General features: G+C 40.1%; 1 protein-coding gene and 1 pseudogene across 5 annotated transcripts; one reads left to right on the top strand and one right to left on the bottom strand.

The window, feature by feature from the left end:
* Window positions 1-26,546: 26,546 nt before the first annotated feature.
* PCNX1 (pecanex 1) lies at window positions 26,547-197,869 on the bottom strand. Of its 4 annotated transcripts, none has more exons than XM_080665039.1 (36): window positions 197,311-197,869; window positions 161,886-162,094; window positions 152,431-152,536; window positions 150,183-150,228; window positions 149,045-149,134; window positions 137,519-139,222; window positions 124,397-124,529; window positions 116,627-116,811; window positions 104,082-104,172; window positions 102,663-102,720; window positions 100,380-100,582; window positions 97,277-97,430; window positions 92,245-92,277; window positions 86,996-87,167; window positions 86,188-86,298; window positions 84,141-84,232; window positions 79,552-79,661; window positions 79,220-79,325; window positions 77,582-77,674; window positions 74,956-75,106; window positions 72,982-73,123; window positions 71,520-71,697; window positions 68,637-68,745; window positions 67,550-67,679; window positions 62,488-62,546; window positions 60,602-60,817; window positions 54,123-54,376; window positions 51,753-51,983; window positions 46,078-46,178; window positions 45,213-45,363; window positions 38,939-39,169; window positions 37,865-38,139; window positions 36,000-36,205; window positions 33,010-33,452; window positions 32,114-32,254; window positions 26,547-31,919 (listed from the first exon to the last, which is right to left on the bottom strand). In XM_080665039.1, exons 1-36 carry the CDS (start codon window positions 197,461-197,463, stop codon window positions 31,779-31,781), a joined length of 7,008 nt encoding a protein of 2,335 aa, XP_080521165.1. In that variant the 5' UTR covers window positions 197,464-197,869; the 3' UTR covers window positions 26,547-31,778. The 4 variants fall into 4 exon arrangements, with proteins under 4 accessions (XP_080521165.1, XP_080521164.1, XP_080521167.1 ...); XM_080665038.1 differs by having other exon boundaries at window positions 100,380-100,597; XM_080665041.1 differs by lacking the exons at window positions 116,627-116,811; window positions 124,397-124,529.
* A 27,899-nt stretch (window positions 197,870-225,768) lies between these two features.
* LOC308257320 (large ribosomal subunit protein mL51-like) lies at window positions 225,769-226,154 on the top strand (annotated as a pseudogene). The gene has a single exon. The product of its transcript is annotated as a large ribosomal subunit protein mL51-like (transcript).
* Window positions 226,155-233,255: the final 7,101 nt, after the last annotated feature.

Here is a 233,255-nt window from a genome sequence, read left to right on the forward strand (position 1 = left end):
TCTGAGTCTGCTTCCGGCTTTGCTAGCTTATCATCCTGTGATCACCATGTGGAATCCAAGACAAGCTATGTTTAGTGCCCTGGGGTGTCTGGGGTATCGTTTTCTTGTGTTCTTATCGATAGGCTCAGAACGCGAAGAACACGTAATTTGGAACCTTAGCATTCACAAGATCACTTGACTTCTCTGAGCTTCAGTTTCCTCAAGTGCAAATGGCCTCAGTAACACCCAACCTGGGGAGTTGATGTGAGGACTCAAGGTAACAGATGTAAGGCACATGGTAGGCACTCGAGGAACCCTTACTCCTAAAATACAAAGGAATAAAAGATGGAACTTGGTCTGTGATCAAAGGAGAAAAACCAGTTCTTTGAGAGCTGACAGTATAAGAAACATCCAAAGCAAACATCTTGAAATTTGTTAGTTCTGAGTCTCAGGACCAGTCAATGTTTTTCTGTTGCGCACTTCCCACATTCCAGCTGACTGGTCACTAACAGGTTTACAGAACAGCACACCTATCCATCGGGGAGAGGAATATTGCTTGCTTGTCCTGTTTCAAACATTGCATGAGATTCTCCCACTCTGTACGCCCAGGTCCCTGTAACTGTCAAACGAGACCCGAGGAACTGTTTCTGTGTTCACAGATTTGTGGGATTCATTTTATACAAAATCCGCCAGCCTCACATTGTCCTATAGACTCTAGCCACTCATGGTCACTTAAATTTAAATGAATTAACATTACGTGAACTTAAACATTCAGTTTCTCTGGCTCAGTGGTTGAGCATCGATCTAGGAACCAAGAGGTCACTGGTTCAATTCCAGGTCAGGGCACATGCCCGGACTGCAGGCTCAGTCCCCAGTAGGGAGCGTGCAGGAGAGAGCCGATGGATGATGTTTCTCTCTCATCGATGTTTCTATCTCTCTATCCCTCTCCCTTTCCCCCCTCTCTCTCTGAAACAATAAAAACATATTTAAAAAATTCAGTTTCTCAGTCGCACTGGTCACATTTCGGGTGCTTGATAGCCACGTGTGACACCCCCATTGGGTCCAAGAGGCCAGGGCAGCAGCAGCCAACAGCCCTCCCCACTCTCTTTCAAGCCGCCTCATGCCATGAGCCATGTGAGAGGACAGCAGAGAGGGCACGCTGGGACCCAGGAAGAGACCTGTTTCTGGATCCAGGAAGTTCCAATCCGTGGGCTCCTCGGGCACGGAGGTTCCACCGCTTCCAAGGCTTACAGCATCCTGCCAAGGCCACCAGGATGGCGAGCCCTGCAGCTGGGCTGACGTCAGACTAAATTTTCAATGTCCAGGCAGCCTGGGAGGCAGGAGCAGAGCATTTGCATATGCACCGTTTTCCTATGCCAGTATTTGATTCCAATAACTTTTCACTGATTGATTCATTCTTTCTTTTATTCACTCAATACAATTTTATTGAATTCCCCCTCCAGGGCGGATCTAGCACTTATCTGGGAACCCTCCCACTGGAAACATCGGAAGTCAAAGCACTGGATGGATGGGACTGATTCCTGGGGGAGCACCATGCCTGGCCTGAATTGGGGGGGGGGGGTGTGATCCTGTGATGAGGGGCCCCAGTGAGGAGTGGATTGTCCAAGCTGCCCCGACTGGGCAGCCCCCCTTGGGTGGCCATCAGAGACAGACAGCACAGGACACAGAGACCCAGGTCCCACCTGGGGGTCTACAATTCTCCCACTTCCTCTGGCGGCTCAGCTTCTCATTTCTCACTTCATTTTGGGCCTCAGAATTCTGGCAATTTCCAGATGTCAGCCCCACCTCCCACCCTCAGCAGGTGGTTGCTGATGGCGGCCCAGGTGGAAGAGGGGGGCCAGGTGGCAGGTGGCAATGCTGAACCACGCTTGCTCCAGGGCTGCTGGGGACCTGGCAGAGGCTCTCTGGGAACCTCCTGAGTCAGCTCCTGTGTGTGCTGTGGGCCTAGTCCAGGAGGAACACAGAGAGGCTGGGAGAATTCCCACTGGAGTCGGCTGCTCCCTGCACATGGCATGCTCCTGGGAACGCCTTGCAGGCACACACGCGCAGACCTTCTTCGGCAGGAGCGTATGAAGCGGTGCTAACAATAACCACGCTCGTACGGGTGCGATGCCTGCCACTTTACACGGAGCAGGGATGCTGCAGGCACAGTCACTGGGACACACTGTGCTTAGTTTGAGGTTGATCATGGGACGGAGGGAGCCAGACAGAGGAGGCTTCCTGATGAAATGAGCACAGAGTGAGAAGGAAAACAGCCACGTGACTTTGGACAGATTATTCGCCCTCTTTGGGCTGCAGTGTCCTTCTCTGTAAGGTAGGGAGAAAATGTTGTCTGCCTGAGCACACCTGGCTCCCAGATCTTGGTTTCTAGAACTGTCGGCTGACATAGCAGGAACCAGGGCTCCTGGGAGGAATGGCTGATCTCGGGCCTGGCACAGGGCAAACACATGATGAGGCTAGAGCACCTGGTAGTGCCAGAAAGTGAGAAAGTACTGAAAACTACCAACAAAAGCACCCAACCCACAGCGATGGCGGTGGGAATGGGGGGCAGTCTGTCCAAAGGACTCGGGGGGAACAGAAAGAACTCCCAACAGCAAAAACTGGAACAATTTGAGCAACAATACTGATCAAGCAGTGTTAGATTATAACCCAAAGTACAAAATAAATATCCTGAGTCCATAGTGATACAAAGACATGATTAGAAAAATGAATAAATGGGCGAGAAGAGATGTCTTCCATGCAGAAGAATTCCAAATAATTTATATATAATAATTTGCCTTCAAGGAGGTGTGGGCTGTACAGAGTGACTTCCTTCCAAGGAGAACTACATGGGGGGGGGGGTGGTAACTGACAAACACCCCCTCAGCCAGGTGAACAAGGTCATCAACAGGGATACATATCTTGGTCATATGTACCTTGATAGGCTGTGACGAAACGGCACGTGACCTGAGTGGTCTTCCTCCCCCACACACCTCAAGACCAGTCTAATCACAAGCAAAACATCAAATTACAATTGAGGGATATTCTACAAAATTCCTGATCAGCCCTCCTCGAGACTGTCAAGGTCATCACAAACAAGGACCGTCTGAGAAGCGACCACGGCCAAGAGGAACCTAAAGGCAATGGGATATCCTAGGTGGGATCCCAGAACAGGAAGGGACATTATGTAAAAACTGAGGGGATCTGCATGAAGTCGCGACTTTTGTTAATAATGACGCGTCAGCATTGAATCAGTAGTTGTGGCGAGAGCACCATGCGAATGGAAGATGCTAATAATAGGGGAAACTGGGTGTGGTGCATGCAGGAACTCTCTGAATTACCTTCACAATTTTCCCGTAAATCTAAAACTGTCCTAAGAGTGAAAAAAGTTTGTGTAAAGAGTATTATCTGCCTCACAGGGTTGAGAAGATTAAGTACGGTAATGCTTGAAAAGTGCTTAGCACGGTGCCTGCCAGCTGGTTAGTGTTCAACACATGGCAACTCGGTTATTCTCAGGAGCCAGAGAGGACAGGACCCAGGGACGGAACGCATGGGGCGCTGCTGACCTCGCGCAGAGGGCCATCGTGGCTTAGCTCAGCGTGTGAGAGCTACCCAGTGTGCACTGCTGTCAAAACCTACAGTTCAACAGGTGGGTGGAGGCAGCAGTGCCTGCTGATGCCCTAGTCCCAGTCAGGATCAACATACTAGGGCTTGCTGATCTGCACACAGCCCATCAGAGTGAACATCAGCCGCCCAGGGAGAGGGACCCCCTACAGGGCTTTCACAACGGGATGGCACTGGCTCCCCCTTCAGGGCTGCCCGCTGTCTCTCTGATTTGAGATGGAGACTGGCCAGAGGCTCTGGGCCATGTGCTCTAATTGAACCCTTGTACCAGCTTTTAAAGAGAAGACCGCGGGACCAAAATGGTGTCACCTGTGCTGAAGGCCATGCTACCAAACCCAGATTTAATACCTGACCCCCTTCTCCCAGAAGCTATCTTAATCAATCAGGCTGGAGTTTTCTGGTGAATATCGGTGAGGTAATCTGTCTCGTGGGCCCTCTCCATTGTCTAAAAATAATCCTGAGTTAAATTTTCCAATTTTGGAAGTAAATAATCAATATAAAATTTAAAGGATTAGAATAGTTTGTCTAGTAATACAGTCTCTCTCCCACTTGCTTTGCGTCTCATTTTTAGGTGATGTATTCTAACTTTATGAAAATAAATAAATAAATTAATTAATTAATCCTTTTTTTGTTTGATTTTGTTGTTGTTAATAGCTCCCTTGCCCCACCTTTCTTCCTATAAAACCCCTCCATTGTGAAGAGCCCCTCAGAGCGCCATTACATAGGATGGGGCAAAAGTAGGTTACAGTTGTTCCTGTGGAAAATAATACCATAATCCTACATAATGAAAGGCTAATATGCAAATTGACTAAACGTCGGAACGACCGGTCACTATGACGCGCACTGACCACCAGGGGGCAGATAATCAATGCAGGAGCTGCCCCCTGGTGGTCAGTGCACTCCCACAGGGGGAGCACCACTGAGCCAGAAGCCAGGCTCACGGCTGGCAAGTGCAACAGCAGTGGTGGGAGCCTCTCCCTCCTCCGCAGCAGCACTAAGGACCCCTCGGGGGATGTCCACCGCCTGCCAGACATCCCCCAAGGGGTCCCAGACTGTGAGAGGGTGCAGGCCGGTTTGAGGGACACCCCCTCCCCAGTGCACAAATGTCATGCCCTGGGCCTCTAGACCTATATAATAAAATCCTAATATGCAAATTGACTAACGGTGGAACAACCGGTGGAATGACCAGTCGCTATGACCACCAGGGGGCAGATGCTCAATGCAGGAGCTGCCCCCAGCCCACAGGCCCCAGGCCAGCCAAGGCGGGTGCCAGCGGGGGTCCCCCAACCGCTCCGCTGGTCACCCCACAGATCGGCCCTGATTGCCAGCCAGGCCTAGGGAACCCACCCATGTACGAATTTTGTGCACCGGGCCTCTAGTTAATAAATAATAATACAAGAATAAACTGTGTTTCTCATACTCACAACTGCAAATCTAGTTTTGCACGCGCGTCCTCCCCCCCCCCGCCCCCGGTAGTTGCTACTGCCCAATTCATGAATGACTTAATAAAGCCAATTAGATCTCCAAATTTACTCTGCATTTACTCAGGTGAATTTTGTCTTTAACACAGCCAACGATGAGATCCTTCATGCCAGCCACCATCCTGTGCCAGCCACCTGCCATGAGGAGAAACCGTCTATCCGACCAGGTAGCCTGTGCCACTCCTGAGCTAAGGCCCCCTGCGGCTCTGACTCATCCTCATCCTGAAGGGCTCTGTAACCAGGCTCAGACCCTGAGGATCAGCGAGAGTTCCAGGGGCTGTGGACTGGCTTCGAAGAAACCCAGGTCACGGAGAAACAAACCCAGAGGCAAGAAATCCAGTGCTCAGTGTGTTATTTTGCAGACTTGGGGGTGCAAGTGAGACCCAACTCAGCTAGGGTGAGGGGGTGAGGGCAGGAGGTGACATTTGTTAGGAAGACACAGAGGTGAGCTCACTCAATCACGCCTTGAGACTCAGAGCTGCACCACAGGTCACCCGATGGGACCAGGATGCCAGGGCGAAGGAGAGGTACTTTCGGTGGGTTCCTGGTACCTGCTCCCACCCCTCCACCACTGCCGACTGCTGCTGTGTCCCCTCAGGCAGCTTTCTCCTGGCGCACACAGCCCCCACCTTCACTATCTCCCCACTTCACCAACAGAGAGCAGAGAGAAACCACGGCCTCTCTCCTGCAGCCAAGCTCCCGCCTAAAACACCACAGGGAAGGCCTCCGATCAGCTCACCTGGCCCGACCGTGCTCCCCTCTGATGGGTCAGGAACCAGGGTTTGCTGATCAAGGTGATTGCTCCATTCAGACCACACACTACCTCCAGTATTGGAACAGAGAGAACATCACGAGAAGGACTTGCAATTGTGTGTAAGGCTGTCACTGAGGAACCAGGAAGATAAAAAGAATTCCCACGGACCAGGGAGCGAGCACATAAGGACAGGACATTCGCTGAGGCACTTGGCGGGGCAGGACGGTGTCTGCTGCCCATAACGGTCTGAGGAGCTTCTGTGGCTTCTGCCTCACCTTCCTCTCACCTCGGGCTCCCGAATCCCAATTATCATGTGTCTAAAGTCCCACACAGCCCTGCCCCTCCGTCTCTCCCCGGGCCTGAGGGCTGTGGCCTGGGGGTCAGCCTGGCATTGAGCTCTGTTCCCAGCTTTACACCATGTGCAGCCTGAGACCCATTCAGGTCTGCGATGAGGGACTGTGGCTGTGGGCTCCTACCCAGCTCTCATCCCAGTTCTGCAGATGGGTGCCTGGGTGACGGCTCAGCTATTAATAAAGTGGGGTACTGATTCCTAGTCTGCATTTGTCATTCTTGTGTGCATAAGAAATAAGACATTTGACAGTACCACCCCAGCCCCAGCGCAATGCCTCAGCACTCTGGTTGAACTATCAGGATGCTGCCCGCAGGGGCCGCAGGGTCAGATGCTGGGCGGCACCAGTGGGGCTGGTCGCTCACTGACGAACCTGGGGATTGACAAGAGCTGCTTTTCACATTTAATGTGAGTGTTTGACTCGGGGGACCCTCCCTAAACGCAGGCTCTGATTCCGGAGCTCGGGCAGCGCCCTCGATTCCGCATCTCTCATCCCCTTTGGCGGTGCCCCGCTGCTGGCCCCTGGACCACTTGTCTCGGAGCTTCTCTGCCTGGGCCGCTGCCTCCACCTCAAGGGCGGGCAGGAGTGCTGCAGTCCCTGGAGCGGAGCGTGCAGAGAGACACCTGCCTCTGCCTCAGGCCCAGGCTTCACGTCCTGCGTCCTGCGGTGGCTGCAGGCTGGGCCGACCGCAAAGGCCGCCCCTCCCTCAACCTCCCCTCCCCCAACAGAGAAAGCGATCAGCTGCTGATGAAGCATGGCTGAGACCAGCCATTCACCACTCAGTGCAGCAGCCTGAGCCCTGTGTCCCCGGCTCAGCACCCTGGAGGCCCGGCTCCTGCAAAGGCTACTGCGGGTGATGGACGGGCCCAGGAGCACAGCCAACAACCGATAACAAAGAACTTGCTGCCAAGGCAGAAACAACCTCCCCTGCGCTCACGTGGCTGCTCTCAGAGTCAGAGAACATTTGTTAAGCATCACAAGGCGCAAAGCACTGCCGGAGGCCGTGTTCTCTGGAGCCCCCCACCTCGGGACATGTGACATGAGAGAAGGAGGCCCAAATACAGAGAGAACCTGCTTGGGAAAGGAGACCCGTGTGAGTAGGGAGGAGAAACTCGCTGGGAGGACATGGCAGCAGAGCTGTCTGGAAACTGGGTAGGGTGGTGGTAGGTGGGGATGCACAGAGAAGAGGACCACAGCCGGGGAGGGGAAGCTCGGTCCATTTGCAGAACGAATCTGTGCATCTGATGAGGCCCAGAGATGTGGGGTTCATCTTGCCCAGGATGCTCCTTCTCTGTGCTGGCCACTTTGTAGGTGGTGTAGGGGCTGCCGGAAGTGACAAGAAAAGCGAATCCTCTCCAAACGATGGCACATCTACGAGGTGTATGACTGCTAACACACAGCAGTCACTGGCAACAACGCCATGAGGAGAAGGCAGAGCAGCGTAGGGTTCGAAAAGGCACATATCTCTAACCCCTTATGCATATTCCACACTTGACACACACACACACTCTCCCGAATCCTTACTCCGTCACCAGAAATGTCCGCGTTTATTATTGAGCCCACTGTAAACACATGCCCAAGTCTTCATTCAGCAAGAGCTGGTTGGCTCACCCAGGCCTGGAGGCGGGAAGGGCAGAGTGGGCAGGGGCAGAAAAGTAGCCTGGAGGAGAGTGGGTGGGGCCAGAGATGATGGGCAGGCTGGTCCAGGAGGGACCTTAGGGAGCCTCAGCAGTGCCTGAAGGGCACCCCTTGCCAAGCCTGGATGCGGTGTGAATTACCTGCATGGAAATCTCAGAGGGATGCTGGCTCCTAGGGGTTGGGAACAGAGAAACGATGCAAACCTGAACTGCATTTATGCATCGTGTCCCAAAGATGTGTTAGTCATTGTGAACTCTACGTATATTGCAGGGCGGTTTTATTCTTGGTTAAAATTTAAAACAAATACATGAATCTATGCTTGTTAAAAAGTGAACAACTCACACAAATGAATGTGTACAGAGCAAAGTGAACCGTGAGTGTCCTGACCCATCTGCCTCTTCGTCCCGGACTCTCCCGTCCCTCATGTAGGTGGTCCTTCCCCTACGGTGGGCAGGTGGTGTCTGCGAGTCCAGACCCGGCCACAGACGGCGACACTTGTGAGATAACAGCAGTGGGCAGAGGAGGTGCTTCCTTGGCAGGAGCCAGGTGCTCTGCTGGGTTTACACACAGGCACACGCTGTGCTCAGGACAGGGACATGGGATCTGCTCCACCGATTTTTCTAACTGGCTTTTTACTTACTACGGTTTTGAAGTCTATGTCAGTGCTTGTAGATCTGCTGCCTTGGAAATTTTATCTTCCAAAAGGAGCGTGTGCCGATGGTAAGAACTGGAGTTGGAAGGCTGAGAAACAGAACATGCAAGTGTCCTGACCGCCCCTTTCACTTGGCTCTGAAGCATATACTTCCCTGGATTGTCTAGGCACCTCATTCACACATGTCTTTAAAAACTTTTTAAAGTACTTTTGCAACTCCCTTCTCTCACTTCATATATCTTGGACAGCTTTCCCAATTAGCAGATACACATCTATCACATTCATTTTTAGCTGCTGTGTAGTATTCCACTGAACAAATACATCATCCTCTATTTTATCAGTCTGCTACTGATAGATATCATTCAGATTGTTACTAGGGTTTTTCCAATTACAAAAATGCTGCAATGAACTCTTATGCCTACATCTATGCCATTGTGTATGCGTATTAGATCAGAGATCACCCAATGGTCTCTGTTAACCAATCTCCTCTACTTTCTTTAGTCACACAGCCCCTGAATTTTAGCAGGCACCTGGCTGCCCGGAATAAAGACTACATTTCCCAGCATCCCTACATTGAACTATGAACATGTGACTAAATTCTAGTCAACAGGATATAGCGGAAGTGAGGCATGCAACTTTTGTGGCCTTAAAGGGAAGGAGTTTGCCTCCATCCCACCCCATCCCTTTCCCCATTGGCCCGGCTGGAATGTGAATGTGGTGGGAGCTGTCTATCATCATGTGGACGAGGGCAGCATGCTGGGACAGCAGAGCAACAAAATACGGAACCCAGCCCCCAGTGTCATGGGCCATGGAATCGTCTCCACTCCCCTCCCCCCTGATAGCACCCCAGCCCTAGATTGATTAAGCTGGGCTGTTTTGTTCCCCAAAGAAATATACTTCTATTTTTGTATTTTTCTCCTAGGACAATGACTAGTTAAGAAAATGTGGATCATTTGGTTTAACCCAGCAGCTTTATTTATAAAAAGATATTTAAGATTTTTTTAAAGGGCAGAAATAGATATTCTATGAATTCAGTGACACCTCCAGGCATGGAAAAAGGTGAATCCAGTTTCGCCAATGCCCTGACCAGGAAGGGAATCAAATTGTGGCCTCTTTGTCGACGCTCAACCACTGAGCCACACTGGCCAGGCAAGTCTCCTCATCTTTAAATGGAGAATAATTATAGCCTCTTATCTTTGGTGTGTGTGTGTGTGTAAGAGAGGAGAGGAGAGGAGAAGAGGGACGGGGAAGGGAGAGGACGAGAGATAATAAAAGGAAGGTGCTTTGCATGTAGGAGAAACTCCATAAACTGGGCCTTTATTTTTATTATTCGGGCTCCACTCCATTCCATATACACATGCAGCACCCAAGCTGTGCGTTTACACATTTACATGGGTCCTCTTTTTTCAGCCTCATTTACTCATTCATTCAGAAAATATTTGTTGCTCAGTCTTGACATCTTTGGGCACAACATGAGGGTAACTGTCACAATATTAGTAACACACGCATAACGCTTACATGGGCCAGGCCCTTTCCTTGTGCCAACCCACTTAATCATCAAACCACAACCCTAAGCTGTAGGCTTCAGATCCCCACTGTGGTCCCTCTGGACTCCTGCATTGTTCCCCGCGTGTACACACACACACACACACACACACACACACACACTCCCGCATTGTCCCCCTGAGCATGCATGCACACACACACACTCCAGCATTGTCCCCCTGAGCATGCACACACACACACACACTCCAGCATTGTCCCCCTGAGCATGCACACACACACACACACTCCAGCATTGTCCCCCTGAGCATGCACACACACACACACACTCCAGCATTGTCCCCGAGTGTGCACGCACACAGACACACACACACACACACACACTCCTGCACTGACCCCCTTAGCGTGCACACACACACACACTCCCGCATTGTCCCCCTGAGCATGCACACACACACACACATATTCCCACATTGTCTCCATGAGCATACATGTGCGCTCACACACACACTCCTGCATTGTCCCCCCTAAGCGTGCACACACATACACATACACACTCCTGCATTGTCCCGCTGAGTGTACATGTGTGTGTGCGCACACACACACACTCCCGCATTGTCCCCCTGAGCGTGCACACACACACACTCTCCTGCATTGTCCCCCCTGAGTGTGCACACACATACACACACACTCTGGCATTGTCCCCCTGCGTATGCACGCACACACACACACACACTCCTGCACTGCCCCCCTTAGCATGCATACACAAACACACTCCTGCATTGTCCCCCTGAGCATGCACACACACACACACACATTCCCACATTGTCTCCCTGAGCGTACATGTGCGCTCACACACACTCCTGCATTGTCCCCCTGAGCATGCACACACACACACTCCCACATTGTCCCCCTGAGAGTGCACACATACACTCTCCCGCATTGTCCCCCTGAGAGTGCACACACACACACACACTCCTACATTGTCCCCCTGAGAGTGCACACACACACTCTCCCGCATTGTCCCCCTGAGAGTGCACACACACACACACTCCTACATTGTCCCCCTGAGAGTGCACACACACACACACTCCTACATTGTCCCCCTGAGAGTGCACACACACACTCTCCCGCATTGTCCCCCTGAGAGTGCACACACACACACTCCTACATTGTCCCCCTGAGAGTGCACACACATACACACACACTCCCCCATTGTCCCCCTGACCGTGCACACACATACACACACACACTCCCGCATTGTCCCCCTGAGTGCGCGTGCACACACACACACTCCCTGCAAGGGCACCACTCTGGGCTGGGCCCTCAGGGGGCTCCAGCAGGGAAGTTTCTCTCAGCCCATGAGATTCCTTAGCACATGAACTCCAGTCTCTTCCAGGTTGTCAGCAGCATCTGTCCCCCACCTGGACCCCGTCAGGTCCCCGCAGGCCTCACTCACTCTGTCACATGACAGATTCAGGGTCAGATCATGCAGACAGACGTGAAGTCAGGCCTTGATAGAGTAACAGGGCAGTGCCGTGAAGGAGCGTAATTTCCATTCAGCGGGCAGGACGCGTGGAGCAGCTGTCCCATTGCCACACGGAACTGAGGCTTCTCTGTCTGACCGGCAGGTCACAGCTGAGGACACCCAGAGCTAAGCTCTGCCCAGAGTCACAAGGGGAGTTCAGGACAGAGCCAGAACCAAGCCCAGGTCTCCTCCCCGCATGGCTCCACTACACTTTTAAAAAGCCTAGCTCTCGCCCTAGCCAGTTTTCTCAGTGGTTAGAGCATCAGCCTGTGGACTGAAGGGTCTCAGGTTCAATTCCAGTCAAGGGCACGTATCTGGGTCGCAGGCTCAGCCACAGCCCCAGCCCCAGTCGTGGTGCATGTGGGAGGCAACCAGTCCATATGTCTCTCCCACATCAGTGTTTCTTTGTCTATCCCCCTTTCTTCCACTCTCTGTAAAAACATCTGGAAAAATACCCTCAGGTGATGATTAACAAAAATAAAATGAAATTAAAAGTCTAGCTTTTTTCACAGGGAATTATCACACTTTGGGGACCCAGAGTGTAGGTGGGTGCTGTTGGCATCTAGCAGAGATCAGAGATGCTGCTAAACATGGCACAATGGGAGAAATAAAAATGGTGGCGGAATAGACAGACGGGTCCCGAGCCTTGTTCCGGAGCAGAAAGAAAGAACCGCTGAGGGTCGCACAGGGAGTATTTGTTGGCGAGTTAAGGGACAGCTATACTCCAGGAGAAGGTGGGGGACTGCTGGATGGGGTTCCCCTGACCGGGCAGCCCCCACTGCTGCTGGGTTCCCTCCCAGAGCGACCGGCTCAGACACGGAGACCACGCCAACTTGAAGGGGAAAGTGGATGTTATAGGAAGCTTGAAAATCTACAACTGAGGCAACCACCGAACAGCTGCGAGCCCCAGAACACCAGTCCCCAATTGGCGCAAACACGTGGATTCAGAGGGGCTCTACACTCCCTCACGGAAAGGTCAGATTTCGCCTGTGATAAGGAGAGAGAGAACTACATAACCAGACATCCGGAGAAGAGAGACCATGGGGAGACAAAGAAACAGCCTGCATATGAAAGGAATCACCAGAAAAGGAAGTAACTGAAATAGAGGCAAGCAACCTGCCAGAGAAAGAATTCAGAGAAATGGTCATAAGGTGGCTGAAAAGAATGAAAGACAAATTTGACAATATGAGTAAGAACCAAGAGAAAATGAAGAAGAACCAAGAAAAAATGAAAAATGACTTCACTGCTATAAAGAACTCAATAGAAAGCATCAAGAGTAGACTAGAAGAAGCAGAGGACCACATCAGTGAGCTAGAAGACAAGGTGGGAAAAAATACCCAAGTAGAGCAGCTTCTAGAAAAAAAACATTAAAAAGCAGGAGGAGAGCCTAAGGGTACTTTGGGACAACATGAAACAAAACAACATCCGCATAATAGGGGTTCCAGAAGGAGAGGAAACTGAGGAAGGAATAGAAAACCTGTTTGAAGAAATAATGACAGAAAACTTCCCTGATATAGGGAAGAAAAAACCCACACAAATCCAAGAAGCTCACAGAGTCCCAAGCAAAATGAACCCCAAAAGACGCCAAGGCACATTATAATTAAATTGGCAAACACCAACGACAAAGTAAGAGTCTTAAAAGCAGCCAAAGAGAGACAGAAAGTTACATACAAAGGAACCCCCATCAGACTAGCAACTGATTTCTCAACAGAAACTCATCAGGCCAGAAGGGAATGGAATGAAGTATACAAAGTCATGCAAAGGAAGGGTCTGAATCCAAGAATACTGTACCCAGCAAGGCTATCAATAAAAATTGAAGGTGAAATCAGGAGCTTCACAGACAAAAAAGGACTAAGAGAATTTATTACCACCAAACCAGCAATCTAAGAAATGCTAAAGGGTCTGCTGTAAAAAAAAAAATATATAGGAAGTGAAGAAGGAACACAGGGGTAAAGAATAAAAATGGCGACAAGTACCTATCAATAATAACTTTAAATGTAAATGGTTTAAATGCCCCAATCAAAAGACATAGGGTAACGGATTGGATAAGAAAACACGACCCATATATCTGCTGTCTACAAGAAACCCACCTCAGAAAAAAAGACACACACAGATTGAGGGTGAAGTGATGGAAAAAGGTTTTCCAGGCGAATGGAAATGAAAAAAAAGCTGGGGTAGCAATACTTATATCTGACAAATTAGATCTCAAAGTGAAGGACATAACAAGAGATAAGGAAGGTCACTTCATAATACTATAGGGAGCAATCCAACAAGAAGAAATAACTCTGGTAAACATATATGCACCCAATACAGGAGCACCCAAATACATAAAAAAACTCCTGGAGGATATCAAGGGAGAGATTGACAGCAATACAATCATAGTAGGAGACTTTAATACCCCACTATCACGATTGGACAAATCCTCTAAACAAAAAATCAGCAAAGAAACATCAATCCTAAATGACTCACTAGACCAGATGGAATTAATTGACATCTTCAGAACATTTCACCCCAAAGCAACAGAATATACATTCTTCTCAAGTGCACATGGGTCATTTTCAAAGATAGACCATATGCTGAAACATAGGCAAAGTCTCTTCAAATTCAAGAAGATAGAAATCATATCAAGCATCTTCTCAGATCACAGTGGCATAAAACTGGAAATCAACTACAATAAAAACAATCCAAAAAAATCAAACAAATGGAGACTAAACAGCATGCTATTAAACAATGACTGGGTTACCAAAGAGATCAAGGAAGAAATAAAAAAACATCATGGCAACAAATGACAATGAAAACACAACAATCCAAAATCTATGGGACACAGCAAAAGCAGTCTTGAGAGGGAAGTTCATAGCTCTACAAGCCTACTGCAAAAAATAAGAAACAATGGTAATAAATTACCTAACCCTACAACTCAAAGAGTTAGAAAGAGAACAACAAGAAAAGCCCAGTGTAAACAGAAGGAAAGAAATAATAAAGATCAGAGCGGAGATAAATGACATAGAGACCAAAGAAACAATACAAAAGATCAACAAAACCAAAGAGCTGGTTCTTTGAAAGGATAAACAAGATTGATGAACCTCTAGCCAGGCTCACCAAGAAGCAAAGAGAGAGGACCAAAATAAACAAAATCAGAAATGAAAAAGGTAAAATAACAACAGACCCCACCGAAATACAAAGGATTGTTAAAAAATACTATGAACAACTTTATTCCAACAAACTGGACAACCTGGAGGAAATGGACATATTCCTAGAAAAATATAACCTTCCAAAACTCAATCAGGAAGAATCTAAACATCTCAATAGGCCAATAACTATGGAAGAAATTGAAGCAGTCATCAAAAAGCTTCCGGCAAACAAAAGCCCGGGGCCAGACGGCTTCACAGGGGAGTTTTACCAAACATTCAAGGGAGAACTAAAACCTATCCTCCTCAGACTATTCCAAAAAATTCAAGAGGAAGGAACACTTCCAAGCTCCTTCTATGAAGCCAGCATCACCCTAATACCAAAACCAGGTAAAGACAACACAATGAAAGAGAATTACAGGCCAATATCCCTCATGAAAATAGATGCCAAAATTCTCAACAAAATTCTAGCAAATCGGATCCAGCAGTACATCAGAAAGATCATACACCATGACCAAGTAGGATTTATCCCAGGGATGCAAGGATGGTACAATATCCGCAAATCAATAAACATGATACTTCACATAAACAAATTGAGAGATAAAAATCACATAGTCATATCAATTGATGCAGAAAAAGCATTTGACAAAATCCAACACCCTTTCTTGATAAAAAAACTCTCAGCAAGGTGGGAATAGAAGGATCATACCTCAAGATAATAAAAGCCATATATGATAAACCCACAGCTAACATCATACTGAATGGGCAAAAAGTAAAACCATTTTCCCTAAGGACAGGAACAAGACAGGGATGCCCACTCTCACCACTCCTTTTTGACATAGTACTGGAAGTATTAGCCATTGCAATTAGACAAGAAGAAGAAATAAGAGGCATCCAAATTGGAAAAGAAGAAGTAAAGCTGTCCTTATTTGCAGATGACATGATATTGTACATAAAAAACCCGAAAGACTCCATCAAAAAACTATTAGACTTAATAAATGAATTCGGCAATGTAGCAGGATACAAAATTAACGCCAAGAAATATGGCATTTCTATACACCAATAGTGAACTTACAGAAAGAGAGACTAAAAAAGCAATCCCATTTACCATCGCACCAAAAAAATTATGATACCTAGGAATAAACTTGACTAAGGAAGTAAAAGACCTATATGTGGAAAACTACAGGACACTGAAAAAAGAGATAGAGGAAGACGTAAACAGATGGAAGAACATACCATGTTCATGGATTGGTAGAATCAACATCATTAAAATGTCCATACTACCCAAAGCAATCTATAGATTCAATGCACTCCCCATTAAAATGCCAATGGCATATTTCACAGACCTAGAAAGAACTCTCCAAAAATTCATCTGGAATAAAAAAAGACCCCGAATAGCCACAGCAATCCTGAGAAAGAAGAATAAAGTAGGAGGGATCTCAATACCAGATTTCAAGCTGTATTATAAAGCCACTGTTCTCAAAATAGCCTGGTACTGGCACAAGAACAGACATATAGACCAATGGAATAGAATAGAGAATCCAGATATTGACCCAAACCACTATGCGCAATTAATATTTGACAAAGGAGGCATGAACATACAATGGAGTCAAGATAGTCTCTTCAATAAATGGTGTTGGGAAAATTGGACAGATACATGCAAAAAAATGAAACTAGATCACCAACTTACACCATACACAAAAATAAACTCAAAATGGATACAGGGCTTAAAATAAGACGGGAAACCATAAAAATACTAGAGGAATCCACAGGCAGCAAAATCTCAGACATATGCCAAAAGAACTTCTTCACTGATACTGCTCCTAGGGCAATGGAAGCTAATGAGAAAATAAACAAATGGGACTACATCAAAATAAAAAGCTTTTTCACAGCAAAAGAAACCATCAACAAAACAACAAGAAAGCCCACTGTATGGGAGAACATATTTGCAAATGTTATCACTGATAAAGATTTAATCTCCAACATCTACAGGCAATTTATACAACTTAATAAAAGGAAGATAAATGATCCAATAAAAAAATGGGCAATGGACCTAAATAGAATCTTTTTGAAAGAAGACAGAAGAAAGGCCAAGAGACACATGAAAACATGCTCAAAGTCACTAATTATCCGAGAGATGCAAATCAAAACGACAATGCGGTACCATCTCACACCTGTCAGAATGGCTATCATCAACAAATCAACAAATGACAAGTGTTGGCAAGGATGTGGAGAAAAAGGAACCCTTGTGCACTGCTGGTGGGAATGCAGACTGGTGCAGCCACTGTGGAGAACAGTATGGAGTTTCCTCAAAAAACTAAAAATGGAACTCCCATTTGACCCAGTAATCCCACTCCTAGGAATATATCCTAAGAAACTAGAAACACCAATCAGAAAGAATATATGCACCCCTATGTTCATAGCAGCACAATTTACAATAGCTAAGATTTGGAAACAGCCTAGGTGCCCATCAGCAGATGACTGGATCAGAAAACTATGGTACATCTACACAATGGAATACTATGCTGCCATAAAAAAGAAGGAATTACTACCATTTGTAGGCACCTGGATGGAATTAGAGAACATTATGCTAAGTGAAATAAGCCAGTCAATGAAAGAAAAATACCACATGATCTCACTCATTTGTGGATAATAAAGAACATTATAAACTGATGAACAAAAAGATAGATACAGAGGCGGTAAAGCATCAAACAGACTGTCAAATTACAGCGGGAAGGTTAGGGAGAGGTGGGGGAGATAAGAGATCAACCGAAGGACTTATAAGCCTGCATATAAGCATAACCAATGGATGCAAAACATTGGGGGGTGAGGGCATGTATGGGAGTGGGGTGGGGGGGGCAATGGTAAGATATGTACACATATAATACCTTAATAAAAAAAATGGGGAAAAAATAAAAATAAAAAAGTAAAAAATAAATAAACATGGCACAATGCCTAGGAGCCCCCACAACTAAGAACTGTCACCCCAAAATGTCAACTTGGTTGGCTGTTAGTGGGTGTGGGTAGCAATCTAGCTTCCAGGAATTACCCCAAGCTCCCACGAAAAGTGGAATTAAAAAAGGGAAAGATTTTAGTAGAAACAAATTGTAGTTGAACAACTCCACTGTTTGGTAAGAAAACAGGTAACGTCTTTATTCTGACACCAAATCTGTGGAGTTTTTTCCACACCAACAGCCAATAACCCAACATGGAGTCAAATACCGGAGTTAGCACAACCCCACAGGTGAGGGCTCTGTCCCCCAGATGCCTCCACTTCAGGCGCCAGTTACCCGTCCCAGGCCACCTGTCCTGACCAAATGGCTGCAAGTTTGGGGATTCCAGTTACCCCCACCTCAGGGTTAATAATCCACTAGAACAATTCACAGAACTGAGGAAAACACTTTACTTACATTTACATTTATTATAAAGGATATAACAAAGGAACAGCCAAATGCAATGGGAGAGCAGGCAGGGCAAGGTCAGGCAAGGTCGGGTGTGGGGTGCCAAGAGATGCCACACCCTCTCTGGGCGCACCACCCTCCCAGGACATCATGCATTCACCAACCCGGAAGTGCTCCCAAACCCGGCTTTTAGGGTTGTTAATGAAGATTTCCTTTGAGATCATTGGCCACTTGCGATTGAACTCAATCCCCAGCCCATTTCTTCTCCTGGGGCTGGGAGTGAGGAGCGGGCAGAACATTCTAACCCTCTGATCAGTGATTTTTTATGGTGACTAGACCCTATTCTAAAGCCACCCCCCCAGGCCCCCCCACACACACACACAGGAATTAGCACACAAGACAGTAAATTCCACGGGTTTTGCGGAACTCTGTCAGGAACCGGGGACAAAGACCATGTCTTTATTTTGTATTTTACCACAACAGGTTCATGCCAAGCCCTGACGGCGAAGGAGAGTCTTCTAGGCAAAGACAAGAGCAGGACAGTGCAAGGTGTCCCGCGTGGTTAGAGGAGTCTCAGACTTCACAGGATGTCGGTGGGGTGGGGCCCCATGACCTCAGTATCCTGGAAGCAGGCTAGCAGATCTCCCAGGCGCCAGGCTTTCTGTAAAAGTTGGAGAGCGGGCATGGCAAGCTTCAGTTGTTACCTTTCTCCCGCAGCTGGACAATGGCCGATGGAAAGAACACCTGAGTTTGCCTTCTCTCTGCCAACCGCCATGCTGACCCTGAGTGCAGGGGGAGGGAGGGGGGAGCCTCCTTCTCTCACTGTGTCCATGGCAACCCTTCCAGAGCCCAGCAAAGAGGCAGGAGGTGCGCCTAGCCGGTGTCTCCTGGCTGTGGGGAAAGACAGCGACTGTGAACACAGGTTGCTGGTTCCCGTTGTCAGTGGTGGCGAGATTTCAGAGGGGCCTTTTCCTGTCTGGACTCAAACTGAAACGCATTGACACCAAGGGAAGCGGTGAAACCGTGGGCCAGTCTACGTTTTAGAAATCTGATATTTGGAAACCTGCAGCCTTGAAGGGTCAGGGGCTTCTCATGAAGATCTGATATTCAAGTGCTACCCAGACAGGCAGCTGACTCATCGAGAACTGTGGTGGATGTCTACGGAAAGACTCAGATCACACGTTTTCCCTCTAAAATGTGTAAACTTTGTTAGACATTGTTTTGGTAAGTGCTGTGTGAAACATGAATGACTGGCTTCTTTCTCCCCTCCCCACAGTGACTACATGCATCTTTTACAATATGCCCATGCCATGTGGTCAGCTTCCAAGGAAGAATTCATTAATGAGTCTGTTTAAGGATTCTGAAATGGGGGGTCTCAGAGCATTGCAGAGTAGCTGTTCTTTTTCATGTGAGCTCCAGACCTCATCCCCAATCCGGCATTGGGGTGGGAATGATGTGCTTACTAATGAGAGGGCGGGGAAACTAGAGATGGTGGAGGGACCATCAATGAAGAAATCTCTCCACCTCCTAATTTGACCCAAGTTTTCCAGGGGTGAAATAAAGTGGTCAAAACAAAACCAATCATGCTCCAATTCCCAACCCTCCTGCCTCATTTCTCCAAAATTTCCACCAGCTCCCAGCTGAGCAGTAAAATAAAAATATTTTTTTAAAAAAAGCAATGGTGCCCTAACTGGTTTGGCTCAGTGGATAGAGCATCGGCTTGCGGACTGAAGGGTCCCAGGTTCGATTCTGGTCAAGGGCATGTACCTTGGTTGCAGGCACATCTCCAGTAGGGGGTGTGCAGGAGGCAGCTGATCGATGTTTGTCTCTCTCATTGATGTTTCTAACTCTCTGTCCCTCTCCTTTCCTCTCTGTAAAAAATCAATAAAATATATTTTAAAAAATAAAAGAAAGCAATGGTATGTGGACCCCTGGTTTGAATAGGTTCCACCTCAGATACCGGGGATCACTTTGTAAATTATGCTTGTCTTACCACTACACTGTACACCTGAAAGTCATGTAAAATGAGATCGCACGTCAACTGTAATGGAAAAGTAGAAGTTAAATAGGCCCTTCGGAGTTATCTTGTCTTCAATTCAGACGAGCACCAGGTCTGACATTCTCTCAGGAACCAGTGATGCCTACATGATTTTAAAATTACTTTGATTACTAACATGTTATTTGCTAGACATCCCTGTGAATTGATGTTAAGAAATGAAATGAAATGAAATAAAGGGGGGAAGTAGGTCCCAGGGCCTTGTCATTCAGCTATTTTTTGTTCCTCACATCTCTTCTGGAAGGTGTGTGGCAGGGGCACCACCTGCCCCCAACACACACACATACACACACACACACACACACACACACACACACACACACACACACACTCACACACACACACACACACACACACACACTGCCCCCATGCAATCCCTCCCCAGTGAGGCTGAGCTCATGCTGCCCTCTGGTGGCCGTTTGTGTGAGGGACACTAGAATGCAGGGCCTCTGTTCCCAGGCCTGCACTCATCTGCCAGGATGTGGGAGTTTTCCTGCCTCTGCTCCCGTCATCTCCTTCATGAGCACAAGGAAAGGCCACTGCTCAACACACTACTGCCCCCTGCGAGCGAGGGTCTCACTGGACCCGCCTGGAGAATCTCTAACAGCGAGCCCTCCCCTCCTGGTGAGCAGTGCAGGTCCGGAGCAGGGACAGTGCGGGGAGGGGGTCACCGTTCACCACCAGCAGGGTGGGCACGGACACGCGCTCTGAACTTCAGAGCCCACCAGGAAGAAGCTGTTACCTTTTGAGTCGGGCAGTTGGGTGTCTCTTGTGGAAGGAAAAATACGAGTTCCAGAGCTGATTAAAGACTCCGTTACACCACAGGATGACTTGTCCTGTAGGCGCACCCCCACTGATGCTGGTGCTGAGATCCGGGCACTGTCCTGACTGTCCCGTTAGCACACGGGTTCCCACGGTGAGCTCCTGGAGGCCCAGGACCTCCCCCCGCCCCAGCCTGTGTCTAGCACAGGGCTGAGCACAGAGACCGTATTAAGTGTCCTTGAGTGAAAGAATTCTCTGCGATTGGGTCCTCATATCCTATAAATTCTTCTTCCAAGAAGGCATTCTCTTATCTAGAGTCCTCCTTTCTATGCCCAGGGTCAGTGTAATGGATGCTCCTTTCTATGCCCAGCGTCAGTGTAATGGGTGCTCCTTTCTATGCCCAGCGTCAGTGTAATGGGTGCTGCATGCCACCCAGACTTCCCTTCACAACACACTCACTCCCCTCGGTGTTCAAAGCTAAGTCCCTCCCCAGGAACTGCCCTCCTTCCAAAGGTTGGGTCTCCTCCGGGGGCGGCCCACACCCAGTAACTGATCCACGCGGGCTGGCGGGTGGCTCCGGGGGGCGGGCTGAGACCCTGGGGACCGCACCGCAGTCCACCTTTTCCCTCGGCCCACATGCTCCTTCCCCCTCCCAGGCTGAGGGCTTTCAATGCGCTGAACAAAGATGGCAAGAGGCTGAGGACAATTGCTGGCCTATTCAAGACCAAGTGTGGAAGTCAGAGGGGCCTTCTTGGAAGCATATAAAGGGGTTCTTCTCTCCTTAAGCCAGAGGGCGGCAGCAGCGGGAGGTCCGGCCAGAACACAACAGGAAGGGGACAGCTCCAGAGAAGACTGATGCCCAAGTCAGGCACGCCACGCCGAGGGCTCTTGCCGGGCTGACACCGTGGTTGTAACTGGATGCTCTTGAGAAACTTGAAGCCCCAGATCCCCCGAACACTGGCCTGCAGAGTTGACCCACTTCCTCCTGCTTGAAGACGACTTAAAGGCTGTTCCTGCCCTTCACAGTCTGCTCCCACCTCCCCTTCTGGCTCCCTGGCCAATAACTGGCCAAGCCACACCACCTGCTGGCCAGGGCAGTGCTGGGTCTGCTAAGGGAGGAAAGGGACTACCTGTTGGAGGACCGTGAGACCCTGCCCATGTGCACTGGCAGAAGCAAGAATACACATAGGACTGGGTCTGCAGGGGGATGGATCGAGAGGAACATAATATAAAGTTGGGTAAGAGCGAGTTTATCTCTGCAGCCAGTCCAGGATGTGGTGCGAGCAGCCACACAATCTCGTACCCTTAAGGCAGTGGTCGGCAAACTGTGGCTCGCGAGCCACATGCGGCTCTTTGTCCCCTTGAGTGTGGCTCTTCCACAAAATACCACGTGCAGGCACGCACGTACAGTGCGATTGAAACGTCATGGCCCATGCGCAGAAGTTGGTTTTCGGCTCTCAAAAGAAATCTTAGTCGTTGTACTGTTGATATTTGGCTCTGTTGACTAATGAGTTTGCCGACTACTGCCTTAAGGTATTCAAAGCATCTATGATGGGGCAAGGTGCTAAGGAGTTTATGGAAACCTAACTGGAGAATCTCAATGTAGAACCGTAGGGTGTCTTTTGGTCCTTCTTTGTCCACTTGAAATAGCAAATGGTCGGTTCAGTACAGCAGCCACTGCTTGAGAAGGGCAGGGTGACCAGGGACTCAGAGCTTTCAAGGATGAAGGAGTCGGTCATCCCAGCAAGGAAACCTAGAGGAAGAGCAGGTAAGCGCCTGAACTAGCAGAGGTGCTAGTCCAGGAGGAATCTCGAAAGGGTAGGAGAGGAGGGGGATGGTGGGTGTAGCGGTGCTCGGCCCAGATTCCACCTCAGGAAGGAGGCGAGCGTTCCCCCAGCTGCCGGGAGGGGTGCCCTCCCCAGTGAGTGTTCTCAGGACACCCATGGTTTTCATTCAGGACATCTTAGAAGGCCCACCCAGCTCCAGATCTACCTATAGATTTTGACTAAAGTCTGTGGTCACTGCATCACAGTTCAATTCCTCCCTCTGCTCAGTCCAGCCTCGTGTGCTGCCTCACACACATTGCCCCTGAAAGCACTCCCCAGGACACTTCCTGTGCAGAGGACCAGGCTCAGTCCGCTAACACAGGCCTAACCCACTAGTTACACCCCCAGCCACACTGCCTCAAGGCTGAACCGCAGCAGCAGCTCCACTGACTTCCTCGGGGCTCCCTTTGCAATTTCAACACCCTGTGCACCACCACTGAGAGGAATCCCCCCCAGTCTTGCCTCCATCATGCCATGTATTATGTGTATTGTCTCAGGCAAATTACTGAACCCCAGGTTAAAGAAAAATTGTGCCAGGTTAAAAAAAACCTCATAAGTCAATGGAAAACTATACATATCTGTAACGCATCTTTTTGTGTTATCAGATCCTGACTCAGTGGGAGCTATTTCATAACATTGTGAGTTGTAGGTAAGACATGCAAATTTGGTCCCCTCTAGGAGAGGTTCAATTGACTCCTCCTCCTCTCAAAAAATTTGTCTCTATTTACATTTCAACATTCCTCTACTCCATAAAAATATGTGCTTTCAAAAACTTTAAATTTGAACCTGTTATAACACGTGGTTAATTCTTCAGATGAATGCATCAAATAAAACCTTGAACATGTGCACATTTTTGTATCTGAGCCATGATTTTACCTTCTCCTGAAAAAAAATTTTTTTGCCCTCAATTTCCACATACATAAGATGATGAAAACATCTGGCAGGCTTGTTCTGGTCACAGTGGGGACTCCCTTGCTGCATCAACCTTTTTCAAAGAAACTCATGACTTTATATAGAGTCCTTTCGCTGGAACTTGCATTGTAAGAGTTACCATATGCCAGTCCTTAACTACAGACATGTCAGCAACCTGTTTGTTCCTTTTCACCGTTAGATCAATTGTGTCTAATCAGTCTATCACTGTAATTTATTATCTTAGTCCTTGAATATGGAATATTTCAAGATCAGATAACTTTACAACAATCCTTTTTAGATTAAGCAGAACCCAAGTTTTAAACTTTCTTTTTAAAAATAGTTTTACTAATCTTTTTAAACATTTGCTTGCCCCATTTCTAGATCTACACTAACAAAAGAGTAAGATGCAAATTGACCGTACCTTTCCGACGCCTACCAGCCAATCAGGAGTATGCAAATTAACACAAAGATGGCAGGTTAATTTGCATACGCAGGCACTGAGCAGCTGGGGGCGGGGTGGGATGCAGGCATTCCGCACCACCCCAGCTGCTCTGGGCCTCTGGGCAGCGTGGGAAGGCGGAAAGGTGGCTCCGGGCCAGAGCGAAGGTGGTGCCGGCAGCCAGGGGAAGGCCCATTCTTGCACGAATCTTTGTGCATCGGGCCTCTAGTAAGTTAATAAACTGTCACTCTGATCAACATATTGATCTTCTACTACTTTTATTATTACTGAATTTATTGGGGTGACATTGGTTAAATTGCTTCAGGTGCACAATTCTATAAACATCATCTGTATATTGTATTGTGTTCACCACCAAAAGTCAAGTCTCCTTCCATCACCATTAATCTCTTTATCTTCTTCTACCTCCTGCATCCCTCCGCTCCTCTGGCAATCACCATACTGCTAAGAGTTTTGTGGAGCTTTTTTGCTTAATATCTACCTTTTTCACTCAGCCCTCTGTCCTCTAACAGCTGTCAGTCTGTTCTCTGTATCATGTCTATTTTATTAAATTCCACATAAGTGAAATCATATGGTATTTGTCTTTGAAAGGTTTATTACACTTAGCATAATACTCTCCAGGTTCATCCATGCTGTTACAAAAGGTAAGATGTCCATCTTTTTTACAGCCGAGTAGTATTCCATTGTGTAAATTTTTTCATCCACTCATCTACTGATGGGCATTTGGGCTGCAGTGAACGTAGGGACATATATATTATTTTGAAACAGTGTGTGGGCATCTTTAGATATAGTCCCAGAAGTGGAATTGCTAGGTCATAAGGCAGTTCCATTTTTAATTTTTTGAAGAAGCTCCATACTGTTTTCCACAGTGGCTGCACCAGTCTGCATGCCCAATAGTGCTCAAGGGTTCCCTTTTCTCCATATCCTCGCCAGCACTGGTTAATTTACTGATTAGAGCCATTCTGACAGGTGTGAGGTGCTATCTCATTGTGGTTTTATCTCTGATGACTCGAGATCTTGAACATCTTTTCATATGTCTGTTGACCGTATGTTTTCTTGAGAAGAGTGTCTTTTTAGGTCCTTTGCCCATTTTTTAATTGGATTTTCTTGGTGTTGAGTTTTATAAGTTCTTTATAAATGTTGGATATTAAGTCTTATTATTAGTTGGTTCTGAATTCAGGTTCTGAAAAAATAACAGGTTTCTAAAAAAAAACTTTGGTTCTGACAAAATCAAGTTTAAGTAGTAACTTACAAACCCAGAAGCCAATCATAGTTGGATAAGCGATCTGCCTCCCTCTGGAACCTCTCCCCCCGCACATGAATTCTACCTCTTATGCCGCCTTACTCCATCTAAAACACACTTTGTGCAACTGTAGTTACAAAATAACGCTGATGAAGATTTCATTATGAAAAAAGCACATCTTAAACTTGACTTGATCTTCCAGGCTGTCTAGAAGAGCAGGGCTGAGTGAGGCTCTGGCATTCCTTAGGCCCAGCGTTCCCTTTCCATCAGGCTTGCAGCATGGCCATGAGCACGAGCCGGCTGCCTTGGTGGTTATGCCGTACCCTCCACGGGCGACACAGAAGCTGTCCTGTTTCAGGACTTGCCATTTCTTTGGCCTTCTCACCCGTGACCCCGATTGCCCATAGGTTTCCTTTCCGACTTGCTCTCCACAGGGTGACATACAGGTTGACAAACAGAGGTATCAACTAGAGACATGCTGGAACTTGTGGAACTGGGTAGTCTTCTGGTTTCCAGAGGAAAAGACATTACCACAATGAAGCTACTCTTTGACACCTGTCCTCCGGCCCCATGTTTTCAAAGAAAAGGTCCACGGTCACACAAAATGAATCATAAGCATGTGGACTGATTGGTTTCCAGTAATTAAACCACTTTATTTCTCTAAATACCCCTCCCAGCTCAAAAAAAGAAAAAACAGGTAACAGTTCACTTAGCTTTTACCTGGAACACATTTCAGTGCCTAGGCTATCAGTGGAGATTTTGTTCCACTTAGAACGAACTAAAAGGTTAAACCTGGTACTGCAAAAGGACCCTGCACTGGCTGGCTGTCTGCTGTTACCACCGCTACACCACTCAGTGAGCCACATCTGATACAGGAGTCGAGTAACTGCCTGGAAAGAAAACATGGACAAACCCATGGTGTGTGACTGAAGAGGAAATACTGATTTTTAAATAATAAATAATGTGACTGCATTTTAATCAGATCCTGCGGGCATGCAGAATATTGCTGAGATCCATGTATCTTCCATTGGTTCACGTGTTTTAGCTGAGGAGTCTGGCCTACCTGTATGATACATTTTGAATTATGTACATTTCTATTGTAAGATGAATCACCTGTTTATAGGCCAAATGTTTCAAATGATTATTTCAAATGATTATTTCAGAACCAAGCACATGTTTTTAAAATATATTATGCAGAATTTAATATGGCACATGCTAATTTTTCTTAATTTGACAAAAATGGACAAAAGGCAAAATGGAAAAAAAATTTATTTCCTCAGTGTTGAATCCACTGTCAATACTGTATTTTTGATGCAATATATGTGCAAAGAAAAAAAATACAATCTCAGCTTTTATTTTCCATTTTAAACAACTGCAATATTTACAGTTTAGAATAACAAACACTCAGACACACACACACACACTCACACACACACACACACACGAGTACATATTCTCATCTCGGGTTTACACTGGATGCTGGTAGAGGCAATGAACCCTCTCGGAGCCCGCGACCAGACAGAGAAGGCCATTGCCTTCCTCACATCTGCCTTCCCCGAGTCATTCCCAGGATCCTCCTTCCACTTCCTCAGGCAGAGCGCACTGCCAGACTCGTATCGGGATAAGGGAATCAGTTTTTACAATTTATTTTTATTTAAACTACAAGCTTTTAAAAAGCATAAGCAGACATGATTTTGCCCCCATTGCTATAATCTTGGTTGTAGAATCAAGCTTCATAATTTAGAAAATCTTGCTGAACCACAATGACACTAAACCCTAGTCATTCTCCACTGATCCGCTGTCTTGAGTTCCCGGTTATCACCCCATCTGTGCTAGTAACACCCTATTCACCCCGACCACAACCTTAGATGACCTTTGTTACTTAGCCTGGCTCCACAGAATCACAAACTGTCAGGTGCAGAGCTGAGGCCTAAGAAGGGAAGTAAAATCTTATATAATAGGTTAAGTCTCAGGACAGAGCTGCCACCGACCCTGCGATGACTGTCAGCTCTGGTTCCCCAAAGAGTGATACTCGGTTTCCGTAAAACGGCAGATAATGAAGTTCAGCTCACCTACTTACCTACTCTAATCCAGAAAGAGTATGTGGCTGATAAACAACTGAAAGAAATTCTTATCACATAAGTCTTTACAGATTTTGATGAGGTGTCTCAAATCAGAAATCATACTTCCGTTTTTAAGCAAAATTAATGCTCCATTCACACACCTGCCAGAACTATTTGTATAATAAATTCCTTTTCAACCACAGCTCTTACCTAAATACCTAACAAGTTAAAAAATGAGGCCTAGATGTATATCAGCTATATTTTTTAAAAAAGAGAAACAAAGAGAAGCTGGTTTTCTAATACTTAAAAAAACAACCCACTATGCATATCCAATGTAATATTAAAATGTAGGGTGCACGAATACATAGTGATAGCTCATTTTCCTTTTTCCAGATCAACAGAACTCACTTTCTCCCTACGCCTGAAACAGGAAGCCGTAAGTCCAATAGCAGGCTCCAAGTATCATCTCTGCCCTCACCGACATTCATTATTCTCCCCACACTTCTTGGAATTGAAGGAAAAGCCTCTAAATAAAAATTGATGTTTTATATCTCATTTGTGTCCAGGCAAAGTAATTTTATATTATCACATCACACTATAAACAACAACGAAACTAAGAATGAAGACTGAGGACTTAAAAATAACAGGAGGGGGCCTTTGTCCCTCCTCATGAAAAAGCAATGAAAATAAACACAAAAGCAATGAACACCCTGGGCTGCAGTGTATCGTTTAACAGCTAGTAAATATAAACTCAAAGAATTCTCACTCCATATTACTGTCATCTTTTCCTCAAGCCACATATTGAGGAGGAAGGATTTTTGAAAGTTAACTGAAAGGAAAAGGTAATGTTAGACTCTGGGCAAATATGAAGACCCAGTTCTGGAGGAACAACTCAATGCAGCCACCCACCAAACGAAGCTTTTCTCGGAGAGGCAGAGGATGCCGCTCAGACCAAGGCAGAATTTATTAAAGATAAGCAAGCTACCCTTGCCTAGATCTGAGGCTGTTCTTTGTATTTTGATACAAAATGTAAAAATAAACCAACCCAGAAAGAGAGTTAACATCTTCTTAACGAGATGTAGTTTCCTACATAAAGACTTGTATTTTCATTGCCTGACACTTAGTACAGAGGAATTTTCCTTATCTCGTAACAGAAACACTGTCTACTTCTGTTTCAAAGATTACTAGAAGTATCTCAGATAGACTTGAAATACCTTTAAAAATACTTCAAACCTAATGGAAGTTAACCTTCCAGTAATGGAAACTCAAAGAAGGCAGAACACGGATGAAGGTTGTTCACTAATTTCCTGAAAGGTAGCTAATCTCCTTTTACCATAAAAATATACAGTCTTACCACCTACTCTCCCAAGCCCCTTAAATATCAGTATATTAATCTAGGCTCTTTAAAAAAAAATTGGTTCTTTAGAAAAAAGTGACCATTTAAAGTCTTATCAAGTATTGAAAAAATGGTGTAAAAAGAGGGCTCACACCAACTTATAAGCTGAAAGATTAACTAAAAGCTTAATTTTGAGTTACAAAATTATTTTTACCACTGAATGAGAGGAAACAAGAAGACAAGCTAATAATTATATATAGTCCAGGACTCCCTTTCAAAGGGGGAAAAAATAAAATCAAACAACAACAAAAGGTATTAATGAAACTCTATTTAAAGGAAATAAAATACTAGTGTTTTAATTTCATATTTTTACATTCAACTTATGGAACTTTGGAAGTTTTGCAACGGTGAAGACACTATGTCTGCTGGTCTCACACATTAATAAAAATGTGAAGCAGGTAATCGAAATGGCTCACTATTCTGAAGGATGGGGGTAGAGTAAGACATGTATGGTCAATTTAACTTAAGTATGTATACTTTTTAATAATTTAGGTCAAGTTATTGTTAAGAAAGAAATATTTCTTCATTTATCACTATTTCCCCTAATGCAGTTTTTAGAAAAGTACTATAATTTGTAAAAGACTACCCATTTTAGGCTTAAAAAAGAACAGGGTTCCTGATTCATAAAACTTCACTAAAGGGCTATCTGATAACAAAATCCAACTTGTTTTGAGGAAAATGTCCACTAGTTGCTACCCCATATCAAGATGCAATATATGTGTTCCATATAAAATTTAGTCTGGCATTTGAAATCTGACTTTTAGGAGTGTATTTATCATTGGGGGTAGGAATAAAAGTAATTCTAGCCATTCAGACTGAATCATCTGAAATTCAGATTTTTTGTGTGTATATGCAGGAAAGTGAATTATTTTCCACTTAATACTAAATATTAGTATTTAGTAGCATTTAATATTTATCTTCTCACCGAGGTAACGACCATAAAAAGGTCACATTATTTCAGAAAGGGGACAGGCAATAGGGAGCAAAATTCCTGTGAGATTTTAAATAAATATACATAGATAAGCATGTATATTTTCAGAAAGAAAGAAAAAAGAGCCTGAACTTTAATGGCATACTACAGAACTGCAAAAAAAAGGCAAAAACAGAACAGAGTGACAGTATCAGGGAAACACATTTTGATTGGTCAATTTAGAAAGGGTACCTTTGTGCAAAGGTTTAGAAAATCATTTGACAAATGTTTTTAAACAGTAAATTTTACAAAGTGTGAAGTCTGGAAATGTTAACACAAGGCACATTGGGTCCTGAATAACCATAAGAATGTTAAATTAGAAAAAGGAAAAATAGATTTTGAGTGGAAATGCAGTAAGAAGCATTTATTTATTTCCTTCCTTAGTTTTCATTCCTTCTACTGAAGTGTTATGCTACACTGTAATATCTATATTACAATTAGTAGGAAAAACAGCTTCTCTCTCTCCTGTCACCTCAAAAAAAAGATACTTTAAACCCACGATGTCCAACACAGTAGCCACTAGGCACAGTGGCTAGTGAGTACTTGCAATGGGCTAGGGCTCGCGCCTCAGGCTGAAACAGGAATACTTTGGATATATCAGATTACACAGAATGCTTGATGAAGACTAATTTCACCTCCTTCTGACTATCCATTTAGGCGGTAGAAAGACGGCTGCTCTTAAACGCTCAGAAGAAACATAGAGTCTTCTTTTTCACTTAACCAGGGAAAATATTCAGAAGGATTTTAAAAATACCAAGTTGACAAATCTAAATTGCAGTTCCCACCCAGCCCAATTGTAAATCATATAAATTTCCCTGAATACATGCATTTAAAAAAATAAAATTTACGTTATGAGACAACATATGAATTAAGTCAATTTACAGTTATAAATATTTCAATTACAGCTAAACACTATAAATTACAGGAAATAAAATTCAAGTAATAGAAAAAGGAGAGAAAAATTAAAGAAGTTATTAAAGAGGGATATAACAATAAGAACTGCACCATCTGGATAATTTTGTTTGAAAAAATTTTACTTGATTAACTGAACTGCATGTAAATAACTTCAAGAGCTAAGAACTCTTAAAATAAAAAGCAATCAATCCTCTCTTCGAATTCCTGGACACTCATCTTCCTTGAAAAGCACAAGTGTTTTCTTCCCATGATTGGCCCCGAGAGTGTGCCGATGGAGCAGCAAGGACCTGGGACCCACCGCAGGAGCTCACCTGCGATGCGGACTCAGGAGCTGGCGGAGTGTGCGCAGGACCCACTCACTGACCACTGGCTCCGGGAAATGTCAATCATGACGCTATTCTCTCGCGATTTAGTATTCATTTTAAAGACAGACTCCAATGTACTGGGCAGCATAGTTCCTGATACATAGGTTTATAAGGGAGGGGACGGGGTTAATCCCAGTCAATTTAAATAACGGTATTTTATTTTTATATATAAATAAATGTTCTGAGAAATCTCAGATTTTAGTGCATTGTAAAAAATTAGTGCAGTTTTTCTTCATTAAAGTTTTTAGCGCTCAAGGAATAAGATAAATATGTCTGTTCATAGTCTCTCACTGTACATTAAGCCTTTATACTGCTCTATGTCCAACTGAAGGTTTCTACACGGATCTGTTCTTAAAAATCAAAGTAAATGGATTTCATGTTCTATAACAAAACATGGCAATTATTTTTGGCAAAGAAACTAGAAAATATAAGATTGGCGTAGTTTTAGAAATCAAGAGTTTGTTGATTTAAAGCATAGGCAATGAATATGAAAAAACTTTTAAAGGATGTATTTTAACAGAACTTGATCCTTCATGCAAAATGTTTTCTCAGCAGCTAACTTAAAAAAATATTTTAGCTTTATTTGGGGATGAAGACAGTGACAGGTGTCAGGGCGAAGGGCGAAGGGCGAAGGAGCGGTCTGAGCCAAGCCCACTGTGTTGAGGTCTCTCCTTTTGGGATGGAACGATCCCCGCAGGCATCCTCTGCTCTCGCCTCTCTTTCTCCAACGTCTCGGAATTGACAGGGGCAAGAAACGTAGTTATGAAACACTGGCTCACACTTCAGCCCCAAGTTCTAGTACCCCGGTTTCGACCACAGTCACGTATTTATCATCAATCTGGACCAGAAGTACTGTCTTGTCGATGTGGGACCTAGTACCTGGGTCTCTGCTGCAAGGCACCCATCGGTGAATCACCTAGTGGTTCAGAATGAAACAAGACGTTAGTGGCAGAGACCTTGAACATGCTCACGAGCTCTTGCCTTCACTTAAGACTAGAGGCAGCAATTCTATGAGATAATTAAACAAGGACATAAGTCAACTAAAAACATGCATTCAAGTCAGCCAGGCTACAAAAAAGTCCAGGCAGCCAGCTTCATAAGAAAACTTACATGGCCTTCCATACCCTCCTGAGGAGTCCAGTCTTTCCAGCTGTTTCTCCCAGCTTTCAACCGAATACCCTCATCAGGCCACTGCAGCTCTTTCCTTTTTGACAGGTTGATCCCATCCAGAATTTGACTGGGATCCACAATCTATATTGTAAATAAATATAGATCATTTCCAATTAATTTTTCTCTTGAAGATGAAAAATTATATAATCCCAAACAAAATTTCACAGGACTCTTTGGGTCTCAAGTTCTCTACTGCCTAGCCAATATAATAAAAGCCTAATATGCTAAGGGTCTGACCATTCTGTCGGCCGTTCAACTAATCAAAGTGTGATATGCCAAGGCCGCTCAACTGCTCGCTATGACATGCACTGATCACCAGGGGGCAGACGCTCCAACTGGTAGGTTAGCTTGTTGCTGGGGTTCGGCCAATCGGGACTGAACGAGACAGGCCAGACACGCCCTGGAGCCCAACTGCGGTCCTTCCCCAGCCCCAATCGTGCACCGGTGGAGGCCCTTGGCCTGGCCTGCGCTCTCTCGCATCTGAGACCCCTCAAGGGATGTCGGAGAGCCAGTTTTGGCCTGATCCTGCAGGCCAGGCCGAGGGACCCCACTGGTGCATGAATTTGGGCACTGGGCCTCTAGTAATGGAATAAAAAACAATCTAAAGAGCCACCTCCCAAATTCCTTTCAGCCTACTGGTAAACCTTCTGCAATGGCCACACAACCGCAGCTGGGCGGGAAGAACTGCTTGCTTTCAGTTACACACTGGCAGAAATGTTCTAGTCTTCAGACTGAGTAATATGAGATTGTTTTCACCAAAGTCCTTCACTCAACAAGCAGGAAATAAAAACAAATGCGTAAGAGAAACAGTGCACGAAGAACGTGGGCTTACTCACTTGGACTCTGTAAATCACCTCCCCCTTTTTGGCATGTGCATTATTGGTAGGACTTAAGGTGTTGCCTGGCGGTGCATCAGCAGCACTGCTCTGGCCCCCATCTGTCCCAAGAAAGCCCACGAGAGTGTGATGCTTGCAGGCCGGGATGCTTTGGCTGGAGCTGCTGGAAGAAGGCAGGCCATGGTGCACACAGGCCATGCCGCTCTGACCGGAGGGTTCCATCTGGTTCACCATGGAGAGGCGGGACTGGATGGAGGACGGTAAGTTTCGAAGCGATATCTGACTGGTAGAGGAGCGCCGACAAGGCACAAATCCTGTGGTGGACATCCGGAGGGACGAGTGCCGGCTGCTGTAGCAGTAGGAAGACTGGCTGGCTACGGAGGCCCGCGCTGGGGACTGTCTGACCAGGCCTGACTGCACAGAGTGGGTGCTGTGGCTAGTGCCTAGGGGACAAACAACAGCACTCATTCTGAGAGAATGAGTCAAACCGTCTTCTTCTGTTTTTGTTTCTGTAGCTTCTAACACTTTCTTCCCTAAGCAATTACTTGAATTTAACACTTATTCCTAAAAATTCAAATTGTTAAAAAGAAATAAATATCTGAGATCTGTTTTCTTGTACCGTTTTTATAACATTAATTTAATTTGCTAAAGCATTTTAAAATTCAAATTTTGAGGCAAAAGAAAGATGACCAAATAATTTACAGTAAATATCAGGATTTAAGGTTGGGATAAATCCTGTAAGTTTCAGAGATATATTTTAGAACAATGGTCACCAACTGGTGGTCCAAGGACCACTGGTGGTCCATGTGGTCCGAAAGGCTGGTGACCGCTGTTTCAGAATAACAAGCATTCTTCTTTAATCAGAAATAAGACATCTCATGGAAATATTAGTAAGGATCTATCACGTGGCAAGCTCTACAACTATTTCTCAAAGTATAGTATTAATACCCTCACAATCTATTCCAATGACAAGCTGCAGTGCCTATCAATGACACTATAATCTTCATAGATATTAAGGAATTACTTATAACTATGAATTACCAGTGATACTGAATAGGTTTTTCTGTGTTCTTTTTCAAATGATTTAATATGATTCTTCAGATTTGTCCTTTTCCTGGCTCATAGTGATGTGAAGATTATTAGAAAATAATTATAGCTCAGCAGTGTGGCTCAATGGTTCAGCATCAATCTATGAACCAAAAGGTCACGGTTCGAACCCCACTCAGGGCACATGCCTGGGTTGCGGGCTTGATCCCCAGTGTGGGGCATGCCAGAGGCAGCTGATCGATGATTCTCTCTCATCACTGATGTATGTTTCTCCCTCTCTCTCCCTCTCTCCCTTCCTCTCTCTGAAATCAATAAAAGCATATTAAAAAATAATAATTATCAATGATATTAAAAAATAGCAATAGGCACTTTTTATCTGAAAATAAAAAGAGTAACCAATGTAAGAGAAAGGTACACTTTAAGAAGCACATTGATGGTTTTCAGTTTTTGCCCAGAAGGTAAAAAGCAACCTATGAAATGTTGATTATACACCAATTCAGAATCCTAACAATTCCAGTGCCACTGGACTTTTTTAAATTGAGGTAAATGTCTTGACTTCATCTGCTCCACTTGCAGCTGCAGGGAAAGGACGGTGCTGGGTCCACCGACCAGCCATATGGAAACGTGAAATCTGATTCCTGCTGCAGATGAGGTGGGCTATAGATCGCATGTAAAAGGTAAGTTAGCCCTCGCCGGTTTGGCTCAGTGGATAGAGCGTCCGCCTGCGAACTGAAAGGTCTCAGGTTTGATTCCGGTCAAGAGCACATGTTTGGGTTGTGGGCTCAATCCCCAGTGGGGGACTTGCAGGAGGCAGCCGATCCATGATTCTCTCTCATCATGGATGTTTCTATCTCTCTCTCTCTCCCTCTCCCTTCCTCTCTGAAATCAATAAAAATATATTTTAAAAAAGATAAATTAGTAAAAAAAATACCTCATGGAATGAAAAAATGAAATATTTAGAACTATTTCTCCAAGTATAGTAGTAATACCCTCACAATCTATTCCAATGTCAAGCTATACTGCCTGTAGAAAATTTATAATTTTTCTTAAATAGGATACAAAAAGCACTAAGTATAAAAGAAAAGATCAGTAAATTACTCTACACTAAAATTGAGAACATCTCATCAAAAGGCAGCAAGCCACTCTTCACAGGAAGGGAATGGAAAGCCAAGAGACAATGGGAAAAACATTTGTAGTATGGAAAACTGACGAGAGAATTCAAATCAGAATATACAAATATAAATGAGAAAAAGATAAGCGAATAGAAAAATGGGCAAGGCACTTAAAGGGCACTTTAGAAAGAGGAACAGCTGATAATCTCATTTAAAAGCTTCCAATCTCAGAAATCAGAGCAATGCAAATTAAAGAAATTAAAGACCACCCTCTCTCCTGTCCCTCTGAGCATGCAGGGAGCAAGGTGGGACCTGGTAACACCCAAAGCTGGTGGAAAGTTTACCAGATGGGCATTCCTATGCATGACTGGTAAGAATACACAATTGGTAAAAAAAAAACTTTCTGGAAAGATTTTCAGCATGATATATCATGAGTCTTAAATATTCTCATAAACTTTGACTTAGTGATTCCATTTTTAAAGTTTCCAGCCTACAAAAATAGTATGTGATTATAAAGATATAAAGATAATTACAACATTCAGAAGAAACCAAATCATTGTCCAATAGGAGAGAAGTTGAATAAATTATGTTAATTAAATATTATTAGCCTTTAAAAAGGATACTTTCAAAGAAATATTTCAAATAATATATATTTACATACATAAACCAATTATTATAAACAAATAGGATAATGTCCAACTGTGAATCAAATAAAATGTTCTATTTATATATTTCCAAGTAGATAATATGTCATCCTCTTTATCTATGTATACTAACTGAGCTCCACAACTAAGAGGTTAACATTGTTCACATAATCTTGTTGCACATTACCGAGTGTTGGAGGATAAGCCGTGACGGGCGGATGGAGTCCTGCTCCAGATCCCCGGCCTGTGTTTCCGATGCTTCCTTGGGACACGGTGCTGTGGGGGTCATTGGCAATTGTTGCGTTGTTGCTAATGCAAGAAGTTCCCCCTCCAGTATCAGAATCTTCAATATTGCCACCACTGTTACATCCAGCTCCACAACCTTTCCTCAACCTAGGAACAAACACCAGAATAGGAAGCATTACCCCAAGGTCACTTCAAGGTAGGTACTTTATTCTTTTTTAGCTATTCTGAATGCGTAAGGCTACTAATGGTCACCTTTGAAAGTCTTTAAGGTGTAATCAATATTAGGAACAAAAAGTCTGTTCTGTTTTCATATTCTCTTATATTCACTACCTCGATACTTCCCAATTGGTTCACTGTTCTACACTCTATCATCTTTCTACACTACAGGAAGAACTGCACGTAACAGTTGTGACACTAAGATCACAGCTGGAAACAGAATTCTTGCCAGTGTCTACGCAGTGCCTCTGAAGTCTGCAAGACCTGAAACCTAACGTATTCGAGTGAAACCTAACTTACGCTGCAGTACACCTGAAGGGAGCTGCTGTGACGATTCCTCCTTCTTCCATTTGTTTATTTTTTATGTGTAACGTGGACCAACTGTCCTGGTTTGCCCACAACTGTCTTGGTTTAAAGCACTGAAAATCCTGCATCCTGGGAAACCCCACAGTCCTGGACAAACAAGGCAATTCCAGCAAAACATGTATTTTTTGGAAAAAAATATATATATATTTCTTCGACACTACCCTGGTTTGTGTTCTTCCTTCTGCGTGGACAGGGACTGTATTAAAATGGTGAAACCTTACTCTTTAATGTTGGATATTTCTAGAAGAATTTAAAAACACCTATTTGACAGTTTGTTACTCTAATCCCAGATCCCATTTTTCTTAAGCTCTGATTTAAGGATATGAACTCTTAAGAAATTGAAAATAATATTCTGTGATTTATTTTTCTTCACGTGTCATCAAATTATATGTTCCTACACCACACACCACAATTTCCTAGACAAAATGCAGAGAAAAACATTGTGTGCATTCCCGAAGACAGACTACAGATCTGAGCTTGGAGTGATGACTGGATTGGGAAAATAGCAATAGTATCTCTGCACTGTACAACCAGGAATGGAATACAACAGATAGAAGAAAGCAATCCATCTGCACAAGTTCCTCATGCTTTTCTGTAATTTGTCCTGTTTGCTGACCCACACGTTCTAATAGCAGCAATATGCTGCAAACAGGTAAAAAACATTAAACAAAGGGAACTATTCAAAACTGTACTAAATGCTACAGCAGTGGTTTTTCACCAGAGCTGCACATTAGATTTACCTAATAAGAGCCTCAAGATATACACTGAGTGGCCAGATTATTATGATCTCTGAACGCATAATAATCTGGCCACTCAGTATATATCCTATGTAATAAAAGGCTAATATGCAAACTGTCCCCTCGACTAGGAGTTCGACCAGCAGGCAGGCCGGCCAACCGCCCAGGTCCCCTCCCCCTGGCCAGGCTGGCCAGACCACACCCATGCACGAATTCATGCACCGGGCCTCTAATACACACACACACACACACACCCACGCACGCACTCACGCACGCACGCACACTGAGTGGCCAGGTTATTATGCGTTCAGAGATCATAATAATCTGGCCACTCAGTGTATATGCTCAGTCTCTGCTTCCTGAAGTTCAGATATAATAGATTTATATTGTGCTGTGGCACCTGTATTTTCCCTACAAACTTTCCAGGTGACACTAATGCACACTGTCTAGCTCAAAGGTCAGGATACACCACCACCCAGTGGCTCACCTGTGCCAGGTTGACACTATGAAGTTTCTGATGTTTCCCAAACTGATAGGTCCCCCAAGAATTTCTTTAAGCTGTTCGTGGCTGTCAGAGTAAGAAGTTGTCAGGGGTGAGACAAAGATCGGGTAGCCAATAGGCTGATCACAAGATGAGTTTATCATGTTTCTCAGAGCCTGCTTTGCATTTTGGATGCTACCTCTCTCAGGGTTACGGTTCCGTAGAAATACAAGCTCCTGCTGTTGCCCCGCCCAAAGACCTCGGACACATTCCTTATTCACCTGAAAACCAGATCACATGGGAATTAGGTCATGGGGCCAAGAATGAAATTCATACAAACAGAAGCGCAGAAATGGGAGGGATACAAAAGACATCATGACCAACTGTGAAAGGCAGGAAACAAATAGGTCACGTCTACACAGGAGTTAACCATTTTCCATTGTCATGCACAGGCTGTTAAACAGTAAGCACAGAGGACTTCTGCTCTGTCTTATAAAAATACCAAGTAAAATGTAGTCCATTTCATTTTCCAAATCAGTGAAGCACTGAATTTTGTAAATGAGATATTTTTTATAGAATCAGAGGTAACAATATTTTTAGTTTAAAGGATGTTTGTGACTTTGGGCTTGATTAAATGAAGTAGTGAAAAAAATAACCTTTATAAATTATCAAAATAAAATTTCAGAGATTAAGCCTCTTAAAGTCCTACGATGTTTAACAACAAGAACAAAAAAAAACAAAGCCTAAGGAAATGTTAAAGTGAACCACTGGGCAGTATAAGCTACAGAACTATTTTGCAACCTAGGAATCCCATCATCATATTAGCAATATGGAGCTGATGTTTAAGAGATTCTGCCCAAATAGCAAATGAAATAGGCTTTATAGCACATGAGAAAATGTCAGAGGACAGACTAAATTACTGACAAAATAAATAAAATTAAGTGCTTATAAACAATAAATGCTAATGAAATATGGTCATCATTTTTTATCTCCAAGAGTGTCAACTACTTTTTAAAAGTTTGGATAAGGTTATCTAAGTTGCAATTTTTTCAGATGCAAATCAATGCCTCAAAAACTTACTTTAATGACCCTGAAGCTCAGGTAGCGTCTGTTGAGCATGATGACTTTATACTCGTTGGTGCCATCATCCATGACATGCCGCAGGGCAAGCAAGGAGGGAGAGTTGGCTAGGACTGCACTCCGCCACGCAGGGTCGCCTTCGTGGGCTATTACAAGGTTTTTTTCATGAGATACAATGGCTTCATAGAGCACCGTGGGGTCATCATACTCATCTGAAGAAGTGAAATGATCCTATACACAGAAGAAAATATTTATCTTTTTTTTAGGAAAAGAAGAGAATGACTTCCAGGATGATAAAAACTTCTATAGTTACTAAATCAATTACTAAATGAAAATTTCATATCAGCACACGTTAATATTATTAGACATAAAATATATAAAAAATACTCTTTAAAAATGTGTTTTAAGTCCTGGTATTACCGGCTAAACCTAGGAAGCAGCTAAACCTCTTTGAGCCTCAGTTTTGATATTTGTGAGTGCCAGCATTATCTGCAAACCAACTTGGCAAGGTTTTCGTAAGAGTGAGATGGAATAGTGTATTGGAGAACTTTTTACATTATGAAGCATTATTCACATACACGGTGAATGCTTTTATTATTCCATGCAGGCTCGCCCTCAGACTTGGATGTGCATCCTTGGGGATCCTGCATTCCTGCTCTCCCTCACCTCCCCTTCAGACAGCACACACTTGAGTGAAAATTTATCAACCTCTAAGTTACAAATGTGAAGTCAGCCAATCTTATATTTGTGTTTCCTTATTAATACACCATTTCAGAAATTCAGATTTGTGTTTGGTTAGTTGGGTACCTGTCCTATATCTTCTGTTAATTTATAGGTTTCTGAATGGGAGATACATTTCATATACTCCTTTGTTTCATCCTTACTACCCGCAATGGAATCTTGCACATGGTAATATTAAATGCCTACTTAGCAAATGAATGAATAGTTATTAAGATGAAGAGGTTGTTCAGGGAAGACTCCACTAGTTTCTCCAGGACTAGGAGCCTTCATCTGTCTTAAAGCTCACAACTATGAGCCATATCTCAACTAGTGAGAGGCAGGATAACATGGGTTTTAGAATCATTCTATTTTCTTTCTTTTTTTTTTTTTTTAATATATTTTATTGATATTTTTACAGAGAGGAAGGGAGAGGGACAGAGAGCTAGAAACATCGATGAGAGAGAAACATCGATCAGCTGCCTCCTGCACACCTCCCACTGGGGATGTGCCCGCAACCAAGGTACATGCCCTCGACCGGAATCGAACCCTGGACCCTTCAGTCCGCAGGCCGACGCTCTATCCACTGAGCCAAACCGGCTTCGGCTAGAATCATTCTAGAGACATGGCTTTATGTGAAAAGTGCCTGGTTAGTAAGAAACACAATTTTAGAGATTTTTTTATGTAGTTTTAGTTTTTGTTAGTTAACAGATGATCCTTTAACAGAAATACACACACACACACACACACACACACACATATATCACATAATAATAAAGAGGTAATATGCAAATTGACCATCGCTCCAACACACAAGATGGCCGCCCCCATATGGACACAAGATGCTCGCCACAAGATGGCCGGCAGGGGAGGGCAGTTGGGAGCGACCAGGCCTGCAAGGGAGGGCAGTTGGGGGTGATCAGGCCTGCAGGGAAGGGCAGTTAGGGGTGACCGGGCCCGCAGGGGAGGGCAGTTGGGGGGAACCAGGCCTGCAGGGGAGGGCAGTTGGGGGGAACCAGGCCTGCAGGGGAGGGCAGTTGGGGGTGACCAGGCCTGCAGGGGAGGGCAGTTGGGGGCAATCAGGCTGGCAGGGGAGCAGTTAGGCGTCAATCAGGCTGGCAGGGGAGTGGTTAGGGGGTGATCAGGCTGGCAGGATGAAGCAGTTAGGGGCAATCAGGCAGTTAGGCAGGCAGGTGAGCGGTTGGGAGCCAGCAGTCCTGGATTGTGAGAGGGCAGTCGGATATCCCTTGAAGGGTCCCAGATTGGAGAGGGTGCAGGCTGGGCTGAGGGACACCCACCCCCGTGCACAAATTTCGTGCAATGGGCCTCTAGTGTACATATATAAAGATATGAAAAAATCAACTTGAGTAAGGAAAAAAAAAGAAATTATATAAAAATTGGAAATATTTGTTTAGCTAAAATTTAGAGGATAGGGTTGCATTGAGGAATTTACAAAAGTAGTAGTATTGCAGTAATGAGCTATATTTTAAGCTCTCTGGGAACAGAATAGTTTTTTAAATCGAGTTTGAGGTATGATTTACATACAATAAATGCCCCCACTCTAAAGGTAGTTAGCTGCCCTTTAACAAATATGCACACCCATGTAACCACTGCTAAGTCTAGATGTAGAACATTTCCATCACCCCAGAAGGTTCCTTTCTGCCTTTTGGCATTCAATCTCTATATCCCAAGCAACCACTGATTTGCTTTCTGAATCTATATTCATTTCGCCTGCTTTAAATTTTATATAAATAAAATCATACAATATGGACTCTTCATATGTCTGACTTCTCTTGCTCTGCATAATGTTTGAGATTCATTCAGGTTGTGGTGTCTCACAATAGTTCATTTCTTTATAGTGTTAAGTAAACTTATTCTATCATGTGGCTATAAGTAAGCCACATAATTTATATGTTCATCCACTGACTGACATTTGAGTTGTTTTCAGTTCTGGGCTATTATGACTGAAGATGCTATGCACATTTGGTTTGTGGACATCTACTTTTATTTTCTTGGGTAAATATCTAGGAGTACAATTGCTGGGTCGTATGGCAAGTATGTACTAATCCTTTCTTTTAATATATAAACCTATTGTCCACTTTTGTGGATTTTCGTGAGTATATAACATATGAACTTTGGAGATGACCAGTATTGATTTACACATGTATCTTTTCCTGCCCAAGAGTCCCTCATGGACAATCCAACGTGTGACTAAAAGTGTTGGTCAATAAATGGGTATTATTTGTTACTTCATAGGTCGATCTCTATCTTCCTCGAAGGTGTACAGGAATTATAAAACTCATCCAGGTTGCACCTGCGTTCTCTATTGCCTCCCCAGCCCTCATGGCTCCTGGATGATTCTCCCGCCTCACCCTCCGTTTGTCACTGCTTGTTGTCAGTCACGCTAATGGCGAGAGGGTGCTGTTCCCAAGTGTGGGCCTGATCATAAGGCAGAGAAGCACTGTTACAGGCAATAGTGCTTCAGCCAGAGGGGCATGAAGGGAACAGACCCCAAAGCAACAGGCAAGGGCACGTCTAGCGTGAGACTAGAGGCAGTGACCAAGGCATCAGAGGCTTTGGACCCTGTGCCTCGGTGTCTTCTCTGCCAGAGAGATGACACATCCGTCATGATGTTTAGGATGAACTGAAGATGCCTGTCAGGAACTGTGAAATAATTATGCTATGTAAAAGAGGTGATTTCTTACATAGAGATATTTAATTGGTACCTTTTGAGAAACCTGATTTGAAAAACATTTTAGGGAGCATTTGAAATCTTGCTTCCCAGCATTGTAGTCAGTTTGGCTCAAATAAAATTTTATATGGTAAAAATTTCTTTATAAAAAATATATATTTTATTGATTTTTTACAGAGAGGAAGGGAGAGGGATAGAGAGTCAGAAACACTGATGAGAGAGAAACATCGATCAGCTGCCTCCTGCACAACTCCTACTGGGGATGTGCCCGCATCCAAGGTACATGCCCTTGACCAGAATCGAACCTGGGACCCTTTTCAGTCCACAGGCCGATGCTCTATCCACTACACCAAACCAGTTAGGGCTACAGTAAAAATTTCATACAGGCCTTAGGCAATTCATAGGACATCACAAGACAAAAGGAGAAATACCAGACAGACAAAAACAAAATAAAAAAAAATTTTATGTTATAGTTATTACCTTTTTCTTTTACATACATTTAATTTTTGTTTCAAACTCTAAAGCTAGTCTGAAGATGGATAACTCTATTTGATCCCAAATATATATTTTCCCATCATCCTCAAAACAGCATTCCATTTTTCAGAGATTTTCAAATAATATTTCCCTTATTAGAAATTCTCCTAAATAACATGGGACATGAACTTCATTCCAGTACTTTAGATCACAGTAAAATCACTTGAAGAGTTATTCACCTTTTATTTTTGGGGAAAAATATTCAATTAGATATGAGCACAGCAGATGCATTTTAATGAGTCTTATCATGTGGTCTCTATCATCAGATCTGATGACTACTGTCAAGTGGAATGAACAGAACAGCAAGTGCCAGTACAGAAAGTCCTTGAATGGCAGTGTTTCATTATAATGTTGACTAGGGGCCCGGTGCACGAAATTCATGCATGGGCGCTGGGTCCCTCAGCCCAACCTGCACCCTTTCCAATCTGGGAGCCCGCAGGGGAGCCCTCTCCAATCTGGGAGCCCTGATGGCTGAGGCCCACTCCCCGTGGTTCTCTGCTCTCTGCAGGGCCTGGCCGCTGCCCAGAGGCTCTCCGCGGCTGGGGCGGGACACTTGCCTCGTCGCCACACGACGAAGCAAGCATTCCGCCAAGCCACTCACGCTGCCCGCTCTCAGCAGCTGCCCCCCCAGGACTGGGGGACTCCGGTGGGGCTGAGGGGACTGGGCACCGCCATCTTGTGGCTATGGGGCACTGCCAGCTTTTGTGATGGAGTGACAGTTAATTTGCATATTACCCTTTTATTAGATAGGATGATCCTGGCCAAGGCTGCTGCCTATAGAGTGTGCACATCCTCCCCATGTCTGTGTGGTTTTCTCCAGATACTCCAGTTTCCTCCCACTTCCTAAAGCTGTGCATGTGAGGTGAACTGGCGTGTCTCCATTGTCCCCATCTGAGTGGGTGTGGGTGTGGGTGTGGGTGTGGTGTGGCTGTGCGTGGGTGCTGTAATTTAATGTCCAGGGTGGGTGCCTGCCTTGCCCCCTAAGCTGCTGGGAGAGGTTCCAGCCACCTGCGACCCTGAACTGGAATAATCAGGCTGGAAAAGAACTACCTTACTTGTTTTTATTCATCTTTCTTAAATACTAGAGGCCTGATGCACGAAATTCATGCAAGAGTAGGCCTTCCTTGCTCCGGCTGCCGGCACCGGCTTCCTTCTGACACCCAGGTCCTGGGCTTCCCTCCGGCCACCAGCAGGCACCCGGGTCTTGGGCTTCCCTCCAGCCACCGGCAGGCACCAGGGACCCGGGCTTCCCTTGCAGCCCCAGCTTTGTCTGGAAGGTCGTCTGGAAGGATATCCGGAAGGACGTCTGGTCTAATTAGCATATTATGCTTTTATTATTATAGATATGTAATAGTTCACATTTACTTCAATGTTTAATACTAGAAGTGTTTTGAATCTTTACTGAGATGTTTGGTGATGTTTCAGTGACCAGAAATATGCCACAGGAATAGTTGTTTATAACAATCAGCCTCTGGGAAAACTGGTTTCATCATGTCATTTCACTTAATGTTGCAGTTTCCAAGAATCTATTGACAACATTAAGTGAGGCCTTACTGTACTTAATTTCAAAAAATATATTCTTTTTTTAAATATATTTTATTGATTTTTACAGAGAGGAAGGGAGAGGGATAGAGAGTTAGAAACATCAATGAGAGAGAAACATGGATCAGCTACCTCCTGCACACCCCCTACTGGGGATGAACCCGCAACCAAGGTACATGCCCTTGATCAGAATTGAACCTGGGACCCTTCATTCTGCAGGCCCACGCTCAATCCACTGAGTCAAACCGATTAGGGCTCAAAATATATTCTTAAAGTGATCCAGGACAATATGCATTGTGAGGCCTCATTTTAATTTTTTACCCTCCTAGGATTAAACTAGTGCTAAATCTTTCCTAACCATCTATTATTGTATATAACATGCTAAGTGAAACTCTCAGTTCAGTAACAGCAGCACTGAGGAGACTCCTGAGATGCTGCTGCACTGCACTGAGAGTCACCTAACATTCACACAGAAGAAGTGTGCGTTACAACCACATGATGTCAAAGCAAGTATCACAGGGCCAAAGGCTTGTTTCCAGTTTGTTACTCACTGCTTACACTTGTCCTCAAGCTCATGCCCAGATCAGTCAGCCTCTAACATTAATATTCAAATTTACTAGTAGAAACATAGGTTTGGGATTCCAAGATATAGCATCTTGCCCTGAATCATGTTTTTCTTTGTTTCAAATCAGAATATTTCTCAAAAGGTTCCTAAGAAACATAACTTGGAAGTCAAGTGAAGAAGCACCATTAACTAGTAGCAATGGATTAGAAATTTTCTCTTCTTACCTGATGAAGTTTAATGGACATACGGATTCCAGGGACTACTACTTTTCTTAGTAATTCCATGTCAGCAAAGATCCACTCGTCTCGAATTGAAGAAATACGGAAATCTCCCTTAAACAGGGCATGCAATCCATAGAGGAATGACTCTAAATTACTGTTAAGATTGGAGATAAAACATTTACATATTTTGACAACGGTCTTATGTTACATTGATTCTTACATCTGGCTGTGCATCACAATCATGTGAGAGAGTGTTTTAAAAATAGAGATTTCAAGAACTAATGTCAGCACCCCTAAATCAGAATTACAAGGAATAGGGCTTTTTGAACTGGGATCACTGTTTATGCACCACTATAATAGAGTCCATGAAAATAAACAACAGGCAAAGAGTATGTAAGTTAAAAGATATTAAGGAGGGGCTAGTGGAAAAGATGAAAATTTAAAATATATGGCACTTAATTCTAATTCATTTGGATGCATATGTCAAGAAATCCAGTTTATATTTAGAGTTCCAAAATCTAATGTACAACTATATTCAAAGTATAAATGCTCTGGCAGAAACTGCAATGAAGAACGAAAAAATAAAAAAAAGGTATATTGTTAGAAAAAGAGATGTTATGGGGTGATTATTTTTTAAATGTCTCAATCTATTAAATTCTCACTATCAATAGTTGCCTACATATAGGTCAATTTTAAAAGCCAGTTCTGTTAACCACTTAGAACTCAGCTATGCTCAGCAAAAAGACCTATACAACATCTGAAGAGACTTTTGCAATAAATTAGCATAGCACGCTTCGATGAAAGACGATTCCAGGCTTAAATCAGACAGCTTCCCACAATCCCTTCCTAAAAACAGAAATGCCATTACCTGGACATATGGTGGGATGCAGTCCCCAGAGCTCTTCGTCCCAGAACACAGAGTCCATAACAAAGAGTCACCAGGGAGGAATCTTTGTCCACATCCAGTGGCTTAAGAAAACAAACAAACAACAACAAAAAAGAAACCAAAGAAAAGGTGAAGGTGGTCAAAAGGTACAAATTTTTAGTTACAAAATAAATAAGTCATGGGGATTTAATGTAGTGACTATACGTAGTAATTCCATATTGCATATTTTAAGTTGTTGAGATCTTAAAAGTTTTCATCAGAAGGAAAAAAAATTATAACTATGTGTGGTCATTGAAGTTAACTAGATTTATTGTGGTAACCATTTTGCAATATATCAAATACCAAATCATTACGATGTACACCTGTCAATTATACCTCAAAAAAAAAGAAAGACAAAGAATGTTAATAATCAAAAGGGTATATATGTATTTATCAAATCAGAATGTATCTATTTAATGAATCAGAGAGATTAAGAAACTCAACTAGTCTCTACCTCCTCAGATAAAAGTTTTAATGAAAAGAAACAACAACAAACCACTATATAAGGAGGGTCTTTGGAATCTGTAAATAAAATCTAATACTTTATACCAGGATGTAAAAAAAAAACACACAAAAAAACCAGGTGTAAAGTACTTAGATGTTTAGCTAAGATCCTAGTACTCTATAGAAGAACTTGGTTGCCATACAGAGTTACAAAACTTTTTTTCCTCGTGATAAGAACTCTAAGATCTACTCTCCTAACAATTCAGGAGGGTACTGTCTTGGTAATGGGAGAAAAATCAGCTCCAGACTAATAGCTGGTCCCTCCTAAGAAAGCTTAAAAGCAAGCTCAGAAAAGATCCAACTGTCCAAAAGAATTTAATTGTCACAGAGTTAAGGTCAAGCATATTTATAGGACTACAAAAATATCCAGCACCCATCAAGGTAAAATGCATAAAGTCCAATAAAAAGTTGTCAGGCATGTAAAGTAGCAGGAAAATATGACCCATAAAAGAATAACCAATTAATCATTCACTCAGTCAAAACTGTCCCAAAATCGACACAGATGTTAGAATTAGTTAATAAGGATACTGAAAAAGTTATTACAATTGTTCAAAAAGATAGAGGAATGACATCATGCTGAGACATGAAAGATTTATAAAAAAGACAAGTTAAACCTAAAGAGATACCAAAAGTGCAATCTTTGAGATTTTTTTTTAAAAAAAATGCTGCACGGGATTAATGGCATATTAAACAATGAAGAAGAAAAAATAAGTGATTTTAGGAGAGTAACCTAGATGGTGGCATAGGTAAACACCTGAACTGCTGCCTCGCACAACAATTTCAAAACTACAACTAAAAGACAAAATGGACATCATCCAGAACCACAGGAAGGCTGGCTGAGTGGAAATTCTACAACTAGAAGGAAAGAGAAAAGCACACTGAGACTCGTAGGAGCTGCGGAAGGCAGAGGTACGGAGGCGTGCGTGGAGAGGGCTGGCAACTGAGGACACGGCTGGCTTTCTCAATCGGGAGGGAGACAAAAGCTCCCAACTGCTCTGAACTCCAGTTCCGGGCGAGACTCTGGGGACCCAGACTCATACGGGGAGAAACTGGACTGTCTGGCAGTGGGTAGAACTCGAGGGTGGCTTTCTCTCAGAGGTGCTTACAGCGATTACCAAGCGACACTGAAACCCAGGGGCCTCTTAGGGCAGGGTTGACTGGAAGCCATTGCTGTTTGCTCTGCCCTGAGACTCTGCCCCATCCAAGCTGTTCGCAGAGGCTTTTGCATATGAATGGCCTGGTCCTTTGAATTCTAAACTTACCTAACAAAATTATGGCTGAGTCAGTGAGACCCAGAACATCCAAAAGAAGGCCCAAGGCCCCACAGCAGCTTGCACTGATTCACAGCTGGGCCTCATCTGGGCACCTCCAAAACCCAAACAAAGAAGACAAATCTGCAGATCTCTCCATAACTCCTGCAGGGTGGCCTCAGGCAGAGGCTAAATTAGCACCTCCTTGGAGATCCAAGAGCCAGTGTACCCAGGGGTTAGAGTGGGACCATCCAAATTACAACTCCTCAGATCCATAAGGGACACACTCAGAGGGCAGACTCAGTGAGCACCAAAGCCCCACTGAAGCAAGTCTTGTCTCATAAGGGTATCTCCAGAACAGAAGTTCTCCCATCGTAGACACAGCTGATCCTCACAGCCAAGTGGCCTGGAGGTCAATTCCTCCCAGTGATACCAACAACAATCAAGGCTAACTACAACAAGACTGTGCACACAGCCCACAAAGGGGTGCACCAAGAGTGTCCACCTCAGGTAACTGGGGAGGCTGAGCCACTAGGCCCTATAGGACACCTACCACACAAATCCACTCTATCAACTCAGGAAAGCAGCCAAAATGAGGAGACAAACAAACAGGTCACAGATGAAAGAAATGGAGGAAAGCAAACGACTGGATATAGAGTTCAAAACCAAGGTTATAAGGTTTTTCAAGAATTTTCTAGAAACCGCCGATCAATTTAGTGAGACCCTCGAGGATATGAAAAAGAAATTAAGCATACACTGACTGAAATTAAGCATACACTGACTGAAATAAAAAATAGTATATAGAGATCCAACAGCAGACTAGAGGATCGCAAGGATGAAGTCAAAGATTTGAAATACAAAGAAGCAAAAAACACCCAACCGGAAAAGCAAAAACATAAAAGAATCCAAAAATATGAAGATAGTGTTAAGGAGCCTCAGGGACAACTTCAAGTGTACCAACATCCGAATTATGGGGGTGCCAGAAAAAGAGAAAGAGCAAGATATTGAAAACCTATTTGAAGAAATAATGACTGAAAACTTCCCCCACCTGGTGAAAGAAATAGACTTACAAGTCCAGGAAGCACACAGAACCCCAAACAAAAGGAATCCAAAGAGGACCACCAAGACACATCATAATTAAAATGCCAAGAGCAAAAGACAGAGAGAGACTATTAAAAGCAGCAAGAGAAAAACAGTTACCTACAAGGGAGCACTCATACAATTGTCAGCTGATTTCTCGGTAGAAACTATGCAGGCCAGATGGGAGTGGCAAGAAATATTCAAAGTGATGAATAGCAAAAACCTACAACCAAGATTACTCTACCCAGCAAAGCTATCATTCAGAATTGAAAGGCAGATAAAGAGCTTCATAGATAAGAAAAAGCTAAAGGAGTTCATCACTGCCAAACCAGTATTATATGAAATGCTGACAGGTATTCTTTAAGAAGAGGAAGAAGAAGAAAAAGGTAAAGATAAAAATTATGAACAACAAATACATATCTATCAACAAGTGAATCTAAAAATCAAGTGAATAAAAAATCTGTTGAACAGAATAAACTGGTGAATATAATAGAATCAGGGACATAGAAAAGGAGTGGACTGACAATTCTCAGGGGGAACGGGGTGTGGGGGGTGCGGGAAGAGACTGGATAAAAATCGTACACCTATGGATGAGGACAGTGGGGGGGATAAGGGCAGAGGGTGGGGTGGGAACCAAGTGGGGGGGAGGAATGGGGGGGAAAAAGAGGAACAATTATAATAATCTGAACAATAAAGATTTATTTAAAAAAATAAGTGATTTTAAAATATAGCAATAGAAACTTTGCAAAATCAAACAAAGATAAAGAGACTGAAAAGGCATCAGTGAGCTTTAGGACATCAGGCAGCCTAATATGAATATTACTGGAGTTTCCAAAAAAGGGAAGAGGAGGACAGAAAAAATGTTTAAAAAAGTAATGGCTGAAATATTTCCAAATCTGATGAAAACTACATACTTAAGACTAAAGCAGGTACTACATCTAAAGACAGTCAGTGTGTACACCCAGACCATGATAAAGATGCTAGTTGTCCAGGCGGCTCACTGTGCTCTGAGATACAGAGTAATCATGTACCTCGGTGGTTCAACTACCCCAGACTTTGCTTGGAAAACAAAAGTGGTGGTAGGAATGAGCTTTTGGAACCACAGGCCTTGCTTGGTATTGTCACTGTGTTACATGGAGTCTAACTAGGGGAGCATCATAGCCACGAGGGCCATGAGACCTAGAAGGAAAGTAGCAGCTGATGAAGTCTATCACTCACCTATTTTTAGGGTAAGACAAGTTATCCAGAAGTGTGATTAAGAACCAGCTGAATTACAATCAACCAAGGTGAAACAAATTTTGGATCCTCAGCCTAGAGACCTATAGAATTAGAATCTCTCAGGTGAGGACACTATCTGCAATTTCATACATGTTAACATCAGAAAGTCAACAGTCTAGGTCAAGCATGTCAAACTCAAAGGCTAACATGGGCCAAATAAACAAGGTTTAAGTTTATGTGGGCCACAAAAAAACAAAAGCTTCAGTTTTCATAGAAATGTAGGTTTATTTCGATAGAGACATGCTGAATACAAAGGGTTGAAATAAATGAGTAATTGTTAACATAAATAATAGAACATTTTAATAAAAATTAATATTTTTCTTGAACATTAACTTATCAGACACTGAATAACTGCACAAATTAATAAGCATAATGCAAATAAACCTATTTTTCTTGTTCTCCTAAAGCGAAATATTTCCTGTTGCGCACACCAAACAAGTCAGTACAAGACTAATGACGTGGCAATCAGCTGCTAAAATATTCGCTGCTAGTATCAGTGGAGAGAAATGGTGCGCCTGCGCATAAGGCACATAAGGGAAATGAATGCAACACGATTATCGTAATCAGTCATTAGCAAACATTTTAGTTCATTATTAATAATTATGTATAATAGGATATTGTAAAAATTAAGTTATGAAATTTTTATTAAAATGTTTCTTACATACCGTTATATGTATGGTATGGACATATAATGGTATGTAAAATGGGCCGCAAAAATATGCGTTGTGTGTTGCAGGCAGCCCGCGGGCCGAGAGTTTGACATGTTTGGTCTAGGTTGGTGGTTGGCAAACTGCGGTGAGCCGTGGTTTGCCGCTCTGTTGACTAATGAGTTTGCCGACCACTGGAGTAGACTTTTGTGGTATACTGTGTGCAAAGAGGTAAAGGGTAGTATATGACAGTGGTTGGCAAACTCATTAGTCAACAAAGCGGCAAACCGTGGCTTGTGAGCCGCATGTGGCTCGCCAGCTGCGGTTTGCCGACCACTGGTCTAGGTGAACAGTCATACTGCCCACATTTCAAGTGTTTAACAATAGCTAGATGTGATGGTTTAGTAACTACCACACTGGATCAGCATACAACATTTCCATCATCACAGATAATGCTATTAGACTGCACTGGTTTAGACTTTGAATTTGGTTTGCATTTGGGACAAAGATATTAAATTATTCTGGTGTGTGAGAGTGGGGGGGGGGGGTGCTCCACAATGTAGAATTTAAGAAGGAACTGCATATGACCAGTAACCTAATTTTGTGTATATGTATGCGCATGCACAGGACGGAGGCCAAGCTACTTAGAGGGTGAGAGTATAACCCTGCAGGTGAAAGAACGAGGCAGGCCACTTTCTTTAACTTGTTTTGGCAGAGTTGGTTGGTTTGGCCCCACCATGCTGAACCAGACAGGTCAGAAATAGGAAGGTCTGGAAAACTGACCTCCTAATAAAAAGCAGAGATAGTCTTCCCATCTTTAGAAAAACAGATTCGGAGTTATAAATGAAATAAACTCTACCTTTGCTCTTCGGGAAGAGCAATATTCGATCCAGTTGAGGTAAATCACACAGAAACTCTCCCTGGATATGCCCGCCAGTCGATGGTCATAGTCTTCATCAATGTTGGGATTAAATGTCGGGTCCACATCCACATAATTTCTATCGGCGTACAGACGTAGTCCCTCCTGCATTGTCTCATTAGCTAGCCACTCCTCTAGCTTAGAAGAGGTTGTAACATAATAAATGATTCCCTAATGAGGAAAAGATAAAAGCAAAAATTTGAGCTAAATCACAATTTGAATTAATTTCAATTTTCAGTAAATAAATTCCAACTGTTTATACTGATAGTAGAAATCAAAAATATATTATTCTGGCTCAATATTATAAATATACATCTTAAGAATGCTATAATAATATGTACCTCAGGCCTTCCTGGATGAAAAAAACATTTAATTTAATACTGTTAAAATTACAATCCACAAATTCAGCAAGGCAACTTCAAAAACAATTCTAGTCTACTGATTTTAGGGCTTTTGAATTTAGAATCATTTAAGAGGTGAAAAGCCTTTATTGTGGTGCATTTCTTTTGAAAAATTTCTCATAGAAAACTATTAAATATCCTGTGATCCTAGTTGAAGTTATAGAAATATATCTAACTAGAGGCCCAATGCAATAAATTCATGCAAGGGGCTTGGCCCTCGCTGTCCGAAGGTCATTCGGCTGTCGGGTCTAATTAGCATATTACGCTTTTATTATTACAGATGATAAAGCAATAGAAATATACATATTTAGACAGAAAATGCCAAACACACATATGTAAAATCAATCTATTTATCTTCCTGAGGTTGTGTTCAATAAAACATTAAATAGAAGACCCAAGGTTCACCCCAGTCAGCACAAATAAGGTGATATATATAGGTAACACCACAAAATATGAAAAATTCAGATAAGGGTCATTAAAATTTAGCACATATTTTCCTCCTGAAAATATTGGCTTTGCCTACCAGCTCCTAAATCATAACCATGCTATACTTCTGCAAAATCTTTAGCAAAAACAAAAACAAACAAACAAAATAGAACCCTGTGTAGTATAGAACTAACCCTGCCCAAAGAGTTTTGGGCTTTGCACTTGGGTCTTGGGAGGTAAGCTCTAAGAGTCTTTGTTCACCTGGAGGCTTAGAGCTTTGACCTCTAGAGGGGCTGCAGACTAAGGTTGACCATGTGGGTGCCCAATCACATTTACGTGACTTCACTCCAAAAAAAACCTCTCCACCCTGAGATCCAGATGGGCTTCCCTGATTGACAACACTGTGAGTATTATCACACATTGTTGGCAGGAGAAACAGGCTTTGTTGGTGCAATTCCACTGGGAGAGGACAACTGGCAACTCATGCCTTGGTATCTCTGGACTCTGCCCTATGTGCCTACTTGGCTGATCTTAATCTTAGTTGTCAGTATCCTTCCACCTTAATAAATCCTACCTGTGAGTATAATGGCTCTGCTGAGTTCTGTGAGTCCTTATAGCAAACTACTGAACCTGAAGGTGATCTTGGTGACCGCTCAAATCTTGCAATAGTTTTATTCAGCTTGTTGAAAGTAGTGCAAAGCAGTGGTTAATAGCAAGGGCTTAGGAGCCAGACAAGCCTGGATTTTAAATCCCTAACGTTACTTGCTAGTTAGAGGTCTTTGGGCAAGTAACTTCTAATTCTTAATTTGTTTATTTGTAAAACAGGGATGTAACATTACTTTAGAGAATTAGGTAAGATACATGTATGTGTGTATGTATACATGCATGTGTGTGTATATTCCTCAGCACAGTGCCTAGAACATATGAGCTACAAATGGTAGCTACTAACATTAATGAACAATGAATAAGTTTCACTAAAGAAAAAAACAAAGGAAACCTTCATAGGTATACTTTAGTGACTATACAGGATACTAGAGAATTGAAATCACGATATAGAAGCAAAGCACAAATTAAAAAAATTATATATATATTTATATCCTATATAATAAGAGAGGAATATGCTAATTATCTGTTATGCCCTGAGGAGTAACGACCAACCACATAATGACTGGATCACGGATCAGCAGGAGGGTGGGGCAATGAGCTTACAAGCAGGCGCGGAGAGCTACAGGAGGGGGCAGGGCAGCAAGCTATGGGTGGGGGTAGGAGAGTGGGGGGCGGAGGGAGCTACAGGAGGGCGGGGCAGTGGGCGGAGAGCTACAGGAGGGCGGCAGTGAGCTACTGGCACACAGATTCATGCACAGGGCTACTAGTGTGTGTGTGTGTGTGTGTGTGTGTGTGTGTGTGTATAAATATGGATATATGTATCTTTTTCAAGAAGAGTCTTCAGTTATGAGAAGAGCTAAGTAGGCGCATACCCTACCTTGACATAGTAAGTGGTGAGTACTTTTCGAAGATCAAAGACTTGAAGCATAGAAGCAGCACTGTTGTCAGTGATGCTGTAACCCTCCAGAATGTACTTGGTGACTATGACTTCCCAAGCCAGCCAGCGCTGGCTAAATGCAGCATTGAATGACAGCACATGAGGAACATGGCCGGGTTCACAACAGCAAAACCCTTCGTCTTCTTCCACACCTTCAGTTATAGCCTCTACTTCCCGCTGTTGACAGTACGTACCTTAAAAAAAGAGAGACAGAGACCACTTACAAACAAAGGGAGGACAAAATCATAAAGTGGGAAAACAAATGCATTAAAGACAAGAAATTTAGAGAGAAGACATTTTATAGCAAATGAAAGTATGTGATTGATTGCCTTAGAATGGTCATTAACAAACTACAACAAGCTCCTGAGACCAGGCACCTGTATATTCATCTCCTGCAGAATCACAACATGCATTAGCACATTCAAGGTTCTAGGCCAGGGGTGGGCAAACTTTTTGACTCGAGGGCCACAGTGGGTTCTTAAACTGGACCGGAGGGCCGGAACAAAAGCATGGATGGAGTGTTTGTGTGAACTAACATAAATTCAAAGTAAAGGAGCGGAGGGGAGAGCGAGAGAACCCTCCGCTCTTTCGGCTCCGCGGGCCGGATAGAACAGCCGAATGGGCCGGATCCGGGCCGTAGTTTGCCCACGGCTGTCTAAGGGTTTGTACTGTAGAGTAACTAACCTCCTTAATTTTTATTCCCAAGCTTTTCAAATTGGGTTTATAACTGCATTCCTATCAAATGAAGACCAAATAAGTAAAGGTGTGTCTCATGAGGGTTTGTGTTAATTCTGAAAAGGAAGAGTGGAATGAGAAACGAATCATCCCAGGGCACCTAATACAGATAGACATGCAAAACTCAAAAGAATGAGAGCTCCGTTTACCAGCATCACGTCCACGCTGCAAGTCAATATATTATACACATCTGGCTTATCTGGCTGTATAACTTGTAATAGTTCATTATAATTTAATGTTAAATACGTAATTAAAACTTTTCTGTTGCCAATTCCAATAATAATTTTTCTGTTGCCAATTCCAATAATATGGATAAGATTACATAACTGGCATTTGGGTTTTACCTGCTGATACAAGTTTCAATTACGTATGTATGAAGACTGATTATTCTGCACTAGCAAACAGTGCTTTGAAGTGCCGTTCTTTTATACAAGATACTCATCAAACAAGCATTCTCTGCATTAGTGTTACTGAAGTAAAAATACAAAATTAGATTAAATATTGAATTAGACTTACAGCAAACTAACACTAGCAAAATATCACCCATCACACTGAAGGTAATTTTTATTTTGTTATGTGGTCTTGCTTCTATTTAACTTGTAAATTCTTTATATTATATAAGGACTATAAAGTGATTATACTTAAATATATTAAATTTAATTATAATAAAAATAACAAGTGGCGCTATACATACTTTTTCCTTTAGAGAGAATGTATATACCATCCATGTTTAAAACACACTGCTTTGAAAGAAGAAGGTGCCAGAAAACCTAGTCCGACATAGTGGTGGTGGTGGTGGTGGTGGTGGTGTGATAAAAGATACTGAACAGGTAAGCTTAACCAAACTAATAAACTGTATGATTGGTACTCTAGAACCCTTAGCAATTTTATTATTTTCTACTTTAATTATATTGGTAAACACTTTGGAAATAATAACACATAGTGGTGACAAGAAAAACTCTGTCTTAAACTTGACAATAAGAGGAATGCCTGCTGTAGTTGATGATTGCCCATGATATGACTATAGATAAACATATACATTTTTTTCCAGAACAAGGACATATGTAATCTTATAAAGTATTCTTCAAAGAAGTAATGGAAATAAAATTTAATCAAATGTCCTTTGGCATCTTTTGAGAGAATCATATTACATTGTTTCCTGTGATCTATTAAAAAAAGATGAATTCTATTAATATGCTTTTTTAGTACTTAAATTAACTTAAAAGGACCAATTACTAAATTGGTGAGGGGTACTTAAAGAAAAGTATTGCTGGGTTTTGCTTATTCTGGGTTCTGAGGATTTCTGCATCTGTAGTCATCATATGTGAACTAAACTATAGTTACTTTTTTAGCCAGTTTGATCATCTTCTGGTATCAATATTACACTGATTTTGTAAAAAGTCTTGAGAAATGTTCCTTCTTTATCCATGTGCTAGAACAGATTAGAGAGGTCAGAAGAATTACTCAATTTCTAGAAGGAACTTCCTGAGCCTGGGTTTTTTAAACCATGGCATGAAGTTGGGTCTATTCCTTAGGTTTGGTATTTGTTTTATTACTTCCTTATATTGACTTCATCCTCTTTCTTGGAAGGCAGTCAAAGGTTTTTAAGTAAAGGAAATAACACGAAGGGCTATACTGTGCAGTTCACTTTGACAGTGGCTTTTAGAGAAGAGTTGTGGCAAGAGGGTTCTGACATTTACTCAGGAGACACAGGTACCTTGTTCAGAGTAGCAGAAAGTTAAATAAGGTATGAATTAACACAGGATATTTTTACTCTACCAAACAAACCCCAAGAATATTTTCTAGCCCTAGCCTGTTTGGCTCAGTGGATAGAGCAGTGGTCGGCAAACTCATTAGTCAACAGAGCCGCAGTTTGCCGACCACTGGGATAGAGTGTTGTCCTGTGGACCAAAGGGTCCCGGGTTCGATTCCGGTCAAGGGCACGTACCTCGGTTGCAGGCTCCTTCCCGGTCCAGGCCCTGGTTGGGGCACATGCAGGAGGCAACCAATTGATGTGTTTCTCTCACATCGATATTTCTCTCTGTCTTTCCCTCTCTCTTCCATTGTCTCTAAAAATCAATGGAAAAATATCCTCAGGTGGGGATTAAAAACAAAAACAAACAAAAAAACAACAACAAAAGAACCCAAAAGAATATTTTCTACTCCAACATAACCAAGTAATACATTTTGCTTCAAAAATTAAGTCAACAACAAAGAAAACAATAAGCACAGGAATTATTAGTAATTGAAAACAGAATTTTGAGACTTGGAAAGGGATTCTAGAATATCTTAGAGGATCTACTAGCAATACTAGATCTTTCAGTCACTTGATAGTTAAAATAACTGGTAAAAATAAATAAATAACAATTACGAAAACTAGGTATGTTAGAATTAATTTGAGTAAAAAATGAAAGAAATCCAATTAGCATAAATTTTTTTTTTACCTATAATGTTTGACTTAGAAAACTGTACTTGGTAGAAGCAATTTTTATAAATAAAAAGTTTACACGATAGAAGCTGTAATCAGACAATTCTGATAGAAAAAATGAATTGGTAACTCAAATCTTGACATAAATTTACACAGAAAAGAATCTTGAAAAATGAATATGAAGAGGAAAACGGATCGAGAAATATGTTTAGTTAAATGTCACTTAAAACTTGCATCCACTAGAAGAGATACTAAAATCAAAGGACTTAAATTGGCTTAATGGAATTTACCAGAAAACACATAAAAATGTTCAGCAGATCCATTATCTGCCTGGCAAAACATTGACACTCTTGATTAATATTTTGAGGGGTCAAAGGTAGCTACCACAGGAGCCAACGTTGTGAAGGAAAGAAGTTCTGGAATAAAGAGAAAGCTCTATATTTACATTATCTAATGACTCTACGAAATTAAATATGAATTATATGCTAACTGCAGTGACAGGTGCTGGGCACATAATGATGAATGAAGCAGGTCTGATTCCTGCTCTTGAGGAGCTTATAATATACAGCAAAGGCTTACAAAATTACAACCTTGAGGCTGTCTGGCGTGGTTCAGTGGTTGAGTGTGGACCTATGAACCAGGAGGTCACGGTTTGATTCCCAGTCAGGGCACATGCCTGGGTTACAGGCTCAATCCCCAGTGTGGGGCATGCAGAAGGCAACTGATCAATGATTCTCTCTCATCACTGATGTTTCATTTCTCTCTCCCCTGTCCCTTCCTCTCTGAAATCAATAAAATATATATTTAAAAAAAATAACAACCTTGAGCCAAACTCAAGCCAAGAGTGATTTTTATATTTTTAAAGGGTTGTTTAGAAGACAAATATGTAACAAAGAATGTACATAGGCCCAAAAGTTTATAAACACAAATAAACATAAAATTAAAACTATGCTAAGCACTAAGGTGCTAAAAACAGGGTAATAACAGAGATAATCATGTAGGACAGGTGGTTAGAGAAGGCTTCTCTGAAAAACTGACATTTAGGCTATTACTTAAAGATAATTATAGGATTAGCCAGATGGGAGCTTGGTGGGAGGAGGGGGGATGGGTGGTACTTTCTGGGCAAAGGGAAAGGCAATAGGAGTCCTTAGTAAGGAATTCAGCAAGAATGTGGGAAGAGTGAGTGAGGAGGTGATACAATACAGCCAGGCTGGAGAAGCTGGCAGAGGCCAGATCATGCAGTGTTGCAGGGCATGTTAAGAAGTTGAATTCTATTTTAAATGCAATGGGAAACCATTGAAAAACTTAAGCATGGAAGGGACATTGATTAAGTTTGCCTTTTAAAAAAGTCACTACAGCTGACTGAAGAATTACAGGTACCCCTCGCTATCCACATCCAGCAAGGATTCAGATAGTAAGAGGTACTATGTTACCAAATTGGTTTGATTTGAATTTTGTTTGGCAAACAGTAAGAATTTGGATGGCAAAGGATTTATTCAAAATTTTATTTGAAACTCCTTGGTACCAAACAGTGAAAGTTGGGAGACTGACAGAATTTGGATCAAATTTTCTTTGGAGAATTTCTTTCTTTCTTTTTATTAAAATCCTCACCCAAGGATATGTTTTTATTGATTTTAGAGAGAGGAAGGGAGGGAGAGAGAGAAAAACTCATCAATGTGAGAGAGAAACATCAATTAGTCACTTCTCATACATGCCCCAAAGGGGAACAGAACCTGCAACCTAGGTACATGCCCTGACTGGGCATTGAACCTGCAACCTTTTGGTATATGGGACAATGCTCCAACCACCTGAGCCACCCGGCCAGAGCATGATTTGGAGAATTTCTGATCAATATAGTAGATTGAGCAAATAATAAAAAGGACCTCCTTCCAATTCACACACATAGGAATGCTAGATAAAATAGCCTTCCACACACATTTGTTAAAAAAAAAAAAGTTAAAGTTTAAAAGCAAAGGTGAAATCTTCAGGTGCTGACAATTTAAAAAGAAGCTGAAGTCATAGCGGTGTTTGGTGTAGTGGTGAGTGGGTGCTGACTCTTAATAAGTCTAGTAGTTGGATTAGGTTTGAATAGCACTAGGTAAGACACTAGAAGAGATGGAATTAAGGTCCATTAAGACAAGAATAGAAGAGCGAGAGCGAGAGAGAGAGAGAGAGAGAGAAAGAGAGAAAGAGAGAATGAGAATGAGCTACAAATAGATTACAAAAATGAATAACAAACATCAACATTTACTGCCTTAATCTGAGTGTGTGTCTCACAAGTAAACTCTTACTTCCCATGAATGGAGTAACTTTAGAGAAGCACTTGTTCCATTAACAAAAGATATTATATGACATTTGTTATGTGATTCTACACCACAATAGGGTATAAGTCTGATTTGATCCTCTATCTAGTCAAATGCTTTCTTATTTCTTATTTCGGGTTAAAAACACACAAGGCATTTCTTAGAATATATCAAAACATAGCTTAGATGCTTTCTCTAAAAACTCTCTAGTCCAAATGTTCCCTAGATTGGAAAGATATACATTAACAGGACATTATTCAATTCCTAAAAAACACATTTCTATTCATACTTATAAGATATTCAACTTATAGCACTTGATAACATTAAGTTGATGTTTCTGAATGCATGATTTTTCTGTGTGTAAATACTTTCATTTGTCTTATACGAAATTACTGAGGGCTGGTGAAGGAACGGGGAGTAACTGCTTAATGGGTGTGGGATTTTACTTTGGGGAGATGAAAATTCTTTGGAACTAGACAGAGGTGGTGGTTACACAACATTGTAAATGTACTAAAGGCCACTGATTTGTTCCCTTTAAAATTGATAATTTGATGTTATGTGAATTTCACTCCAATAATAATAATTTTTTAAAAAGCTGTTGAGGACAAAGGCTTGACGTCCGTATGAAAGTAACTTGGTAACTACTCTCTGCCTCACACAAAACACCACACTGCCTTCTGTCAGCCATCTAACAGATCACAGAAATTCAGCAACACTGGAAAACAAGTCACTTATACATAGTGGCACTGCCTTTACCTATATAGCATATTGCAAAGTGATTCTTTTTGCAATATGAAATTTTTGGGGAAAATCTAGTAATTACTAACAACTTTCCTCATTCTATAAGTCCAAAGACTAAGGATCGAATTTTGTAATTTTTGATTTGCACTGTAAACACAGAAAACTCAGATACCACAGGAGTACATTATAGAAATAAAAGGTGTCCATCTTACCTCTAAATTCAAGTCCCCGCAGCTGGAAAGTGACCAGCCCGTTGCCGATCTCTATAAGGTGTACTAATGCATTGAGGTAGTCAGAGGCAAGAATGAAACAGTCCCCTGTACTGTAGTTTCCCCACCGTCCTAGGAGCAAATCACCACAGAGACTGTGTTGTAGGGATCTGGTTAAATGTTCATAAAAGATGGAATTCAGATTGTTGTCATCTGATCCTACAAAAAGGGATTTTTTAAAAATGTTAAATTTTACCCTAAAATCACTTTATTTGAATATATAAGAGTGTTAAACATATTAAAACTAATTTCCAGTTAGGGTTGTATCTTTATTTTTTGGCAATGACAATAATATTCAAACTCTTACAATTTTTATACAAAAACAAAATACAGAGTGATGGCAAAAGTTTCAGAATTCAGGGTTAGAAGTCATGTAACCTCTCTGAATCTCTGGTTCCCAACCATAAAATGCAAGAATTGGAGTAGATGAAATCTAAGGTCTTTCCGCCTTTTTAACAGTCCATGATCTTTTCTATCACTGTTCAATGAACTATGCCTTATAGTTAAAACCATGCAAGAGAAATAAAAAAAGATTTTTTTCTGAAAATCAGAACTAGAACAAAAAGACATACTAGTAAAGAAAATGGGTAATACAAGACTTGAACAAACAAGATAGTTCAAAACAAAGATAAATTATCAGTCAAAATAATTTGTATATTGAGATGGCTAAAACTAATTTTCAATAGAAATAAACTGTATATATAGAAACAGCAGCAAAGAACCTACAAAAGTTTAAGAAAAAAAAGAGTAAAACATTACCCAATAAATGAAATGACCATCTTCAGAAATAACTCAATGCAAGGCAATAACCTGTAAATGGGTGCCTTCAAACTCAACCTAACTAAATAATAAAATAATGAAAGGGGAACACCAGATTCTATCTTCAGTAAAATGGTCCGGTATAATGCTCTGACTACTACAAAGTATGCATACTAATTCATATTAACTCAGGACACGGCCTCTTTGATATACAGAATGGCATCATCAGCATCGTGAGAATTCCATGCCCCTTACAATGACATACTAGAGCTGAGATGGTTGTTTTATCTACCAGAACATGATGATGACAGCCATTAGTATCAATTAATTAGCTCTCCTTAATCCAATTTTATAATTATGAATTAATCTGACTGTTATAATTTAGTTTCTTAAGTAGATAGCATTGCAAGGAATCTTCAAGTCAAATGAATACAAGTATTTCAGTCTATTTGGGAGTAATATTTCTTTTAGTAAATTAATACATTGGATTTCTGAGGTTGGAGAAATGTGATTCACACTTTGTGTGTCAGATTACTAATGCGTGGGCCAACAAGTTTCCCAAACGACAAAACTAAGAACCAGACTTTAGAAATGGTAACACTACCAAGTGCTACTCAATAAGGCCCTGTGTTCAATGGCTATTTGGCCCTCCTACATGACCTCTCCATGTCAATTAACTAAATGAAGTTAAATATTTACCTAAACATTCAGGGAAGGGGGGAAACAAAACATAATCTAACACACACTGGTTAGATTACACAGTATTCAAGACAGCTAACCAATTTTACTTTGACCATCTTCTACTTTTTAACCTATATAAGTATAATCTTTGAATGGCAATTTTTATCCCTATCAGTGTTCTTAGAATACGTTTCATCAAATATGGATATCTAAGTTGTAGATACTCTAATTCATGTATATTTTGCTAAAGTAAACAAAATAAAGCAAAAGGTATTTGGTTTAAAAATGACCATTTGGAACCCACACAGGATTCCTAACAAGTTGGGAGTGAAATATATAAGTAACAAATTCATTAGACAGGCTTCTTGATTCACAAACAGAGCTGTTACCTGGGTTTCTATCAAGCTGGGAAGCCAATCTGGTATTTGAATGATCCACTCGTTTTGTGCTGAAGATGGCAAAATAAAACATTTTTAGTCATCTTTTTAATATTTAAAAATGCCTATTAAGAAAAAACTATACAATATTGATGAAATAAATATTACCACTCTATGACTATCTCTGAGAAAAATCTATGACTAGCATATTGATAAAACTCTGCAGTAGCACAATATTAGAGGATTTTTTCTACTTTCCCACATCCATCATACATAAACAGCAGTTATTTCCTAACTGGTGTGTCACCGAACAGTGTGTAGAGACATTGTTGCGTTTAATGTAAAAACATAATTGAGCAGGATGGGGAAAAAAAAAACCCACAAAAAACCCACACTGTATATAGATCTTAAAGATGCACAGTGCATGAAACATTCTTTGCAAGGGGAAGGTAACATCTATTAATGCTCCGTGTTCCTTTTAACAGTGGTTCCCAAAACGTGGTCCACAGAACCCCGAGTAGGGAACTCAAGACCCTTCCAGGAAATTTTCCAGATCAAAACTATTTCCAAAATAATATTGAGCAATTATTTGTTTCTTTTATTGTGTTGGCAATTGCACTGATAGTACAGATCAAAGTGGGTAAGACTGCTGGTGCTTTAACATGAATCAAGGCAGGGGCACCAGATTGTACTATTTGTGACTGCCACACACGCACAAGACAAAATACAATAAAAATTCAACTTCCAGCCCTAGCCGGTTTGGCTCAGTGGATAGACCATCAGCCTGCGGACTGAAGGGTCCCAGGTTCAATTCCGGTCAAGGGCACATGCCTGGATTGTGGGCTCGATCCCCAGTAGGGGGCGTGCAGGAGGCAGCCGATCCATGATGCTCTCTCATCATTGATGTTTCTATCATTTCTCTCTCCCTCTCGCTTCCTCTCTGAAATCAATAAAAATATATTTTTTTTAAAAATACAACTTCCACCTTAAAATGTTCTTAATGAACAAATAATAATTTTATTAAATTACAAGCCCTCTTTCTAACAGTGTGGGGCACGTATAGCACCTCTGCTGTGTGCTGAGTAGGGTGGGTGTCTCGAAGGAAAGCACTGTGCAACTGCTGGATTTATAAGCTGCAGGAGATATTTTTTTGACAGAAGACATTTTTACTTGAATGGCTGTTGGATAAACTATGATTATTCAGCCCTGGGTATTTGACAAACATTTCTCAAAAATGAAGACAGTGAGTCTGCCATTTCAAAAAAAACTACTGACAAGGGTATCTGTTGCCAATAATAAGAGTTTTTAAGCAAAAATTAGAATTTTGAAAAACTTATTTACCACCATGAGCTTGATAGTATCTTATTATTCAAATAGTTTTATTTTTGGATTGGAGGTGATATGAATGAATACATTTTAAAAATATATTATATAGTGAAATATGTCAAAATTCGGAAGCTCTACATTACTCAGTGAACCAATATTTTCTAAATGATCGATAAAAGATGTTATAAGGTTACATGTTGGTAAAAAGATCCATCCAAAGTGTTAGACTTATCAGTAGATTATGATGTAACACAGTTCCAGAAATTCATGGATATGGTTTTAGATTCCACATTTCAATTAATCTTTAGGAAACAAACCATTTGTCGACTTTTACTGAAAGATCAAAAGAATATCCACAGTTGACTAAAAAGGCAATCAAAACACTTCTTTCTTTTCCATCTATGTCTGTGAGGCCAGATTTTCTTCATATACTTCAACCAAAACAGTATATGGCAACAACAGACTGAATGCAGCAGCGGGTAAGAGAATCAAGCTGTCTTTTTTTTTTTTTTTTAAATCCTCACTGGAGGATATTTTTCCATTGAGTTTTAGAAAGAGTGGAAGAAAGAGAAACACGGATGTGAGACAGACACATTGATTGGTTGCCTCCCACATGCTCCTGGCCTGCAACCGAGGGACACGCCCCTGACTGAAATCAAACCCAGGATCCTTCAGTCCGCTGGCCCACACTCTATCCACTGAGCCAAACTGGCCAGGACTTGAGCTGTCTTTTATTAAGCCAGACATTAAAGAGATTTATGAAACAACTAGTGGTCTGGTGCACGAAATTCATGCACGGGGTGGGGGGGGGTGTCCCTCAGCCCGGCCTGCACCCTCTCCAATCTGGGACCCCTCGGGGGGATGTCTGACTGTGGGATCAGGCCTAAACTGGCAGTCAGACATCCCTCTCGCAATCCGGGACCGCTAGCTCCTAACCGCTCACCTTCCTGCCTGCCTGATCGCCCCTAACCACTCTGCATGCTGGTCTGATTGCCCCTAACTGCCTCCCCCCCCCCCGCTGGCCTGATCACCCCCAACTGGCCCCCATGCCAGCCTGCTCACCCCCAACTGCCCCCCTGTCGGCCTGCTCACCCCCCAAATGCCCCCCTCTGCCAGCCTGCTCACCCCTAATTGCCTCTGCTTCAGCCCCGCCACCATGGCTTTGTCCGGAAGGTCTGCCGGTCTAATTAGCATATTACCCTTTTATTAGTATAGATGACACTTCTCACTGACTTTTTTAATGGGATGGAAAATTTAGTTATTTTTATTTCAAAAATGTTATTTTTGTTTATTTGTAATGGGTTTATTGTTGCTATTTTTAAAATAATAAACACTTAAATTTAAGTTTTCTAATACAGTAAATATTGGTAGATAAAACCCATAGCAACAAAAACCCTTTGGGGACTTTCAATAACTTGTTGTTGTTAATCCTCATCTGAGGATATTTTTTCCATTGCTTTTCAGAGAGAGTGAAAGGGAGGGAAGGGGAAAGAGAAACATTGATGTAAGAGAGACTCATCAACTGGCTGCCTCCTGCACCTGCCCCAACTTAGGGCGGGGGGCGAACATGAAACCAGGTAAGTTCCCTTGACCGGGAATCAAACTGTGTGTGGCCCATGCTTTAACTGCTGAGCAACACTGTCCAGGATTCCAGTAACTTTTAAGAATGTAAAAAGGTTCTGAGACCAGACAGGTTAAGAACTGCAGCCACAGATATAATTTGGGGCTAAATTTAAGTTGTCCCAGAAGAACAGAATATTAATAACACTAAAATTTACCAAAAAGGAAAACACCGTGTGGTTTTTAGATAAAAAGACCAGAGCAAAAGTTTCAAATCCATAAGCTAGTTCATTGTTGAAATGGTGAAACTACTATTTTCACCTATAAGTGCCAATGTGTGTAAGAGTAGAAAAAAAAGCAGTCATGGAGATGGCCAGTAGAATGACAAAGCAGTACAAGCCTTTTCTGAATCAATGTTAATACATAAAAAGGTTTATGCTCCATGACTAAGTAAATTTCCTTATAGATAGTCTTTCTTAACTTAAGAGGAAAACAGAAATTTGGAAAGATTACATAAAGGGATAATTTTCAGGCATCAGGTTAAATAGCCTGTGGAACTAAGCCTAAATGGAGAAAACTTCATGTACAAAATGGTCACTGAAAACTTATCTTCATGAAAAAAACAATATATAAAAGCCTAAGCAACCGTTTGCCCGGTAGCTATGACGTGCAATGACCACCAGGGGGCAGACGCTCCAACCAGTAGAGGAGGGAGCCCAATTCCTCGTGGAATCTGCCATGGGTTAGGTTCCTGCTGGGGCACTGTCAGCCCTGAATCTGGTTCACCCACACCCCAGACCCAGAGAGGAGGGAGGAGGAAGCCTGATTCCTCATGGAATTGACCATGAGTTAGGTTGTTACTGGGGCACTGTCGGCCCCAAATCTGCTTTACCTGCACACCCTCTTGTAATCCAGGACCCCTCGGGAGAGGTCGGAGAGCCAGTTTCGGCCCAATCCCCATAGGCCAGGCCGAGGGACCCCACCAGTGCACAAATCCATGCACCGGGCCTCTAATTAACCTATAAAAAATTTAGCTCTAATAATAGCTATTTCTAAGAAAAACGTGCAATAACTAATTATCCTATATAATAAAACCCTAATATGCAAATCGACTGAACAGCGAAACAAACAGTGGAACAACTGGTCACTATTATGCACAGTGACCACCAGGGGGGAGATGCTCAATGCAGGAGCTGCCCCCGACAAGCCCCTGAGAGGGAGGCGACCAGCAGCGGTGGCAGCGGGGTTGGCGCCAGGCTGCCAGCCAAGGCGGGTGCCAGCGGGGGCCCCCGATCGCCCTGCCCACCAGTCGCCCCACAGATTGGCCCTGATCGACTGCCAGGCCTAGGGACCCTACCCTATATATTGGGAACAGTCTCTTAGATTTAAAAATTAAAACATGGCAAGGCTATTCTAACACTGAAAAAACAGGATGATGCAGCGATGACATGCATGGACTCTGGCTTGCACATTTTGTGGTCAGCCCTGATTCTGACACTTATAACTGTGTGACAAAGCCAATTACTTAACTTCTCTCTGCTTCAAATTTTCCAACCATAAGAAGGGGAAAATGGTACTACTGTCTCAGAAGGATCATGGTATGTACTACTTTTTATAATTAAGGCAAAAAAATGTAGTTGCCCATACAACAGCAAGACGCCTTTCTCCTGTATGAAAAGTATGATCACAGGTGCATGTAGTGTCCTGGATTGTGAGAGGGCACAGGCTAGGCTGAGGGACAACCCTCCCCCCACCACCATGCACAAATTTCATGCACTGGGCATCTAGTGACTGTTATAATGATGTAGCACTATATAGTATAACACTTCTAAGTATTATTAACATGGAACAATTCTAAGAAATAGTATTAAAAGGAAAAAGAAAAAAATCAGTATATCCAACTAAAAATATGTTTTAAAATCTTATAAATATATTAATTTATTATATAACCCCAATAAATGTAATTTAAAAATCTTATAAATAGAAAAAAAAGTTGAGAAATAAAGAGTAATTATTCTCTGACTCTTCTAATTTTATGTAATTTTGGAACTTTTAGAAGTATTTATAAAATTTTAACAAAGTAATTTAACACAAAAAATTAACAATCCTGGATTACATATAATTATGCTGTCAATAGTTCTCTAATAAAAAAGATAAAATTGGCTTTCAAATGCTTTATTTTACTCACTTATAGTCTCTCTCCCAGAATTTCACAGGTCGAACATATGAAGTGATGAATATTGCACTTCCCAGGAAGGGGTTCAGTGGTGTAGAAAAGAAGGCCGATACAACAGCCTGAACAAATAGCATGGCTGAATCTATGGGAAAACTGGTTAAGGACCTTAATATCCATCTGAGTGCACACACAAACCACACACACACACACACACACACACACACACACACACACACACATCTCACAAAGATGTTCCAATTATAGCAATTAGAAAAATAATGTTCATGAGAGGAATACAGGAAAAGGTGCCACTGGACAGCACATGGCTAGAAGCAGAAAGACACAGCTTGATGAAAGGCACGATGCTGGGAAGGGAGCTAAATAAATATCTGCTAACATGTATTTGATTAAAGCCCACATGTCACTTCTGGGTAGAGATACTTGGATTTAATTTTCCAGAGGATAAAACTAAACTTTACAGATACCAAAAAAAAAAAAAAAAAAAAAAAAAAAAAAAAAAATCTAATTTCCAAAATCTATGTGGGTCACTAACCATTACTTTTATTTATAAAGTACTTTTAAGAAATAATGAGAATAGAAGATTTTAGACATATGGTTATGAAAAATGCTTTGTATCTTCATTCATTTAAAAATACTTCTAAACACATTTTGTATTTATTGAAAATTCATGATAGATCAGGAAGATCTAAGAGAATAAATTATGTAATGTCTCATCACTGGGGCGTACACCTGAAACTAATATAATATAGTATGCCAGCTATAATTGAAAAATTAAAAAATGACTAAAAAATTCTTGGATTTTAATACTCATATATATAAACATAATTTTTAAATCAGCATTATTTAATTATAAAACTGTAATACTTTTCTCATGTCCAGATGATCTGTGGGGCACAGATGTTAATACAAGTTAAACAATCTAAATCAGTACAGGTGTGGACTCAAAGAATAGCGAGTTTTTGATAATTTATCACGTGGTAACCTATATTCCATGCCTGTGAAAGGTTATCCCTACAAACCAACATTTCCATCAAGGGTATGACTGCCCTTTCTTATAAAACCTTTCTGAGAAGGATACGGGGCACTGCAAAGGGCTGAGCAAAAGCATGGAAAGCGGAACCCCATGTAATCTGCCAAGGGGCAATGTAAGTGTATACAAACTGCAGTTTATAAAGGAGCTCCCAAAGCTGTGGAAGGAAAAAAGAAAAAGCAATCAGTAAAAAACATAGTGGATATTTGAAAAATAAAACACCTCTAAAATGTTTGTCTACCTAGTAGAAAAATGGTATTGACATTATTTGCCATTTGCACAAAAAAGATACATCAACTTCTAAGACATTATATATTTTTAAGTGAAGACAGCTAGCTGATTTATGAATTGTGTTCCATCTGTTTAAAAAATTCTATGCCCACTATTGGCTATTCAATACTAAACAAGCAAAACAACGAAAGGTAGAAAATCCAGATGTCTGTAAAGCTGAAGTAATGCATATATATTTTGATTCTAAGATGTTTCCCTCGAATTTTAGTGCTCTGCAAACTGGGAATGTTTTAAATGCAATGTCCAAAGAAATCTAAAAGTAGCCAGGCAGAGGATGAAGTTGTAATACAGCGTCACTGCCTGTTTGCCCAAGAATTCACATGTATATTAAGCATCTGCATGTAATCTCAATTGTTATTGTCAATGGAAACACAATACACTTTTAAATCTTATTTAAATTAGGATCTGTTTTGTTGTTGAACATGTCTTCAACACCAAAACAACATTAGTATACATGCCCAAGATTGCCTCTGCATGCTAGGCAGTGCAAGGCCCAATTCTCCAAACAGGTCACAGAATCTTAAAAGCAAGAGGTTCTGACTCACTCGGTGCCATGATTCTTACACCTCATATTTAAATCGTTTAGCTAATTTACAATGAATCTGTTTACTTTCCAATTTAAAAAAGAAATAACAACTTCAACCAATTAGAAAATGCAGATGAACCCTTGCATTCTTTGTCATGGCCCCAAACTATGCTGGTGATTTTTGGTACTAATGTGTTCAGGATGACAGGAAGTAAAAGCGGGATGTATACTATCAAGATGCCATTATAACTACCTAAAAGCAGTGATTCAGAAAACTGTCCAGAGTCTAGATGTGAAAGGGACTGTACTCTAATTTTGACTGTAATATTGAAGAAAAAATAATATACAATTACACGGGTAAGTAATTAGTGGGTAAAAATATTTTTGTATACATTCAGAATAATTTTTTCTTAAAAGGCTATTAAATCAATAGTGCATTTTACAATGGTATCTTAAAAAAATCTACCTAGCCCTAACCGGTTTGGCTCAGTGGACAGAGCGTCGGCCTGCGGACTGAAGGGTCCCAGGTTCAATTCCAGTCAAGGGCATGTACCTTGGCTGCAGGCACATCCCCAGTAGGGGGTGTGCAGGAGGCAGCTGACTGTTTCTCTCTTATCAATGTTTCTAACTCTCTATCCCTCCCCCTTCCTCTCTGTAAAAATCAATAAAATATATATTTTTAAAAAAATCTACCTAAAGAGAACCCTTGACTATTACTTGCTTATTATAGCTAGTAAGTTCTATCAAGTAGCCATATAAAATGTAAACTTCTAAGGACAAATCTTTCTCTGAACATGGCACGCTCTCAAAAACAATTTGCTTAACAAATGAAAGCATTAAGAAAATCCAAACTAATACAAGTAAGTGCAGTGACTCTATGTCAAGGATTGTTCAGTTTATATTTTACTGCAATTTTCACTTTTTTCCCAACCAATATAAAAAGATGCAATACAATTTCCAATCTAAATATTTAAATTTGTGAGACACCACATGCTTCTTTATACAAACAATTCTCTGATTAACTTTCTGGCTTCCTCCTTTGGTTAACCATGCTCACTAGAAGAGGAAATAAATAATAAAAATGCATACAAATTAGTGATTGAGCAAATATAATATTGCAATATTTTAGAAGTTATTTAGCTTAATATTTAGCATAATATTTTGAAAATGATCATCACTAAAACCTTGTTCAGATTAATGGTTTCTAATGTGTACTGTTCCCATCCTAGGTCAGATCTCTATCACATCTAAATTACTGTCACAGTCTCTTAAGCTGTTCTCCATACCTTCAGGTTCTCTCTTCCCCAATTCATCCCAAATGTGGCTGACCAGGCTAACTTTCCTAAAATTGGGCTTTCATTGTGTTTTGTAGCTGCTCATATGCTTCAGCTCTGTTACCTATCAAATGGGATAATATATGTCAAAGTCCTTTGTATGTGGTCAGCGTTAACATGAAATCTAAGCTCTATTTAACTTACAAATAACCTGACTGCACAACAAACTTCATTTAGAAAGGTAGTGTGGTTCAGCAAAAAGGTCCCTGGAATGGTATGGCAGAAGGGCCAGATTTTACCATCTCATTCATAAAAGGACTAAAAGCACCTCTCTTATGGTGGATACCAAATTTTAGAACCATTTTGTAAACTTCAGAGCATTCTACAATTGTCCTTATCAAACTAATTTCTAATTGCTCCCACATGGCCTGACTGCTCTGGGTATCTACCATCTTCAATCAGCTTTCAGGTTATTTTCTCTCTCCATCTATCTAGCAGCCCACAGCCCAGTTCAATTGTTACCATGTCTATTTCTGAAATTATCCCCAAACTATACCCCCCTTTTGGAAGACCCTACATATTTAAATATATATACTTATGGTGTTTTTCTAATTGTTCCATATAACTTAATCTTATTTTCTTAGCTATTACAAGAAGTATGTCTTATGGGTCACAATGACTAGCATTATTTAGGAATTCTAATATGCTCCTAAATAACTGGTTAAATGTTACTTAAAAGATAATGTCGTAAATGAAATGCAAGGATAATCCTCACTAAGTAGTGTAGTACTTGGGGAGGTGCTTTTTACAGAGAGGGCTATTCCTCTAGTGATGAATTACCTTGTTGAAGAGTATGGACATGAAGAAGAGATCCAATAGCATGGTCTCTGAAAATGCTTCATAGTCAATTTTGAAAAAGAGCACAGTGAAGACCACTGTGACGTACTGATATGTAGGGCTGCTAAAGGAGGATCGGAGCAACTTCAGACCAGCAATGGTGATCATTAAAGCACCTAGTCTAGAATAAAAAGACAGCACAACTCATCAACCAATGACTAAAAACGGGAAAATCTACTAACTTCAGAAAAACCACCATTTTATTTACTAAGCTTACAATGTATATAACAAATTTAAACTTCTAAAAACGATTTATATAGCTAAGCAAATTACATCCAAACTACCATAATATTCCCTTTTAATAATATGTATTATGACTTTTATCCTTTTATAAATCAGTTTAAGAAACAAGTTAACAGTATTATAATTCTGACATTTGATTTTCCAGTCTCTCAACATTTCTATTGCTTTAACATTAATAGCTTTTAGCACGTAAAAAAACATTTAACACTTACCCAACAACATATACCTAGTCTAGTGGGTAGGCCAACTACACAGGGTGGGGCAAACATAGGTTCACAATTGTTCATATGGAAAAAATATAATAATCCTATATAATAAAAGGCTAATATGCAAATCGTCCCCACGGGAGTTCAACCAGCAGACAGGGAGTTCGATCGCTCGCTATGTGCACTGACCACCAGGGGGCAGCGAGGACCAGGGCAGGCGACCAGCGGCAGCAGTGGCAGGGCACTGAGGGAATGAGGGAAGAAGGCGGGAAGGTGGGGAACCTGATCGGCCTGATCACTGGCCAGGCCTAGGCACCCTACCCATGCACAAATTTCATGCACCAGGCCTCTAGTTACTAAATAGTAATACAAGAATAAACTGTGTTTCACGTATAACTATAAATCCACTTTTGCCCCACCCTGTATATGGTCTGATTTACACAGTTTACAAAAATAACCATTTTCCAAACTTACCATCTAATATTAAAGAATAACCTTATTTAGTAAGTGTCCTCTCATCAAGTATCAATCGACAATAAGATGTCTGGCATAGTGAAATGCCAAGAGCAAAAACAGAAGTTTAGAAAAGGAAAGTCATAGACAAAATTTCACCTGGATTTTATTTTTAATGTATTTTTATTGACATCAGAGAGGAAGGGAGAGGGATAGAGAGATAGAAACATCAATAATGAGAGAGAATCAATGATCGGCTGCACACCCCCTACTGGGGATCAAGCCCACAACCCAGGCACGTGCCCTTGGCTGGAATGGAACCTGGGATCCTTCAGTCCGCAGGTCGATGCTCTATCCACTGAACCAGTTAGGGCTCACCTGGATTTTATCTCACAGTGTCTTGCTCCAAAAAGACACTCGATTACTTGTAACTTGATGAATAACTTTAAGACAGTGCTTCTGACTGCCCCCAGTGGTCCAACTTAGAGGAATATTATACTTACTCTGTATCCAGTTTTTTTGGACTAGCAATTGTCTCTGCACTGCTACTCAGTTCATTAAGAACAATCAATGGGTAGATGATATTTTTCTCCATAAAAAGGAGCCACACATGAAGTTTCTCAAACCACATTACAGTGGCTGCATCTAATAAGGAAATATAAGTCAAGATCACGTCATCTGGTGTATAAAAGCAATGGGATGAGAAAGGAAAATCTTACAACTCAAATTCAGCCCTACTCTAGATAAATTCAGAAACCCAGTACTTCAGTCGTCAACTTCTATGACTACTGAAACACATCCAACTTTGCAACTTATATGTGACTTAAATATAGATGAGATTTATTTTAAACTTTAATTCTTAAAACTCTTTCTCACTTATGCCAGTAACTTTTGGAGAAAAAGTTACTGAAGATTATTAGACTGCCCCTTTGTTTTTAAAATCCTAGACATACCTTATAAGACATACATCTCAGAAGAGATATGAAAGTATATGTTTTTATTCACATATTTCATACGAGTCACTTTTATTGTCAAAATATTTTTTCAATACTTTAATATTATTTCATTGGACAAAGTATCTAGGATAAACTGAAAGATTTAAAATAAGGTTCTCTGGCTATATGAAAACAATGTCACCAGGCTTTGGGAAGTTCTCTAATGAATATTTTTCCTTCAGCTGCTAAAATCAGTAGAAGGGGGGGAAAGTCAACGTTGCTAATACTTAGTACTTTCAATAAGTCAAAAATGTTATGTTGATTCAAAATTTGTAAAAATTTAGACTAAATGTTTTGTTAAGATCAAAAATGAAGCAACAATATGATCAATGATTTACTCTAATGAAAATTGCTGTTTAAAACAAACCAGATATACTTATTATTTACATATGAAAGAAATACTGATAGTTCATCGAAAAAAAATACATCATTCTGAGTTATTTTCTTGATGGTAAGAATGGATCAGTACAGATTCTTATACAATTTTATGTCATTTTCCCTTATCTAAAAAGTACATATTTTGTAAAAGGTCTGTAGTGTTATGACTGCAACCTATACACTAGCGTTTATTTCATTCTCTCTCCAGGATCAAACTGGTGATCAAGATGACATGATGCTTTAAGCAATTTTGCTAAAGGCCTAGGAAATTTGCTTTGAGAATATAAAGTCAAGATTGGTATAGAAAGCTTTCAGTTCTCTAAGAAAGATAACACCTTCAAACAACTGAGGAATTTCCTCTCTATAGTAATTTACAAACTGAAAAAGAGTTTGAGGAAAAGCATTGGCCTATTTAATTACTAGTGTGTACTAAACGACAGAAGTATGAAGGTTTATTATTTCTCTGAAATGACGACTATTACAGGTCATGCATGGGGCCAACAGGACTGAATATTTAAGTCATGAAAGAAAAGTCAGGGTGTCAAGTGGCAAGCACGAATCTTGCCTAGTGGACTGGCCTTCCACCTCTTTTTGAGTCATTTTATACTTTATCCCAAGCCAGAATGAATAATGCAACTACAAATGTTTTAACTTCTTTCCTCCTAATCAACTCTTTTATATCCCTCTGTGGTAGGACATAGTGCCTCTGGTGGAAGCAGAAACAAAGACCTTTCTATTCCCCCTAAGCTTTGAGTTAAAATATTTCAAATAGAAGCCTTAAAGAAGATTGTGCTGCCTGCACATGGCAAGGGAAATTAAAGAGTAGGGACTGGAAAGAGAAGTCACAGACATACACAGAGGGTGCATCAATGAAGTCTGTGAAGAACAATTTAGAGAAGGAAGAAGGAAATTTTATTTTGTGGAAAGTTGGCTTTGTAGCACTGATATTTATACTTAACTAAAATAAAAGCATCCTGCTAAAAGTTTGACTCATTACAGCTTCAAAGCCAAAGTGTTACTTGATGATACTATTTAGTTTTCATCTGTTAACAGAAAAGAGGAAACCAAGAGAAGTGAAAAGAAGGGTGTTAGTGAAATACTCACTTTGAACTTCATATTGGTTGTACTCCAGTGTCTTCAGCAGAGGGTGAGAGAAGCAGTGCCACGGCAGCTGTTTTCTAACTTGAGGCAGCACGTAATGGGTCACAAACCCCACGCAGCCAACCAGTGCATACAGCACGTACTTGAGAGCAGGCTAAAGAACATGGTGGAGAAAATCAAAAGTGATTTTGAGACCCACAGGACAACTTCTCATTTGTCAGTTCAACTTTCCATTTGATAATGGAAAACAGCAAAGCCAATTTTAGAATCTAAGGTTTAAACATTTGTCTAAGTTACTATTTTTTATCAGGTAGTTTTTCCGATTAAGTCAGCTATGAAAGTCAGTGGCTATTTATGTATTACAAATATTTTAAATGTGTTCATTACTTCCTTTGGCGTCACACTATCATATACAGTGAAGAGAGGAAGGCCTGGAGTGTACTGCTCGCTATTCTAAGAATGGTCTATGTGACTTGCAGAGCATGGATTGATTACATTGTTTTAACTGGCAGAGATGAAGGACACAAGCCAAATAAAACTGTAAGTCTGAGTGAGGAGCTAGACTAGGATGAAAAAAAAGAACCTTTTTTGTGCCTTCACGTGGTACATCATTAGAAGACAGTTCTTACGTATGACTAAATTCACAAAAGAGGAAATCAAGTACATCACCTAAATATTTAAACGGAAGTCACATATTTAGAAACTCTAGAACCTCTTGGACATGAAGAGCCCTCCATCTGAGCCCTGAAAACCCACTAGACCCGACTCGACTTGTGGTGTTCAAGAATTAGTAGTTCAAATTGGAAGAAAATAAAAACAGACCAAAATGTTAAATAAAATCATATAACCTTTGCTTCTGGCCAAATGGAATAATAGAGTCTTACTCTCCCACATGACACAACCAAAAAACAATAAAATATATGAATCAAATGGTCTGCAATATGCTAGACCTAAGGAAATAAACAGTGAACCCGCAGAGAAAGGAGAGAGATGAGTCAGTGTCAGGGTTGCCCCAGTTTACTGCTTTGAGCGAGTTTCCTGGTTGCAGTGCAGGAAAAAAGCCTGAGAATATAAAGTCAAGATTGGTATAGAAAGCCTGGTACCCCGAATTGATAGAATGAAATTGGGAGCCTAGAGAGACTAAGACAGCTAGAGGTCACCACAACAAACTGCGCACAAAAGAGAAAAATGTGAAGATCTGCAGAGTATTCAGGGGAATGAGCACAAGTGTGTGAGGAAACTCCATGAGAGCAGGGAAAGAATCAGAGGAAAGGCCGAGAGAACAGCACCCAGCACTCACACAGGGCCAGGAATTGCCTGTTCCCACAGCCAGACTGGAAAAGCTCTGGGTTCACAGGGCACTGGGCAGAGAGTCAAAGGGGTGCTGCCTCAGGGAGAGGAATATTAGCCCTACACTAAAACCAACCCTGGTTTCACTTAACAAATCTTAACACATTGCGGACGGATCACGAGAATTCTTGCTTCATATCACACAGTGTTTTACAAAGTATCACACTTTAAAAAGATATTAGCTTGTAAGAACATGTAATAAATAACTTCAAAATGCAATGGGTATTTAATTTTAAAGCATGCCTTTAACATTTATGTAAAACATTTTTGTACTCGTTCAATAGAAACTTCCCTGGCCACTGGGTAAAGCTAGCAATAAAACTACTGGTCCGCACTGTGTTAGAAGCAAGGGCTGAAAGGATTAAACTGTTAACAAGTAACTGCCGAAAAACAAAATTCAAGGAAAGTTCTAGAATATAAAAATATACAATACCAGCAAGGTAAATTTTATAAAGCTTGGCATCCAATAAAAAATTACCAAACATGCAAAGAATCAGAAAACTATGGCCCGTAAAGGGGAAAAAATTAATCAAAACCAACCCACAAGTGACAGAAGTTAGATTAGGATAAAAGGATATTAAGAGAGTAAGAATTGAATTCCCTAGGTTCAAAGGATTAAGTAGAGGCATGGGAAGAAAAAAAGAAAAAGACTTAAATGTAAGATGAAAATTATAAATTCTGAGATGAAAAATACACCAGATAGGATTAATCTGTATTCAAAATAAATACACATACAAAAAAAGACTAAAATGAACAGAGCATCAGTGACTCATATGGGACAACTTCACGAGGCCTAAGATAAAGTCAGGAGATAGGGGTGGATGGCGGAAGGTGGGGGGGGGGGGTGGGGTGTGCGGAGACAGTCAACAGAGCAGAGAGAGGGGAGGACAGAAAAAACATTGGAAGTAACAGAGGCCAAAATTTTTCAAATTTAATGACAACTGACCAGAGTCAGGGTAACCCAAGTGAAGAAAACTGTGTGAAACTGCACCACAACCTAACTGATACCACGAGGAACCAGGGACCTGCACAAAGGAATGAAGAGCACTGAGAACAGTAATGTGTGGCTGACAGATGAGCAGGAACAAAACCTGAGGAGCCGCACCAACACCTAGACCAGAGCTAGATGACGAGGTTCTAGACTTCCAGCTGTACTGGATCAACAAGACTTTGGGGAATTCACATATTTCTGCATTTATGAACAAACATTACAATCAAATCAGAAATGAACTCAAACAAAGTTATTTTCTCCCAACCAAAAGAGCTAATGATTCCTTACCTGCAATACTGTAAACACTGTGCTTACATGAATAGCAAAATACAGCACGCCAATTACAATGCACACTACTAGGTCAGACTGTAAACGTTCACTCTGTGAAACAAAACAGAATTGTCAAAAACAAAGTAAAGTATTTCCTTCATTCCCAACTGGCAAACTGTCTAGGAAACAATTTTTCACTGATCCTATTTTTTTTTTTTAGCACTTCTATTTCTTAGCCACAAATCTTCATTTCTTACTTAATTTCTTCCTATTTTGGTTTGACATTGCAATACCAATGAAATTAAACTTACTCACCACATTATATACCATATCATAATGTCTTTTATAACGAAGCTGTGTATTACTTTCCCCCAAAGGCCTGTAAGTTTTATGGGAAAAGGAAATGAGATTCTTAAATTACTGTATCATTTACTAGTATAGGGCATATCCTTTTGGATAACAAAGTTATATTTTCATGTCCTATTTTACTTACTGGATTTTGGTTCTTTTAGTGGTTATAGCAAAAACCAGAAACCTCTTGATAGCTCTGGTCATTGACTGACGCATAGGTTTACACTTTGAAGCAGATTCAGAAGTATTCTACATTACATTTAATGTTAAGTATCCTTTCCTAACATGGAAACTAAAGTCAGAAAAAAATTGCTTAAATTTTATCTTGAGGCAGTTTTTTATTTCTGAAGTTCCCTAAAGAATATGTGAATAGCTCAAGTTCACTGAAGGCAAACATTGTGTTTAATTCAAGACCTATATAAAGTGAGTCACAGCCCTAGCTGGTTTTGCTCAGTGGATAGAGCGTCAGCCTGTGAACTGAAGGGTCCCAGGTTCAATTCCGGTCAAGGGCACATGCCCGGGTTGCGGGCTCGATCCCCAGTGTGGGGCATGCAGGAGGCAGCCAATCAATGATTCTCTCTCATCACTGATGTTTCTATCTCTCTCTTCCTCTCCCTTCCTCTCTGAAATCAATAAAAATATATATTTAAAATAAATAAAGTCACAAATGGAAAAAATCTAAAATAATAACTTAGAAAAAGAATTTTATGTTTTGTTCCAGAAGGCAGATATGAATCTATAGATTTCACTTTTTAAATAAACACTAAAAGAATGCAGGCAACATTAAAATTCATTAAATTAGAAAAAATTTTAATTACTATATTTACTTATGTATATAAAGTCCAGGTTATTGTTCTCTCCTTTAACCAGGAAAATAAACACACAGACAAACTTTTTAGACTGCCCTGGAGAAATAAAACACTAACAGGCTAGCAGATGACTTACAAGGACACAGTTTTTATCAATACAATTGACAACAAACTCTAATTTATGTTAACATTCATCTTTCAAATGCCAGTTTAAACTGAACAGGATTAAGAATTCTATAAACAATGAAATGACTTAATTTCACCTGATCTAAAAATAAATGTTTGGCATACTGTTCTATGTAGAAACCAAGTTGGAGGAATGAGCATTTCTTACATGTTAAAATTGTAATAAGGGCAATAAAAAATGTATAACTAATACAAATAGCTATACATTTTATCCCAATTATTAAAGGCCTTCAAAAAGTGTTCATTAAATAATATGATGACCTATCTGAAATTCAAGTATTTTAAGTGCTTTTAAAAAGTTTAAACTTACAATGGAGTTTCTAAGTTTTTCAGGCAGTGGATCTTTTACTTCAGACAGAGGGTCTTCTGGATTTTTCTCTTCTGTTTTTGGGAAAATCTTAGATTGCATCAAAGAGCTTTATATTTAAAAAAGAGAGAGAGAAAATAATTAATATAAAAATACATATATAACCTGAAAACCAGTACCTTCCAGCGGCAAATAAAGTTCAAGATAAAAAAACAAGTGATCCAAGTATACTTAATCATTAGCAAATGATATATTCTAAAAAAATTTAACGTGCCATAACTAATCAGAAATGTCCATTTATTTAAATTTCTTCAATAACAACCGATTTCACTTACAAAAGTACAGATGGATCACTGCTTTGTCGGCTGAGATGATAGGATATTGCCACTAACAAACCACAGAAAACGGAGAAAAGTACTGGAATATGCTGGCCATCCCAAGAATCCTGTTGGGGGGTAAAATGTGATAGAATAATATACTTCTAATTTACAATATATCATATAATCCTGTATGTCAGTATTTTAGAGAAAGGAAACTAAACTCAACAAAAACGTTTAAACTATATTATTAATTTCATTTTATTCCCAATAAATGTAGATTTATTACTTTCAGATTTATTAATTTCATTTTATTCCCAACAAATGTAGATTTATTACTTTTAGCTAGAATCTAGTTGCTAGATTATCTTCAGATTTCTTCTGGTACTAAAGGTCTATTTATACATCAGGAATGATACATTTGCTTCTGACGCATGCTGCTGTCAATCTCTTTCAGATTTAAAGTAAAATTAAGCTTACAGTAAACTATGTTCTCCATTTTGAAGAATAAATAACTTGCTGTAGTAAAGTTTTGATTATAATAACAACAGAGTAGGAAAAGGCAACACATGATATCACATTAGGCAAAAGAAAACATTAACATTTGATGTGCTGCTTTCTTGATGTCTTGGTTCATATATATTCCAAAGTACTGAGCAGGCATTCAGTGTTGCCTGAACAAATAAAGTGCATATGCTCAGAAATAAATAACACAAAGGCTAGCTTTTAAAGGCCAACCAAACATGTGGAAGTGATACATCTGTACTGTTCACTGTAATCTCTGGATTCCACTAGCATGGTACCTGGCATAGAGTAGAAAATCATTTTTTTCAAAAAAGCACAAAGGAAACATCCTTTTTTGGCATATTGCCTATCTTTAAAAAAAAACAACACAGAAAAAAGAAAGAAAATGAAACACACACACACAATGGAATATTATTCCACCTTAAAATGCCTTTTTAACTGCAACTTCCAAATAATGACTGACTTAACAAAGCATGACTCAAAACAGATTTAAAACCGCTGTACTAGGAGACTTTAGAGGTGCTCTTGGGAGAAGCGTGGATTTGGATCAACTGTCATTTGCAACAACATGGATGAAACTGGAGGGCATTAAGCCAGAGAAAGAAAGACAAATAGTACTGCATGGTGTCTCTTATATGTGGAATATTTTTTAAAAAGTTGAACTTATAGAAACAGAATAGAAAAGTGGTTTCCAGGGACTGGGAGATGGGGGAAATAGGGAGAGGTTAGTAAAAGGGTACAAACTTTCAGTTAATTGAATAAGGTTGGAGGATCTAATATGTAATATGGTGACTATAATTGATAACACTGTATTACATAACAGAAATTTGCTAAGCGAGTAGAACTTAAATGTTCTCACACACACAAAAAGGTAAATATGTGAGGTGATGGCTGGGTTAAATGGATGAGGGAAATCTTTTCACAATATATACATATATAAAATCATCATGTTGTACACTTGAAATACCTTACAATTTTACTTATCAATTATACTTCAATAAAGTTTGAAAACAAACAAATTGTATTTCTTGGAAATCATTCCATGTTAGCATACAAAAATCTGTTTTATTCTTTTGTGTGATTGGATAGAATTCCATTGTATGGCTATACTATAATTAACCATTCACAAATAACAAATATTAGTTATTTCCAACTTTTTGCTGTTACAAACACTGCTCTAATAAAATTCTTGCACATAATCTTTACTCATGTATATAACTAAATCTGCAGATTAGTTTTATTATAATGGGTGACGTATAAAACTAAAATGGTCTAATGCAAAAGCCATGTATAAGAAAGAAAGCAAAAACTTATCATCCTACCTATCTGAGGACACAGTGTTCTTAGCTGGCAATTTTACAATTGCTGCTCTTCTGCTAAATAATTAAACAGGCCTTTGTAAACTAGGCATAAAAGAAAACTTAACACTTTTTAACTGCAACTTCCAAATAATGACTTAACAAAACATGACTCAAAACAGATCTAAAACCTCTACTAGGAAGCTTTACAGGTGCAGATGGGAGAAGCGTGGATTCAGATCAACTGTCACCACCAGTTCCTTCCTGAGTTTAGCTCTATCAAATATCTCCCTCTCTACTTGACTATTCCCCCTTCCCTTTTAAATGCAATTAAGTTTCAGATCTTTTTAAAAATCAAAAACCAGAAAACAACCCGTAAGCATATGCACAAGTTTCCCAACTATATTCTAGAAAGAGTAGAATACATTTGCTTAATATCCATTCAAACCTAAGTTTATATTAATCTAGCTTCTTCAGCCAAATGACCAATATTATATTTACTGGCAAGTTCAATAAAACTCCAATGCTCAAAATTGGCATTTCCCAGGGTTCTATCCTCACCCATTTTCTCTTGTCAGTCCATGTTAGTAGTCTTTTTCTTACCCTTAATTGTGCTGATGAATTCCAAATCTATTAATCACTACCTCAAACCTCTCTACATATAACTTTTTACTATGTATCTCTAGATACCCCCTAAATGTCAACAAATAAACGTGTCAAATTTAAAGCACCACCTCCTCACTAAATGCCAAGATTTCAAATTTTGTGCATTAGTATCACTACCTAACTGGCTGTGTAAGCCAGACCCTACACAAAAGTCATTGGGAGCCTATTCTGGCTCTTCTCTCTTTATCCAGAGACCCCAATCACTGTCAGTTAAGGCCCTCATAATTTCAAGATTGCAACACAAGGGTCCCCCTATTTCTGATCCTTCCTGCTTCTATTTCCATCTCCTTCACCCTGTGGACTAAGTAATCTTCCTAAAGTAACAATGTTGATCATTTCTTTGCCATACCTCAAAAATGCTGACGGTCTTCCATCTCCACCCCAACACGTTTAGGGTAAGAGATATTTCACAAGCTAACCATTCCCTTACCTTTCCAGCCTGACTGAAGGCCATCTTTCCTCATGTACCCAAACCTCCAGCAAGTCCAAATTACTGTTTCCTATACACAACACACTTTCTTTACAACTCCATGGCTCTTCATCCTTTGTTTCAATTAACTAATTCCTATTTGTCCTTCAAATTGTGGTTAAAAAGCACCCTTGGCGCCCTAACTGGTTTGGCTCAATGGATAGAGCGTCAGCCTGCGGACTGAAAGGTCCCAGGTTCGATTCCGGTCAAGGGCACATCCCCAGTAGGGGGTGTGCAGGAGGCAGCTGATCGATGTTTCTCTCTCATCCATGTTTCTGACTCTCTATCCCTCTCCCTTCCACTCTGTAAAAAATCAATAATATATATATATATATATAAAAAAAAGCACCCTTGGAAAAGTATCTTTAATCCCTTTAGGCTGGATAAGGCAATAATCACTATGCCCATAAGACTCTGTTTTCATAGCCTTCATCACCTTCTAATGAAAGAGTTTGTTGACTTGTTAATCACGGCAACGTATAAGCCACTCATAAGCAGGAAATGGTGTTTGGCATAGCACTGGGCACACATTAAGCATTCCATAAATCAGGGGTGGGGAACCTTTTTTCTGCCAAGGGCCACCATATGGATATTTATAACATCGTTTGCGGGCCATACAAAATTATCAACTTAAAAACAAACCTGCTATATTTGGCCAAACATTTAATTAACTCACCCCTAATGCCTGGGCAGGGCCAGACCTAATGATTTTACAGGCCCTTATACAGCCCGTGGGCCAGATGTTCTCCACCCCTGCCATAAAGGCTACTGAAGAAAAGAAGCAAGGAAAAATGCTGTGAGTCACTTTTCAGTTCTTTCAACCCCCCAATAATCTTCTATTATTCTCTGAGTGTCTTGCACTAATCATAAAAAAAATAATAATACCATGGCTTAAGGGTTATTTATTAGAAATTTAAATTTTTTAATTTACAATTTGGTGACAATCTTTTTTTCTTTTTTTTTAAATATATTTTATTGATATTTTACAGAGAGGAAGGGAGAGGGATAGAGAGCTAGAAACATCGATGAGAGAGAAACATCGATCAGCTGCCTCCTGCACACCTCCTACTGGGGATGTGCCCGCAACCAATGTACGTGCCCTTGACCGGAATCGAACCCGGGACCCTTTAGTCCGCAGGCCGACGCTCTATCCACTGAGCCAAACCGGTTTCGGCTGGTGACAATCTTTTAAAAATAGAGCTAATAAGGCTCATCCAGATCCTTCTAAACCAATAATAACATTAAATTTCAGTGCATTAATTTGCTAGAATGTATCTTAAATTGCAGCTTTGAACTTGTTCTCATAAGTTTTACGAAGTCTTGATATGAATGGTAGTTGCATATATCCTAAACTAGAAATCTAAAATTAACTTCATATTCTGTTATTACCATGTCCACCTCTATCTCAGACTAGCCTAAGTTTGAATAATCTGTTTCTAATAATAACCTCTAATTATTGCATAGAAAAGAATTTTCTTTTAATAAGGATTAATTATGAAATTGCTTTCAAAGTAAATGAGAATAATGTTCAAAATGATCATGGAAATTCATGCTAAAGTGCACTGGGGAAAAATCATTAATCCATTGAAAACATTCTTATTATAGAAAAATAACCTTGAAGACAAAACACACTACAACCTATTACTTACCTTTAAAGCGCCATAACACAACCCATACAGGAGGGCCACCGCCACAATGCTACAGATGAAGCTGTAGAGTGCTGCGAGCAGGCTGGTAGTGGCTAGGTGGAAAAGGGGGTGGGGGAGCGGGGAGAAGGAGATTAATGTTTTCTAAACATTTATGGGGGGAAAAACAAATCTGAAAAGGACCCTGAAAAGTATTTAAAATGCTATATTGATTAAAATTAAATCTATTTATTTTTATTTTTAAAAATTCAGTTACTTCATCCTTTCAGAGGATTTTGAGATAACAAATATTTACTATCCACAATTTTTGATATAAAATACATTCACCTAGGAAGTAATGAACACTTACACATAGCAAAGACATGTGTGCCTATATTATGCTTCAAGAATGTATCTTAGCCCTAACCAGTTTGGCTCAGTGGAGAGAGCGTCGGCCTGCGGACTGCAGGGTCCCAGGTTCGATTCCGGTCAAGGGTATGTACCTTGGTTGCGGGCACATCCCCAGTAGGAGGTGTGCAGGAGGCAGCTGGTCAATGTTTCTCTCTCATGGTTGTTTCTAACTCTGTCCCTCTCCCTTCCTCTCTGTAAAAAATCAATAAAATATATATTTTTTAAAAAAGAATGTATCTTATTGTATTTACAAAAGCCTGTGGAAATGAAGCTTGCCGAGGCCTGAAAAGGAACTGGAGATATATTAAGTATTCCCTGAAAGATACTAGTCCATGTAAATAGAACCTGTGCTACCCAGAGAAGAAAACTGTATTCCCATGTGTTTGTTAATTCTCACAAAAAAAGAACAGATCTGACTACTAATAATAACAACAAAAAATAGATCCAATGGGATTATAAGTTTTAAGAAAAAGGTGATGGCTAAGACAGGTAGCCTTTATTTTTAACATATGGATAACAGATTTTCTTGAATAGTAATTTTATATGGTTACAGGAAAAAATTTCATTAGGAGATATTAAAAAATAGCACCTTGCACAAGTCTTTAAATCACATTATGACAAAGCCCACTGTTATAAATGATCTACACTAAACCCTCGCCACCGTATTTAGATTAATACAGCACCTATAACAGTCCCTAATACTAAAATTGTCTTCTACCCATTAAGCTATGCTGAAGACCAGCGCTGTCTTAATTCACATCTCTTTCAAAAATTTTTCAAAACATTAAAAATGCTCTAGATTCATAACAACATAAAAGGCTTAGTTTCTATTTAAAATTTAAGTCATAATGTCAGCAGTGATGATTTCAATGCATATATTTGGAAGATAAATGAGGACTGAAATGTGAAGTATGAAGAGAAATGGACTATAAAGTTACAGTAACTTATTTTCCTTCTGTATTATTTCTCTATTGCAAACATATTTGTGAAAAAAACTTTAAATGGTTCAAATCAAATAAGAGTATATTTTAAACACAATGGTTGCCCACAGGGTTATTTTCAAATTAGGCAAACCATCTCTACTCCAATGTATTACTGGTCTTACTTATTCTGAAAATGAAGTACACATATAATAGGAAAATACATTTCTAAGTATGACAGTTCATGTTCACACATTCTACTCTAAAAACAGAGGTACTTCTAAAAAGCTTATTTAGTAAAATTCTTTTACTAAAAGTATCCTGGTTTAGGTGTTCCCAATTTTAAAGATAAAACAACTCACTAAAACCAAATACATAGACACACCAAATGCATACACCAATTCAAAATCCAAATACAATGCCATGTATCAGAGCTTAATTTGGGATAGATGACCTTTTATAAATATTTCATAAGTATACACAGTTTCCATGTAAACGCATTATAACTTAATCACTTCTTACAAATCAATTCCATTATTCCTGTATCTTTCACTAAAGTATCAGACTTGATTACTCTTTCCTATTTATAAATTAATTCAGTCTTCAATTATTAAATAAATTTTTCTTTCTAATTTCAATTCTAAAATGAAAATTTTAAAAGCAATTTTATTTTCAGTTTATTACCTAATGATCTGTAAAAGGAATACTGTAAACTGTAATTTTTTTGAGTAAGTACTCACCATTACCACCAAAGATATGAATATCCAATTGTTCACAAAGGTACATTACAAATGTATTCACCTGAGGCAGGAGACCAACGAAAAATACTATTGGGAAACAGAGTGTAAACACTATAGAAGGAAAGAAAAGCATGTTAAAAATAGTATACCTCATCTATCGTTTTATTCATTTAAGATCAAAAAATGATAAAAAGAAATCCAAAATTAACATAAACTACAAGCAATTTTTAAAAGATATCACTTTACTTCTTTCTTTCTACATAACTGCTTGGGTATTCAAAATAATCTTTCCAATTATAACAGCTTTTAAAATTGTTTCAACCATTTTCACACAATAGGAACCTAAGGTACAGAAGCCAAAGGAAGCCTTTCATCATCTCCTCTAAGAACAGAAGAATTACTATATTTGTTCAACATTAACTTTTCTTCATCCATAATACTCCTACAGTTCCGTTCCTCACTGAGAGGATTACAATATACAACAAAACAAGCCTATTAAAACGACTTTTAGCCCTGCTTGAGTGGCTCAGTGGTTAAGTGACAACCTATGAACCAGGAGGTCACAGTTCAATTCCAGGTCAGGGCACATGTGTGGGCTCAATCCCCAGTGGAAGGGCGTGCAGGAAGCAGCCGATCAATGATTCTCTCTCATCATTGATGTTTCTATCTCTCTCCCCCTCTCTGAAATAAATAAAAATATATATTAAAAACAAACAACTACTTTCATCTATGCAATTGATTTATCAGTAAACTGTCTGTATACAAATAAATTAATGTTAAGATCTGAGATACTTGGAAAATGACTCACCTATAACTAAATCCCTGGCTGAAAGAAGCACCAGTGGATTGGTAAAAGTTATTCCATATAATTTGAACTTGGTTGTAGTAAGGTTTCTGCTTCCATAATCCAAGAGCCAAATAAGACCACAACATAAACAGAAATAAACTGGTCTACTGTAGGCAATGATACGATTATGACCCTGAAAATGGTATTAAAAAACAAGTTAGTTTAGATAACTTTAAGAGTCACAACTAGCTATTGAGATTCTTGATGGCTTCTATTCTAAAGGTAGAAATTTCCATATAGAAACTGTCCCAGAAGGGAATTACAAATATAGAAAGAAGGAAGAACTAAATAAACCCTGTGACACTGGATTCAATTACAGGTATCAGTATAAGCTCATCATTTTTGATATGTATATAAACAGATATAAGAATAGGTGTGTGTGTGTTTGTGTGTATAAAGTTGACCTGTGAATTGTTAGGGATACCGACACTGCCCCAAGAGTTGAAAATCTGCATATAACTTTTTACTCCTCAAAAACTTAACTACTAATAGCCTACCTACTACTGACTGGAAGCCTTATCAATAACATAAATAGTTTATTGACATATATTATATATATGTATTATATACTGTATTCTTATAAAATAAGTTAGAGAAAAGAAAATATTATTTAAAAATTCATTAGGAATAAAAAATACATTTATAGTATTTATTGAAAACAATCTATGTATAAGTGGACCCATGCAGTTCAAACTGGTGTTGTTCAAGGGACATAATACTCCTACAGTTCTGGTGTATATGTATGTATGTACATATGTACATACATACATACATACATATTATTTCCCAGTTTTAGCCAATGAGAGGGCCTAGAAGCAACGACATTCTAGTAATATAGATTACTACCATCCAGATCTCAGTTTATAAATACCATTACTCAGTAAAATGAACCAGTGCTCCATGGAGAAAAGGCTGGTATCAGACTAGGGTAGAGAAAGTATAAGGTGAACTTGGAACATATTATTATGCAAAAAAAGAAGAAAAAAAAAAGGAAGGAAGCACTTAAAGATTGATAAGGATATGTCAAAAGTACACAGAAGGGGGGAAACCAAGATGGCGGCATAGGTATACACCTGTACGTGCTGCCTCTCACAACCACACCAAAACTACCACTAAAAGACAAAACGTCTATCACCCAGAACCACGGGAAAGCTGGCTGAGTATAAGTTCTACAACTAGAAGGAAAAAGCGCATTGAGACCAGGTAGGATGTGCAGAGGCACAGAAGAGCAGAGGGACGGAGGCGCGCGAATCAGGCTGGCAACTGGGTGCGCTGTTTTTTTCAATTGGGAAGTAGGTACAAGCTCCCTACTGCTCTGAACTCCAGTTTCTGGCAAGACTCTGGGGACCCAGACTCCTACAGGGAGAAGCTGGACTGTGGCATCAGGTCGGAAAGTTAGGGTGGCTTTCTTGCAGAGGTGCTCGCAAAAATCAGTTTACTGCGCTGGGGCACGGGATGCGGAGACCAGAGATGGTTGACTGGCAGCCATCACTGTTTGCTACACCCTGGTGATTCCCTGAGGCCCCGCCCCACCCAATTTACAACCCCACCCAAACTGTGCACAGCGGTTTTGCATATGAATGGCCTGCCCTTTCACAGCTTAACCTAACAAACTGCAGCTGGGTAAGACAGCTCCAAAACTTCCAAACCCCAAATAAAGAGAAGAAATCTGCAGATCTCGCTATAGATTTCAACTCCTCACATCCATAAGTGACACACTCAAAAGGCAGACTCAGTGAGCACCAAAGCCCCACTGAAGCAAGTCCTGCCCTATAAGGGTGTCTCCAGCACAGCAGTTCTTCCATTATAGACACAGCGGATCTTCACAGCCAATTGGCCTGGAGGTCAATTCCTCCCAGTGTACCAACAGCAATCAAGGCTTAACTACAACAAGACTGTGCACCCAGCCCACAAAGGGGTGCACCAAGAGTGATTGGGGAGGCTGAGCCACTGGGCCCTATAGGTCACCTACCACACAAAGCCACTCCATCAACTCAGGGAAGCAGCCAAAAATGCAGAGACAAAGAAACAGGTCACAAATGAAAGAAATGGAGGAAAGCAAACTACTGGGTATAGAGTTCAAAACCACAGTTATAAGGTTACTCAAGAATCTTCTAGAAACCTCCGAGAAACTTAGTGAGACCTATAAGGATCTTAATGAAAATGCCTAAAAACTGGAAAAGGACCAGTCAGAAATTAAGCATACACTGTCTGAAATAAAGAATAATATACAGAAATTCAACAGTAGACTAGAGGACCCCAAGAATCAAACCAAAGATTTGAAATACGAGGAAGCAAAAAACATCCAACCAGAAAAACAAAAAGAAAAAAGAATCCAAAAATATTAAGATAGTATAAGGAGCCTCTGGGACAACTTCAAGCATACCAACATCCGAATTATGGGGGTGCCAGAAGAAAAGGGAGAGCAAGATATTGAAAACCTACTAGAAGAAATAATGATAGAAAACTTTCCCTACCTGGTGAAAGAAATAGACTTACAAGTCCAGGAAGCACAGAAAACCCCAAACAAGAGGAATCCAAAGAGGACCACACCAAGACACATCATAATTAAAATGCCAAGGGCAAAATACAAAGAGAGAATCTTGAAAGCAGCAAGAGAAAAGCCGTTAGTTACCTACAAGGTAGTACCCATACGACTGTCAGCTGATTTCTCAACAGAAACTATGCAGGCCAGAAGGGAGTGGCAAGAAATATTCAAAGTGATGAACAGCAAGAACCTACAACCAAGATTACTCTACCCAGCAAAGCTATCATTTAGAATTGAAGGTCAGATAAAGAGCTTCACAGACAAGAAAAAGCTAAAGGAGTTCATCACCACCAAACCAGTATTATATGAAATGCTGACAGGTATTCTTTAAGAAGAGGAAGAAGAAGAAAAGGGTAAAGATAAAAAACATGAACAACAAAGTGACAACAAATACATATCTATCAACAAGTGAATCTAAAAGTCAAGTGAATAAAAAATCTGATGAACAGAATAAACTGGTGAATATAATAGAATCAGGGGCATAGAAAGGGAGTGGACTGACAATTCTCGGCGGGGGGTGGAGGGGTGCGGAGGGGTGCGGGAAGAGATTGGACAAAAATCTTACACCTATGGATGAGGACAGTGGCAGGGGGGTAAAGGCACGGGGCGGGGGGGGGAAGGAATCGGGTGGAGGGGAGCTATGGGGGGAAAAAAGAGGAACACCTGTAATAATCTGAACAATAAAGATTTATTTAAAATAAAAGAAATACACAGAAGGCAGCTTGATGGACTCCCAAATAACCAAATCAGAAATAATTTGAACATCAAAATAAATAATGACAATGACATCATATAGTCGACTGAATAAGAATCTATGAATATGCACCAATACAAAAAATAAAGACAGAAGGGAAAGTTATTCCTTACTTACTGTGATGGTTCAGCCAAGAAACATCAAAAGATATTAAAAACAAGTCTGAGGGGTAACTGGACATATATAATCTCAAAGTATCTCCCTAAGGATATTTATTAACTACAACAGAAAAATAATAACATTAGAGTAGTGGTTCTCAAGGGAGTGGGAGGGGATTTGGACCCCCAGGGAATATTGGCAATGTTGGTTGTCACAATTAGGGTGAGGATACTATTGACATCTAGTGGGTAGAGATCAGAGATAAAGCTAAGTATCCTATAATACACAGGACAGCACCCTTATCTACAATAAAGATTATCCAGGCCAAAATGTTAGTATTGCAGAGGTTAAAAAACCCTGCAGGCACTAACTATCCTTAGCCAAAAGATGAAAATTAACACCACCAAGAAAAGGATAAATCGACATCATGTGCTTCCTGACGTGATACACTGAGAACATGACTGCTGAGTGTTCCTACCAAAAGCACAGCCTATATCAAGAAAACGTCAGACGAACTCAAACTGAGGGATGGTCTACAAAATAACGGGCCTGTACCCATCACCAATGTCAATATCAGGAAAGACAAAGGAATTGCTCCAGATTAGAGCAGGCTAAAAAAACCAAATGCATAATTGGTGATTTTTTATTGCCATTGAAAAATAGGAAGCACCTGAGTAAGAACTGTGGCTTAGAAAATAGTATTGTATCAATATTAATGTCCCAATTTTGATAAGTATATTTAATTAATGTAAAGAAATGCCTTTGTTTCTAGGAATTACAGACTGAGGTATTAAGAGGTATACGGGCATCGTGTCTACGATTCACTTTCAAACAGTTTAGAAATTGTGTGTGTGTGTGTGTGTGTGTGTGTGTGTGTGTGTGTGTGTGTGTATAAGGAGAGAGAAAGGAAAATAAGAAAGGAAATAACCAAATACGGTGAAATGTTTACACAGGGACCGGGGTGAATAGCATCAGGAATTCTTTGTACAATTGTTGCAAATTTTCCCTAAGTCTGAAATCATGTAAAAATAAAAACTTCAATACTTCTATACACTTCATTACACTTCAAAAGCATTCTTATGAAACAATAAGTAGTTGAAAGAATGTCACGTGCCTCTCTGTTTTGTTTTGCTAATCTAGTCTCAGTAAGTGTCTCGGTGTATGGGTAAAAGCAACTATATTCAAGAAAAAAGGCATCATCATCAACTGTTCTTGGAGTCTAATTCTGAACTACTTTAAAGAGAATGCCCTTCAGTCTTTCTATTAAATAAGTATTTCAGGGTGAAATCTAAAGCTGAATCATGTTTTAAAATAGTGCAAGGGAGCTAATACTTTTGTCTTAAGTCACAAAGTGAATAACAATATTTTTAATCTCCTTTGTGTCTATGGGTCTAAACACCAGATCAACGTATTTCTTCTTTATTCTTGCTGCTAATGATTACTGAAGCAAAATAATGTGAAGTTTTTCCTACTTCAAAATTCTATTTTTCAATATTTACTCATGATTTATTGTTCAAAAGTTATTAAATGCAGATTATCAAATAATCATGAATTTATATGAACCATGTTTACCTAGTTGACAGGCTGTAAAAAATGAATTATTATGCTATTTTTCAATCAAGATTTAGAGTCCACAATTACAATGGCATTTTATTTCATGCTAATAAATCACCTTCATTTCTAGGAGTGTGTCAACACTTAAATTAGAATATAGTAACATAAATCTTCATTCAATCTCACATATGACCCCAAATAAAGTTTGATGCATATTAAAGAACTATGAGTTATAGACATATGAGAGTGACTTACATGTCTGGGGGAAGAAGAATCTGGCTGAACACTCTAAAAATAAAATAGAAAGAGAGATTATCCTACTGAAGTCCTGGTAATTTTACAAGCAACTTTCAAATGCCTGAAATAATTTCAGTAAATATTCCACAGGTAAGAAATTACCTACATTAATTGTGTTGAAACATCAACAGAAGATAAAACATCATCTCCAGGCAGTGGTGTCACTATGGTATTAAAAAACATCTCTAACCTTTCCAGACTCTTAAACTTATTTATATTTAATTAGCCATTTGAATCTAGTTAAATGTTTTGGAAATGGCACATGGTTGATAGGTCCATCCTACTGCTTGCCTCATTACTACAAATAAGTATGTTATGGCAGAACTCTTTTTTTTTTTCTTAAATCTTAATATTTTTCCATTACAGTTTACTTTCAATATCATTTTGTACTACTTTCAGGTGTACAGCATAATGGTTAATCATATACTTAGGTAGAATGTTCTCTTATGTAGCATTACTTCTTTCAGGAAATTCACAGAACATGGGTTCTCTTATAAAAAGAATTCTAGTTCTGCCCATAAATTCCACATTTACTAAACAATTCAATGTTATTTGTATTAAATACATTATCTGCATTTTCATACAAAAATCATCAAATAAGTTAGGCAATATCTTTGCAAGAGATTTTATCAACGTTCCATAAAAATGTCCAATAGGTATTATTACTTCCCAAATCATGACTTTCCTTTCCAATAGCAAAACCAACAATTTCACTAAGATGTTCTTTCACCATCCTACATTTCCAGATTGGACCATGCCTACTGAGTTAGGTATGTGGCTCTTGGCAGAATATGAGATGAGGCATTCTTTCTTTTTTAAAAAAATATATATTTTTATTTATTTCAGAGAGGAAGGGAGAGGGAGAGACAGAAACATCAAAGATGACAGAGAATCATTGATCGGCTGCCTCCTGCATGCCCCACACTGGGGCTCGAGCCTGCAACCCGGGCATGTGCTCTTGACCGGAATCGAACCTGGGGACCTCCCAGTCCACAGAACAACGCTCTATCCACTGAGCTAAAACAGCCAGGGCTGAGGCATTCTTTCAATTCCAAAATCTATATCCTTTAATGCTTCTGTTCAGGCCTTTCTTATATCTGTTTATGACATTACTATTCTTCTAGTTACCTAATTTCAAAAATCTGTCATATTTTACCTTTCCCATGTCTAACCATATTAACCTAAAAGCAGCAATCAGGATGAATGGGACAGGAAACGTTGGAACCAGGGAATTAATTTAAATGGTTTAAGACAATAAAGGAATGAATTAAGGTTGTTGAAATGGAAAGCAAGAACAAAGGCCAGTTACCATAAGATCACCACATTTAATCAAAGTAACCTAGAAGGAGTAGCGGCTCTAAGATTTTGAGTTGGTATACTACTGTCAAAAGCAAAGCAACTGGGAAAGGAAAATATTTATCAGAAGATGATGATGTGCTATTTTTAAATGTGCCAAATGCCTGTTAAATATATAGGACTAAAGCTTATGAGAAAGTTGAAGACTTTGAGATATAAAAATGGGCATAATTCATATATAGGCACAACAAATAAAGTAATAAAAGAGTATGATTTCACTGCAAGGAATTGCAAAGTGGGAAGAGAGCCAAATAAAACCCTAGAGAATTCTCATAAATTAAGAAGTAGTCAAAAGAACAAAGAGGGGCTTCCAGTCAAGATGGCAGCATAGCCTGGCTGGTGTTGCTCAGTGGTTAAGCATCCACCTATGAACCAGGAGGTCATGGTTCAATTCCCAATCAGGGCACATGCCCAAGTTGTGGGCTTTCTCCTCGGTGGGCTCTATTCTCGTCACTGATGTTTCTAGTTCTCTCTCCCTCTCCATTCCTCTCTAAAATCAATACAAATATATTAAAATAAATAAAATAAAGTCACAGACAATAATGAAGGGAATGTAAAAATAGAAGAGAGTATTCATAGATGTTAAGTGAATACTTACAGAGAATGAAGCCTAAGAAAAGGACATAAATTTGGCAATTTGAGATTATTTACAACCACAAAGACTATAATTTTAGTACTGCAATAAGGAAAAAGTATGGATGGGTCCTGAAGAAATGAAGTAGTTGACATAGGTGGCTTATTCAGTCAGATGCCTATCAATAACATCTGGACAGCTGATGGTATAAACAAAACTAAGAAAATAGTTTTCAAGATGGGAGAGTGTTCTTCATGTTAGCATATATCAGGCAAATAACCAATACAAGCAAGAATATTTACTGGTTATGAAACAAAGGAAAGGAAACAGTCCATGTTAAAAATCCACAGATTTTGCATAGAATGTAAAAAATTTGGTATTTGATTCTCCCACTTTTGGAAAGCTTAAAATTGATCAATTTTGATATTATAGAGCCACTATTAAAACAACAGCAAGAGAAACCAAGATGGCGGCATAGGTAAACACCTAAACTGCTGCCTTGCACAACAATTTCAAAACTACAATTAAAAGACAAAACGGACACCATCCAGAACCACAGGGAAGCTGGCTGAGTGGAAATTCTACAACTAGAAGGAAAGAGGAAAGCACATTGAGACTCAGAGGAGCTGTAAAAGGCTGAGGTATGGAGACTTGCACGCGGAGAGGACGGGCGGCTGTGTGCACAGGCGGCTGAGTGCACGGCTGGCTTTCTAAAGCGGGAGGGAGATGGAATCTCCCGACTGCACTGAACTCCAGTCCCGGGCGAGACTCGGGAAACCAGATTTATTCGGGGGGAATCTGGACTGTCAGGAAAAGAGAAAGCACACTGAGACTCGGGAGCTGGGGAAGGCAGAGGTCCAGGGCGCGCGCGCGCAGAGAGGACTGACTGCTGAATGCATGGGAGGCTGAGTGCACGGCTGGCTTTCTAAAGTAGGAGGGAGACGGAAGCTCCCGACTGCTCTGAACTACAGTTCCGGGCGAGTTACTGGGAACCCAGACTCATTCGGGGAGAAACTGGACTGTCTGGCAGTGGGCGAAACTCGAGGGCGGCTTTCTCTCAGAGGTGCTTGCAGTGATTACCGAGGGACACTGAGACCTAGGGGTCTCATAGGGCAGGGCTGACGGGAAGCCAAGGCTGTCGGCTCCACCCTGAAATTCCGCCCCATCCAAGCTGAGCACAGAGGCTTTTGCAATTTTGCAAGTCTTGTCCCATAAGGGTGTCTCCAGCACAGAAGTTCTCCCAGTGTAGACACAGCTGATCCTCACAGCCAATTGGCCTGGAGGTCAATTCCTCCCAGTGATACCAACAACAATCAAGGCTTAACTACAACAAGGCTGAGCACACAGTCCACAAAGAGGTTCACCAAGAGTGTCCACCCCAGGAAACTGGGGAGGCTGAGCCACTGTGCCCTATAGGACACCTACCACACAAAGCTACTCCAACAACTCAGGGAAGCAACGAAAATGCGGAGACAAAGAAACAGGTCACAGATGAAAGAAATGGAGGAAAGCAAACGACTGGATATAGAGTTCAAAACCACGGTTATAAGGTTTTTCAAGAATTTCCTAGAAAAGGCCAATAAATTTATCGAGACCCTCGAGGATATGAAAAAGGACCAACTAGAAATGAAACATACACTGACTGAAATAAAAAATATTATACAGAGACCTAACAGCAGACTAGAGGAATGCAAGAATCAAGTCAAAGATTTGAAATACAAAGAAGCAAAACACACCCAACCAGAAAAGCAAAAAGAAAAAGAAATCCAAAAATTGGAAGATAGTGTAAGGAGCCTCTGGGACAACCTCAAGCATACCAACATCCGAATTATGGGGGTGCCAGAAGAAGAGAGAGAGCAAGATACTGAAAACCTATTTGAAGAAATAATGACTGAAAACTTCCCCCACCTGGTGAAAGAAATAGACTTACAAGTCCAGGAAACGCACAGAACCCCAAACAAAAGGAATACAAAGAGGACCACACCAAAACACATCATAATTAAAATGCCAAGAGCAAAAGACAAAGAGAGAATATTAAAAGCAGCAAGAGAAAAACAGTTAATTACCTACAAGGGAGCACCCATACGATTGTCAGCTGATTTCTCAACAGAAACTATGCAGGCCAGACGGGAGTGGCAAGAAATATTCAAAGTGATGAATAGCAAAACCTACAACCAAGATTACTCTACCCAACAAAGCTATCATTCAGAATTGAAGGGCAGATAAAGAGCCTCACAGATAAGAAAAAGCTAAAGGAATCCATCACCACCAAACCAGTATCATATGAAATGCTGAAAGGTATTCTTTAAGAAGAGAAAGAAGAAGAAAAAGGTAAAGATAAAAATTATGAACAACAAATACATATCTATCAACAAGTGAATCTAAAAATCAAGTGAATAAAAAATATGACGAACAGAATAAACTGGTGAATATAATAGAATCAGAGGCATAGAAAGGGAGTGAACTGACAATTCTCGGGGGAAAGGGGTGTGGGGGGTATGGGAAGAGACTGAACAAAAAGCGTACACCTATGGATGAGTGGGGGGGAGGTAAGGGTAGAGGGTGGGGTGGGAACCGGGTGGAGGGGAGCTATGGGGGGAAAAAAGAGGAACAATTGTAATAATCTGAACAATAAAGATTAAATTAAAAAAAAAAGGATGCCACTCTTCTCTTTTCAATGTCCCAAAGGAACATATATACTAGTTTTGACATTATTGCTATCTATCAATGATGAATTTTAATAAACTTCACATATAGGATAAAAGACAAAATACAGAGTTTATTTTGATAAATTTAAAAGAAATAAAATTTTTAGATGCAAATTCTTATTTGTAACCCATGCCCAAATACTTTCTCTGAATACCAAAAAATGGCTTTAAGGAAGCTTCATTTACATTTCATTAATTTTTAAAGTTCATAGGTCCGTTTTACTCCCTAACCAATCTAATACAAACATCCAACAAAAATAAATTTAAAAATTATATCCTTACTATATAATTCAGTGAATGATATGAAAGTTTCTGCCTTTTAACACAGTCAGAAAAGAAGAGATGCTGGTACCTTAAGTAGTGAGTATTGACAGCTGGCTATCACCAGGCAGAACTGGAAGACCCAGATATCTCTGAAGAAGCCTTGTATGAGAAGAATAGATCCCAAAAATGCCACAAGAATAGCAAGGATGACAGCTAACACATTTTCCAGAATCTCACGATTTCTGTAGATAGGAAAACTTATGAGTAAGTATATCATCAATATAAGAAATTAATCAGAGCGAAGTAAGGGAAGTCATCAATATTAAGTTCATAGTTTGTTTGCTGAGATTTTCTTTGGTACTGGGTTTGAGTAAGATTTTGGGTCACACTGAAAAAGAAATTAGTTTATGTGGAAAATGAAAACAAATTCTTATGTGTAAATAAAGCATGCTATAATGGACTGTAAAGTATTTATTTTAATGCATAATACAGTTTTCATTTCTATTTTAAAAACTTCACTCTTAACATCTTTTTCTGTCAAATTTGTTACAAAATAACTAACCAACTTGGATGACAAATGAAAGAGCTATACAACAAAACAGGTTTGAAGAACAAAATCTCAAAAGCAGTTTCTAGAAAATTAAATTTAAAAGTTGTTGGTTTGTGCCCGGCTGGCATGGCTCAGTGGCTGAGCATCGACCTATGAACCAGGAGGTCACGGTTCGATTTCCGGTCAGGGCATATGCCCGGGTTGCGGGTTCGATCCCGAGTAGGGGGCATGCAGGAGGCAGCCAATCCGTGATTCTCTCTCATTGATGTTTCTCTCTCTCTCTGTTGCTCTCTCTCTCTCTCTTCCTCTCTCCCATTCTCTCTGAAATCAATAAAAATATGTATTTTTAAAAAGTTGTTCATTTCTTACACAAAGAAAGCAGAACACAAAAACATGTCCATAGGAAGATATGTCCTATTATTTTAAAAAGTACAGATATGGGTTAAAAAAGACAACATCAAAATGACACGACTAATAATGGTTCTCTCTGAATGGGAGGATTATGAATGGTCTCTTTCTGTCTTAAAAATCTTTCTATGTATTGTTTTATAATGCATAAAGAATTATTCTCATAACCATAAAAATGTTTGTATTAATTTGTTGTCAGTGCCATATTTAGTCCTCAAATGTCCTAAAATTAATATTCACAAACATTCCTCTACTATTTCATGTTAGTCCCAGAAAATTAAAACAAGTTCTATAGAGTTTTCAAAATAAACAGTGGTATTTTCGTTGATCTCACATGGCAGCTGTGGAATTCCAGATTTGATTGATCCAGTGCTCCTCGTCAATCCTGCTACCCCACACACCGTCTATATTGCTAGACACTGTACTTGTGCTCCCCTTTGGCTTTCTTAGTTTTAAATTTGGTAAGTCCAATTTATCCATTTGTTCTTTTACTAGTCTTATTTTTGGTGTTACATATCAGAAATTTTGCCTAATCCAAGGTCATAAATATTTTCTCCTATATTTTGTTTTTTTCCAGAAATTTTTTTGTTTTGGATTTTACATTTGGGTCTCTAAATATATTTTGTTATTGATTTCAGAGAGGAAGGGAGAGGGAGAGAAAGATAGAAACATCAATGATTAGGCTACCTCCTGCATGCCCCCTACTGGGTATCAAGCCCCCAACCTGGGTACTAATATGTGCCCTGTCTGGGAATTGAACTGTGACCTTCTGGTTCATAGGCTGACATTCAACCAATGAGCCACACTAGCCAGCTGGGCCCTATGATCCACTTTGAATTAATTCTTATAATATGGTGAAAGGTAAGAATACAATTCTTTTTTTTTTTTTTGCACATGGAAATCCAATAGTAATGGCATCCATTGTACTTTTTACCTCAGACATTTTAGTTTTCATCTCTATAAGTTTGATGTGGGTCTTTTTTTATAATTTTATTTTTTACGTATTCCATGTCTCTACCTAACTTTTTCTAACGTATGGAATACAATTATAACAGTTTTAATGTCTTTGACTGCTGATTCTAATACCTGTGACAATTACAGGTTGGTTTCAACTGATATATTACTTCCCTCATTATAAATCATATTTTACCCCTTCCTTGCACAGTTGATAATCTTTGGATGCCAGACACAGTGAATCTTAACTTAGTGGGTGTGAGAACTGGATTTCTATAAATCTTCTTGAGCTTTGTTATGTTACTTGAAAACAGTTTGATTCTTTCAGGTCTCAACTTCATGCTTTAGTATGTGGGTATGGAGTAGTGTTCATTCGAGGACTGATTATTCCCCACTTCTAGGGCAAGGCTTTCTTCAGTATGCTACACAATGCACCATGAAATATGACTTGTAAGTTTCTTCCATCTGGCTGGTAGGAACAGGCATTATTCCTGGCCCTGTTCCTCTTCTTCTTTCACATGGTTCCTTCCCTGGCCTCAGGTAGTTTCTTCACATACATTCACTTATCAGTACTCTGCTGAATAGTCAAGGAGACCCCATGCAAATCTGAGGCCCTCTTTGTGAACAGTAACCCTTTCTCTGATATTCTGTCCCATGGACTCTTAGCTCCATCTCTAACTCAGGAAGTCTGCTAGACTCTATGGCTCACATAATTTGTTTCCCATGTCTCAGGAATCACTACCATTTGTTGTCTCATCTCCAATTTCTTGAAAACCATTGTTTCCTGCATTTTGTCTGTTTTACATTGTTTCAGGTCGGATGATAAAGCCAGTCCTTGTTATTACTTCATGTTGACTAGAAGTAGCATTTAGTCACCAAGTATATAACAGACTAATATTGATTACTATTAAGATTAGTGCTAAGAAAGAGGAAACAAAAGTTTCCCCTTAAGCCTTTCATATTTAGGATCATGTTATCTGTAACCTGATAAAAATTAACACTTCATTTTTTCTGAGTTTTATATATAGTGGAATGACTCTTATTGATGATTACATGAATATTTTATATACACATATTAAAACCACCACAAAAAGGTTTCCAATGAATTCAAGAGAATCAATGTTTGGGAACCCTATTAATTTAAATTTTATCTCAAAGGACCAAAGTAGAAAACAGTCTCCAACATGCTAACCAAGTAAAAACCTCAATGAGTCATTAGAGACATTTCAATTTAAAAATAAAATCTGCACACATCTTTAATATCACACTGTATTCTCACCTATCAAACAGGGACAAAAGTGTGAGTCTGTCAAAGTTAATGCCAATCCATAGCTGGGGCAGGATCCAAAAACGGTAATAGTGTTTAACCTTTTGGGCAGCATCTTCTGTTGGACCGTAAGTAGCTGCCAGGTCTGGGCTTAGATCAATGTCTTGTTGCTCCAACAAATCTGTATCGATGGTTAATAGTCTATTCAATCGAATCTGCGGGAGAGAGAGCTAAAAGAAAGTCAGCGTTAAGAGGCTTAAAATATCTTTAATCAAATCATCATTCAAGGGCTACTCAATTAGCTTAGAAGTTATCTAAACCTCCTGAATTTTCTATACTAGTCCACTCCTCATGGATATCTTGTGACCATTAGAAACTTAATCAATAGGCCTTTTGGAAAGGTTTTATTAGGAAAAGTGTTTGAAATCTTAACATTTTGATTGTTTAGCTAGTAAATCCATTAAAATCACTTACAGTGAATTACTGGTGGCTTCCCTTCTCCCTGCTACATTTATGGCCTTTCCTCATTAAGTTATGAACCTCACTGCCATGTGAAATCTAAGCTCCTCTGCACTGGATTCAGTCCTTTCAACTCTCATTTACTACAGTCTTATCACTGCTATTGTTTACAAATCCCTCCTACACCCTGCCCCCCTCCCTTCAGTTTTGGCAGGCTGCTCATCTGAGGCTTTATAGGAAATTACCACATTACATTTCTTTCAGCTTTAACTCATTCAGACCAGTTCACAAGTTTCCCTTCCTCTGAAAGAATCCAAAGTTTACTGAATCTAGCACAGCTCGAGCCAGCACTTTGCTATCTCAAAGCTCTCACACATTTATCAGCAAAGAACACTAACCATTCCCATTTTTCCTTTCCTATGGGGCTTCCAAAAGTACACTACAGCAAAAACAAAGGGAGTTTTTACTTTTCAAAACATATCCTATATAATAAAAGCCTAATATGCTAAGTGTCCAGTTGGCTGCTCAACCAATCAAAGGGTAATATGCTAATGGTATGCTAAGGCCATTCAACCGCTCGCTATGACGTGCACTGACCACCAGGGGGCAGATGCTCCAACCGGTAGGTTAGCTTGCTGCTGGGGTCCGGCTGATCGGGACTGAGCGAGACAGGCTGGACATGCCCTGGAGCACTCCTGCGGTCCCTGTCCCTACCCAGCTGGCCAACCTCCCATGTCCCTCCCCAGCCCAGATCATGCACTGGTGGGTCCCTCGACCTGGCCTAAGCCCTCTCGCAATCCGGGACCCCTCAGGGGATGTCGGAGAGCCAGTTTTGGCCCGATCCTGCAGACCAGGCCAAGGGACCCCACTGGTGCATGAATTCATGCACGGGGCCTCTAGTGTAGATATAATCAAGAAAACTTTCTGTAAATAACACAGCCACTATCTCTAAACATTCACAAAGACTTCCCTAAACACTTTCCATCTTATGCTCTATGCCATGGTTTCTCAACCCTGACACTACAGGAGTTGTGAGCCAGGTAATTCTATATTGTGGGAGTTGGGCTGTCCACTGTAGGATGTTTAACAGCATCCCTGGCTTCTATCCACTATAGACCAGTAGCATTCCCCCCTGCTGTAACAAGCAAAAGTGTTTCCAGACATTGCCAAACGTCCACTAGTTAAAAACCTTTGCTCTATGCCAACTTACATGTATGGTCTTAAAACCCTGTTCACAACTCTGCATCTTCAGGAAGCTGCCAATAATTAATCCCTTTGGCACTACATTTACCTACTTATATCTCTTATGTGTTATTTATAAGGATTACATCCATTCTGTCTTTTCCAACTTCAGTATACTAGTATATATTTTGATGGCAAAGGCAGTATTATCTTTTTACAATATCCCCACTGTATTTTATGTGGCACATTTTTTTTTATGTGGCATATTTTTTATACAGTGATGTCATCACTAAGCTTCCAAAACATATACACTGGTATATAAATAACTAATAGTTAACCAATAAATACCCCAAAATCATAATGTTCAAAGTAAAGTTTTAAAATGAAACCATAAAAAAATGGCACAACCAGATTATGGTATTGGTGAGTAAAGTAATCTTTACAAGATACTCTCAAAAGCCCAATAATTGATTCATATATAGTTAATTAAACTTCATGATGTCCATGTTTGTTTAACAAAGGACTACTAAAAAGAGATGTACTATGGGACAGCAAAAGTATTTTAACATATTTTTCAACAAAATTCCTTTTTCTGATTTGTGTAGCGACTTAATCTGAAAGCACAATGTTTTATAAAAATAAAGGAAAACTTACCACGTCATGTGGATAAAATCGAACTGAGGTAGAACTGGATACATGAGAATCGGTATCACTAAAATAAAATGAAAAAAGACTTTAGGGAATAAAGAGCTTTCCAGGTAACAGGAAAATAATAAATCCTTTAACAGTGTTTAATATTTACTGTGTCTTCACTTTTCTATGTCAACTTCAAAATGCAAAATCTCATTTTCCTAGAGTTGTGATTAAGAACAAAGTCACTGGGTCAGAGTATCTACATTCAAAATTCTTCATCAAGTGAATGAAATTTTGGACACATTACCCAACTTTTTTATACTTCAGTTTTCCCCATCATGAACAGGATGATAGTACCTTTATCAAAAGGTTCTTGTGAAGAGTGCTTAAGAAAGCAATTAACATATTGCCTGGACTCATGATAAATTTAGCTATAATGGCCCAGAAACAGAATTCCACAATTCTAAGTGTCCACAGGTCAAGCTTAGATTTAACCCTGAGACCTTACCACATTTATGGTGTAGGAATTGTTTTTTTTTTCTTGAATTAAACATAATTGTTTCCATTGCTCCATTCTCCTACTGTTTCAACTGCTACAAAATACCTAACACACCAACTTAATCATTTTTGACACGAATTCTGAAACTAGACTAAAGGAGCAGTAAGGGTATGGTTTTCTAAATGTTCTTTCTTTTCAGCAGATAAGTGACTTTTCATCTATGTGATTATAAGATCCTGTTGCTTTATATAACACCTCAAAACTTAAAAAAACTAGGTGAATTGTCCATAGATGTGTACATTTAAATAGGTATGTCCATTACTAAATGGAAATCCTAATAATCAAATGACCCTAGTAAAAACAGTGAATTAATTAATCAATAATGTATTTTAAAGCAGCAACTTCCTAAGGGAAGATGAAAAAAGAAACTAAATGTAACATGACCCATAATTTAAGAAATTCCGTCTTCTTATAGCTGGAAAACACATTTTAAAACAAATAAAAGCTGATCATTTAAGATACTTGACCAACCCCTTAAAGGAAGTGAAAAATTTTAATTATACACAAGAAAAAGAGAATGGATGGGTATGAACTTAGTTGTGTAAATATTTTTAATAAGCTTTTTTACATCATATATTTACAATGAAATTTATAGTTAAATTTGCAACTGTGCAAACCACTGTCTCACGATAAGATCAACAAGAAATTTTTACTTAATTTTTAAAAACACAGGATAGCTTTTGTTTTAAGAATAATGCTTTCCTTTTCCCATAGCAACAAATTCTACTTTAACTCCCTAGAGACAAATGCACTATGACAAATTATTTAAGCCAATATAAACAAATGTTTTTAAACAACACTTGCATCTAAAGGCTGAAAAACTTTAAACACAGCAAATATATGCAAGTACACACACCCTCCTAAAATGACTTCACACATACCAGATATTGGATGCTCTTCTTGCTGCTGGTTCAAAATTCACAAGTGACATATCACAGCCACCAGTCTCATAAAGCGTAGAAGAGAATTTACCTAGCAAATAAATGATTTTTTAAAAGAGAATAATCAGAATTTTTCCTTCAACAAACGCTAAATTTTAAATTTGTTACAATTCAAGAAAATTTACTATACCCTTTCCCAAAATATTTTAAAAGAAATGATTGGCAGGTAGTTCAGCATGTGAACTGAGAAGAAATGTTAAACAGTGGTTCATAAATGTCAACATAGGTATAAAAAGTAAGGGATTGTATCAGCTTTGCAATACCAGTCTCCTCTTTCTCCTCCCAGCACATTCTGAAGTAATCATATGAATGAATTTAATGTTGTTTAAAAGTCACCTGACTACTTACAAGCGGTGAGTGGCCATTGGGAAAGCTGCTTGTCTTAAGACAGCTCAAAGTGCAAGACAACAAATTTGTGTGATTACCTTCAGAGTTCTGTTTGTTTGGTGTATTTTTTTAGAAAAAGATGGAGATTGTCAAAATGGTTATAAGAATAAAATTTAATAATGTTGGTAATTAAATGACAGTATTTAATGAACATTACTAGTTGTATGATTCTATAAGAACTCTGAAAAAATTTAAGAACACTACTTGTATAGACAAGCAGCAGTACTAAACTGATAAAAGGTTTAGAAAATATGTTGGTTGTAAAGAAAACAGAGGTTTAAAAAAACTTTCTTAAAATGAACTCTATAAAATTATTTCTGATAATGGAATTTTTAAAATCTGGATACTGTCTGAAATTCATTCTCTTCCTTGACAATCTATGCTAGTCCATATCAATGGTGAGTTAGGGAGCATACATATATGATTATAAATTTCCAGTAAGGCAATGAGAAGAGGTACACACCTCTAAAATCATGTGGGTCTAGTCCAGGCTGCTTTTAGAGCATTTACAAGGTTTTTGTTTTACTAGCTGGAATTACTGAGGTAATGAATATGAATAATATTAAAGGGCAATTTCACCTTCATGGCAGGTAAAAAAAAAAAAAGAGATTTCTCTTCCATAACTACAATGAAAATAGTATACAATAAGGATTTTTATCTAAGTAGGATCCTTGAAAAATGACAATAAAAGGCCTCCATAATTTAAGAATCTTCAGAACATTTCAACAATTAATTCATTATTTAAAAGGACTAGAATCAGAAAAAATAACTTTATTTAATAGGATTATTTGAGCACTTTCTATGAATCAGACAAAACATCCAACTATTTTATTATAGTGTTTTCTGTAATGGCATTTTTTTGTCAGAATAATATACTCCTGCAATAAGAAAACAAAGCATTCTGGGAAATGCTCAGTTCATTTGCAGTTTTTTAAGAGGATTATTCAGCATGTAGATTATCTCAAACTGCTGTTAGTCATGAGTCATTCACTCTTAGCACCTCTAGCAGAAACCAGATTAATAAACTAATATGAAATGATATAAGCTGTCAACTTAGCTACTTCTTAAATTACTGACAATTTTTTTGAAGTGGTTTGGTGGGTCGCAAAAATTGTTACTGAAGAAAAAATATAAAATACCGGCTTAAATAAAATTTTAAAATTATTTTTAAACTGCAATTTTTTATGCTCTGCTCTTTTATGCTACTATAATTAACTTATATTAATAGAAAAATATCTTACCAAATCATAGATTACATAAATACAGAAGAATTTTAAACCTATGTTAAATAGCTAAATCAGAGTAACAAAGAGCTAGAGAGCTTGGCTACTGTATGTGAAATCCAGTAAGAATGGATGCATAAATATTTTTATATCCCATAATTTGTGTGTATTTTATAAATAAGTTAATCCTGTATCCAATAGCATTTAAATTATTAAAATATAATCTGGTATTTAAGTATTCCATGGGATTTTTAGTAATATAAGTCTTATTCTTGGGATATTGGATAAATATTTATATGCAACTGAAGTCAAATATAATACTCTTTGCTATTTTAAAATGGAAAAGTAAAAGAACATTATGTCACTATACAACTTGCTTTTACGTGTAGGTATCTAATATAAAACTTTTACAGATATAGTTGCATTTTAAATAAATACAAGCAAAAATAAAGCATGTCCCCCAAAAGCTTTATATACAGAAAGAAAGCTGGACAATTGTGCAGTTCTATTACTATATAAATCTACAACTCTGAATGCTTCTATCAAACTATACGAGTAATAAAACTTAGAAATTTAAACAAACATAAAACATGTCTAAGAAACAAGCAGCTATAAATTTTAACAAATGTGCACGACTTCAACAGTACTTTTTATTTTTCCCTAAGAAGCTTTTGTCTACCTACTAACTGTAAGAACATGTTAAGGTTCCTAAAAATATACATGACACATGTCAGAACAAACTAACATCCTATTAAGGCTTTCTAGTGTATTCCCAAGTTTACTCCACGAACAGAACAGATTCTATGTCCGTTATATCTTTGGGCTGGGAAAGTGACAGCACTTCAGAAGTAACAAATTCTATTCAAAAGATAAGCAACTCAGAAAAAAATTTTTAATGTATTAATATGATAACTTAAAGGCATCTTCAAAAATAACCAGAAATAAGTATATATTGCTTTGGTTTATAAAGATAAGAATATTTTAAATTTGTCCAAATCTCCTTAGAATGCATAACAATTTCACATATATCTCATTTGAGATTAAAATCATGATCATAGTTAACCTTTAGATGCAAAGTAAAATGTGTCCTTATCAATAACCCTATCTTAACATTATTCTTTAAATATAATTTCTAATGATCATGAATTGGGAAGAAAGTAGAACATCAATGAAGTATATCTTCTTCACATGAATTATGATTATCAACCAAGTCATATCATCATAATTCTACTCCCAGGTCATAATTAATTATATCTAATAGAATGGCTCTGTCACAATTTAAAAAAGAAATAAATCCATTTCTGACAAAACAAACAAGATGGAGGCTGGAATTTCTACCATAGGTCAAGTTATAAATGATGATCAACAGGAAGATGAGTGAAACTCGATAGTGACTTAGGACACTTGAAGCATGTGCCTGAAGGAACAAATGGTGGAACAGACAAATTCAAATAAACACTGGCAAAAAGCCTGATAAGACATGAGAAATGAATAGGATTCTCTAACTTGTCCTACAAATAAAAATCCTTACCACATGACACAAAGTTAAATGCATCCAGACTGTAAGACTAGTGCTCACCCAAGAAACCCAACTATTTGTTTCTTGGTGTCACTGATTTTACCTATGTATCCTGGAAGGAGGTGGGTGAACAGAAGGACAAATCATCTGTTCCGTCTGCATCCTCCAAACCGAACCCTGACACACTGTCTTAATTGAAAGCACTTTTCTAGGATCACTCTTAGGGCAGACAGGGCTATAGGAGCAAAGAGAGATACAAGAGAGGCAACTTTATAAAGTGTTTTTTAGAAGGCTGTTAAAGGACCACATACATCTATCTATATGACTAACTTATGTACTCTAAAAAAGAGCTTATTTCTGATGGTGATATGTATTTGATATATTATTATATTTTTGAGAGAAGGCCTTGTATAGTACCCCCCTTATTATCATGAGTGGTGACTATGAGTCTCTGAGGAAACATTTGTTTTCAACCAGACTGAAATGACTCATTTTATTGCTACTTATAGGTTAATGGACTAGTTTCTCCCTAGACAAGAAGCCAGGAAACTTGCTGTAAAAGGCCAGATAAATATCTAAGCTTTGTGGGCCAGATGGTCTCTTTTGGAACAACTGAAATCTGCCACTATATGAAAGCAGCCACAACAAAAACAATAAATAAATAAATACATACATACATACATACATATTTCCTTTCTTTACAAGCTGGATTTTGCCGTAAGGCTATAGTTTGCCAACCCCTGTCCTAGACCAAAAGCCTCAGGCTTCTAAAAGTGCTTTAACTCTAGTGCTACAATAGAAATTAAGTCACTATGCTCTTACTAATTAAAAGTTTCAATATTGAGAACCAGTCCTTCTCTTCCAGGAATGTTCAACACTGTGCTCAGTTTTTAAAACAGGAGAAGACGAAGGAAGGGCAGGTACAAGAACAAAGAGGCTGGTTTAGAAGAGAGCTTTTGAGGACTGGGAAGGAAAGACTGATAAGACTACTGCCTGGCAACAGTAAAAGAGATTTGCTTACTGATATATTTACTGACATGGCCATAGTTCTCTAGTTCTGACTTAACAGGACATGCCTTACTTCACCATTAAGTCTTCACTCCCACTGTCTAATCACCAGATCAGGGGACCCTTCTAAAAGTGAATGTACAAGTTCATATTCTGCTATGATTTCATCATCTGCTCACATTTTCTTTATCTTGTTTAAATAATCCACAACAATTATATTGATGACATCACAAGTGATCAAGTAAGCAAAAAGGCTAACCACAGAATGGGACAAAATATTTGTAATTTGTATTTATCTGACAAATTAGCTGTATGTACAATATGAAAAGAACTCTTACACCTCAGTAAAGACAAACAACTCAATTTTAAAAGTAAATAAATGATTTGAACACAATTCCCAAAAGAAGATTTATGTATAGCCAATAAGCACATCAAAAGATGCTCATCATCCTTAGTCATAAGAGAAATGTAAATTTAAACCACAATAAGGTACTATTATACATCCATTAGGACTAAAATTTTAAAAGCTGATAAATAGCAAATGTCAGCAAGAATGATAACAACTTGAATTCGCAAACATTGCAAAAACAGTTCATTAGTTTTATTTGCAACAGCCAAATACTAGAAACAATGCAAGCATCCATTAACAGATGAATGGATATACAATATATAATATGCTCACACAATGGAATGATACTCAGCAACACCAAGGAACTACAAACACATGCAACATCATGGTGAATCTCAAAAGTGTCATTTGAAGCTGAAACTAAATACAAAGGCCCACAAATTGTACAACTGCATTTATATGAACTTCTTGAAGAAGGAAAACCATAATGACATAAAGTACACAGTGGCTGCCTGAGGTCAGAGGTGGAGGAGGCATGATGGCAAAGGCCTCATTCAAGAATTTTTTGAAGATGATGGAAATGTTCTGTGGTATTTCACAGGTATGCACATCTGTTAAAGCTCATCAAACTGTGCATGTTAAATGATGCAATTTATCATACCTAAATAATATATCAATAAAATTGATTTAAGAACAAAGAAAAAAAGACTGGTCAGGAAAGAATCGAAGTAAATGGTGAGTGTTAATACAGCATGTAGTCAGTGAAACTCCCACAAAATAACAATCAGGATTTCTGGAGAGTGGGTGGTATTTGTTGTTTTGTTTTTGTGCTTCATTTAAAAAACACTATGCATTAGAATATTCAAAAGTAGTATATGAAATGAAGTTCCACACTCCCCAGAGACAGCCGCTGCAGAGGGCAACTTCTGTGCTCCTCAGAACAATTTTAATACACATTTTGTCCCAAGACAAATGGATCATTCTCTGCACACACACTTTCCAAAATTTACTTCTTTTGCTTACTAAATAGCTTAGCTATTCATGTCAATAATACAGATGCATCAAGTTCTGAATATTACATTATATTGATATACTATCATTTCTTTCAGGGTTCTCTAGTAAAAGACATTTAGGTTGTTTAAAGTTTTCAAAACTTTGGTTAATCTCACCCAAAGATATTTTTTCCCGTTGATTCCTAGAGAGAGTAAAAGGGAAGGGGGAAGAGAGAGAGAAACATCCATGTGAGAGACACACATCGATTGGTTGTCTCCCACACATGCCCTGACCGAGTCTGGGGATCAAACTTGCAACCCAGGCATTGCCCTGTGACTATTTGGCCCTCGGGCCAATGCTCTAACCATTGAGGAAACCAGCCGGGGTAAAAAACATTCAATCTTTTAGTTGTCTATGTTTCCAAACCCTTCACAACAATGAACATCACTACATATTCAATGGATGAAAAATACCCCAATTCCATTTTTAATTTGCAATTTTTAAAATTATGAGCAGAGCTGAACTGTTTGCCCATAATTGTAAGTCACTTGTATTTCTTTAAACTCTCAACTTTTCTAGGTCACTAATCTTTATCTTAATGAAGTGTTTATTGTCTTACAGAGACAGACTGATGACTGACCTCCAGTACTCATTCTCTGCCTATTCCTTTAATAACAGGACCTTCCCCACACTGAATTTCAGCTTGGCATATTCACCTAGTTAGAGATATTTCACCTCTCTTGCTTGAAGTTGCCATGTGACATGGGTCCAGGGGAGGTAGGAGAAAATGACAGTCACAATCTGTAAGTTTATAAAGGCTACCTGTCCTTAACATTTTTCTTAACTACCCCTCCCTCCCTGTTTTCTGGGGATATGTCAACAACTGAAGCAAGTCACTATAGAGGAGGTAGGGAAGCCACATGTGGAAGAAAACAGAACCAGCCCATCTGCTAGGGAAAGCTCCCATTAGACTGTAAAGAAAGAAATGTAAACTTTTCTTTTATCTCAGTCACTGATTTGGGGCGAGGGGGGAATGGATTCCTACATTAAAGCATCTAACCTAGCCTAGCTGGTTTGGCTCAGTGACAGAGCCTCCGCCTGCGGACTGAAGTGTCTCGGGTTCAATTCTGGTCAAGGGCACATGCTTGCATTGCAGGCTCAATCCCCAGTAGGGGCTGTGCAGGAGGCAACCAGTCATTGATGTTTCTTTCTCCCTCCCCCTTCCTATTTGAAATCAATAAAAAAATATTTTTTAAAAGGGTCTAACCTATATTCCAACTAATGCATACAGTAATCAACTTTAATTTAGAATGTTAATCTTAGAAAGCAGATAATTTAATTTAGTGCTTCAATTAATTCTTTACAACAGAGGAGCAAGAGGTGAATCAGACATCTTAACCAGCCCTTGTTGATATCTGTCAAATGCCTAGATCAGCAGTTCTGGCATGCAAGCTTTTAAAAATAATATGCCAGTAGTCTATGCACAGTATATATTAAAAAAACTTCTGAGCAATAACTGAGGATGGGGTTAGAATAGATGAAATAAAATTTATCTGGGTTTATTTTTAATTTACAATATTTGTGGGGATAAAACAGACACTCTCAAACCCTGCCAGAGAAAGTGTAAACGGTACAAGCTTTCCATAAAGCAATTAACAGCATATACATCAAAGCCCCAATGTTTATTCCCCTTGACTGATTATTCATTCCATTTCAATATATCTATTCTAAAGAAAATAATCACTGCTGTATAGAAAAGAGTACATAAGTATGTTCAACAGAGTGTTCATTACAACAGAACATGGCAGGAATTATATTGAATACTAACAATGGGGTTAGTTACTGGTCGAATAAATTATGATAAATATTAATGACATTAAGAGCATTCATGTAACTGACTTACTATTGCCAGGCACTGTGCAGAGTTCTAATTGCTTTGCATATTTTAAGATATAACCTTTACCATAAACCTATGAAGTAGATATCATTATTACCCCTTTTGATAAATCAGTAGCCCAAAAGTCACACAGCATGATCCCAATTCTGTTTTAAAAATATATACATGTAAGCATTGTTAAAGAAAAAATTATAAAATATTAATAATGGATATCTTCAAGTGATGAGATTACAGATAACTTCATTTCTTAAATATATTTTCCAGTATTTCTTAATTTGTATTTCCATTATAAGAATGGGAAAAGTAAAAAATAAAAAAAAAAAAGGAAGAATGGGAAGTGTTCTAATTTTATCAAAAGGAAGTATAAGAAGAATATATCCCCTGACCCTTTAATACTTCTTCCTTCTAGATATAGTATAGCATTTTTCTTGTATCAAAAGAAACATTTTACCTTCATTTATATATACTTTATGTTGCCCTCCCCACAAAAAATAGAATTTAGTAGTTTTTGTATTCAAAAAATAACAATAGTCTGGGCTGGTATTACTCAATTGATTGAGCATGGCCCCATGCACCTAAGGTTGCAGGTTTGATTCCCGGTCAGGATACATACCCAGGCTTTAGGTTTGATCCTGGGGCTGTGGTGCATGCAGGAGGCAACCAATTGATGTTTCTCTCTCACATCAATGCTTGTCTCTCTCTCTCTCTCTCCCTCTCCCCCTCTCCCTTCCTCTCTCTCTAGAATCAACAATAAATAAATAAATAAATAAATAAATAAATAAATAAATAAATAAATAAATGTAACAATAAAGGATAAGATCAAGGTTGCTGCAAAAAGAATGTAAATTTTTGTTTAGATAAATAAAAATTATCTACCATAACATAGGGGACTGAAATAGAGACTCTAAGGTCCCTTATAATAGCCTCTTAACTCTGTATTCATAGCAATAAGGAAAAGTACTTATGATGTACCCCAAAATGCTACAGAGTAGTACAAACACATACCTTTTTTAAACACCAGAATAACTCTATTAAACTCACTAAAAGTACAGATCATCTGAGTCTCTTCCTTTTAAAGTGAAAATTTTTATAGCCTCCGAATCATGTTTCTGCTTCATAATGCACAGCTGCTGTAAACTGCTTACTAAAAAGGGCAATAAGGTAGTGCCAGATTTCCTTTAAGTCTTTTTCTAGAGCTGACTACATTTTCAAGTTAATAAGATCTGCAGTAAAGCAGATTATCTCAAAGAATACTTTCTTTGTCAACCCTTGTACAATAATGAAACAAAAGAATACCTTAGAAAACCAATTCACTTACCACTTTTTCAACCTCTAATACACTAATGAAATTAGAAAAAGCTTAACTCGTTCTCACTATAACAGCATTTTTACAAGAAAATAAAGTAATTTTGTATATATTTTTTCAAAGCAATTATCCACCACCAATTTCATACACAGGAAAAAAACACACATAAATTTTACTGTTTTATCTGATCTTATCTGGAACATTTCCTCTGAGAGGCTGTGTTATGTATTAAGTTTAACTATCAACTACAACAGCATGTTTCATCACTGCATCAATTTATTCAACTTAATTCAAAATAGGAATTCACATAACAACTGAGAAGTGATTGCTAAATTTTATAGAAAAAGCTTAATACATATAAGGTTATCTGAATTCAGAATCTCTGGTGTGACTTATCTGGGCACTAAGCACAGCTTGTTTTATTTAGTAAAACTGCAATTTAATTCAGAATATAGTAGGAAATCAACTGCAAATAAACAAGTCCAATAAAAGTTTGATGAGAAGGAAATTAAACTTTAAGATGTGTTTTTTTAAATGAGCAATATTGAAGAGTTTGTGAAATTCTTTTATAGTAATTTCCTTTTCAAAAATGTTAATTTTAAAACCTATCCATAACTTCCATCATTTAAAACTTTTTAAAAATAAGTCTGCTTGGAAATGAAGTCTATCAATAAGAAAGAAAACCACCCAAATGTTTCCAACCAGGTTTTAAATTTTATACTTATAATTCAGTTTTACCTAATAACTTTGAAATTCTAGTCAAAATACAACAGAGAAATAAGGCTTCTCAGTATAGGAAATAAATGTGGTTAACTACTATGACACCACATAGTAAAGATATAGAAAACAGTTAAAGAAAACTACCTATGCTTTTAATTAAGTAATGCCTGATTATAAGTTTCTTTTAATCCAAAAGGACTATTCCTCAGTTTAAAAGTAAACACACAATTATTACATATACAAACATTTATATGTACTTAAATATACACTGAGTGGCCAGATTATTATGATCTCTGAACAAATAATAATCTGGCCACTCAGTGTATATCCTATATAATAAAAGGCTAATATGCAAATTGTCCCCTTGACCAGGAGTTCGACCAGCAGGCAGGCCGGCCAACTGCCCATGTCCCCTCCCCCTGGCCAGGCTGGCCGGACCCCACCCATGCACTAATTCATGCACCGGACCTCTAATATATATATATATACACACACACACACACACACACACACGTACACACACATATATGTACACACACACACATATATGTACATACACACACACTCTGAGTGGCCAGATTATTATGTGTTCAGAGATCATAATAATCTGGCCACTCAGTGTATATATGTATGAGTGTAAATATGTAATTTGGTGTATATGTGTATGAGTATTTTATGTAAATGTATTATGTGTAGTATACATTTTCAAACATAAATAGTGTACACTTAAAAATTTTTCAATTAAAGGAGCTAAATTTGGAAAGGAGCAATTTTGGTAAATAACTCTACTTTTAGGGAACATCACAGCTATCTTTAATATATTTGATTACTAGTATATAATACCAAATTCATTCACACAAAATTATCTTACTATTGTTAACTGAAATCATGTAGAAAATTAAACTAAGCAACAAAAATATTCTAGTATACTATATTATAAAAAAATCAATGTCTGCCAATCCTTTAAGCTCAGCTGCAGTTCATTTTCAGAATCTTTTTCAGCCAACTTTATGTGTGCTATGGAACATTAGACACTGTCCATTGATTGGTTGGTTTTTGTTCATTTTTACTATGTATTCAATTTGACAGCATTCAGCTACCACAGTCCAAGAACTAGCTATCAGAAAGCAGCTAATATAAAAGAAAAAAATCTAAATTTCAAGAGACTATCTTGAATATTCCCCAGTAGATGCTCAAGTCACCTCCAATCTGAAGAGCCTTTTTATCTTCAGAACTGTCAACATAATTCATCTATATATATAAAAGCCTAAGCAACCGTCCAACCGATAGCTATGACACGCACTGACCACCAGGGGGCAGATGCTCAACGTACAGGCATGGAAACATGGAACAGACTGATGAATCTCAGAGGGAAGGGGGGAGATGGTCGGGAAGAGATTAACCAAAGATCTTATATGCATACTAGAGGCCCAGTGCATGGGTTCGTGCACTGGTGGGGTCCCTTGGCCTGGCCTGCAGAAATCAGGTCAAATCCGTGTACTGGGCCTTCAACATTCCCCGAGGGGTCCCAGATTGCAAGAGGGCGCAAGCCAGGCCGAGGGGCCCCGCCGGTGCACGAATCCGTGCACCAGGCCTCTAGTATATACATATTTTCAATAATCTGCATGTGTAGTTAGAGTGAGACTTTTATTGAGGAAAATCATTTACTGTTTAATTTTATGCTTGATTTGACAAAAGTCTAAAAATCCAAATGGATCAAAACCAAGTTGTTCTACTTTAGCTAATCTACTACCATAAACCCAATAGGAATGGTGATGGTGACTTTAATTTTATAGGCACAAACTAACAAATCCTCTGTTCGTAGAAACTTTGGGTTAACCGGAGGGAAATACCAATAAAAAGATATTATTAACTGAATATATTGCAACTAAAAATATATCACTGTTTTTTAAGTCAAAGCAAATAACTAAACTGAAGTCTATCTTACTCTCTCACAAACACCCTCCTTATGGGCTCCCTTGTTTCTTTAAATTACAAACTCAAAAGCCAAAGCATTCTAAAATTAAAATGTTTTCTTGTCCTCTCATTTTATTAGAAATCACCACACATTCTAATGTAGTAAGTATCTTAGATGAGCATTTTCAAGTTTCTATAAGATTTGCTAAAGATTATTTTCATCAATATGCATATCTAATATTTATTAGTATCTCTTGTTACTAAAGATTACAAAATGGAAAAGAGAAAAAATAAATAGCATTTTAAATTTTATTATACCTAATTTGGGCACCTTACATATTCTTCTATTCAAAGCATCAACTGGATTATTATCTTTATAAATGAAAGATAGTTATAATATGGATAAACAAAATCACAGTGAACAAATGGAATCCTTTCAAATGTGTGCTTTTTAATAAGAATTTCATTATATTTATTTAAGTTGTTAATAATCTGCATTCTGAGCACAAGAAAGAGACATTGTACAGAAAAAGAAAAACCAAAGTATTACAAAACACTGTCATTAAGGCACAAAACTGGTATTCGAGTGGATATTCATTAAGGCTTTAGACTATATGACCCCTCTGAGAATTTACTATTTAATAACTTATATTTATAAATGTATTAACACAAAAAGAAAAACTTTATGAAGTATTTATTTGATACTAGTATAGAGCCATAAAGTCCTCAAAGTCAGGTGATGAACACGGAAGTGAAATATACAATAACTAAAAGAAAGATTCTATAGTAACAGACCATTATTAAGCAATTTTGCCTTTCGTGCAGCACATTCAGAGAATTCAAAGAAATTAAGGCTTAATCAAAACAATTTTTTAAATCAACATTTTCCCACGTGGTACAAATAATGCCAAGGAATAACAGAACTGCCCAAACCATTCGTGTGAGCATTCATTAATCCTTTTAACTACCTATTAATAATAGACATGCTCAAAAGAAAATACAGAATAACCGCTGAAACAGAAAAGGGAAAAGCAAATGTCAAATGTTCCTTACACAAAGGGCAAATCCTTTCAAAAGTGCTATCTCAAGAAAGAATTGCAATCACTGTTACCCATTATCTGCTGCATTAAAGTTTCTATCACCAAGATTACGTAAGGCCTGCATACCAAGTTCATCGTGCAAACTGCTGCCGCCTACAGCAGATGCATTGTCATGTGATGCTTCTAAGTGGACACTCCCATTTCTCACCAGCAAGGAGGCACTAGCACTGAGCACTGCAGCCTGGGAAGGGGGGCGGGACTGGCCTTTGACCTGGGCTGTGGACTGCTGGCCTTGCTGCCCATCTTGAAGGCTAGGAAAAAACATGGATTGGGGAGACATTACAGGGGAGAAAAGAGAAAACAATAGCTAGAATGAAGTCAATATAGAAAAAACTGATTAAAAAAATTTTTTTCTAATGTAACCTAAGAACCAATAAACTTCGTAAAATATACAGATTATACTGCTGGCTTAAGTTTTCTGGTCCTTAGAAATCTGATTCACAGTGATGAGCGCAGTAAACATTTCATGTATATGTAAATCAATCAATCTGTGACTTTTTTCTACGTCAAACCAAAAAAAGTTCTAGTATAAGGAAAGAGAATGCAGCAAAAAAGAATCACAAGTACATAAAATACATGTGGGTTATAGCTGTTCCCAATTAAATCCTATTTTTCAGTTAAATACACTTTTATTTATAACTTGTAATACTAATTCTAGAGTTATTCTTTCAAATATTCTGAAATCTCAAATTCACAATAAAACAAAATTTCCACCCACCTGAAAACCAAAGAATCTTTATGAAATTCAACCAAGATGACAATTTGAATTAAAAAGTCACAAACTAGTGCAAGAGAACCTGAATAACAAACACCAACTCAACCGAGTGAATTAATGACCACTGGGACACTGGAAGAAGTATAATATATAGTATGAAGAGTTTTTCTCTATGAAAAGCCCATATGCTTCTGAAATAAGGCCACAGGCCTTTTACACAAGATGTTAGTTAACAATAATTATGTTCCCTTAAATTTTGTTAGTATCTTTCTCCGATCCAAGTTATGGTGTCATTAACAAGAACCCATCATTTTAGAAAATCTTAAAAATAATTTGGAAACCAGTAATTTCTCAAGGGATATTATTAACTTTTCTAAATTTAATAATATTCTAAAAATACTTAGTATTTGTGCTTATAAATTATTTATTAAAATTATTTATATAAAAATTATCTAAATTAAGAAACTATATTCTTAACTCATTATATATTTTTATATATTTATTTTAAAACACTGTGAATTTTAATATCCTTAGTACAGTACACAAATTTAAACTGATGTAAACATTTTGAGTATAATTACTATATGTTATTCTCTACATTATGTTCAATGCAATAGTGCATTTCTATTACTAAAATCATTAGACCTTCAGGAAAAATAAAGAAGAATGCTACTTAGGATGGCCTCCTTCGGTTATTTTAGTATTTTCATGATTATCAACCTCTCTGAATTCAATGTAATGGTTTCTCTGATGCCTATAAAATAAACTCATCTGCTGCAGACTGAAGAGAGGTATAATTTGAAATAACCTTGAAATAAAAGATTTAAGTAGAAAACACTACATATATTGTTTACATCTACGGTTATGGCAACAGAATACATTCTGGAACTGCATTGTCTGATTTAGTAGGCACATAAGAATTTAAAGTAACTAAAATTTTATTTCATCAGTCCCACTAACCATATGTCAAGTGCTTACCAGTCAAAGTGCCTAGTGGCTACCACAGCTAAAAGCTACCAGAATAGGTAGAAGTTACTGTCTACCTTACAGGACAGTGTAGATTATAGACTATTCCACTACCACCTAGAAAGTTCTACTGGCCACCTCTACTGGAACATTCATCTCCCAGGTTTCTTCTAGCCAATGAAAGGTATATATTCTAAGTAGAGCATAGAAATGTATGTAACATACAAAAAAAACAAGTCTGCAAAATGCTGATTTGGCAATGCTTACTGGTATTTTTAAGCCATAACTATAAAAGTATTCAGTTAGTAACTTATTTGGAGTAGAATCCTATATAATAAAGAGGTAATATGCAAATTGACCCTCACACCCTCACACAAGATGGTTGCCCCCATGTGGTCAAAGATGGCTGCTACATAATTGCCGGCAGGGGAGGGTAGTTGTGGGCGATCAGGCCAGCAGGGAAGGGCAGTTGGGGCTGACCAGGCCAGCAGGGGAGGGAGGGCAGTTGGGGTGACCAGGCCGGCAGGGGAGGGCAATTGGGGGCAACCGGGCCTGCAGGGGAGGGCAGTTAAGCGGGACCAGGCCTGCAGGGGAGGGCAGTTAAGGGGGACCAGGCCTGCAGGGGAGGGCAATTAGGGATGACCAGGCCATCAGGGGAAGGCAGTTAGGGGTGATCAGGCTGGCAGGGGAGGGCAGTTGGGGGGGACCAGGCCTGCAGGGGAGGGCAGTTAGGGGCAACCAGGCTGGCAGGGAAGGGCAGTTGGGGGCAACCAGGCCTGCAGGGGAGGGCAGTTGGGGGAGACCAGGCCTGCAGGGGAGGGCATTTGGGGGGCGACCAGGCCTGCAGGGGAGGGCAGTTGAGAGGGACCAAGCCTGCAGGGGAGGGCAATTAGGATGACCAGGCCATCAGCGAAAGGCAGTTAGGGGCGACCAGGCTGGCAGGGGAGGGCAGTTGGGGGGGACCAGGCCTGCAGGGGAGGGCAGTTAGGGGCAACCAGGCCATCAGGGGAGGGCAGTTAGGGGCAACCAGGCTGGCAGGGGAGGGCAGTTGGGGGTGACCAGGCCAGCAGGGGAGCAGTTAGGCGTCGATCACTCTGGGTGTGATCAGGCTGGCAGGCAGAAGCAGTTAGGGGCAATCAGGCAGGCAGGCAGACAGGCGAGAGGTTGGGAGCCAGCAGTCCCAGATTGTGAGAGGGATCCCAGATTGGAGAGGGCACAGGCTGAGCTGAGGGACAAACCCCCCCCCCCCCAGTGCACGAATTTCATGCACCGGGCCTCTAGTTTTTGTATAATAGACATAAATCAAGAAATAATCTTGAGAAATAATATAATCAAATATGTTTGTATCTCCTACACATATGTAACGTCTGTTATTCTTCCTCAGAAACTTCTTAAACTCATCCACAAACCTTACCAAAATGACCAAATTTCACAAGGGAGAGAATTCCAAGGAAAAATATTTAAGTAGTTCAAGCACTGTGTCCCTTTGGATGCACAAGACAGCAGAATTTTATAGAATATGTACTCAACAAATTTTCCTGTCAATTTTTTTCACTGAAAGTCATAAACAGAGGTTTCATATGGCAGTCAGGTGTATTTTAATGTGAACATATGAGAATCCACTAATCTTCAACATATCTAAATATACAGAAAGGTTTTCAAAATATCTGGTGATACATGAAAACTCAAGAATAAAGAAACAAAGTAAATTAGCCAAAATCTAGTGTTTATAAATGTCAAGTTTTTTAACATAAAAAGCTAGTCATAAAATGTTTAAGTCCTTCGAACTCTTGTTCCTGAAAACAGGAAGCATGTAATTTCTGCAGAAATTATTAGGAAAACTGTTCCTTGGAGGGTTGTACTTTACCTTAAGATAATAATTGACAAGAAATTAATCTTTTTAAGAGTACAATTACATATCAAAACTACCAGTTTGAGAAAAGACAGCAACTGTTTTACAACACAGCACAAGGAAAGGCAGAAATTTATCTGTAGGCTATCAATAGCATCACTGACAGGCAATCTTACTAATGAACATTTCCAATTTAAATAACAGGAAAATATGGTTGGTCTTTCTTTCCTCTGTACACTTATTTAGTATTTGACATATTCTGACCTATACTGTCAGTTATCTTTATATGTGTCTGCGCAACTAAAAAGTAAACTCAAAGAGTTTGATCACATTATTCCTATGAATCTCCAGATTCTGAGTTGGTAGAGTGTCTAGAGCACAGTACACAAACAACAAATATTTAGCAGATCCATTCCTGAGCACCACAAAATGATCCCTATGAATTCCTAATCAGACTCTCAGTTATTGCTATGACTTTATTTGACTACAGATCTTTCAATCTTATACTTTTAAAAATAAATCTAAGGATACACTAAAGCTTTTTTCCCTTCTCCAAAATGCACTAATAATTCTTCTTCCACCCCATTAACTAGAGTTCTAAAAAATACCACATTTCAGTTGATAAGTAGAGACATATAGACTTCTTAATATTAATGTCACAAAATTTTTAAATTTTTGTCTTTGCTTTTATCTCTAGTAACTGGGAAAGACTAGTAAGAGCCTACAGTAAAACCTACCCTACAAGGCAAACGTGATGGGAAAAAAAAACCACATACACTTTTTAAATTAGTTTTGAAACAGGATATTCTAACAAGCATAAAAAATCACACAAATTTTCTTTGTAAGAAAATTGATGATTCACTCCCAATCCTTGGAGACATATTTTCCTTCATTGCTTTTTAGAGTGTCAATTACTTAGACTATTCACTAAAGTTTAAAATAAGTTGGATTTTACTAGTATCCTATCTAATAAAAGAGCAATATGCAAATTAACCATCACTCTGCTATACTCACAAGCCACGCACACCAGCCAATCAGGAGCGAGTATGCAAATTAACCCAACCAAGATGGCTGCGGCCACTGAGTGAGCTTGGGTTTCCCCGGCAATGGAGGAAGCCAAGCTTTCTGCACACCCTGGCGGGCCCAGGCCTCCACTCAAGGCTACAAAGTTTCAATTATAGAAGATAAATAAATCCCAACAAAAATGGCGGCAGGCAGCCACGGAGCTGGAGAAAGCAGGAGGCATGGGTTATCCCCAGTGATGGAGGAAGCCAAGCTCCCACAGCCCTGGCCTGCCTTGGCCTCTGCTTAAGGCTACAAAGTTTCAATTATAGAAGATAAATAAATCCCAACAAAAATGGCTGCAGCCATGGAGCAAGCAGGAGGCTTGGCTCCACTCAAGGCTACAAAGTTTCAATTATAGAAGATAAATAAATCCCAGATCCCAGGGCCTCTGCTTGGGTCGCTGCGGGGCGTGGCCGGCCTGCAAACCACCACAGGCCCCTTGCCCAGGCTGCCCCACGCCCCAAGGGAACCCCCACTCTGATCCAGGACACCCTTCAGGGCAAACCAGCTGGCCCCCACCCATGCACCAGGCCTCTATCCTATCTAATAAAAGAGTAATATGCAAATTGACGATCACTCCAACACACAAGATGGCTTCCCCCATGAGGACACAAGATGGCCACCACAAGATGGCCACAGGAGAGGGCAGTTGGGAGGGACCAGACCTGCAAGGGAGGGCAGTTGTGGGCGATCAGGCCAGCAGGGGAGGGCAGTTGGGAGGGACCAGGCCTACAAGGGAGGGCAGTTGGGGGAGATCAAGCCTGCAGGGAAGGGCAGTTGGGGGGGGGGGGGAGACAGGCCTGCAGGGGAGAGCAGTTGGGGGAGGGGGAACCAGGCCTGCAGGGGAGGGCAGTTAGGGGTGACCAGGCCTGCAGGGGAGGGCAGTTAGGGGCAAACAGGCTGGCAGGGGAGCAGTTAGAGGGTGATCAGGATGGCAGGCGGAAGCGGTTAGGGACAATCAGGAAGGCAGGCAGGCGAGCAGTTGGGAGCCAGCAGTCCTGGATTGTGAGAGGGATGTCCGACTGCCCGTTTAGGCCCGATCCTAGGATCGGGCCTAAACGGGCAGTCGGACATCCCTGGAGGGGTCCCAGATTGGAGAGGGTGCAGGCTGGGCTGAGGGACATACATCCTCGTGCACGAATTTCATGCACTGGGCCTCTAGTTTCTATAATAATTGTAATTAAAGCATTATCACACCTATTCCATTTATTTTTGACAAATTTTCCAAGTTTTGCATGAACATGCCATCCTGTATTTACTTTATTATGTAACCCACACTGAGAATTAACACCAACATACTAGTACTTTTCCTGAACATTTTTGCAATTTAAAAAGATGATTTTAGTAAATTGGTGTTTCTCATAATTCCTCACAGCTAAATTTTATCTTATTTCATCCATGATGAACTCAGCCTATTTAAGATACATATAAACCTTCCTGGAACCTGGATAAAATCTACAAGCTGACTACTGGAAAACTACTCTCCAAAAATTCTAATGTGAGCCCTTTTTAAGTAAGTTTCATATCATATCCGCATTTGAATGGCGATGTATTTAAAATCCTACAAAACATGGAGAAATCCTCCATGATTGGCTGGAGTTAGAACACAGTTCTTTAATATTCCACCAGGCAGAGAAGAAAACTAATTTGTCTACATTTGTTTGATGAATGGGATCCAGCAGACTCATTTGTGGCAAAGAAAGGAAGGATTCTTAAAGACTAAAAAAGAGGTTTAAAAAAGGGATTAATAAATGTCAACACGGAGTGAATAGGAAAGCAAAGGTACCTACAGCAAGTATTATTCAAGGGACAAAAAGAAGAGGTTAGAAAGAACAAAACAGAAAAAATAAAATGAAATGCTGAGCTTTCTGCAGTTTGGTACTACCCCAAATCCATAAGAGAAAGAAAGTTACTTCAGGGAGCACAGAAAAAGAGGTGGAAAGGAAATAGAAGAGGTGGACTCACAAAAAGCAAAGGTGCTCAGAACAGGTTTCTAGATTCAATGTTTCTTTTAATTGGTGCCTTCCCATTTTTATATTTTAAATATTGCTTAAACTAATCCATATTACTTTTTACAGAATTATGTGTTACTGCAAATTAATTAAGAACATGACCTATGAAAGATGAGGTTCCTGATTATAATGTAAAATAATCAAGTCATAAATCCCAGAGGAATATAAAATAAAAAAATAAGGATTTTGCTCCTCTTAAGAACAATATTTTAGCAAGGAAAGTAGTTTATCTCTTCCAACCTACCATGCATTCAACAGCAGTTATTTCATCAAATGCTCCTCCTTTTGAATTTCAAATTAAAATATAGGTAAATAATTTGGATAATAGTGCTTTCAGACACAAAGATTAATAAAAGTACATAGTATAATATGTGCGCTATTTAAGCAAGCACATGTAAAGTATGTTTGTCTATATTTGTATTCTTAAAAGAGAGCACAAATTTTTTAACACATTTTTATATTTCTAATTCAAAACATAAACTCATTAGATTTGACACAATTGAGAATAAAACACTAAAATTTTAATGAAAAATTATTCCCAATATTATAAACAGATGCTTTCTTAATTAGGACACTGGAAAATTTGAAATGTGTTTTTTTCAGTACACTATAGAGGTTGAGAATTCAACATAGATGTGCATTCAAATATATATATTCAATTTATCATACTTTACCATAAATACTTTAGTTTTGTATCACTTAGTAGGTCCTGGTGATTATGAAACAATTTTTAAGCAATACAAAATATATATTTTAGTGAAATAAAATAATCAAACTGGTTTCAAGCAGAGATCAGTTTGTTATTCCTCAACAAGTTTATCACTCAGAGTATATATCTGTTGATATTAAACACTGTCAAGGTGTTGTATTATTGTTAATTTGGAGTAAAAAAAAAAAGGAAAAGCTGACTTAAGGTCTCTCTTTATATTACTAAAACTACTTTAAACTGATTTTCTATTTAAAATTGGGTAAACCAATCTGATCATTTTGTTTAATTGCAACATAAAGCATGCATGATGCAATAGCATTCATGATCACATGCAGAGAAAGCCTAAAGAGCATAAAAGTATATGAGGGAAACTAGAAGAAAACAGCATAAAAGTATAGGAGGGAAACTAGAAGAAAAAGAAAAACACAGCCATTTCAATGCTTTCCTGTGCTGACAGAACAGGTTAGAAAGTCTGTTACACGCATGCTAAGCTTGGTGGAATCTTAAGATACCATACCTTAGGGGTGATCCGATGAGCAATGTAGGAGGGGTAGGGTTACTCCCTGCATTGTGCCGGCGCCGTACTGCCTGGCGCCTAAATGTGCTGCGTTCACGGCGAAAAGCCACGGCCTCCTCGCTGGCCTGTGCTGCTGCATTAAGACAGACTTAGGTCAAATAAGAGCCTAGGTCAGAGATGTAAATAGCAGCTGAGCCTGTCTCTCCCTCACTTCCCACCCTCAAAGGTAAAGGAACTTGTTTAACTGAGCTAAATGGTGTTCTTACATACACTGTTGATCTATCATAATAAGGAACAAAATCAGTCCTTTACTTACAGCTGTTTCTTTAAAAATAATGTTTCTGATCTATTATCTGCCCTCACCATAGTCTCTTCAACTGCAATTTCCTACTTTAAGATCTCTGTTGTTTTGTTTTTGAAAAGTCTCATTTATTTAGTCCCATATTCCTCTATTCTCCTTTTACTTAAGTCAGCTTTGAAAGTATAGTATTTGTCAGTTCCAACTAACGATATGGGGCCTTAGTTTCTCACTCATGAGGACAGTAAAAGCAGCAACCACAGTACTTCAGTTCTGATGCCGAGCAAGAAGGCCCTAGTCCACCTCATCCTACCCTGAGCCACAACTTTGGCAGCTTTAATGAAACCACTGACTGCTAGGATGCACAACTAGATTTTAGAATGTTTCAGTCCAAGGCAGCTGAAATATCTATCAACTGTGAAGTAGTTTACTGCCATCAAACTCTGGTCAACTCTATGCCCCAGCACTGGTCCCCTCAACATTAGGAAGCAAACATCAGCAAAATGGCAAGTATAGAAACTCATAACTTCATCCAAAAAGTAAAGTACAAACTAAAACCAATATACAATGAGAAAATCACAACAGTGGCTTAACAGAATCTATAATAATAAAAGCATACTACGCTAATTAGATGGGGCTGAGAGGGAAGCCGGTGCCGGCAGCCAGGGGAAGGCCTACTCTTGCATGAATTTCATGCATTGGGCCTCTAGTTACTACATAAAATTTTACAAAACCATTGGCTTGAGTTCCTAAAACAATATGCAAAATGGTGTTTATCCATTTAAATTGAAAACAAACGTTTCCTAGTGATCTAAATATCTTAAGAATCATTTTGATTTATAGATAGGATATTTTGAAACTAAATATGCATAAAGACAAACAACTTAGTGCAGAAACATTCTTTCCAAATATATAACTGCTTTTTAAAAGTATGAAATGGAATACAAAATCAATGTTTTGTTTAGATTTCAGTACTATTGCAAGCCTTCTTAAACAGTTTAAAAGCATTACTAATTCTCAAATTATTCTGCTTAGCAATAGCCATTTCCATCACTGTGAATGTTGATTAAAAAACAAAGTAGCCCTAGCCGGTTTGGCTCAGTGGATAGAGCGTCGGCCTGCGGACTGAAGGGTCCCGGGTTCGATTCCGGTCAAGGGCATGTACCTTGGTTGCGGGCACATCCCCAGTGGGGGGAGTGCAGGAGGCAGCTGATAGATGTTTCTCTCTCATCGATGTTTCTAACTCTCTATCCCTCTCCCTTCCTCTCTGTAAAAAAGCAATAAAATATATTTTTTAAAAAAAACAACAACAAAGTATTCAAAAAACCCCACAAAGTATTCTTTTAAATGTTTACATTTTATCCTCTCCCCATATTCTACCAGTAAATATTCTTTGTGTAACCAATCCATTATGATGAGCAATATATGGACTACCTCCAGAAGACACAGACTTCTTTGTCTTTAGGTATTGTTTTCTTTTATTGAAGAAATGACAAGCACAGAATGATTTACACATTTGGCAAGCTTCTGCCAGTAAGAAGTATAAGTCACAAATTACAGGACACTTATTTATATTATTCATATTGTTTCTTTTTCAGCTCACACACTATAGTGATATTCTAAAGTTAGGCAGCTAAATAAGAATTAAGCTTTGATCCAAACCACAACTCTCTTAGAGCTAATCTTTCATTTTTTCTCGTTTTACTGAGTTATAATGAAAATTCTGTTAAATGTGGAAAAAATTATTACTTGTGATATATAAGCTAACAGATGCAAAAGTTATATAAGACTTGCAAGAACAAATGATGCTGATTAAATTTGGTCATCTAGAACCATGCTGTCCAACACAGTAGCCACTAGCCGTCTGGGGCTAAACATAAATGAAGATTAAATAAAATTTAAAATTCGGTTTATCAGATTCATGAACCACATTTCAAATGCTCAGCACCTACATGGCTAGTGGCTACCATTATTGCACAGAACAAACATAGAACATTTCCATCATCATAGAAAGTTATATTCGACAGTGCTGATAGTCAAGGACACCTTTTGTCACCACAATCTACAAAGAATAATGTGTGCTTTGCCTATTTCTGACAACCATGAACTAGAAAAAAATAAATAACCAGCACTGTCACAAAGGGGAAAACATACACTGGGCAGGCGGTCATCAGATGAAGGTAAACAAAGCAAAGAAAACAAGCCACTTAGAGAAAAAGAACTCTGCTAAGTGACTACTATAACTGTTAACGGTTCTTAGATATTCGAAAGGTTAACTCTGGTTATAGAATTTAAAATCACTCTTTCAATACTCAATTCAATATTTTGTGAACTTATATTGAAGATTTCTATTCTATTGTAACAAACTATTGGTCAATTTACAGGTCATTCACTTCACTGACAAACTTTCAAACATTCTCTCTAGTTTGAGATATTTTGTTTCAGCCCAAATAGCAGAATAAAATTTACACAGATATAATTTATAGAGGATCATTTAATGCATAAAATATACTAACATTATAAAGAAGAATTTGGGAAAAAATAGAGTATGTTATCAATGAATAATGAGACTAGGAAAAAGGGAAATAAGAAAGTTTTATTTATTATCTTCCTTCTACTGAAGGCTTAATGGTTTTAATTTAAGCAAAAGCTACTCATTCCATAGCACGGATGAAAAGAAAAACTACTGTGTCCATTTACAATCAAAATGTTCTTTGGCTTTTTTAGAAAACACATTTCTTTTTGCTATTAATACACCATTTATATTTTGTTATCTGCAAAATCACTAGATATTAATACTTCTTAGATGTAACACATCAAGATGTAAGTTTAGACATCCATTGAACAATGTATTGAAATGGAGTTATGGTTAATGCCTATATTGTCCTCTGTAATAGGCAGTGTGTAAATATCTAATGCTAAAAGAATTTTCAAAGCTTACTATAGCAATTACCTTAACGGTAGATAGGATCACACTTTCAACTGAAAACACTATGCTATTTGTGGTTACAACAAATAAGACTAAGCCATGCCCCTGGGAATGTGCTACTTATACAGAACATCTCTACTTGAAATAGGGTCCAGAGGGAGTCCAGTTCTATTAGAGCCAGGGAAAGAAACGTGTCTTTAAAGCTTAAAATAATTTGCCATAAGTATATTCAGTCACATAAATTATAAGCAAACTTCATGGAAATTCACTTCTGCAATCCAAATGCAATAAACTCTTTTTGAATCCTTTAACTTTATAAAAGAAAACAACAACAAAATCTTTAAACTAGGAAAGCAGACAAGGAGAGAGAAAACAATTAAAACCAGGTTTTGAAGTTGGTATTTTGACATTGCTTAAAACTCAGTACTTCCTGGCCAAAATAGTAATAATAATAATAATAATAATAATAATAAATAATTAACTATAAAATAGAGCATAAAAAGCAAATAGTAAAAATTTAGCACTCTTGGGAAAACTAAATTTTATGCATGTGTAGAAAAGGGAGAAAAAAAGTCACAAATATTCAAGTGATTAAAAGACCATAAATGATAAGACATATAAAATACTTTTAAGGACACATATTTAGACAATGTGATTTTTAACCTATTTTTTAATTATAAGAGTCTTAACAACTTGTTCAAATCATTTCTTTATGTTAAGAAAACTTCAAGAGACTGCATTACCATCAGAGTTAAGTTTGAGAGAAAACTTCAGATAATTAACTCTTCTGATATAGTGATACAATCTTTCAATTAAGTGTAAATTTTTACTGGGTTCCTAAAGGCATCAATTCATGCACAAGACACAGATATTCTCCACCATTTTAGACAGCTGTGACCTTACCTATTCCTAAAGATAAAAAAGAAGAAAAATCCACAATACACACCTTCTACTTCAGGAGTTACCTCCATTGATCTTAATGAGTTAAGGAAAATTCTACACATTCTGTATTGAATTATTTTAGTGCAACTATTTATTTTCATATGGAGTATTAAACAACAGACTCTCAGTGTGTTTTACTCTGTGAATGAAAACAGGGAAAGCATTAAAAGGCACTAAAATCCTTTTAGGATGGCTGGGATGCACAAAATAGCAAAATTTAGTAAGGTAGGAGGTGAGGGTTTTCCACATTCTATCTCAAAAACTGCAAAGTTATGATCATAATATTTACAGAATTAGATGCCACTTCAAAACAATGTCAATCATGCAGCTGATTGCTTGGTGAAAGGATTCATATGTAATAAGTTACTTTCTTGTTATACACTGGTATGGCTGGACTCTTGTGATAGCTCAATTGCTATTAAATGAATTAATAAAAATTTAGACAGAAGAAACTATTTTAAAAGGTATTACTTTCAGTGGGGAATGTTTATTGTAAAAAAAAATGTAGTAAACTTGGGAAGATCACAAAAATAAAATGTATTTTGGTACCTCGAACAGATTAGAAGCAAATGTTAGTAGAGAAAGAGACATTAAAGAAAGAGAATGAAAGTATGAAACAAGTATATGTACATCTCAGTAAAATAATATATGAAAACATTCTGAAATATTGTTCAAAGTAAAAAAAAATTACTTAAGAATAAAGTTACTGTATGAAAAATAAACATTCAAATGATTTTGCAGAATAATTTGATAAGTTTTAGCGATTTTCTCTATACATTTTTCCCTTTCTTACTTTCCTTGTCAACAAAAGAAGATGCTAATCAGCATGCAAAGATTTTGATCTAATATGTAAACAAACTTTCATAAGCACCATTTTCTTGGAGGCCAAAGAACGACAAGAATCTACTGTACAGCTGCTAAGCATTCATTCAGAATTACAGAAATTTTCATCTGTGAAAACACTGTAAAGGACTACTCTTTTTCACAAGTAAACCAACAGCAAATTACAACAAAATTATTAGCTGTGACCTGAGTTAAAAAGAATTTGCATAGCCTATATAATAAAACCCAAATATGCAAATCGACCGAATGGTGGAACAACCGGTCACTATGACGTGCACTGACCACCAGGAGGCAGACGCTCAATGCAGGAGCTTCCCCCTGGTGGTCAGTGCACTCCCACAGGGGGAGCGCTGCTCAGCTGGAAGCTGGGCTCATGGCTGGAAAGAGCAGCGGCAATGGCAGGAGCCTCTCCTGCCTCCGTGGCAGGTGGACATCCCCCAAGGGGTCCCGGGCCAGGATGAGGAACACCCCAACCCAGTGCGCAAAATGTCATGCACCAAGCCTCTAGTTATTACATATTTTCCACAATCCCAGGCACGCAAACAAATATAGTTGGGTATGTGAAATGCTTTCAAGAAATAAAATGATACTCTGGAGTCATAATTCACATAAAAGACATAGTTTATGGATTACTTACTTTCACAGGCAGTTCCTAATCTTTTTAAATCCTTTGGGAATAGGATGAAAGATATGGCCCCTCGCCCAGAAAGTTGTACTCAAAAACAATTTTGCATATATTTTTCAGGAGATTCCCTAAATAAGGGATCGTTAATGAAGAGTATGTATTTGACGTGACATATATTCAGAAAAGGAAACTTCCTTACAAATGATTTAAAGGCATCAGTGTCTTCATTTCCATAATAAATCTACAATTTACAAAGCACTTTTACTTACCTGAGTCCATTAGAGTCTGAGGAAACTGAGGCACAGATTTAATGGGTTGCCAGAGTACCAGTTAGTATTAGAGGTGGTTTTAAAATGTAACTATCTGATTCCTTATCTAGAACTTCTCTGCTGCTAGAAACAAAATACTATCATGTCGCCTCCTGCCACACAAAACTAGGCATGGACTGGTTTTAGGAATTCTATATGCAAGCCCTTACTTGCCTCATCAATAAAAACCTGTTTCACTGGCTGGTATTGCTCAATGGTTGAGCATCAACCTGTGAACGAGAGGGTCACGGTTTGATTCTCGGTCAGGGTACAGGCCCAGGTTTCGGGCTCAATCCGCAGTATGTGGGAGCAGAAGGCAGGCCGGTCAATGGTTCTCTCTCATCACTGTTGTCCCTCTCTCTCCCTCTCCCTTCCTCTCTGAAATCAATAAAAAGGCATATATTTTAAAAACTGTTTACTTCTGTTCCAACTTGCAATAGCAGCCTTTATTCTGCACTAGGCTTGTAACTTTCCAGTGCATTTCTAGTGAGAAGAGCAGGAGACCTCTAGCATGAATTTATGGGATTGGGTGGCCAATGTTTGCCCCTAGAAAAACCAAGTGTTTGATTGACTTATTTAGTTTTACAGCGAATTCGAAGTCCTTGTTTAGGAGAGTATTCTGCTTTTGTTAACACATTTTTCCAAGTAACTGGTGCACCCAAACTTATTTACTATATTTAATGAACATCTTCTATGTTGTTTAACATTATCTAAGCTTTCTTCTCAGTACAGATTAATAAAATATTTCCTCAATGAATGAGGGTCAGTCATATATGTATACACTTATTACTATACTATACTACAATACAGAATTAAGTTACGGTACTATGATTTCACTAATCACTATTAAAATAAAAAAGACAGCCCTAGCTGGTTTGGCTCAGTGGATAGAGTGTCGGCCCATGGACTGAAGGGTCAAGGTTCAATTCCGATCAAGGGCACATGCCTGGGTTGTGGACTCGATCCCTAATGTGGGGTGTGCAGGAGGCAGCCAATCAATGATACTCATCATTGGTGTTTCTATCTCTCTCTCCCTTCCTCTCTGAAATCAATTTAAAAAAAAAAATTAAAAAGACAATTTGCTCCTGCATTTAATGACCCCAAACCATTGTTGTTTTTTTTGCTTTGGTTTGTATGGTTATTCCAGCTTCTTCTTTAGTGTTAGCAGTGCGTTTCTTCTGCTGTCATTATCTTTGCCCCCTACAAGCGCCCCTCCCCTTCATCAATTTCCTTCTTCTAACTTGCCACGTGGACTAGGAGATCAGAAAATGAATTCAGGCCTTAACTGGTTTGGCTCAGTGGATAGAGCGTCGGCCTGCAGACTGAAGGGTCCCAGGTTCGATTCCGGTCAAGGGCATGTACCTTGGTTGCGGGCACATCCCCAGTAGGGGGTGTGCAGGAGGCAGCTGATCAATGTTTCTTTCTCATCGATGTTTCTAACTATCTCTCCCTCTCCCTTCCTCTCTGTAAAAAAAATCAATAAAATATATATTTTTTAAAATAAATAAAAATAAAAAGACCACATTTAAAAAAAGAAAGAAAGAAAATGAATTCACTGGAATTTAGAGTCCCTCTAGTTAGTAAAGTACGGAGCTTTAATTTACATGTTCTTGTCTGTGCAATGGTCTTTGTCTTTTCTTTCTGATGTTCAATGAATGATATTTGGGTTCAAAATAACCAGCCTTCGGTGTACACGTATGGCACAAATCCTCATAAACTACTTATTGAAAAGATTTAACTGTTCTCTGAATAAAATAATATTCCCTTAACAAAACATTATTTCTGCTTCCCAATACAAAAATATTATAACAGGATCCTATTTCATGCTACAGAAAAATCACCCAAATATTACATTGCAAATAATTTTCTTAAACAGAAAAACAAGTTAAGAAATTAAAAAAAAAGGAGAAACCAAGATGGTGGCATAGGTAAATACCAGAACTTGCTGCCTCGAACAACCACTTCAAAACTACAACTAAAAGACAAAACGGACATCATCCAGAACCACAGTAAGGCTGGCTGAGTGGAAATTCTACAACTGGAAGGAAAGAGAAAAGCATACTGAGACTCACAGGAGCTGCGGAAGTAAATGCAGAGGTACGGAGGCACGCGCAAAGAGAGGGCTGGCAACTGAGTACACGGCTGGCTTTCTCAATCAGGAGGGAGACACAAGCTCCTGACTGCTCTGAACTCCAGTTCCGGGCGAGACTCGGGGGGACCCAGACTCATACGGGGAGAAACTGGACTGTCTGTCAGCAGGCGGAACTCGAGGGCGGCTTTTTCTCAGAGGTGCTTACAGCAATTACCGAGGGACACTGAGACCCAGGGGCCTCTTAGGGCAGGTCTAATGGGAAGCCATTGCTGTTTGCTCCACCCTGAGACCCCGCCCCACCCAAGCTGTGTGCAGAGGCTTTTGCATATGAATGGCCTGATCCTTTGAAATCTAAAATTACCTAACAAACTGCAGCTGAATCAGAGAGAACCAGAACATCCAAAAGAAGGCCCAAGGCCCCACAAGAGCTTGTACTGCTTCGGAGCTGGGCCTCATCTGGGCACCTCTAAAACCCAAACAAAGAAGAGGAATTTGCAGCTCTCTCCATAGCTCTTGCTGGGTGGCCTCAGGCAGAGGCTAAATTAGCACCTCCTTGGAGATCCAAGAGCCAGTGTACCCAGTGGTCAGAGTGGGACCATCCAGATTACAACTCCTCAGATCCATAAGGGACACAGTCAGGGGGCAGACTCAGTGAGCACCAAAGCCCCACTGAAGCAAGTCTTGCCTCATAAGGGTGTCTCCAGCACAGCAGCTCTCCAATCATAGACACAGCTGATCCTCATAGACAAGTGGCCTGGAGGTCAATTCCTCCTAGTGATACCAACAACAATCAAGGCTTAACTACAACAAGACTGTGCACACAGCCCACAAAGGGGTGCACCAAGAGTGTCCACCTCAGGTAACTGGGGAGGCTGAGCCACTGGGCCCTATAGGACACCTAGCACACAAAGCCACTCTATCAACTCAGGGAAGCAGCCAAAATGAGGAGACAAAGAAACAGGTCACAGATGAAAGAAATGGAGAAAAGCAAACGACTGGATATAGAGTTCAAAACCACGGTTATAAGGTTTTTCAAGAATTTTCTAGAAACCGCCGATCAATTTAGTGAGAACCTCAAGGATATGAAAAAGGACCAACTAGAAATTAAACATACACTGACTGAAATAGAGAATAATATACAGAGACCTAAAAGCAGACTAGAGAATCACAAGAATCAAGTCAAAGATTTGAAATACAAAGAAGCAAAAAACACCCAACCAGAAAAGCAAAAAAAAAAAAGAATCAAAAATATGAAGATAGTATAAGAAGCCTCTGGGACAACTTCAAGTGTACCAACATCCGAATTATGGGGGTGCCAGAAGAAAAGGGAGAGCAAGATATTGAAAACCTATTTGAAGAAATAATGACAGAAAACTTCCCCCACCTGGTGAAAGAAATAGACTTACAAGTCCAGCAGGCGCAGAGAACCCCAAACAAAAGGAATCCAAAGAGGACCACACCAAGACACATCATAATTAAAATGCCAAGAGCAAAAGACAAAGAATATTAAAAGCAGCAAGAGAAAAACAGTTAGTTACCTACAAGGGAGCACCCATATGATTATCAGCTGATTTCTCAACAGAAACTATGCAGGCCAGACGGGAGTGGCAAAAAATATTCAAAGTGATGAATAGCAAGAACCCACAACCAAGATCACTCTACCCAGCAAAGCTATCATTCATAATGAAGGGCAGATAAAGAGCTTCACAGATAAGAAAAAGCTAAAGCAGTTCATCACCGCCAAACCAGTATTATATGAAATGCTGACAGGTATTCTTTAAGAAGAGGAAGAAGAAGAAAAAGGTAAAGATAAAAATTATGAACAACAAATACATATCTATCAACAAGTGAACCTAAAAAATCAAGTGAATAAAAAATCTGATGAACAGAATAAACTGGTGAATATAATAGAATCAGGGGCATAGAAAGGGAGTGGACTGACAATCCTTGGGGGGAACGGGGTGTGGGGGGTGCGGGAAGAGACTGGACAAAAATCATACACCTATGGATGAGGACAGTAGGGGTGTTGGGGGGTAAGAGCATGGGGTGGGGTGGGAACCGGGTAGAGGGGAGCTATGGGGGGGAAAAAGAGGAACGATTGTAATAATCTGAACAATAAAGATTTATTTAAAAAAAAAAAGAAATTCAGAAAAAAATACAAAAAATAACAGAGCAAATAATAAACCTCTCCATGCCGGTGTTTGTTTACGATCCACTCTCTTGTGCAGTAAGTAAGTTCAAGTGACCCAAAGAAACTGATATATATGATAGAAAACAATACTTTTCTATCATATATAACTTACCTGTATAGTTTTATTCTTTTTTTTATTTTTTTAAATATATTTTATTGATCCTCCACAGAAAGGAAGAGAGAGGGACAGAGAGCCAGAAACATCGATGAGAGAGAAACATCGATCAGCTGCCTCCTGCACACCCCCCCACTGGGGACGCGCCCGCAACCAAGGAACATGCCCCTGACCGGAATCGAGCCTGGGATCCCTGAGTCCGCAGGCCAACGTTCTATCCACTGAGCCAAACCGGTCAGGGCTAGTTTTATTCTTAAAATATTAGTCAAGCCCTAGCTGGTTTGGCTCAGTAAATAGAGCGTCAGCCTGCGGACTGAAGGGTCCTGGGTTTGATTCCAGTCAAGGGTACATGCCCATGTTGCAGGTTCGATCCCCAATAGGGGGCGTGCAGGAGGCAGCCAATCAATGATTCTCTCTCATCATTGATGTTTCTTTCTCTCTCTCCCTCTCCCTTCCTCTCTGAAATCAATATCATGTCACTGTGTTAGATTAACTCCTATTTTAGAGTATTTTATTTTAGTACTTTAAAGTACATTTCCTAAATTCCATTACCAACACCATTCGGCTTAAAAATTGGAGAACTCATCAACACCTCGCAATATTTTAGGATAAAACTATTTATGGTTTAGGTACAGGCACATTAATGGTAAGCAGCATCCTCTGTTTTGTTGACACATTTCGGGATTACAGTATGTAAGGTAGAATGGATAGCCCAGAAGATTTTCTCCTAAATTGTCAGAAAGGACTGTTAACAATTAATGCAAAAATAAACAAATTTTTACCAAGTATTGGAGATGCTATGTAATTGCTAAATAAAGAGAACTAAAACAACCCCTCCCACTACCTCCAATTTTCCAAAAAGCCCAAACAATAAAATATGATGAAATTCATCTAAATATAAATCCTCAACACATTTAAGCAGTTTAGTTATGCTCATATTTTTATTCTAAACACAGTGAAGCTCAAATTAAAAAAAGCCCTTACAATGCCTTCCTTTGGCAAACCATGTTTTTCAACAGCCCACAGACTATTACATTTATTCCACCAAAATGCATAAACATTTTTAGTTCAGTATTTTGTTTCTTACTAACAATCAATGGCTTATTTGTGTGGGTTTTTTTTTTTTTTTTTAAATAAGTACACAAAAGAAAACAAAAGCTGGAATCTGGAAAAACAAGGGTTCATATTAGTCAAAGATCTGCAACGAGAAACAATTAACATCTTCCATATAACTTTTCCTAAAAAACAGAACACTTTACAATCCCTGTGAAAAGGAAATGACATTTTAAATACAAAGACATAAAAATTTACTATAGCTCTTTTATGTGTTTTTTTTTAGTATTTACATTTCAACAATATTTAGAACAGCAATATTTTTCTCTCAGCATGTTCACTCTTAAAATTTTAATGACAACTTTAAAAATTAAGCTATATTTTAAAACTCATGGTTTCTTGCATGTCATGAACACATCTGATATGATCTGTGTAAGAAATCACTGAAAACAAATCAGACCTTTTACAAAAAACAGAATGAAATCCATGTCAGATACCCGAGGCATGGTTATAATTACTTCAAATATAATTAGTTCTCAATATTTAGGTTTGATGTTCTATTTTCTTCCTTAGTTACTAACGATCATTCTTTTTACGTTCTGATTAGAAATTCATCCTTGTTAGAAAATATACCAAAAGAAACAACAAAATGTTTACCACAATATGGACTTTTTAAATACTCTGGGTGAAATTAGAATTCTTTGAGAGAAAAAGCATGTCCTTATATTTCAGAATGCTTGTACAAACAAAAAATTGAGTATACATTTTAATAAGAGACTGAATGTTATTATACAAACAGACTATAAGCTTTAAAACTAAAGATGTGAATAAAAAGAATGGGGGTGGGGGTTAAAGAAGTTACAGTGCTGGCAACAGAAGATTTCCTCCTTCTCATTCTAGTCAAGGACCAGACTCCATAATAACCAGAAAAGAATAAACAAACTATTCTGGGCAGGAGGAAACAGCAAGAAACAACTCTTAAATAAACAAAGTGACCAAAACATACTGATAATATAAAATCACCTATCACATTCTGCACTATTTCCCATAAAATCTGAAATAAGCTATTATTTTAACCAAAACACTATCACTGTTAACCACAGGGAGCATCATATACATTAATAGATACCAAAGGCCAATATAAACTATAAATATCAACTTAAACTTTAAGAAAAGTATAAAGTTACAGAAAAAAATTATCTTAATGCCTAAAACTTGAGTATGGAATAATAAAACCAAAGAGACAGACATTAAAGGAGGTACAAGGTTTCAAAGTACATAGTCAGAGCTAAAGTAATGTTTGGGGAAAATCTTACATTAACAGGTTATGTGATTTAAGTTCAGTGGCACACAGTATACAATATATAAGAGATAACTAAAAACAGTTCGGTGCCCTAATGAAATTCTACATTTTGTTGTTGCTATTGTTATACAAAGAAGGAAGAGGACCAATTTTTATTATTCCTAATAAAATATTAACAGGTGGCAACTGGCCTAGAAACCGTGAATGCCATCAAGAACAAACTGATATATTCAAAGAATGCAACTCAAAAAATACTTTCTTGATGTTCGTACCAAAACCTTTTCTAAGATAACCACCTCCTTCTTCAGGAAGAAAGTCTATTTCAATAACATAGTGGAAGGGGAGATATTAACACAAAGTATATTTCAATAGTACCAATAACTGCAGTGACTCTTGGAAAATCTCTTCCTGTAATTTACTTACCTCCACTGACTGCATCTTGTTCTTCACCTTCAGGAAATGCAACTTGGCTTGGCAAGCTATTCCTAGATCGAGTGACTGTCTCTAACTGGGAAGCCCGTCCCAATAAAGATAGCTCATCTAGCACCTCTCCTTCTTTGGCCTCGAGGTCTGACTTTGAAGTGGTTAAGGGTTTTATACTTTCTGGTGCCATTAGCCTATTGGAGTCATTCAAACATGCTACTGTGCTACTGTCCAGACTCAGCACTCGGGCCCGAGTCTTGGCACTATTTGCGCTGGAAGTCCGACGTGTGGTCCGCTTTTTGCCAGTTCCTTCAGGACCCAAATGAGCTTTGTGTGTGTGCTCAGGGTCAGTGCCCTTTTCTTTAGGGACATGTTTAGTCTTGAGAGCACTGTATCTTCCCTCAGGAGATTGACACGAATGAGAAGTGGTGCTAGAAGAGCTATCACTGCTGAACTGGTGAGCAGACTGAACACTCGATGCTCTGCTCAAGTCACTTTGGTCACTAGAGTCCTCATCGTGACAGAAGATAGCACTGTGTGGCTTGGTACCAGAAACACCTCGAAAGGAAACATAGTCCCTATGCCGACTTGAATCAAAACTGCTGGCCCGTTTTTTCCCTGTCCGTCTCCTGCCTGACTTATGGGCAGAGGCTGTCCGGTGGATTAAGCTGGATGATTTAGGTCTTACATCCCCTTCCTTTTGCTTTCCACCGTCTTTCGCGACTTTGGAGTCCACTGAAACAGCAGACTTATCATCACTCTGCTCCTCCTTGTTGTCGGCAGTTTTCCCCAGGGGTCCGTCCCCCTGAGAAGTGAATTCATTTGCATGGGGGTTTTTATTGGCTTCTTCCGATGCAGAGGGGCTGAGACCTCTCTGACTGTGCACATCATCAGAGGGATTCGAATCCTTGGCCTCTTGAACCTCATTGTTTGTACTCACTTCCAAGGCAGTCTTTTCACTACTAGTCCTTTTGTCACTGGAACAGCTACTCTTATCCTCTGGTTCAGCACAGCATTCTTTTCTCCTACCACTTTTCTTTCCCACGTTAGGAGACTCTTCGTGCTCTGACAAGAGGCTCTCTATGTGAGTTGAGCTGGTCTGTTCACTTTTATAGCTGCTGACAGTGCTGTTGGTGTCACGGTCCGTTCCACTGCAATAGCTCTCTGATGACCCACTGCTCCGTGTGCTCAGGCTCCTCAAGCTGTCCACACTTTTGTCTGCTTTCAAAGGTTTGCTCCTCCCACTTTTTGTAGGTGGCTGAGAATGACTGCTTTTCAGCTCACCAACAAGCTGAAATTCCCCAGATAAATGAGAATTTTCCACCAAGGATTCTTTGGATCCAGAATGAGGTTTGGAAGATTCTAACTCACTCACTGGATCTAACCCACGTCTTTGCTGATACAGAGGGAAGTCATTCAGTGAAGTATCTGGAAAAGCCACGGCAGAGCTAGAGGTCCGTGGTACACCTCGTGGCCGATGATCTTTCCTGTAAGAGTGTGAATGTAAAGGGACGAGAGAAGCTACTTCTGTGTCACAGGCACTAGACAGAGACTGATCGACGTGGTGGTGGCTGTGACTTGGCAGGATCACTTTGTCGCTGCAGTCCCTTGGCAAGTCCTGTCCACAAGAGGATAAGGAAGGCTGAATGGAGATGAAGGAATCATTGGAGACCAGACGGAAGAGCTTCCGATCAGTTGCCAAATCTGTTTCAAACACATTTGGAAATGTTAACACAAATTCATAATCTACTTTTCTACTGTTTAACAATGGAAAGAATTCACAGCATACAGTTAATCAAGTATAAACCATTTCTCAAGTAATTCACTAAATAACAATTGGCCAGTCATTCCAAAGAGGTGGTTTCTGTTTCATAGCTGCACAAAGAAAGCATTCTCTAATGAAATGAACTAATATCCTCAGAAAAGATCCTATAAATTATCAACAAAATCTAAGAGGCAACAGCCTGGTCTATGTGGTTCAGTGTCTGAGCGTCGGCCTATGAACCAGGAGGTCAAAGTTGGATTCCTAGTCAGGGCAGATGCCTGGGTTGCGGGCTTGATCCCTAATGGGGGACATGCAGGAGGCAGTTAATCAATGATTCTTTCTCATGATTAATATTTCTCTCTTTCCCTCTCCCTTCCTCTTTGAAATCAATAAGTATATATATTCTTTTTATTATTATTTTTTAAATAAGAGGCAACAAAATAATATATTTAAAATGGACCGAGATGTTTATGTGAGTCCTGTCTCTAACTTACTAACTGGGTAATCCTGGATTACCTCTCTAAGCCTCTGCTTTCTCACTTGTAAAATGCAATATCAATCTTACCCAGCAGTACCATTGAATAACTGAGATATGACATATATTGCTTACCACAGTGTCTGATACAATTAACAGTAGCTATCATTATTTTATCTCATTAACATAACAAAAATATTTTTAAAAAACTAATGATTAAAAAAACAAATCAGCCGAAACCGGTTTTGCTCAGTGGATAGAGCGTTGGCCTGCGGACTGAAGGGTCCCGGGTTCGATTCCGGTCAAGGGCATGTACCTTGGTTGCGGGCACATCCCCAGTGGGAGGTGTGCAGGAGGCAGCTGATCGATGTTTCTCTCTCATCGATGTTTCTAGCTCTCTATCCCTCTCCCTTCCTCTCTGTAAAAAATCAATAAAATATATTTAAAAAAAAAAAAATCAAAAGGCTGACCAATGCCAAACTAGATATAAGAAGATATCTTGCCCTAGTCGGTTTGGCTCAGGTCCCAGGTTCGATTCCGGCCAAGGGCACATGCCCGGGTTATGGGTTTGATCCCCAGTACAGGGCATGCAAGAGGCAGCCAATTGGTGGTTCTCTCTCATCATTGATGTTTCTATCTCTCTCTCCCTCTCCCTTCCTCTCTGAAATCAATAAGGAAATATTTAAAAAAAAACAAAAAAAAAAACAGCCAAGGGAAAAGAAAAAAAAGATATGTTGATGTTCATAATGATTGAAAAGATTAAAACAATTATGAGACAAAATCCTGCATCTTCTTGCTTCATCATTGATGCAACAATTACAAAATGCCTCATGAAAAAATATATATCCCCTTATGAGACTATTCCTTTAACCCTTCATTTAGGGAAGTGATTAGTGATTAGTGACTTAAGTTACCATATATATTATGTATGCAAATATAAATAAATCCATCTACCTACCTACATTGTAATTTATATTGAAATATGGCTTGACAACCAAACTGCACAATAGCTAATTTTCAATACGCTTTTTTAAAAAATATATTTTATTGATTTTTTACAGAGAGGAAGGGAGAGGGACAGAGAGCCAGAAACATCGATGAGAGAGAAACATCGATCAGCTGCCTCCTGCACACCCCCTACTGGGGTGTGCCCGCAACCAAGGTACATGCCCTTGACCGGAATCGAACCTGGGACCCTTCAGTCCGTAGGCCGACGCTCTATCCACTAAGCCAAACCGATTAGGGCTTCAATACACTTTTGACAGACAAAAATGGTTGAGTCTCCTGTTAGTTCAATAAAAAAAAAAATTATTCTTATGTGTCATAACTGCATAGACAAACTATAATAATAGATTCTTTAGTAAGTCAACTTCTTCCAGTAGAATCTTAACAATAAAAGCACAAAAATTTCCCCTAAGATTAATATATAATGAGAATAAATTGTTAGAAATGTTCATGTACTTTAAAAAGTTTTAAATCTAGAGTATATCTGAATAATAAAAACTTAAAGAGTCTCTAGAATGTACCACAGAATTGTATTTACAAATGACCTATTAGGCTCTTTCTCATGTTTTAAAGTCTTCAGAAAAGTAAAATCCATGTTCTGTAGCATTTGTCCAAAATAACTGTCACTATGCTTGGGGTCTTATATTCTCTAAAAACCAAAATTTTAAAATTAGCACTGTATTTACTTTTTTGTAGTATGAAATTATAAAGTTATTTCTAAAAATTCTCTATATATCTCTAACAAGCAACTATGGAATGTTGTGATATTCACATCTCAAGGCTATGAATTTTATAGAACAAAAACTGAATTGAACAAGTAGCTAAAAAGTGCTAGTTCTAATATACAACAAAAGACTTTAAAAAATGCTAGCAATCAAAACCAACTACCTTCTAAATTAATAAAGCAGAAATTTAAGTTTTTCATTTTAAAAGAAAGTCAAACTTACTTTAGCACATGCAACATTGCAAAATAAATATACCATAAAAAGTTTAACTTTAGGTGGTTTTAGGAACATTTTTAGTAAATATGCTTAGACATTTTTCTTATTGGTAGGAATATAGTCAAAGACAGGCTTAAATCAATACAAAAAGATACTATTTTTCATGTAATTAATTTTTTTCCAATGATTGTTACTAGTGGTGTTTAGGACAAGAAAGACATGCTCATATTCTGCTCATACTGGTAAAAATTGGTGTAACCTCTGTAAAGAAATCAGGCAATACAGCCAAAAGCCTTCCAAAAGTATATACACCCATGATCAGTAATCAATTTCTAGAGATTGCTGCTAAAGGATAAATTGAAATATGCATATAAGGTTTTTTGCAAAAAATTTCAACTCAGGTTCTTATAAAACTTCTTAAAACACAAAAAGTATAAAAATCTCCAATTAAAAAAAAGAACAAAAAAATCATGGTCTATTGACATGCAAGCACTAAAAATGTTTTCAAAATATCTACACTAATAAAAGAGAAAGATGCAAACTGACTGTACCTTCACGACGCCCACCAGCCAATCAGGAGTGAGTATGCAAATTAACCCAACAAAGATGGTGGGTTAATTTGCATACACAGGCGCCAACGGCCGGGGGGCAGGATGCTTGCTTCGTCGCCATGGCGATGACACAGGCATTCTGCACCGCCCCAGCCACTCCGGGCCTCTGGGCAGCATGGGGAGGCAGAAAGGCAGCTCCGGGCCGGAGCAAACACGGTGCCGGCAGCCAGGGGAAGGAAGGCCCATTTTTGCACAAATCTTCATGCATCAGGCCTCTAGTGTATTAATATGAGAAAATACTTAAGTAAAAAAGATGTCATTATATATTAGAATCTGTAATAGTTCAAAAGAATACTTAGGGTATGTGTGCATGTTTGTGGGAATGTTAAAAGTAATATACCATATTTAGCCATACAAAGGAATCAAGTCCTCATACATGCTACAACACGCCAAATAAAAGCAGCACACACAAAAAGCCACATATTATACAAATCCATTTATATTAAGTGTCCAGAATAGGCAAATGCATGGACAAAAAATTGATTAGTAGTTGCCAGGGGCTGGCTGAAAAATGAAATGGGGAATATAATGGGTTTGGGTTTCTTTATGACATAATGAAAATATTCTGGAATCAGATAGTGGTGATGGGTGCGCAACCTTGCAAATATACTAAAACCCACTAAATTTTACGCTTTAGAAGGGTGAATTTTATGGTATGTGGATTATATCACCATAAAAAATAAGAAGAAAAAAGTGATACACCAAAAAATATTAACAGCCCACTGTATGGGAGAACATATTTGAAAATGTTATCACTGATAAAAGTTTAATCTCCAACATCTACAGGGAACTTATACAACTTAATAAAAGGAAGATAAATAATCCAATAAAAAAATGGGCAACAGACCTAAATAGAATCTTTTTGAAAAAAGACAAAAGGAAGGCCAAGAGACATATGAAAACATGTTCAAAGACACTAATTATCCGAGAGATGCAAATCAAAACGACAATGCGGTACCATCTCACACCTGTCAGAAGGGCTATCATCAACAAATCAACAAACGACAAGTGCTGGCGAGGATGCGGAGAAAAAGGAACCTTCACTGCTGGTGGGAATGCAGACTGGTGAAGCACTGTGGAGAACTGTATGGAATTTCCTCAAAAAACTAAAAATGGAGCTCCCATTTGACCCAGTGATCCCACTTCTAGGAATATATTCCAAGAAACTACAAACACCAATCAGAAAGGATATATGCACCCCTACGTTCATAGCAGCATAATTCACCATAGCTAAGATTTGGAAACAGCCTAAATGCCCATCAGCAGATGAGTGGATTAGAAAACTATGGTACATCTACACAATGGAATACTACACTGCTATAAAAAAGAAGGAACTTTTACCATTTGCAGCAGCATGGATGGACCTGGAGAGCATTATGTTAAGTGAAATAAGCCAGGCAATGAAAGAAAAATACCACATGATCTCACTCATTTATGGAAAATAAAGGAAATTATAACCTGATGAACAAAAAGATAGATACATAAGCAGTAAAACACCGAACAGATGTCAAATTATAGCGGGAAGGCTGAGGAGTGTTGGGGAGGGAGGGAAATAGATCAACCAAAGGACTTGTATGCATGCACATAAGCACACCAATGGACACAAGACACTTGTGGGGGGTGGGATGAGGGCATGCGACAGGGGGTAGGGGAGGCTTGGGGAAGGTCAATGGGGAAAAAAAAGGAGATATATGTACTACTATATGTAATACTTTCAACAATAAAAATAAATAAATAAATAAAATATTAACAGCTCAGTGGCAGAAGTGTGAATTATTTTCTTCTTCATGCATAACTGTTTTTTTTTTAAATTACCACATATTACTTTTATAAACAAAAATAACATTCTCCTCTCTTCTGGATCATCCCCATCTAATGTAATAAAAGGATAATATGCAAATTAACCGTCACTCCGTCACAAAGCTGGTGGCACCCATGGCAGCCTAGTTGGGATGCTGGCATCATCGCCCCGGCGACAAGGCCAGCGTCCCATGCCCTGGCCACGGAAGAAGGGAAGGCATCTGGGCAGGCAGCACGCCCCCAGCCCAGCGGACACAATGCAGGGCTGGGGGCATGCTCCCAGCAGCCACCATGTGGCTCAAAGCATACCCCCACCCCAGTGGACACAACACAGGGCTGGGGGCGTGCTCCCTGTGGCCGTCACACGGCTCGGAGCAAGCCCCCACCCCAGCAGACTTAACGCAGGGCTGGGAGCGTGCTGCCGGCGGCCGCTGTGTGGCTCGAAGCACACCCCCACCCCAGCGGACACAACGCAGGGGGGCCTCTGCGCGTGAGCTGCAGAGGAAACACCTTTTCTGACCGCTCATTGGCTAAGCTCCCTGTATGCCGCCACTCACAGTGTTCTTGGTAACTTGGGTAATAAGAATACAAGAAGGTGATCTAGGGTTTTCCACCTCACTCCTGGAGGAAAAAATGAAGGTCCACTGCTGGAGGGGCTAAGAAATGTCATATCCTGCCCTAGCCGGTTTTGCTCAGTGGATAGAGCCTCGGCCTGCTGACCGCAGGGTCCGGGTTCGATTCCGCTCAAGGGCATGTACCTAGGTTGCATGCTCCTCCCTGGCCGGGGCCCAGGTCAGGGCTCATGCAGGAGGCAACCAATCAAAGTGTCCCTCTCACATTGATGTTTCTGTCTTTCCCTCTCTCTTCCAAGCTCTCTAAAAATCAATGGAAATATATCCTCAGGTGAGGATAAAAAAAAAAAAAAAAAGAAAGAAAAGAAAAGAAAGGAAGAAATGTCATATCCTATGAAAGACACATCTTGAAAATGCCTAAAGAAAGTTGTCATTTTTTCGTGGTGAAGGGACTGGAGTCTGTGTTGATGAAAACACCTTGGCGGCTGCGGCAGCCAGCAGTGGCAGCAGCAGCGAGGTGATGGGGCTGGCGCCTTCCCCTGATCAGCCCAGTCACCTCCCACAGAGGGAGGCCAGGCTGTGGCTTAGGCCCACTCCCCATGGGCTGTCAGTAGGACATCCCCTGAGGGCTCCCAGTCTGTGAGAGGGGGCAGGCTGGGCTGAGGGATCCCCCCCAATGCACGAATTTCGTGCACTGGGCCTCTAGTCAATTATAAAAACACACACCAAGCTGTTATTTCTCCTACCTATTCTTACAAAATCCAAATCTTCCCTTTATCCTCACTTCCCCTCTAGCACCTGGTATTTCTGATCCCCTTTACAAAAGAGTAGTCTATATTAACTGTTTTCAATTTCTTCTCCTCTAATTCTCTCTTACATGTATTCCAATCACACTCATTAAGATGCTTAGCAAAGTCGCCAACAACATTGTTAAATCCAATGGTCAAGTCTCAGCTGCTTATTAGCAACATTTGACAAAGCTGATCATGATCCCTTTCCCTGCAACACTGGACACAACACTGCTGGTTTTCCTTCTACCTCACCAGTCGTTATGCTCAGCCTCCTGGACTTACTAAGTTGAAGTGGTTCAGAGCTCAATCCTTGCAACTTTCATTTTTCTATCCGTAATCTCTCTTTTCTATAGAAAACTTGTTCATTTTTCTGGCCCCATGATAATAAAATTCAGAAATACCTGTAACTAGTTCTTCTACCCAGCCCCCTACTCTTATGGGGATGGGCTAAATAAAGTTCTGATCTTGAGTCGGGAAGACATGAATGAGGCTGGAGAGGGCAATCTCTCCTTAGCAGTGAAAAAGAAGAGTGCACCTTTCCACATGCTCAGTTTTCTCCCAATTACCCTGAATCACACTGATAAACCAAGTGCCAGCTAATCAACTAACCAACTAACGAAAGGTGAAAATCCTGTAAATCCAAACCACCCAGAGAAACCGAAAAGCCTCAACTGATACTTAAGCCAGAATGAGTAATTGCCACTAGGTGGTGCCAAATCGCAGCCAAGACTAACAGATTTGGAACAGGGAGCCAGGCCACCTAACTCCAAGTTGGCCAACCATGCAGGCTTGCTTTGTTATGAACTTCATTATAACACAACCTTACAGTTGAAATGATGAAACTTTTTGGTATTTATACACTGAAAACTCCCAATTTCACAACCTGAACCCAGACTTATTACCTGATATCCAGACCCATCTAATTATCTGTTAACTCGAGGCCTGGTGCATGAAATTCATACACTTGGGGGGGGGGGGGAGGGAGGCAGTCCCTCAGCCTGGCCTGTGCCCTCTAGCAGGTGGACATCCTTAGTGCTGCCGCAGAGGCGCGAGAGGCTCCCGCCACTGCCACTGCACTCGCCAGCCATGAGCCCAGCTTCTGGCTGAGCGGTGCTGCCCCTGTGGGAGTGCACTGACCACCAGGGGGAAGCTCCTGCATTGAGCATCTGCCCCCTGGTGGTCAGTGCGCATCATAGCGACCAGTTGTTCCGCCATTTGGTCGATTTGCATATTAGCCTTTTATTAGATAGGATTATTGCTACTTAGAGGTCTAACAGCATCTCATACCTCATATGCCTAATACTGAACTCCCTATCTCATCCTCCTGCTCCCTTCTCTCCCAGTACTGTAAGTGATTTATTCCCAGTACTTAAATTAGAGCTGAGTACGTAATGAATACTAGATATCTGTTACATTTAAACTATGTGGGAAAATGTTATGTGATAAAAGTAAGTGATAAACCTACATGAAAGTAGAATAGTATAGCATTAAAAACATAATTCAAAACTAGATTGCCACTTTGTAGCTGTGTGATTTTGGTGCAAGTTTCTTGTAACCTCTCTAAGCCATGATATGTTCATCTGTCCAGTGAGAATGAAAGTATTAACATTAAATGCTTAAAGATGAACTGGGTGAATGCGTATAAAGCAGAAGTGGGGAACTTTTTGCTGCCAAGAGCCATTTGGATATTTATAACATCATTCACGGGCCATACAAAATTAACAACTTAAAAATTAGCTTACTATTTGGTTAAACATTGAATTAATTCACCCCTAATGCTTGGCAGGACCAGACCAAATGATCTCTCGGGCCTTATCTGGCCCTTAGGCCAGATGTTCCCCATACCTGATAAAGGCTGAAAGGAAGACCTAAACCAGGGGTTAACAAACGAAGGCCTATAGGAGTCAGGTGATAGAGCCATACCCAAATAACACTCAGGTATGTGTTATTTATGTCCTCTTTCACTCTACAACGTAGAGTTCAGTAGTTATAAGAGAGACCATATAACATACAAAACGATCTGACCGTTTATAGAAAAAGTTTACTGACCCCTAATCTAGATAACAACATGTTAGTGAATGTTAGACATCATTATTTTAGTCATCATGTATCTGCAAGGATATGTTTGTGCGTATATAATTCCTAAGCTGCCACACTACAAAATTCTTTCTTCCCAGATAGAATATAAAAAGACATATGACTCCGAAATGCACTAGCCCTTGTATGATACCTAGTTTTTGAGACATTCTGGTAATTAAATATTATAAAAAGGGATACTGTAATTCTGAAATGGATCAATTCACCTTTACTTTTTGAGAAAATAGTTTCCACATAATACAGTATGTTCAAGAGTATTTTTTGGCAGGGAGGAATAGTTAGCAGGGGTAGCCCACAAAAACAAATAAACAATGATGTGGTACTATAATTCTAAAACAGCAGGATTACAGTGATAAACTTAAAATTCCAAGTACCAGAAACAAAATATAGTTGTAGGAACTGGACCTGTATTAATGGGAAAATGTCATAACTTTGTGATCTATTTGTAATTTCATAAATAAGTTTCATAATTAAATACAGGAAATTTATCAGCCTATCTACCTACTCCCCCCAACCCCCCAGGCTAATAACAACAACAGGCTAGAAATAGACAATTCTCTGTCTCACTGATTATAACCTGGGATAATCTCCACTTAAAATTCAGGATGACACATCCATCCTTTCATGTTTGAAAATCAAACATAAAAATGTGGCGGTTTTTTTTAAAAAAGAAAAACTCCAAGAAAATCCAAAATATTCATTTATAACTGAGTTGAATAAGGAGGGAAAAAAATCACTTGAAGCCAAAATTTCTATTAAAAATATGCTAGAGGAGGCAGGCACCATGCTGGAGGCAACCACAGTTTCTCAGAAACTCGAACAGCAAGTTATTTCTCCATTAAAACATATTGTTGAACAAGATATGAAGCAGCTGGCATTTAGAGGTCACACTGAATGGAAAAATAACAATTTTATATACTAGGTTATCATTAAGCTAGGCAAGATGCTCTGACCAACTAAAGGAATAGCAGATTCTTATCTCCCATCTCATATTCACTCTAGGGCCGTGGTCAGCAAACTGCGGCTCGCGAGCCACATGCAGCTCTTTGGCCCCTTAAGTGTGGCCCTTCCACAAAATACCACGGCCTGGGCGAGTCTATTTTGAAGAAGTGGCGTTAGAAGAAGTTTAAGTTTAAAAAATTTGGCTCTCAAAAGAAATTTCAATCGTTGTACTGTTGATATTTGGCTCTGTTGACTCATGAGTTTGCCGACCACTGCTCTATAGGGCATATGCTCATAAAACTTGTCTCTTCATGTTTAGTTGGCAGAACATGCATAACTGAATTCCAGAAAGCTAAAAGTACTTACAGCACTCTGTTTTATTATCCTATTAAGTAATTTTATTTTAAAGTTTCTTTTAAAAACAATTATTAAATTGTTATAAAGTTCTGCCAAAATGTGAGCAGTATATTCTACAAACTCACCCTGATCCACACAATATATGTCACTGTGAGATATAATGTTCTTACCTTGTTCTTCACTTCCTTCCTTACAAAGACTAGAGCTCTGGCCCAGACTTAAACTGATGTCATCAGAAGTCTTAGCAGTGTCTGTATCTCCTATAAAGTTAAGAGAAACATGTGAAGTTATTATATTAAAAGTAACGACTGTACACTGGCATAACAAGGAAAGACATCAAGGAGTACAGTAGATATCTACTATACTAGTTCACTATACGCTATGTCAGTATTCTCTAGCTACAAAAGAAGTAGACTATCAGACCACATAGTTATTCTAATAGCACTAAAAACCAAGTAATATGGAACTATTTCTTTAAAAAGAAGCAGTTTTGGGTTTTTTTTTTTTAATGAAAATTGAACTTGAAACAACATAAATTTCCCAGGGCAAATTAGTAAGCTAAAAAATTGTAAGAGTAAAATAATATAAATTTATTTGAAATCCTATATAATAAAAGCCTAACATGCAAATCAACCGAACAGCGGAATGACCGGTCGCTATGACACGCACTGACCACCAGGGGACAGACGCTCAACACAGGAGCTGTCCCCTGGTGGTCAGTGCGCTCCCACAGGGGGAGTGCTGCTCAGCCAGAAGCTGGGCTCACAGCTAGCGAGCACAGCGACAGTGGCAGGAGCCTCTCCCACCTCTGCTGCAGGCAGGTGGTAAGGAGCAAGGGGTTCCAGACTGCGAGAGGGACCCCCCCCACCCAGTGCACGGATCTCATGCACCGGGCCTCTAGTAAATGTATAAAATAAAAGGTATATTATCAGATATATAGAAAAACATTTTCCCTTTCTTATTGCACCAAATTTAAACATTTCACATTAAATTACTCCGTTTTCCATGAACCTTACTAAAACCAACAAAAGTATTTTCCCTCAAGGCGAGGAAGTTTAATAGAATAAAATTAAATTTACAATTAATGCAATGTAATGCAAATTGTCAAATATTTTATGAAATTTGAATGATGAAAAGGGGACACAATTTAAATCAAGTAACCTTTACCATAAGATACATAATTTTGTCTACAAAATAATTTCAAGAACAATTTTTATTACATGTGAATATAAAATACTCAGTTATCTTTATTACAACCAAAAATGATATGGAAAATCAGAGACAACTTTCAAGTTAAATCATGTCTACCTTTAATAGTTGTTGCTGTTCCAAGACGAGAGGAACCAGATCCAATCTGAAAAATGGCATCAAACAAGTAAAACTAATTAAAATGCTAGTTCTATGTCATTATCAATATACACTAGCAAGATCATCAAACAAAATTATTATCAAAACATATAATCAACCACTTTTATCAATATTAAAAGATTTAGGCATTTTACATCAGAGTCACAGGCCTGTTTTCTGTAGCACATACTGTGTGTACATTACAGGTGTGCTGGGACACTGAATCCCTGAGTCCCTCTGTATGCTCAGGATTCATGGGACCCCCCAGGGTAGGATGCCTCCAACCTCAAGCAACCTATGCCATATAATTATCTTCTTTTTTTTTTTAATCCTCACCCAAGAAGTCAGGATATTTTTCCATTGATTTTTTTGAGAGAGTGAAAAGAAAGGGGGGAGGGGAGAGAGGGAGAGAGAGAGAAACATTGATGTGAGAGAGACACATAGACTGGTTGCCTCCAACATGAGCCCTGACCTGGGGTAGGGATTGAACCTGCAACCCAGGTATGTGCCTTTGACTGGGAATTGAACCCAAGACCCTCCAGTGCATAGGCCGATGCTCTAACCACTGAGATATGCCAGCCAGGGCCAATTATCATTTTTTATATTGCATCATGATATGTTCATTTTATAAACAAAAGCAAAATTAGGTAGTGAGTCCATGTGAAATAAATTCAGACTGATCAGGATATATAAAGGGAAGATTTGGAGGACAAAACAATATATCCCAAAAAGAGCAATCTAAATCTTCAACTGTCAAACTGTTAAATCAATATGTACTTTCCTCAGTTCCAGACAAAAAGTAAGCACTTCTTAGTATATTGCTATAACATATTTAAAAAGAATTAAAAATTAAAACATCTATGAAAAATGAATTTTAGCACAAACCATAGCATAAACAGAAAACTAAAATCTACTGAACTTTTAATGCTTATATTAAAGACGGTATAACACTTCCTAAAATTTCACAACCATCATTTGTTACACTACTATAAAAATTATGTAAACGAATACCACAAATTCCATAAACACCTTAAGGAAATAAAATATAACATGACAATTACTAAATCAGCAAGTCTCAGTAACTCTTTCTATAATCTGTTTTCAAGGGAGTCAAGAAGAAAACACTCAAGCAAATTTAACATCTTACCTAATAAAGAGGTAATATGCAAATTGACCATCACTCCAACACACAAGATGGCTGCCCCCATGTGGACACAAGATGGCGGCAGGGGTGGGAAGTTAGGGGTGACCAGGCCAGAAGGGGAGGGCAGTTAGGGGCAACCAGGCCAGCAGGGGAAGGCAGTTAGGGGCGACCAGGCCAGCAGGGGAGGGCAGTTGGGGGGGGGGGGCAATCCTGCAGGGAAGACAGTTAGGGGCAAACAGGCTGGCAGGGGAGCAGTTAGGCGGCGATCAGGCTGACAGAGGAGTGGTTAGGGGGTGATCAGGCTGGCAGGCAGAAGCGGTTAGGGGCAATCAGGCAGGCAGGCAGGTGAGCGGTTGGGAGCCACCAGTCCTGGATTGTGAGAGGGATGTCCCAGATTGGAGAGGGTGCAGGCTGGGCTGAGGGCGCACACACACACACACACACACACACACACACACACATATCCCATGTACAAATTTCATGCACCAGGCCTCTAGTGTTAGAATAAAATTAAAAACATTCAGATAATATTTTGTATTTTACTAAATCTTTCCTTTCATTGATTCAACTGAACAAAAGTATACAATAAAAAATTAGCTCAAAATATAAGTTATTACTGACTTTGAAGGAGCATGAGGGACTTTCTTCATCTGGATGGCAATTAAATATATCGTGTGTGTGTGTGTGTGTGTGTGTGTGTGTGTGTGTGTGTGTAAAAATCCACTTAAGATATGTATACTGTATAAAAGTTATATGGCAGTGAATGATAAGTAAAAATATGCATACATAAACATGTTAAAACTACTAAGAAATTCTTGATATTGCCAATAAAAATGAACTTTGCAATATATTTAACTGTTGATTAAATTATATGCTCAGCAAAAAAAATGTACTTACTGTGAAAACTCAGCTAAAAATAAGAATATCAATAAAAGATATTAGTAAGTAATCAAAAAATTATTAATCAGCAAGATAAACACCAAATGACTACTACGGACAGGAGAACTTCTGAGACCACCATCAGGAATAGGAAAAAAAGCAAAATAAAATCACACAGGTTTCTACCTGGTTGCTTGGATCTAGGCCAGCATAAGAATTTCTTGAACTGCAACCAACTGGTGGTGTGGCCTCTCGAATGAACTCGGACATTTCAATACCTCCACCAGGATCACTGTGGGAAAGAATGAGAAAAAGAGAGTAACTGCCATTATTCTGCCACCAATGGCTTTCTTTTTATTATTTTTTATATAAAACTAAGAGGTTCTGGTTTTTAATAGAGCCAATGACAAAAAAAGAATGATCATTCTTCATTTATAAGTCTAATAATTTGAACTATTTTATAAACACATCACTCCTTGAAAATACTTAAAAACACTCTCTCAAATTGTCTACACTCAATCAACATTAGAAACTGACCTTAATTACAATTATAATAGGCACATCAAACAGGGTACATATTTTGTGATGTGTGTCATATAAACACTAGCAAAGAAATGATTCACCTTTGTTTCCTAAGAGCAAAGAGAAATCGGCCTTTGTAAACACAGCAAGTAATGAGACCTTATACCATTCTCAGGACCAGTCTGAGCTGTGCAACACAACGATGGGCATGCAAAAGAACAGTCATCCTGGTCAAGCAACTTATATCTGTTTGTTTTTTTTAAAGTTAACAGCACTTAACTGGGATACTAACTTGTTTTATACAACTGGAAACCTAAAATTGTGTGTAGGAGTTAGGAGTTAGAAGACTTAAGTTACATAAAATGATGCTCACTATATAGTAACAACAGGTATTAGAAAACAGAAAAGTTCTAGGTTCAAAAAACTGGAGAGGTCCCCATATACTAGTAATCCTTAATTAAAGATAACTGGATCCCCCAAAATAGAAAAAGCGATCACACCAATTTTTTAAAAACGTACAAAGTTCCTTAGGAACACAACTTTTAGAACAACTCGTGCCTAAAATTTATCATAATCTTATTTTTTGCCCAGTTTTTTATTTATTCTACTAGAGTCCCGTTGCACAAAATTCGTGCACGGGGGGGGGGGGGGGGGGGAGGGTGGTGTGTGTTTCCCTCAGCCCAGCCTGCACCCTCTCCAATCTGGGACATCCCTCTCACAATCCAGGACTGCTGGCTCCCAACTGCTCGTCTGCCTGCCTTCCTGATTGCCCCTAACTGCTTCTGCCTGCCAGCCTGATCACCCCCTAACCACTCCCCTGACAGCCTGATTGATGCCTAACTGCTCCCCTGCCAGCCTGTTTGCCCCTAACTGCCCTCCCCTGCAGGCCTGGTCACCCCTAACTGCCCTCCCCTGCAGGCCTGGGTCCCCCCGCAACTGCCCTTCCCTGCAGGCCCAGACGTCCCCAACGTCCCTCCTTTGCTGGCCTGGCCACCCCTAACTGCCCTCCCCTGCAGGCTTTATTGCCCCCAAGTACCCTCCCTTGCAGGCCTGGTCCCTCCCAACTGCCCTCCCCTGCTGGCCATCTTGTGGTGGCTATCTTGTGTCCACATGGGGGCAGCCATCTTTGATCACATAGGGGCAGCCACCTTGTGTGTTGGAGTGATCATCAATTTGCATATTACTCTTTTATTAGACACGATAGAGGCCTGGTGCATGGGTGGGGGCCAGCTGGTTTGCCCTGAAGGGTGTCCCGGATCAGGGTGTGGGTTCCCTTGGGGCGTGGGGCAGCCTGGGCGAGGGGCCTGTGGTGGTTTGCAGGCAGGCCACGCCCGCACCCCCCCCCCCCCCCGTGACCCAAGCGGAGGCCCTGGTACCTGGGATTTATTTATCTTCTATAATTGAAACTTTGTAGCCGTGAGTGGAGCCAAGCCTCCTGCTCACTCCATGGCCACAGGCATTTTTGTTGGGATTTATTTATCTTCTATAATTGAAACTTTGCAGCCTTGAGTGAATGAAGCTAGGCTTCCTCCATCACCGAGGCAACCCAAGCCTCCTGCGCTCTCCAGCTCCGTGGCTGCCGCCATTTTTGTTGGGATTTATTTATCTTCTATAATTGAAACCTTGTAGCCTTGAGTGGAGGCCTAGGCCGGCCAGGGTGTGCTTAAAGCTTGGCTTCCTCCATTACCAGGGAAACCCAAGCCTCCTGCTCACTCCTTGGCTGCAGCCATCTTGGTTGGGTTAATTTGCATACTTGCTCCTGATTGGCTGGTGGGCATGGCTGGAGTGATGGTTAATTTGCATATTACTCTTTTCTTAGATAGGATCTGGCATATTCAGAGTTAAGTACTCAATAAATTTTTTTAGCTATTATTATCAAGGATAAAAGTTCTGGGATATATGCTAGGCGTTATAGTGGTTATAAACTATTTTGCCATCCAACACTTAATTCAGCCTTTTCGTTAACAAAACAAACAAAAAAGCAACCCAAAATTCTTCTGGTGAACCACCTCATCCGAAACTCTCATATGGCTTTGGGTGAGGCTGACCCATCCTCAGTGAGTTCTACTAAACTAAGTCAATCAGCAGGTCCTATTCTCTTGGTGATAGAGCTCAGTTCTAGAATAAGCACATGCATGACCCAACTCAATCTAGCCTGAATCAGGCCAGGAGTGTTCTATTGTTGAGAAAAGACATTTATCTCTCTCTGCTGGTCTTAATGTAGCTGCTTTTTCTTTTTTACAACTGCAAGGGGAGAGTCTGTCTAAAAAACCAATGAAAAGAAAAGGTCACAGCCTGGTGAAGGGAACAGGACCACAAAGTGATTGTTTAAAACCACACCTTGAAATCACACATTTGAAGACATCCTTTACATATAGATTTTTCAGTAATGTGAGCCATAATTCCCTTTGCCTGTTTGTGTGGGGTATTCTGACAGCTGCCATCAAAAGATACGGGCAAAATAGAATTTGCTTATTATAAGCGTTGCTTCCACTTAAGTATTTATCACGATATCATATTTAGTGTTTTTATTAGTGGTTTCATAACTATCAGATCCCTATTTGCTTAGGGGTTCCTAACTCTAGGCCACTAACTATGGTTAGGTAATATTCAATGAGGAAAATTAGCTTTCTATCTTGCTATCCATTTATAAAAATAAAGCATATTGGAAATCGGTTACAAATCTGATGACCAATTCAGCATACAAATGTCCATGTGTGAGAAAAGGGGAATGTGCTCGAATTTGTTAGTTGTTTGGTGTTAACTCATACAATACATATAGGCCAGGATGAGGAATATTTTTCTAATTTGGTAAGACCTTAAGTGAGTATATAGAGACAGCTATTACCATACTGAACTAGTGATGAGTAATATCCAGCAACATTACTCTATCTCCACTGGAATGCATTCTCTAAGTCAGATTCCATGAAAATCAGAAGATGGAGGGTAAGGTAAAGACTAAGGAAAAAAATATACAACATCAGAGAAAGAAAAGAGAGCCCTCATCTTACCTAGTTTATATACGTCAACTTTACTGATATATAAATTACAGATCATCCATTTAAACTCTGCAATTCAACAGCTTTTAGTATATTCCTAAAGTTGTGCAACCATCACCACAGTTAATGTTAGAATATTTTTATCCTCCAAAACAAACCCCTTTAGCTTTTACCACCCTCCCCCATTCCCATCCTGCCAAGGCCTAAGTAGCCACTAACCTGCTTTCTATCACTAAACTATCACTATAGATGCCTATTATGGACGTTTCATATAAATGGAATCATATATTATGTGGTCTCTTGTGACTGGCTTCTTTCACTTAACATGTTTTCCAGGCTCACCCATACTGTAGCATGTATCAGCATTTTATACCTTCTTATGGCCTAATAATATACCATTTAATGAATAAAATACATTTTGCTTATTTAGTCATCAGTTGATAGATAATCTTGCCTACTTTTCTGTTGTTTATTTAAGGTGGTTTTTTATTGATTTTAGAAAGAAAGGGAGAGCGGGAAGAGAGTCAGAGAGAGAAACATTGATGTGAGAGAGAAACATCTATTGGCTGCCTCCTGCACACCCCGAAACCTGGGCAGGTGCCTTGGGCAGGAATGGAGCTGGAGACCTTTTGGTGCAATGAACCATATGGGCCAGGGCAATCTTGCCTAGTTTTATACATTATTTTTGACAGCAAGTCCAAACGATTATAATCTGAATGTAATATTATTAATTAAAATAAAAGCAAATATTTACTAAGTAGTACATTCCAGTCATGGGAACATGTGCTCTATTTGCATTTTCTCATGAAGTATTCTCTTAAAACCTATGATTTAACAGATGAAAAAACTAAAAACCAGAGGGTGAAAAAACTTGGCTAGCGTCTCAGAGGAGCAAACAACATACACTGGTATGTGGAGTTCAAGTGGGAAGGGAGGATAAAAATAACACTTACACAGCACTCTACAATGTGTTATATCTGTTGTTTTTTCCCCACACACCTGAATGTAGGCACTCAAAACAGTAAAGACTGAGAAAAGATTTGAACACCAGGTCTGCACAACTCTAAAGCTCACAGTCTAAGACACCATTACTGCCTTTCTCTTTCCATCTCAAAACCAAAAATAAACACCATCATCTGGCAAGTTTCTTAACCTCGGCAATGTTGACATTTGGGGCCACATAATTCTTGATTGTGGGGACCATCCTGCCCATAGCAGCATCCCTGACCTCTACAAACTAGATGCCAGTAGCACTCCCCCTAGTTGTGATAAGCAAAAATGTCTTCAAATACTGCCAAATGTCTCTTAGGGGGTAAATCACCCCTGGTTGAGAAACAATGTTCTAGAACTAATGCTCAGTGGCCAACATTGAGTGAGAAGAAGGTATTAAGGAAGCAAAAAAAATGAAGAAAACAATAGATGACTCCTTTAAAAAAAAATCCTCTAGCAAAATTATTATACCTCTCTCTTCTCTATAAATTTAGAAGCAGAACTCTTAGCCAGCCATAGGTATACTAAATATAGCTAAACATATAAAACAGCTGAGTAAGAATTTACTTTATTGGCAAGACTTGCCGATTTTCAGCAATGGAGAGTTTTAGCACATACCTGGAAAGCATAGTAGTTTAAAATTCTCACAGAAGCAAAATGGTCAACTGTAGTAAGCAATACACCAAATTGGACCTTTATGTCTTAATTTCCCCATCTGTTAAAAAATATATACCAGGTACAGGGCAAGGCAGAAAAGAAAAAGGATAGAGTCTAATCTGAATTATAAAGGAGACTTCACGAACTAATTTGTTGATTATTAGGACCATTAACTGCTCAGGTTTTCATCAGAAACATTCCAGCACCATTGACAAATATAGATTACAGCGTTGTTCATAAAAGTATGACTACATAAAAACAAAGTTCCTAAACAAAATAAATCTTCAGAAAACTTAGCCTAAAATTTACTTACATACAGTTTTCAGGGGTCCTCAAACTACGGCCCGCGGGCCACATGCGGCCCGCCGAGGACATTTATCCAGCCCGCCAGGTGCCGCTGCCTGTCCTGCTTAGCAGCCGACTCGTCCCGGGCCCCGCAGTGCGCATAGGAATTTGTTCATAGATTTCTTTTTTTTAAACTATAGTCCAGCCCTCCAATGGTCTGAGGGACAGTGAACTGGCCTCCTGTTTAAAAAGTTTGAGGACCCCTGGCCTTAATTTATAATACTGTAAGTATTACTGCCATGAGAAACAGAGAGAAAATATGGTCTATCTCCTAAATGGTTTTGTTCAAATCATAAAATTCTAAGTGTAATTTCCTCTGCGGAAACATTAGAAATGTAATACAAACAATGACTTTGCCTCTTCCTATAAGACACAGATTTATTAAGCATTTTTTAACTGCTGCACCGCAGTCAAAACCATCAGGCTCAAGTAGTCCTACTATATTCATTCATGCGTGCAACAAACTGACAGCTATTATGTAGTATGCACAGAGATAGACTCTGGAAATGAAAGTATAGATTTTCTTGCTCATGTCTTTTCCTCAGAAAAAAATGTGAGTCACAAAGTGGGAAGGTGGGAAAGAGAGATGTCAAAAACAAAAATCTGTAACAAAGACCCTATTTGATGGTGAAATTTAAAAATAAGATTAGAAAAACACATGGATGTACACTAATACTACTTCAAGTTAACCATGTGCTAAAAGTCACAGCCGATGAAAAAAAAACAAGAAGTATAAGGACTAGAAAGGAAGAAATAAAACATCATTTACAGAAAATTAAGAAAGAAAATATAAAGTTTCATTGTTAATAGGGAATTTAATAAAGTTGCTGGATACAAAGTAAACTGCTACATTCATTTAAAGGGAAAAAACAAAAGAGTAGTTATAAAAAATTTATAATAGCAAAATAAGTATAAAATAATTTGGCTAATTTAACAAAAGCTATATAAATAAACCTTTTAATGGAAAAATAATAAATCTTTACTGAAAGACCTTAAAAAAGACTAAATAAAGAGATTCAATTTGGTAAAAATATTAATTCAATTTAATTCCAATAAAAATCCTAAATTCTCATTTATTTTTTGTTATAACTGTAATATGGTCTATAGGCACTATTAGTTCCATGAGTACTAATAGTACTACAAGTACTATTATTTGCCTCATCATTCAGATGAGGAAGTCAAGCCATACAAAACTTAGTAACTCCTACAAGATCATACGATCAGGAAGTGATTCAAGCCCCCACACATTAAGTGCAGAGTCTACATTCCGTTTGCTTACCTGCTATATAAGAGTATGCATTTCCTAATAGAAACAGAATAAAGTTAAGAAATACTCAGAACTCATCAGAAAAAAAACCTGAAGTTTTACAAGACATAACAGACAAGTGAATAAGTGGGTATACACACCAGGTCCCTATTTAAAGGTTGCATTCTCTTCAGATTTAATCGAATTATCATCAAAATTCTAATGGCATTTTCTGGAGAATGAGCACACAGGGAACATCTCACAAAAATCTAAGCTAGTATACGCATGAGGAAACCAAGATAACATTGAAAAAATACACTGAGTGGCCAGATTATTAGATCTCTGAACGCATAATAATCTGGCCACTCAGTGTGTGTGTGTGTGTATTTGTATATATATTAGAGGCCCAGTTCATGAATTCGTGCATGGGTGGGGTCTGGCCAGCCTTGCCGGGGGGGGGAGGGGAGGGGGGGACATGGGTGGTTGGCCAGCCTGCCTGCTGGTCGAACACCTGGTCGAGGGGACAATTTGCATATTAGCCTTTTATTATATACAATTATATAGGATATACACTGAGTGGCCAGATTATTATGCGTTCAGAGATCATAATAATCTGGCCACTCAGTGTATATTGAAGAGGGATTCACACTGCTAAGTATTAAACATATTAGAAAGCCAAAAAGCTGTATGTATACACCAAAAAAGCCAGAAAGATAAATGGGGCAGAAAACAAAACCCATAAGTTGACATAAGTATTGTACATGAAAAATAAAGGATTTAAAATCACTGCGGAAAAACATTTATTATTCATTCAACAGTGTTGGGACGAAAACCTACAAAAGAAAATAAATTAGAATGTTTTCAGATTGACTACAATTTAAGAGTGAAAAATAAAATAAGAATATTGAAAGTAGACATGTGAATTATATAATTTGGGATAAGAAAAAAACCTTGCAAAATTTGACATACTATGTGTACAACTAATAAACATTCACAGAATAGATCACATAAAAATAAATTATGGCATATAAATAAATAAAATGCTATAAACTGAAGAAAAGTACTTGACATAAAAGATAGTTAATATCCTATATAAATAAATATCTTCTCCAAATAGCAAAAAACTAAACACTGATAGAACGAGGACTAACAAAATAACAAATATAAGTAGCAATAATACAAGAAAAATACCTCCATTCACTGTAGTAATCCAAACACTGAAAAATTAAACAACAAAATCTCTATCACAATTTTGTCAAAATACTAAACACTGAGTGTTGTCAAAAGAACAAAATAGAAGCCCTCTGATTGCTGGTGATTGTAATTAAAAGGTAAAATCTTCGGAATCTGGCAATCTATATGGAAAATCGTAAAAATCGGTATATTTTCTAATAAATCTACCTCAGCTAAATTATGATTAAAATTTAATCATTTAAAAATCTAAACATCATATCCTATCTAATAAAAGAGAAACATGCAAATTGACCATACCTCCGCTACGCCCACAAGCCAATCAGGAGTATGCAAATTAACCAGACCAAGATTGCGGTTAATTTGCATACCCAGGCACAGAGCGAAGACTGAAGACAGCGTAGAAGGAAGCCAAGCGCTGCAGAAGGGAGTGAAGTTGCAGAGAAGCAAGCAAGCAGGGTGGCGGAGAAGGGAGGGAAGCAGGTGGGGCGGTGGAGACAGGAGGGAAGCAGGTGGGGCGGCAGAGACCGCCTCAGGAAGCCCTATTCTTGCAGGAATCTTCCTGCAATGGGCCTCTAGTTGATCAATATTTGAATGTGAAAATAACTGAAATAACTAAAACCAAGATAGGAAATATGGTGTACCCATAAAATGGAATACTATGAAGTCAAAAATAGAAGCACATAAAAAACTATTTCAAGTATTTCCTGAGTACCCATCAGTGTCACTATTTTAGAGCCTGAGAATGTAATAGTTTATAAGAAAAACAAGGCCCTTGTCTTCAAGAAGCTTATAAATAAAATAAATGATTAAGTATGAGAATTTCAGATAGTGATTAATGCTATGAACATAATTATTTCAAGGGTAAATAATTTGTTGAATGAACAAACAGGGTAATCATGTGAGTGATGGAGAAAATGTAATTAAAAGGGATAAACAAAGGCTTTCAGTGTACTCGAACACATACATAAACATCTGTGTTATAGCATTTCTATCTTGATACCTGAAATAATGCATATTATAATGAATAGAGAAACATGGCATAGTGGTTAAAAGCATGTACTCCAGATCTGACTCTCTGGATTATTTGATCTTCCTCACCTTAGTTTTCACATCTGAAAGGGATTATCACAACATCTACCTCATACAATTGTTTTGAAGATTGAATGAACTTATATGCCTAATTGACTTCTTAGGGTTCCTTCTAGAGAAGGAACAGCTAAGTTCCTAAGGTGAGAATATAAAATTGAAAAATATTTATAATAAATTAAGTGAAAAATGCAATTATAAATGCCAAGCAAAATATTACAATTTGCTTAAGAGATACATACATTCTATTTATATGTAAATGCTAAGATTTGTAAGTCATGCTTTAACTTTATTATTTCTTTGGACTGTTTTTCATTGGTTTTGGTCTTTGGTGTGAATAATTATTATACAATTATAATTATTATGGTTCCAACATGTAATTTAGCAGGAAGGCCAAGGATATTGATTTAACCCCCAGATATGCCAGTTAGCTTTGCTGTGATCTACTACTGTGACAATCTGTACTTGTCATTGTATCTATAGTGGTAAGATCTACCACTACCTTAAAACCACGTAACAGAACAGGCACAATACAATAATCACATCACTGTACTCATGCAGGATCTACATCATTACAAACTGAGTGACATGGGGGACCTTACCTCGGCCCATTGCTGTCTTTTCTCCTAGTTGAACAGTTGCCTTGCTCAGCTTTGGCTCGCTGATCTTTGAACTCATTTGCATTCCTATCTACAACTTCTCCAGCATCCAGTGCTCTGTGGAGTCGATAGTTGACCATCTTCAGAACAATGAAAACAGCAGCTATCACAGGACAATAAACTGCTACTATAATCATGGAAGAAGGAAGGGCCTTTGAGAGGAAAAAAATAAAGATGTGCATTTTTAAATATATTTCATTCAATTAGAGAAATATGTAACTAAGAATAAACATACACAGTCACACACACAGCATCAATTATGTTACTGCTACTAAGTTGCAAAAGTAAAAGACAGCACTGCCCAATACAGTAGCCACTAGATACGTGAGGCTATTGAGCACTTGAAATGTGGTTAGTCTGACTGAATTGTATACTGTAAATAAACTACCATGGGATTTTGAAGACTCACTATGAAAAAAAAAAGCGTAGCCCTAGCTGGTTTGGCTCAATGGATAGAGCATTGGCCTGCAGACTGAAGGGTACCAGGTTCGATTCCAGCCAAGGGCACATGCCTGGGTTGCGGGCTCGATCCCCAGTGGGGGGCGTGCAGGAGGCAGCCAATCAATGATTCTCTCTCATCATTGATGTTTCTATCTCTTATCATCTTCCTTCCTCTCTGAAATCAATAAATATATATATATTTTTAAAGTGTAAAACATCTCAATAATTTTTATATCGATTACATGTTGAAATAACATTTATAGTACTGCATTAAATAAAATATTATTCCGATTAATTAAATCTGTTTTTTCTTATTTTTAATGTGGCTACTAGAAAAATTTTAATTACATATGTGATTCACAGTACATTTCCATTGGACAGTTCTGGCATGAAGTCCATGCCAAAGAGCTTATAATATTCAACTGGAGAGTTAAGGTATCACATTACATAATACATGAGTAAGACAGGATTGTGATCCAAATATATATAATCTCTGTTTATGTGCTCTCTGTAAGTTTTTTAAAGATATAAACATTCCTTGTGTTCTAGAAAATTACAAGTTAAAACTGTCATTTGAATCCTTAGAACTGTGACTGAAAAACCAGTTAAGACATGGGAGACATGCAAAACCCAAGTATGTTTTATTTTAAAATATACTTAAACACTTAAAACACTTAGAAATTATAGACTGCCAAATAAAATAATACAGAACAGAATCAAGTAATAAACAGAACTGAAACAGGTCAGAAGCATCCTGGGCATAGGGATTACAGATTCATCATACTTGAGGATTCAGTGATGAAGACTTGAGTCCAGTGATGGCAGGCTTCATAACCACTTGACTTTTTATAGAAGGTATGGCCTCCGAGTCACTATTGGTAGAGACTATAAAACTAGGCTCAACTTATGTCCACATTCATAAGAAAAAAAAAAATCACACTGGATGTCTTTGCTCTAGATTGCAAATGTTTTCATTTATCTGAGAACATAACTAAATTTGCTTGGAAAGATAACCTCAAATTGTTTGAGATAGTAAAATTGAAAAGATCCTGGTAAAACAGGCAGATGTAGAATACAGATGTAATGAAAGTGTGTGCTTTTTATTTTCTTTTTTTAAGTTACTTGGGAGGGAGAGTGAGGGAAAGCACGTGGGTAAAAACGTAACTCAGGCCTACAGTTTAACATTTTTGGATTGGATCTGGGCATAATATCTCTCTCTCTCTCTCTCTCTCTCTCTCTCTCTCTCTCTCTCTCTCTCTATATATATATATATATATATATATATATATACACACACACACACACACACACATATATATATATATAAAGAGGTAATATGCAAATTATCCAGGATGCCATTAACAGTCACGACTGGCTCAGGAGGAGGCTGTGCACGCAGATGGGCGGGAGGGCATTGCGTGCGCGGTGAGGCAAGCCACGGCTGGGGCAGGTCTGGAGCGGATACACCGCGGCGCGTCAGCAGTCCCGCCTCTGTGCGTGAGCTGCAGAGGAAACCTTTTCTGACCGCTCATTGGCTAAGCTCCCTGTACACCACCACTCACAGTGTTCTTGGCAACTTGGGTAATAAGAATCCAAGAAGGTGATCTAGAGTTTTTCCACCTCACTCCTGGAGGAAAAAACGAAGGTCTGCTGCTGGAGGGGCTAAGAAATGTCATATCCTGCCCTAGCCAGTTTGGCTGCTGACCGCAGGGTCCGGTTCGATTCTGATCAAGGGCATGTACCTAGGTTGCATGCTCCTCCCTGGCCGGGGCCCAGGTCAGGGCTCATATAGGAGGCAACCAATCGAAGTGTCCCTCTCACATTGATGTTTCTCTCTGTCTTTCCCTCTCTTCCAAGCTCTCTAAAAATCAATGGAAACATATCCTCAGGTGAGGATAAAAAAAAAAAAAAAGGCAAGAAATGCCATGCCATATCCTATGAAAGAGACATCTTTAAAATGCCTAAAGAAAAAGTTGTCATTTTTTTCGTGGTGAAGGGACTGGAGTCCGTATTGATGAAAACACCTTGGCGGCTGCAGTGGCCGGCAGTGGCAGCAGCAGTGGGGTGATGGGGGTGGCGCCTTCCCCTGATCAGCCTGGTTGCCTCCCACAGAGGGAGGCCAGACTGCGGCTTATAAGCCATCAGTAGGACATCCCCTGAGGGCTCCCGGTCTGTGAGAGGGGGCAGGCTGGGCTGAGGGACCCCCTCCCCCAAGTGCATGAATTTCGTGCACCGGGCCTCTATAGGTATATATTTGGTATTTTTAAATACTTAAGAAGTCATTCATATTAGTGTATATAAAAAAAAAAACTGTGGGGCAGTTGGGGAGAGGTCGGAAAAAGGAGACTTATGTAATACTTTAAACAGTAAATAATTTAAATTAAAAAAATAATAAAACTGATTCCAATTAAAAACACCATTGAGTAATTGATTTAGACATAATTTTAAGCTGAAAAATGTATTTAAAATTTACAAAATCCATAAATATCAGGTTTAAAAGAGTTAAGTACTTTGAAATATTTGTAAGATAGCTTAAGTACTTAAAATTAATACTAAATTTATAAATGCAATTTAAGTTAAAAGGATCTTAAGCCATATTTTAAAAACCAAATCTCTTAAAAATGACTGTAAAATGTTGAGTTTAAAGAGTTGAGTTTAAAATTCTAAGAGTTGAGTTTAAAATTCTAAGTTAATTTATAGTGTTAATAAACCTAGCATTCATTGTGTAAAAAAAAAGCCTGAATACGCAGAAAATACACACACATATACACACATTCAAATTAATAAAAAGTTCAAAGTAAACACAAATATGAACACATATACTACTCAGAGTGTATACAAAAATTCTGCATGATGCTGGTTTACATGTGATATGTTCACATAAGAACTAGAATTCTTGCAAATCATTTAGTTCAACACACTCATTTCCAGACCAGAAATTGAGAACTACTAACTCTCAATGACTTAGTCAAAATTACCCTTAATAACATCAAAACAACATAAGTAAACAAGGTTTCTTATACCTATGCCACGGCATGTTTTACTATATACCACAACACCAATTCTATTTTGTCAATGAAAAATGAGTCAGAGTTCCATCATTATTCACCGTAGTTAAGATAAAAATGATTACATTAATCAAGTGGATGGAAAGAGAGCAATCTCTCCATTATTTCTCAGAGTGGCAGACAATGGAAATGTTAATGGCCTCTCCACATGGGAAAAGATAAAAGAAACTACTTAATATTGAATAGTCTATCGTATTTGCCTCTACAAATGAGTCAAAGACGAATGCCTAAAACAGATCTAAATAAACTCTCCTTTCCCCACTATCATACTGCCAAAAGCAGTAGATAATTGAGTGCCAAGAAACATACTAAAATGAGTAGGATCTATATATATATAGTAAGTACAGAATTCCTTTTAAACATGGGTTATTGTAAAGACCGAAAACAAAAAATATAAGTGACAATTTCAGAATCAGATGACGAACAATTGTATTTCCTACTCAAACTACCAATGGAACCCTTCATTTTATACTATGTTTTTTATACAGGTTTTTTTAAGCCCCGTCAGAGGTTACCCTTGAGGTTTCCAGGTGACAGCTGAGCTGTGCTGCAACAGTGTCACTTTTCCCAAAGGGATAAAGTGCATAGGTACACACTGGCGGCTGTGTGACTTTGTTCTCTACTTCTTCTCTACTCTACCTGCATTACTTCAAGGGCCTCTCAGCTGATCTCAGCACAAGTGACAACATTAGTATCAAATCATAAATGGATCATAAACCCTTCCTGTACCTGTGCTTCACTAATATTACAAGAAAATTTTAAAAGATGTCTGCATTTACATGGCTTCACTGGTCCCCTAAAATCAAACACCAGCCCTAACCGGTTTGGCTCAGTGGACAGAGCGTCAGACTGCGGACTCAAGGGTCCCAGGTTCAATTCCAGTCAAGGGCATGTACCTTGGTTGCGGGCACATCCCCAGTAGGGGGTGTGCAGGAAGCAGCTGATCGATGTTTCTCTCTCATCAATGTTTCTAACTCTCTATCCTTCTCCCTTCCTCTCTGTAAAAAAAATCAATAAAATAGTAAATAAAATAAAATACCAAAAAAGGAGAAACTAGTCAAGCCACCTATTTTTTAGTTTAATAAATGATATATCAAAGAGCAAACCTAGTAGTATTTACCATTCACCTTTATGTTTTATTAAATTAGATATATCAATGCTGTGTTTTCAAAGAAAGGTTTTCAGAAACAACAGAATTCCATTATCAGGAAGCAGCTTCTCATGGGAAAGCAGGTCTTTTTCCCTGAAGAAAAAAACTTTTACAAGATAAAACTGCTTATGTTTCTGTTAAAATTTTGTATCCCATTCAACAACCCAGTTCTAAATTAAAACATTTATTTCAATTTTTTTTTGGCAAGTACTTATTGACATAAGGTTAACTGTGTTCCATAACAACGAAAAGTACTAGTATTTCCAAAAGGACACATTTTACCTTTTTAGGTTACAATTTTTTACTGTATATAGGGGCCCAGTGCATGAATTCATGCACCTTAAAAGGAACTGTAGGCTGTGAGGCTGAGGTAGGCACGTGCCCCCACCTGGCCCCTCCCATCACGGCCCCCCGGCCCCCGATCTGCCAGCGTGGAGCAATTTGGGCTGGGGCCAGCAGCGGGTGCGAGCAGGGCCGGCGCCGTCAGCAGGTGCAAGCGGCGGCTGCTGTCCCGATCACCCCTCAGGAGCAGGGTGAGGTGGAGAAGCCCTCAGGGACAATCGGGGCCAGCAGCCGCCATTTGCATCCACTGACGGCGTCGAGTGATCGGGACCAGCACCGGGCGCTGGCAGCGGGTGTGAGTGGTGGCTCCAGCGCCAGCTGCAGGTGTGAGCAGGGCCGGCATCGGCAGCAGGTGCAAGCGCCAGGTGGGACCGCGACACACGGGAGCAAAGAATTTTCAGTAACCACCAGAGACTCGCCCCGATGACAGCAACCGGCACTCCGCCTTGGTCTGGCGCCCCAGCTCACCTGCTCCACCATCCCGCCGCGGCCGACACCCGCCATGTTCTGTGCTCTGCCGCCTGCTGCCAATGCCCGCCATGTTCCATGCGCAGCCCCTTGTGGTCAGCGCACATCTTAGCAACCGGTTATTCAGTTGTTCAGTTGTTTGGTTGTTCCACTGTTTGGTCTACTTTCATATTAGGGTTTTATATACAGAGATGTCATCTTTAAGGTAATGCTGGTGCAACCAAGCACATTAGCTATCCTCTAGTAATAAAATCTGATCTATCTTATCTTCACGTAAAAGTCTGTCTATTGTTACAAACTACTCGTATAATAAGGCTGGTTTTACTTCTTTCCTATGTTACCACAAACAGTGGACAGCAGAGAACGAAGGTGGTTTAGCAGGTAGTGTAATACTGATGGACACACAAGGCCCTCATTACGTAACTAGGAAAGGTCACAGCCCTGCAAGCAATCATCACAGACTTCAAGTACTCTTCTTATACATCTTAAACACCTATCTCATAGATCTTATGTAGCAAAAACGTATAACATTAAAACAGACAAGCTGGCCCTAGCCGGTTTGGCTCAGCAGATAGAGCAGCGGACTGCAGATCAAAGGGTCCCAGGTTCAATTCCGGTCAAAGGCATGTACCTCAGTTGCAGGCTCCTCCCTGGCTGGGCCCTGGTCAGGGCACATGCAGGAAGCAACCAATCGATGTGTCTCTCTCACATCGATGTTTCTCTCTGTCTTTCCCTCTCTCTTCCACTCTCCCTAAAAATCAATGGAAAAATATTCTCAGGTGAGGATTAACAAAAAAAAAAAAAAGAAAGAAAGAAAACACAGACAAGTTGATTTTTTTCCCAGTCCTATTATGCTATGATTAGTAACGTCTTGATTTTTGAGATTTGCTCATCAAGTAGTCATACTCAGGCATTCCTACCAGTTCAGTGAGAAATCAATGATCTGCAAATGGAACAGAATAGAGAGCACAGAAATAAACCCACGCCTATATGGTCAATTAATATATGAAAAGATATACAATGAATAAAGGCAGTGTGTTCAATAAATGGTGTTGGGAAAATTGGACAGATACATGCAAAAAAATGAAACTGGACCGCCTTCTTACATTCAAAATACATTAAAAACTTAAATGTAAGACTCAAAATCTTAAAACTCCTAGAAAAAAACATGGGAAGTAAAATCTCTGACATTTCTCATAGCAATATTTTTGCTACCTATATCTTCTCGGGCAAGGAAAACAAATGGATTTCATCAAACTAAAAAGTTTTTGCGCAGCAAAGGAAACTATCAACAAAATGAAAAGACAACCTACTGAATGAATGAAGAAGATATTTGCCAATGATACATCCGATAAGGGGTTAATATCCAAAATTTATAAAGAACTAATACAACTGAACACCCAAAAAACAATCCAATTAAAAAATGGGCAAAGGAACTAAATAGATATTTCTCCAAAGAGAACATACAGATAGCCAATAGACATATGAATTGATGCTCAATCTCACAAATCATCAAAGAAATGGTTTAGTTATCCACTAGTAGTAGTTACTACAGTATATCTATGTTAAATTTTTAGGACTTTTCTAGAAAACCAAGTAGTGTTGTTGAAAACACAAAAAAAGGCAATTGGAGGGAAAGTAACTACGCAAGAAGCAGGGGATATAAGAGACACTGTAATGATTCAGATACTATGGTTTAATTTTGTTGTTTTTGTTGTTGAGAAATAGTTGGAGGGAGGGATCCAGCCTTATATGGACTAGAGATGGAATGCTACAAAACAAGAATAAAATGATAAAATGATAGGAAGGAAAAAGACTACAATGTACTTTACAGCAGAGCTTTCCCTCAGTTTCCATAATCATCTTTAGATTACTACAGAGAACAAAAAGGAGATTTAAAAAAAACAACCCACAATTGTCACATAATTCCAAAAGGGTCTCCAAACAATTCCTGTCTAAAAGAATTTGTCAATTAAGATAGCACATTGAAAGTCTAGAAATTTTTCAAAAACGAAGGTAACAAATACCCAATAATCTAAACTATTTAGAATTAGTGATTCAGAAACATCTTTTCCAAAACTGATCCATCCTATCCTATGTGCTGCAGTGGTTTCCTCATGAGATTACCATACCTAGTCCCAAACCACCAAGCAGCAGCCAACCTATGGTGTAATAAACAACAGCTGAAAATTATAACTGGTTATTACAATATGCAAGAACAGCAAACAAAAACAGAAAGGTATAGATATGTATGCATCTAATAAAATACAGAGATGGTACAGATTTATCTTTCAATATTATACAAATATACTAGTATATCTAGAGGCTGGACTTCATTCTTTACCAAAAAACTCCCAAAATGAAATCATAAGAATATAATTTGAGGCACCAATATCCTATACAAAGAACTATCTTGATTCATATCTCCTTTTGTAAATCAGTAACTTGACAATTTGGTGTCTAAATCACTCTTTTAGTAGTTTAATCAGTCTATGTAAATACAAGTAATTTGATTTTTAAAAAAACAATTTGGTAAATTTATAAAAACAATTCATCTAAATGGTAAATAAGAGGACCAGAAGCTCTCATAAAATCCAAATTAAATAACTTGACCTATTTCTTTATTCCATTTGTTTCTGATATATCCTATGAAAACAGTTTTTCAGGATTCATAGTAAGTGCACATAAGAATTCATTAACAAGCACTGTCAACATCACTTTGCAATTCTGAAGAACAGGAGCCAGGTTATCTTTTTTACTATATCTCACAAAATACCAGTTCAGGATATATTCAATGGAATTATTTTACAGGCTAATATATATACTAGTAAAATAATGGGATTCCTCTTGTACTTATTAACTATGCTGCTATTGATGTAATATATTACACAAGCACAAAATAGGTCAAATGAAACGCTTAAGAATCAAAATAATTTAATTCAGTAACAAAAGTATAAAGCAAAGGATAAGTTAAACTATGAGGATCAAGTAAAAATAAACATTTTGAAATAATGATACACACACAAAAATAGTTTTCTAAAGTTATTTGATTGTAGTCTTTTATGTTTCACTAAAATTCAGAAGAATAAACTGTAAGCCGAGATCCCAACATAAGAATGTAAATCAGTAAAATTTATAAATTAAATGTAGATTAGCTCTATTTGGAGTATTAACAGAACCCACATATCATTTTGCCCTGAGCTCACTCAATTTGCTTGCAACAGAGTGATGGTATTGGATGCTTCTATAATCCACTCGAGGCCTGGTGCATGGGATTCGTGCACTGGTGCGGGGCATGGCCTGCAGGGATCAGCCTGCTGTGGGGGAGCCGCTCATCCCGGTCAGCCGATTAGCTGTGAACCCACCCTCTGAGCAGCTGCTCCCTGATCCGGCATCTTCCGTGGAGCCGGAGCACTCGCCTCTCCAGGGGACCGGGTCAGGGCTGGGTCCAGGGACAATAGCACTGAGAGGCAGCGGAATAGACCTCAGTCCTGCGGCGGCCACAAACCCGCCTCCCAGCCTCTGGGGTCAGCTCTGCAAGCCCGGTGGTGGTGCTGTGTGGCCTGCTGGCATCCGGAGGAGGCGGCAGGGAGTGAGGAGGAGGAGCCTGGGGCGAGGAGGCGACAATCGCAGCCTGGGTTTCTGCCCGTCGGCTGGGGGGATCACAGCGGGAGCAGCCGCTCATCCCGGTCAGCTGAGTGGTGCTCCCACTGTGGAAGCACACTGACCACCAGGGGGAAGAACCTGCATTGAGTGTCTGCCCCCTGGTGGTCACTGTGTGTCATGGCTACTGGTCAACCAGTTGTTCTGGTGGTTCCACCATTCAGTTGCTGGGCTTTTATTATATAGGATTCCTACCTTTAAAGGTAAATGCTAAAATTAGGTAATGTACCACACACAAGATTTAAGGTGAGGTAAATATGAAAGCTGCCATTTCCTCATTTTCCATAACAACTCTGACACTTAATGGATAAAAGCTTTATTCATTCATTCACTCATTCATTCATTCAGCATATACTTAGTGAACCTATTAAGTCCCAGATACTCTTCTGAGGAATGGTAATACTGCACTAAACAAGACCCTTTTCTTCTTAAAAATGACTAATTTCGTGTTATACCAAGCACCACGTGCTTTAAATGAATATCTCACAACAGTCCTTTGAAGAAAATATTATCTCCGTTGTTACAGATAAGAAAATTGAGACTATTAAGTCATTTGCTGGCAGCGGTTAAGTGGTAGAAACACGATTTATATACAGTCTGACTCCAATGGTGTAACACTTGACTTTTAAATCACTATACTAGACAGTCTCCCTCCAAAGCAGTGTTTTTCAACTTTTTCTCATTATTGTCCTCCTAATGTTCCTTTTTAGACATTTTTTCCCTAATCACTCCCTAAGAAATAACAGAAAAAATATATATATTGTTTTCTGCCCCCTGGTTCCTGGCACAGAGCTCCTAAAACCCTTGGAATTTCCTAAGTGATAAGAAAACTAGGAGAATCTTTTGTTCTAATATTTGGTCTTTGACTCTAGTTCCTGACACCTAAATCCCTTGGAATTTCCTAGGTGACAGGAATGTCTCTTATTCTAATGAAGTGAGTCCTGGTGGGCTCCTGGAGGGGCTGGTGTCACTGAAAGACCAAGAAATATTAGAAGCTTGGAATTTTCAGCCTCATTCTCCATTCTCCAGAGAGGGGAGAGGGGCTGGAAATGTAGTTAATAATTGACTGTGCCTATGTGATGAAGATTAAATCAGAAAACTAAAGTAGATCGCGCATGGGTATATAAATGACTATGTGGGGTTTTTCATTCGTTTGTTTTTAAATTGAATTTAGAGAGAGGAAGGGAGAGAGAAAGGAAGGGTGAAGATTAACAACAACAACAAAAATTTGTTATTTATAAATATAATTGCATATCTGAAAATCCTTTTAAAATAAGCAGAAAAAGTACTAGAAAGTATAAGCTAATTCCATAAAGTGTCTGGTTACAAAATTAATAAATTAAAATCAATAGTTTTGGATGGCATCCTGGAACAGAAAAAGGACATTAGGGAAAAACTAAAGAAATGTGAATAAAGTATGGACTGTAAATTAATAATGATGTATCAATCAACACTGGTTCATTAACAAATGTGCCACAGTAATCTGAAAAGTTAATAACAGGAGAAACTAGGTACAGGATATATGGGAGGTCTCTGTACTATCAACTTTTCTACATATCTAAAACTATTCTAAAATAAAGTAAGTTTGTTTTTTAAAAGTTAATAATTTTCTTACCTACAAGTAATAACCCATTAGAAACATAGTGATAAAAATGGTTCTATTTACCCTCAAGTTAGAAGCTAAAACCTTATTATCTAAAAATAATAATCCTAAGGAAAAAAATGTACAAGGTAAACAAAGAAAACTTTTTTAAAAGTAAAATCTGAGGGACATAAAAGAAATGAAGAGACTACCTTATAGCCCAATATAAAGGTGTCAAAATTCCCTCTATAAAATAATCCACAAATTCAACATATTTCAATCAAAAATTCAATGAAATCCCTGGGTGACTTAAGAAAATGTAAAAATATACATACATCACAAGGAAATGATTTCAAGAAAGAATAACAAAGACTACTACTATGAAAGAAAAAGATATAAATATATTGAAACTAGGGTTATTTAAAAAATATGGCATTCATATAAGAACAAACAAGTTAATAAAACAGAAAATGCAAATACCCTAGTCAGAACTCATATATGAAAAAGGTGACATTTAAACCACTGAGAAAAAGATGGGATTAATAAATGAGGTTGATTGGCACAATTGCCTATCAGAAAAAAAATTAACTAGGGGCTCACACATTGCTTACAGCAAAATAAATTCCAAATGGGCTAAACTACAAAACTATTAGATACTAGTATTTGCAAATGCATTACAAAGGACTAATCTCCTTAATCTATAAAAGCTCTCAGCAATAAGAAATGACCAAGTAGAAAATGTATTTTAAAAAATGGATAAAGCTCATGAACTGGTTCCCTAACCCCAAAAAAGACCCAAAACTTATGAAAAGATGCTCAACCCCACTCAAAATAGGAGAGATGCAAATTAAAGCACTCTAAAATACTATTTCTTACCTATGAACAACAAAACTATGTGAGGCTGTGGCACACATGAGAACAAACTCTCATACGTGGCTTGCAGGCATGCAAAGTGAGTGATACACCCCCTGTGGAAGGCAATTTGGCAGTATCTTTAAAAATTACAAAAGCATTTACCCTTTAACCAAGCAACCTCATTTCTAAGAATTTATCTTTTATTTTTCCTTTTTATTTAATTTATTGAAGTGACACTGGTTAACAAAATTATATAGGTTTCAGGTACACAATTCCACAACATATCTTTATCTATACACTGTGTGTGTTCACCACCCCAAGTCAAGTCTCCTTCCATCACCATTTAGCTCCCCTATGCCCTCCTCCACCTACTTCCCCCCAATCACCACACTTGTTTGTGTACATGAAAAGATGCTCAATGTCACTAAGACTTTGTCTTAATACTATATATGGATACATGTGAGATGACATTTGTAAAAATTACAGCATGTTTTATGTTATCAAAAGGCTGCAAACAAATTAAATGCCTGCCTATCAGCAGAAAACATGTTAAATATACATTCAGACAATGGGATACTATGCAACTAATAAAATTAAAAAAAACTGAATCCAACAAATGAATGTCCTGGACGAGACACCTTCACTGGTGAATTCTACCAAACATTTAAGTAAAAATTCATGCCACTCTCAACTCTTACAAAATATATAACTGATAGTAGCACTTCCAAATTCATTTTACGAGGCCAGCATTACCCTGATACCAATGCCAGACAAGGATGCCACAGAAAATAAAATTACAGACCAATATCCCTAATGAAAATACATGCAAAAATCCTCAACAAAATATTAGTAAACCAAATTAATAATACATTAAAAGGATCATATGCTATGATCAAGTGGGATTTATTCTAGGGATGCAAATATGGTTCAACATCCACAAATCAATCAATGTGATATACCACATTAACAAAATGAAGAACAAAAATAATATAATCATCTCAATAAATGCAAAAAAAGCATCTGACAAAATCCAACATCCCTTTCTGATAAAAACTCTCAACGAAGTGGATATAGAAGGAATGTACCTTGACATAACAAAGGCCATGTATGACAAGCCCACAGTTAACATCATAATCAACAATGAAAAGCTGAAGGCTTTCCTTTAAGATCAACAAGACACGCATGCCCATTCTCACCACTTTTATTCAACACTAGAGGCCCAGTGCACGAAATTCGTGAATGGGTAGGGTCCCTAGTGGCTGCCGGCTAGGGCCTTCCTTCGTTCTGTGCCGCCCCCTGGTGGTCAGCACATGTCATAGTGAGTGATCGAACTCCGTTGGTCAAACTCCCAAGGGGACACTTTGCATATTAGGCTTTTATATATATAGATATATGTACGTATGTACGTGTGCGTGTGCGTGTGTGTGTGTGTGTGTGTGTGTGTGTGTTTACTAGAGGCCCAGTGCACGAAATTCGAGCACTCGGGAGGGGGGGGGTCCCTCAGCCTGGCCCGTGCCTTCTCACAGTCCAGGAGCCCTCGGGGGATGTCTGATTGCCGTGAGAGGCTCCTGCCACCACCGCTGTGCTTGCCAGCTGTGAGCCCGGCTTCTGGCTGAGCGGCACTCCCCCTGTGGGAGTGCACTCACCACCAGGGGGCAGCTCCTGCATTGAGCATCTGCCCCCTGATGGTCAGTGTGTGTCATAGTGATTGGTCGTTCCGCCATTTGGTCGATTTGCATATTAGCCTTTTATTATATAGGATAGTATTAGAAGTCCTTAAGCAGAGCAATTAGGCAAGAACAAAATAAAAGGCATCCAAATCAAAAAACAAGAAGCATAACTGTCTCTCTTTGTAGATGATATAACATTATACATAGAAAACCCCAGAGACTACACCAAAAAACTGTCAGAATACACTAGCTCAGTAAAGATGCAGGATTCAAAAGCAATATACAAAATTTTGTTGAGTTTCTAGCAGATAAATTAAGAAAATGATCCCATTTACAATAGCACTAAAAAAAAAAAAAAAAAAAAAAAAAAAAACCCTAGAAAGAAATCTGATCAAGGACGTGAAAAACCTGTACATTAAAAACTATAAAACTTGAAAAAGAAACTGAAGATATTTGGTACCCATGAATTAAAAGAGTCAATATTGTTAAAATGTCCATACTAAATCAAAGCAATCTACAAATTCAGCAAAATCCCTATAAAAATACTAATGGGATTTTTCACAAATAGAACAAACAATCCTAAAATTGTATGGAACCACAAAAGATCCTGAATAGCCAAAGCAATCTTGAGAAAGAAGAACAAAGCCAGAGGCATCACTCCCTGATTTCAAACTATATAACAAAGCTATAGTAATCAAAAGAGTATGGTATTGACATAAAAAGAAACATATCGATCAATGGAATAGAATAGAGGGCCTAGAAATAAACTCATATCCAATTAATTTACAACATTATACAATGGGTAAAGGGCAATCTCTTCAATAAATGGTACTGGGAAAATTAGGACAGCCACATGAAAAAGAAAAACTGGACCACTATCAAACACTATACACAAAATTCAATGGATTGAAGACCTGAACATGAAACCTGAAACCATAAAATTCTTAGAAAAAGAGAATAGGAGATAAGCTCCTTGACATTGGTCTTGGATATGATTTTTTGGGCTTGGCACCAAAAGCAAAGGCAGCAAAAGCAAATATAAACAAGTTGGAACACATCAAAGTAAAAAGCTGCACAGTAAAGAAAACTATTAATAAAATGAAAAGGCAAACCTAAGGAATGGGAGAAAATATTTGCAAATCATATGTCTGATATGGGGTTAATATACAAAGTATATAAAGAACTCCTACAACTCAACAGAAAAAAAAAATCTGATTCAAAAATGGGCAGAGGACCTGAATAGACATTTTCCAAAGATATACAGATAGCCAACATCACTATTAAGGAAATGCCAATCAAAACCACTAGTTATCACCTTACACCTATTACAATGGCTGTATCAAAAAGACAAGAAATAAGTGTTGGCAACGATGTGGAGAAAAGGGAACCCTTGTGCATTGCTGGTGGGAATGTAACTTGGTGAAGCCATTAAGGAAAATAGTATGGAAGTTCTAAAAAAATTAAAAATAGAACTACCGTATGGCCCAGCAATTCCACTTCTGGTTATTTACCCAAAGAAATCTAGACCACTAATTCAAAAATATATATGTACCTGGATGCTCGCTGCAGCATTATTTACAACTAGACGCCCGTTGCACGAAGATTCGTGCATGAACAGGCCTTCCTTCCCCTGGCTGCCGGCACCAGTTTTCCTCTGGCACCCAGGACCCAGGCCTTTGCTCCAGCCGCCGCCTTCTGCCTTCGCTCCGGCCGGAGCACCGCTCCTGTAGCTCCCTCCGCCCCCCCGCTTTCCCCCTCATGGCAGGCATCCTGCCCCGCCCGGCCACTCCATGCCTGTGTATGCAAATTAACCCACCATCTTTGTTGGGTTAATTTGCATACTCACTCCTGACTGGCTGGTGGGCATTGCAGGGGATGATCAATTTGCATATTTCTCTTTTATGAGTGTAGATCAGGGGTGGGCAAACTTTTTGACTCAAGAGCCACAATGGGTTCTTAAACTGGACCGAAGGGCCGGAACAAAAGCATGGATGGAGTGTCTGTGTGAACTAATATAAATTCAAAGTAAAGGAGCAGAGGGGAGAGCAAGAGAACCCTCCACTCTTTCGGCTCCGCAGGCCAGATAGAACAGCCGAACGGGCCGGATCTGGCCTGCGGGCCGTAGTTTGCCCATGGCTGGTGTAGATAGCCAAGACATGGAAGCAATTTAAGTGTCCATCAATAAATAAATGGATAAAGAAAATGTGTATAAATAATATTCAGCCTTGAAAAAAAAAGAAAGAAATCTTGACATCTATGGCAATATGGATGGACCTTAAGGGCATTAGGATAAGTGAAATAAGTCAGAGATAAGACCAATACCATATGATCTCACTTATATGTAGAATCTAAAAACAAAACAAAAACAAATAACGGAGCTCACAGATATCTCTGACTGGTGGTTGCCAGAGGCCAGAGGGCAGAGGTGTGCAAAATGGATGCAGGGGTCAAAAGGTACAAAGTTCCAGTTATAAAGTAAATGTCTTGGGGATGTGATGTACATTACAGCACGGTAACTACAGTTAATAATACAGTACTGCATTATCTGAAAGTTGCTAAGAGAGTAAATCTTGTAAGTTATCACCACAAGAAAAAATTGTATGATGATAGATGTTAAACAAATGTATTGTGGTGATCATGTCACAATATGTAGAAATATCAAGTCATCAAGTATACCGGAAACTAATAAATGTCATATGTCAAGTATATCTCAATGTTTTAAAAAACTAAAACGCTTTTGCACAGATGTTCAAGATATAGTAACATACAGAATAGTGTGGTGAGGGAAAGTGACAGACATATTTGAGTTGGCATCTATATACTGTGGTGAGATTCATAAGAAACTATTCAAGTTGTTTCTTATGAAAGAAAGTTGGTGCTAGTGGAAAACCAGGATGGTGGGCAGGTATAAAAGGGAAAATTTTCATCACCTTTTGGAGTTCTTATATATTTTTAATTTAACCTTGCAAATTTATTCCCAAATTTAAAAGTTATTAAACAAAAACATGAAGTTTTCAAACAAACATTTAATAGGAGAAATCATTATAGCATGAAGAAAACTAGTAAAAGTGACTACTAAAAATGTTAAATTTATATGCTCAAAATACCCAATCATAAAATTAAAAGACAAATTAGAAGCATTTTTAATATCCGACAAACAGCTAATATTCATACATACAAAGGGCTCTCAAAATTCACTTAGAAAGAATACCACTTTCAAAAAAAAAAGGTAAAGGCAGTTAAAAGAAAAAAGGTATCCTACATAATAAAGAGGGAATATGCAAATTGACTGTCACTACGTCACAACGATGGAAGCGCCCACAGTGGAGGCGGGGTTTCCATAACACAAGATGGCTGCACCCACAGTGGAGGCCGAGTTCCCGTAACAAGCCTTAACGAATAATCAGCAGGGACCTGAGGCTGCAGGCCCGCCCCCCGACCACCCCATGGGGTTTGACAGGGGACCTCAGGTCGCGCCCCAAACCCGGCATGGCTGGACGGGCGACCTCAAGGTGGGCCCCCCACCCTTGCACCAGGCTGGGGGACCTCAGGCCGCACCCCCCACCTGGCGGGGCTTGAGAGGGGACCTCAAGGTGCGCCCCCTGCCCCGGCGCCAAGCCTGGGAACCTGAGTCCACACCCACGCCCCACGCCAGGCCGGGGGACCTGAGGCCATGCCCCCTGCCTGGCGGGGCTTGACAGGGAACCTCAGGCCGCGCCCTCCACCCGGTGGGGCTTGACGGAGAACCTCAAGGTGCTTGAGAGGGGACCTCAAGGTGCGCCCCCTGCCCCGGCGCCAAGCCAGGGAACCTGAGTCCACGCCCACGCCCCACGCCAGGCCGGGGTCGCCCGTCAAGCCATGCCGGGTTTGGGGCGCGACCTGAGGTCCCCTGTCAAACCCCATGGGGTGGTCGGGGGTGCTGGGCTGGAGGACCTCAGGCTGCTCCGTCTACCCCGGGCCGGGGGACCTCAGGCTGTGCCCCCCACCCCAGAGCCAGGGGACCAGAGGTTGCAACCCCCACCTGGCTGGGGGACCTGAGACTGTGACCCTGGCCCAGCGGGGCTTGATGGGGGACCTGAGGCTACGCTGCCCCTCCCCTGCGGGGCTTAATGGGGAACCTGAGGCTGTGCCCCCCACCTGGTGGGGCTTGACAGGGGATCTCTGACCACGTCCCCCTGCCCAGTGGGGCTTGATGGGGGACCTGAGGCCACGCCCCCAGCCCGGCGGGGCTTGACAGGGTACCTCAAGGTGCGCACCCACCCCGGTGCTGGGTCGGGGACCTCAGGCCTTGCCCCCCACCCCGGTGCCAGTTCGGAAGACCTCAGGCCATGCCCCCCGCTGGGCGGGGCTTGACGGGGGACCTCAGGCCGCGTCCCCCGCCTGGTGGAGCTTGACAGGGGACCTCAAGGTGTGCCCCCCACCCTGGTGCTGGGTCAGGGACCTCAGGCTGCGCCCCCTGCCCAGCGGGGCTTGACAGGGGACCTGAGGCTGTGCCCCCCTCCCAGCAGGGCTTGGCAGGGGACCTCAGGCCACATCCCTACCCGGCGCCAGGCCAGGGGACCTGAGGCTGCACCCCCCGCCCGGCGGGGCTTGACAAGGGTGGGACCGGCTGGGTCTGGATCTAGCCCAATGAGGGTGGGTCCAGCCGGGTCTGGGTCTCTCATGATTTCAAGGTGCATGTGGGTAGGGGGGACTTGACTCTGGGTCCCATGGTGCGCCCCAGACTCTGACAGGAGGAAGATTTTCATATGCATTTTACTAATTTTCTTTCATCTCTGACACTTCTATTATAGAGAAAGGGCAAAGCAATATTAAAATATTTCCTCTAATTAATCTCTTTAATGCGCACGAATTTCATGTACCGGACCACTAGTAAATGTTATAAGTGTCTACTAAGTATATGAAAAGATACTCAAAGAATTTATTATTAAACAAACAGAAATTAAAACAAAATGCCATTTTTCACTACCACAGTGAAAAAGATTCATAATAAACAATGTTGGTGAGAACAAAGGAAAACAGGTCCTTACATACAATGGTGAGAATATAAATTGGTAAATCTTTTTTTGAGGTGTAATATGGCAACATCGTTTAATTTAAATGTGCATAATCTTTGACCTAGCAATTTCTTTTCTAGAAACCTATAAACTCTCACAGAACAATCTTATGTACACAAATGTGCACCACAGTATTGCCATAACATTGTTTGCTTTATTTTGGACTTTTATTTTGGACTATATATACTTGAGTACAGTCTGGAACATTTTCTACAGCTAATATTGCTTTCCTGATAACAACCTAATAATGGTTTTTAACTGTAAGGTGAAATGCTCAAGGAATATATTATAAGAGATAAAAAGCACTATATAATTGTTACTATTATCAGTACCATAAAAGCCTCTAATGTAGCCAGAATCAAAGTTATTCCATAATTTATTCACTGCTAAAAAAAAAAAAAAAAAAAAAAGGTGAGTTAAACAAGCAACTTCAACCAGAATCAAAAATGTGTTTTCAGATGTTGAAGAATAACGAACTTTCAAACACTGAATAATAATAAGACCTTGCACAGGGTAGTGGTTAATTTGGGGTACCCATCAAATCACTTATGGGCTTTTCTGTTGGTGCATTTAGGGGGAGTTGTTTTCAAAATCCACATGAGTAGAATCTCCCCCAGACAACAATTTACTGGAGTAAAGCAAAACAGGACCTCAGGCAAGTTCATTCCCAGTTATTAGATAGTGGGTTTTTTGCTCGTTTGTTTTTTTAAGAAGGAAAGTAATGTCGGCTCTGTCCCATTTATCACCTGTGTAATAGGCCAGCTATTCTCAAGTGACATGTGCAATAGGCAAGCAATTCTAAAATGAAGTAGTAAGCACTATACAAAGAATTACTAACAATCTTTAAAGCTGCTGAATAACTTTTTTAAAAAATAGATAAATTTAGGATTATCCCTACATTAGCCTCACTCTAGCCTGTGTTGTGATATGCATCTTGCTACAGGAAGGAAAAGAGATAAGCAGTGACTCAGAATGAGCAGAGGAACAGGGAGCATGCAGTTTGAAACCATCTCATGGAGAATTCTAATTCTCCTTACTTCTATTAGTAAGCAAAACTAAATAAAGCTCTAATTAGCTGAAAGCTACATGTCAATGCCTAGAATAGCATGAAGAGCTATATAGTGCACTCTGTGATTTTACTTTGACTTTCCTTGTTTTACGTACAGATATCTTTACAAAGAAAGAAAACTGCCCAGCGTGGCTCAGTGGTTGATCTTCCACCTATGAGCCAGGAGATCATGGTTCAATTCCTGGTCAGGGCACATGCCTGGGTTCCTGGCTCGATCTCCAGTAGGGGGCAATCAATCAATCAATTCTCTCTCACTGATTTTTCTCTCGCTCTCTCTTCCCCTTCCTTTCTGAAATCAATAAAAATATTTTTTCAAGGTAGAAAACCAAAATAGATAACGTAATGAGAACTTGAGTAACACTTCATGATCATGTGAACACAAAAATATGCTATAAACATATCAGTAATTGCTTAAGATTTCCAAATCAAAGGCAAAGCAAAATGAAAGGAAAATTAGTCAAAGAACACTAACCATGTTTAATATGTTATAATGTATAGATTCTAGAAACCATAACTTTGGACAATAAAATAAGGTTTAAGTTTACAGTAACTACAGAGAATAGAGAGGAAAAACATGACATCACAATTAGACAAATCCATAATGTACAACATTCTATAAGACAATTACCCTATATTTTTAAAAAGTCAATTTGGATGAGAAATTATTAAACCCTAACTGGATCCTGGATTTGGAAAAACTGGCTATATATGATATTTTTGGGATATGTGGGAAATTCTAAATATGAACTAGATGTTAGAGAATTAATGTTAATTATTTTCAATGTGATAATTGAGGGATGACATGTCATAATGCATCAGGTATAAACACGTGCCTATGAGAGAAAATGAGTATGTAGATATATGTCACATATTGATATACAGAACCAAATTTGATTTCTTTAAAGGGTTCTAAATGTTAAATCTAGGTAGATAGATGGGTGATCGTGTATTATTCTTTCAACGTTCTTGTTCATTTGAAAAATCTTCATTTAAAGCATTGGAAAAATAAGATTATTTTAAGCTTATTCTTCAACAGCACATACTGTATACTTTAATACTCTTGTGACATAAGGAACTGAAAAAAAGACACTGATAATACAGTTTAATTTTTTTAATTATCCATATTTACTTTCACTTAAAAAAATCTTTAAATTGAAGATTTCACTATTTAAATGCCCCCAAAAAATCTTTACTCCCTTGAAAGTTCACTTGGGTTCTGTCTTAAAGTTCTGATACTTATGAAAATCCTGGTATAAATAAAACAGAATACTACTTAGTGCAAATAATTGCTTTACTGGAGTTTTCATTACTTTGTTTTTACATCCTTGCTTTTAACCATTCCAGATATTGAACAGGAATAGTAATATTATGAACATAAATAATATACTGAAAAGTTAAAAAGTAGCCAAAACCGGTTTGGCTCAGTGGATAGAGCATCGGCCTGCGGACTGAGGGGTCCCGGGTTCGATTCTGGACAAGGGCATGTACCTTGGTTGCGGGTACGTCCCCAGTAGGGGGTGTGCAGGAGGCAGCTGATCGATGTTTCTCTCTCATCGATGTTTCTAACTCTCTATTCCTCTCCCTTCCTCTCTGTAAAAAAATCAATAAAATATATTTTTAAAAAAAAAGTTAAAAAGTAATTCACTAAGAAAGCCTTAACATGTTAGATATCTATACTAGTTGTACTGGTTAATAATGCGGATTTTTTTCAATAGATGGAGTTACATGTATGTTGATATATATGCGATTTGATATGTATGCTATTTTGTTGTATTGACAACAAGCTTCAAAACTTTATGTCCAATTTTCTGAAGGTGTTTAACATCATAGGTATTTTTATGCTTAAAAATATCAAATTTTGTGCCAAAAAAAGAGCATTTGTGGAAAGTTTTAATTCTTTACTTCGAAGAAAAGTGCTGCTGAAAGTTATCACATACTCCGAGGAGCTTATGGTGAACATGCTCTTTCTCAAGATACTTGTGAATGCTGGTTTAAATGCTTTAAAAGTGATGATTTCAATGTGAAAGACAAAGACCTTCCAGGTCAATTTGAACCACACTTTGTACGTAAAACGACCAGCATGGGCCAGAAGACACGGCAAAGTAATTTTGCTTCATGGTGATGCACCATCACACACTTCAAAACCAGTTAAAGACACGTTAAAAGATCTTGTCTGGGAAGTAATAACCCACCCACTGTATTCACTAGACCAGCTGTGGGCAAACTACGGCCCGTGGGCCGGATCCGGCCCGTTCGGCTGTTCTATCCGGCCCGCGGAGCCGAAAGAGCGGAGGGTTCTCTTGCTCTCCCCTCCGCTCCTTCACCATCAGCAGTGTTAACATGGCAACGTCGGGAAACACGGCCGCAGCTCCTTCTTCTGAGTGGGCGAATTTATATCCGTCCATTCAGTAGAAGGAACAACCTCTCAATCTTCCAGAGGCTCCTTGTAATGCCCGCGGACGCATCTCCCGACATCACCCTGGGAATGCGTAGACACGTTATCGTGGTGATGTAGGGAGACACGCCCCTGGAGAGCACAGTATCAGAGCCTTTCTGAGGTAAGATTAAGAGCTCTACTCAAACACAATTTTTTCCTGTTCCCACATTCTGTACATCACAATGACTTGTTAACAAAACAACAAAGACTTTCAGCTTTTAGTCACTTCAACTGGTGGCCTGTCCTTTGTCACAAAACCCTGAAACAGCACCAGAAGAGGTGCAACTGGAACTCATCGATCTTCAGTCTGACTTTGTCCTAAAGGAGAAATTCAGCTCTCTTGAACTAAGAGACTTTTATGCTTCACTTAATGAAGCCACTTTTCCAAACATCCGGAGGATGGCACAGAAGATACTGGTGCTGTTTGGGTCAACCTATGTTTGTGAGCAGACATTTAGCGTCATGAACATCAACAAAGCCCCTCACAGATCCAGCTTAACTGACGAACACCTCAGATCTATCTGAGAATAGCCACAACAAAACTAACTCCAGACTTTGATGCATTAGCTGAAAAAGGAGACCAACAACACTGTTCCCACTGAAGTTGATTTTTTGAAGACCAAAAACCTTTCAACCCAGTCTACATTGCCATCTACATCTACGTCCCAGGCATAATTTGGAAGTTGCACTAAGAAAATGTTTAATTTACTGTTTACACATTTTGTTCTTTTCTATTTGTTTTAGTTTTAAATTATTTTATTATATTTAAGTTTAATTTGAAAGGCTTTTGTACCTTTCCTTTGTTAGGCAATTTTATTTTGCCTTTGCCATCTTCAATATAAGGTATGTTATTGTGCTATGATTCCTCCATTTTTTGAAGTTTCAAATTATAATAATTAGTGTTTACATTCTTCTTCTTAAAATGTTTGAAATGAATAAAACTATTGAAATAAAAAAAAAAGACCGTACCCTTTTATGTAATGATGTTTACTTTGAATTTATATTATTTCACACAAACACTCCATCCATGCTTTTGTTCCGGCCCTCCGGTCCAGTTTAAGAACCCATTGTGGCCCTCGAGTCAAAAAGTTTGCCCACCCCTGCACTAGACCTTGCTCCTTCAGATTACCATTTGTTCCGATCAATAGCACACGCACTTTCTGAGCAGCACTTCAAAACGTACGAAGAAGTGGAAAATTGGGTGTCTGAATGGTTTGCCTCAAAACAAGCAAAGTTCTATTGGGACGGTATCCACAAATTACCTGAACGATGGGGGAAATGTGTAGCTAACGATGGACATTACTTTGAATAAAGCACTTTTGATGTTTCTCTTGAAATTATCGTGTTTTGATTATAAAATCCACATTATTAACCAGCACACCCAGTATATATAAAAGCCTGAACAACCATTACGACCCAACAACCGGAACAACCAGACAACCGCCGATAGCAATGACGCACACTGACCCAGACTTTGCTGCTGGGGCCCTGACAGGCCCGAATCTGGTTTACCCGCACCCCAGACCCAGACAGAAGGGAGGACAGAGCCTGATTCCTCATGGAATTGGCCGTGCCTTAGCTTGCTGCTGGGGCCCTGACAGCCCCAAATCTGATTCACCCGCACCCCGGGCCCAGACAGGAAGAGGGAGCCCGATTCCTCACAGAATCGGCCGTTGGTTAGCTTGCTGCTGGGGCCCTGAGAGCCCCGAATCTGGTTCACCTGCACCCCGGACCCAGATAGAAGGGCAGAGGGAGCCTGATTCCTCGTAGAACTGGCCGTTGGTTACCTTGCTGCTGAGCCCAACCTCCTGCAGTCCCTCCCCGCAGCCGCTGGCCCACCTGATCGGCCCCAATTGCCAGCTGAGGGACCCAACCCATGCACGAAGTCATGCACCAGTCCTCTAGTCCTATATAATAAAAGGCTAATATGCAAATCGGCCAAACGGCAGAACAACCGGTCGCTATGATGCACACTGACCACCAGGGGGCAGACGCTCAATGCAGGAGCTGCCTCCTGGTGGTCAGTACACTCCTACAGGGGGAGCACCGCTCAGCTAGAAGCTGGGCTTATGGGTGGCGAGCGCAGCAGCAGTGGCGGAGCCTCTCCCGCCTCCACAGCAGCACTAAAGATGTCCAACTGACAGCTTAGGCCCACTCCCTGCTCCCTGAAGGCTCCCGGACTGCAAGAGGGCGCAGGCTGGGCTGAGGGGACCCCCCCCAAGTGCACGAATTTCATGCACCGGGCCTCTAGTATTATAATAAAATACTTGGTAGTAAAGCAAACCACTATACCCAAAAACATATAATAATAAACAACCTTTTCCCCAGAACAAAGATTCCCTTGCCTGATGGAAAGATTATGGGAAATGCTCTTCCAGGACTAATAAACGATGAAGGTCCCCCACCATAAGGCCCACCACATTACCCAATATACAGTAATGTTTGAATGTATGAGTTATCCTCTGCATAAATCCTTCTAGGAAATAACTGGATGTTTCTTCCAATTCCTGAGTACTTTATGACACATAGGAGATTAGTCACATTCTACCCTGTAATATGATTATTTGTCTCACTGCCTCCAATTTATAAATTAGGAAAAAGTAGCATTATACAGGAATCTAAGACACTCATGTCCATTCTGCATGATTAAGGTATGAAGTCTTTTATCTTTAGAATTATTTCATTTAATGTAATTCTTCCTATGTAAAATATATCCATTTTCAAATAGCCTAACATAGGTTAATGGTCAATGCATGATTTAAAAATCATTCAGCTCTAGCCAGTGTGGCTCAGTAGACAGAGAATCGGCCTGGGGACTGAAGGGTTCCAGGTTCTATTCCCAGTCAGGGCATATGCCTGGGTTGCAGGCTTGATCCCCAGTAGGGGGGGGGGGGGGGTGCAGGAGACAGCCGATCAATTATTCTCTCTCATCATTGATGTTTCTATCTCTCTCTCCATTCCTGCCTGAACTCAATAAAAAATATATATTTTTTAAAAATCATTCAGAATACTCTCTTCTTGCCCTAGCCAGTTTGGCTCAGTGGATAGAGCATCAGCCTGCGGACTGAAGGGTCCCAGATTCGATTCTGGTCAAGGGCATGTACCTCGGTTGCAGGCTTGATCAGTAGGAGTTTCTAACTCTCTAACCCTCTCCCTTCTTCTCTGTAAAAATCAATAAATATTTAAAAAAAGAATAATCTCTTCTCTACATCTAAAATGTATCACAAACATAAAACCTTTTACTGAATTTTCTCATGACAATTTAATAAATTATTATAAATTGTAAAATTCTTTAAAAGAAAACAGAACCTCAGCATGATAAGGGAAAGAATAGAAAACGATATTTATTTATTATCCTGGATTGGATCCTGAAACAGAAAAGGCAAATTAATGGTAAAATCCAAATAAAGTCTATAGTTTGTTAATAATACTCTACCATGTTGATTTCTTAATTTTAATAAATGCACCATGGTTATGTAAGGTTTTAACATTAGAGGAAGCTGGGCAAAGGGTATAAAAGAATTCTATACTAATTTTGTAACTTTTCCGTAAATCTAAAATTATTACAAAACAAAGTTTTAAAGATGTTAACTATGGTGGATGAATCTGTTTAGTTTATGTCTAGACAACATTCAGGGAGTTAGGAGGCATAGTAGAAGTAAACAGCCAGATATGTGATTCAAGCTTCTCAAATTTGTGACTAATCTTCCTGCCTATTCTTAGGGCAGTTGGCACTCAGGGTTCTATGTGGTTTGTACAAAGCAGTACAGAATAGGACTTTTTTTTCCCTTAAAACCTCAAAAGGAAATGGCTTGCTTTGCCCTAGGTTTTCTTTTCTTTCTTATAACACAAAGCAACAGAGACTAGCGCCAACAGTGTAAGTTATAAAAGATGCAAACTCCCTCAGATTCTAAAGATAAAGGACAAGAAGAAAAGTCTGAACTTTTTTACAAGTCTACCAAAGAAAGCATTGGACAGGCAGAGGAACCAAGGAATCATTAACTACTTATTTCACTGTGATTTGGTAAAATTTATCTGTATGGTAAAGAAGTCAACAGTAGTAAAATCTACAGAATGTTTGTTGTAATCTGTTCTTTTCCACACCTGTCTATACTATTTTAGCATTATTATTCCTAGGGGTCCTCAGTACAAAATAATTCTCTGCCTTCCCCTGCTGTGCAGAGAGACAGGAAAACCATTTGATTTAATTCAGATTAAATAATAGAAAGAAGCAATCAATCTCTCAAAGAAACATTTCTGCTTGTTTACCAGATGCCTGCTCTGAAAATTATCTGAGTACAGAATATAGGAAAAATCAGATAAAAGTTATGTGACATATGTTAGTGCAATAACATCCCCTTAATTTGGACTAAGAAAGTCTGAATTGGGGGGAGGTCAATGGGGAAATAAAGGAGACATATGTACTACTATTTGTAATACTTTCAACAATAAAATTAAATTTAAAAAAAGAAAGACTGAATTAGACAAGTACTTTAAGAGAAATTCTGCCTATTATCAAAAACAAACTATTACTGCCGGGCGAGCATGGCTCAGTGGCTGAGCACTGACTTATGAACCAGGAGGTCACGGTTCAATTGCCAGTCAGGGCACATGCCCGGGTTGCAGGCTCAATCCCCAGGAGGGGACGTGCAAGAGACAACCGGTCAGTGATTCTCTCTTATCGGTAATGTTTCTATCTCTCTCTCTCTCCCTTCCTTTCTAAAATCAATAAAAAAACATTTTTTAAACTATTACTGAAATGATTTCATTCAACATTCCATTGAATAAGAAATTTAACACACTAACACCCTGTTTTGGAAAGTGTTGAGTAAAGGTGGGACGACAAGTACTTTTAATATTGTTCATGAAAACTTAAATTAGGCGATTTGGCATTTTCAACCATTTTCTTTTCTTCAAAATACTCTCTTGCCTTGGCTTCTGGAACAGGTTACTTTCTTCCTTTTCCTCTTACCTTTCTGGTCTTCTCTGCTGAGCCATTTTCTTTTTAATGAATTATACTTTCTCCCCAGATCTTATCTACTCTGTAGCTTGGATTATCCTCTATAATGCTGATAACTTCCAAATAAATTTTACCCCAAATTTCTCTCCTTAACATTTCTCTTCAACACTCTGAACTCATGTTCTCCAACCTCAAAGGCACCTCAAAACGGCCCGGCCATCCTACCATCCTCTTGCTAGTCAGGTCACTTTGCCACTCTCCAAAAATAAGAATCCACCACAAACCTTGAATATCCTCCTCACCTCCCCCTTCTCTCTCAACAGAAAACACTAACTCTGTACTTCAAAATAAGTCATAAAAGACCTACCTCAGCTTTCACCACCAAATGCTTATCCCTTCTTCCATCAGCATTCATCCTTACCTCCTTCCTTCCTCCCCGCCTCCCTCCAGAGATTGATCCCTTGCTAACTATGCTTCCTGGACCACAAGCCTACTTTGCCTTCTCAGGAACCTCATATTATCAATTTCAATATATATTGTCTCTCATTATAAAAATTCACTCAGTGTTTTAAAAATGATTATTTATCAAATAAAAATATGCATATCCTATAATCCACCAACTTTACTTCCAGAAATTTATACAAAAGACTGGTACAAAGATTTAACGAACAAGAATATTCACACCCCTGTTTTCAAAATAGCTAAAAACTACAACCTACAGAGCCAATAACCAAATGATTAAATACACTGTAACACATCCATACTATGGTCTACTAGACAGCTATTCAAACTGCTTTTTCCCCCCACATGGTAACATTCACAATCTACAGTCAAGCAAAATAGGAGGCTTCAAACAGTACAAATTTTATGAGCCCATTTTTGAAAGGAAAAAGCATAATATGTATTTGTAAGCTCCAAATACATTGATTACTAAAATGTTCAGCAGATTTATCCATAATTTCTGATTTAGCATATATATATTTGAACAAAAAGGTTCTACTGTGTTGACAAAACAGAGAAAAATCTAAATACTGAGTAAATAAAAGTACAGTATTACAGTCTTCTAAAATTTAAATGAGAGGATAAAGTATGCCATTATCATTAATTTATTTTAAATTAAAACATGGGCCCTAACTGGTTTGGCTCAGTGGATAGAGCGTCGGCCTGCGGACTGAAGGGTCCCAGGTTTGATTCCAGTCAAGGGCATGTACCTTGGTTGCGGGTACATCCCCAGTAGGGGGTGTGCAGGAGGCAGCTGATCGATGTTTCTCTCTCATCGATGTTTCTAACTCTCTATCCCTCTTCCTTCCTCTCTGTGAAAAATCAATAAAATATATTTTTTTTAAAAAAACAACAAAAAACATGGTCTTATTTGGGAAGAAAAAACATTTTTTACATCTAATTAGGTTTCTAATTTCTTTGAGTTCTGAATAAACCTACCCTCATGTTGGGGTGACACCTTTTACAAAATAGTCAAAAGCTGGAAAGAGGTCCTCATCTACAGGAGAATGGATAAACAAGCTGTAGTATACTCGCACAAAGGAATACTGCTTAGCAATAAAAAGGAACAAGGTACTTACACAAAGTACACCTACATGATTCTATTTATATGAAGTTCTAGAACAGGATAAACTAATCAATGATAGGGGGAAAAATCAGGCCAAAGCCAAGAGGGAGAGGACTGACTGGGAAGGACAAGCAAGAACTTCCTCGAATGATGCTAAACGTCCTACAACATGATAGGTTTGCACTACACATGTGTATTCACCTATCAAAACTCAAAAATTTACCCAATGATTCACCTAGGATTTATGCCTCTTAGAACTCTAATGGTATGCATACTGAAGTGTTTAGGGATGATCTGTACTGGTGCCTGTAACTTCACACGCATCTCTCTCTCTAAAAAAAAAGAAAGGGCCGCCCAGCAGGTATGGCCCAGTGGTGAGCGTTGGCCTATGAACAAGGAGGTCAGAGGAATCGAACTGTGACCTCCTGGTTCATAGGCCAATGCTCAGCCACATCTCTCCCCCTCCCTTCCTCTCTGAAATCAATAAAAATATATTTTAAAAGAAAAAGGGCCTTGATAAAGAGGTGAATAGACGCAGACATGTAATAAACAAAAACTGCAGAATCCAGGTAGTGGGAACAGTTCTTTCAACTTTTCTGTAAGTCTGAAAATTCTCATAGTAAAATGTTGGAAAAACATTATTTAACTTTCAGTACAGTCAGCTACCGAAAGCAAACTACCTGCATATTCAAAACCTGAAAAAGAAATATAAACTTTCCTAGTTTTTCAACAGCCAAATAATTTTACGACTTGGAGTAATTTCTCAAATAGCAGAAAATATCTTTAACAAAAGATACTAAAACATTTTGTAAATTCACAAGTTTTTCTACAAGCTAACAAATATGGCTACTTTCTTGGAAGACTTCGTTTGTAAACCATCGTTGGACAATGTATCTTTAAATTTATTATAAGTGACATAACAAGAGAGATAAGAGCTATACCTGTGCCATACCCATATGGGAATAATTACATTCATCTCAATACTAAATACTGAGAATACTGGTAAGAAAAAGCAAAAAACATAGGTCAAAACAAACCGTCTACTATTCATTAAACTTTTCCTAAAGGATACAGAAAATATTCTAATACTAAATAATCATGTTTTTTAATTACTAATTTTAACTTTCCTTAATTAAAACTTCTTAGAAAATATGAAGATTTCAGTTTTAGTCATTGTAACTTAATCTTGTTTACATGGGTATTTAAAATATTTTGAATATTTTTATTGATTTCAGATAGGAAAGGAGAGGGAGAGAAACATCAATGAGAGAATCACTGATCAGCTGCTTCCTCCACGCCCCCTACTGGGGATCAAGCCTGCAACCTGGGGCATGTGCCCAGACCAGGAATCCAACCATAACCTCCTGGTTCATAGGTCAACACTCAACCACTGAGCCATGCCAGCTGGGCTTTTAAAATATTTTTTAAATCTTTGGGAAAGAAAATGACTTGAAGGCCTCAGAGAAATCCTCACTAATAAAGTATTTCTCATTCTGTACATGATAAAGATCAGCTACAGAAAATAATAATAAGATAACCAAGAAGAAAAAGTTGAAACCTTCATAAATTTTGAGTGATTTAGTTTCTGAATACAATCTCTCCAAAGATTTATATTGCCTATGTTACTATATATATCATGTGTAGGTAAGCATATGTATGTACAAACTGCACAAAGTGTTAGATACAAAAAGCTATATATGCTTCACTTTGACTTAAGGGTTTTTCAAGAGTCATTCTGTATTTGATTTTTAAATAATTCTGTATCTTATGTATGTCTTGCACATTGATATTTAACCTAACCCCCAGGTAAGATGTGACTCCACCAGGTAATACAGGCTATCACAGCACTCCTTCTACCCCCAACTATTCTGTATCCGTTAAGCTGATAAATCTAAAGATTCACATATATATAATACAAAATTCATTCAACAAATACTTATTCAGAACCTAATACAAGCCAAGCACAGGAGTCGACACTGGATAAACCCTGCCGAATAAGTCAGACAACGGCCCTGCCCTCATGACACTTACAAAGTATTGGGGAGAGGGAATGTTAGAGAGCAAACAAGTAAACAAAGTTGTAAATATGACTGTGATAGCACTACGGAAGAAAGTTACAGGATGGAATGACGCAAGAGGCCTCTCTGAGGAGATGCTGTTTATTTACTAGTAAAACCAGCCCTAAAGACCAAGCAGAACCCAGCCCTGCAAAGAGCAAAAGCGAAGAGGATCTCTTCAGAAACAGAAAGGAGACCAGTGTGACTGCAGCACAGCGGGGAAAACTGCACAAACAGCAGACAAAGGCAGAACTGGCTTTGGGGGCCTTGGTAAGAATGCTAGATTTTACTCTAAATGCAAAAGAGTCAGTGAATGATATTAAAAGGTGGTGGGGAGGAATGACACAAACAGACTGATGTCATTTACTTTGTGGAAAAAATAGTTGTAATAAGGCAAGAATAGAAGCTAAGGGTGGACCAGAAAGTGGAAAGACAGTAGAAATGTCTGTCTTTACATTTAGCATTTGTCAGAAATTATGTCTGACAGTAGAATTGATAACATTTGCTCATAAAACGAGGGGGATGGCATAAGCAACTAGATACAAGTTGGTGCCATAAACTAAGATGACAAAGACAGAGTAAGAAAACAAGTTTTGGGGTAGTGCCTTGAGTGGGGAATTGAGAATGGTTTTGGACATGATACCTTTGAGATGCCTCTGAGACAGTCAAGAGATGCTGAGGAGGCTGCTAGATTTAAGGGAATTATGGGCATTATCAAGTTCTTTAAACTGACCTGGATACTCATAAAATATAAATTAATGGGCCACACTCCAGATCTTCTACATCCGAGTGGACATGCACAAGTGCACATTTTTAACATGTTCAAGTGATTTAGATGTCAACTGGAGTGAGAATCACTTATGTAGAGAGGCTTAGTGTTACAGTTCACCGCCTAGGTATATACACCTCTTTACAGAAGAGGTATACGTTGAGGTAAACAGTATGTTGAGCATAATGTTAAGATCATGGTTTGAGTTACTATCTCATCCCCTGCAGTCATAGAACATTATAGAGGAAACAGTTTTAATAAGTCATTCTTCAAATGACAGTTACTGAAGGGCTACTCTGAAGGTGAGTAATTTTTCTACTTTATAAATATTCTCTTTTAAAATGCCCATGCAATATCTCACACATGAATAAATTAGGTTCAGTAAGGTGGAAAGTCTTGTCCAAAGGACACATTCAATTACGGAGCCAAGACATACAAATCCAGATAACACCAATTCCAGTCTGCTTTCCAGAACACAAAAATGCCATGAAGCTCACATCCATAAAGCTCACTATCTGTGACATGTCAGGTACAAAAATAATCTTGATGACAAGATAAATGGGGTGAATGTCTTAAGAGAAACAGAAAGGACAATGAAAGGTGAAAAAATGACTCCTTGACTTTCACAACTATTATAACTGCTGAACTATAAATTCTACCTTTAATGTATCCACAAAAGCTACAAGTGTTTGAATCCTGTATAACAAGTCCTAAGACCTTATTATGCTAAGTGAAATAAGTCAGAGAAATAGAAAGTACCATATAAAATCACTTATATGTGGAACCTAAAATAGTCAAACCATTTTTTCAAAAGGGTACAAATTTGCAACCAGTAGTAAATAAACCAGAGAACTAGTGCACATGTAATGAATGTATACAATGATATTATGTAATGTGATAAATATCACTACAACAGCAATCATATTACAATATATAAATGTATCAAAGCAATAAGCTATACACCTTAAATGTACACAATGTCAAATTTATTCAATAAAAAAATTTTTTAACTAAAAACAAAATCAGAAAAGCAATTACTACATTTACCAAAACAGATATTTAAAAAAAAAAAAAAATCCAAAGATTCTTCCTAACTCTTCACAGACTTTGTATCTTTAAAAAAGAAAGAAAAGGCTGACAGTACATGGCTTTAAAAGTTCTGTGTCTATCAACTCCCAGCTCACTATTTGCTTAATGCCACAAAACAAGTCACTGATGGCTAAAAATCAGTTGTCTTCATTGGTAAAATGAGGACACAGGGTTTGGGATAAAAAACATAATAGTTAGCATCATCTGTAATTATTATTGGAAGAGCAAAGAATAATAATCTATAATGAGATTTTAACATGAAATGTTGGATTTTCCTTCAAGTGTATACTTCAAACTATCTACTTCAATACTGAAGTACTAGTATGTTTCCTAAAATGTTTACAAATCCTCCTTGCTAACTGCAAGATCATCCCGACTGTAAGTTCCGGGTCACAACAGTTCTAATGCTTGTAACTGTTCATTGTTCCTTGAAGGCAAAGCTGTGTCTTGTTCATTTCTAATCATTTATTTAGTATTGGAGTGCGCACTCTGTGCTTGGCACTCATATTGGTCTTGAAGCAGTGAACTTTCAGCAGATTTGTTTGGGTTGGTTTAAGGCCTTTGACTGGCAAAGGGAAAGTACTGCCTATTGCTGAATTCAGTACAATCAGCTTCTCCAAACGACTTGTTTTTAAGTTGTATTTTCACTGAAAGTTGTAAGCACATTTTTTTAACATTATCGGTCTCTGCCCTCTTGAAGCTTATATTCTAATGAGAGAAGCAAGACATTAAGTAAATAAATGTATATCAATTAGCGATAAATGCTATCAAATAAAGGAGGATAGGGGGTTAGGAAATATTGTAGGAGCTGGTATTTTACATAGGTTATCAGAGAAAGCCTCACATGCAACTGAAAGCTGAAATATGTGGAGCAAATCACATAGATCATCTGGAGGAAAGGAGTCATCCAGACCGAGCGGGAAGAGCAAGCGCAAAGCCCATGAGGCAGGAACATAGTTGTGTGGAAAAAATTGTAAGAAGGCAAATGTATGTGTTGGGGGGTCGGGGGGGTGACAGACACATGGGAGGGCAGGCTCTGAGAGCAGAAGAGTGCCCTGATCTGATCTACGTTTTAAACAATCACTCAGACTTCTGCACAGAGAACGCAGAATACAGAATGGAAGCAGTGAGCCTGAACAGATGATCCAGGGGACATAATGGTGGCTTGAACCAAGGGAGTGATGATGATGATTAGCTGGATTCTAGTTAGGTTCTGAAGACAGAATCCACAAGATTTGTTGATGAACTGGATGTGAAGAGAGAAAAAGAATCAAAGAGAACTTTTAAAAGATTTAAGAAGAGCAAAACTGCCATTAACTGAGACAAAAAAGTCAGAGAAGCAGTTTCATTTTCCCAGGAAGAACCCAGCAAATTGCCCAGTACACAGTAGAAACTCAAATATTATTTGTGAATTAATTTAACTGAATAAACTCCTCAAATGAAGCATTAAACTCAATGTATTGCTTTCTATTTACTCTAAATTTTCTTTCGTAATGTTAGCCACTATCACAGTTCATGGACTAACATGGAAATCTTAGACTGGGACACAGTAACTAATCATTACATCTCAAGGACCAGTCTGTTTTAAATTTACAATCCTCCTGAATATAACAGAAATCTGCTGTGAAAGAAAGCTCTGTGCCAGCCCGAGGATTCTTGCACCCAAAGTAATTAACCTGTTCGTTAATGATGTCATATTCCTGGAAGGAACAGAAGTACATCTAGAACTCCCTAGGCCAGAATTAATTGAAAATTCTAATACTCCTAGAAACATTTTCAGAATTGGGCAAGACTGTACAAGTCCCCTAAAAAAATAAACCATCAGGCATCAGCATTTTTCAAATGGTAATTTTCCCCTCAAGCAATAAGTCCGTTCAAAACAATTTCAATGAAAAATTAAAATCTGTTTGAGAAAGTGAAATTTAGCACTTTTTCCCCCAAGCAAGCATTTTCCTGGCCAACTAGTAAAAATGAGCTTCACTTAGGGATAAGCTGAGTGTCCTCACCGTTAGCAGTTCTTCGAGTCTTATTCCCAAATTTTCTAATCCAACATCCTTACTTTAGCTCCATAAAGAAGCACAAAGTTAGCAGAAATATATTCAAAGCCGTTTTCCTAAAATAAAGTTACCATCTTTTCCTCCCTTCCCGTTATTAAAAAAAAAGTTAATCCAAGCTTAAGTATCACCCCTCTTCCGCATTATTTTCCCCAAAGCCCCACCCTAACCTAAAGTGTTACACACACACAAAAAAAATGCGCTTTCAAATTTCAGTGAAAACATAGCTTTAAAAACTTGATCATTCGGAGAAGCTGATGGTACTGAATTCAGCAACAGGCAGTGCTTTCCTTGTGCCAATCAGTAAAAGGCCTTGAACCAACCCAAACAAATCCGCTGAAATGCCAGCCAGATTCCCCGCATCTCCCCCGCTCCCTCCCCCCAAAACTGGCCTGGAGACACCACAATCAGGAGCCACGCGGCTGAACTGAAAAGAACCAGCGGTGAGCAAAATAAAAACCAAAACAATGATTTTTAGAGGCAGGAAGGTTAACAATCAGGTTTTCAACCACCACTGATTAGCGAGTAAGAGCCCGGCCAGCCCGCAAATACATTCCTAACAGAGCGGCGCCCAGCCTTCCCCGCTCCGGAGGCTCCGCACGCGGCTCAGAGACGCGGTGGAGCGCGGGTGCTCCCCGGAGAGAAGTGAGCACCGCCTCGGGTGGAGCGAGTGCCGGGGGTGCCCGAGGAGCGCAGCGCAAATCAGCGCGCGTGCCAAGGAGGAATGCGGCGTCCCCCGGGAGCAGAACGCTCAGCGCCTCGCACACAACACTCAGGGCAGGGCTTTGCCTACCGGGGCGGAAAGGCTGGGAGGCTACCAGTTCCCAGGACGCCGGTGGGGGCTGCCGCTGTTTCGTTTCTGCTATCATCCCTGAAGTAGGGGAAACCCTAAAGACAGGGGGGAGGGGAGCGTGACAGCGAGTGGGGCCGCGGCTCCCAGGGGCGGGCGGAGGGTGGGATGCACGCCCCGGGCAGGGGGAGAGAGCGCAACCACCGCCCGGGGCTAGGGAGGCGCGACTGCCCGCGGGACTCGGAACCCCGGCGCCCGGCCTCCCCGCCCCCACACTCACCATGTAGAGGGTGAAGGGCAGGCCGAGCAGAAAGAGCCACAGGTAGAGGTGCAGCGCGTTCACGAAGGTGGCCTGGTGAGGGTCGTAGTACCAGCCCCCGCTGAGCGCGGCCCACACCCCCTGCCGGAGGATCTGCAGCGTCTGCGACCCCATCCCCGCCCGCCGCCGCCGCCGCCGCCGCCCCGGCCCCAGCGCTGCGCGGCCGCCAGAGCCTGCACGCCGTCTACCCGCCTCCGGAGCGCCGGGAGAGCGGGCCGGCGCCTCGGCCCTCGCTAGGGCTGCGGCAGGAGGAGGAGGCAGCGACCGAGGAGGAGGAGACCGGGGAGGAGGCGGCGAGCGGCGGGGCGGAGGAGCGCGGAGAAGAGGAGGGGACCGGCCTCCAGGGCGCCGCCGCCATCTTGTCTCCTAACACCCGCAGCCGGAGCGGGGCGTTCTCCGCCCCCGCCCGCCTGCGCCACCGCCACCGCGACCCCCGCCGCCCGCCTGCCCTGGACCCGACGGAGAGGGAGGCCGGGAGGCCGGGAGGGACGGGCAGCAAGCCGCGCCCCCTCCAGCTCCTCCTCTCCTCGCCCTCCGCCCTCCAGCCGGCTCCGCGCGGGCGCGCGCTGCGCCTGGGAGTAGCGGGCGCCTCCTGCCGGCGCCCGGGAGAAGCGCGCGCACACGGCCCGGCGGGCGGGGGCGGGCCGCGGGAACCAGGTGCAGGACTCCCGGAGGCCCCATTGCTCTCCGGGCTGGCGACCCTGGCAAGTTCATTGACCAGCCCCTGAACCTGATCTTTCACTCTCCAGAAACCTTGTCTTCAGAACCTTGTCAGCAGCCTGGCTGACGTTTTGTGATATTTCTTAAAGCCCTAGGAACCGTGAGGCTAATATCTGAGATCCTCATTGAAGGCCCTAAAGGAATTAGGTACAGTGGACGGCACTTGAAAAATCACAAACGCACCCAATCTGAGAAAGAACTGCATCGGCCCTCGGAGTGAGCTGAAAGCCCTAAGGGTGAGAAAAACAGCCACATCCAGTATTGGGAGGACTTACCACTCCCAAAGACAAATAAATTAATAGACGTTACAAGAGATGTGAAAGCATGTGGTGGGCAGATTCATCAGTGTGCGCCGTGATTTTATTTTTTAACGTGCTGTAACTTGTAACCATTTTTATTAATGGGCCAATCTAAACAGGGAGGAAACATTAACTGTGATTGCACCCCAAGTCACAAAAGGATCTTGTACTTCTCTTTTTATAGCTGTAAAGACGGAATCATTCTTAGCTCTGTGTAATGTTTATAAGGCATGTCTGATCTCACTGAACGAAATTGCTTTAGAGTTTGAAGTTTGAGTTCATGATAGCAATAAAAGTACTATTTTATACTCCTGGATTAAAGTTGCTGTAATTAATGAGAAAAGCAAGAGAGCCAAAAGAAGCTGGTGATATTTTAAGAAGCGTATTGAAAGACCATTGCAATACCTCCCAGTGCCATTCCACTTTGCAGTTCCAACATTTTCACACCCATTTTACTTGACCTTCACAACACTCGAGTGAGGACAGCATAGAGGCTGCCCTAATTTTATGGATGAGAAAACCGAAGCTCAAAGAAACTAATATTCACCACATTCTCTGAGTAATAATTTGCTGAGAAGACCTCTGACACCCGCAGTCATCCTAACAGCATGAACTGAACTTTGGAAGTCTATTTCTCATCCCTCTCTACCTTATCCATTCAGATAAGAGTTTGAACTGATGAATAACCCTCAGCAGCTTCTGGTTACCTGTGGCCAGTTTAAATGTATGACCAGTTGTTCTCAAAGTGTAGTCCCAGAACCAGCTGTGTCAACATCATCTGAGAACATGTTAGAAATGCAAATTCTCAGGGACTACTCCAGAGAACTCTGGTCTTGGGACCCTGCAATTTATTTTAACAAGCCCTCCGGAAGATTCTAATGTACCTTAAAAGTTGAAACTACCTCTGTAGAACACCATCCCCAGCCTTGACTTGTTTCCTTATAACCACAAAGCCATCAAGTCCCAATTGAGACTTGAAATTGAGAGAGGTGAACTAACACTGGCCAAAATATACTATATATATATATATTAGTATGTCTAAAAGCAAAATTAAGATAAAATAATACAAATAATAAAAAACAGTTGCCTTGAGGCTTGGTCGTGGACACAAGGTATTGTCAAGTGTTCATTTGTTTCTTCCAAAGGAGACAGGAAAGCTCGCTGAGCAGATTTTGGAACTGATCCCAAGCTTTCCAACACAAAGAAAGATGTAAACAAGGATAAAATTCCAATGCCACACCAGTTTCCACGCCAGTAAATATCTGCTGTAGCTTAATATGGAAGGATTAACTGTAATAGGAGTGATGTGGCCTGGGAGAGGTAGATACATCCACAGAATTGGAGGCAGACCCCGCTGGTGGGATGTGCTTGCAGGCGGAAGACAGTATCTGAAGGGTATAGAATGGACAGCAGCCAGGAAGGCAGCCAACATCAGGCATATTCAACAGAGAAGAGTGTTGTAAGCCAATGGGCAGCTGGAACACAACCTTGGGAAACCCAGGAGCAGACAAAAATTGGGAAATCATGGCAGGCATTAAGAAAATGTGTTGCTTATAGCAAGGCCCCAGTCTCAGTGCTGGATCTCAGGTCAGGATTTCTCTCCCTATGAGGAATTGATGAAAACAAATAGAATTCAGGTCCTTGAGATGATGTATTGGGCAAATTTGGGAAGGGGCAAGGAAGGACTTGGGTAATAAAACAAGTATCCAAAGGCCAGACCTGGTAGACAGAGTGAGACTTAGAAACAGAGCAGGAGCTTAATACATAGAAATGAGACTGAATTTCTCACTGATCATTGTTGCCTCATGTTTGCTGAGGTACCAGAGTGTTAATATAGGACTCTAATTCCCTCCGGTATGGCTGGAACTGATCCAAGAACTTCGAGATGGGAGTAACATGGCAGCAGCCACTGAATAAAAAGGGGTCAGCAAGATGGGCAGGCACAGAAGGTCAAAAAGGCAGTGAGAGACTATATCTTTCAGCTCTGGACTGGTGAAAGCATTTTAGAAAAATGCTAATTAACTGGCTTAGGGAGTTAGCAATTGAAAGAATTCAATGAAATGGATGACCTTTTGGAAAGACTGACTCAGTAGTTGGGGGTGGGAGTAGGAGGAGAGAGAATCCTACAGTGCTTTTTATCTGTGGCTTTCTAAACGTTTATGAATGCTGCCACTACAAGCTTCCTATCTCATAAACGGGAAGCCAAGGCACAGAGGGATTAAATGTTTTGCCCAAAGTAACATACTGTATTGTACCTATAAATTATAAGAACAGGACAAAAATTAAGGAATCTAATTTGCTAAGTGTTAGCCCCCTTAGCCATGCATAAAAGGCATTAATAATGTTACACTTAGCATGTCAAAGTTAGCAGCCATGACATACTACCAAACCACCACCTGACCTTTGTTCATCTTTCAGCTAATTCTATTAAAATTATACTCCCTGACTAGCTTATAGGCCCCTTGAGGACTGGGAATGCTCTGACAGCAGATGCTCTCTCCTACCTAAAAGGGACAAAGTTGAGTGTGCAAAACCATTTAATCACTCCCACGCAGGCCCACCTTGGAGAGGAGGTGTACAAGCTGCAGCTCTGGCCAGCATACCCGTTTATCTGTTTTTAAAAATAGCCTGGAGCATTCATATGTTCCGTTTATTTAGTACTTCAATGTGTACCCCTTTGTGTCCCCCAACTAAACTACATTTCTACATTTCATGTGGCAGAAATGAACTACTTTAGACATCATAGACCATGTGTCCTGCCAACAACCTAAACACAGCAGGTTGCCCTGTCTCCCTCACCCCATCTCAGACCAGTCCTTCTTACATATTGCTCTCAGTGAAACCTCATCTATCCTCCCCCATTGTCTGGTTTCCTACCGTCCTTTTCCTGTTCAATCCTTCCTTTACGTTGCCAGAGCAACCATCCTCCTGGATGCCCTTATCAACTCAAAGCAAATAGCCTCCTGTTGCCTCCAAGCTCTCTGCAAAACCACGCTACATTCCACCAACAAATTAATCTCTCTAAGCCACTTTTCCCGTGCCCCTTCATTTCCCAGAAGGTTTCAAGTCTCCTCTGTTGCCAACGGTACTAAAAGCATACTCCTGAGCCAGGCATTCACAGTCCCCACAACCTAAATCACTGTTTTCTCTAGCTTAGCTCACTCTGCTCCTCACCATGAACCCTTTTTTACTGGCAAATATCAGCATACCCGTTTATCTGTATTTTAAAATAGCATGGAGCATTCATATATTCCATTTATTTAGTACTTCAATGTGTATCCCTTTCTGTCTCCCAACTAAACTACATTTCTTGAGGGCCAGACAATTAGCCTGGCAGACAATGCCTAGCAGAAAGCTGATCCGATTAATTGACAGTCAATGCAAGTTGAAAAAATAAAGCAATACAGAAAGCAATGGCTTCTTAATTAAAGATTTTAATCTATTTTAGCTTTCATTTGGTAACTCTTCAACATTCTAAAGCATTTCACCAGCTTAGAAGGTCAATTCAAGGTATGAAAATAATATGGAATAAATGTGAAGATATTTGGAAGAGACAGGAAAGGCCCTAAAACTCTTCCCTGACTCTCTTTTTAGTCATTTGCTATATGCCACTTTGTACCACATCAGGAAAATTAATGTCAAAGAGGGGAGGGGGACTTTCCAAATCTTACATAACATAACTACAAAATACCAATATCTGGATAAAGAGCTAAATAAGGAAAACAAAAGCAGCTCATCCTTGGAAATCTCAATTCAATCTACTCTGTGTGTTTTTGTTTTTTTTTATAAATATTTTTATTGATTTCAGAGAGGAAGGGAGAGAGAGAAATAGAAACATCAATGAGGAGAGAGAATCATCCATCAGCTGTCTCCTGCACGCCCCCCACTGGGGAATGAGCCCACAACCCTGGCATGTGCCCTTGACTGGAATCGAACCCAGAACCTTTCAGTCCGCAGGCTGACGTTCTATCCACTGAGCCAAACCAGCTAGGGCTCTGTGTGGGGTTTTTTAAATGTCGATTACATATGATGAGTACTTTAGAACCTGTTTTAACCAACTCTAATTCAGTCATTCTTACTATGGCTTTGTGTCATCTTCTGTTACATCTCAATTCACTTAAACTCACACACAACACTTTGGGGATAGGGCAATAAAAGGAAATAGGAACTATATAGGATATTGCAAAATTTCCCAAATTAGGGGAATCCCTAAATTAGAAATAATATGCACACCCATATTTCCCATCTTTGGACCTAAAAGGATTCTTCTATGTCAGTTAGATAACTGATGCGCTTAGCCAGACTGTGTTAAAGAGCTTGTTTACCTCTCTGTTTCAGTCAGGGAGGGTAGCCTAATTCCAGCAGGACCTATTAGGCCAACTGACATAGCTGGGTATTTCTCAGAAGAGCTCACCCGGTTAGTAGTTAAAGGTGTCCAATTGGAGGACCTGCCTGAAGTTATGCAGAGATGAGGCAGTTGTCACCTCTGGAGGCTGGATGTCTGGCTCCTCTAGCAAGAAGCACCAAGAACATTCCTTGGAGAAAAGAAGTGTTTGGTGTGGAAAGATCATGGTGCATGGAATCAGATAAACCCATGTTTCCATCGACAGTCTGTGACTTTCTCAATTAGTCGAGCCCCAAGTCACGAAACCCAAGCCAAATTGTAGAATCCTGGAAAATTCAATGTTGTAGACTCACTGCATTGCTAGAGCTTTTTTCTCGTGGCAAAATGAACATTCCGATGATGTAATAAGAAGACCTTTCCCTTGGAGACTTTTCCACAGCTTTCTTTATGGCAGTGGTCGGCAAACTCATTAGTCAACAGAGCCAAATATCAACAGTACAATGATTGAAATTTCTTTTGAGAGCCAAATTTTTTAACTTAAACTTCTTCTAACTCCACTTCTTCAAAATAGACTCGCCCAGGCCGTGGTATTTTGTGGAAGAGCCACACTCAAGGGGCCAAAGAGCCGCATGTGGCTCGCAAGCCGCAGTTTGCCGACCACTGCTTTATGGCAACCTTGACAGCACATGGGAATGTTTTTCTTGCTGGTTTTGTTTGGTTGGTTGATTTGGTTTGGTTGGTTTTTGGTTTTATTTCTGCTTTTGCTTTGCCTATTGTTACTGGGATTCGGCAGCTATTCATACACATAATAATTTATAATTATGCACTAATAGTATATTTTGTGCATTTGCCAAGTGGAGTGATATACTCAGGATAAAATCTCTCAAAAAATCAGTAGAGATCATGATGCAAAGTAAAACCTCTCTGTCGTTCCAGTTTTCTCACTCTCTTTCCATCTTTTAAACTCATTATGCTCTCAAGTCCTGTGACAAGTGTTTTTTTCAATGTCTAGTCCATGAGCCTCCCAAATCCCCGTCATCTATTAAAAACATAGAGTTCCAGGTTATAGTACATCTATACACAGGGTATTAAAAAACTCCTTCTCTGTCGAGAATCCCTACATTGGAGAATTAATATAAACCCCCATTGTTTTCCGTCTTTGGTATTAAAAATAGAATTTCAAGCAGCCAATAAAATATTGAAATAGGTTTCAATGAACTGATACGAATTGATCTTTATGAATTATGATTAAGCCTGGCCAGTGTGGCTCAGTGGTTGAGCATTGACTTATGAACCAGGAGGTCATGGTTCTATTCCTGGTCAGGGCACCTGCCCAGGTTTCCGGCTCAATCCCCAGTAGATGGCAAGCAGGAGGCATTTGATCAATGATTCTCTTTCATCATTGATGTTTATTTCTCTCTCTCCCTTTCTCTTCCTCTCTGTAAAAAAAAAAAAAAAAAAGAAAAAAGAGCCCTAACTGGTTTGGCTCAGTGGATAGAGCGTCGGCCTGTGGACTGAAGGGTCTCAGGTTCGTTTCCAGTCAAGGGCATGTACCTTGGTTGCCGGCATATCCCCAGTAGGAGGTGTGCAGGAGGCAGCTGATCGATGTTTCTATCTCATCGATGTTTCTAACTATCTATCCCTCACTCTTCCTCTCCTCAAAAAATCAATAAAATATATGTTAAAAAAAAAGAAAAAAGTGAAAGATAATCATTCCATTAAAAAAAAAGAATTATGGGGAAAAAGTGAGCAGCAGCATGTACAATAGGCTAATGTTTGCACTTTAAAAAAACATTATATTTATGTGATTATGTATTGAATGCCCCTAACAGGGCAGCTGAGAAAATGGCAGCAGGGGTTGCCACAGGGTGAGAGAAAGATTTGCTTTTTATTGTATATCTTTTGTACTTTCTGAATTTATGTCATGCACATGTTACCCCATTTTTAAAAAGCAGTCAATGACTTGGGAAAACAATGGAGATCCCTAGGTTCTACTCAAGGCTTACTCATTTGAAATCTCTCACATGGCACCCGGAGAGCTGCATTTTCAATAAGCTCCCTAGTTTCCTGCAAACCTGTTTTGAGAACTACTGTTTCTGACCTTTCTTCCTTTCCTTTCTTCCTTCCTTCCTTCCTTCCTTCCTTCCTTCCTTCCTTCCTTCCTTCCTTCCTTTCTTTCTTTCTATCTTTCTTTCTTTAATGTCTTTTCTTTAAAAAATATATTTTTTTATTGATTTCAGAGAGGAAGAAAGAGGGAGAGAGAGATAGAAATATCAATGATGAGAGAGGATCATTGATTGACTGCCTCCTGCATGCCCCACACTGGGGATCGAGCCCGCAACCCAGGCATGTGCCCTGACTGGGAATCGAACTGTGACCTCCTGGTTCATAGGTCTATGCTCAACCACTGAGCCATGCCAGCCAGGCTTTAATGTATTTTCTTTCTCTTGACCCTTCTACCATCTCCCTCCCTCTCCCCATCCTCCTCCCCCCTCACACACACACACACACACACACACACACACACACACACACACACACATTTATCCTCTCCTCACTTCCTTATCTATTTTAGGTCACTTAGTTTTGCAATTCAGTCATTCCATAGCTAGTGCCCTTTCACTCCTTTGCCTCTCACCATTAAGATCAACCAAAACCATAACTCCAGACGGATCTGCTTTTTCTACCCCAGCACACAGGCTAACTTTGCAGGTTCCAATCTCAGCGGCTGCCTGGATTCTTCCTAACAGTTCTTGGGTTCCTACTCAGTACCTTTAACACCCCCCTTAATGACTTAAAATCTCACCAATGTTCTCAAGACATCTACACCTCTCTCTCTCTCTCTCTCTCTCTCTCTCTCTCTCTCTCTCTCTCTCTCTTTCTTTCTCTCAGATAGCACAAAGTGAATAGAGGATATCAGTCTGTAATCCCTCTATTTCCTGCCCTCTTACTTCTAAATTTATCTACACATGCATCCATCTTTCCTTCCCTTTCCTTTTCTTTTTCTCCTAGTGTTGTTCTGACAAGAAAATCACTCTACCTCTTCTCTGGACCTCTCTAAATCATCTCTGGCCATCTCTAAATCATACTCAATTTATTAACCTTGTTCCCACAGGCACTACAAGCATTTTTTTTCTACTGGCAATTTCCTTTGGCCTATAAACAAGCACTCTTACCCCTAAGCTTTCTGTCTCCTAGTTTCCACCCTCTTTCTCCTCTCCTTCACAGCCAGGTTCCTTAGGAGAGAAAGAATGCTCCTTGAACTTAACTCTCATCACTTCTCTTACATGAGTCCCAATGATTCCCTGGTTGCCAAGTCCAACAGGCACCATTCAGTCCTTATTTAATTTAGTCTTTTTGCTTTTGGATTGTTGTTCCCTCTTCCTGGTTTCCTCTTACTTTTCTGATCATCCTAGACTCAAGTCTCCTTTATGGAGTCCTCTTCTCCCTTCTTCTCCAAAAAGGTTGTCAATGAATTAATAAAGTGGGGGTGGGAGGGACTCTACTGTGCACTTATAGGATTCTCCTTGGTTCAGAAGATGCTAAAGCCTCTTAACCTGAATCCTGTAGTGCCCCTCAGCCAGAAAAGTGAAAACAAATGCCATGGTTGGATGCCTCAACAATATTTGTGAAAATCATTGTCTCAAGAACAGAAGAATAAGCTCTGCTTTAAATATTACAGCTGTAATTTAATGTTGCGTCTTGGGTTCTCTTTGTCTGTCTTAAATCCCTCACTCCTACGAGCCTAATGGGAATGCTTAACTTTCCTAATCTCTAATTTATGAAGAGCATTGTTTTAAGCATTTATTTATTTAGCCTTCAGGCTTGTATTTTGAAAACCCGACACTAACTTATTGGTGGTTTGCTTGGCCCAGCCTCTCTACCATTCTGTTTCCAAGTGGCCTTTTTGGCTGGTATTTAGTTTTTCATTATATAAAAGTATTACATTCACATTTTTTATCTGAGAAAATTGTAGAAAAGAACCCAGTAGGTCCCCTACCCAATCACAACCACTATAAAAGTTTGATATCTTCTCATTCTCTCCAGCCCTTCCCCTCAATTGCTTCTGGACCATATTCTAACTGGAGTTCAGAGCCTGATCTGGAAAGTTTTTGTGTCAACACATGCCATGTGCCTTGGCAGTTTGCTAAGTCTGAGAAACTTCAGGAGGCATTTTTTCCTTCTGACTTACCCATGTGTTTCACTTAGATTCTTGGAAACATATTCCTCTGTGCAATATGGGTATTGCCTACGGCTTCAACAGAAAATTCAATTCAAACTCACATCAACAATAAGGAAAGTATTGCTTCATATAACTGCAAGTCCAGGAAATAGGGCAGGTTTCAGGGGCAGTTTAATTTAGTGGCTCTGGATCTATTTCTTTGTAATGTCCTGAGAGGGCCTTCTGTAGGTGTTGGTTTTGATCTTGAGCTTCTTTCTTCATGGAGGCAAAATGGCTGCAGCGTTACTGGTCTCACATGGAGATGCCATCAATGTGGGTGAAGTTCACCAAAGAGCAAGGAAACTTCTTTCCTAGGAACCTCTAGCATATTTTTGGTCACATGCCTATTCTTGACTCAACCCCTAGTCTCAGGTCAATGCTACACACTGATTCTGGCCAAGGTTCCTGAACAAATTATTGGCCAGGAGGGTGGAATTACCCTTAAACTGCACAGTCCCAGATGTGGACTGGGATCCGGAGGGTATGTAGGGAGGGGCAGATGCCTAAATAAAACAGAATTACATTAAGAAACAGAGGAGGAATAGAGGTCGAACAGACAACCATACGTGAGTTTAGAAACTAGGTCATTTAGCCAGGCCAGGGTGTCTCAGTGGTTGGGCGTAGACCTATGAACCAGGAGGTCATAGTTTGATTCCTGGTCAGGGCTCCACCCCCGGGGGGTGGGTGGGGACGTGCAGGAGGCAGCCAATCAATGATTCTCTCTTATCATTGTGTTTCTGTCTCTTTCTCCCTCTACCTTCCTCTCTGAAATCAATTTTTAAAAAATTTAAAAAAAGAAACTTGGTCATTTAATTAAATTAATTAATTAATTTACAATTTTTTTTACTTCTTTTATTACATTTTTTAAAGTTTTAATAGGTGATAACTTCACATAGTTCAATATATAAAGAAACACAAAAAGGATATACAGTAAAATATTTTTCTACTGCTGACCCCAGCCAAACAGAGTTAGTTTATGTACATATAAGGGGAAAAATTATATACATATACATACACACTCTCCTTTTGCACACAAAGTCTAGCATGCTATACACACTGTTGTGCACCTTACTTTTTCACTTAACAATATATATTGATGATTATTATATCAATACATAAAGAGCTTCATCATTTTTTTTTTTTACTGCATTGTATTATATTGTATAGATATGCCACAATTTATTTAATGCCTGCAATGGCCATTAGATGGCTAATACTGTTTTGCTCTAAAAAACACTGCTATACTGAATAATATTGCATATATTTCATTATGTACGTTTGGGAAATATCTGAAGCGTAAATTCATAAAAGTGGATTTAATGCCAAATTGCTCTTCCTAGCTGTTGCACTAACTTGTACTCCCACTGGGAGGGTCTGAAAGTGCCTGTTTCAGAACACCCTCGTCAACAGTGCGTGTGATCAGACTTCGGTGTTTTTTTGTGTGTGGGTTTGCTAATTTGATCATCAAAAATTAATATCTTAGTGTAATTTAAATGTGATTTTTTTTTCTATTTGTGAGTGAGGCTGGCCTACTTTTATGTCCCTGGGAGCCATTGTGCCTCTTCTTCCAGGCCCTGCCTGTTCACATTCTTTGCCCAGGTTTTTATTGTTCTGTTGGTCTTTTCATTTCTGATTTGTAGGAGCTCATATGTGAAGGGAAATTAGTCTTTCCAACCAGTTTGTCATTTGTCTTTCAACTTTGCTCATAATCTTTTTCATGCAGAAAATTTTAATGTTATGAGATTGAATATATCAATCTTTTATGTTTCTGGATTTAATGTCATACTAGAAATGCCTTCCCCACTCTCAGGTGAATAACTCTCTTTTAGTTTCCTCTAAAAGAGAAGATGGTTGGCATTTTATATATTTTAATATTATATCTACTCAGAATTTATCCTGGTCAGGGGTGAGAAATAATTTAACTTTGACCTCCCCCTCACCCCGATTGACTTTAATTTACTGCTATTTCATGGTGATGCTCTTTTTTGTTTTGTGACACTCAATGTATTTCCAATATTCTCTACAAATGATTAAAAATCCAAGTTTTCGCCAAAACCGGTTTGGCTCAGTGGATAGAGCGTCGGCCTGCGGACTGAAGGGTCCCAGGTTCGATTCCGGTCAAGGGCATGTACCTTGGTTGCGGGCACATCCCCAGTAGGGGGCGTGCAGGAGGCAGCTGATCGATGTTTCTAGCTCTCTATCCTTCTCCCTTCCTCTCTGTGAAAAATCAATAAAATATATTTAAAAAAAAATAAAAAAAAATAAAAATCCAAGTTTTCTATATATTGGCTTTAATTAGCAAAACAATAACTCACCAAGTTTTTGTAACCTACCCTAGGCCATGAGATATATTTGGGAAGTTGGGGAGATGATGATGTAAAAGGCCTTGAAATCAGACAAAGAATAATGTTTGTTGCATTTTCATCATGTGCGTACTCAGGGCATGTGTTCACAATATAAACGATTAAAAACAATAAAGTGTGGCTTAAGTGATTTAAGTCACTTAAAACTGCCACATTTAATGTTCTAATTATTAACATAGGCTTTTTTTAGGCATGGCACGATGAATCTCCTGCAGCATTCTGGCTCCTATGTGCACTCTGAGATGCTGCTGAGCCCCAGAGTCTTTACCAAGAGGTGGCCCACCGTGAGGTATGAAGCCCCCTCCAAGGCTGCCCATGGAGAGGGGAGCCCAGCACAAAGACAGAACAAAGACACATCTTGGCTCCTTAAGCTGTGGATTTAGGCAGTTGGACTGGCCAAATCCAGATACCCAGGGACTCAACTTCCTTTCACTGCAAGGAGAATGTCATATGCACTGACTCTCCAGTGAGGTAGAAACTAACACCTACCCACAGCAACAGAGCGGCATGGTCACAGCTGAGTAAAAATCCTTTGACAAGTACAAACAGACTTCTGCTGTCGCAACTGTCAAATCGCATTGCTTCTCCGTTTTTTGTTTACTTCTCCGTCTTTCCCAGGAGACTGGGTGTTCTTTAAGGCAGAAGCTCTTTGTTGTCTTGGAACCCCTGTAGCTTAGTACACTTACCCCGCTCTATAGGAATGTGACCCTTGCATGCTTTTTCTCCTACGTGGGCAGTTTCCTTATATATCCCACTCTTCAAAACTCACCATTTGTTGAGGAGCTTCCAAGGTAGCCATTCAACTAGAAAGCACTTCACATGCATTACCTTTTACAATTCTCACAACAGCTCTATGAAGTACGTACTGTATCTCCCCCGCCCCCACAACCCCCCGTTGTAATAGTGAGGAAACTAAGGAACAGAGAGGTTAAGTGACTTCCCTAAAGTCACACAGATAGTATATGGGGGAGTCGAGATTCAAATCCCAGATGGTCTAACTCCAGTGCCCACTGCTCTTTGCTGTGACATCAATCACATTGTTTCTCCCCAGTCTGCTGGGAAGAAAAAAAAAATTCTTTGCAAAACAAGAACTTACAATTTTGCCTTCCAGAACAGTGTCATAATATACCCAGGGGATGTGGGTTTTTTTCGGTGATTACTGTTATTTGTCTAGGAACAAGCAGGAATTTTGATGCTCCTACTTGAGTAATCGCACTCTCACCCCACCGAGGGCAGAGGAAAAAGAGAGTGAAACAAAGAAGGCCAAATTGCTTTATATAAGAAAGAAATAGGAATTGTGAGTTTTCAGCTGGCCATTCAGGTGACAGCCTAAAGGACAGCAGGGGTGAGATGTGAGAGGGTGAGGAATTCTGGCAATTGGGTGGGACAGTTAGACCTAATGCAAGGTCATGGCCAATGAGAAATTTCTTGTAGTGAAGAAGACGAGGCATTCACAAATAAGCCTGGACAACAGCACAATTGTTATAATAGTTTGCAACCCACCATAAGCATATGTAAGAGGTATTTGGCTAGGATTTGCAACGAGGGAGGGAGAAAACAGAATGGTATCCAACCTGGAGCCAAATGGCCCTGCGAGGAGGACAGCAGATGCCTGAGCTGAAAGCAGCAGTTTGGAACAGGCAATAGCAGTGAAAAAAGCAAATAGTATCAACAGCCCACTGCTAAAACAAACCAAATAAAAAAACACCTGAAAACCCACAGGAAATATTGGGAGTGACTTTCCACTGAAGACTGGGAACTTCCACAAAACTGACTCCCGAAAGCTCAAGGACAGAGGGATGGTGGGGGGATAGTAACAATTGTTTTTTCCTCTTCTATGACCAAATCACCTGCATCAGATATCAATTTCTACCAATATACTTATCATTTTAGTCTCAGGGGTCCTTAACCTCAGCCCTGTTGCCAGTTGGGAGTGAACAGTTTTTTGTTGTGGGGGGCCTGGCTTGTGCACTGTAAGATGTTCAGCAGCATCTCCAGATGCTAATAGCAGTGGTATACCAGTCCCCCACAATGAAAAAATAAATGTCTCCAGGCATTGCCAAGTGTCCCCTGGGAGGTTGGGGGAGCAGGAGGAAAAAAATCACAACAGCACTATGTTGTGTAAAAAAGGCTCCCATATGTACTTCAAGTGTTTCTACTAAGTCCCCCTAAGTGGTACAGCACTTCTTCAATATTGTTTACGTTATATTTGCATAATAATAGTGTTTACAGATAGCCTATATTACAGAAATAGTAACAATATATTACTATCAATAGAACACTGTAGTTCTAACATTGTGTACAAATAAGAATGGAGTTGGTTATAGGAGTTTTCCCTATAAGCAAAAGTCCATTAGATTCGTGTGTTAGGATTCAGTTCCTTTGAGCAGTATCCGTCCATGGCCAGATCTATTGGGAAGGTTGCATGATGAGCCACGGAATTCACCACTTTTGTCTTTGGGAGAAATTCAAGAGGAATGACATTCACACAAGCAAAACACTCTCATGGCAGAACCCAAAATGAAACTTTGGTGAAACCTAGTATTTTGCAGGTACAGTAATTTATAATCATGTCAGCTATTATTGTCTCCCCAGGCATAGTCTTTCTTTGCTATTGCACAGTTAAAACTGATATGTATGATTTCCCAACTAGTTGGCTGCAATCTGAATCATCCTCCTTGCTCAGAAAGCACATTTGAGCCCTGGCCAGTGTGGCCTAGTGGCTGGAGCATTGGCCTGTGCACCGAAGGGTCTCAGATTGTATACCAGGTCAGGGCACATGCCCAGATTGTGGTTTGTTTGTGTTTTTTTTAATTGATTTTTTTTTTATTGATTAAGGTATTAGATATATGTCCATATCCCCCATTGCCCCCCTGCCAGATTGTGGTTTTGATTCCTGGTCGGGGCACGTGAGTGAGGCAAGAGGATGTTTCTTTCTCACATCAATATTTCTCTCTCTCTCTCTCTCTCCCCCCCCCCTTCCTCTTCCTCTTCCTTCCTCTCTCCCTAAAATCAATGAAAAACATATCCTTGGGTGAGAATATTTTTTTTTAAAAAAGCACATTTTTATACAAGAAAATGAGAGAGACATTACCTACTCTGATTTATTATTTTAAAATATATCACCATCAGATCTAATTTTTTTTTTGTTAATGACACATTATTCTGTGACACATCTCACAACTGATCACCATGCAGTGGAATAGAACCTCTGGTTTATTGGGAAGGATGCAGGACTGGGGTTCAGACTGGGTTCTGGATTGCAACTGATGGACTGTTGCTTAAGAAAATGAGTCAAGAGAGGACAAAATGGCGCGGAATAGACGGACGTGTTCCGAGCCTTGTCCCGGAGCAGATAGAATGAGCAGCTGAAACGAATAACATCCACCCCGAAATGGCGAAGGAGACTCAGCTGCCCAGGGCACTGCAACCACGCGAGCAGCAGACACGTGAGCAGCCCGCTCCTGTCTGAGGAGCAGCAGCCCTGCAAGCAGCCCGCCCCAGGCCAAAGAGCAGCAGCCTCACATGGCCTGCCCCTGTCCAAGGAGCAGCAGCTGTGTAAGCGGCCTGCCCTCCCCCCCATCTGAGGAGCAGCAACCACACGAGCAGCCCACCCCCGTCTGAGGAGCAGCAGCTGCACGAGCAGCCTGCCATGACTGAGAAGTGGCAGCCCTGCGCAGCATGCCCCTGTCCGAGGGGCAACAGCTGTATGAGCAGCCTGTCCCCATTTGAGGAGCAGCAGCCACGTGCAGCCCTCACCCATCTGATGAGGAGCAGCTGGGTGAACAGCCTGCCCCCGTCTGAGGAGCAGCAGCATCACAAGCGGCCCGCCCCATCTGAGGAGCAGCAGCCACGTGCAGCCAGCCCCCATCCAAGGAGAAGCAGCCATGCGAGCAACCTGCCCCTGTCCAAAGAGCAGCAGCCCGCCCCCATCCGAGGAGCAGCAGCCGCATGCAGCCAGCTCCCATCCAAGGAGCAGTAGCCCTGTGAGCAGTCCGCCCCCATCTGAGGAGCAGCAGCCCCATGAGCAGCCCACTCCCATCCACAGAGCAGCAGCTGTGCAAGCAGCCTCCCTCCACCAGCCAGAGGAGCCATCACTGCTGAGAACAGCACCCACGAGAGGAGCCACTGCCAACTGAGGAGCAGCCCCTGCACGACTCGACATCTAGATCAGTTGGTGAGATCAAAAATGGAAAGTTTCAACAGTAGACTAGGAGAAGCGGAGGACTGAATTAGCGAATTAGAAGACAGGGAAGCAAAACACACGCAAACTGAACTGTAATTGGAGAAAAAAATTAAAAGACAGGAGGAGAGCCTAAGGGAGCTATAGGACAACATGAAACGAAGTAATATATGAATAATAGGGGTGCCAGAACAACAGAAAGAGGAACAAGGGTTAGAAAACCTATTTGAAGAAACAATGTCAGAAAACTTCCCTGATGTGGGGAAGAAAAAAGTCACACAAGCACAGAGAGTCCCAAACAAGATGAACCCGAAAAGACCCACACCAAGACACATCATAATTACAATGGCAAATATTCAGGACAAAGAGAATCTTAAAGGCTACAAGAGAGAGAAAGAAAGTTGCATACAAGGGATCTCCCATTAGATTATCAAATGATTTCTCAACAGAAACACATCAGGCCAGAAAAGAATGGAAGGAAATTTACAAAGTGTTGCAAAGCAACAGACTGAATCCAAGAATACTCTATCCAGCAAGGCTATCATTCAAAATTGAAAGGGAAATAAGGAGCTTCACACACAAAAAAAAGCTCAGAGAGTTTATCACTACCAAACCAGCAGTGAAAGAAAATGAGTCTGTTTCCCCATCCGTAGATAATAAAATAACAATAAAATCACCCCTTTTCCTCAGGCTGGTTGAGAAGATTAAATAAGGTTTAAAACAATCTGCTGGAAATTGCTAAACTAGTGTTAATCATTGTCATTACCTCCTACCACCACCAGCACCTTGCACAGATCACCAGGTCTACACGACAGCCCTGTAGGGTACCTGGCTTTTTCCCACTACAAGCCCAGAGAAAAGCCTGCTCAGTGGTGTGGTACATTCATTACTTTCTTAAGGTGAAAAGATAATCTGTCTAAATTGGGTGAGTTGATATACTTTTGCAAACCAAATGTCAGGTCTGCTTAAGCAGCTGCTAAAGGAAAGGGATTAGCTCAGCTCCTATTTCTTGCTGCTCCTGCAGAGTAAACCAGCAGCTCAGAGCCAAGATTCTCTGACACCAGTTCCTTTCTCAGCATTATAGGCCAGTATCCTGGGACCTGACACTAACCATTAGGAATTTCTTCAGTGGCAGCAGACTGGGAAAGGCAACTGCCAGTGTGAAAGAAATATGTTAAAACTCTTTTTTTTTTTTACAGTAAAAGTCACGAAGATAGATGACTATGCTGGGTTGACTCATACCCCTCAATATAGAGAGTAGTCAGCCTGCTGGTGACACTCATTTTGATGATGCTAAGCAGGTGACCTATTCTGCCAACAATGGGATCCAGAGAGGTTGGAACACAATGCGTATCACAATGTGCTCTATGCGGTGGGGAGAGGGGGAATTGGCTAAGGCTCCAAGATCCCAAGTGTTTAAATTAATAGGAAAATATGATTCAATAGCAATCATGAAACAAATGGAAGGGAAATGAGGAGCTGGAGGGATATGGGTGGGGAGCACAGGCAGGAAGCACATAGGAAAATGCCCGGCAGGCTTGCAATTGGCACTATTGCAAGTCAAGGTGAGATGAGTGAGGAAGCTGAGACAGACTCAGCTGCAGATACAGAGGCTGGGAGCGACCGCCACAGTCATTCTGATTGAGTTCTCTTATCAAGCCAACTCCACTTCCTTGCTCTATCTTCTGCTTTCTCAGTGCTCACAGCTGTGTTGCTAGTGGCTTCCCCTGCAGGAAGGAGAGGCTCGCCTGTTCCTGCTTGGCTAGGAATGGGATGAGGAAGAGATCTCAGGCTATCTTATCCTCTCTCCACCCCCATGAACATCTCCCACTCCCAACGTCCAGAATTGGCTCTTCTTTGCTCGCAAAAATTCAAACCATTCTCCGAAGCTCACCTCTTCCGTGAAACTTTCTGTGACCTCTCCAGTGCACAGGATTTTTTTCCTTTTTTCTTAACACCTACAGCTTGTACCTAACACAGTTAGTCACCACAGACATATTTCCTCTGTCTCACATGTGCTATCCTTGCTTCCTACATAGATTATAAGGTCCTTGAGGACAGGAACCACACCTTAAACTTCTGGAAGTCACATGCCCAGTTCTATGATTTGGCAGGTAACCCAGTGGAGGCCCTAGAGTATCTCTATGGTATGGGAGAATCTAAAGAGCCCTAAGCTGGTTTTCTCAAGAGAATAGCACTAAGCCAGCCTTGCTCTTGGGGCTACACAAGTACCAGTATTTCTCCTGGTTCTAAATCGGCAGCCTCACGCCTAGAGATTAAGTCCTTAGCAGCCAGTATCTGGGTCCCTTTTTGGTGACCCTTGCTGTATCTCATTTGTCCTGGATTGGGTGCTGTGCTCTTGCTCCTGTCAATCCCCTGAAAGACCCAAACCCCACCTCTGAGCCATATTCTCCACGAGGCACAGTCCTTGCGACCCCCTACCCAGAGCAGCTCATTGAATTTCAGGCTGCCCAGACCTCTCTACCATGTGGGTTGTGCTCCACCCACCTTTAGTTAGTTCATTTCTCACCCTCGCTGGCACTGACCAGCCAGTCTGCTTCTCGGTCTGACTGTTTCTGCCAAGACCTTCTGGGAATGCTTGCCTTGCTCCAGGGTTTCTGGTTGGTCTCTGAGTCCTTTCCAGTCTGCTGTCAACAGAGCCATCATTTTGAGATTATATATATAATGTTGGAGACAAACAGATATACACACACACCCATACTCCCAAATTCACTTATCGGTTGAAAAGATTTCCACTACCTTCCTAAATGCATACTCTCCCTTTGGAGGCATTTATCATCATTGCTAAGTCTTCCAATGTCTAACTTGGAATTTTCTTTAAATCAAAGGGGTCCTCAGAGATCATTTACTCCAACCCTCTCATTTTATGCCTAGTCTCTATTTTACTACCCTCTGTTTACGCTTCTATTTAGAAGAGAGTGGCATAGGATTTTTGTTAATGATCACCTTAACAAGGACTTCTCTTTGTCCATTAGTAAACTGCCAGGGTGCGAGAAGACTTTATGGAAGGTCTCCACTTTCCATAATCATTTACCATCAAAATGCATTTATACATTGCTAAGATGAGATTATTTCTTCCTCTGGCCCAGAAAGGAAACACATACAAACAGAAGTACACACCACTCGCGCACACTCCCATTCCCAGTGTGATCCCTTTCTATCTGGAACAATCAAAATGCCTCCTGGCTGGAATGACAGCATCACTTTATTGACGCTGAAACAAGGGAGTGATAAAGCAAGTCTCAGCAGGCGCCACAGAAATGTACTGCTGCTATGATTCATATTCCAAAAGTGATGCCATGAGACCAAAAATGCAAAGCAGAGTTTGTTCTGTTGGCAACAACGTAGTTACGGACAGTCACCTCAGCCGAGTCTTTCAAGCTCTGGAGGAAGAAACACCGCTACCAACGTTGCCTTCTTGCCCTGAGGTGGCAGTGGATACTTGGATTTTCCCACATCCGTTTCCTCGCTGTGCTCCATGCTGGGAGCAGGCTAAGAAAACTGTGGTATTTCTTATGTGGTGATCTTGCTACTGTTTTGGAGCCACTAAGGAGAACTGTGGTGGAGAGACCATTGCCAGGATGTGTCCTGCCTGGCCCCACCTCTTAATGGCAGGCTGTGTCTTGGGCAACACTCTCAAACCCAGAACCCCCAGGGTGTGCGTGCTGCTTCTCTCTCTGCTTTGCTTGGAGAGGGAACTCTCCCCGCTATAAAAAACAACAACCCTGAGGACTCCCTCCCCTTCAGGTTTCTAGCAGCTGGTTTCCTATTTCTTACTCTGACTTGTCTTTCTTGTAAACCCAAGTAAGGAAAACAATGCTGGGTTAACATTGCATGAGCCATGTAACTGTAGGACAGTATCATTGGGAGGAAAATAGGATAAAACTCAGAAAAGAAGGTGGTTAAGGCCCTGGCTGGGTAGCACAGTTGGTTAGAGAGTCGTCCCAATACGCCAAGGTTGTGGGTGCAATTTCCGGTCAGGGCACATACAAGAAGCAACCAATTAATGCATAAATAAGTGGATTTCTCTCTTTCTCTCTCTCTCTCGCTCTCTCTCTCAAGTCAATTTTAAAAAGAGAAAAGAAGGGGCCTTCAGACAGGTCTTTAATGTCAAGGTATTACAAACCCTGCTTCTTTACAATGTAGGCACTAATATTTATTAGTTCACATCACCTCAGGAGCACTTAGAGTTCCTTGAGTAGAAGTTGCTGCCTTCATGTAAACACTATTGCATCTGGAGACTTATTCCTGAACATTGGTTGTGAGTTAGTAAAAAAAAAACAAAAAAAAACACCAACTAATCTACATATCAGTTGCTATTTTACGATAGTTTGCACAATGAACAGGAAAAGGGGCTTAGCTCAATTTGCTGTAATCACCACCAAGACAGTTTATTTTTATTTAGAAGCCGTTGTTGGTAAATTTTGATACTAAAGGAGAGGTTTACAAGAAATGGGTAGAAATGAAAGCAGAAATGAGGCAGTTTATATAGTCTCAATTTCCATGACTCTAAAAACACTGATCGATCAACAACTCAGCTCACCCAGGAAGACCAAACCCTTGGTTAGGGGCAGAATTCTCAGATGGCCCTCAAGATTTCTGGCCCCTGGTATTCTCAAGCCTTCATCCTGGTTATTCAAACACTAACCAACCTCCCTCTGTGAAGAAATTTTGCAGGTGTAATTTAGGTCCCAAATCAGACAGGGGGATTGTCTGGGTGGTCTTGACCTAATCACATAAACCCTTGAAATCTGGATCTAGAGGTCAGAAACAGGAGATTTGAAGGATGAGAAGGATTCAACAAAAAGGAGATTTTCCACTGCTGGCTCTGAGGATAGAAGGGCCAGGTGTCTCTAGGAACTGAGAATGGGCCCAGTTCACAGCCAGCCAGGAAACAGGGACAGTAGCTCACCAGTAAAGAAACTGAAGTCTGTGTCAGCCTGAACGAGCTTGGACGAGAGCCCTGAGCTCAGCCTGGCGGACACCTTGACTCACATTCTGAGAACCCAAGCAAGGAGTCATGCTGTTCCCAGAGGCATGACCCACAAAAACTGTGAGATAATAAATGGATTTTGTTTTAAGGTGCTAACTTTGTGGTAATTTGTTACTCAGCATAGAAAATGAATACACACTACATAAATGGTCTATAAGTTTCTTATCCAAGATCAATACCCAAGCTCCTGGTGGGGGCAGGGGAGAACCTACCAACTATGTGAACCAAATCTATTAGGCAGGCCCCTGGCTGCTGAAAGTATGGAGCGACAGTACCCACATAGCCTGGGAGTTGCACTTCAGGCCTGATCCAGATCTGCTGAATCACAATCTTCACTTTAACAAATCTCCCGGTGTGACCCAATGTGTGAGAAGCACTGGTGAGCATTCTCATTCAGAGCTGGAGATCTGCAATCAGCAAAACCTGAATTCCCAACCTGGCTTAACAGTGTTACTAGCTGTGTGGTCTTAGACAAGTTGCTTAACCTCTCTGAACCTCTATTAATCTACAAAATGGAGCAAACAATAGTACCAACTTCATAGGGCTGTGGTGAGGCTTAAATGAGACAGTATGCCTGGCATGCAATAAGGGCTTCAGAAATGTTGCTTGTTATTGGATTGGGCACTAGGAGTGGGGTGAGTCAAATGTAAAGGGGGCGAATCACATCAGTTGGAAACAGTCAGGATCACTGGGGTCAATGTCATTGTCCGATGAAATATGTTGTCATGGACTCCTCAGAGGCTACAGAAGGCCATGACCTTGGTTTTCTATCCCAGTAAGTACCCCGTGACACCAGGCTGTGTTGGTCATGCTCTCCATCATAAGCACCATCTCTCATAACCCACTGAGTCCTCCTTCCCCCTACCCCAATCTCCCTTGCCAGCATTAACCTATTAACCTCATTGGGCTCCACCTCACTCTGCTAATTAGATCGTGCCAGAAACCATAGAGACAATGTCAGAAACCCCAAGCAGGTGGTGTCCCTGGATATCAATGACAGTTCACCCCACAGAAAAGATAAATGGATTTGTCAGGGGCAGAGCCCAAGCAGTGTGGCTGGTTTAACAGAAGTCTAAGGTTCTTTCTATTTTTGTTGGAGGGAATAATGACAATGATGACATGGTGATAGCAGCACCAAGAATAAGAACAAATGAGCATGCTGATAATTACAAATGGCCAGACGTAAGTGAGAGGCGTCATCTGTGATCAGTTCTGGGGAGGCCCGCCCTGGCTCCCCGTCCTGGTTTCTCTGTTCTTGGCAAGCACTCCTCTCATTTGCTTTATCTTCTCAGCTGAGCTGTAGAAATCTCTGTGGTTCAATATAAATTATGAGGGTGATGTTGACAATAATAATAGTTCTCATTTGTTGAGTGCTCCAAGCGCCAAGCACTTTTCATGAATTATTTATACTCTTTATAACAATTCTGTGAGGTAGACTAATTATTATGCTCCTTTTTAGTCAAGGAAACAGAGGCTCAGAGAGGTTAAGTGGCTTGCCCAGGTTTGCACAGCAGATAAATAGTTGCCCTTGGATTCAAACCTGGGTCTGCTCGACTCTGAAGCCTGTGCTCGCTTCACTTTGTCTCTACCACGTAGCCAGGGTCCTGTCTCCTTGTCTAGGCTCTTGACTCTCTGCCTGAACTACTTTGGCCTTTGATGCTACTCTGCAGTCAGCTCCTGAATTGCTTTTCTCCTGCCCTTCCCAGGTGTGCACCACTTTTGTGTCCTGACTTCTCTGCTCAGAACTGATCCAGATCTGCTGAATCACAATCTTCACTTTAACAAATCTCCCGGTGTGACTCAACGTGTGAGAAGCACTGGTGAGCATTCTCATTCAGAGCTGGAGATCTGCAATCAGCAAAACCTAAATTCCCAACCTGGCTGGCCCCTGGATACATACAGCACTGGCCTGCTTCTTATTGGTCCACATGGTTCTGGTCCAGGGGTTTCCTCATCTCAGTGCTCATGGGTTGTTGGCTGGGCCTGACCAGTGAGACACCTGACACTAGGCTTGACACTCCTAGACCCTGGATAACTGTCCCTCCCCATGACCCGCCTCACAAGTAGACTCACCTATATCTTCCAGCCTGGTTTGTGATTACAGAAGAGTGTTTCCTGGACATCCCAGATGTTAGAGTAATTAAATAAGGAGGCCATTAATTTGAGGTGGCGCTAATGTGTTGCTGGTCAATATAAGCCAGAATCAGTACACTCAAATCTGAGAAAATGAAACTTAAGAAAAACTAATCATAGCCAACTAGGCTTTCCCAAATAAAACAACTTTTTAAGCTATGGCCAATCAACTTCTAGCAGTTAGATAGTAGATAAATCAGTAAGTATTTTAAATAACTAATTGAAAATATCAATAATGTCATTATTGGGATTGGGTAAAAAAAGGTGAAGGGATTAAGAAGTACAAATTGGTAGTTATAAAATAGTCACAAGAATGTGAAGTATAGCATAGGGCCCAGCCGGCATGGCTCAGTGGTTGAGTGTCAACATCTGAACCAGAAGATCATGGTTTGATGCCTGGTTAGGGTACATGCCTGGGTTGCAGGCTCGATCTCCAGTACAGGGTGTGTGGGAGCCAGCCAGTCACTGATTCTCTCTCATCATTGATGTTTCTATCTCTCCCTCTCCCTTCCTCTCTGAAATCAATAAAAATATATTTTAAAAAATAAAATAAAGTATAGTATAGAAAATATAGTCAGTAATATTGTAATAACTATGTATGGTGTCAGGTGGGTAGTTGAAATATCGGTGGGAATCACTTTGTGAAATATAGGATTGTCTAACCACTATGCTGTACACCTGAAATTAATACAAAATAATATTGAATGTACATTGTCATTGAAAAATAAAATAAAAAAATAATGCCAGTATTGACAGAAGGAATTTTTTGGAGGGAGTACGATGATGCAGATGTCTTCACAGCTATGAGGCTGCGTAAGCAGTTTCCAAATTAACCTCAGAGTAATACTGGGGATTGTTAGCAGTCACTTTCCATGTATGCTTAGGGTCTGACTACTTGAAATGACACGCAATAGTGTGTTGCACCATGCTTAGAATTTGGATTCTAAAGTCAACACATAGGGCAAAAATCCTACATAGGAAAAACATTACCATAAAACTATCTTAAATCACTCATACAGTACTGATCAGATGGTTTCGTGCATTCTGTGCCATCTCGCAGTAAGTTCACCACAGCCAGTTTTTCCCTCGAGTTGGAACAGATGGCCATGGTTGTTTCTTTGGTGGAGCACCAGATGAAGAAGTTGGCTTGAATTTAAGGGCCATATTGTCGGGGGTGGGGGAATCACACATATAGGTATATATTCATCTGTATTATTTCCTTTTGTTGAGCATATAGTTGACTTCAAGCAACTTAAATATGTGTGCATGGAGCTCCATCGTACTATTTGATTCTCAATGTTGTGAAGTGCTCTTTATTGTTTACCATGGAGACAGGAGTAAATGAGGTGAAAACAACCCTTTGGGGGCATTTCAATGACTGGCATAACCAACTAGGAGAATGTCAATCGTAATGATTTTCCAAATTAAAAAAAAAAAAAGCGCCTTTTATCTAAATTACATACAAGCTCTAAATCTCTACAAAAGAGATTTAGATTTGATACTGTCTATCAAAAAATAATAAAAGTAAATCAACTTGTTTGAAGAGGTTTGGATTATGGTGTCCACTTCATTGGTAGGGCTGGGAAATTAAAAAATCCATTTTGGAGGAACTTACAAGTTACAAACCAACTCACTCAGGAGGTGGAAGGAATTATGGTCACGTCTTATGTTTCTCTTTGAACATGGTCTCTACTTAGTGTCTTGTTTTCTACATCGGACAAATTCTTTGCTTCAGTCTGGTCCCAGTGAAAGATTATTAATACAGCACCATCACTTCAGACCAGCAGCACTGGAACATTCCTTCTTGTTCATGTTTTACACCTCTTCATACACTTTTTCCTTAGCTTCTTTAGGTATCACAGTTTCTTCCACATCTCCTCCAAGCATACTTAATATAGATCATAATTAATGATAATAATGTTCCCAAATAGATCTAAACCTTCCATCATTTTCCCTCCCTTTCTTCTCTATCCCCTCTTCCTCAGGAACCTGGCTCTGTCCAACCACCAGACATGGTGTTCAAACTGGAGATAAAGAACTCTACTTGGCCACAGTGGTAAAGATGGGGAAGGAGCAAAGGGGAGGAGATGTGGCGATTCTGCATCTCACATTTGTAGATGATGGTAGTTCTGGGGAACTTTAAGTGGCTTTTCCCATGTTATCCAAGTAATAAGGAGCAGAGCTGGGTGTTAAACCTTGGCCAGTAAGGCTCCCAAACACTATTTCCATTACGCCACACTGCTTACCATAGGCAGCAAAATTCCATTAAATGCAGGCATTGGGCAATGATAGGCAAACATTATGTGAGCAGGTGGAATCATGTGTGATTCACTAAATGGATCTGCTAGTGTGACCTTTGAAAGAGAAACCAAAGTAAGTGAAGGACTTTCCTGAGATCATCAGCAGCATTCATGACCAAGGTTTACGCTGTGCATGGACTGTGCTAGATGTTTTGAAGGAGACACAGGCATCCTATAAGACTGCACCCAAGAGACAGTCTAGCAGAAGAGAAAAATTATGCCAGGACACCTTCTGGAAACAGAGAGCACACGAAAAACTGTATAATTAAAGAGAGTTTAAGGGACTAATCTATTTATAAAGGTGTGGGTGAGGTTTGGGGAATTGGAAAAGGGAAATGCAGTGCCCAGGGATGAGCAGCAGTGAGATTCTGTTACCCAACCCCCACACATGCAGGGGCAAGGGGAAGCAGCCGAGCATAGCTGCCTAAAGAGGAAGGGAGACTACCCTCTCCCAGGAGCTCTGAACTTTAGTAGAGAGAAGCATCCCACCTGCGGTGACCAATGCGGTGGGAAACACAAAACAAGTATCTCAACCTTACTCTTTCTACTCTGCAATCTCCTCCTGGTGAGGCTTCACATGAGCTAATCCGAACCAGAAGCCAGAGGGCAAGCATTCATTTCATCCATAAAGACGGATCTCGCAGGCACAGCCAGGAGTAAAAAGGGGTAGAGAGTGAATGTGAAAGGGCAAGTAAAAAATAATCTATAAATTGGCACACCACTTAAGTGTATTATAGAGGTTGCAAACATGTTACTGTAAATAATTTTGTGAAATAATATCTTCTTTAGGCACCTTCAATTCACAGTATCATTTTATAGATCCTGATGTCCTCTGATTCGGTTAGCTTCAAGTATGAAGGGTCCAAATTAAATATTAAAATAGACTGGCTTCTTGGCTCACCCAAAGTGGAAAGCAAGGTAAGATTAAGCCTTCTGAAGAGCGCATTTCAAATGCTTTACATAAGCAATGTTTTTGCTCAATTTTTTTCCCATTGTATAATTTTATTTCACTCACTCAGATTTTTCTCCATATAGTGGGTTCCCTTTTATATCTTCCCTTTTTCCATTTTTGCTCTCTCCTTTCCTCCAGTAAAACGAGCTGCTTGGCTCACACCTCCATTAACAGACGCTTGGAAATAATGCACCATGGCAGCTTTTCAAGGTTTTTTCCCTTTCCTCCCTCTAGAGAGAAAAACAAAAGGATAAGGATGGCTTCAGGAATTGGATCTCAATGTTGTTTTACTGGAATTTGCAGCTGTTTCTGGATTGCAGAAGTCATGGGAGGGAAACAATGTGCTCAGGGATTGAAGGAAATGGTTTGGCTCCAATGTGTCCCAAGTCATCGGGGGAGGAATTTTTCCATTGTTATGGAGGTGCACTCAACAAAGATTTCGCATCTCTCCACAGAGAGTGTGTGTGTTGGGGGGAAGCATAGGAAAGCAACATATAACAGAAGCAAAGAGGACAAAAGCAAAAAATAACTGACCTTTCTCAGGGCAGAAACCAGTCTGTGGGCTCCGTCTCAGATGTGTAGCTCCTGAATGGTTCACCATTTATTTCCAAGAGCCTGAGGTCTAGAGTAAGTCAATGAGATTGCCATTTTCATCCAACAGACAAAATAAAGACTGGAATTACATAGGCAGGTGGATCTAGTTGAATGAATGAATGAAAACAGTCCAGTGGAAGATTTTCAAATGAATATTTATGTAGGAGGTTCATTGTAGCTTCTCTTCAATAGTGAAAGGTTTGATTTATGTGCTTGAGTATTGCTGGCTCTAATGGTTGACAAATAAATTCATATGTACATTTGCACTCATATGTATGTATTACTGGTAGTATTTACAAAAGCTTCTGAAACTCTGTTTTCCTCTCTGGCTACTATCCCTGCCATAGATCCTGTAATCTCTATGGAGGGAGCCTGTAGAACAATCAGCAATTAGACCAAGATGAGTGTTGGGAAAATTAGACAGGTAAATGCAAAAAAAAAAAAAAGAAAAAAAGAAAAAGAAAAAGAAAAAAGAAAGAAAGAAAGGAAGTAGACCACAAACTTAACATTAGTATGTTCTCTTTAGAGAAGTATCTATTCAAGTCCATACACCATACACAAGAATAAATTAAAAATGGATAAAGACTGTAATTCATGAGACCATTAAAATCCTAGAAGAAAACATAGGCAGAAAAATCTCAGACATCTGACATAGCAGAATTTTTGCCGATACATCTCCTAGGTCAAGAGAAACAAAGGGAAAAATAAATAAATGGGACTACATCCAACTAAAAAGCTTCTGCACAGCAAAAGAAACAAGCATCAAAATGAAAAGGGAACCCACTATATGAGAGAATATATTTTCCAGTAATACATCTGATAAGAAGTTAATTTCTAAGATATGTAAAGAACTCATACAACTCAACAAAAGGAAAACAAACAACCCAATTAAAAAATGGGCAAAGGGCCCAGCCAGCATTGCTCAATGGTTTAGCATCGATCTATGAATCAAGAGGTCATGGTTCAATTCCTGGTTGGGGCACAAGCCCAGGTTGTGGGCTCAATCCTGTGTGGGGTGTGCAGGAGACAGCTGATCAATGATTCTCTCTCATCATCGATGTTTCTAGCTCTCTCTCCCTTCCCTTCTGAACTCAATAAAAAATATATTTTTAAAATGGGCAAAGGACCTGAATAGATACTTTTCTAAAGAGGACATACAGCTGGGTAAGGCCCAAGATGGCTGCTTTCACCTATTACCCATGTGAGGGCAGCATGAGCAGTTCCTGTCATCTCCTTGAAGGTCTGGCCAGCACTCTGCTACAGCTGTATGCTGTTGCAGAGGAGAGACAGAACAATGGCAGGGTGCCTCGCTGCGGAGGCAGGAAGGCGCCTATGGAGCTGAGTGCCCCAGGCCTGCAGAAGTTTCTCTCTGGGTGTTCCTGACTTGTATTTTGTCAGGCTCACCATCCCGTCCCCCAAAGTGGTTGATCGTTGGAACAAGAAGAGGGCCATGTTTGGGGTGTAAGATAACATCGGGATCCTAGGAAATTTTGAAAAGCACCCCAAAGAACTAATCAAGGGCCCCAAGTAGCTTCAAGGCTGGAAGGGGAATGAATTGCAGCGTTGTATCCGAAAGAAGGGAATGGTTGGAAATCGATGTTCCGTGATGACCTACACAACCTTAACAAACGCATCAGCTATCTCTACAAACATTTTAACCGATGTGGAAAGTACTGGTAGAAGAGTAAGCTGGGGACTGTGAAAGAGGCATATCTAACATCCAGGTGAAGGGAAATAGTACTTTTTTTCCTATGAGGAAAGGAATTTGTATGCTCTCCGTAATAAATTGAGGCTTCTTTAGGAAAAAAAAAAAAAAAAAAAAGAGGACATACAAATGGCAAGAGACATATGAAAAAATGCTAACGTCACTAACATCAGAGAGATGCAAATTAAAACTACAATGAGCCCTAGCCGGCTTGGCTCAGTGGATAGAGCATCAGCCTGCAAACTGAGGGGTCCCAGGTTCTATTCTGGCCAAAGGGCACATGCCTGGGTTGCGGTTTGATCCCCAGTGGGGAGCGTGCAGGAGGCAGCCAATCAATGATTCTCTCTCATCATTGATGTTTCTCTCTCTCTCTCCTTCTCTCTTCCTCTCTGAAATCAATAAAGAAATATATTTTAAAAAAAATAAAAAATAAAACTACAAGAGGTATCACCTCACACCTGCCAGAATGGCTACTATCAATAAATCAACAAACAACAGGTGCTGGCGAGGATGTGGAGAAAAAGGAACCCTAGTGTAATGCTGGTAGGGATGCAAACTGGTGCAGCCACTATGGAAAACAGTATTGAGTTTCCTCAAAAAATTAAAAATGAAACTGCCTTTGACCCAGTGATCCCACTTTTAGGATTATATCCTAAGAATTCCAAAACACCAGTCAGAAAGAATATATGCACCCCTATGTTCATAGCAGCATTATTTACAATAGCTAAGATGTGGAAACAGCTCAAGTATCCATCAGTAGATGAGTGGATAAAAAAGCTGTGGTACATTTACACAATGGAATACTATGCAGCTATAAAAAGAAGGATCTCTTACCCTTTGAGACAGCATGGAGAGACCTGGAGATTATTAAGCTAAAAGAAATAAGCCAGTCAGAGAAAGACAGATATCACATGATCTCACTTACATGTGGAATCTAATGAACAAAATAAAATGGTAAACTAAATAGATCCAGAGGCATGGACACATAGAATAGACTGAAGAACCTCAGAGGGAAGGGGGAAATAGGCAAATTTGGGAAGAGATTAACCAAAGAATTTACATGCATACTAGGGGCCCAGTGCACGAATTCGTACACCTTGAAAGGAACTGTGGACCGTGAGGCTGCAGTGGGCACAGGGGTGGGTCTTGGCCCATCCTCCGCACCCCCGCCTGGCCCCTCTTGCCACAGCCCCCATCCCGACTGGCAGCAGCCCCGCTCCCGCCACTGCTGCTCCCACGCGCTGATGGCGCTGGCCCCACTCGCACCCGCTGACAGCATGGAGCAATTGGGCCCGGCGCCAGCAGCGGGTGTGAGAGGTGGCTGCCAACCCCAATCGCCACTCAGGAGCAGGGGGAGGTAGAGAAGCCCTGAGGGATTATTGGGGCCAGCACTGGGCGCTGGCAGTGGTTACGAGCAGGATGGGCACCAGCAGCCGGTGTGAGCACCTGGCGGGAGCATAGGATTTTCAGTAACCACCAGAGGCTTGCCCCAATGACAGTGACTGACGCCCCGCCTTGGTCTAGCGTCCTCGCTCACCTGCTCCACCATCCCGCTATGGCCGATGCCCGCCATGTTCCACACTCTGCCGCCTGCTGCCAACGCCCACCATGTTCCACGCACCCCCAGGTGGTCAGTGCACGTCATAGCAACTGGTTGTTCAGTTGTTCCGCCATTTGGTCTATTTGCATATTAGGGTTTTATATATATCGATATGCATTGCCCACAGTCACAGACAACAGTGTGGTGAAGGCCTGGTGTGGGGTGGGAACCAGGTGGAGGGAGACTATGGGGGGAAAGGGGGAGAAATCTATAATACTCTCAGCAATAAAGATTTAAAGAAGAATATAATTTGGTTTCTGAATTTTGTGATATTTATATTTATTAGCTTTTTAAAATTTATATTTTGTTGTGACTGTTTCTCTTTCTAAAAAATACCTACATTTCTACCTATATTCATACTAGAGGCCTGGTGCACGAAATTCGTGCATGGGAGGAAGTCCCCTCAGCCCGGCCTGCACCCTCTCTAATCCAGGACCCCTCGGGGGATATCCGACTGCCTCTTGCAATCTGGGACTGCTGGCTCCTAACCGCTCGCCTTCCTGATTGCCCCTAACCCCTCTGCCTGCCTGCCTGATTTCCCCTAACCCCTCTGCCTGCCTGATCACCCTAATCAGCTCTGCCTGCCTGCCTGATCACCCCTAACTGCTTCCCTACTGGCCTGATCGCCCCTAACCGCCTCTGCCTCGCCCCATACTCGGGACCCAGGATTCCCTCCTCTGGCTGATCGCAGGCACCCAGTACCCGGGCTTCCCTCCCTCTGGCCAGCTGCAGGCACCCAGGACTCGGGCCGGCTTTACCTGGGCTGGCTGCAGCCACAGGGGACCATGGGCGGGCGGCTTCACCTAGGCCGCAGCCGCAGGCACCCGGGACCGCGGGGTGGGTGGCTTGTCCCTCTCCCAGGCCGGGCTGCAGGTGCAGCCGCTGGCGCCGGGACCGCAGGGTGGGTGGCTTGTCCCTCTCCCGGGCCACAGCCTGGCTGGTCCCCATTCCTCTCTCGCAAGCTCATTTGTGCCTGGCTGGTCCCCATTCCTCTCTCGTGAGCTCATCTGTGCCTGGCTGGTCTCCTCTCCCCAGTGTTGAGTGTCTGAGCCATTATGCTTGACAGTGTGAGGGCGTGATGACCATTTGCATGTTAGCTCTTTATTATACAGGACTAGAGGCTTGTTGCACGAAGAGATTCGTGCAATAGGCCTTCCTTCCCTTGGCTTCCAGCACTGGTTTTCCTCCGACACCCGGGACCCAGGTCTTCGCTCCGGCCAGAGTCTGCCATCTTTGCTGCAGACCCAGGCCGGAGTCTGCCATCTTCGTCTTCACTGCAGATGCTGGCCAGAGTCTGCCGTCTTCGCTGCAGACTCCAGCCGGAGTCTGCCATTTTCATCTTCATTGCAGACTCTGGAGTGTGCAGTCTTCATCTTCCCTGAAGCCGGAGTGCCGCTCCTGTAGATCCCTTCGCCCCCCGCCCTCCCTCTCATAGCAGGCATCCTGCCCTGCCTGGCCACTCCATGCCTGGAGCAGCTGGGCGGCTGCCATCTTTAGTTTTCTAATTTGCATATTCCCTCCTGATTGGTTGGTGGGCATAGTGGAGTGATGGTCAATTTGCATATTTCCCTTTTATTAGTTTAGATTCCAAATTCTTATTGATTTTCCTATTGAGGGCCCCAAATAAGTTTTTTCCAGGCCCCATAGGGATCTTACCCTGGTTATAACCATGTACTGCCAATGAAAAATGTTTGCAAGTATTAAAATGAGGTTTTTATATCTTTAGATCAAGGACTATTAACATTTCAGAATAATGAATATGTGTAACATAATCTAAGTGCTTTCTAGTCAGGTCAGTTAATAAACATGCAAAAATACCTCAAAAAACAAACAAACAAACCCAGTGTGGTATATACTAGGTAATTATCAACAAATGACAATTACTAGCTATTATTATGTGATAGCTTATTATAAACTATTAAGAAAAGGTCTTTGTATAACATCTGTGTAATACCACATGTAAAAAGGCATGTCATAAAGCATTTTGATGATGCTGGGATTACTATTGTTTTATAACATTTCTTTTTACTAAAGTTATTAGGTCCACATCAAATGGGTACCAGGCTCTCTTTGCAAAATAAGGACCTATTAGCAGATCTTTTAGTTGTGGAAGAGAGGGCATTAAATGGAAAGAGGCCAATTTTTGCCCCGGCCCGCGGGGCAGCAACGAGGGCACGCAGGAACCACCTAAGAGAATGAGACAAACAAGGAACGCGAAGAACGGAGGCAAGACAAGGTTCCTGATCAAGCCTCGTTTTTTTTTTATTCGAGTGTTGCGGTATATAAGCACTCAAGAGGGGAGGGGTAGGATAGGGAGTTGCCATGGGATGATTGGTTGGGGACTGGGTATCTGTCCTAGCTGATCGGTTATTCTGATATGGGGGGTTCTTCTGGCCCTTGGGCGCGCGGGCTTTCCTTGTCCTTGCTTTGTCCTTGCTCAATCAGGAAGTAGGGCTGACCAGGAAGTAAGACCAAATTCTTCTTTTATGGCCCCCGGCAAATTTTATTAATTATTATGTTGACACTAAAATACATTTTAATTTTAAAAATTTTAGCCCTAGCCAGTGTTTCTCAGTGGTCAGAGTGTTGGCCTGCACACTGGAGGGTTGTGGGTTTGGTTTCTGGTCAAGGGCATGTACCGTGGTTGCAGGTTTGATCCCTGGCCTGGGTCAGATGCTTGCAGGAGGCAAGAAATCTCTCTCTCTCTTTCCCTTCCCTCCCTCCCTCTCCCTCTAAAAAAATCAATGGAGAAAATATCCTCAGGTGAGGATTAACAAATAAAGAAATAAAAATAATTTAATTCATATGATTCAAAGAGGGTTAAAATATATATCTATGTTCTTTCTTATCAATGGCCTTTGAACCATTGACGACACCTGCAAAAACTGTTGCCTCATTTGCTTGCAAAATTTCCTACCTAAGCATATCATAACGTCAATGAATTTGAAGTCTCCCAGGCTGGATTCTTAATTGAAGAAGCCTATGGTTAGAATTTAAGTGTTAGCTCCATCACTAGTGATAGTGATGTGGAAATGATTATCTCCAATATAATACTATACACTGAGACAATGTGATTTCACCTGAGTGGTTGCAGTACAGAAGAAAAAATGGTTACAAGGATGGTGGAATTAGGGATCATTTATTATCTTTTTAAAATATATTTTTATTGATTTCAGAGAGGAAGGGAGAGGGAGAGAGAGCTAGAAACATCAATGATGAGAGAGAATCATTGATCAGCTGCCTCCTGCACATCCTACACTGGGAATTGAGCCCAAAACCTGGGCATATACCCTGACTGGGAATCGAACCATAACTTCTTGGTTCATAGGTCAATGCTCAACCACTGAGCCATGCCAGCTGGGCAAGGATCATTTATTATCTTTTCCTGAGCTCCTGACTTGTGGCAAGTCCCAAGTGAAAGGAGTTGGAATAAGAGATAAGGGATGAGGATAAACCTTAGTTTAGGACAACTGAGTGGAACCAAAGGAATACAGATATGGATGGGTGGACCCATGGACAGGAACCAACCAGGAAGATTCCCCTAAAAGGTAAAGAAATAAGAACTCCCAGAGCTAGGGTTTTGTGTATAATTATGACATTCACAGACAGAAAAAAAGAGAGGGAATAAGAAGAAATGTGGAAGAGAATGAGAGAATGTCAATGAGCTGTTTGTCAGGACACAGAGAGGACATGTTTAGATCAAGAACTGGTCTGCTTAATGCAGAAGTTGTTTTCATTTTACTTAATGGGTTTGTTAGACAAGCCAACTCTGACATTTGCTATTTTCCTAATCTTTTCTATCTGCCTTTCAGGCTCTGATGGAAAATTAGCTTCAGTTACATTTTGTTAAATGAACTAGCTTCAGTGAGCTCTATTAAGTCAACCTCATAAATCAGCTTCTCTGTGTCTTAATCATTTATTCTGCTCTCTCCTGGATTCTCTCCCACTTATCTCTTTCCCGCATGGAGTTATCTATGGCTGAACACAGTGTCCTTGATCACAGCACCAACTGTTACTGAATGTATTTGCTCCTATCTTCCCTCAATCCTTTCCCTTCACTTCTCCTTCCCAAGATCTTCAATTTTAGTGGAAGGTGTTTTCAATGCTATTTTGTTCTCATCTCTGTCCCCAGACTAGACTCCAGGCCAAATCTTATCTAGGTACTTCTCCTGGGTTTCTCAACTCTGCTCCCAGACTAGATTCTGGGCCAAATCTTAATAGACACTTCTTGTGGGTGTCTCTGTTTTAGCCTACACACTTGGCAAACTTCTTCAGGCAAGAGTGACATATGGCATAAACTACTCAGCAATTAAAAGGAACAAACTATTGCTGTACTCAACACTATGAGTAAAACTCAATCTTGAGAGTGAAAGAAGCCAGTCAATAAAAAGAGTACATACTAGGTGATCCCACTTATACAAAATCTTAGAAATGCAAAGCCATCATTAGCAACAAGAAAGCATATTAGTTAAAAAGAAGGATCTCTTCTTACCCTTTGAGACAGCATGGATGGACCTGGAGACTATTATGCTAAGTGAAATAAGCCAATCTGAGAAAGATAAGTATCACGTGTTCTCACTTATTTGTGGAATCTAATGAACAAAATGAATTGATCAACAAAATAAGAGCTGAAGCATGGAGACATAGAACAGATTGACATAACTCAATGTGGGGATAAGAAAAGATAACCAAAGAACATCATATATAAATATATAAGAAAAGACCAGAGGCCATAGCATCACGACCAGAACGACCGCTTGACCAGACAGGGAACCATAGAGAACTGAGTCGGTGGCTGGAGTGAAGCAGCCCAGGTCCTGGGTGCCTGGCAGCAGCGGCCAGAGTGAAGCAGCCCAGGTCCTGGGTGCCTGGCAGCAGCGGCCAGAGTGAAGCAGCCCAGGTCCTGGGTGCCTGGCAGTGGCCGGAGCAAAGCAGCCCCAGTTCCGGGTGCCTGGCAGTAGTGGCCTGGAGCAAAGCAGCCTGAGTCCCAGGTGCCAGAGGGAAGCGGTGCCAGTAGCTGGGGAAGGAAGGCCTACTCTTGCACGAATCTTCGTGCAATGGGCCTCTAGTTATATAATAAAAGGCTAATATGCAAATAGACCAAATGGAGGAACAATTGGTCACTATGATGTGCACTGACCACCAGGGGGTGCACATGGAACATGGTGGGTGGGTGGCCATGGCGGGATGGCAGAGCAGGTGAGCAGGGGCGCCAGACCAATGCAGGACACTGGTCGCTATCATTGGGGTGAGCCTCTGGTGGTTACTGAAAATTCTTTGCTCCCGCATGCTGCGGTCCCACCCAGTGCTCGCACCTGCTGCCAGCGCCTGGCGCTGGCCCCAATCGCTTGGCTCTGTCAGTGGGTGCAAGTGGAGACTGCCGGCCTGATCGCCCCTGAGGGCTTCTCCACCTCCCCCTGCTCCTGAGGGGCAATTGGGGCAGCAGCTGCTGCTTGCACCCACTGCTGGCACCAGC

Source organism: Plecotus auritus (genome assembly GCF_963455305.1).
Source record: "Plecotus auritus genome assembly, chromosome: 1".
NCBI classification, from domain to species: Eukaryota; Metazoa; Chordata; class Mammalia; order Chiroptera; family Vespertilionidae; genus Plecotus; species Plecotus auritus.

What these genes read in the sequence shown, in the direction of transcription:
- PCNX1 (XM_080665038.1), bottom strand. Translation starts at nt 197,463, where the DNA reads ATGGGGTCGCAGACGCTGCAGATCCTCCGGCAGGGGGTGTGGGCCGCG. An exon ending in TGCCCTTCACCCTCTACATG is followed by an intron (nt 162,095 to 197,310) that starts GTGAGTGTGGGG and finishes TTCCTCTCAAAG; the next exon opens with GCCCTTCCTTCTTCCATGAT. An exon ending in GCGGGGACTTGAATTTAGAG is followed by an intron (nt 54,377 to 60,601) that starts GTAAGATGGACA and finishes TCTTTTTTTAAG; the next exon opens with GTACGTACTGTCAACAGCGG.